The following is a 288,358-nucleotide window of genomic DNA, read 5'->3' on the forward strand; positions in this document are numbered from 1 at the left end:
CCCTGACAGCTCCTCCTGCCACAGATGCTGATGGAGGGAGAAGCCACTGGCTCTGGACCCCAGCGGCAAGCACGAGGTTTTATCTCCTAGGCACATCCTGCTCTCCAGAGGAAACCAATTTAATTTCACTGGTTTAAATGACTGCAAAAATAGCAATTATTTGATGCTATTAATCAAGTTATACTAACTGGGCTGCAAATGGCTCCTATCACAAGACCTGCTGTAATGACAGTTTCCAATAAAAAGGATCTCCCTGACAGGGAGATCTGCCTGTGTGGGATCCATATCTGCTCAACACCTGCAGAGATTGGCAAAAACTTGGTTGGTAGCTGGCTGTGGGTGAGGTTTATTACACCAGTTATTTGAGCCCACTGCTAAGGTAATGTCTTGTTGCAGCAGCACAACCTTCTAGGGCTAATCCAAAGATAAAGCCTGGAAAAGAGCAGTTATAGATGTTTCAGAAAGGCCTTGCAGTATTTCTTTACATACCATTTGTAAAAGAGAACATCACAACTCTACAGAAAGAGCAGAATCTCCATACTCCAGTACGTACGATGCACTCGCCTTCCCTCCCCTTCTCCCCAACGCAATTAAACAGCACAAATTAAAAGCACTGTAAGTATTGGAAAGAACTGGGGAAATGCCATGCTTCATTCTATCCCTATTGCAGCCCTTTCTTTAATACTCAAGGAGGAGCCAGGGCTGTAAGCACAGCCTGTTTGCCAAACCCGAGCTGGCCTGTATGTGCTCATCTCTTGCCACAGCTGTAGAGCCCACATCCAGAGCCAAAATTACACAGTCCTGGAACAGAGCGGTGCAGCCACCTACTTTTCAAGGCCACAATGTAATTTTCTTTTTTAAATTTGGCTAAGATTACTCTTCCAAGTAAGTATTTTTAGACATATAAGAAGTCACATTTCTAGATACAGAAGCCAGGTCCCTCTTCCTAATTTGAAAGCAAAATTTTTGTAAATTTTTAGGTTTGTCTGGCAACATTACTGTGGAACCAGCTCCTGGTGGAAACATGATAAAGACAGAGCTCAGAGGTACAAGACTGGTGGGAAACAAAGTTACCTATGCAGCAGATAATTGCTAAAATAAAATAAAAGAAAATAAAAGCCATTATTAAAAAGATTTCACAGGAATTTTTTCTACTACCTATTGACTATGTGCATGGAAAAAAATTTGTTTTGCTTTGTTTTGTTTTCTTTTTATTTTAGTGAGATTCCAATGTCATCTCTTAGCAGAAGGCTTTTTAGGCACCTCCACCAATTACAGTATTAGGATTTCAGCAAATAGTGTTACATGCCCTAGGGCAACCCAAAGGCAGTAGGGATGGTGATGATGATTAACCTACCGATGAGACTGGCTTTTGGAAAACAAACAAACAAAAACCAGCCCAGATATTATGGCCACTAATACCCACAAAACTTTCCATGACAGCAAAGCAGTTTGGACCTGTGCCCTGCCTCTCACTATTGTCCCTTCCCTATTCACTGCTGTGGTAGTTTGAAATAGCTTGGGTTTTGGTGAGGATGGTTCTTTTCCTTGCACAGGTTTCTTTTCCTTGCTACCTGTGTCACATACTTGTGCCTTGAATAAGTACAACTAGCAAGGAAAAGGAACCTGTGCTCTTAACCTGTTAATGCTACCACCATCCTTATCTGAGAGTCATCTAAACATGCTGTGTCCTGTCTCTTCCCTCACCTCTCCCATATCCTCCAGAGATGTGCAGCTGCTTCTTGTTTCTGTCTCTCCTGCCGGGTGCATGAGCAAGCCATATGCAGGAGAAACAGAGTCTGAGGATCCTGCATTTGAGGGTCTGAGGAGGATGGATAGTCCCATCTTCGCCAGAACCCCTCTGCTCTGCCATCATTGCAGTGTGCTGAATTCTCCCAGGACAGTTCCTGATGCACAAAGGAATACGTGTACATGAAAAGCAGGATGTGGAGAGACATTCAGCCCACAGCTTCTCTCTTCCTTCCCAAATTTCTTCTTATTTTATAAAGATTTAGCAGTGCGCTGAGTCTTATTAATGTCACAAAGAGTCCAACGTTAATGCTTTATACTGATATTATCTAAAGAGTCAAATTTCTCCCTTTTAAAGCTTTTTAAAATTACTTCCTTTTAAAATTTTTATTTCTGTTCTTCTTTTCTCTTTTGCTTTTTTTTTTTCCAAAAATGGCTACACACTATGAATCAATGTATCCTGAAGGGCAATTGCTTAAACTACAGTTCTTCAGGAAGGTCTCTAAGAGCACAGAGGAGCATTGGCTGCCCAACAGTGCAATCCTGCTGGGGAAGGCACAGGTGCCACAATTGAGCAGAGTGCAGAGAATATCACAATTGATCTCTAGAAAGCTGGATTGGCAAGGAAAGTTTGAAGACAAAGGGCATAAGCCAAAAGTGTGACCATGATAACTGTCCAAATACCATCCCTCCTACTGCAAAGAACAAAGAGGGTATCCCTGTGGACAGAAGAAATAACAGTTCAACATGCAGGAAGGAATGGTCAGGTAAGACAGTAAAAAAATCCAGTAACTCTTTCAAGGTGAAGGTGATGATATTCTTCAGAGCTGTTTGGAAGGGCTGTGGAATGATGGAGGTCTTCTAGAAAAACCTGCTTTGTATTACCCAATTTTGGTTTTAGAGCAGGGAACTAGAGTAGATAAATGTGATTTCTATCTTATCACCCTGCCTAGCAGTCTTAAAGTGTAACCTTCATGTGGTCTGACTGCATCGCCTTTGCAGTGGAATGCAGAAAGCTGCGTTGGTCTTGTTTATCTGTAGCAGAAAGCCAAATTTTAAATGAAACAGTATGCATAGTTATACTGATATTTTATATTGGCAATAAAATGCTTTGGCTGAGAGAAAAATATTGTATTTCACACCAGAGTCTGTCCCAGGAAAGCATAGATTGGATCAGCTTAGCTCTTTAGTTTGGCTAGGGAAAATTATTTCATTTCAGTTGCATGTCTTCTCCATCTGACAGATCTATCAAAATACTGGATTTACCAGTTCAAGTTTCCAGCCCCTGTAGGTTCAGTTTCAAATGGAAAAGTGTGGCTGGCATGCTGAACTCTGCTACTAGGAAAAAAATATTCTCAAAGCCTGCCAGCTATTTTAAAGGTCATTACATGACAGAAGCACATCCATGACAGGCTCATGTTCATGCAAACTGTGCTGAACTGGGTTGTAATCCATACATGAGACCAGCTACTTCATTTTAAGATTTTCAGAGCAAGCACTTGCAATACTGCAGTGGTTACTAAAGTTAAACTGGTTAAAAGGTAAGTTAGGACAATTCCTACGTTAGCCTCAAAGGGGTGAAGGTACAGCAAAGACAGCATTGCTGGTTTGAGATGATTTTCCTTGCTAGTGACAGAAGCAGTTCATGGGATACAGCCTGGCTTAGGTGTTACTGCTCCCAGGGCTTGCAATTCTTTTGCAGTTCTGTTTCGCTAAAATATGCAGTTGAATGGAATGTAGATGATTTGCCCATTTCTCAGTACACACTCCTCATCTAAAGAGACATGGAGGTTGTTAGTGATAGGTTTGCAAATTCTTGGGGGTATTTCTAAAAGCTGTTAAAAGCACAAACCACCGAGATCCAGCCTTTAACATCTGTTTGGGGGAAAAAAAAAGAAGCTGTCTGAAAAATCCACAATCCAGGCTAAATGACATAGTAGGATTAGAGTCAATCTTGATGATCAGTCATGGACCCAAATGTCTAAAGAAAGACAATATTTTAACAGATACATAAGCCACTTTATTACAATAAATAATTTCCAGGATTCTAAAATCGCAGAGAAATCAATCCTAGATACAAAACACTGTATTTTGGGTGGACAGAACACTGTAACCCTCCTAAAAATTACATTTTTTCTTCACTGAATGTATATGTGCAAGACATATCTATCAAGACCTAATATTGCATCTTAGTAATCATCAAGAATGCAATCTGTCAGGCTATGTTTTAAAACCTCCAGAAAACAACTCTCCACTTAGGAACCACAAGGTGCACTTTTTTTGAGATAACTGAAAATACTGGAGAAACCAGGTAGGCTTAAGTAGACATGGACACAAGCATTACCTGTTCTCCAGCAGCATGGTTAAAGAGCTGCTCATGAGAAATAGGTTTTCTTGGTATGTCAGACTAAAGAGTGTGCAGAGCATTAGAGAATTATACACACACACATGTTAATTTTACAATTGCTACTTGCAATACTAAAAAATAGCTGAGCATTTAAATAGAAAAATCTCTTTACTGTCACTATGCAATCTTTTTATGTTATACTGAAAAAAACCCAGTATTTTTTGTATGGTCTCTGTTAATTGATGGGAATCAACTCTCTTGTCTGTACAAGGATTATGGTAACAAGGTGTTTTCATCTGCATATTTTGGATTTTAAAATATAAAGTTAAAAAGAGAAAAAAATCCAAATAAGTAGCCTCATTTAATTTCGCATAAGTTTAGGAAGATGCTTACAAACTGTCCATGCACAAGCCCAGATGCACTGCTGGGTGATGTGTATACAACTTGAATTGAGGGAACTTTTATGTCAATTCAAAGTTAGGCCCAGTGTGTTGAATTCTGCCTTGCCTCTCTCCCTGTCTGGGCCTCGATCATGCCTTAGAGAGTAAAACTTTTCAGCCATCCTACAGGAATCACAGGCAGTCAAATGTTTTGAGAGAGAAGCACATTTCCAGTACAATTTGCCTTGGAGCCAGAGGTTCTTTAGGCAAATTCTACACACTCACATCTTGAAGAAAATGAAAAGAGGCAAGCAGCTGGATTTCTATCAAGACCACTTCAGAAATGAGAGTGACGGGAAAGTAATTCAGGCGCAACGTTGCAAACTTTCACAAAGAGAACTGCAATACTTGGGACCCAGGCAGCAAGGAAAAGCCATCAGCTACCTGCAATCTTAAATGTATTTAACTATCTATATTTATGTGTACATTTAAATAAATATTTATATATTTATGTATTTAAATATAGATATATTTATAAATATTTTATATTAAAAATCAGGACAGCTCATGTCCCACAAAACACAGAGCTGGGAAAGCTCTGGTGTGTCTGCTCACCCCTGAGCAGCACGGATGATAGACAGGTGTGTCATGATGGGATGGAGGTGAGCTGGGAAAGGGGGATTTCAATACGCTGCTGGAAACCTCTCTTTTCAAGCACAAAGGGTTGCTCTATCTCCCAAAGGTATGTCCACAGAAACAGATCCTAAACCAAAATCTCAAAGTGGCTGTGAACTTTTGTGCGAAGGCAGTTTCAAAGATGCTCTATTACCTAAGCCAGAATTTGTAAAGTAAGACAATCTTAGTTATGCAGTATGCTGGTCTTAGTGTTACTTTTTGCTCCCCGCCTCTTTCTTCCTTTGTTAAAATTTCGTTTTTCCATGTTTCAAAAGAGAACTAATCTATTTTCTATCTTGATGTTTTTCAAAACAAATTCAATCCTGCTGTTTTAGTTGGCTGGAGAAAGTGTGGGATTACTACACAAAGGAAAAATCACTAAAAACACTCTTGACTGATCAACTCAGACTGACAGGGTGTAATTACAGACATATCGCAGACACATAAGGCATAATCTTAAAATTAACTTCAGAATTTAACTTGTCCCATGCTTGCATCTCAGTAGCATTTTAAAAAAATCCCTTTTATTTATATGCTGACACACTCAGAGTATGAAAGGTGTCTTTTAAAGCTTGGTGTCTGCTTGCAGCTGTAAATTGTCCTTGTACACAAAATCTTTTTGCTGACATTTAATACTGCAGGTCTGCAGCAGCTTACAAGGCTGAGGGCACAGAGCTGCCCCCTCCCTGGGGTCACTGTACCCATAATGTTCCAGTGCCCACCCCCTTCCTTAATTACAGACAGCCTGCAGCCCCAAGAGCAAGAACACACCATTTATCCCCCACACCCTTCCCTAGTGCATCCATCTTCTCCTTCCCCTCCTTAATGCAATACTATCCCCTCTCCCACAGCCTCTTTCCAAACTTGGAAAGGCAAAAGTACAGGAAAGAGCTATGGAAAGGTGATGTTCTTGGGATCCCACCAGTCCCTGCACTTTCCCAGAAAACAACTAATCTTTCTCCAGCTACCAGTTTAACTCTGAAAGATTGGCTCAGATTGTGCAGGATGTGCCTTCATTGGTGCACTTAGTGGTATGAAATCTCTGCTTCCAACAGAATGGGATAGTGCTCTGACAGGACCTGCAGAACCTCTTAAAATGATGGCTACTTTAGAATTTTAGGATATTGAGGTAAATGGAGAAATCTTTTCCATCATAATAAACTATATTTTGAAAATATGGCTCAAACTTGGCCATGTTCCAACATGAGCATTTTAACGCAGGTGCTTTACAGTGCTGTGCAGAGTGGGCATTTGACCAACCCTTCCACAGGTTTTGCAATACCATCAGAGAACAGGTTTGCTCTCTTTAGTCCTCCTGCAGGGGATGGCACACCCAGACACACATTTCATTACTTGTTTCAGTTTCTGTTTCTGGTCTACTGCCTTTGTTAACTCCCAAAGGCTACTATTCTTACACCTTTAATTGCATGCAGAGATGTCATGGGCAATGAAGCAAGCATCAGAATTCTGCTGCCCATATCACTTGCAGAGTTTAATTAAGGGAAAGGAAAGAGGTGGTGAAGCTTTAGGAGCCAAGATCCGGAGCAGAAAAAATAGCAGTGCTGTCTGCTTTAAAGTATGTATAGCCTCTCTCCTTCTGTAGTCCCATCTCTGAAATTCTTATTTCAACCCCTCATTACCACTCAGTGTCTGCCACTTCCCACACTGCTCGCAGCACTAGCAGTATATAACACATGGAAAAAAGATTTTCTATTTTAATAAAATTTCTGATATATTTCAGGTCCTGGAAGGTCTGAATCACTAACTCAGTGTATTATCTTTATGTCACTGCCACTACTCCTACCAAGTTTCACTTGGCTTTTCTAGGCATTAAGAATTATTGGGATGTTTTTCCTTCCCCATGCAGAGTAAGTTATCTGAGCATGCAGCTCTTATTCTGGCATGAGAGATGGGGAAGGAGGGGCAGGAGCAAATGTTTGTCACAAACACAAAACAATGTCAGCTGTGGCCACCAGACATTTCATGAACTAGATGCTGTCTGCTCACAAAAAGCAAATCAGAAGGAAATCTTCCTTTCTTTCCCTCTCTTTTGCCCCCACCCCAGAAAAGCTTTTGCTCTTGACTTTCCTGCTTGTTTTTAGGGCAAGTCGCTAGCCTTTGCAGCTGCCTTACTAAATCTTAAGAATGGAAGTTCAGGTAGCAGCCTGACTGTGCAGCCAGCCTGAAAGGCTAAGGTGATCCCCAGGATCTTAGAAGAAAACTTAGAACTTTAGTTCTCACCATCCAAGCTTTCATCTGTGGAAACACCAGCATCAATCCAGAAGCCATCAACTCAAGCTACACTACATTTACAGCTAAAATTTTCAAATAAAGCCAATTAAAATGAATGAACAAATGAACAAAGAAATGGAATAGGAGGAAATGTTAACTCCAAACATTCAAAAAATAAAAAGAGTCCATTCTACAAAATGAGTTGGATTTTTTCCAAACCTCTGCAGTAGGCTGAATTCAGGTTCTCCAGGTGTTTGCCACTCCTTAAGGCACTCACAGCTTAAGGGGGAGCTACAAAAGCCTCATGCAGCCAGAGGTGCCAGCTTTTAAAGAAGTCAGCACACAGGTCAGCAAGAACTTGGATAAGGGACGTATCAGCTGTCTGAAATCTGTCCTCCCCTCATGAAAAATGCAGGGGAAGGAGATAGTTTCTACTTTCTGCAGATGGGAGCACTCCTTTCCACCCACTTTTCCCTACAGCTTGTATTGAAAAGTGGTTAGTCATAGCAGGACACAGGCACGTTCGTGCCTGGATGCTGAAACTCAGATGATAACAAGAACATGTTCTTGTCTACAGGCCAGGAGACAACCATGTGGTTCCCTTGCAAGCCAGATTTTATAATTCCTTTGTGCTAGGGAGAGCAAGTAATTTGTTTAGCCCGAGTCAGCATTCCAGGATATACACTGGTTTTACTTCCCACAGTGAACAAACTTCTGGATGCTTTTCCCCTAAGCTTCCTTTTTGTCCAGGCTTCTATTTGCTCAGAGGATAAGAAATCACACACACACAGCTGCTGGCCATGACATCTACAGAAAACTAACCAAAATCAGGACCAAGGGCTGTGGACATGGATGAAGGTAGTGCAGAAAGTCAATTACCCTGTAGCAGGGGCATGTACCTGGCAAGGAGAAAACCCTCACTCTGAGGTCTGGCCCCTTGAAACATGTGACATTACAAACATTCATTTGCAATTCAGTTAGCTCATCAGCTCAATTTGAGTAAAACACTAATGAACTGGTCTAAATCTATTTACTTGTTTGGTTATGATTCTCCTCTGAAAATGCTGTCCTCACTTTGAGAAGACATGCACAACACAGTGGTAAGAAGTCAAGCATTCCCTGCATTTGGCAAAACACAGCACACAGGCAGGATGGGAAAAACCATGGTGAGCCTTTCTGGGGGTGCAGTTACTGACCTTGTCCAGGTCTTCATGCTCAAGTAGTGAGGAAAGATGGCAATTTTCTGAGCTCTACCTATTTCTAATCCAGAAAATTAGGATGCAACTGAAAGCTCATCATAACGCTGAGATCGAAAATTAATGCCCCCTTTATCCCACCCTGGGGCATTGTGAATGCTGCAGTGCCAGGTGGTGGCACTGTGACACGAGGGTTCTGGGGTCCCCCAAGTGCAGACCTGCCCCCCACCCACCCTTCCAAGGAAGGCCTTTATGGTCCTGGTGCAGTCCCTGTGCCCAGGAAGCTCAGGGGGATGTTCCTACCCGTGGTTGCCATGCACTGGGCACAGCTGAAAACAGCTGGGAATGGTAGCGAGCTGAAATTACTGATAGGGTTATTCAGATACATAAAAGAAACTACAAAAAAATCCTCTAGCACACACTTGGTAATTAATTGGTTGCAAAATTGGTGCAATGAGTGCAGAAAGCTGGCAATGTGGCACTTAGGGACATGGATGGGCGGTGGAGGTGGCAGTGTTAGGTTAACAGTTGGACTCTGTGATCATAGATGTCTTTTCCAATCTAAATGATTCTATGATTCTATAAAAATCATTCCCATGTGCAGCAGACTCATCAATCAGTGTCAGGACCTAAACACGTTTCCCCTCTCAAAGTATATTATTGTGCTCAACATCTTTATGAGTATGAAACTGGCAACAAGATATTTACTTTGATCAAGGTGTTTATTGCATCTCAGAGGGCACACATGCACTGGGGGTTTTTTTTTTTGTTGTTTTTTGGGGTTTTTTTTTGTTTGTTTGGGATTTTTTTAAACTGAAATACAAAGAAAAGCCATTTTGAAATTAACTTTTTATAGAACTTTCCCATTACAGTGTATGTTATCCCCACAGCAAATTCAGATACAACCACTTTTAATGGTACCATACATTGATTAAATAGTTCATTTGAAAGACTTTAGGTGAATATCTTTCCAATCCAATATGCTTTTACAGAGAACTGCCAAGCCACTTGTAACACTGATCAACAGTGACCTCATTGAAGAGTCAAGATCTTACACCAAGCCATCAGCAGAAACAGTATGAAAACAAATAAAAATTAAAGAAACACAGTATGTACAGTGAGGGGCATGGATCTCCGGATCAGAATTAAATCTAATCACCAATAGTACAAAAGCTACTCACAGCGCATTCGGGGCAATGAGAAAACACTATCCTAAGGCATACACAGGTAAGCACTAAATTAAGAGATGTACAGAAGAACTGAACAGAGATGAATAACATCACTTGTAATGTTTTGACTACAGATATACCAAAAGTGCTCTCATATTTGAAATCCCTTACTGCCAGCACAACTATGGTTGTTTTTTCCCAACTGCATGGAGAGAAACTGACCCTTTACTTATTTTCAGTTCGTTTAGTAAGAACTGATAAATATGCCAATTATAAATGCAAACCTTAAACAACTAAAATAGATTTAAAAATAAAAACAGCAATAAATATGGTATTCTTTTAGATATGATTTTTCATTCTTGGTAAATCATTGAAAAAGTATTTGTTATGGAAGTTTTCCTTTACATTATTTTAAATTATTTTAACATATACAGTGCCACAAAAATAAAACATTTTTTTCACGACAATTGAGATTCCTGTGACTGGAAAAAAAAAAGAGTATCCTGCACAATTTTGTAAGTACTTTCTTTACTGTTTGTTATTATCATACTATGTTTTGTAACAGATAAAGGAGAAACTGAGTCCTAGGGAAGCTTTGGGTGTCCTCAAAAAGTTATATACATTGAAACCTTCAAAAACCACAGACATTGCTCCAAATGGCTCACCAAACAACAGCTGCATAATCTGCCCCTGTGGGATAGGTTCAGAAAAGCACTAGAAGGCATCAGAAACATACATCCATTGTTTAAATTGTAAAACACAAATAACCCAAGTACACAAATTTCGAGAGAGTAGGGATAACAGCTAAGGTAGTACACATTCCTAATGTTCACTTTCACAGCTGTGCTACACGTTTCAGGAGGAAGAGAAAGTCTGAGTAAGCACTGGGTTTGGTACTGGTGGCTCACTGAGAAACTCTGAGCATCCATTTGTAGTCTCCAAACTCACGTTTTTAGCATCCAGTCAGAAAAAACGCAGCTGTGAATATAGAAAAGTATTAGATGAAAACTGATATAATGAGTTAGTAAAGCATGTTGTACAAAGAGCATGAAATCTGCTCATCTCTTCACACCTCAAAGGATTTACCATCAGATTCTAGTGAAGTATCAGTCTTCCCAGAGCCAGTTATGAATCTTTCTATTATAAATACAAGTTGAAAGCAGTGAGTCCCAGCAGTGGTGTATCTCCACTCCTGGCTGTCTCTGCCAAGTGCCAGGTACACCTCTCTGGGGCTGGAATTTGGAGAAGGGTGAAGTAGGACTGGGAGATGCCTGCTAAGAGCAACCTGAATCACTGCTGCCAGCTCCAGTGCAGAGTGAGCTCAGAACAAATTTTAGAATTAAGCTCTAGGAAGGAAGAAAAGTGACTCATGAAGAAGGCTTTAAAGTTATGTAATGATTGTCCTCTCCTCACCTTATTCTAGACACATTATTCTAGTCTTAATTATAAAATGCATACCTTATTTCTGCATTATTATTTTTTAATTGGCTTAAGTGTTTAATTCAATTTTATATTCCTACTTGGCCCTCCAGAACCATCAGAATTATGTTTTGACCTTTATTCCCTTCCATTATGCAGTACTGTTTTTTTCTTCTCCTCCATTTTTCTTTGCATTTACTCCTCTGTTCTTCCCCATTGTTGCTCTACACAGCACTGCTCAGAACCTCATGGCCTTAGCATTCAGAAAAACAGTGCCTTGAAAAATTGTATGGCAGGGTAGAACATTAGCTGGCAGTAGTAAAGAGCTGCAAACAACTTTCCCTTGATGACAAGAATATATGAGTTTTTCCCCTTTTGACACCTTCGTACCAATGATACCAAATCTGTTTCAATACCCACAAGACTGGAACAAGCCTCTTCGGCACCATTTCCCCTCACCCCAGAATCTGTACTCTGCTATCATTCTATGTGTTCCAGTAATATCTTCAAGAAAATACCCAAACATGAATGCTTGGACTGAATGGAAACAAGGAAAAAATGGAAGTTATGCATTGAAGATTGAAGATACTTTTTTTTTTTTTTTTGGCCAAAAGCAGCTGTCAGAAAAAGTTATCTTTGAGTCAAGATTTCAGGCTAAAGTTAAGAGTGTGGACAGAGAATTTGGTTTTGGTTACAGTGCATGTTTCTAGCTCTGCAGCTGCGATTTTATCTGTCATATTCAACCTAAACAACATCTGTGTGCCAGACATGTACCACAGTGTGACATGCTCAAGCAGGCAGCCACAGAATACCTTATCTTTTACAAGAAATCCTTGATGTTAAGATCCGCTAATGGGTCCTTTGTTGGAGGTTTCTTGGGGCTCTGAGTAGCAGGAGTTGGGCTTGGAGAAAGCTGACAGACGCCAGCCAGGAAGGCAGGAAAAAAACAAAGCAGACAAGAATACACAAGCATTAGATAGACACAGGCAGTTCTCACACAAGCACATTGCAAGCATAAAAAGTTCTAATTTGTCTGCAAGTCCAGCCGTTTTGCTCAAGCATTGTTTGGATTCCATTCTTACTACAGGGTTAACAGTGCTTGGCAGGGACACTGCAGATCTTAATTAGCATAGCTTGAGATCGCTCTCTCCCTCTAAAACTGAATGGTGTTAGAATCTTCAACCCAGACAAGACAGACAATTGTTAGATATTAAAAACCAAGGTTCAGAGCAAGCACAGTGCATCCTGCAGGGTACGACTGAAAATTCCCATTTACTGGCAGTTAAGTACAAATTATTTGACATTGGTAATGTAAATAAGAGTCCAAAACAACTGTAAATATGACTAGATCATACTATGTTCCTCCTTTGATAGGTATAAAATCATAATTCCATAGAAAACATCAGTTTTGAAGTTCCATGCAAAACTTCTGTGGTCAAATGATTCTCCCACTCTGTCATTACTCCTCCCCATTCCTACCTCAGCTCAGGGCACAAGAGGTATTTTATATGTAGCCCTAGTACCTTGATGACCACTCTTTCAGAAAAAAAATTCCGTGTCCCATCATAATATTCCTGGTAAGTGCAGAGATAGTTTAAAATAGGAGGAAAAGCAAGACGAAGTATATTCTTACTTAGAGCAGTTTCAAGTCCTTTCTATTTTTACACAGAAAATCTTGACAAGCTTCATTGGGGATGTAGTTCCCTACATAAAAAGTGTGGTTTGCTATATGTTGATTACGTAGTATTTAACAAACAAGGGTAGCCTGGTTTCCAGGGTTACCAGTGAGATTTTACAGCTGCAGCATCAACTTCCATCTCCCTCCTTACTTGAAAGGCAAGATGGACTCACAAAAAGAAAAATACTACAGCTAAATAATTTCCTGCATCTCCTCTGGAAAGCCTTTTTCTTTCTAGTGTTATTACAAATCAAACTCTATTTGAAGTAATAGCCTGGGACAGGTGTTACAGCTTATGCTGCACCACCTGCTGAGTGTAGCTATAGTAAATTTTGGTAGGCTGTGAACAGAATAGCGGTGCCTGAGAGTTCCACTTGGAGCTTTATTCAAGTATCCTCCAAAACCAGATCTTGGATGTAGTTAGCTGTAGGAGACTTTTCAAACCTGTTCCATTGGACTCATACAAGGCAACTTAAAAAAATATCCAGCTGGTTCATGTGATTTGCTGCAAGGCAGGCAGCTGATCCTTGACGACATCTCATTTACAGGCCCAGAGATGGAGTTGAGCTGAGCTAATGCACACACACAAGCTACTTTCTAGAGACATGGAGAGCAATTAAACATTTGTGTAGCAGTAACACTCACCTGTACACCAGGGCCAGCGGCGGCTCCAAACGGGGGCCTCATCATCGGCTGCCCATACATCACCGGCTGCTGGGGCATCATGGGCACCCCTGCACCTGCTGGGGGCTGCAAACCAACACTGAGTCAGCAGGGTCTGGCTGAGGGAAGGAGAGCACTGTAGCAAAAGAAACTCACCATCCCAAATGCTGCTCCTGGCTGTGGGACAGGTGGAGTACCTCCTGCTGCAGGAACAGCACTTGCTGGAGGCACAGCTCCCGCCTAAAAAAAAAAAAAAAAACAAAAAAAAAAGGCAAGAAAAAGCAAAAGTCTAACAGCAACCATCTGGAAACCACACAGAGTCTCTGCATTCTCAAAGCTGTTCTGGAAAGTAAGACTGTTATGCAGCACATATGTAGCCTCAAAACCACAATGCTTCAAAGAATGAGAGAGCTGAATGGGTCTTTATGCTCAGCTTTTCTTCATAAGAAAGCAATGGTGACAGACTTCATTCTCTTCATGAAGAGTGTCCATTTACTGACTCCAACTCAAAATAGGCCCAAGAAAACACACAGTTTCCTTCTCCTTCTACACAGTGTGAGAAAGCATCCCAATTTCATAACAGCTAACACACTATGGCACTTATTGTAGCACTGCATTTTAGTAAAAGCTTAAAGAAGATTGTAAAGCTAAAGGAAATAGCTGCTATAATTAGTTTACAGTGAAGAAAAAATAATTATGCACCAAGATTCATTGACGTTAAAGGATGAGTTCACACACTTAAACCACAATCAGAACCATTACATACTTTACTAAGAGCAGTTTAGTTTATCTTGCTATGATTTTCATTCATATGCTTGATTTGTTGTGATTTTCATTCAAATAATAAAAGCCAAAAAAAGGTTATTTTCCACTACAATTCAGACAGAGAGAACTGTTAGTTCAGTACACTGACTGGCTATACAGCACAAGAGCACCTTTAAAAAGGCCATCCCAACTCACTTATCTAGCACAGCCTACACATTATCCCTTTTGGCTCCCTTCTGTGTAACTTCCCATGAAGTGTCTCCTCATAGCCTTGAAGGCATCTAAACCTTTCCTTTTCACATATATATATATATACAATCCAAATTATTAACAACTTTGAAGAGAGGCGGAAAGTATTCAAGGAAGGGATGTAAAAATGGCAGTAGGATTTCATTACTGCTCTTGTATGGTCTAAGCATACTGGCACAATTTCTCAAGCTGTTACATGAACTGTATGTCGTGCCTGTGCCTCCACATCCTTACCAGTAACATCCTACAACACTTGGAGAGCAGCTAGCACACTTACAGTTCAAAGGAGAACTGTTTCTCTGGAGATATGCTGGAACTGTACAGTCCACTTCTGTGAATGCTGCATTTTAGTGCCCTTGGTTGATCCTTGCTTCCAGACTAAAACACGTCAGTTTCTTAAGAAGCTGGAGACAAGTCAAGATGACCTGTCCCAGGTTCATTTATCCAAACCACTACATTTTCTGGCTAGGAATTTATAAACTCTATTCCAGTCTGAAAGTTTCCTGGGGAGCATTTCAGTTAAGAACTGTACTGTGCTAGCAGAGTCTCCAAACTAAAACCAAGATCTGGACACTCAGGTATGTAAAGCAAGAAGCTAAACCACACAGGTTAATGACATCAGATGCAGTGATCTGACTGCTTTTACAGGAACACATTGTAGCTCAATATCCAGTCAGGCAGATGCCAAGAAAATGTCCATACAAACTGAATCTGCTCTTGCCTCTAAGAACAAGGTCACTCAAGGGAATGGGGTTTGATGTAATTCTGCTGATTTTAATCCTGGAATTAAAGGGAAGGGAAGGAAGGGAAGAAGTGACCAAAACTTAAGTGGTTCAAAAGTGACATGAATAAAAGCTTCATTTTTTCATTCATATTTATTTTGCCAGCAGGCCTGGGTTTCTTTGGTTTCAAAAAGTACCTAAGTGCATGATTTTGAAGAAATATATATAAAACATATGTTCCATGAAATCCTATCAAAACTACCCAGCTTCCCAGAAAGACCAGTTACTTATCAGATGGTAAAATCACTACAAGATCAGACTGATGCTGCAGAAGCTCAAAATTTCAGGCAGTACAAGTCACCAGGTAGTTCACATCCAAGTAAAGCAGTAAAGAGATAATTTTCAAGCTTACAGCACAGAAATGATTAATCACTACTGCCATATTCAACCCACTGGCTGAGAATTGCCTGTTGGATAGACAGTCCAAGAGGAGCCATGTTAGAAGCGTCTAGCTTGTTTTAAAGCCAGCAGTAGTAACTGTAGTGCAGGTGAGGTGCTGTTAGTATCTTCATGTTTAGTAAGTTCAGTAAAAGGTCAAGAAAAATTTCACTTACACTGTACAGTATTGCCCAGCCTTTCTATTAAGAAAAAAAGTTGACGTTACAACTAACACATTAAATGAAGTACAGAGAATTCTTGTGTCTTCCAGAATGTTATGGAACATGCTCAGAGTCATGTTAGCACCTGACTGTGGCAGCAAGGAGCTGAACTGGTCATAGTTCCCCTTCAGAGTTCTTACTTTCCTTTGCCAACCCAACCTCATCCAAATGGAGGCTGTTTTAAGCCTGGTGTGACATTTGATAAGATGAGGTATTACTCCCCTTCAGAATACTTTTGTATCTCACTCATGATCAAGTTGCTCTTGTTCCAGGTTTAGATTTTTATCTCAATTCGACCCTCTTCTCTCAAAATTAGTGCCTCCTGATACTTTTTACAGGGTAATCTTACCTTTTCCAACTACTTTACCCTGCTAAATAAGCTACCCACTCCTGATCTAACATCAGGTACTTGATCAGTATGAATACTGTGTAGTCTTTTGATCTACTTCATCCACTAAAACTTGAGGAAAATCTATATATTTTCTCTCCTTATAGTACATCAGCTTTGGATCAATAGTATTTTATTTTGGGCACTTGACCTGGGCCTGATCCTGGCCAGATCTTGGAAATGCCCACAGGTAGAGCAATACCTTGATACATACTCTAGTGTATTTTTCATTTGCTACTCAATGGTTTATTTAGCTGTAAATCTCTTAAAAAACGTGACTTGAAATACTCATATAATTTACACAGAAGCAATCTCTTTAGCCTCAGTAGAGTGGAACAGTCCCTACAAGTATGCTTGCACAGTCTCATCAAATATTGGAAGTCTAACGCCAGTGCTATCTATGGATTAAGCACCTACCAAAGGACCACCTGGGACACCACCAGTTGACCATGTTGCAGGTGCTACTTTTGGCTGCCAGTTTGCTCCTCCTGTTAACTTTCTCTCTCCAGCATTCCACTGAAGGTCTCCCCTAACAGAGAGGAGAGAGGCAGGCTATTATTTGCATACTTCCACAGTGAAAATGAAAACCAGTTACAGCATACATTAGCATTAGACATGCAGCTACATTAGCTTATGGTGTATGCAGTTATTAACAGAAAGATATACTTTTAGTGACACTCAGTTTCAAGGGTTGTTAGCAGTAGACACCAGAACACTCTAAACTGAAGTCAGTTACATGGTTATGGCCTTCGTGGTGAGAATTAAAGAGAAGTTTTACTTAGTATTGACTGAAGGTAACATATCACATATACCCTTGCAAAGAAGGAAGAGGGACTGCTACTGCCTATTCTACTGGGGCCAGGCAGGATAGCTGCCTGCTAGATGTCTTTGAAAGGCCATTTCAGTGCTGGAAGTCTTGCTCAGACAGCTGAAGAAGGAAAGTATTCAGTTCTGCAAAAAGTTGATAGATACAAGAGAAACAAATCATTCGTAGAATAAAAGGACTGTTCAAAAAACCAGGTTTTTTTAAGGCTGCTCTACCCAGAATAAAATACACCATTAGAACAAAGTAGGTCGAAGGAAGATACATTTTGAGGCGAAACCTCATGAGGTGTTTGTACATATCCTTCCTATCATCTCCACAGAGGCACAAAACATTTTGAAGTCTTGCATACACAGAGGAAGACTCAGGGCACAAGCAAGAAGTTAGATTAGGAAGATAAAAAAATAAACGTAATGTAAGTATTTTTGCAAAAAGAAGCTTATTGCTGCATGAATGAACCTCTTTTCTATTTTGGAAGTATTTCAATGCCTACACAATAAGTACATCCAGCATCTGTAAAAATGTAACAAAACTATTACATATTAGCATAGATTACTGAGGGGAGCTATACAAATGTATATTATCTGGATTATCTGTTCATTATAAACTGCTTGGAAATCAGCTATCCAACATGAAGACAGTAATTTACAGGAAAAAATATTTCTATCACTCAGATTAAAGACAGTAATTTTATGAGTTATATCAGGAACATTGAACCTTAATTATTCAGTGAACCTGTACAGAACAGAATACTTCAGAATTTTTCTGGATAGGGAGGTCAGGGCATATAAGCAATTAATTGTTACTTAATAAACACTGAAATAGATGTAGTGCTCTACAGCAGAGTAGAAAACTTCCTTTTATCTTTAAGCCAAGTTGAACTTACTTTTTAGAAGTAGTACCAGAAATTCCAAGATCTGAAAATTGTAAAAAAAAAAAAAAGGAAATAAAAAAGGAACCACACGTTTAGAAAATTGAAGCATGTCAAAGCAACAGGTTACATTTCATCGCATCAGGATTTCATTGCATCAGGGCCTATCAAGAGCAAAAACGTTTTGGCTGTCTTCATTTAGACAGCATCAGAGGACTGGCCACATCTACCTATTCTTAAGGACAAACATCTCAGAAACCCTGCAGATGTCTTGCACTTGAGAAAGTAATTTTTGCTTCAAAAGCAAATCAAAGTAACTATATGTAGGCCCACAAAATGCTAAGCTATTTAAGAGCACCCAACTATTTACCATGAATGGCAACACTAGTTTCTGTTCCTCATTACACATACGGAAATAAAAAGGTGTATTCTACATACACATAAATGTGGACATTGCCTATAACAGTTTTGCACTGTTTTATCTGCTCTGTCATACATGGAAACTCCAGATAGTGTCTTTAATTACCCTTTGGAAGAAGTCTTAAGTTAAATTTTAAAGAGTACTCGTCTCACAGGATCATTATAAGTCCTATAATTCATAAATTGCTGTTTGATTTTTCCCTCCGAACTTGGATATAGCAGATGACTTGCAGAAGACATTTCAAGGGATTAAGAGTCTTGTTGACTTCTAAGCACAGTATTTTCCCCCACATCTAACAGCCATGTCTGCATTATAAGATCAGCTACATCTTTGTTGCGGTGTGTTTACATATACTAAGGGAGTATTCATTTTATACAACTTCAGCAGGATTACACCTTAGCCTAGGTGGGCTTCTGTTAGGTTTTTTGGAGGGGTTCCAGCTACTGATCTCTAATTACAAAGGCTCTTTTTCCTACTACAGGAAAGTACATATTTAAGTTTATAATTTTAAGAACATGTTTGGTAAGTTCTCTGCCCCTGAAAGAAGGCCTGCTCTTGAGTGCACTCATCATCCCACTGCTACTCCTTCTCTCATAAAACATGAAGGCAGCTCTTTGTGTCCACCAGCTTTGCTGCTTAAACTGCCATCAGACACTTTGGACAATTTTCACCTTTCCACCTATTACAGAGGGGCACATCCATTAAGAGTCTGATGTGCCTCTGAAATGTAGCTGGGATGATCAGACATTACAAATCACACCTACCAAACAAATGCCATTATTTGACTCAGATCCTGGGCTCCAAGAAAACAAACCCAGACTAAGTGAATCAGCTATCTGAACCAAGCCTTATTCCTGCTGATAGCTTCCCCAGTTTCCATAGCAGAACAGGAGGACACTGAAGCAAGCTAAAATAGATAGGTATTTGCTCCATGGAAAACCAACATGCATGCCACACCACTTAAAACTAAAATTTGTCACTTACTGCCTACTAAGTTTGCAAGAGATGAATCAAGATCACTTCCAAGGCCTTTGCTCGCTGCTGCAGCAGGGACTGTTGCTGTGGCTGTAGGTGCTACAGGTTGACCAGAAGGAACCATAGTTGGCATGAGAAGATCACCTAAACCATCAAACACTGGAAGTGAAAGGAAAGTGAGTTAGAACAGCAGCTGTGACCAAAAATGCACTGCCTGCTACTCTGCTGTTGCTCAACGATTACAGCACAGACAACCACACCACAAGTCTTACCGAAACACCATTTGACATTAAAAGTAATGCCAACAAGGGCATGCATGTCATTTTACTAGACACTGAATGTACAGTAATCCTCAAAAAACTATATCAATGAAAACTAATATGAGAAGACATGCCTAAAAGGGATTTAATTGGAGCATTGAATCTACATAGATACACCACCACTTCCACATGACACTATTTTTCTTACAACCATCCTTACAGAGATGTCAGATACACACACATTTTTCAGGAGATATTCATTTAAAGGTTTTAAAAATGAACATCTTGCTGCAAACACCAGTCAGAATTACTGTGGCAAAGGCAGTTTTATACCTTGACATCTCACAGCAACAGGATTGGCAGTCTCAAGATGTTATTATTCACTTGCAAGCAGCAGGGAATCAGGAAAACCTACTAACATCTTATGAGATCAGAAGGAACCAGAACCATCCACACAGACAGTGCTATTCTCCTTAGTCCAGTCATCTAACACAGAAGTTCATTTTTTAGATCCCTTGAAGTTAAACTGCTTGGTACATCTCATGTCTGAGTTCTATCTTCTGATCTGTATTTGAGGTACATGCTAATGTTAAGTCAACAGGGAGGGGTAGCATGTGCACTGGCAAGCAACCAAATAACCAAGCAGCAGTACTATTTCCATCTTTTTTTCTTGTACGGTTGTAGAACTCACCAATTTTAAGTTTGTAGCAAGGACCCAGCATGAAAAATATAGAATGGAAGAGATGCAAACAAAATGATAGCAATGATAAAAGTTTAAGCTTATAGTCAGGCAAAGAACTCTAGGGCAGTTTCTGTTGTGTGTACCCTCGGGTGCCATGCAGGCTCCAGAGCACCATCAGAAGCAGTGGCAACATGACTTGCCTGTATACTTGATTTACAGAGTAGAGTTTTCCTAGTTTGTGTAATTCCTGACTCATGCTATCAAGCACATGCAAGGATGATGTATACACTAGTTTGTTTTTTACTGACATGGTAGAATAAAAAATGGGTAGAGAGAGCTCTTGGGCACACACCGGCCTTATCACCACCCTGCGGTTCTTCCAGTAAGAAAGAAAAAGGAGGTCACTGATACTGCTTGTACTCAGAGCCTAAATATGGTGTCATTAACTTATCTAGCACACAAAACATATTAGAAAAGTCACAGGAAGAAACCCTGTAGCTCACCTGATGAATCAAATGAACTGCCAGTTGTTGGAGCTGTTGTCCCAAAAGCGGCATCAAAGTTAGGCTGTAGTAATCCAGTTTGAGCTGGAGTGACTGGGGATGGTGATGGAGAGGGAGCAATAAAGGAGCCTCCAAAGCCTTTAAAAAACACATAGGAGAGGTGAGGACATTAGAGTCAGCCTTGTTAGACTGTGTTTACCAAAACCTCATTCTATAGAGGGCGGAATGATAAAGACAATTCTTACTAGACCATGTTAAAATAAAGAACATTTCAGCAGCCTGTGTGAGCTTCCCTATGTTTATTAGGCTTCAGTATAATGGAACCAAGAGGCCCTCATAACCCACATCCTAGCCCACAGCAAGTCTCATGCTCACAGTAGCTAACCCTGAATATGGAAAAACGTACTGGCATCAGAGATCTGCCCTCTTCTCTCCACAGTCTGTTCCTGACATGAGTTTGTCATGGAATAATGTAGGTTGGAAGGGATCTCTGGAGGTCAGCCAGCCACACATTGTGTTTAAAGTCAGTCTAATCAAATCAAGTTGCCCAGATATTTGCCTTAGCACCTCCAAGAGGAGTTCTTACTGGCTCTCTGGGTGGCCTGTTGTCATATCAGACCATTACAGTATTTAATGAGTTTCCCCCACACATTTCCATTTTTTACTATCTTTGTGCACATCCAAGAAGAATTCCCTCTGCATACTCCTGTGAGTTTAGACATCTATAAGCATCTTTGGCCTTCTCAAGGCAGAATGAGCTCAGTTCAGCCTCTCTGCATTTCTCATATGCACAAGTCACCATCTCTGTGGCTCTCTGCTGAACTCACTCTGGTATGCTCCACATCAAGAGATTCTCTAATACATTCCAGACTACCCATGCCCAGCTGCATTCCCTATCTCCCTTCCAGCACATACTATGGTGCTTCCAGTTGCCCTAGTGCCAAAGCTTGTGATAGTGATGCTTTCTCCTGTTGCCTACAAGAGGCTTCCTCTACTTGCCTCTTCCTGAGGAGGTGGTCTGCAGCAGATACCTGCTAAAACACTAGATCATCACCTGCCCACTTGCCCAAGGCAAAGCTCTGTGCATTAAACTATCTGCACAAAAGTACTAATCTCCACAGGAGCAGACCAGAAGCAGGTTGAATAGATCCAGGGATGACAAAGTCAGTTCACTGCAGCAATTCCTAAAGCACAGGAGCCATCTAAAGAGCCTTTCCACTTCCTGGGGGAGAACAAGGAGCCTGGCAGAAAGGTATGAGCCAATATCCATTAATAAAATTCTGTTTAGAGTTCTGTAAGCTTTTGCAAAGCCCCATAAAGTGTCTGTTTTTCCAGCTACAGAAGAGAGGACTCCCCAGCTTCTGGTGAAGATTTGTGTGATCACTGCTTTTAATCTGATGGCTTTTCGACTTGCGCAATTTAAGAGGAATACCAGGCACAGAAGCCATAAAAATTCTTTAAAGAACCAAGTTCCTAGGTGTCTAGTGATTGCACAAGACCCCTGGAAAGCCTGCAGAAACAGCAGGAACTGAGTTAGATGTGTTGTCTGGACACCCCCAACTTCCTGATTTTGAGGTTGCTTTTACACAGTCAAGTAAGATTTCATATAAGAACATGTTATTTGTATACATAGTGGGGCATACAAGCACACAGTTTAATTGGATAGAAAGATCTAGAAGGGAAAATAGCTAGACTGTTTTATTTATCAGCATAGTTCTGATTTTGTCTGCTGAAAGGCTTAGAGTAGGAAAACATTTCTTCCAAATTTCCTAAGCAAGCCAAGAAGGGGCAGGAACATATTTGACAGCAGAACACATAAGACAATTATGAATAGTAAGCATACTCATAACGTTATGCATATAAACACTTAGTACAACCAAACACTCATAAACCATGAAGGACAAGCCTTCAGCCGTGATATGAACTCCAGACACTCTTAAATTTAAAACTGGATTACACTGCAGGCTATACATCTGCCATTATATAGAGTGAACAAATTCTTAGCAATATGCTGCAATGTTTATAGACTCCCTCTGTCTGCCAAAAAAATCAAATCTACTTGGAGCCCTTTGGAATTTATATTCGAAAGATAAATAAAATAATTTTTTTAAAATCATCTATTCATCCCAACTGCTTCAGATCTGCTTGAGTATTTAGACTTAGAACATCCCTTTTATAATTTTGGTTTTGATTTAATGCAACTCATCAGATTCAGAGTGCAGATTGCTGAAGTTTAAAGCCATCTGGAGCACAATTCCTACTTGCACTTAAGCTTAGTTACAGATAACGACATAAAATATTTTGTACTGTAATGTTTGCATAAGCAGAATTAGCTTCTGTCCAACAACCTCGTTGCACCCAGTCTCTTGATAGCACATTTAACTGCATAATACAAACATGTTCCAGAATCTATTAGTTAAAACTTGATTTATGGCCCTAAGCCATCTATAAACTAATACAAAGACCTATTGAAGCAATATGAAAAAAAAGTAGTCTTCCACCTTAAAATCTGAAGCAGTCTGTCCTAAAGCTTTAGCATGTATTGACACATTATGTACCAATTTAAGAATTTGGCTTGCAGATTGAGAATGGATGTATGCCTTATTATTATCTAGACAACTTCTTTCCTGTGGCCCAACTAGACAATGTCTACACTTTGAGAAGGTACTTGAAAATGCAGTCATAACCTACCGACCAGTTCTACCAATTGTGGTGGTTTTGGCTGGGGTAGCATTAATTTAAATCATGACAAGAATTCCCCTTTCAGAAACATGGGAGAATTTAAGACAAGTCTTCTACAAACCAGAAGTGCATGTGTTGGGATTTTGCTCTCTACAAACTTCAAACTGGGATGGGGATGAGTCACAGCTGTTCAACTCAGCCACTACAACACATGGTATAGCATGAATTTTGGAGAGTAGTACACAAAGAATTAAGCTGAAGCTGCATACCTGCCGGGTGCAGACTAAAATAATACAGTTATCCAACCTTTGATATAGGGTGTGACAGTGATGAGAGACCTCATCTCACCCAATATAAAGAGAGAGTCTCTATCACTTCTCTGTCCTTGTGCACAGAAAACCGTGCTCTCATCATCCCACTCTCCTTGGCTAAATGCAAGACTGCTACCAAGTCAGTCATTCAAGCTACTAACATTTAGGTGTTCAACCCAATTAAAGAAACCAAATTGAACGAACTCAAAGTTTAATTAGCAGTAAGGAACAAGAAGCATTGACTGAAATATTGCTTAACTTTAGTACTGCCACAGACAGCCTAAGAAACTTTATGGAGACACTCATACTCAGTGAACGGTACAGAAAAATAAGGCTGTGTGGGAGGTAGGGAAACAAAGAGCTTGGAAAGAAGATAATCTAGGAAGTTAGCTTGTACTTCAGTATATTGCCTCCATTATAAGTCACTATAGTTTTAATTGAAACATCTAAAGTACTAAGAAATATTGTGAATAAGTATTTTATTTCACTATCTACACCCAAAGAACATAAAAAATTTCAAACACCATTTCTTAGTATTGCTCTAAAGTAACAAGTTTTTAGAAGTTCTTTATTACCAGCAAGTAGGTCTGCAGAAGCTGAGGAACTAGAAGCAGCCTGGGTAGTGGGCTGGGGTTCAGAAGCACTACTTCCAAAAGCATCTAAAGGGAATTCCAGAAAGCATCAAGAAAAAGTGAGGCATTCAATATTAAATACATCAATTCTTCACTTATCAAAAGGTGACAAAAGAATAGCCACTTCATACATCGGAAGAAGAAAATGTAACTGCTTGGCCATCCTTATTGCAAAGCAGTACCATGGATGCAAAGTTCAGGTGGAAAAAAGGATGTACAACAAACCAGTACTTGAAAGAAATCTCTTTTTATTAGGACCTCTTCTCAGATACAAATCACAGCATTCAAGACAACAGGGCTTTGGCGATGAATGCATTGGCTGAAAGTTTGGAGTAATTCCAGCCAGAAGGCAGTAGCTCACATGAAATCTTTTTCAAGGCATATCTTACTAATGCTTCAAATTCACTGCTTCTAAGCACCACTTCTGTTCTTCAACATGGCTAGAGTTGGTTGTGTCCATCCTAATTTCCACCTTGTCAAATCATGTGATTCAGATATACCCAGTTTGAGACAAGTCACCCTCAATACTTCAGCTGCTTTGAGAAACGGAACTGAGAGGAAACAGCATGACCATGGAGATTAGCAAAGAAGAAAAAGGACAGAGCAGAATTTCACTGGACGCCTGAGGAAGAGCCACACATGCACTGACTGGGGACAGAATGTCAAGTGTCACGACAATAGAACGACCACACAGCTTATTTGCAGTTCGCTATGGCGCAAGTTTAAGAACCAAAGGTGCCAGACTCAGGCCACACAGAAAAGTTGAGAAGGGGAAACCCGCAGCTTTAGCAAAGCAAAGGTAATTGAAATGAAGTGATTCAACTCTGAAGTGGTGAGGAAACAAAAATACCCACCACCAAATAGGTCAATCACACCTGAAGAATCCACCTTTGCTGGAGAGGCAGCGGGTAGAGGAGAGGGGGCTGCAAATGCATCCACTGCAGTAAGCATAGGATAAATAATATTTAGTATCAGCAAGGCAACAGTGATAGCTAAATATTTCAAAGCCACATGGGCTCCAACAGTTAGTACCAGAGGTTTGGTAAATTCAGGTAATAGTCTCCGGAACTGCAAACAGAAATTGTTACATTTCTCACACAGCAACTGAAAACCACAGTACTTTAAAGAAAACATTGCTTATTAAGCATTTTCTTATGCTTAGAGGAGGAACTGCTCTCTCAACAACTACATCACTTACTTACTGAACTTGTGTCAGCCACTTCATGATTTGCATCTTCAGCAAGTACACATCTTGTGACCAAAGAAGCAAACCCAAAACTTAATATTTCAGTTTAAAGATGTAAATTGGCAGGAAGTTGATTTTTTTTAATTTTTTTTTTTTTTTTACTTTTGGAATAAAAAATTCAAACCCAAGAAATCTGTGGAAAGTCCTGTGAAAACAAGCACTCACCAGATAAAAGATCACCAGTGAGAGAACTCTCAGGCACAGGAGAAGCTCCAGGTTGTGGAGATGAAAATGTATCTTCCAGAAATGAAAAAAAGAACAAAAAGTAAGTATCACTCAAATCAGTTTACACCATTGCACGGCCTCAAAGCAGCAGAGTATGGGAAGAATTCTCTCTTTACCTGTACCAAAGAGATCTATGCTAGGAGTAGCATCAGGTTTAGGTGCTGCAGGTGCATCAGGAGCAGACTCAAATAAATCTAAGGCCAAGAACACAACAAATCTTTAACTCATTTTTGAAAGGCAGGACTGAAAACAGAAGTTTCCAATTTTGCACATCATATTTGAAATTAACAGGCTCTCTGGTTTGAAAGCCTAGCACACAACACGCATGCAACAACGAATTGTTCATTTGGTACTCCTGACAGATCAATCCACCAGAATCAAAGAGTTAAAAACAAAATTACCACCAAATATATCTAGAGCAGGAGGAGCGGAGGTGGTGGCGGTAGCAGAAGTGGTGGCAGTAGTGGTGGTAGTGGCAGTAGCTGTAGTAGCAGTAGCAGCAGCAGCAACAGCAGCAGCTGGAGAAGGAGTTGTTGCAGGAACTGGAGTGGCTGCACTAGTTGTAGGGGTAACTACAGGAACAGCAGTCTCTGTTGGCTTCATAGCAAAGAGGTCCAGCTCAGGAGCAGCCTCTGCACTACCTTCGGATGGGGCAAAGGGGTCTTGTAAAAAGGAGAGGGGAAATATATGTGTATGGATACTTAGGATCAGTGAGGGAGGAAGTCAAGAACAAAGCAACTGTAGGCAATGCACATACTGCAAATACACGCACGCACACAGAGGAGGTCTCTCTACCATCTAGCTTACTTATGCAGACATATTACTTAACTTTTTCTACAATAAAGACTGTCTAAAAGGCTGAGCAGTCTAGTTACTAGAGGGGAGAACTTTCAAAAGTTCTTTGTCAAGGCCAAAAAACCAAATATGACAAAGGACTATCCAGGCTACTGCTTACAACTCAGCACTGACAGAACTGTTCATTAGCACTGCCAAATAAATACGAAGTCACTGGGACTCGGAAACAAGCAGTTTTGTTAAGCATGCTCTTCAGTCTAAAGTTTATTTTTACCAATTTCAAACAGTATAAAATTTTCAAAAAACACACTGCCATGTAGTTTAAACAAAAAACAAAAAAAACCAAAAAAAAAAAAAAAAACAGCAAAACAAGACACTATCTAATGACATAAAACCCACCATTTCCTGAACATGCATCAAGAGCTGCTGCTACAGGGGTTGGGGTAGCTGGTGCTGCTGCCCCTTCAGCTGCTGCAGGGGCTTCCCCAGGAGAAGCTGCAAAGGCATCTTGGGTGCAGTTTAAGAACAGAAATTAAAAAAACAAAAAGGAATAAAGAGAAGAAAAATATAGTAAAAGAACCAAGTTAAATTGCATAGGTAGATCCCCTTATACAACATGAATGTAATTACTCCAAAAGCAAGACGCAGCGCAAAACGCTTTGTCTCTCCCCCAACCCCACACAAGCAGGTTCTAGACGGGGTTTGCAGATGAAGCTCCTTGCGTTGCCCACAATAAGCACAGTGAGTGTAAAAGAAGGCATTATTCTCATTGTATAAGGGTTCAGAGCAGCATGCTCATGTACTACCCAAAATTAACTAATTAACAAAATTTACTTAAGAGCAGATATTAACAACTTGCTTGCTCAAAGCCTGTATTACATGTGATTAATCTGCAACTGTGAGTTTACTTGCGTAGTGCTTTGCACTGTTATGAATAACAATCCAATTACTCTGGTAGATATTTGCATCTACCATTTCTAGTCTTTGAGCCAAGTCAGTCATGCAACATCTGAAAAACTGAACTTACTTGTTTCTTAAGAGTATTCCAACTGAATCTTTCTGAAGCCATAGCGTGATGCATAGGTCATATTTACTCAGCTTGCTTCAAACAGATCAAGATTGTTCATCTTAACTAATGGCTGGTCAGCCATAACCTGTCTGTCCTTTTAGGATCACTTCTAGGCCAACCAGCCGAGTAAGAGAAAGCAATTAGTTTGGGGTTTTGGAATGACTTGCTCATTAGGTTTTTTAAATTTTTGTTTGTTTGTTTGCTGCTTGATCTTTGTCTGTTTTTTTCTTTTTGTTTGCCAGTTCCTAAGTGCCATGCTTAAATTTCAAGCTATGAACAGCATTATATCTAGGCTTAAATCAGCATTTGTGCTCTTAATTCTATGAAGTAGTCCTAATGGACAGTGCCATTTGGACTGCCCTCATAGGCAAGCATTTTCTCCACAAAAAAAGACTGCACAATAAGGATTAAATACTTCAAGATGCTTGTAAAGGACATTTTTCTACTGCTATAAAAATTAGCAAGTTAAAAAAATCTTTTGGGGAATACTGCAATTGCACTGTCAAATTAGCACAGGGAAAAGCTTAACATGCTTTAACTTGAATGTCAATTTTAAAATGAAAACAACCATTTTAAAAACAAATTCGTGCCAGGTAATCTAAAAAGCTCAAAAAAACATGCATCGAAACTTCAACAGAAGAGCGGAAAGCCCACTAGTCTTGTACAATAGAATTAAAATGAGTTAGTAGCAAAAAAGGCCTGCTAATAAGCCATTTCAAATATAATTCTATTTCTCAAGTAACATGGTTGTTCAACAACAAAACTGGATGGCAGTTGTCCAAGTAAAAATATCAGAATGAGTCAAACATCCCAGTGCTGTATGTGTACCAGACACTGGCATGCACTGTGTGGAAAGAATTCAGCACAGAACTCAACTGAAGGGTTTTGCATCATTCTGCTTGAGAAGATGGTTTGTGTAACTTCATGTGTGTTCACTTTTGCACTACAGGGCCAGCTTTCAGATGCAGGGGTACCCTGGACTCTTTCAAAAAAACATATTTGTGCCCACACAAGCTTGTAGGCCAACAGCACAGACATTGGTCAACCCTATTAATAATTATTAATAATTATTTCCCAGAATGAAAGGATAGACTCTGGATAACATTTAAGGCAGAAATTCAGAATGTATAGAGCTAGTCACTAGTTCTATGTTGGGATCACTTCAGCTTCAGAGTGATACCTATTCCTGTCCAGATTTAGGCTACTGAAGTTCCATGTAACAGTCACAGATATTAAGGTGGGCACAAGTTCCTCCCAGCCCACAGATGCAAGGAAACAGTTTGGCACCAGCTTTATTTCTTTATTTTTTACTGACAATTCTGAGTAAGGTTCTTGCCAAGCACTGTAATTTTTTTTAGCATCAGACTTGGGTTAAATGGCAGGTGGGATAAACACCTATGTTCATACTGGAATCTAAATGAAACATGTCATAGTAAAAACTCTGAATATTAGTTACTCTGATTAGTTCAAGAAACCTATATGAACATAGAGACACATCAATCTGAACAGGTGACCCTGCAACTCACAGCTTAAATCATGGGCTTGCCACTGGGTTTTTTTTAAGTTAATGCTTATTAAGTTCTTTTCAAAAGGCTCTGCTGCTCCTGCACAAGTGCCTGCTAAAATCTAGCATAACATGCAAAAATGGATTAATTACATCTGCATATTTAATTATTAATAAAAAGGACAGTTTATTTACTTTTTTCTTCCTCCATATTGGTGTAGTAATACTAAATTTGCACATTCAGCAGTGTAAGAGATTTTCTCCCTTTAATACAGTTACTGTATTCTTTTTATTTTTGCATCTCCTGTCTAAAAAATGAATTTAGCTTTTGACTTCTAGAATCAAGTAACATATGGTCCTCACTTGATTTTCCTGACATCCTGAAAACTTAACAAGATGTTGCTGAAACCTTTGCAAGCTCACACTGCATGGAACATCTACCAGGAGTGACAGGTATGTATTATGCACTGCATTACACTTGAATTCATAAATATAGTTCTTACTGAAATAACGTGCAAACAAGAGGCTTTCAAATTTGTTAAACACTGAAGTAGTGCTTCAATAGATCTTGTCTGCAGCAAAATAAGTGTTCCTGCAGAGTGATCTCTTACCTCATAAATTCAGGCTTTATTTGATGCCATGGCATCAATATATGGCAAGTTTACTCACACAAATGATACAGCTGACTTAGAATCATTAATGTATTATGAAACATGTGAAACAATCCTGTGGAAGTCACAAATGGAGGAAAAATTCTAGAACTGAAGTGTACACAAGAAACTGTTTTGAGAGTTTTTCCCTCTTCAGTCACCCTTCATTACTTTTTTGACATAGAACACCTGACCTGAGTTATAAATAAATATTTCATTATGCTCAGAGCTAGGAAATAATAATAATAATTATGCAAAGTGTTTGTTTTTTGTTTGGTATTTATTAACTAAGTGCTAGCTTGGTATACCAGCATGTACCAGCATAAGGCACATTCATTAGCCCTTAACTGCCAAAAGTCTTTACCACTTTGCCTTTTAGTTTCTTTACAGGAAGACCACAGTTCTGCCTACTTACAATTCAAGTCACCTTAATGCCTAATAACTGATATTCGCACAGTGTCTGCCCTGACTTTTTACTTGCACTGATTACAGAGTAATCCCACAACATATGTGCACAATGCAAGTGCACAGTGCACATGTCCAAAAATACCGTGCCCAAATTCTATTACTGAGTGGCATATCAAGGTATTTTGCCTTTCTTCTACCTTTGCATTTCTCTTTCACAGGAATGATTCCAGCTGCACTCTGAAAATAGCTTCCTCTTGTTTATCTTTAAAACACGATTAGGAGTTCCTCAAGTTGGCCCAGGTCACTGAAAGTTTGCCTCTTAATCAGATGGAGTTCTTTAAAAAAAGCTATGCTGGATCAATCCTGCATGTCTCATCTGCTTCCCAATACCATATTAGCAATGAACACATAATGCAGAGCTTATCTCTCAAAGACAAAGCCCAGTCCTAGGCAGCATGCAGACTCCTATCAGCTGAAGCATCAGCCATACAGTGCAGTCAACAGTTATTCCAAAGCCTCTTCTACTGCTTCTTCCTTCAGCTTGGCTACTTTTTCCCTGCAGCTTTCAGCTTCTATGTCTACACAGACACTCCTTGAAGACTCTTTACATTCTTTCTCCTAAGATCACTGCTCCTGTACCTACGCCTGACCACAAGAAATCATGTGAAGCAACAAAGCCCTGGCAAGCTGCAAGAAGTTAAGGTGGCCTTGAAGACTCTATCTCCAATAGACCTCAAAGGTGAAATACCCTACTCAATAGGATTAAGTATAAGCATGTATAGCATCACAAACACTAGAGACTAGCAGTGTCTGCCCAAAAATGACCTCTTCTAGCACTGGACACAGTCTTAAGGTAACAAGAAATGTTAGCATGTGATGCTAGAATATACTTACACCATAGCCTTCAGGAAAAAAAGAAAAAAAAAAAAAAAGAAAAAAAAAAAAACCTCAAACCATGAGCTTAGAGATGGAAGTCCAATACAGACTCAGATCTTAAAAGGGTCTGTCCACTGGGTGTCTTGAAGGCACTGCAGAAGTATCTTTACTGCTGAGTGTGTTTGGAGATTTTTCTTATTGAGAACTAGAGGTTTTCTGCTATCACAAATAATAGAACTGTGCTTCATTCTGAAGCGTTCCAGGAAGAAAAAATCAGTATGCATCTAATATATAATCTGCTGGAGATTTATTGCATTCGAGTGACAAAATAGATTCTCTTTAAAGGAAGAGATCAAGTCACAGAAGTCCACATACCGCAAAAGTGAAATTCTTTCCACACTGAAGGGTGAAGCTCCACTTCTTAACATATGTCACTAAGTTATCTAATGATCACCTAAATCTCTAGAAACTAAACACATCCTAATCTCTGCCTGACAAGCCTGGAAACAGGCACATGATTTGGCAGTAGCTGTTTTTCCAGGCACAGAGTAGTGGAAAAGTAGGAAAAAACAATTGCATCTTGTTGCTGCAGTACTGGAAGGATAAGCACAGGTAGTTGTTTTTCTAATCCTGCTTCAAGTTTACAGTGATTTCTATCAGTTTAACTATTCTTTCATTTTTTCAAAAAGTCATATACCTATTACTAAATTAATTAATTACTAAATTACCAAGTTAATAAATGAATAATGCAATTTGAAGGTGTTGTATCCAAGACTGGCTCGACCTCAGTGCTTACATACCGTAAGTTTCACACTCAATGCATCTGCAGGGTTATTAATGAGCACAGGCCCTGGCTTCTGCAACAGGCAGATAGCAACCAACATCAGACTCGCTCTCGCTCCTAGTGGCATCCAGAACCTTGCCCATGACAATTTTGAAGATGCTTCTCAACTGGCTGATCTTGTGACATCTGGACTATTACCAATCTTTGTAAAAGGAGGGGTAAGCAGCAAGTAGCAGCAGCATTCCTTTCTTACAGCTTTCCAGCACTTTACAGGATCATATTTTGGGTTTGTCTGTTGAAGCCAGTCCTAAAAAAACCTTCTAACCGGGAACTTTCAGTCTTAAGGAAACACCTTTGTAGTCAAACTGCTTATGTATGAGACTTCTCTGGCACTCCTGTCAGTAGAAGTGATAGATAAACAGACCTCACAGAGAAGATACTGGAATTCAGTCTTGATAGCAAATAAGTTATTATTTATTCCTGACATCCCCTGTCATGCTGGAAGTATGCATGAGAGAAGAGAAGACTAGAAAAACACAGTGGCCAGGTGATCTTACACATAGATTGTAAATGAGAAGGTTTCTCCATTACTTAGCTGGTATATTGTTCAAAAAAATGTACTTTCTGGCATGCTGTTGGGAAGCCTCCTGCTTCACAGGAGTACCAAGAAAACTGACAACATACAGCGGGAAATGTATTCTTACTCAAGTGGATAGCAGATAACATGAGAAACTGAATGAGCACGACTAAACTCTAAGAATATTTTTCCTTTTCTTCCTTTACATATTATTGTTTGCATAGTTGGCATTTAGTCCAAGTTCATCACCCTTTCAATTTACTGTAAATACTTGTGAAATAAAACCCAGATTCAAGATTGCTGAAATACAGTAATTTCAGCTGGCTCCATATTCTATTTGCAGGAAATACCCAAAAGAAACACAACACAGCACAAGTGTGACACGTAACAAAGGGGAGGACGCTGCCACATCCATCCTCTTCAACTACAAAAGCACAGCTGCTTTTCTCAGAAATTGTAGTAGAGGGCATAGTTTTTGAATAATGTGGAAACAATTCCTGCTTACGCCCATGTGCACCTGAGAATTACTGTTCTTAGCTGTTCAATCATAAGGGTATTCAGTCTTAAGGTTTACATACATCTTTAAGTTTTCCATATATTTTTCCATATATATGCAGCTGGTGAAACTAGAGGCCTTATTAGACAGCTGAGCTCAGTATTGCTTCGACTGCATCACGAACTGGTGTAGAGCACTACAGCAACCAAACTAACCTCCAAAGAGATCTACTTCAGCAGTGGCAGCAGGGACAGTGGTAGCTGTAGTGGCAGCAGCCGTAGTAGTTGTAGTATCAGTAGCTGGAGCAGTAGCTGCAGTAGGCTCTGGGGCAAATGGATCTGAAATCTGTGGCTCAGAGGTAACACCGGAAAGTGCAGCCAGATTATCTATAGGCAACCATGTAATGAAGATCAAACAGGAAAGGTAAGAGGAAAGGCAAAGACCACAATCGCTCAGCTCCAGAAAGCTGGAGCTTTTAGTGAGGAGTCTTAACATATAGAGGTCTTAGGAATCAAAAATACTACTCACCCTCTCCCAAGAGGTCTAGTGATTGTCCATTAAAATGACAGCAGAATAAAAAAAACAGAGTAATTAGTAGAACTGACAGACTGAAGATGTTCATTAGCCAAATGTTCATTCTAAATCACATGCCTAGGTTATGTCTACAAACATAATTTCTACACTTGCTTTTCTAACATTCAGAAAGTTATTCAGAAATGACAAAGCTCATTCTGTTTAATAACTCTTCAAAGCAGAACCAGTACATCCCTAGAACCCTTCACAGTACAGGCACTAAAAGCAAGGGTACTTTAGCAGTGAGCAGCTTGCAAATAGTGTTGTTACTTCAGGGTATGAAACATGGCATCCCTAGTCCCCAGATACATTCTGAGAGACAAACAGGTGGTGGTTCTTGGACTTGGGACAACTGTCAAGTGCAAAATAAATAAATAAATCAATAGAGCAGCTCCTCTTCAAAAGCCTTTTCTGCATTTATGATAGAGCAAACATGCTTTGCAGGAACAACTAACTCTGTTAACACTTGCGACTAGAAGTATGAATGTTGACAGCATAAGCATTAGCAGACTGGCTCTGCTCCAAGTTTGGCTCCTTAGTCAACTGTTTCTGAAAGCCAATGAAGCATCTTTAATGACAGACTTTCCTACAAATTGATGTCCTCTAAGATCAGTCAGATTGAGCTCAAACACAGAGTTATGTTTTGCCTGCATAAAAATCAACTACAAGATATAAAAATATGTAAAAACTAATGAGTTGGTCCTATTAAATTTTTATTCTGTAGTTAGGATAGTCTGAGCTCAGCAGCTCCCTATTTAGTAACCAGTGTCTCAGTGCTGCTCCTAGATTCTTTTTACCCATAACAGGATCATGGGTTCATTTCATTTCATTTCATTTCATTCATCCACACTGAACAGCAAGCAGAGTCCTGATGGTCTCCTGTGGGTCAGCATTCAGAAGCAAAATTATTTGAGCAGGCGCAGAATGCCTTCACAAATTTGTCTTTATTTTACAACACTTGTAAAAAAGGCAGCAAAAACCTACATTTAGGTTGTTCACAATTTTCATAATTGATTCCTTAAGCAAGCTCTACTTGAGACTGATGGCACAAGCTGAACTAAGCCAAAATACCATTCTGAAAGAACAGAACAGTTCATTAAAAATGCAGCACTCTGGTATATCCCATTACTGCACACCAGGTGAATATCTCACAGCTAGACTTGAAATAAACAACTGTTGGCAAACTTTTTAGTTCTATTAGCTTAGTCTTCAATGCCTTTTTGTTATTATGTTATAGAACTCAATGCAGTGAAATTACAATTATCCAGCACAACAATCTACGCTTAGTCTTAATATGGGAATGATTTAAAACAGTGGTTTTTTGTACAGTAATATTAAAGTAACAATACTGTTAGCAAATCCATATTCTAAGGCACACTGTAAGGTAGTTCAGAGCAGAAATTCAAGTCAGTTTGCTTCTATATCCAAGAGTAAAACCTCACAAAGATCCAGACTTTGACCTACTGAATGTTTTGTAATACTATAGTCTACTCTACCTGCTAAATGGCTGTCTATTCTCCTTGCAGTATGCTGCAAGGCACCATATTATCCTATCTTGATGGTTTTCTGATACCACAGAAGTGTATATTTTCATAAGTTAGAGTTCATTTGGTAGATGACATATTGTGTATTCAGAAATACAGTAGGTATACAACAAAACACACAGTGTACTGTACATAACCCCAAATATAATCCAAATATACTGAATATACAGCATATGCCAAAATACATAGAATCTACACTGACAGCGAGACTGAGAAAAGCAGGACTGTTTATTGTTGATGTGTATGGATGCTGCAACATGAAGTATTTGATATTCACATTTTCCTGGCTATTCTGAACCACAGCATTTCTTCCAGCTGCCTCCCTCTAGTACTACTTTCTCATGAGTTCCCACATTAACTTGCTGTAGCCCAGAAGAATAAGCAGCTCAAGTAGCAGGGAGGCATGGCTACACAGCCTCCCAAAAGTCCTGGTTGGAATGAAGGTCATTTTGTCCACCTATCTGCTCAGAACAACAGTGCTCCCAACACCAGATCAGGTCAGTCATGGCTCAGACTAGTCAGGTCTTGAAAAATCCCCAGGAATGGAGAGTTCACTAGCTCACATCAGGGATCTGCCTCAGCTCTGCCCTACCCTCCAGGTGAAATTTTTTTATTCTGCCAGAGAGTTCAAACAAAACAAAACAAAACAAAACAAAACAAAAAATCCCAACAAACCCAAAGCAAAACAAAAAACAGCAATAACAAAAAGCAAGATTCCAGTGCAGTGTCAGGTCATCATACCTGGACTGCTGCCAGCAGTAAAGCAGACAAAGCTGAAGCTTACTAAGTTACCAAAATGCTATTCTGAAAGATAAGACTGAAGTATACTTAATTAGGGTAGTAACAACTCTGGCCATAGGAAAATAATTAGCTGTCCTTTTCTGTCCTGGAGTAAGACTAAGGGCATTACTAGTCAATTTTAAAGTTTTTAGTAATTCAGAAGAATAAAAACACCTAAGTTCCAAACTATGTGTGTTTTGTCCAAAAACAAAAACAAACAAACAAAAAAAACCCACCAACAAAAACAAATTAGCTTTTACTTTCTATGCAAATCAATACTTTACAATATTACTGAATATTACTGGCTATTTATTTGTATTTCTATTATTGCAGGAATGAGCAACTGTTTAAAAAAGTTAGCTCTTTCATGCTCTTTCAAACATCTCAAAGCTTGTATTTCAGTGCTTGGCAATGACAAAGTAAGACAAATAGGACACAGTCAAAATACTGCAGAATAATTAGTCCCAGGCATCCTAGAATAGATGACTCTCTGGTCTTGCTGTCTGGGTAAGATTATCTTTCTGTTAATAAAATTGACATTTGCAGGGACAAAAAAAAAATTAATTCAACAGATTAAACTGGAATATGCAATACAGTGTCTACATGACAGCTCTAGCTATCCTCTCTTAATGAAGTGGCTGAAGTACAATGTCATCTTTAATGAACTACAACTAAGAACAGAAATAGGGACTGCAGAAGCCACCAGTAGCCAGTATGAGCACTAATAGCAGAGTCAGCATGACTCAGTGTTGCATTCCTGCTGGGAGCAGGCTGATGAGTTTATTAAGCTGCCACACAGGATCCCTTAAGATTACACCACAATCGGTTTACAACTGTATAAATTAAATCACATTTACTGGCCTAATTCCTTGTTTTAACAGAACAAGAGTGAGCACTGCCTATATTTACTGCGGTCCTCCATCTCACCAGCTGCTATTGCTGCCTGGAACAACAGGGTCAGACTTCAGAGAGCTGGTTAGTTATTCATTTTTGAAAGCAGTTAGCCCTCTACTTCTATTTCTATATTGATATTCTAAACACACACAGAAGACACTTTATTAAAATATGTTAAGGCTTGTCAGAGGTAATCACACTTGCAACAGAACTAAGTTGCCACCATTTGCTTTACATGCATTTTTGTTTTAAAAGCTATTTTTGTTTCTCCTCCTATTGATCTGTGGGCTTTGCTCCATGAACAGAAGAGCTGGTTTCTGCCCCCACCTTGCCAATAAACACACAAGCGGTTCTGGTTCTTCTGAACTGCCTACCCCACCTGCTCACCTTCATCCATCCCCTTCCTGCTCACTTTTAGTCACATAATCCTGGCTCCCTCAGCTTTGCAGTCAGGCCCTTATAAGCAGCTTATACTATTATGCATATCCCTAGAAAGAAGAAGCAGCCTTGTGCTGCAGAGGGATGCCTGACTGTCAGGTCAGCAGAAGCCTGGGAGTGAGTTGGGAACATCTTGTGCTAGCAGAGAAAGAGGCTGATTTCAGTTCAGGCAGGCAAGAAGATGGAGACTGCAAGAAGGGATGCTGACAGTGAGGTTTCTCTACCTCCCCATGAAGTGCCTCCAGCAGCAGCAGCAGCAGCAGCGCCCGCAGGAGCAGGTGCTGGAGCTGCCTGCCCAGTACCAGCAAAATCTGGCTGAAGATCCAAAAGATCACTGGATGGCTTGGAAGAGCTGCCAAGAAAAGGAAGAGAGACATTAAATATTGGAGGAATTTGTCCATTTCAATATATTTTTTTTTAAACGTCATGACTGGATTAAGGAATCAACCTTAGTTTGGATGACATAGAGACTTTTTTTTCAGGCTTTAGGATTAGAGCGGTGGCACCTCTAGTAAGCACCCAAGAATATGCTATAACCCAGGATGGGAACCTTAACTTACTTCCAGTTCCTGATAATTGCATTACAACAGATCTATGAAACTTAAAATTCTTTTTAAAAACCCCAAATAAGCAAAAAAAAAAAAAAAAAAAAAAAAACCAAAACCAAAAAAACCCCCCAAAAAAACCCCTAACCCAACTAAGCAAACCAAAAGAAACCCACCACAACACCCAAAACAGAAAATGAAAAATTCCAGGTGGTGCCTGAAAACAGAGAAAATAACTGTTGCGACTGAAACCAGCACCATTCTACTTCCATATTTCATCATGCCATGTCAGAAAGCAAGAACCCTCCATTTCCAGGCAATGAACTGGCTTTAAGTAGAAGAGAACTGGCAGAATTTCTATGGTTTAAACCAGTCAGTTATTTACTTAGGAGACCAGATCTTGTTCATCTAGAGCAAACAAATGACTGTAGTACCTACATCAAGCTCAGTAACATAAATACACTTTTTAACTTACCTGACTGGAGCAGCTGTAGATGAAGTTGCAAAAAGATCAACTGGAGGAGATGTATCAATAGTTTTTGCTGGAGTAGAACTAGGAGATGTGACAGTTGTGGCTGGAGAAGACTGGAGAAACATTTTAAATATACATTCAATATACCAGCATTTCTGCCCAACCAGCTCATGCACAGATACACATGCTTTAAGAACCCAATTTTGACATAATGTCCTTTTATTGTGAGCTGTTTTCTCCTCTGAAATAATTTAAGGAAGACTGGACTAAGTTTTCAGATGACTTCAAAGAAGGAAAAAAGTTTCTACAAGGTTTATTCTAAAGGAGTTGTTTCTATAACTGTCAGACTCTTCATTTTGTCTATGGAATGAAATAGTTGTTTGTCCACAACAACACCTCAGTACACTAACCACAGAAATAGTGAGAGAAGAGAAATGGTTAGAAACTAGTTAAAGGTGTGTTTGTAAACCTTCAGAAGAGAGTGGAAAGAGCCATCAACAGCACTCAGGGTTAAGTCCTTGGGAAGATACAAAAGACAGCTCATCCTATGACTTTGCTTCATTAGCTGCTCCAATTCTGGATAAAGATACTTCAAGTATGGCAAGGACAGACACCCAGGAGAGTATATTGCAACTCCTCTGTGAACTTGAAGACTCAAGTTACCTTGTAGAGTGTCAATTTAATTCTAAAAGATACTGTAAGCTTTGGCATAGCATCTCACATGCTAGAGATCCTTTACCTAACAACTGAAAACAAGTCCTAATTTTAGTACTGTTTGCCATTCTGACCACTTCCAAGAAGGAAAAAGAATGGCAAATTTGAAGATATTTTCTCCTGAGTTCCACTGCCATCCCATTATCATAACTCTAGCAGATGGGTGTAAGCTTTCTGGACTCTCCTCAACGCTTTAGTAAGGTTTGAGACTACAATGGTCCCAATCCCTCATGTGCACCAAGGAAGATGTGGTTAAAGCTGTAAGAACACTTTCTGAGCCATCATGTAGCTCTTACCAACTGCTCTCATATTAAACAGCAGAGCTGTGGGGGTTAAATTTTGTTGGTTTTGTTTGGTTTTGTTGTGATTTTTTTAGTAAAGGGCTTTTCAGGAAGAAATTTAAGAGCTTTCTCTAGAATCAAGCATTGAACTCCCTGCATTAGATTCAGAAGACTTTATTGAGTTTTTCCTCTACAACACTCATTATGAGACACAGCTATGGCACCTGGCAATGCTCCAGGGATACCAGGAGCTACTATTACTAACACCATAAAGCTCATTAGTTTATCTGACACTCAAACCAAGGCATTTTCACTGGCAACTCATGCTTTAAATTAAGGTCAGCAGTCTCACTAATGAAGGTCATTTCTGAAACTAGACATATTGAATGAAAGTTTTCTTCCTTTCTTTCTGGCTTTTCACATGAACATGGTTTTAAAAGAGTCAAAACTTCCTCCTAAAAAGCTGCAGAGGGAGTGAAGGGGTTGAAGGATTTGGAGGAGAAATACCCTGGAGCAAGTTTCTTGGTGACATGAGAATTAAGGTGAAGTCAAAAAAAAAAAAAAAAAAAAAAAAAAAAAAAAAAGAAGTTGAGATAAAAAGATAAAAATATGTGCATCTTTTATGCTTTCACAAGGAGCAATCATCACATCCAGGTGAAGTTCCCTTAGCATCCTGACTGGCACAAGACTGCAGCCCTTCAGAACGGTGACATGATCTTATGGGGCCACTATTTATAAAGCCATTAAAAGATCAAATTTTGTCAATTAGGTGGCAAAGTCTAAAAAGTAGATTAAGAGATAGAAATTTAACTCCTTACAATGTTCTAAACCGTATCACCTGAACAAGAATTATCTAGTACAGCAACTGGCAGTATTTACCTTGCTCAGAGGAGAAGGAGCCCCAGATCTAGAAAAAAAAGGGGGGTTTCAGATAAGTAAAGCTTTGAAACTATGTTTCTGGTCATCAAAACTCCCACAAAAGGACCAAAACCTAAACATGAAAGCTTTCTGAAGATCTCTTCAAATACATGCCCTCTACATTTCTCAAACTTCCATGTGCCACTTTAGACAAGGAATGCAAATTTTACTTCAAATCTTAAATAAATCTGTCATGCTAACTGGCATCACAGGATTATTCTGCCTTTTCAATAAGCTCTACTAAATGGAGAAAATGCAGAGATGCATGCAAATATCTCACTTTGGGGCCTACAGGACCCAGCAGGAAAGAGTTACTGGGGCAAGATGTCACCATATTAGAAAACCATGCAACAGCAGCAGAACACCACCAATACTGAAGCAGTTATCTAACATAAGTCTTCTGAGGATGTGTCAGCAAATTTTCAAAGTCTACTTTCTTTTAAACAAAGTCAGTATTACTTGAAAATAACTACATTTAAAAGCATGAAAACAGTGAGTTGGAAAGTTCAAGCTGAAAGTTCTCCCACATGCACAAAAATCGCACTAACAGTAACTGACAGAGCCTTAATCATAACTTAAAATGCACGTCAGTGCATTTGTTTGCTTTTCTTATGAGGTATGAAAATACTGCTACATATTTTTAGAACTGCTTTGATCTAAGAGATGAAAGGAGGAGTTGAAGATAAAGCTGCATAAGTATTGAACTAGCATCCATCCCATAAGTGACTTGAATTGGGTAAATCCTATGAGCTGTAGAACAGATTAGAAGAATTACAGATCTAATCACAGAAATGACAAAAAAATAACTTAATTACTATATATAAAAGCAAATAGTTTAGCTTAACTGAAAGAAAATATCTAAGTGTTCAAAAAAATATCTAAATGTTCAAGAAAATCTTTTAAAAATACATAAAATCATGCCTGCAAGTAAGTGATGTGTAAAGGTATGTACTTACCCTTCACTAAATTGCAAGGATAGCAACAGTAAAAGAGAAAACAGAGGTTTAGCTTAATCCTTCCTAGACTTAGCCATGGCAAGTATCTAGTATGAAGATGCAAAACCATTAGAAAAGAAATAGATTTTGATGATAAAAGTCTTAGCAGCAAGCAAACCCCCAGCTCCTTCTAGTTTTCCTCAAGAAATTTTAGTTCATTTTGGAAAGCGTCTAGTCATTCTGTGTTTCCCCCACCACCATTAATTAAAGAAAAGGTTGCCACTAAGATGACTTTGTAAAGGAAAGGAAAAGCCTTGTCTTATTTTCTAGCTAAGTGACAAAAGGAGGTTGGGGGAGGCAAACCTAAACATCACCTAATCTCACACTGTCTCTATTATGCCTAGATACATGGTACAACATAGACACCTACTTGTTGCCAGGTTTTTTTCCTTCCAGTGAGTTTAGATGTTGCTCAAGGGTCTCCATGAGACTGCTGGGAGCCTTGAAAGTGAAGACAAAGATACACACCTCAATGTATTGCAGCGATCTAACCACAATTTGAAGTCCAGCACCAACTTCCCTGAAGTCCACGATGTGCATGTTCATGCAGTTACTTTATTTACATCAGTGTGGAAACAGTGGATTTCCATGCTAGAAGTATTCAGGCAAAGCCAGTTTTTAAAAATACATTACTGCATCCAAATTTGCAGAGAGAAAATGTTTCCCTCCACTACGCAGCACCTGAAGCCTAAATCCAGGATGTGCTGCTCATCATGCTTTAAATCAGTGTTAAACATTGACAACAGCACAGGCATCCACAGGGTTGATTTTAAGATTCAAGGGTTCAAGGTCACACTCTCAGTTTTGCTTGTAGTCAGATCCCTTAACACCTCTTTCATGACCAGAGGGTTAGGAAGCATTTACAGCCTAAATAAAATAAAGTCCTTTCCAATGCCCCTAGAAGGAGCTACCTTTGGTTCAAGACTCCCAACATCACAAAACCTTATAGCTGTTCTCAAAATGGTATCCTGGCAGAGGTTACTGTGCAGCTAGCTTGAAGTGCAGAAATATTTCTATTTTAGACATCTATAAAAGACTAGTCTTTTTCAGGCATCCTTGATCTTAGGTTTTATTTTAAGTAACCTTTTTGTGGTCAGCAGCCAATACCCACAGGCACTTGCTGTTACAATGGCAGATAGAAAAAGTAGTTTTAAATGCACACTGGGCTTAGCTATTCCAGTATAAAAATAGAGTCTGGATAAGTAGACTCCTAGACCAACAAGCAGGGAAGAAATCCTTGAGAGACACAGTAGCATATAGTAATTTTATCAGGGTTAAAAGTTCATCAGTCTCTAAACAGGGAATTAATTCTCTTTACCAGTCTCTTTCAGATCAACCACAATTCCTGACAGCAATACCTCTGACGTTTTTCATAAATAACATCTTTAATTTCAGGGCAGTCATAATTATCAAACAAGTCAGTTTGTGATGCTTGGAAACAGCCAATCCTCTGCTCCTATACTGAAAAACCAGCCACCTGGCTGAATCAGATATTTCAAGATGCATAGCACCTGTGAGTACCAATTCATAGCTGTGTACTTGCAGTGCCTGTATATTGATTTCATCATTAAACCAACTAACTTAATGCATCCAGAAATTTAAAATGCTCAAAATAATCTTAAAAGACAGATTGAGTTTAAATATGTCCTACATATATAAGCAATGAAGAGATGTCTTGACCTTGCTGCTTTTACAGGCATATTTATTAACTTTCAATTCATTTGGGCATAATAAGAATTGGTTAAACACAAGTGACCTAGCTATAAGAATTCTCCAGTAGGAAGCAAAAGAAGAAAGGTAAAACAAACTAAAAAAAACAGAGAGATTCAGACTTTTACGTATTCAAAAAGATTATATTGTAAGATACACATTGTGAGACTTCAATACGTAAGTAAAAACTATGTTTAAAAACAAAAAAGATTTTGAAAAAAGATTGCATGATTTACTGTTACCAGTTACCTCTAGACATTTTAGATAGCTTTCCAATATATTAGTCAAAGGTTTCTTAAAAACCAACAAGGTAATATAAAACTTATCTATCAAGCAGAACTCAGAGAAGAAGCTCCAGAAAATTTCTAAACAGATGCAACAATTTGGAAAGGAAATACTATCTGGTACCCAATTTGCAACACTGAACATTGCTTAATTTCTTCTAGATACTGCTTTAACATCAGATAATCTATCGGTCAGCATCATGCTGGAACCTTAGATGTGGGTTGCCCAACAGCTACTAGGGGCAAAACTGTCATACTTTAGGAAATGCTAGTAAATAAAAATGAGCCAAGATTTTTAGCTACTAAGATGCCTTCTCAGCCTCCAAAATTTTGCAGCCAAACTATAAAGTACAAAGATGACAACTATCAGCTTGAATTACACTATTGGGACCACTTGTCTAGCTTTACAGAGTATGTACACATGGAATGTCAACACAACAAACCTCTTGCACAATACTACCACTGTTGCCATGGCTTGCTATAGGAATTTAGGGGTACCATTGATACTACATAGAATTGTAGTATTGGTAGCTGAAATTCCATTTGATTATTCACCTTTTATTTATTTCTCTCTGAAATACACTGTTGAGGTCTTACACGTAGGCTATACAGCATGTCTCAGGCTAATCTTAGCAAGTGAGTCCCAAGCAGCCTTTGGGAGAATACAGCTGTGAGGGACTACCTGAGCAGAGACTGAAGTGATCAGGAAGTTGGATGAGATTGTCATTTTAGACCCCCTTCTATCCAAAAGAACTGTTCTTTTTTAAAGTACTGGCTCATGGGGTGGAAGGTAGCTGTAACTAAGGTGCTGCTGAGTAAGCGCAGCACTGACTGATGATGCAAAACAGGCTGGTGCAACACAAGCAGAAGCAGATAGAAGTGCCACGGAAAAAATAAAGTATATTTCATTAACTGGGTTCCAGGTGATTTCTCCTGGTTTAAAGACTTAGTTCATCACTGACTGCACTTTGTTAAAAAAGAGCCCCTGAGGTACAGAGTTAGGAGAAAATACTGGGTCAGCTATTTCAAGTGTAGGTCTGATATTGCACATGCTTCTTTTGGCTGCTGAAAGAGTGGCCAGACTTTTTAGCCCCATTGTATCTGAAATCCACAAAGATTAATAATCTCCACCTTCTCGTGATGTCTCACTTTCAGAATTTTTAAGTGGCATTTCACTGAGACAGACGCTATTCTAATGTTGATTTAAACCAGGCCTTCAAGAGGCTATCACAAACTGCATGAACAAAAACTATGTGAACAGTTGGGGTTTGCAGCTGCTAAGTAGTTTGGGTTGCTCTTCTGTTCCAATTTTACTGGCATCAAAACTGCCACAGGTGAACTCTTCAGCATGGATCTCTTCCTCTTCACATTAAACACAAAGGTGGGCACCCAGGCCAATTTGCAAGTGACACTTAAAATGGGCCAGCAGCTACAGCATGTTAGGTGGTATGACTTTACCAACATTTGCATTTCTGATGTGCTTTCCTAATTGCAGAACTTTTATTTATTACATAAATGCAAAAAGACTACAAGAGAAGCTTACCTGTGTAAGATCAGGGATATCACCTTTGTCAATTCCAACTTGCTGTGGAGATAAAAGAGTAAAGGTAAAATCTAAGTGCATTATTCCACTGCAGCAGGCATTAATTTTGAGTAGACCTGCTCTTCAAGCTATAATGCACCCTGTCTTTAGAAAAATACCACAAAGTTAGAAGGATCATGTCCATCTTTCCAGTAGCTACCTTCAACAACCTGCAGCAGGTTCTCCCCCCTCCCCCCCAAATTAAATATCCATTTAAAATCAAAGGATAAGAAAATGGAGCTTGATTTCACACATACGGACCTCATACTCTACACTGAAATACACTGGTCATATACTCTTGTGTCAGAGGACAGCAAATTAAGGTCTAAGTCTGCAATCTTCTATTAATAGCCCTGTTGCTTCACACTGTGGTTCTTCAGAGTGACTGCTAGTTCAGCTTTTGCAGAAAAATAGCAAACTCCACTGCACCCTGTAATCCTGAAGTAGAGTCACTATAACCCCTGTCCAAAAAGCTGACCTGTGTCTCTACAGTACTTTACTCCCTCAAGTTCAATATTCATATCTGACATTACAAGCCATTAAGGAGTCTATCAGGTCTCTCCATAGATAAGTGAATTAGCAAAGAAACAAACTTTTTATGCAGCTCATTACTACTGTCCATTATAATGAAGCATGAAACATGGAAAATGTGCACCCTGTGCCAAAGAGCCAACTACCACAAATGAGAATCCAGCAAAGGAGTTAATTAACCATGTAATATTCCTATTATCCACATAAGAGGATGATAACAAGGAGCAAAACCGGGGAAATCTCACATTACAGTTAACTTAATGCTGGCTGCAAAGACTAAAAAAAAACAGACTTAAAAAATCTGCATGCTTCTATTCCCAATTGCTGTATCTTCCTCTAATGCTGAGCCCTGCCGTAGAAGCATGCCCTTACCACAGCATTTCTCAAAAATATTGGAACGTTTCAAGTTATGTCATCTGTTAATTTAACCAGGAAAGTTGAGTTTGGCTGCACCATAGAGACATGTGGAAGTCCTAAGCAGGCGTAACTACAAGACCTGAAGAAGCAGATCCAAGATCCAGATCCACTTGGATGGATCCAATGTATCCAAGATCCGTTGAGACAGATGCTTAACAAGTGCAATTAATATTTTACATTGGTGCTAAACAAACAAAACCAAAAAAAATAATCACAAAATACTTAAGTGCTGGCATCCAGAAGACCGAAAGCCACTTACCTCTGCAACTTTAAGAAACTCTGATACTCTGGTCATTCGAGTTAGAAATCGTTTGTAGATTTCAAGAGCATCTTTACATTGTCCCTTTTTCATTTCAAAAAATTTCTCTAAAGAAATAATGTGGTAAATTTCAGTTAAGATGTCTTACATTAGGTCTTATATCAGCAAGTCTTGTTTTCACACAAATCACGTGTCAAGAATATGAAACTACATTAACATTTACTACTCGGACATTAATCTAGTGGCATCTCTTGCCTAGTATAGCTTGGAAGTTGGACTTGCTGAGCTGTTGAAGAATTACATAGACCATAAAATTGAACCTCAGCTAGCCACAGCATTGCATGTGATGTCAACCACTTTTTTAAAGACTGAAAAGTAAGCAGGTGAAGTAGCTACCCAACTTAAAGTTCAAAATAATTAAGGATACCTGAACACATACTAATATATGTCTTCTCCAAACTGTCTTCACTCCAAAGAACTGTATTTTTTTCACTTAAGTAGTCTCCAAAGTCCATTTATATCCATTATTAAACACAGCTGCCACATATTTCAACCCAAACGTACACTTTAAGTAGCAGTAGGCAGTGAAATTACAACCGAATTTTTATGCCTAACCCATTGTGTCATGCTGGTGATCACACCAGGCTGCCTGAGCTTCAGAACATGCTCACAGCCTCCTTTACACTTTGTGGGCTAATGGTAGGTAGGGTTGTGGAGGGGATCCAGTTTTGGCAGTCATGCTTTCAGGCAGATCAGGGATGTCATTCAGGAGTGTATTAGTTCATACAAGGCTATCACAAAACATTATCACTCTCTACAACTACCTGAAGGGAGCTTACAGCCAGCTGAGGGTTGATCTCTTCTCCCAGGCATCCAGCAAGAAGACACAGTCATAAGCTGTGCCAGGAAGGCTTAGGTTGGACATTAGGAGGAATTTCTTCACACAAGGGTGATGACACATAGGAATGGGCTGCCCAGGGAGGTGGTGGAATCACCATCCCTGGAGGTGTTTAAGGAGAAACTGGATGTGGCACTCAGTGCCATGGTCTGTGTGATAACGTGGTGTACAGCCACAGGCTGGACTCACCAATCTCAGAGGTCTTTTCAAATCTAATTGATTCTGTGATATATAACAGAAGAATGTGGGCATCTTAAAAATGCAAAAGCTTCTAACTTTGCAGGACATATTACTCATACTCACACAGCACTGTGCATTTCTTTAAGCACAGAGATGGTCACTGTCTTTAAAGTATCTATCTACACACTTTTAAGGACACGTGATGATCCAGCCTCAGATAAACACTAATGTAAGAGGGTACAGCTTAAATTTTTTTCTCATTTCAGACTAGAAGAGTCAAGAAAAATGTAGCTTTAATGAAAGTTAAATAAAAAAATCTGAAGCAGATCTGAAACTGATTCTTCACTCATGTATGGTATGTGAAATAAAAGCCAGGTTACTTACCTAGTAAGTTAATAACCCCATCATTGTAGCAAGCAAAAAGTTTGATGAGATCTTTAAACAGAAGCATGAATGCAGCATTTATGACACCATTTGTCAGTTCATTTGGATGAACCTACAAATAAAATATCAGTTATTTACAAAACAAGTGTCAAATGCAATCAAACATTTTGGCTTACACCTGGTATTTGGTGTTGCTATAGACAGAATTGAGCACTGAAGTTTTCATGCTAAGACACTGAACAAAAGTTCTGGTTCGCAGATCAAGGATTGTTTTCTCCACCACTCCAAAACAATCCACTATAGTGGGGGAGTATCCACTTCAACAGTAAACATCTTTGCCTTGTCTCCTTCACTTATCATGAAGAAGATGAAGTCAGAGATGCTGTTTACAGTTTTAATGAAATGGACAAAAGATGTCAGATTACAGCAGAGTTCAACAAAAACTTAATAATCTATGAGATAATGTATTTGGACTAATGATGTCAAGATCCTTTCTCACATTAACTTGGGAAGAAAATATGTGGTTATTTATTAAAAGGTCTTTCTTAAAAATATCGCCTCTTTTATCACAATTCCTATGCCATTTAAGGAATGGAAAGCACAATGAGACATGTACTTCAAAGCCTTTCCTCTGAGAGCTGTAGTGGGCTCTGCCTTCTTCCTCAAAGTGTATCTTGCTGCCCACCAAAAACAGAACAAATTCCTTCAAAAACCTCTTTGAAATGTTACATTGTGACTTCTACAATAACTGATTCCTGTTTTCATCCTTAGGTCAGATAAACAATCCCACCAGCATTCATAACATGATAAATATGTTGTACACACTTATTTCTAAGAACAATCTAGATTAAACATTAGCCAATTTAGTTCACAGCTGAAAACCAGATGACAATTCTGAGGAAGCCAAACAATATACATGTGGTATTTTAATGGGGTTTTTCCTCCCCCCCAAAAGAAGTTGGTTGCCAAGAGACAAAAAATAGTTTTCAGTCTCCTTGCTTTGCCCATTTCTTCCCCCTCACTGATGCAGAAAATAACACTCCAAGTTCTCTCTCTACAAAACCGAAAGTGCAATCTTTACTTTTCATGTATATGGGCAAGGGCCATCCTTGGTCACGATACATCAGTGGGACACTGAAAAGAGGATTTTTTGGCCCTCACTAAGGAATGATGAGTAAAGCATTACCTACAAGGTGAAAGGTGTTCATTATAATGCATCATTTATAAGTCACTGCCCAGTGTTAATAGTGTGTTAGCTTCAATACATACATCAAATTCAAGTAGTGCATCAATTTGTTCCTGTAATATTGGCATACTCTTCAACAGCTTTTCAGGAGCCATTGTTCTCATTACACCTTCAGCTCTGCAAGAGGGAATACAGATTAGAAGCCATGCTATTTCCTCTCTCCCTTCTCCCAAACTGATCTGTTGTCTAAAATTTTTGCTTGAAGCACCTATAACTCATTTCAAACCATTTCAAAACCACAGTCTGATTCTCCTGCTTTTCATGTCATCGTGAGAGCTGGTAAGAAAAATCCTTTATCCAGCCACCCTTCCTGACAGCAAATGAGGAAAGGTTTTGTGTTAGAGTGATGAATGCAAGAAATTGATCTCATTATGGAAAGATGACACTGGGAGCTTAAATGACTAACTAGAAATACTGCCACAGAAGTACTTAGAGAACTGATATACTTTGTTCACAAAGTTTGTTATGAATAACTAATGACAGCTCATTGCTGACATATCCATGGATGTGTAGCATTCCTTAAGTATCATCCATAGTCTTATAGTAGTCATCAAGCATGGTCATTTTTATCTCTGATTATGACAAACTTGCACAACCATCATTATGTATCGTCCTGTTCTGGCTGCAGACAGGAAATGCATACCACTATTCTTATTTATTTTATGCTATATTCTGAGGCAGCACCTTGTCCTGAGAACCAGAAATAACAGGCATAGAAAGCCTTTCCAGGAATTTAGAGCAAGGCAGGACCAGTAGGATCCCCAGCAGCCCAAACTTAACTTTATTTAACATCAAGTGCTCAAGAGTGAACTTGTATGGTCGCCACTAAGGGAATGGCTTCCAGCTACACAGCAAAACTGCCATGGTAAACTCTAGATTTCTTGGCTGTTTGAGAAGAAGGAGAGAACAGCCTGGTAGTGATGCCTGCATTAACAGGTCAGAACACACCAGAACTGTCAGAAGGATCTTGTATGCAATTCATTATTAGCAGGAGCATCTTTAGTATGCACCCCATCAAGCTGCATCTTCAGTGGGTTTTAAGCCACTTGCTGTGTCAACTGTGCTTCAAGAGAGTATCTAGTGCCCTTAAAGTCCCAGTTAGAGGAGTCAGAGACCAGAAAAATGTCCTCGTAAATACCAACACACTACTCTGTGCTGGGTCAACTTTTTTTTTAACACAGTTCTTGTGGGAAATAAAGCCAGCAGTTTACAACCTTATTCTGTTCAGTTTATAACTGTTTGCTCTGTTGCCTGCTAAGAACTTCAGGCATTCACTTCAGGCTTTGTTTGCAATCAGCCATCTTTCTTAGGGGAAGTGTCTGGAGAATAATGAAACATCCTAAACATAGTTTCAGAGTGTTTCCTTCTCCAAATCCTAAGCAGAGTCTCATGCAGCAAAGTTTAATTAGGGTAAGATTTAAACCTAGCACTAAAAGCTCCCAGTTTCACAAGGCACCTTACTTTGGTCTTCAATATTTGTCTTACTATCCAGTAAGTAGAGTCTTTCCTCTCCTCTTTGGGCAATTTTTAACCAATTACAAGTACTTTAAAAATCAGGTTTTTCATTGCAGCTACACAAAGCATGTAACAAAGTTACTGATAAACTACAGTATTTGTGTCTAATGCCACAAATAAGAATTTCACGGGTCAGACAACCTTATTAATTTACATATCTAAACTTTGCTTACCCTTTCTTCACTCTTGCAAAGTCAAATGCCATTTGTCTGTAGGAAAATGCTTTTTCATTCAAGTATCTACTATAACGCCTTATAAAGGTGGACATGTCATAACCTGCAAAAAACAGTTTCACATTTTGCATTTAATTTTCAGATGTTCTTTAGTAAACAGTAACACATAGGCATCAGACCCCAAGATTATGTGATTTCTAATACACTGTGCAATTTCCCATACAGAACAGGCATCTCAAGATATCTTCCAGCTTCTGAAGAAAAATCAGTAGTGGTACATCAAAACAATTTACCGGTGCTCTCTGTTTCCAAGAGATTCATACAATGCACCAGTGGCATGGTTCCAGGGGAAACCTGCTAGAGGCCTCACATAGTTATGGGGTAATATTACTTGGTGGCCAAAAAGTTACCCCTCATTTAACAGGGGAAAATACTAATTTAACAAAAAGTTTTTACTGAATTGGTACATGATTTCCAGGACATAGTTCAAGTTTGACTTAAACACTCTTGATGTTTCATATATGTTAGCCACTCTGACCTCCAAAATTCCCCTGACTTGGTTTACCAGAACAAAGAAATCATGATGACATCCACAGAGATTACTGCCTTCCTTGAACTGTTCCACCAGAAATACTCAAGGCACATTTAATACTGTACAAGACGCCTCAAACTTCAGTGACTTTCAAGACTATGACACCTGAGCAGTTAGCATTACAGTCTATCCTCTAAAGTTTCTTCCTCTAAGCCACAGAAATGTGTGCAGAAGGCAACTCATCCTCCTCTTCAATTCAGGTCCCTTTTTTCTACCTTTCTAAAAATCCACCCCCCTCAATTTAGTAATTGACTGTATTTTCCCTTAATATCTCTCATCCTAAAGTATTCCTGCCAACTCAAGCACAACACTACCAAACCTGATGCTTCATTATCTATGATACACTGTGCATTATCTATGAAATTACAATCTAAGTTTAAAAAAAGTAGTGAAGAAAAATGCATGAATTTAACAGAATTAACACATTCTTAGTATTTGTTTAGCTTTGCTCCTTCTGTTACCACATCTAAAAGATGCTAAAGTTTTTTGGTGTCACACATCTACAACAAGACATGAAATAATGTGGCATTGCTTTGAATTTGCCCATTATTGTAGCAAGTCTCTAGTCTGCATACAATTTACAAATTCTCTGTGACAACGGAAGAATTATATTTTATATTTTCCCTCTTTTCTGGTAGAGCTATCATGAAAAAAGCTTTTCCTCCATTAATTGAGGGCATAGGAAAATTCTCTAATAATTCCACAGGGAAAAGCAGAAATGCAGGCTTTGTAAGATTCAGAGGAAAAAATTCTTTAATTTCTGCCTAGACTTTCTAAATTCGTTACTCAAATCAAATCAAAACCAACCAGTTCTTTTGGTGCCAACAGACCTACCATTAAGAAATTATAGATAATGCCTAAAAAGCACAGTGTCCCCAAGCAACCAAATTACTATTTAAGACTGAGTAAAACCCAAAAAAACAAATGGAAAGTTATCCATTTCAACTTTTAACATCCATAAGAGTTAAGGAGATAGCTGACCCAGCCCAGATTTCAACCAGCACTTAAAGGATTTGTACAGTTTCACCTTTTGAGTAAAAATATTGCAGGAAATAAGAAATATTGTTCTGACGTTGTTCAGCAGTTCATTTGTGCTCCTGTATTTATTAAGTACTTATAAAAAGGTTTCAGTAGTGCATTTTTATCTTATTTATATCTTATGAATTAAGGAACAAATTAACAATAGTATCTTATTTAAAATCTTGTTAAGATTATATACATAAATTGGCTTACCATGAGATCCACTTTTGTCCAGAAAATTGCTGAGATTGAACAATGTGTTTCTAGATGCCAGGTACTGAATAAATCTCTGCAACACAAAGTAATTTTTGTTATCACAAACTGTATCTGAAGGCTTTGTACCGTTTAGCAGAGATTACTTTCAGCATACAACATGAAACCACTGATTTTTGTCTTAGCCTGCAATACCTTCCCCAAAACATTTTGTGCATTCAGATTAACTACTTTTAGTCAGAATCCACAGTAAGTATTCTATGGTATATATATAAAAAAAGATTATGTGCAAAACACAAAATATATTGCAAAAGGAGCCAAAAAAAAAAAGTTTCATTTGAGGGATTTGAGGGAGGCACATATCCAGGCTAGTCCCAGGCTTCTCAATCCAGCAGCCCTCAGTTTCAGCCAAGCTGAGGGCCTGTTTTAATAACAAGCAAAGCGCCTCATCAAATACAGGGACTAACAGCCTGAAACAGTTAGAGAAATCAGATGAGAGCATTGACCGAAACGTGGAATGGAAAAAGAGGAGTAAGAATTTACACTGTGAGAAGTTCATTGCATGAAAACACTTTATATACAGCCAGGGAGGAATTGTTTCACAGTCATACTGAAGTTCTTTAAATGTGCTGTCTCTTTTGAAGCAGACACACCTGTCTATACAGGTCAATAAAAAGCAAGGATAAGGATAACTTGATCTAAAAGGCTAGCAAGCTAAATTTACAGCTCTAGGAAGATTTTAACACCCATGCAGAGAAGGCAACTATTTGGATGGCAGTATACATGTGCTAGAACACCAACTTTGACCTCAGTCAAAAAATCCCAGGTAGTATTTAATCCTGTGTAGCTGTTTTCAGATTCAGTGCATAAATTGTCAGCATCCTGGCACAGGCTGCATTTTGGTCTTATGTTACAGTTTTGTAAATAGAGAGACAGAAAAACAGTCGAACTCTGTTGTTAACAGTTAGTTTTCTGTTCATCAAGAATCATTCTTGACCTTTGTTCTCAGGTCCAATCTGGTTGAGACAAGATGCCTCTGCACAACTAACACTTTTGGCTTGGAGAGTGTTCAGTACCAACGCAGCCTTGAGAGAGCTGTTCACACTTACCTCATTGCCATGGACCATTAGATGATGTGTGGTGACTAAGGCTTTGAATACGACCACCCAGCTACTATTTGTTGCTCGCTCAAAAAGCGTATCAGCCATCTGAGGGATATTCACGTTTGTTTCATTAGTTGCTTGGATCAAGTCTGTAGGAGAGACAAAAGGAAGGTGTTAGGTTCTACAAGTATGATAAAAAGTTTGCAGCATGGACAAGTTCTCAGACCACCAGGCTGCTGGCCATGGTTGTGAGAAACAAGAAGTTCAGTGCTTACATTCTACATTTAAAAAAAATAGAAACAAAAACAGCAACAAAAAACCCAAACAGAAATTATATTAGTACATGCTGACAGCAACAGTGGTCTAACTCTGTCATCCAACAACAGTTTTCCAACAATTCTGTCCTGAGCTATGACCAAACATTTCTCCATCTTTATCCCAGTTGAAGTTAGAATGCACAACATCACATGACTTTACTGCTTGCAGGTTTTTAAGTTAATTGTCTCAGTTCATTACTTCTGGATTAGAGGTACTAATTCTGAATTCTTCAATTACAGGTAACATGTCAAGCACACTGAACCCAGTCACATCAGCAAAAAGAGGCATCACCAGAAACAGATACTCTGTCATTCCAGAGATTGGTTTAATCAGCAAGCTCCAGCACACCTCCTAGAGCTTCAACAGACCCAGAAAGCAAAGAGTGCATTCAGGCATGCATTAAGACTTCTTCAACAGTGAGAAAGAACACAAGGAATGACATTACTTTATACTGAAACAACTGCACCTTACATAGAAGTTAGACTGTCTCAGGGAAAAATGATAACATACAGCTTGGTGTTCTGTACATTAAGAATATGTAAACTTGAACAGAAGAGTGCAGGAAAATAAGGTAAGCAGTTAAATCACAAACAGTGGGGCAGCAAGCTTTCCACTATCCTCTATATCCCACAGCATCTGTGATTTACTACAACTCCTGTTATCTACTGACTCCAGTTTGGCAGCCAGCAATTACCTTCTACAAGCTATCACCTATTTTTGAGACACAGCTGGAAACTGCATACTGCAACTGCATGCCCAAAACCTCTGTGATGCCAGACATAGCCCTAGCAAGACTCAAGATGACTTCATGCAACATGAAGAGCACAAAACACAGATTTCATTGTAAGGCTGAAGCTTAAAATTTGAAGACTTAAGCAGAAAAAAATTATAAGTTTAACTACTAGACTAAGCATTATCTGAAATTAAAATACTCATCTTTTATTTTCCCTCAGAGGAATAATTGTTAATGATTTCTTCCCCACCTCCAGACTAGAAATTTTCCTCCAACTGTTCCAGTACTTCAGTGATGACAGATATTCTACCTCAAAGGCAGACAGGATATTTTGTGACTGATCCTTGCACACTTATGAGTCTATGTGAGTCTACAGGAGTTCAATTCACAGTAGGATCACCACTTTACTTCCTTTGCCTCCCCTACATAATCCCAAGTAATGGAGAGTATTAATGTTGCTAAGAGTGGAAAGTCCAGGCTCACAATTTAACTACTGATTCTGCCTCTGCAGAACAGGAAAAGTCCAGAGGACAAATCTGTTTAAATAGATCAATGAGTCACATCAGCGACTGAGACTCACCTGCTGTGTACAGAAACCTAAACTGCTGTTACCAGAAGATTCAAATTTTCAGGTTTTGGTTGGTTGGTTGGTTGGTGTATTTTTTAAATTCCTGGCACATAATCTTTACGGGTTCTTTACATTCTATTACAAAGATTTTGTTTATTTAAGATCCAAGAGATCCCTAGCTCAGAGTCACAAGCTTGGGTAAACCATAGTGCTTGCTTGCATAAACCATAGTGCTTGCTTGCATACGAAATTGTCTATTGTATGGGCATAAAAGCTGCAAGTTGTCCTCAGTTTCAGGCCAGGGGAATGATTTTCTGGGATGATACAGAAGACAAAAATGATGTGATCTGTTTGCCAAGTTTGAATGAAAATGTTTTTGTCATAGCATTTTGTTGTCTGGGTTATAGAAGTTGGGTTTGAAGTTTTTTGCAGAATACCCTCTGAAATTTGTTTACTTCTATAACCTCAGTAATACTACCCTTGAAGGAGGCAGTTATGCAGACAAAGTATTATAATAGCAAAGCCATGCTATTGAATGACAGCAGCTCAAGATCACAGAGCTCCAAGAATTCTCCTTGATCTTGTGGTATAAACAGGCCAATGATCTTTTATTCTGTACTGCTGATTAATACATTACAGAAGACAGTGGTTTGTAAAAGCCTAGAAGCAAGTCACAAGTGGCTTACTCACTCTTTACCCCACTCTGAGATTTTACTGCAGGTAACAGCATTTGTCTTATTCATATAAGGAAATGCATCAAATTTGTCAGCTTTCAGTCTTGGGCTTCAGTATATAGATTTCTGTGAAAGAGCGACGCTATAAATTGTGATTTCCATCGGTGCACTTTAGATAATGAAACCCCAGAGGAGTCCATCCACAGAAATGCTGGCAATGGAGACAACAAGGCACTGCTATATGATGCCACAGCACTGCTTCTGCAACCACTCAGTCATTTCTGCCTCCTCTCCAAACTGCTGGAGGGTACAGCATCTCAGTCTGCAGCTCTGAATGTTTTAGGACATGAGTAATTATAGTGTGCAAAATAGAGAGGCATGATTAAAATTAAGTCTACTACTTTCAGTGCACAGAAAAGAATTAAACCATGCATGAAGATGTCTCTTGTCATCTGAGGCCAGAAAAAGGAGATTGGGGGTGGGGGATTAATTCTTGCAGAGCTGTTTCCTATTTAGTCACACCACAAAGATAAGGTATTCAAATTTCCTGGGTTTCTTTTCCCAGTATCACAGAGTCTCAGCTTAACCAGTAACCATCAGCATCTGGAATGAAGCACCAGCACAGCTAACTTTACAAAACTCAGCAGCAGAGTTTGCTGGCTAAGCTAAATTTTAAAATAAGAGCTGGAAAATTAATTTTACTTTAATGTGGTAAGGAAGAACAGATACAAGGAAAAAGAAATCATATGCAGGAAAAAAATCTAGAAACTACATTTTCAAAATATACAGATTCAGACATTTGCTGGGTGGACAAGAGACAGTAAAGCTCAGTCTTTCAAGGAAGCCACAGATATATTTGCTAATACAAAATAGGTAATATTAAGGAGTAACAGATGAAGAACAACACAACAGGAACCATATGAAGCAATCTTGCAAAGTTGATGCCTCTTGGGGCACACGCAGGTAGGGGCAAACAAGGATTAAAGGTACCTTCCTGAAGAAGTTTCTGCTACTGCAGGCATCCAGTACACTGACAGCTAATCCCCAAACCCAGACATTGAGCTCAAATACAAGTTACAAGCACAGTCAGAAATCTGAATCATACTGCAATAGCAGCAAATGCTTCTACCACAAATTTCACAGAAGGTAAGTAATTGGAGAATTTAGACCTATATAGGCTTTATTTGAATCAATTTGTTTACTGTGGGACTAAATCACAATATGTCGTTTCTCCTACTTCCTCTCTTCACATTTTCATAGTTGCTCCAATTAAAGATACTTTTAAAAATTATAATTTTACTTCAATATACTTTTTCTAGTTAAGCTTTGAGATGGAAAATCAATGCAATAGAAGAAATAAATGGTTATCAATTATCTGACACTGTAACTTAAATCTAAACAGTCTTTAATCTAAACAGCCCTAAATCTAAAGCAGACTTTAAACTCTTGGACAGGCCAATTTTTTCACCCAGACTTAAGACAATTACAATTTAATCATACTCTAGGTTTACTTCTCTTCTGTAATTAACACCTCCATTAACAAAAAGACAAACCTGTCAAATAGAGGAAGAATGGTGGAGGGTTCACTGAGGCAGACTGAAGTAATTTTAGAGACCTTGGCTCTTCTTCATGATATTTTGAAGAGCCCACTAAAGGATGGGACTAGCTTTAGTGTTTGTTAAGCTCATAAGGTAAAAAAAGCGAACAGTAAGAACTTTTCAAAGGTTTCAGAATTTCAGACTCTTTCCATCTCATTAAAAACGACTTCCTAGTTCTTTTTTTTTCTTAATGAACAGATGAGAGAGATTATACAATACTCTGAAGAAACTCTTAGTCCTTTAACTTTCCAGACAGTATTCTGGATCTGGGCTGGGTTTTTCTCCTGTTTTGTTTTGGCCCTCCTGTCCCATCCCCTCCCCCCTAAATCCTCTAATAAGCAGACCTGGGATTTCCCAGTTCATGATTAATTATTCACAATTTACATTGCAGTATGCACAGAAACAGCAGCAGAGCACAAGACCTCTCTGTTCAGAGAAATATCAGTGCCAACTTAAGAGCAGCTGTCATTCCAGACTGAATTAACACACAAGCTGCCTCAGCATCTGAGCTGTGTCATACATTCAGTTCCTAAACTTTGCCAAATCTCTCCAGCAGTAACCCCCTTACAGACCTTCCTCACTACTACTCAAATGTTACAATAGTCTTCAGGAGGTTTTTTTCCCTCACCTAAAAGTATTTAAATAATGCCTTGAACCTATTGAAAAGGAAATGCAGGATTGTTCCAAATCCAAGCGAGTCAATAACAGAAAGAAGCAGCTCAGAGTAAGAGTTTACAAGCCTCAACTAAGAAAGTTAAGTAGGCAAGTAAGAGTACGGTCCCTCCCCTGCAAGACAGAACTGTATTAGGAAGCTACTGGAGCACTGTGCTCACCAGTGCAAGAGCTGAACTTCCCCGTCTACAGAAACCTGACCACAAAGCAGTATCGGAAAGCAGAACAAAGTTACCAGTTTCTGCTTCTACAACAATTGCTCAGAAGATCATCAGCTAATTTGAATGCTGTTGGCTTTGACTGTCAGGCAATTACATGGAAAAGAGTTTGGAATTAGTTTCTGAGCTTATTTTCACTTCCAGCTTGCCCTGTCTACACGAATGCACATCTTGATCTGGCTTGTAACAATGACCCCAACAGCAATGCATACCATCTCCTCCTTCCTCCCCAAAAGTCTGCCTCAAGGGTTGCTGTATCTCACCTTGATGACAGCAAGCCTACATTTTATCAAAGTCCAGCATCTTTCAGATATTTCCTTGCAACTTCCGTGCCTATGCCAAATCAACAAACCTAAACACAACCTTCCACTCCGCATGTGCTCTCCAGGTATTTTACACTCCCAGTAATGCAGCTGTAGCTCTTGGGGGTGCTACCTCCTCTCTCCAGCCTTACTTCCTATACCTCCTCCTTCCAAAATAAATCCCAGACTCTTGTGGGGACAAACACTTGCTGCAGATCCTGAAGTTTGAGAGGTCACGACAATCTGTCTTTGAACCACATAACAGCACCTCACATCAAGACAAGCTTTTATATACAATTTCTTCCTCTCTGCCTACTCACAGGCATATTGTGAGTATGTAAAGTACTAAGTGTTTTGCAGTGTTCTGTTTTGTATCATGAAGGGTCTGCAGAGAGATAGGGTAAATGACTGAGTACTAGCAAATTTCTCTTGAAGTATCCTCCAATTTCTCAACCTGAAATTTTAATTAGCCTTAGAATCATCATATTATGTCACTACTCCTTTTTAAATACGACAGTGCACCACCTCCTATATTATCAAATACCTCTTTTGAAACAAAGTGAAAAATCTACTGCCTATACACACTGCTGGATTTTATTCTGACATACTTCCATATGGTTTGCACCCCTCCTTAACCAACATATCAAGGCAAGATATTTGGCTTTAAGTCATCTACAAAAATCACCCTTGCTCCTTAGCAGGGTTACATCAGTTATGCTGCACTTAATTATTTATATGTATGGCTTTTCCTCCTGAGAGGTTCAGGTTCAGCTCTCTTGGAAACAAGAAATAAAAGCCAACCATCAGATGGTTTTCTACTGGATCTAAAAGGGTGCAACTACAGCAGCTGTCTCTCTAAGTAGTAATAATGGGGGGAACGTGTGATTACACTATGTTAAAAAAAATTGATCTTGCTTTAAGCAATTCCTTCAAGTTTCACAAACTATGAATATTTTTTACATAAAAGTTCCCAGAACTTAGAGTGCTTAGCACTGCCTCTGTGCACTGGGCAGAACAGTGTGCACTACCTTTAATGTTTACATTGGAATTCTCTCAAGGAGAGTAATAGAACTGACATACAGGCCAGCTGCAGAAGCTCAGACTCTTGTGAGGACAAATACTTAGAACACAACGCCAACAAAAAGGACAAGTACTTCAACACAAAGAAGTGTTAAGGAGCACTCATTGAGGTTTTAATTATAGTCTTTAAGACTGCAAATTAATTAGTGATTAATATATGTTATAGATATTAATATATTTGTTAATATAAAATATATATTTGTTTTATGAACAAAGTCTGAGACCTTGCTGACACCTGTGATGAAACCAGTCAGAAGAAGAAAAGTTTCATTTTTAGTCTGGAATTACATACCTGGAACACCAGAAGATAGGCTACACAAAATATCTAGTACAAACATACTATGGAAAGCACCTTTTCAGCCTCACACATATGAAGCCAGAACATCAAACAAAGGGGGAAAGGCCTCATGGTCCAAGAATTCTGCCTGCTTTCTTCCCCACTACAGCTACCACAGCTTTTTAAAGCATCTTCACTATAGGAAAAGCATTAATTATCTAGAGTGGAATATTCTCCCTGTCCAAAGTCATAAGAAGCTCAGTCTTGAACCTCATTTGTACAGAATTCACTCACTTTGAATATCAAAGAATCTGTCTCAGATAATAATACAAATTCAGCAAAGTAGAGGAAAGATGAGAAATTACAGCTTTAATGATCTTTTCCTCTCACCCACAGAACTCACTTCCAACCCTCTTTCCACACAAATCCTGCTCCACAACTAGCTCAACAGAAACATGCATTTTTCTGCTCAAATACAAGAATTAAGCATTTCTGCTTAAGTTGATATGAAACACCAAGTAATTCTGGAGCTAAATGTGCCACTTCTCTCTTTTATTGATTTGCTGGAAGTAAGAGCTGAGTCACAAATCATTACTGCAGCGCCTTTTTTGCAAAGTTCTTAATAGTTTAAGATATGAAAAAATCCATTTGCATTTGGTGGGCACCAACCAATGGTTATAAGATTAAATTATAACAGCAGTTGCCTTGAAGAAATGCTATTTCCCATCCTATTGTAATATGGCTTCTTAAATGCCAAACTCTAGGGGAAGAAGAGATATGGAAAAAACCCTGCTAACATTATAAATAGGTTTTGACCAATAACTTTGCATGAAAAGGAACTTTTATCTGCATGGCAAATCTCAGACCTCATTCTACAAGACATTTCCTTCAGCACTTCCAACCTGGAAGCCTTAACCAAAATACACATTAATTTAGAGACAAAACTGGAACCACCAGCCAATCTTCTGTCGAGCCTACAATGCATTTATTCCATTTCCTCTAAGGGAATTGTTCTCTCCATCCATGCAAGCATTAAAGTAACAGTTCTCTTGCATCTTGGCTCTTGCTGCAAACAACAAAGCAATTTTAAAGGCATTATAGAATTGCAAGATTATTGCTTAGAAGGATAACAGTCAATAAAATCTATTTAAATTACTATTGTCAATTGCCTATTGACATTAGGCACATTCACAGCCTGATACCAGGATTCCAGCCGTGGCCTGTGATTATCCTTTCAATGAAAGTGACCAACCCCTAACATTACCTGTTGGTTGTATGAATTCATAACTCTTATCACTTGGGAGCTCACTGGAATATCAGTAACAGGATCAAATGCAGCTTTTAGGCAGAGAGTACAGCTACGCTAGAAACACAAGGATTTCACATTTGCCACAATAGCACTGGGCCATTTACTGTAATCTCTGCACTACAGCAATTTCTAATCCTTATCAGCCTTTACATGCTGGGCTGGTCTTACACTCCAAACACATGTGGCAGAAAGTGGTAATCAGCTGAGGCATGGTACCTGAGCTCTTTCAGTTGCCATGCTGTAGTCTGAGAAGAATTCTATCCCCAAATTATCTCCTTTCCTCAGAAAATCATCTGGTTTTAATAAACTATCAGTACACTATCAACTCTGCCCAGAACAGCAATTTGTAGTCCACTAAAAAGCTGAACAAGACTAAAAATATATTGCAAGAAGCCTGATGTTCCAGCTCCAATACTTAGCTGTTACATTTTGGGAATACATTAATAAAACAAAAAAAAATGAGTGGGGATGAGACAACGTGCAAACAACTTCAGTGACATGGTAATTAGCTACAGCCTTTGTGCTGGAAAGAGATCAGTTGACTAGGCAGCCTCAGAAGCTGACACATCTGATTCAATATCCAGCCCATAGTCCATGCTTTCACTACTCCCTCAGCAAGATTATTCTGAGTCCAGTTTTTTCATCAGTATAATAATGACACAACCCAAAATTTTTACCTAGAAATGAAATGCCCTCAACCATGCAGGCAGCCCTGTTGAAAACACGAACATAGTTGCAGGAAAAAGAAACCAAGTGTAATGCAAAGCTCTGCACAAGTCAGTGCCAACAGTATGACCTCCTGGAAGCACTCTGAAGCAGCTCCAACCAAGCAGCAAGTACTTTGTAACATGGTTGCTACAATTTCAATCCATTACCTTGTATCTATGTACCTACCATAATGCAGAAGAGTTCATAAAACCAAGTGGCTGCCTTGTAGGTGAATGCTGTGCCTTAAAACAGTCTTTTTAACAGTCTTTTTAACTTTAAATATATTATATCATTCACAGTTAGACACAGCTTTACCCTCTCCTTGCTAAGAAAAACAAACAAAAAAAAACCAAAAAAAAACCAAGGTAAAATATGAAATTGTACAATTCCTTTATGTCCATTCCCTTTTACTATATCAGTTAAACAATAATCTTTTAATTCTGCCACACAGGTGAGTTTAAATCTCATAAATCTTGAAAACATTGAAGTCTATTTCTAAGACTTGACTCTTCAACATGAGCTGGTAGCCTTTCACATACTGCAGATTTCTTGATGTTGCAAAAAACCCCAAAATGTTAAATTCAATGGAACATCCACCTGAGAGATAGAAGATGCAATAAGAACTACTAATATTAAAAAAACCCTGACAGTACTAATTTGCTATCAACAGTTTAAAGTCACCAATGCCTCTGGATGATGCATTTGCCACTGGCAGTAGAAGTCTTCTATTAAGCTACTGATGAGCGAGGAACTTGGAATCCATCACACAGCCTCACATCCAGGCAGCAAAGCTTAGTGCAGAGTCAGATGTCTAGACTGGAACACCCAGAAGTGTCAATTTAACTCTTAAGCATGATATGGAGCATGATATTTGGAAGGTAGTTTCTCATAACACTGTCTAAGCAATTTCCAGCTTTCTGCTGAACAAGAAGCAGCTCTTAAAACTCACCTGTTACAAACATAGCAAACCTTGCCTGTTAACACTCTTGCCATTCACCACCAACAAAGGCATCTGAAGCTTAAATCAACTTCTCAAAACCAGAAAAACTCTAATGTAGAGTCTTTCATAGTCATTTTATAGAATAAAAGATCAGATCACAAAGTTGCAGGTAAGGTTCACATATGAAAATACCATTGTTTCACTTGCCAGCAACAAAACATCACTCCTAATAAAATGTACATGTTTTCAAAACACTGACACACTAAATATGGTGAGTTGCTTCTGGCTTGCTGTCCCTCAGCAGAATGTACATTCTCCTAAAAATACATTTAGATGAAGCTATAAAACTTAGACTGGGAGCTACAAACACAATAAACATACTCTGGATTCCAGAGCCATGCAACAGGATCCAAACCCAAGTCTTCATTTGAAAAGGTTGGATTTGAAAACTCCAGGGCTACTAAAGGACTGATACAATGATAAGTTAAAGTTTTTATTTATATTCGACCTTTATATATATAATGAGAAACAGCAGCCTTCAGAGGGAGGAAACAGGCCAGCTGGTTTGCTCCTTTCATACGAGCCCTTACACTCCCTGAAGCAAGAAGTGAAAGGAAGAGTCCTGTGAAAAGCAGTCTGAACTCCCACTGAAGTGCATCTAGGTCAGCTCTTCAATTCTGTTAAAGACGTGCCCCTCCCAGCCCCGTCCTGCACTGTGGCAGGATCACCCATCACCACCCTACTCTGAGGACCTTCCCCTACACTTGTAAACTTGCATACATTTAAACAATGTGGGCGACAAATCAGCATGTTTTATTCATGCTTCAAGCAGTCGTGTCTTTCTCTCACTTCTGTGGAGGCCCATTTTAGAACATTCTGTAAAGTATCAGAGTGATTTAAGATATATAACAAAACTATGCCAGAGGCACCAGGAGCCTGCCAGGCTCTGCAGGCTAACCCCTGACCATCTGCTATGGAAGCACCCGCTGCCATCATGTCACCTGCTCTCGTGCAAAGCCAAAAGTCACTTTGAAGCGATGCACTGTACTGTCAGCAATCAAGCCACAGCCTTCTACCACGTCTTAGGACAGAAAAGTTTAAGATACTTTCTTGAAAAGACATGTCTTTTGGTCCTTTAAGTGCATGGTAGAACAATCTTAGCTGAAATGGACACCAAACTCTCCAATCTACCTTTATCAGTGTTTTGCATCTCAGCCATAGCCTAGTCTCCTAAACACTTAAAAACAATGAGCAAAGAATGCTGTTTTAGTTTTTATTCCTTCTTTGAGTCAGTACAGCAATCTTGTCAAAGCATATGGCTCAACTGTTTCGTCAGAACTCTGCGACCCAATTGCAACACAGGAGTTCCTGCCTCCTATTGGCGTTTTACCTGTGGTAATTTCGCACATTGGCCTACGACCAAAAGGAGTTGATTGCCACAAGTCAGACCCAAGCTGCAGACACGTCCTGTCAGCAACCCGCAGTTCTCAGTACATGTGAGAGGCAGGGTTTAGTGGTCTTCAAGCATGATCATGTCTATCTACTCACAAAACCATCATAACACATTTGAGTTTTATCAATAGCTAGAAAAAAGCAGACTCTAGGACAGGCAACTGGCTGACATGCTGCCTCTGCTCAAATGGCCAGAGTAAAAATTACATAAAGACACAACATTAGCATAACATCAGGGCCTTTTAGCATCCAATCCCTGTCATTAAACTAAGTCAAGATACAGATATAATCTACAACAAAGCATGAGATCACATTATCCCGGGCAGAAAAGAGAAACAGAAAGGTATTTAAACTTGGCTGGTCCAGAAGTCAGCGGTAATATTGTGCACTGTCATTTCCCGTGCCTACAACTAAGCCTTGATGCCTAGTGAATGCCCCATTTGCCAGAAAATACTATTCTAGTACTCCACCTACATTCATTTCAAGGCTGATGTCCAACATCACTTGTGATGCTAGTGCAGATGGATAGTATACTATATTCCCTCTCTTAGTGAATTACAGCTCTCAACTGCTTTAGTAAATGTGTTTCACAACCTAAAGAGAAGACTTTATGAGCACAAGCAAAACATGTTTTGTATTGATTTTGAGTATTTTGAGCCAGCTCTGAAGTAAACATGATCAAAACAGCAAGATTAAAAGCATTAAAAACTGTTTTAAGGGTCCAGCATATGGTTTGCAATTTTCCAGAAAAAGCAGACCTTACCATACTCTGCAAAGTGACAAGCTAGCCTCTGCCAAGTATTCCAATTGCCTTCCAGCAATTGCCAACATCTGTTTTATTCAACTTAATTTAAGTCACCACCTCTCATCCAAGCAAAATTTTGGACAGAAGGAAAACCAAGCAGCTGTGCTGAATCTGATGGGGCAGGATACTCTAATATCAGTTCACCAGTGAGGCTTCACACTGCAATCTTGCTGATACTGCTGACTCAGAGGAACAGAAGTACTGCTGCAAAGCCTGCGCTACAGATCACTGCCTGCAAGGCTACCGGGCAGACTTCTTCTATCTTCTCATTTAGTCTGAGTTCAGGGTTCAGTCTTGTGCCAGGTGACCCATCCTTTTCTTTATATCTCCTGCAATGAGATCCAGACCCAGATTTCCTGGCTTGCTTTACTCCTTGCTTTTTTGTTTTCATGGTACTTGAAACCCCTCTCTCCAAACCAGCCAGAACACTATTCCTAATCTGCATGTCATGTGTTGAAGCCTGGAGACGCAATGTTTATCACTCATTGGTGAGGCTCCTGTATTTACCCAAGGCACACAACAGAACTTGTGCTTTTTCACCCTTACCAGCATCCCGATCTGTGCTCCAAAAAGGAACAGGGCATGGTAACTTAAGGATACTGTTTGATACTGTTTAGACTCACCTTTAGGCTATGGTAAGGCTAAGATAAGGGATATAATGTCATCACTCCACTCCCAATTTTTCCCCATCCTCAGAAATACTGGTGCCAGCTCCTTCAGCAATACTGTATGTCCACAGCTGACTGAGGAAGGTCTATCCCTTTGTTTTCTTCAGTGGCAGGGAGTGAATTTGATGTACATGGCAAGGTTTTGGTAGCACTGGGAAATGCTGCAGCTGTGACTTTTGAGAACAGGGGTCTCTTCCAGAGGTTGAGAGAATATCTGCTCCAGCACCATGGAGTGCATCCTGTACCTCCTGCTCCACCTTTAACCTGGTGTTCTCTCTGCCGTTTCATTTTCCCACTTCTTCTGTCTGTCCAGTATTTTCTGCTTTTTCTTATGTTTGTTTGCCTTGAGGTGCCAGAAGCTTGGTGGATGAGCTCAGCTGTTTGTTGCAGCAGATCCACCATGGAGGTAGTTGTGTCTGGCACGGAGCATGTCCTGGTCTCTTCTCATGGAGGCCAGCCGTGCAGCCAACAACTTGTCATGGACACAGCATTGGGAGAAGATAATCAGTGCAGGAAGAGCAAAGTAGTCTCAAGAATCTTGAGCAGCAGTAGAAAAATGCTAAAAGCAGTGTGCCTCTACTATACTACCATTTCTTTAAAAGTGGGAGCTGCAAGAGCAGGAAATTCTCCTCTTTGGCTGCCAATTTCTCAGTCCAGCAAGAAGCAGAGAAAATGAGTAGCCTTCAAAATGCTTTATGCCCTTCAAAGTTATGCTGTCATCTACTTTTAAGCACGTCAGAGGATCCTTCACATGGCAGAGACACAGAAGCATGGACTGACCACACCTACAGAGCACTTTCTTGGAGACTTCACAGAATTCCCCACTAGTGTGACAGGCCCATGTAAAGCATGCACAGAAGATAAAGGGTTTAAGAGTGAGGCTGGGAAATCAGACGTAGATGAAATCAAAACACAGAAAATCAACCAAAACTGCAGATTTTTGTTGTCATTTTGAAGATGTTCAGTTGCTGCCAAGATCTAAGGGAGCAACATTATGAGACTATTATGAAACATACTCAACTACTAAATAGGAGTGATTAAAACTGTTCTCTGGTCACTGCCATCCTGACAATCTCATAAAAAGCTACTCCATTATCAAGGGCTACAATGGAAGTCAGTACAACAGAAAGACCTGACCTGTCCCAGAATTTATCATCCATGACCTTGACAAAGCATGTGTAACAGAAGGATCTTATTTACTCTTGAAAAAGACTAAGAATACCTGCTCTCAGAACTAGTCAATCTTTATCAAGTTACAGTGCTTACATGAAAAAAAAGTTCAATATTACAGTGCCTATTAATTTTCCTGTTCCCTCATCTTCCCTCTTCCTTTCCTTAGGCATTGCACCATAAGACAACTTACACACAGAACAGCTGAAATGCAGAGGATCAAGTGATCCTGCCCATATTTCAACATTTGGATCTTAACATGAATTCAAACTTCTACTCTGATTCAAACATATTTTGACGAATTGACCAAGTCTTGGCTTGATTAGAAGGGCAGCCTTCTCTTGGTATGACACATACCTTAAGAACAGTATGGGGCTGGGGGGGAATTGAAAGTTAATGCCACTTAAATGCTCAAGAACAACTAATCTGAAAAGCATTTTTATTACCTCCCCTTACCCACGACAGACATTTATTTCTACTCCTATTCAAAGATCTGCATGCCTACAAACTTTTGGGAAAGGACATGTTAGAAGCCCACAGAAACAGCAATTCAACACAAAAACTGATGATGAGTCCTTACACAAAAGAAATGTGCTAATCTAATAAAGAATTAAAGAAAACAAGTGCTTGCTTGGACATTTGTCTTTTCAGGTGTGAGAGCAATTCATTGGGGTGACAGAGGAGCTTACACTATAAAATCCACACCAGCTATGACAACAAAAACTGAGACACAGTATTCCAGCTGATCTTTAGCAGTAACTTTTAAACAAAGTCAGTTCTCTGACTCACAGAAACTGTGACAAATTACTGCAATACAAGATATGGTGAAACATAAAAGCAGTTTCATTAGTAAAGTGTGAAGGATTAAGCCCACTGTGTACCGGGACTCTGTTCTTGGCAATTTTCTTGAAGATACACCCACAGCTGTAGAGACCAGTGCCACCTGGACTGCAGAGCAATGCAGTACATCTACACTACTCCCACTAGGAGAGGGCCACAAGTGCCAACAGTCTTGGAACACTCCCCAAATCACTTCAACAGCAAACAACTTCTGAAATATACACATCCTAGTTAACCTTGCCCTTTAACCCACTGAGTTAACAGACACTGAAGTCTAGGGACTCAAGGTAGTCCACTGACCCCCAACTTTTCCCAAAAATCAGAGACGGACATATTCCCCAGGAGTAAGACAGAGGTTTCTAAGACTAACCTGTGGGACCCAGCAACATCATCTTTACTGAGCCTAGGCAAAAAAGTTTAACACATTGCTTTTGGTCAACAGACACTTCTATTTCAACACTAAAGACCAAAGTGATTCAAGTTTGTTAGGTCAACACCAGATACTGCAGAAGAAAGGTAGAAGACAGCAAGAAAGAAGTGTCTGTACAAGCAAAATACTGACACCAGCCCTGCAGTTCAGTTACCACCATGAATTAAACTATAAAATTCTTTTCAGAGTCTCTGCTTGCCAGGTCCATGCAAATATACAAAATTAGACTTGGGATGAAAATAAGTTACAGCAGATATACATGTCATCTCCACAGCAACAGAAAATCAAATCCTGATATTCCTCTGCTTTGTTTTGACTTTTCACAAGTATCTCCCAGCTCTTGATCAGACTTCAGAGAAGGTCCTCTACCTTATGAAAATTATTTTGAAGAAGTAAGGAGACACATGTGGTCTTTTCAGAATACACACTGAAGAACTTCCTCCTGCTGCAAAGAAATTCAGTCAGCAAAATAAGTCAAGGAAAATCCCAGTCATTTCTATCATTTTCACAAACAGGAACTTGTTACAACCACCTGCAGATGCAACAACCTCACTAGTTTCCAATTCACTTCCCTAAATGAAAGCTTGAAGGTCTGTTTCTGAGTGAGATCCTATAAAGAGCTGAGTTGAGATCTGCCTACTTTTCCCTCATCTATCATGTGTTTTCATATTTGAAAGTCGTGTTATTTCCCTTCTCCAAAAGCATCTACCTGTTGATACCATCAGAGTCATTCCCTTTTGAGCCTGGAAGCAGCTTTTTACTTGGCCCACACAATTAAACCCACAGTGAAGCCTTAACACATCTTTCAGAAAACAATTCTAAGAATCAAACTCCTATGCTGTGCACAAGTATTGCCTTCCCACTTGAATTATCAGCTTATGTATCCTATATGTAGCCCATATGCCTCATTCACCCACTGCAATGGCCCTTCCCACTGCATCAAAATAAAGTTGCTAACTCCCCACTTCTTCACAGGAATAATAATTTAGCTAACAAACATTGGTTAGCCGAGGGGTAGGAATCCATATAATTGTGGAGATTTTTAGACAGCTCCTGGATGACAACAGTTTTGTAAGTCGAAAATGGTCAGAGCTCAACTGTCCCAAACCATCAGAGCATCCCAGATTTACATTCCTTTTCCCACCACAGGGATTGAGAAGTTCATTTAATGCCATCTGGTACTACTTCCAGCAGTTGTTGAAAATTCACTAGTAGGAGATCTGGAGTTCAAGAAACTGGTAAATCATGTTAACAAGCATAAGATGGTAACTGAATGATACTTTAGTACTCCTTCACATGACCAGCCTGTCCATCATTGAGAATCCATGCCAATAGACAGCAGCATCTCTATTACAGTCTGGATTTGAAAGCTATAGCAAGTATAGAAAACCACACAAAAGTAAACACTTAGCAGCTCACCTTTTCTACACTGAAGATATTAATTCTGTTTTTTTCTTCCTTACTTTTACACCACCTTTTACCTTGTCACCTATGATCTCCCTATAACCCTCTGGAATTATTATCTTCTACAGAAAGCATATGAGAACAGGCATCATTTTATCCTATCCTTACAGGACTACTTAACGCATGTTAAATAGCTGATCTCTCAATTTAATTTACAAAGCCCAGTTGCTAAGTAGGGCAGTAGAAGAGAGGTTGTGTGACTTGACACCTGGCCACTAAGACACTAAATAAAATTATGGAGTTCCCTAAGGACACAGAACCCCAACGTCAATACCAGAATTACAGCTCTTCATAAGGCATCGCTCCAACCATCACTCTCTGGAGCCTGAACTTTTAGTCACGTAAATCCTTCATACCTATGGCACTGGAAAGTTCTACCTTTCATTCTTCACATCTTCAAATGCTACTTATCCAGCTTGAAATGCACCCAGCCAATGAAACTCTGAACTGCTATTTACAGCTTGTAAAATAGGAAAAAAAAAAAAAAAAAAAAAAACCAAAAAAAGCAGGCATATATCTTCCCAGGAAATTATAATTTCTTTTCCTCTTTTATGTGTGACATGCAGGCAGGTAAGAAATTCTGTAGAATTCTACTGGCTTCTGTCTCCATAACACCCACTTTCTTGAATAGTACTATCAGCACCAATATCCAAATACAAATCCTTTACAGTCCTTACTATAACACTGGTAGATTACTTCTACCTCACTTTAATCCTGCCTATTCCAGACAGTACTTTTATTTATATATGTATATACACACAGAAACACAGAGACACATAGACACAGAATGCTTTCAAATACATGAGCTATGCTTTTTTAAAGCTAAGACTTCTAGTAACAGATATGGTCTGTATAGGACAATCCAGACACAGCCTAAAAAGTGTTTAAAAAGATTAAAAAGTGTTGATGGCTACCAAACAACAAGATAGAAGAGACATCAATAACCAAAATTATTTTTTAAATATACAAGAAAACATGACAGAATACATGATATCAAGACCAATTATCTACTTAAATAACAGTTTAGACTCCAGTGAGTCTTCAATCAATGCTGCTTACATCAGCATTTCTTGGACACATATGCAAGAGCATCTAGATATACTGAAAGACCAGCCTACTGTTTGTCACTTGGAGTGTAAGCTACAAAGTCATTAGAAGTGAAATCTGGAATTATTTTCCAGAAGTAATGCTACCTCCTTTTAGCAAATACTGTATCATCAGAACTGTACTTACAAACACCTGCACCCGCATTACTTAGTAATGGCCAGCAGCCAAGAGACTGCTTGGTATAAAACCTGCTGATCTTTACTTGAATGTACTTCTTACCATGTCCAAAAAAACCATGGGAAACCCACTTAGTTTTAGATATTAACACCTGCTGTTGATCTGCCAAGTTCAATGCTGGACAGAGATACTACTGGTAAACAAGGCCAATTAACATCACACGACCAAATTCTTTCACTGTTCTACTACTTGGTGTCTCCAGGCAGGGGCTGACAGTTGAAATGAAATCATCAGGATGAAACATGACTAGTTCATTGTTTTCCAATAAATGTTTTGCCTCAACCTTGTTTCATGCCTTAACTAGCTAATGTCAGTCCAGGATACATCTAAAATCTGAGATAAAGCCAACAGCCATCTTCAATAAAAGATGGACACAAACTACTGGACAGCTCACAAAGTTGCTGTCCGATATTTGGGACCTCAGCAACAGCCCATAAACTCTCCAAAGGTTGTCCCAGTCTACAGCACGGCGTTATCCCAGTGCCTTGCCATGTAAGCACGCCATCATCCAAACCTCTTCAGAAGTGGAGATGCAGTACTGTGGAGATGGCCCCACTCATGCTGGTGCTTGGCCAACTCTGGGAAGATCATTTGTGTATATCTCATCCTAGCTTAATCCTGACCAATGTAGGCAGTGATAAGCTTGTGTCCATTTTGCCCTGTGCCCCTTCTTCCCAAGCCCCTGCTCCCTAAGGCGCTCTTTCCACTGTCTTCCTGGATAAAAGGCAAGAGGTCATGAGGGAAAAAATGGCCGAAAGAGCAGTATTACGCAATAAGAGAAGAAATGCAATAATAACTCATCATCTCCAGGAGATTTCCCATCACCCTCATGCTTTGCAAGCTGGATTAGAGCAAGTGTGACAGCCAGCCGGCTCAAAGGCCCACTAAAGTGCCCTGCGGGCAGGTTCCTCAGCCCCGGGCCTTCGCTGGGGAAACAAAAAGGGATGCTCACAGTCCAGGTGCTTTTTCTTGGGCCCCATCACTTCATGCGTGGTGGCTTTGCAGACGGCTCTGGCTACGGCCGATCCCGTAACGCTGTACTGAGCAGCTGCGATGCGATCTGTCAGCGTCTGACCCGACATCTTCGAACGGCGTGCGGGCTGCTGCCTGCTCTGCAGGGGCGAAAGACACGGGAGGGGAGGGCGAGATGCCGGGTCTGTGGCCGGGGGGAGGCACGGCAGGGACGCGCACAGGCAGGGGCGCACGCACACGGGCACCGACACGGCCCCGCCACACGCACAATGGTCCCTCGGGCAGCCCGGCCCCTCCCGAGGCGCAGCCCCCCCGCCCCGTTGTGTAAGCCTCTGCCTCGCTAGAAGCCGCCCGGGGCAGGAAGAAGGGTATTTTAGGCGTTGCGAGGAACAGATGAAGGGGAAATAATGACGGCAGCTGAAGGAGGCTGCACACAAATACGGTGCGAGCCCGCGGGATGGGGGGGGGGGGAAGGCAGCCCTCCCGCACCTGCCTTGGCAGCGCCCGCCCCGCCAGCCGACCCGCGGAGGAGCCTCCGCCGCGCCCCGGCCCCGCTGCAGCGCCCGCGCCGCCGCCTCCCCGGTGGGAGATTATGGCACCGTTGCGCCATGTTCTGCCCTCCCGGTGCCTCCCCCACCGCCACCCCCGGCCCCGATAGGGACCCCCCCGCGCCGGGAAGCGGGGCGCCGCTGGATGCGGCGGCGGCGCCCAGCGCCATGCAGCATCCCGGCGCGGGGGGACAGCGGGATGGACCGAGCGCCAGCGGCCGACCTGTCAGCGCGTCCTTCCCTCCCGTCCTCCTGCCGCCGCTCCGGGGAGGGCACTGCCGGCCCCCGCCGCGACCGCTGCCCGGCCCGGCCCGCTGGCGAGGCGCCCCGCGGCGCAGCAGCCCCCCCCGTCCCTCCGGCCCCGGTAGCCCCGCCAGGTGCCGGGCGGGCTGCCCCCTCCCGCCGCCGCCGCCGGGGATGCGCTGGGCGTCCACGCCCGGGAGCCGACGCTGCTATTTCCAGCCGGCGGCTTAATCCTCCCGCAGCCTAATCCCCGCGCTACTGCCGCAGCAGCGCCGCCCCCTACCCCGGTGCAGAGGGCGGGACGGAGCGGAGCCGAGCGGCGCTGCCGCTGCCGCCGCAGATCGGTGGCCCGGCGCAGTCAGGTGACCCCGTTCCCCCACCCGCATCCCGCTTCCCGGAGGTGGCGGCGGGCACGGCCGGAGCTGCTCCCACGCGGGGGCTGTCCCGGTGGGGATCCGCGACTCGGGGGAGCCGAAGGCACTGATGCTTCCCCGGTCTGCATCATGGTCCTGTCGTGAACGCTTAAAACAGTGCCTTGAGGGATCCCAAAACCGCACATAGACTAGATTTCTCCAGAATGTTGTTATGATGTTATTGTTATCAAAAACATCTGAAATATGTCCCCAGAAGGGTTTTCTCTCTGTTATCTAAGGTACCCTACGGGTCTTGGTTACAACCCAACCACACTCGGGAGGATCTATTGCTACAATTTTATTGTGTAATTGAAGCCTACCGGAGTGATCCGTGGAGTATTGGGAAATGTGGCGTACATACATTACCATAAATTGGCTGAACTTAGTTTTGGAGTAAAGTGATTTAAGTGGGTGGGGTCTAAACGAAATGGCACTGGCAGCAATTACTTCGAGCTGCTGGTAGAACAAATTTCAGAAGACGATGTCAGCGCATGTTATTAATTAGCTGGAGAAAACACTATGTACAGTTAGTATTGAAGAGTTGTGCACACCAAGTGATAACTGGGTTGTGCTGCATACAAAGACATATGGCACCATTTCCATTTGTTATAGCAGGAGCAGAACACTGACAAGGGATTGTGGTCTGTGACAGTATGAAACAGCAGATTCTTTACTACTTCATTCTTTTTTTTTTTTTTTTTTTTTTTTTTAACCCAATAACACAGACGTTTTAAAATCCTAGGTAGCGTGAAAGCTTGAGAATGCTGTTAAAATAATGCTCAAAAGTTCAAAGTAGCTTTTCTGTGGGAAATCTCTTCCAAAACAGCTGTAAAATGGTGCCTTGGACCACTGAAAACAGGTGTTCAGATTTGCACATTTTTTATATTGGTTAAATCTTCTTCTTTTTTGCAGAGCAGATAGAGATATTTGGATTTCAAGATTCAAAGGTTTTCTTAAATACAGTGTTTGACTATGGAGAGGAATTCAATTAAAAAAAAAAAAAAGATGTAAAGTGTATACCACTGTTAGCAATCAGCATTAGGAATCTGCAAAATTCAAATATTTCCATAAGAGAGACTCTCATATTCCAGTAGTGAGAATGTGTCCGTGCTTCTCAGTTCTGTTCCATATTGAGTAGCAAATAAATAAACCATGGAGTTGCACAGGAAGATAATACTGTGCTCTTTAGCATTACTGTAGTCCACCACTGTTCAAGTATGGACAAATTTTAGTAATATTTAGAAATTGTTTCTGTTACCACAGAAATGCTAACTTCAATGACTAGGAATTTGTCATTAATGACATGATTTATGGCAGCTAAAAGCACGTCTTAGCAGAGGCACACAAACAATTTTTCCTCTCTACTTCACAATAAGTTATTGGGGTCATACTCCCAATTGATTTCAGAGGAAAGAAACAGTTGGGATCTAATGATACTTCGTGTTCCATTACTGGTGTTAAGAGTGACTCTGAACTTTTCTTGGTAATACTGACAGGAGTTTAGAACGGCTTGACTTTAAAAGAGAAACTTCCTTTTAAACAGGTATATTACAGAAGAAAAACACAAATTGTTTTGGAATTAGATGACTCCACACAGCAGCAATTTAGAATGGTTTTATTTTCTGCAAGCAGGATAGTTTTCAACCCTATGCTAGCCTAAGTATTTAATTAGTGATGTAACTTTTATTAACATCTAGGTACATCTTCAGTGTGAAGGTCTGGATACTTTCTGAACTAGTCCGTGTTGTTATCAAGTTACTGTCACTGAGATTCTTATCTGTGTCACCAAAAATTGTGTTTGTTAATACTCAACTAATTTTATATCTTCATATTGTCAAAATATTGAAGCAAAAGATAAGTCAGATAATCTGTACTATTGCCTTAAATTTATGCAGTTTCTTAATGAAAACCTAAGATGCTTTAAGAAGGTAAGACAAGAAGACATTAGTAGTCTTTAAATTCAGAGTGAAGGGATGTGATCTACTGAAGCTGTATTGCTTTTGGATTTAAAACCAAACACCACTCCCCCAAAAATCACCCAACCTCACAAAACAGGAGTTTGTGTTTGTACTGAAAGCCACACAGGAAATATGAACCATCTTGAATAAGGATATACCACGGAGAGAGCTGCCCAGGACTAAATAGGTGGGGAGTTGGGGTTGCCATTTCACAGGGTAATTTTAGATGAAGTCCCAAGAAGTTGCCTGGTGTGCTGGCTCTGTGAAACCTAGGTTCACAACTTGACTGGTGGAGGTCTAGACGAGGGCCATATAAGCAGCTAGAAAGAGTTCTTGCTGTTAAAAATAACACAGAATCAGTGATGTCTTTCTTGACTCTTTGTAACTGTGCTTTCAACTTAATAATGAAAGCCTTAAAGAAGAGGAGATATATTAATAGCCATTAACTGAATAGCCATTTTGAAGCAGAAAGATAATTCTTAACTGAACTTGAAGTGAGAAAAATAGAGTTGGTCTGTATTAACCTCACATTCAAGCACATGTGGAGGGAAGGAGGCATGTGTAAGGGCTGATTCATCACATCTCACACCTGAATTCTGCCCCAGAGGTGACCATCTCTTGGGTGATGTAAGGCATGTAGACTCTATTTTCGTGCACTAAAGTGCACTGAAAATTTGGGAGTTTCTCACCATAATTCTGGGGTTTTGTCCATTTTTCCTCCCAGTTTCTCCTGTCAAGTCTTCCAGTTCTTCAGCCAGCTTCAATGCCCTTTCCTCCTGTCTTCACAGGCCAGGCAGAGACTTAGACCCCAGCCTGTCTGTGCCTGAGCCTGCATCAAGCCCAGTGCTGTTGTTCTGCTTCTCCCTCTTACTCTTAGGGCCAGTGGTACAAACAGAGCTCCTGGAAAGACTGGTTGTAACCATAGTGATAGCAGCAGTCCTGAACAGATCTGTTTAGCTCTGGGGAGGGGGGAAAAAAAGACTTTTCAAAGGAGAAGCATCCTCCTGACTTAGTATCAGGTTGATGGAGCCAGGTAGTTTGCACTGGGCTTTCTCTACAATTCAACAGAAGTTGCAAAACAACAGTAGGCACTCAAGTCATGCAATACTCATGAGTTTCTGGGCTTCTGCTGTCAAATATAACCTCATTGCTTGGTCTTTTGTAGGTTCTGTCCACAATTGTTTGTTCAGCCTCTCACCATTCTTAATGGCATTTGTTTCAGTAGTTCCTTTGGTTGCTATAAGTTGATATAAAGCAGCAATGAGAAATTAAAGCAGTTTGTCAATTTTCCAGTCAGAATGATGGTCTGAGAAGGATGTAGCCCGAATGTGTTTGTACACCCCAGGGAGGAGATTCATCTCATTTTGGAGAACTACTTGAGCTACTGAATCTAAGAGAACAGCCATGCACAGTGGTAAGGCAACAGGCTTGGTGGCATGAGTATATACTCTACATCCCATAGGAAATGCCTTTTTTGTGTTTTTGAAGAACTTTGAAAATGAAAAAGTTAATTTAGATAAGAGAGAGAATTAATAGAAGAGAAAAGTTACACAAAGCATAGCTAATGAGCTCTTTTACTGCTCGTTAAGCCATGCCAGAGTGAGGTCATGTTCTGCAGAATATGGCGTGTCTACATATTACAGAGTTGATGGTTACAGAAAGATGGTAATTGGCATGTTCTGTACAGATGATAAAGGTGTGTTCCTTCCCCTTACCCAGCATGCTGGTTCCCCCAAGGATCACCTTAAAATCAGTATTATCTTAGACACCTCTGTTGACTGATGCATTAATGGACTCCATCACCCACATCACAAGGTTAGCTTTTGCAGCTGGAGTAGTTTTTTGGGTTATGCCTGGCAATAACACCGAGGTTAATAGACCAGAAAGGGGACAGATGGACATACGTATCAGAAATGGAGCAAAAGTCATTGTGAAAGTGTGTAATTGTGAAAGTCAGTACCTGTGAAATTCCTCACTATTTAGTATTGATTTTGGCCACTAATTTTTTAATCCTGATAGAACTTCCAATGCAAAAGTCTGGAGGTATGAAGTGTGTTGCACTTCTACAAAACAGATTCAGACTAGGCTTAAATTTGTCTCTTTTTTTTAGTTTTTTTTTTAACCTTTTCTTTTACATAGAGCACTAAAAGTCTGCTTACCAAAAGCTACCTAACTTCCTGCTTCTATAGGTAATATGTATTCTAATATAGTCAATGTGGAAATAGCAGCTTTCTTTTGATATTAGACAGAAGGGAGAATTAGTATAAGAAAGTTGCAAGTCAGCTTCAATACAAACGTTTGGTGTTCCATTGAAGCTGTCGATATTGGAAATGGCAACATTTATAAAAAAAAATTAGATAAGGTTATACTGAGCTTCACAGACATCATAAAACAGATTTGCAGGAGTATAGATAAACGGATAGTTGAGTACTAACTGACGTTTAAAATTCATTACTCATTGACTAATTGACAGTCATGTCTTTGATACAAAGTAACTCCCAACTGCATCATTTCCTCCAAGAGGGCAGGATGCTGCCTGAAATAAAATTCAAATTTCATGTACCACAGAAATTTTGATTTATGGAAAGACAATAGGCTTTTAAGCGACCTTGGCTTTGTGGACATTCAATTTTCCTTTTCAAGAAAAATCAACTTTTTTGGTAAAGATGTATTATTTTGGTATTCTTATTTTGGTATTCATTATTTTGGTGTTCATTATTTTGGTATTCATCCATGGCAGCATTTTGCTGTAAATTGTGAATTGTTGTATTAATAATAGTAATAATTGTACACTTGTAACAATTGTATTTTAATACAATAGTGGCTGTATCCTGGCTATGATCCTCATGTATAGAACCAGGGATGCTTCACTGACTTCTGTCTGCTCTGCCAGTGGAAGCATTAATTGCTGTATTTTACATTGAGCACAACTGGTACAAACTAGGCCTGAGAAGCAGCTAGCAATGAAGGGAGAAAGCCTCTCTAGATTCTTAAAAAAAAACAAAAAACAAAAAAATTAAAGAGAAGGGAATTCCATTTCTTTGCTCTGCTAAATCAGTAAAGGCTGCCATCCTGAAGCCTAAGCCTGGTCTCTCACCTGCTTCTCTGGCTCTTGGCAAATCCCCAATTTCTGCAAAAGCAGGGCTGCTTTTAAACAGTAACTGCTAACATGCTGAATACTCCTTTGCAAATAATGTGCATTTAGAGCATTTTTTAAATTTTACATGTTGTCCAGTATCTGCAGGAGCTGCTGCACAAAGAGTGGTAGGCAAAAGCTATTAAGGTAGTGGGCCTTCAGCCAGGTCCAGGAAGGTTGACCCACCTTCTCTTTAAGAGCTCTGCCAGGTGATGTGAACTGTTTTCTTGAGCTTTTTGACATCCTACAAGCAGGTATTAACCACAGAACAACTTGATGTTTCTTAGAATGAAGCTGACCTACAAGAAGGAGGCTGTGGGTATTCAATAACAGTTTTCCTGATAGTCCATGGAAGTGTGGTACCATCCGAACTTCAGGACTGAGCTTTCAAGCACGTACTGCCTGCCTTGTCTGCTGCTGCTCTAGGCTCTGAAATTCTCAGCTGTATAGTCAAGTGACAGTCAAAGTCTTCTAGGAAATTTCTGAAGTTGTAATTTCAGTGACAGATTTGTTCAGCAGAAGTTCAATAGATGCCAGATATATGTCAAATAGGAGTACAACTTTCAACCCTGAGGATAAAATAAATTTTAAGCAAAAAAATATAAGAATGTATTTAATATGGGAGATTATGAATCGTAATACCTTATGACCAAATATGACCTCTGCTCACTTGAAAAAAAAGCTGATTTATGCAATTAGATATATGAACGTATGCTAAGATTTACATATGCAAATATGTATATCATAATAATGTTTCTAGCAATACTTAATTCCTAATCTTTTAATAATTTTGGTGTTTTCAGTGCACATCATAATTTTGCTAAGGGTTGTGAGCCTAAAACTCAGTCTGCTGATGTAAGATCAAATTCTTCAGCTATTATGCTTTTGAAGTGGTAGTGTGACTGGTACAGCTTAGTGAGTTCTCACTTCCTACTCTTCCAGGCTTGTAGTTGCTCTTTAACTGAATCTGTACACCCACAGGAGGACATTTTTGATTGTACTGGCCTCCAGTGGCAACCTAAGAACCATTTTGGTTATGAGATGTAGTCAATCAACTCTTTTACGCCTTCTTCCTGATTTTATGACTCTCACATTTAATTGGTCTTGCTTGCACAATACTGACTGTGTCACAACCATGTAAAAGACTAAGCCCTTCTGATTTTGGATTGCTTGACAAACTAGGATCATTAACAATGCTTTAATGCAGTCAAGTACATTAAAGCATTGTAATATATATCTAGAAGCAAATTCTATAAGATTACTTGCTGGAAAGCTTTTACTCTGAAAAAGGATTAGGGGTCATTGCAGGCAAACAACATATTTGAGCTTTCAGTGTGATGCTATGTGGAAAGACCTTGTCAGGCTTAAGACTTTGTAATCAGATACTCCCAACAGGATTGGGTGTCATTTCCATTCTATATATGAATAGAATGACATTGGCACTACAAGGCTGCTTAAATTCCTATTTTCATGTCCTCTTTATGGAATTTTGAGAAAATGCATTAGAGTTTTAGAAGGCTCTTTCTGTCCTTCTTATAGAGATATCCATGCATACCCGCATGATAGATGTATACCATGACTGTAGGCTGCTTTCCCTAAAGGGAAATTCTTCTTCTCTGAATTGGCTAAATTTTTTGACAAAATGGAAGCAAAAGAGGACAAATAATCCTTGTCAGGATCACCTGTAAGAGGTGCTTTATTTTTGACCTTCTTTTTCTGCCCAGATGTAGATGTTGCTACTAGTCCTGTGAAGAGAGAGATTCATTCTTTTGCACAGAGTGGTTGGTCAAACTAGACCCAGGCCAAAAGATTTTCCACTGGCTCTCACAGGGTCGGGACTGTACTCAGGGTTTTTGCAATTTCCAAACTGTAATGAACCGTGTTAAATGTTAAATTGCCCTGCCCATTCTTTAGCTCACTGTGCATTCTGATCATGACCACCTAATTGGAAAAAACGTATTCCAGCATAGGAAGAAAATTGGCCACTCCTATGTCTGCACACACCCCATGCAAGTAAGTATTTGGCATAGGTTATACCAGTACGACCCTGATGCTTATAGCTGCTCTTCCTTCAGGACTTGTATCTGGAGCACATAATAAGACCCTTCTTTCTTGCCCAAGGGGTATTCCTCATTTCTTTCCATGTGTTTTCTTGTTGTGAGATGATTTTCTAGTTTCATCAAAACCGCTTATACTTGAAGAGAGATCCAGAAAAGCGGTCCTCAACTTCTTGAAAATTTGGGCTATAAAGAAACAGCGTCATAGATGAGGAGATGAGCTCATTTTATTCTTAAGACCATGATAGGAATGTTTCTTCACACGCCATACAGTGAGGTTATCACAAGAAAGCCTAATTTCTATAGGAGGTGCAGCACCTGACCTTAGTGAACTAAATTACTACTTAAAGAATATGCATCAAAGTTGATTTCTTCTTGAGTTTAGTGTAATTGGGTAAACACATTGTGGGAAAATACTAATTACCATGAGAAGTGCTTAAGCATCATCCTTAACAAAGCCAAACTGCGTTTATCCTGCTGCTGTAGAATACTCATTGTAGGAGGAAAACAAATTACCTGTTAATTGCTTTGAGTACAGAAAAAGGGACAAATATTTCCTGATGCCACATTTAGTTAATCCTGTGTGAAGAATAAGCGCAACATTATTGATATTTTTCAATCTTTATTTAGCCATTTAATGAGACAGTTTTCTAGAAGCAGAGTGCCAGCACTCTCCTTGAAAGTGATGGTACTCTGAGTATCTTGCAGCTCTAGAAAGTGTTGTTTTTTTAAGATCCAAAGATTGACAGGAACAAGTTATTGACCCTACCTTAGATTAGAAATTACATGTGTGAGAGCTAATACTGTGCTAAATTTGGGGTGACTTAGAGGACTCAAGGCTATTATTAGGAAAATGCAATGCTCTTTTAGCATGCACACTTGTATATGTAGCCTGCATGGTTTGATCAAGAAACGCTGCTTCCAGTGTACAGAATGCTGAAAATGATCTCCAGGAAGTGTGATAAAGGAAGTGATAATCTAGTACTCTCAGAGTGGAGCCACATAAAAGGAACAATAGCAGAGCTTGCAAGAGCAGGAAGTTAAAGATAGCTACAAATTTTTATGCTTGAAAGAGAGGAACAGCCTCTAGAAGCAAACATAGATTGAGATCAATATGTAGACAGACATTGCCTAATGGATCATGTCTACTGGGCTCCTTATTTATATCCCTGTGTATACAATCAAGTGCCTATCTGGAAATTTCAGTCTAAAATAATAACTGATCCACATCTAGCAGGAGCCTCATTTCTACATGTTGTTAATAGAAAAATTATAGCTGTTACTGAATAATATTCACTGTTGACACTTTTCCTTCACAGTGTAATTTGCTTTAGCCTTCATTTCTTTGGTCTCTTGAATTCAAAGAGCTCCAAGTACTTCACAAATGCTAATTTAACCTCCCAGCTTCTCTGTATGGAACATAAGTATTATTACCCCCAGGGACTGCTTCTCTTTGTGTCAAGGAAGGGCTCACCACATTGCTGGTGTTGCTAGAGACCTTCCATAATAAGCTGTTTGCAGCATAGGAGACCTAAGAAGCAGCACCAGTAAAAGACTATCTTTGTTCAACAGGAAACAATTCTGATAATAAATATCCAGGCACTAAGTCTAAAAATGGTCAGGAAAACGCAGCTGAATGAAAAAATTTTTAAAAATATGCAGCAAGGGTGGCATATAGAAAATACGCATATTGTGTTATGCTCCGTTTATATTTTGGTGTACAAACAGCATTGATAAGCACAGGGATAAACATGCATGTGGCTTTCAGGTGTAAATTAAAGTCAGTAAGTCTTACTGTTGTACTTAGCAACTGAGAGTATGATAGTTCATCCTTTTGCATCTTTTTTTTTTGTTTTTGCATTTACAGTGTCAGACTTGGCAGATCAGGGCAGAACACTCAGTATTTGTGGGTGTTTCATCTTGATGAGTTTGAGTGGGACTACTGTAGAGGGAGGCTAGCTCACTGAATAGTGCTGTCATATTTACATGTCTTTTCAAATAAATGATCATATGCATTTATGTCCCTTTAGTAAGTATTTGTAGAATTAACAGATTTTTCTCGATAACATGAACACATTGCTTTTTACTCTACACAGAATTTCACCTGGATTATAAAGCTATTTGATAACTACTCGTGAAAAAACAGAATGTGCATACCTTTCATTTAGACCAGTAAGGTGTACATTTTATGTAGAATAATAGTAGAGTCATCATTAAGTAAATTACTTTCTCACTAGGGGTGAATTTGTCTTTTTGTCTCAAGACTGACACTGGAGAGTTCAGCAAATCCATTATGAAGGTTTAATATCCAGAATGCTTGATAGCCATGCTAATTACCAATATTGACTTTGGAATAGATGTAATGAAGTGGAATAACTCATTTACATTGCATCTTGTCTACATTATTATTAATTTAAACCATCCATTTTTGAAGATTGAAGGTAGTTTTTGAGGATCTGGATTGGCAAACAAATAACTGAGCAGAATAATTGAGCTGCCAACGCAACAGTAATGGGGATGCTACATCCCTTCATCATGGCTTTTCTAACCTGTATCAGCCAGAGAGAATCTTAATGGTCACTGCAATGCATCCAATAGACCCAGCTCAGCTGTAGTGTTGAAGTTAGGCCTAAATTATGTGGTGAGCATTTATTTGAAATGCTAGAGCAGTTTGTAGAGTTAATTCAAACTTTAGAGATCACCTTGGTGTTTAGACAGTTTGGATGATACAAGGCAATGCAGTAATCTCTCTGCATGCTCTGATTTTTAGTGTGTTGGTTCTTCACTGCACTCAGAAATCCTTGAATGTTATTGAACTGCCTCAAAAAAATCTGAAGGGAAAAAAAAAGAGTGCATTGTGCTAGCAATGCCAGATTCTTCTGTATATCACTACTCACAAGCTGGGAAAAACAAAATCAGAACTCTTTAAACTTTCTTTTCCATTGTGTAGTATCAGAAAAGGATAATAAGGTAACACCTTTTTGCTCAAATAAATCAGATACAGGCAGCCTTGCCCATGCATCCCTCACACACTTATATTCTCTGCACTAGTTACCTTGGAGGGTTAATATCTGATTGTATTATTTTACAAATCAACCATGTTCTGGTCCACTATTCATGTTGAAAGTTTTCATATAGATGCTTTATGAGAGCATAAAATATAAGAGTATATAAAAATACAGCCTAAATTGTTAACTTTTGACAGATTTTCCTTATATGTTTGATGCAGGTGTAGAAGAAGAACCTGGATCTTACAGGCTTCACTACAGTAAGACCTTGTACAAAGGCTCTGTAAGAATGATGGGATTCTTCTGAGACAGAGTAGGATTAAAAAAAGCAGAAATTTCCAGGAAAATCAAGCATAAGTGCAGGAATCCAAATAAACCAGATACAGGAATTTTGGCAGCAGGGAGGGTTATTACCATTTTGTCATTTGCATTGCTTAGGAGTTTATGGAAATTTTCAGAAATATCTCCCTTCACAGGTCTGGAAGTCAGGTTTAATTATAACCTTTGCTGTCAATCCTGACACGTAAAGCTGTAAACAAATAAGAATTCCCTCTGAAAATCACCGAGCCATCTTGGACTTTGCACTGGATTTGCTCATTCTAAGCAGTTGGATGAGTGGATTCTTCATGATCTCTCAGCACTGTGAGTCTGTAAAGTTGCTTCTGGCTCACGTCCAATTCAAGGCAACAATAAATTGTTTTAGTCTTTTACAGGAAAATTGTATGACCAACATATCTGTTCAAGTGCATATGCATCTTCAGATTGTGGCTTGTTTAGGTTTTTAAGCAATGATAATTAAACTTTTTTTCTCCATGTAACATACATAGCAAATAAAGGATAATATTTCTGAGTGGATTTAGATGTATTTCAGTTTGGGTCATTATATTTCTGTTTTCCCAAAAGGACAAGACTAAAATACCATAAGATTTGTAGCAAAGATGAAATAGGATTTTCTTAAAACAATAACAAAAACTGCAGTCAACCTGCTTCAAGCACCCACTTAAAACAATAATGAAAACTGCAGTGAATCTGCTTTAAGCACCCACTCAAGGAACAAGTGAAAAACCAGTCACTTAACATTTGATGATCTAAAAATGGTGTGTTGACATATACTCAGCTTGAAATCAGTTGAAGATGCTTTGGGGGTAGTATTTTAAGAGGAGGTTTCCTATATAGATAATACTGTGATGCTTTTTACAGTACCTAACACGTAAGTATTGTCGTGAAATAGTAAAAAAGTGACATTTTCCTAGAAAAATAATCACTGTGAAAATAAAAAGGTAAAAAAATGTTCCACTGCAACTGGTGAAACACCAGATCATTGCAGAAGCATTAATCTCCAGTTCTTACTCAGAAGGGTGAAATTCTTGTCTTTGGCTGTATTTCCTGTATTCTATATCTTCTTCAAAGCTACACGTGGTTTTAGCTCTCATTTACACACTGGTCACTGTTATGACAGAGTACATTGTACTAGCAATGCCAAAAGTGTGAAGAGATGGAGATTTACCTCTAGGAATGCGATTCATTTGTTGAAAATTGGACACTGAGCTAAGCTATTTATCTGCTTTCCAGCCAAGAAGTAGCAATTCTGAACTACACTCCATCTTACCATAATATAGATGTCTTCATAAAGATCAGATGAATCCTGCAGGTATTTCTCCCTTGACAATAAAGGAAATACAGGTAATGAGTTCACAAACAAATATCCATGGTGTGGGCACCTAAAATGACCTAAGATGAATGTTAGTCCTAGTCTCACCAGTTTCATTTAAATTCTGTGGCCTTTACTTCCCCATTAAAACTGTTGTTTTCCCTGAATGAATCCTGCAAAGCAGAGACCATGTGATAGGACACTTGAAAAGTGTTAGCTCTGCAAAACACGTAACATATAGGAATTTGTACAGTGTGTTTGTATAGTGTTTTTCTATCCATCTATCAGGGATTTCAAGAGTGTCGGTAATTCCTTATAGCTGAAAGTGTCAAAGTCTTCTCAAGTGCAGGGTGAGCACCTGATCTTCAGCAATAATAAAGGCTCTGGGCTGTATCATAGGTCAAAATATCTGAGACCTGCTAAGCTGCTGAAAATACTTCAGAACATCCTCCTTTGTAACCCTCTTTGATGAGGAAAAAAAGGTTTTAGAAGGGTGAATTTAGAGCTCTCCACAAATCCTTTAGTAAATAGCTTTAATATTCTTCCTTGAAACTGAGTGGGAGAGGTGGGGAAAGACAAGGGAAAGGAAATTCCTTCTATTTTGCAGGCACAGATGGAGAAGGAACAGGACATCTGTACCTCCAGCGGGTTGCAGTAGTAGCTGCTTCCATGGAAGAGACCATCAGGAGGGTTTCTGGCCTACTTGTGCCATGTGCTTTTATCTCATTACTTATATGACCCAGTAATATTAGAACAGAGAAGGTTATGATGTGCTGTCTGCATACCTGCTTCAGAGACTTCCCACTCACACAGCTCCGCGTCACACAGGAAATGCCTCCCCTGTAAGTACAACTCTCTAGGATGGGTAGAAGAGATTTACCTTAATATCACCATCCCATTCCCTCAGCAAGTAGACTTTAACATGAGAGGTTTTGCTAGAAATACATCACTAAGATCTTCATCCAACGTAAATCAGGGCTGTTTTACCTCAGAAGATGAAACTGTCTGCAAAATTTAGGGAAGATGCTCTGTACTGTTGTACCCAGTTTGGTGACACTTAGACCCAGTGGCAGCTCTGTCCCTGTCGGCTGGCAAGGCTGGCAGAAGAGACACAGTGAGAGACTGTGTGTGTGCATCTGCATCAATGTGCAGACAAGCACATGTAACGTCATGGAAATTTTAGAGGTCATGATTGCACAAACCATGAAGGCACCACAGAACCTGGGAAGTATATGAACACACTGGGGGCTCACACGGTAGCGCCCAGTGCTTTTTCTTAGCTTAGATGAATGGGAACAAAAATCTTCCCTTGATGTAAAATAGAATTCATTTTATTATATGTAGGCACCAGGGAAGTAACTGGTAGGAAAGATGCAGGTCATTGTTTGCAACTACTGACAAGTCCCTCCTTGTGGAACGTGAGCACTGACTATAGGGCTAAAAAGGTAATAAGCTATTCTTTGATGTGAAAAAAAAAATTAGAATTTGAATCTAAGAGATCATCCTGAATATGTTTAGATTTCCCATCCCCAGTTTTTGAACTTGTCTAGAAGTGCCAGACATAGGTCATCACAACATAGATTGTTCCAACCCTCTCGCAGTCAAGAGCCAATACAAAATCCTTCAGAACTGAAAACGATTGTCATTTCTTTTAATGTTTCTATCTATGGTTCAGTACCTTCTGTGGCTTCAAGATGTATTTGATTGGTGGAAAATTACTTATATTTCTTGCATTTAGTTTTTTAATTGAAGAAAACATCATGTTTTCACAGTTTTCATAAATTTTAATAAGTATTCTTACTTCTGATTTTTTTTTTTTTTTAGTTCTAACCATTGACTAATAAGGTACATATTTCAGTCTATGTTTCTATAATAAAACTAACTGGTATTTGCTCACTGGCTAGCCAACATTCTTGCCACAGATTTTGAAGCCACAACTACACATAATACTAATTCTACTATCAAAACTAATTATGGAACAATTCACCACTCTAAACCTTTAATTCAGTCCCATCTGTGCACAAATGGGAGAGGGTACTATTTTTTCCCTTTTTTTTTAAATTAAAAATCTGTAAGGCCAAGGAACACAGTTAAATATGGCATTGATTTTATGTTCTTGCTCTCTTGCTCACTTGGGATGGCAGTGCTCAGAGCATGCCAGGCAATACTTGTTTGACATGATTCACATGTTGCTGTTTTTTTCTGTAAAATCCAACTCATTCTGTCATTGGTAGGACTAAATATAAAAAAATAAAAATCAGTGCAGTAGTTAAGGGTATAATATATTTAAAGAGTTTTAAAATAAGCTATAATTTAATTCAGCAATCTAACAATCAGTAAAGGCTAAGTCTTATTTTCCTACTTATGTGAGTTGCTACATTGCAATGAGATTAGTCACCTAGCATAAGTAGGAGTTGGTTCTGTAATAAATCTGCAAACACACACAAAAAAAAAGAGTTAATCCTGAAATACCATTTTTAGCTTGCTCTCATTGTGTCTCTTTAATATTGTAGAGGTCTCCTAGTAGTGACAGTTTTAACCTTGGCTCTCCTGCTTTTTGAGAGATGAAGCCAGCCCTTCATCTGAATGATTTTTTCATAGTTTAATATCCTCATCCGTTTAACTTGAAAGCTAGGCTGAAAAATGAGTAATAAATTTGATGAAAGCTGGTTAAAGAAAACATTTCATTGAATCTGGATTGCTCCCAGCCATCTTAATTGAACAAAGGGAAATTTTCCAAGTACACCTTCTATATTGGCTGACTGCCTGAGAAGTTCTCTGAAGCTAGAAGAAAGTCCTTCCTCTCCAAATTAAAACATATATTGTAAAAAAAATCCCAAACTATTAAAATCTGGGGTATGAAGTTACACCAGAAGTAATATAAGCCAGATTCTTTCATTACAAGCTGGCACTAGAATTAAGCTGTCTGGTTTGGTGCTGGAACAGATAACAGAGTTCTGGTTTTTAAGATTGTGTAATTTTGCATATTGATAAAAAACCTGATTTATAAAAGATATTTGGATAGGTGTAAACTCTTAAAAGTACCAGCACTATTCCCTAGCAATGTTGAAGTTGATCTGCAAGGTCTGACTCCAAACTGAAACTGGGGCTGCCAATACCTCAAAGCAGTTAAAGAAAGACAGCTGGTGGCATCAGAAGAATCAACTGGAGCTGGGGTTATTTGAAGATTAACCCAAAATGCAGTGTTTCCTGAAGGCACATCATCCCTTTGATATATTACTCTATGGTCTGTTGTGGCCAGAGGTCTGCACAGCCTGATTTTCCAGCAGCAGTTGGAGAGCAGTGCAATAGTTAAGTTGATGACTGTCAGTGAAAAAAGTTCCAGCCTTGTTATACTGGGGCTTTCTGACGGTGGGATGCGGTTTTTTCAAGGGCTTTCTGACAGTGGGATGGGGTTTTTTAAGCTGCCAAGGAATTCCCTCTGGTGGTGGGAAGGGACTCTAGGAGAGGCAAAGTCAGGCTGGTGGTGGCAAAGCCTTACAAGGGTTTTTCCAGGGGTGGAGGAACAGCAGCACGGGGTTGTGAGCAGTTGGCAGCATCCCTCCACCATGATCACTTTGAAATACAACATCCATGCATCATTTTGCAAAAATCCCTTTTAAATTAGCAGGTTCTGGTTTTGCCTGCTATGGCACTCCCAGGATGGGGTCTACCAACCCCCGTGTTGATGGGATGTCCAGGACCTTACACCTTGCTCTGTAATGCAGTGTTACAAGGCAGTGCATGTCGTGTCTAACAACAGCCTGTGCTCCCACCATGAGACCAAAGGCTTTTTCCACATGGAAAGTGTACTGGCTTCTCAGGAGAAGCAGGAACATGTGATTTTCATAGTAAATAAGTCTGAGCAGAGAAAGGCAGCAAAAATATACATATTTAAAATGAAGGGGAGTTATTGGTTATTAGCTGTACGTGGTATTTCTGTCTGCTCACAACAGCAATCTGCCTTGTCTTCTCTAGACATAATTCCCTGTACTTGTCACATAAATTGCAAGTTCATGGAAGCTGCAATTTACCATTGGGTGTATGGCAATCACAGCCAAATTATACTGAAAAATTAGTATACATAGAATTTAGTTTGCAGAGGCATGTAATAAAAGAATGTTTTTAAAGAGCTAATCAGGCTCTGAAAAGTTAGGGAGTGCTAAATTTCAAAGAGCAACTGGAATTCAGCTCAATTTTTGGTACTATCATACCGAATGGCACAGTCACACCCGTTTCCCACACTGCTCCTGCCTTGTTTGTCTGAAGTATGGACAGACCTCACTGAGGGACAAAAAATCAAATATTCCACTTTCAGTAAGCTCAAGCATTACTTACACATTTTTTAACACAATTATTCAAATCCTCTATTGAATTATTAATCTCCTCATGAGATTTACTGTGATGGTATTTTTGCAATGTTATCACTGTTTACCAACATTATTTAATGTATTCTTACAGCTCTGCTTTGAGGTTACTCTTCCCATAATTTTATGTCCAAGGACCTGAGACAGAAAGACCTGAAGAACAGATGTGAAACCCAGAATTGTCAAGTATTATCTAAATTTGAGAATATCCAATTTTAGAAACTCAGAGCCTGATTTTTTTTAATCTGTTCAAGTTGCAGCTAGCAATTTTAAGTGCAGCTGTGAATGTTGAGCCTTTTTCTAATTTAGACCCAGATGTCTCCAACTGGGCCACAAGAAAATGAAAAATGACAGAGGCAGGGATAGCATCAATCTCTCCAGGGCAGCATTCAATTGCCTGCAGTCCCCTGGCTCATTTTCTGCACATTTTATAACTTCTGGATCTCGTGAAGCAGAAGTCACGCTGACAACAATGAGACCCTGAAACCCTCTTTAATTATTTGATTGCAGATAATTTTTTTCCAGCTTATTCAGTGCAGAGAAAGAATGATCTCCAGAAAAACACTGTAATGCAAACAGAGCAGGTTGCACATGCATTTCCCAACTATTAAGAGCCTCACATTTCAAACTCTGCCTTCACTAGTACATCAATGGGAATATTTTCATCAAACTGTTGAAATAATTTCTTAATAAAAGGACCTTTTCTAATTTTTTTTTCTTATCACTGCTCTGTTCTGGAGAGAAATGGTCGTGTGGTGAAAGCTTAAGGCAAGAAATTAGGAAATTTATTTCCAGAATAAGTTTTGCCATAAACTTTCTTAGTGACCTTGGGCAGTCTTTATCCTTGCTGTCATTCCCTTTCATCATCTTGAGGCTTGGACTAGCACAAGGGCTGCTTCAGGGTAGTTTTGTGGTGCTTGACTAATTATTCTTGGTAGAGGGTCAGATTCTTAGATACTATGAAAGTGTGAATATTGTGCAACAGCATGTTGTAACATAAGTGTCAAACAAAGTGTTGTTATTAAATACTAATAATAGCATCATTGTATTAAGATATAAGCCCTTAAAATTTTTTGTACAAGATAGATGTATTAATATCACTATTTTGCCTTGGCTTGAGCATGATGAAGGGTCTGAAGGCCCTGATGGCAAATATAAAATGTGCAGCATCACTGCCTGGCTTCAGAGCTGCGCTACACAGAAAAACAAGTAAATACATACTGTAGGACATACTGGGCTGTCCTACTTATTGATCTGAACTACTTGCTTACCTACCAAATATATTTATATACTTGGTAGGTAACCAAATATATTACCTACCAAATATTGTACCTACCCATCAAATATATTTTGATATAGTCTGAAGCAATCTTAAACAAGGAACAAAAGTACTCAAGCTTGAGAACAGAGTACTCAAGCTGTGTCTTTATGGCCATGTGTTTGGGACAAGAAGACAAGCAGCTCTCCAGGACAACCCAGCACCACACAGTATGTTCTTGAATGGGGTTGCAAGCAGCAGAAGTGTGGGAAGATAATGCTGTAGGTGGAGCTGGTGAGATAGATATTGAAATACCACGGAGTTCTTTGATCATTTTAGATCATAGGGGAGAATGAAGGCAAAAAGCACAGAAACCAATTTTCTGTCATAGGGTCAGAAACCACAGCTGTTAATTTGGGTAGATGTTAGAATTTTAGAAAGAGATTAAATTCCTCTAAATTGGTATCTTTCTGGAGAAAATATGATAGGTGGGATAAGTCTCTTCAATTTGAGAAAGAAAGCTATAAAAAAGTCAGTGCCTGGAATTTTAAACTGGGTAAGCTTAATAGGATAAAATTCCGAGGGTTTTTAGTGGGCTGGTAACTAATCATGGGAATATGTCCCCACCAAGGATAGTGGTGGATTTTCTGTCCTTTAGGAGTCACAGCTTTGATGCCATCTGGAGAATAGGCAGTAGTCCAAGACAAAAACATCAATATCAGTGCTACACCGGACAATCTAATGATCCCTTTTGGCCTGACACTTAAGGAACTGAAGTTCACAGGAGTTCTGCCACTGACTTGAACGAAGGCAGGATTTCATCTTCTGTTCCCAAGGCTTTAATAATAGAAAAGGTATTAATTACCTCCCCTCAAATGAAAGGAGTCAGGGTGATGTGCAGTACCATGAAGAAAATCTGCCAACAGAAGCAGCAATGGTGCAAATTGAAACCAACTCTCTTTTTTTTTTTTTTTTTTAAGTGAGTAATTTCTGCATTTCAGCTGCATAGTCTCTTGAAGCACATCTGTGTGGTCAGTTCTAATTATAGAACTCTTCTGGGACATAACCCTGCGTACAGCGGGAACCAGAGCTGCATTGGCAACTGTGAAAAGCAGCAGATGAGATGGGGAGATCCCAGTGATCCAGATTTTGCAAAAATAATGGATGCAATTTTGGTAATTGAAGATGAGGGAGGTTGTCAAAGATGGGTCAAATTGAAGGTCAGCTACATTCTCAGTGAAGAGAAGCAGGATTAACAGCAATGGATAATTCTGGACTCTGGAGATGACTGCATCTCTGTCAAAGAGCCAAGAGAAAAGATAAATTCTTCTGCTTCAGTGGGGTTGACTATTGCTTCAACTTCAGAAACTGGCTTATTTGTACAGCTGCATTTAGGTACCTTGCCAGAAGTGAGGCTGCTGGCTATGTACTAGTTTCTGTTAATAAGACACATTCTAATGTTGCAAATCTTCACATTTTCTATTTCTTTCTGTCTCTGTTGAGGGGGTTGGGGTGATGCACCACAGCAGCAGCATACTCTGCTCCTTAATGGCTGATGAGTAATTTACCTTCTTCCTTGGAAAGAAGAGCTAGAAAACTTTCTATAATAAAAAAAATATGTCTGGTCTAAAAAATATATATTAAAGGTCAAACACAGGAAATACTCTGATGGTACTGAAGATACTGATGATACTGAAATACTCTGATGATACTGAACTTTTGATTTTCCTGTTTTCATTTAGATTTGCTTTTTGAGGCACTGGTTAATGAAATGCAAGAGGTCCCTCTAAGGTATGAACAGAATCCAGTGAAGCACAGATGTATATCCAGAGTGCACACCTACAGACAAAACCACAAACATGTAATTGATCAAAATGTCTGTGAAGTATCCTCTAAAAGGATTTCAACATCAACTATTTTTGATAGTGAGTATATACAGTGAAGCCATCAGCACAGTCAAAGAATAATGGTTAATCCTATGCTTTAGATCTTTGAAAATTGAGAGAAAAGCATGAATAAATGGGCTCCAATTTATCAACTTTGCCTGGTGTGTGCCTTTCTCAGAAAACCCTGAAATTCCAAACTGAGTTTGTAACAACCTCATTCTGGAACAAAGATTATGTGACTGCTCCACTGAATCAGTGCTTCACTGAATCAGTGATTCACTATCACATTTCATTTGCATGAAGTTGGACTGTTTTTTCATGATGGTTAGAACTAGGACATACAAATTTTGCCTTGCTCTTTTCTGACATGACCTATGATCTAAAGAATTCACATAGCCTCAGTGCTTCTTGATCTCCTTATCCAAAAATACCATGCCAGTTAAGCCATACCAAGAATCACTTCAATGGAAATATTTGTATTTTTAAAGTTCCTTGCACCTTTCTGTTCCCTCATCTGTTTTTTTTCCTTTCTCTCAGGTGGTAGGAGAGTGACAGCATGTCAGAGCTGGTCCAGCTGTACTTCTGCCTCTGGGCTAAATTGGAAAATAAGAAGATAATTGAGTAAAAGTCTTCTTAAGAAATGTCTGTGATTACTAGATTATTAGGGGATAGTTTTACCGTCATTGACCAAATTCAGACATGACAGCATCATATTCAATCCTATTTTCTGTACTTTTGATATTACAAAAACCGTCAAAGTCTTTATAGGTGCTGCTGAAATGTTAAATCTATTCACCATGAGAAGAAAAAGTCCCAGTACTACAATGCTTTTTTCATTTGACAGCTTAATCACATTAAACTTTCTCTTTTTGTGTCCCTGCACCCACTTTTGTTATATTCACAGCTGACTTTTATTTCTCTTTAATATTCTATATATTTTGCTTATATGGTGTGTTGTGGATACAAATCCCTTTTCTTTTATTTTTCTTTCTTTTGTTTTTATTCCTACTCCCCAGCTACATGTATTGCTTTCTATTACACATATATCTCTTTCACAGTTTAGGCAACTGGCATTGTTTCATTGCATTTCGTTCCTTCTGATCCTGGAATTTTTGGAAGCCATACTTTTTGCTAAGTATCATTACTTTCTAAAATCCAGAAAAGTAATTTAGGGCTTATTTGCAAAGCAAATGTCACAAATAGTGAAGTGCTTTCGAATTCTGAACCTTGAAGACCCTGGCTAGTAATATTCTGGCTCATGTGCAATCTAAAGCGGTGTTCCTATCAATGTGACACAGCTGATCCTACTCAAAACACAGGACTGCATCTTCCATGCCCCTTCTCTGGTTCACACACAATATATGCAGATGTACAGCACCTTCACTTGAGTATTACATCAGAAACCTCACTGATGTTGCCAGGAGATGTGCTGCATGTGTAAACATCAGATGACTGAAACTATAGATTCAGATCTGTAGACAATTTTTGAATAATTAGGCCATTTAAATAACCAGTTAAAATATCCTTCTTTTAAATTCAGTAGCAGTTCCCACAAACTAAACTGACTAACCATCACTGCAGCCATTAGTCATATCAGTAGCAATTATTGGTGCAATATTATGAGTAACTGGAGGAAATTCTGAAATCTGTTTAGTGCAGACTGCAATAGCTGTTTGTGGTTGCTCAGAGAAGATGTCAGTGCAGCCAGTGGGGTCCAGCTCCAGACACCACACCTGAAGTCAAGCACTTACTTTTGCCCAGACACAGGCATCTAGAGCCTTTTGAACATCCCTTGGGCATCCTACTGGGCCCTCATCTCCTGATGCAGAAGAATTTGGGTCTCCTGCAGGTCTTGCTGTCACATGTGGAAGCTCTGTGTGGATGAGAGAGATGCACAGGGGCATCTTGAATAGCACAAGCTGCCGGTTTGTGGGTGCTGCATCCCACTCCTGCCCTGTCTCAGTGGCTGTGGGAGTTCGGACAATTGTCTCACATGTACACTTTGATACGCAGACATCTATCTCTAGGTGTTTGCCTCCTTCCCTGTATGCCATTGAGGGAGAGAGAGTCATTCCAAGAGGTTGTTTAGACATACCTAGGCTGGTCCTAGCTATGACATGCTCTATAGAGCACATTTCTCTACAGATACTTTAGGAGGTCTCACAGTTGTCCACAAATTCAGAGTCAGACCCTAGGACTAAACCAAGAGGGAGAAGAGAGAAGATGCAGACCTCTGCCTTGGGATGGGCAAGCTCTGCAGGCAGTGTTGGGTTTGTGCACATGCCCTTGCCAGCACCTGCCCTTGCCAGGAGCTGCTGCTGGGGCAGGAGTCGGTAAGGAGCAGTGCTTGCCAAGAGATGAATACACAGCCACACTGCAGCACAGCTGGGGATGGGCTTGTCTAGATGTGGTTTCTACATCTGAGAGCTGTCTTTGCAAAGCCATGGGCATGGCCAGACAGCATTCCTAAATCTAAATTCCTAAATCCTAAATTCCAGATCTCTGGCTGTGGCACTGAAGGCTGGCTGTCCCTGAGGATGCATGGGAAGAAAAAGGGGATGACACAGCAACTGACATCTATAAGGAATGCATAATTTGTGTCAGAAAACAAATGCTGTGTCTTCTCTTGCACTGTGCTTCCTTTTTTCAGTAAAGAAGAACCTAACTTCCTAACTTCCTATCAAGTTTCCTAACTCCATACCCCAAATTAATATTCTGTGCTTTGTATACAAAGGCCAATCTGAAAAGTATTTAGCCTTTCCAGAATGTACTAGCAGCCTTTAGGAGCTCACATGTAGCATCAAACAGCTGGCAGATAAGTGACACATTAATACCCATGGACAGATATAAAGGTGCATTGTATATCAGTGTCATTGCTGATCTCATTAAACTCATCGATATGCATGCTTGCCTTCCTAAAATGATCGTGGGGTGTGGGAGCCGGTCTCTAGCCATAGATGGCACCAAACAACCACGAGCGAAGCAATTCCTTCTTACAGACGGAGCAGCCGGCTGAGGCTGCAGCCGGGACAGCCCCAGCCAACAGACTGCCTGCCATGAGGTGCCAGGAATGTCACAACTTCTTCCAAGACACGATTCTGTATATCATCCCAAATAAAATAACCGTTCTGAGTGTCACAATTATTTTTATCTATTTAATTCTCCTCCCTACCCTCGGGTTATTTCTTTTTAAATACAGCAGCATATAGAAAATCCTACTACAGTCACAAATAAACAATACTGACACTTTGAAAAAGTGTGGAAAAGGACCAGTGTTACCTTGACGATCTAGCAGTCTGAATAGGTTTTTTCATAGGGTTGTATGCCGTGAAACCTATTTTTTTATATTTTCATGCAATTTGGTAAAGTAATCCTATTAATAAAACAATGAAGCCGTGATTTAAAACCTAATTACTGGTTTTTATTCCAACAATAGTTACTTGGATATAGGTGTTACCTGTGTTTCTCCTGTGCCTCTCTGAAACTTAGAGAGTTTTTAGTTTCCAGCCATGTAAGCCACAGGCTTAGGAGGAAGATATTTGCCCTTCTAGCCTTCTCTTCCGTACCCTGAAGATAGGCCCAGAGGTTTTCCCTCCTTGTCTCCCAACAAAATATCCATCTGCCATTGGGGCTAGAGCATCACGGACTGGGCAAAGGGCTTATAAAGACATCACCTCGATGAGGCCATCTGGAGGGCAGGAGTCAGGTAAGGTCAGGGGAGGGATGAGTAAGGAATAAACAGGAAAGGGAAGAAGTGAGACCATGGGATCTCTAAAGAAGAGGTGATGGGGTTGAACAGTGCTGCAGGTAGCTTGGGCCAGACTCTCTTGACTAGCTTTGGAGGCTTCTGTCATTGCCTGCTGCAGGCATACCAGGGAGACCAGAAAAAAAATATTTTGGATAACACATGAGGTCAAAGCCTTTTTCAACTCACTTTATGCTATTATCTGTTGTCTGGAGTCTTGCCATTAGGGTCATCAGTCTCCTGCAGCTCACTAGCCTGATGGTCCCCTGACCTGCTGGCGTCTCACGGCTCTGTGCATCTTGGAGCCCACCCATTCCCCAAACCTGGCCACTCAATGGATCCCAGCACTGATCCTCCATCATTTCTCAGAATTCACTCCCTAATCATTTGCTTGCCTTCAAGCACAGCGTGCCATTATTCTCCATCCCTTCTCCTTCCCTCTGTTATGGCCACTCCCCTCACAGTGCCTTCTTTGCACATTTGAGCTAACAGCTTTTTCCATTTGGAAGGATTATTACAAATATTGCAGTGGTGGAGTCAGGCTTCTCTCCTCTTTGAAACAGGTAATTTATTTTGAAATTAGAAAAGTTAGGTGAAAATTAAACAACAACAATCTGATGAACAGGCAAAACTGCGTATTCATTTGCAATACTTGTCCAGAGATGGGCAATTTGTACCAAAGCAGAGCAACTATATTTTGGTCCAGCTTTACTACTCTCTTTGCAAACTTAATTGCACACATTGAGTGAAGTTTTGTGTATCTTTAGGTAAGAATGGAGGCTAGAAAGACTGCATATTGCTAGGTCTGAATGTCTGCTTTTATAATCCTCAGATCAGATGCACAGTTTTACATTTGGGAAGATGCCTTTCCTTTCATTACACATCCATTTCATTTTAGTCAATTAATACTGCCTGATACTGAATGATTGCTACTGGGACTAAAAAGGGGAAAGTACTACATGAATATGGAAAAAGGATAAGCAAATTTATTTTGCAATCACAAATTTGGATTTTAAGACTTTGTTCAGGTATGTCATTAAAGAATAGATAATAAGTTCCAGAGATCAGGGGGTTTGTGTGTATTCTGCAGAACACTTTAGCTATGGAATCAATTATAGTAGTATTTTGAGTCTTGCCTTGGTAAAGGTGGAACACAAAGTGCAGAAGTAGAATATTAAAAAGGTTCCATTGGCTTAGCCCAAAAATTTTATATTAACAGTGACTCCCTCTGAATTAAGACAATGTTTTCAGCTTCAGTTTAGAATTTATTTTCTGTAAATTACTTCAAAGAAATGAAGTCCTAGTCAGAGTACCAGATAAATTCACCTTCAGATCCCAGGACACCTAGCATCAGACTGCTGTCTTTTAGATAGGCTGATTACCTGCTTTCCAAAACCTAGGAGCCGGTTTTGCATGACCTCAGGCAGTAAAACCATCTCCACATGCACAGGCAGGTAGAATGTTCCCAATGTCCTCAACATGCCTGAGCTCATAGAAGATGAAAAGATTCACCTGTCAGGCCCCAGAGGTATTTGGAGCATGAACTGATGGTGGCATGGAGGGTGTTATTTTTTTCCTGACCCTGAAGCCTTGAAGCATGAGATTTGATTATAATCATTGTCCCATTGCAGAGCTGTAGAGAATTTATGAGTATCAAGAGCATGGCAGAAAGTTTCCTTTTCTCTGTGGAAGACCACCGGTGAGTATATGGGGTGACCCTCAGATTTCAAGTGCACACGCACAGACACACACAGCTCTCCCTACCACACCCACAGGCACAGAGGGCAGCTAAGTCACCTGAAAGCATGTAAGCAGCATGTCTTTCTCTCCTGGGTGAAGCATTCAGGCATTCACTCCTCTCTCTGTTCAGCTAAGCTCAGAGGGAAATTCCTGAACCACAATTTGCTTCTGTTTCCAAGAGTGGAACCACTGTGGCTTCTCCATATGAGTCACGGTTTTCCAATCACCTCCTACCCTTCTTTTGTGAAAGGGTTTTCCTAATCTCTGGATAACTTGTGCATCTCTTCTCAAGGCCGGTGCAGTGTGGGCCACTCTCCCAGCTGGGCTGGGTGGGGGACAGGTTTGCCCCCTCACTTGCAGGCCACCTTCATCCTGACATGACCTCCCCTTCCTTACAGCACCACGATTTCTCTTTCTTATTTTCCCATTTCTTCTCCTTAGAGCTGCCAATTTCCAACATATTCTCTTACACTGAAAATGTGTAGAAATATCCTTTTCCCCCAAAAACTAGATCTTTCTTTTATAGATGTTAGAGCAAACCCTTCTGCATCGGCACTGTGTATGCAGCAGATCCAGAGTGCTAAGTAACTGATTGCTGGTACACATTACCAATGCAATCTTCTGAGATCCAAAATCTTGCCAGCAAAGGCTTTGTGACTCATCCTGTGAGCCATCAACATAAATGCTGAATAGCCTCGGACCAGAAACTGAGTATTGGAAGACCTATCAAAACCCGCCCAATTCATTGGAGATCTCCATTCTCATCTACCTTGGGACCTGTCTGTAAATTTCTGGATTTACCACTTGCCTTCTTTCACCAGATAAAAGCTTTTAGATCTAAACATATAAATAAATAATATAAATTAAATATGTTAATATATATTAGATACATATCAATATACTAAAAATATATATATAAATACTTTGCCAAAACCCAAGCAGATGATATTGACAAATTGTCACTATTGTCCAAACTGTAGTTAAGTCAAAGACAGTGAAATTTTATTTAAGAAGATCAATCTGCCATGAAACCATGACATTGATTACCTGCATTTTTCATAGAATCATACAATTATTGAGATTGGAAGACACTTTCAAGATCATCCAGTCCAACTGTTCACCCAGCAATGCCAATGTAAACCCTAAACCACTAAATCACATCACCCAGCAGATGCAGACACATCTTGAACACATTTTTAGCTTCACCTCTTTGCTGCTACATCCTTATAAAAACCATTCCATTGTTTTGCCTATCAGGTTTTATATATTTTTCCATCTTTTTAATGTTGCAAATAAATATAATGAAATAGTTCAATACATTGAAATATTAGTGCTAGCAATGAAAACATCTCTTCATTTATTTCCTTTAAAATCTTAGGTGTGACATTTCTAGGATGGCATATTTGAAAGGGTGTAAATTTGATAGGCACTGCTTTGAATTTTCCCATGTTAATTTTATAAAAATGAAAAAGAAAACTTCTGTGCCAGATGAAAAAGTATTGCTGTGCTTTATTTTTTTCTTTTTGCCTACACAGTCTGAGTAGAGAATTGGTCCTTTTATACCACTAAAGTATGCAGAGGAAATCTGAGTTTCATGTGAGAGCTTCACCCAGAGGCTTTTAGGAAGCAGGTTTGGAGACCCTCCCTGTCACTGTGGTGGCAAGTGCTTGAGGCTGCCCATTCCTCGGTGCCTGCCGCACTCACCAGTGTCCAGAGCACACCCCTGGCTATTTCATCTTCAGCCTCCTCTTGAGAAGCCAACACAAACTGAATACATTTCAGCTACATGGTTGGCAGGTTTTGTGTTTGCATCCTGGTCGCATGTGGTTCAATAGATGATTTTTCTATACATTTAGAGCTGCAAAGAAAGCAACATTTCTAGGTTTAGTACTTTAATCACTGTTTAATGACGCACTGTGCTTTTACTGCTCCCTTGCTCTACAGTTTTCTTCCCCAGCACTTATTTCTGATCTTCAGGGTGTATTTAAGCACCACAAAATTTAGCAGACTGCAAAGCACTTACTGTGTATCTTGGCACTAATTGCATTACCAGTCCTGTTTTTCTCTCCACAGTTATTACTTATGATACTTTTATGAGGCCTTCCCCCAGATACCTTAATTGATATCGATGTTATTGATGACAGTGGTTTGAGAACTCTCGCCTCTGTTGCTGTAGGGCATTTTGCTCTCAGATTGCACCAAATACTAGTTACCTTTTTTACTGTATATTTAAACCATATAAATGTTAGTGGATTATTCAAATAACTTTTCCTTCACTGTGGAAATAGGCTTCCTACAGCTAGTTTGAACTCATCACTCAAGGGAAGTTTGAGGAGATATCACAGAATGGCCACAGTAGTCCTGGGAATGCGACTGTTGGGGAGGTTCAGGATCATTCTGTGCACTCCAGCATTTACCACAGGAGCTAAACCCACTTTTGGTTGTTTCTTGTCATATTGCACAATGAAAATCAGCAGGCTTGTTCCTCTGAACTATCATAACCAATGAAAAATCACAACAAAAGCTTGCTGCTTCATGGAATCACATAACAGTTTGTGTTGGAAGGGACTTTTAAGGGCAGTCTAGTCCAACACCCCCCTTCAATGAGCAGGAAAAATTTCAACTAGATCGGGTTTCTAAGAATCCAGTCCAACTCAACCTTGTAGGTTTCCAGGGATGGAGTATCCACAACTCTCCAGGTAACCTGTTCCAGAAGTTTGAGAAAGCCTCCCTAAACCTGATTAACAAAATTCATGGCATGATATAAAAGTTCCCAGAAGTGCTTTGGTTTTGTTCTAACCTAAGCACCAGCTGCTTCAACTGAAGTATTAAAATAAATCCTAGAGGCTTTCTACAGTCAGTTGGTTTTGTAAAACTTCTGATGCTTTACCAATATTGTCCATAAGAGCTATTCATGTTGAAAAATTCATCTCCAGCTAAGTCCAGATATGCTTAAATATTGCATTATATTATTTTGGACTTTAGTTGATTGACAATATCTTTCTAAGATAACAGAGCTTTGGAGGCATTTGTGTGTGAGCTTAACTCATTCTTACTATGTTAGAACTTCTGTGTATAATCTCTTACTGCTGTTAATTGACACAATCAATTCTCAGGGAATTTACACAATACTAAGTGGAAAAACTAATATAAACTAAAATGTGTCCCCAGTACAGATGAGAAATGCTAAAATATATTGATTAAATGCTGGCATGTGTGAGCCAAGCACGTGAATCAGGTGAAGAACAACATAAGTGTAAACTTGTAATCAAAGGTGAATTCTTCTTCCTAAAGGAACCAAGCCAGCCCTTCAAGAAACTGCAAAACCTGAGAAGTCTCCCCAACACTGGAGCCATGCATGAGTTGAGAGCAGTTACTGATCCTCCATGAAAGACCATGACTTGGGAATTACTCCTCAGTGGCAGTTGAGGAATTATTCTGAATTAATGATTTGGTTTTAGTAAGTTTAAAAAAAGGTGTTCACTTCTAACATACCTAAGCTAGTTGAGCAGGAAAATAGAGTAAACATTAAAGTACAGGACATGCTCAAATGAAACATTATCACTAAAAAGCTTTATAAATCAAGGGCCCGGTGTAAATAAGTCTGCAGTAGAACAAGCTGAATGGGCATTTCTGAGACATTCTGTATGGCTGAGAAGGTAAAAATATGGTTCCTGATTTGTGCCACTACAGAACTTCAGCCTCAGTTTTTGTTGCCTTAAGTGCTCCAATATCCCTGTGAGTACTGGAATCCACTGAAGTTAACTAGAGGAGATTGATAAAGGAGATTTAATTACAGGTCTAAGACTTCTATTTTTTTACTTCTATCTTAGATTCAGTTACTAAGTTTCCATTTTTCAGATTTCTTATTTCTGCTTATTGATGTTATAAAAAAATATTAAAATGTAAAAAGAAATTATAAATATGTAACACATATAGTTGTATTTGCACAGCCTGCAAACCACAACTCTGATTCTTTAGTGATTGTAACAAATGTAAAATAAAAAAACTTTAGGATAAAATGCCAGTCAGGTATGCCTCAAACTGAAATTCTCAAGACTTTATTTTTTGGCTCTTAAAAGTAGCTGGAATAAAACGGGATCTTTGTTTCTTAAGACTTTGTTTCCTTCCACTATTTCTTTCCTATCCTAAGCCACAGATTGTAATCCTATTGTCACCGCAGTCTGTCGTGGGAATATGATATGATGCTGTTCTCACTGCTGGCAAAATGTGTTTTGACTCAGAAACACAGGGAACCACATTGTATAATCTCTTTCCTCAGTTTATATGACATAGAGTCAAGTCAGCCCTAAAGTATCAAATGGGTAATGAGTAAAATGTTGAGATAAGGAAAAGAATTAGAAAGCAGAATGTTCTGTGTATGTGAAAAATAATCTCAAATTAATTTTTTCAAGAGTGTCAGTACCTCTTACTTACTGGGAACTAGTTTGTGCACCAGGCTCAATGTGTTCAAATGTCTTACATAGGTCTCCTCAGGCTTGAGACACAAGGCCAGATATTATGAACAAAAATTTCATCCCAGACTCTATACTTTCTGCATAAAACTGTGCAAACTGTCTTGCAGAAGCACATGATGTGCAGTGGCACGATGACCCACTCAGAAGGGCACCAGCACTGCTCAGCATAGCATGGTTCATGGCAATGCAAAGGCATGTTCTGGAAAATGAATGAATCCTCAGGGCCAGACTTATTTGTCATTTGTGGAATGGACCAGTCATTTGTTCTCCTGCTAGGGTGTCACTCCAGGTTTTGTATTATTTCATCACAAAGAAGTTGTGTCCTCTTTCAATCCCAGCTGCTGTTTTCCTCCACTTCCCTCTTGTTAAATCAATACTAGCACAGGAAGTGAAATTTGACTCATGAATGTTCACATCTAATCTTAATCTCTTAAAATTGGAGAAGAAGAAAAAAACATCAATAACTGTATAGATTTTCTTTATTAGACACAAGGATCTTTATCAGAAAAGAAAGGTTATATGAGAAACAACACATAGGATATCGGATGCACCGCAAAGATCTGCAGATTTCCCACTCAGCTTTTTGTGCACCCGGAACAAGGAATGTACTTAGAATCTATTTTTATTTTTCATTATAGAAATGTGAAGCCTAAGAAGAATGTTACACAAAATCTCCATTGGTTAGGACAGAACATAAAGATCATCCTCTAAAGAACTGCTCATCTTGAATCTTCTCTGTAAGTTCTGGCCAACAGGAAGATAAGAAGTCTCTAAACTCACAAGTAATCATAGCTGCAAACTCTGTATTTTGCTTGCCTCATTTTGTGAACTGAGTTGATTGAAGGTACAACAAGATCTGCTCAGAGGATTGTAAAGGTTATCAAAATACTCTCCCAAGGTTTACAGCAAGGAAGGAAAGTAATCGAAGATTTCATACTACCAGCACAGCTAATGAGGGAAGAGGTGCAGACAGCACACATTCAGCTTCTTTTCTCTGCTGATCTCTGAAGAAAAGGCAGGTCATTCTCATCCTGATGAAATGCCAACAGGTGGAGGAAAAATTGAAACTCCAGGAAGAAACAAGGCATTGTTGGAAATAGATCTGCACAAGGAAGTCTTGAAAGCAAAGGAAAAATGGACATATATATTTGAGTTACAAAGTACGTTTTAACTACCTAATCTGTGAATGAGGATCTTGAGAACAGTGTGACTTTCCTACTGCCAGGATAACCCTATCCCACCAGCACGGCCTGGTGCTTCTTGATAGATTGTTTTCTGGGGAAGTTGAAAACCTGAGCTTTAGTCCTTTCAGCCTGAGATAACAGTCAAACAGATATATCCAAGTGCAACACACAGCTGAGACCTCCCACATGTTTATAAGGATCAATGATCTCTTTTCAACTGATAACTATGGCAGATAAAATGGACATATCCCAGAGCAGACCACAGTCCACCCTGCCTTGTCCCTGAATTTAGCACTCCAAAGGCAGTGGCTTGTTTGTCTGCTCAGTTCAAAATACACAACTCTGTGAATATGAATAGGAAGTTCCTGTGCACATTACGTCTAGAGAATTTCTAATTGTAATATAATTCTGAGTTTCAGGAAGGCTGGTCAGATGTGAAAATGTAAAGGGAACTGATCCTGATGATAACGATAAGGACAAAGGGGTGTTTGGTGTTTAGCTCATGCTCTCTTAGAGCACGGCCTGATAATAAAAGAGAACAAAAGAAATGTGATGAATGAGAGTGGGGCTCCTAAGAGGAAACAAAACACAGTTGAAAACAAAGATAGTGAAAAAATAGGCATCCTTTAAACCAGTTGGTGCTTTCCTGCAGAACCTAAAAGACACAAAATTCACAAAGGCCAAAAAGGCTGATTGCTAAACATGTATGTGTTTGTAAACAAGCTGTAGTTTGGAGTCAGGAAGAGTCAGGGCTGGATGATGTGCTGACTGAAAGAAACATTAGTTTGGTCAATTGAGCCTTCAGTGCTCTTAAAACTTCAAAGACTTATCTAAATAATATAACTATACTGTATTTCAAATGAAAAATAACCTTGGACACAAGCGTTTTCATGTTTTCAGATTTTGCAAAATAAAATTTGGCACTTGGTAGTAGAACACAAAATGGCAAGCATAAAAACTCAGCAAGTGAATCTGCATTTTTTGGCATCAGTTTAGATGAAATAGAGAGAATAAAGAGTATCGAGGCAAATAACCAGGTCAAGGCCTGATGTCTTCCAGTGCAAACAAATGCAGATGCTTTGATTTCCTTTTACAGAAATACTGACAATATAGAAACCCCTTCAGCTTTTTTGCCTCCATTGTAATCAAAGACATAAGAAACAACAACAAAAATCACGTTATCATATGTGCACTGCTGAGTTTAAATGTGGATTAATTCAAAAGCAAAAATGTCTTCATTTCTGATGCATCACTGGGCCAGTGTGCAATGCAGTCATCCCCACAGTGCTCCAAAGATGCCTGGCCTAAAATCCCTCGGGAAGAACCTCAGACACCCCAGCAGGCCCCCTGGACCTCAGCTGTGCTGCCACTGGTCAGGAAACACTTTACCATGTTGTAGCTCCCAAATACTCTTCTCGAGGATGAGTTCATGGCTGTGATGCTTTTCCTCTCTGAGTACAGCCTGAGCAGAGCCATTCTTCCCCAAGAGACCCAGGAGCTCCAAACATGTGAGATCATGGGGCACTTCCACAAGTGTGAGGATGGATAACTCCTGTACACTTCCTCTGCACCCCCACCTCAAACACCAGTCAGCAGATAAAAGAACAACACAAATGAGGGGAATTCTGGAGAGTGGAGGGTTACACAGCCCCTCAGATGGAGAGGAAGGTCTGCTGGGGCAGATGGAGCAAGTGGCTGGTCTGGCACAGAGATGCAGTCAATGCTCATGTGCCATTGTTGGCCCCTGTTGACCAATATACAACCTCACATATAACCATGAACATCTGAATATATGTGCCTTTTACTTCTCTGTGTAAGATATAGATTGGGCTGATGCACACTTGGACAAAAGTAACTTTAGCCCCTCCAGGTTGTGGTGGTGGAGCTGTGAAAATCTGACAATCTGACCTTCTTCTTGCAGTGGGGAGTAACTGCAGATATAATTCTAGTAACTTGAGGGATTTTTTTTTTTTTTTTTTAATCTATGGGAGGACTACCTAGAATCTTCCACTCCCGATCCCAAAGAAATAGTTTCACTTATTGACACAAAAGATTCTGCTCATAAGATACAGAATAACAGAGTCAAGTTAACTTCCTAAGTGAGAAGTGGCATCAACACATGCTTGAAAACATTTCAGGACCATTTGTAGAAATAGCTGTAGCTGTGTTGTTTGCATTAGCACTCTAAACTATTCCCAAGCTGAGACCAGATCTTTGTGTTCGCTCAGGCATAAGGGGAAGTGTTAATGTTTACTGAGACAGAATGCTGTTGCTTAAGGAGCTTAATTAAATTTATCGTTCTTGGCCCATAGTGTCTCACACACTGAGCATCAGAGAAAGGCAGATAAGGACAACCCCATTTTCTGTGTTTTTCAAGTAACTATGGAAGCAGTGGAATCAGTCTGAAAATGATCCTATTCTATTAACAGTTTTTCTTACCAAATCCTCATTGTGAAAGAAGAATGTGGAAGTGGAAATAACCAAATTGTGCATTGAAAGAGATGTATTTCATTGAGTTAAAGATACTTATCTTCATTAAAATAACCTGACAGAGAGCTGCTATGCTTCATTCAGCTAGAAAGACTTGGTATTCATGTTTCTTTTTCATTTACAAATGAGAACCCCTGGGATATGATAACTTAGCTGGAGCTGTTAATCTTTAAATTCTTATTTGGAATCCAGCCTAGTTTGCAATAAGCAAAAGTTATTATCTGATGGATAGAAGTGGGGAAAAGAATATCTTAGGGTTTTTTCTTGCATTTTTAAAATTACTTTGGTTAGAATGTGAGAACAGCAACCTGCAGATAGGCAGGGCACTGGTCCAGCTCAGTCTCTGGCACTGGATGCTGAGAAGGATGCCTTATCTCTGTCTGGTAGTTTTTTAAACTTCTCAATGCTTTTGGTCTCTGTGACACCCTCTAGCAATGAGTTTGTAATTTTAATCACAGGTCATATGAAAAAGCATCTTCTGATAATTTTAAGCCTGTGATGCCCGACAGCTATGTAAAAATAGCTATTTACAATCTATATCATTAATGATTTACAGATATCCAATAAAATTATTTTAGCCGCCTTTTTTTTTCTATGCTGAAAAGTAACATAAGAGAAAATAGTCCTAATATTTCCTCCCTTGCCTAGGTGGTGTTCTTATTCTCTGATCCTAATTGCTGCCTATCTGTACCTTTTTTTAGTTATACTGTATCAGTGGAGCCAAAGTCCATGCAGTACTCAAGATAGAGTTTCACCAGTGGCTCAAAGTGTGGTATAATCATGATTTCTGTTTCATTTTTATACCTGCACTTAATGAGCTTTGATAAACAATGTTTAGTTCATTGGTGAAGAGTGACTTCAACCTTTACAAGTCATGTTTACTCCCTCACATATATAGATATATAAATTCACCTTTAATTTATTTTTTATGACTCTTGTCATTTATTTTTGACTAATTTCACCATTTGTGAGAAGCTCCCTTCTTGAACTTGGGATGTTGGTGCATTTTCCATTTTTTGCAGAGATACTGTATTTGAATAGCTTAGACTGCTACAGAGCTAATCTTCCATAGTCATATGTAGAAATACTTCCTTTAAACTGCTCAGGATTAAATCTAGAATGGCTTTTCTTCTTGTGGATCACCTGATTAGTTGGGCCAAGAGCTGGTACTATCTCATCTGGTTGTCTCTGAACAGTAGCGTGCTTTATATCCTTAATCCCCCTGCAGACAACTGCAGTCCCCCCTTGCACCTATCTGACCCTTGCAGCCTTTAAGCTGAGGGTGCTTTGCAACTGTTGTCACTCTCTGTATGAGTCACCAGAAGCACAACCTCGATCATCAGGTGGATTTATGATGCTGAACTTTACCCACTGAACAGGTAAATATTTTGTCAGAATTTGCCAGGCAGACTCCCATGCTTGTCATCAACAGAGAGGGACAGGCATGCACAGAGTGTCGCTGGTTCTCTCAGCTTTGGGACGGGGGGGCTGTCCTCTAGATTGTCCAGGCTGATTTCTCAATATTTAAACAAAATAATTATTCTGTTTCTGAAGAAAAATCAGATAATTATAACTGGTTTTTAACTATTGTTCCTTCCTGGATAGGAAACTCTAACTCAAACTGATTTTACAGCACATGATCTTTCTGTTAGCAATGTGAAGCTGAGCTTTCTTTTAACAAACACTACTTCTCCTCTAATGGTGTAGTCTTCTCTGTTATTCAGATGTATTTGAACTCCACTGTAGTACAGTAGAACACTGATTATTTTCTGTCAGATTCTTACTACTATAGACTTTTGAAATTAAATATTCCTGTTTGCTAACCTCCATCCCAGCAGTCACACAGAGCACTTTCATGTGGAGTACTGATCTAATCCCCGTTTACATGTCTGACATCTTTTGAATGTTTGCACCAATCTTTGTTGTCTGCTGTTTGGATTTTGTCATCTTCTCTCAGGCATGCAGAGTGTTTTCAGATTTGCCCTTTCAATAATGAGTCACTCCAACTGGTGTGCTCTCCTGCATCTGTCACCTTGTAATCAATCCTCCATTTTAAAGCACTTCTACATTCTCTTTCTTTCTTTTAATCCTGAATGCTAGCAGAACCTTTCCCTTCTACACTGAAAGCTGGGGTTTTCACACATTTTGCATTTGCCTCTATTATATTTATTGCAGTGATAGTTTATGGAAATAAAGACTCTTAAACACAATACTTGAGATGTTCAGGGAATAAATCTTAAATGATAAATATGAATCTGTGTAATGTCCTCATGGGACACTCAATCATAGCAGCCCAGTTCAATAAGAGAGCAGAGAGACGTGGTGCGGTGGTCGATCTTGCTGACAGACTTCCTTGGTACACATCAGTTTGGTTAAAAGGAACAGCAAATACAGTTTGCGCATAATTTATCAAAAATGGAGATCTGTGTTTTTAAATAAGCAAACAAAATTCAAGTATTTCTCCACCTGCACACAGTTATACAACAGAAATAAAGAAACAGACACATTTGCACACACAGAGATGAAACTTTTGAAGTAAATCATTTATTAAAAGTTATATCCCTGGCTCAGGTGCTCACTGAGGTGTGCTATTCAGCTGAGCTAATTTCTTTTGTCCGCCTTGGAATGCCATTACCCCAACTGTCACCATGGTTTGCATGTTCAGCACAGAGGAAGACACAAAAACTGTGTCTTCCTCCTCCAGGGAGTGCTCCCAGAAAGCTTTCCAGCCTTGAGCTCCATTACAGATTTGTCCTGCTACTTGGCCAGTAGGGAATCCCATGTCCATGTAAAGCCCATGGAAATAACACAGCCTTGTGCTGCACATGCTCCTTCTCTACAGTCAGCCTTGCATGCATACTTAAAGGGTGTGCTTGCCGGGCTGGCTGAAGATGATGCCATTCATAAATCCAAGCTTTTGCAGAATATTCACCTTGCTTCCTCTCATTCCACTATACCAAGGGCACCTTGAATACAAGGGAGGATTAAGCTTGGTCAAGCCAGTACTTTCAGGGGCATCCCACCCCTGACATCCCCCCTTAAACACCCTTATTCCCCTAAAAATGGACTTCTCCAGAAAATTAAAGATATTTGTATTTATGACTAAGAGCAAGAAACTGAAAACTCCATGTGGAACTTCCTATGTGTGTTGTGCATGCATAAACCCTTGGGTATTTTACACAGAAATGTTGATTATAATTATAGTACTAGAACATTTCTATCTGCCAAAGCATCTGCCTCGCAGCACCTGCTCTCCTACCATGGAAAGAGAGCAATGAGAGAGAACAGAAGCTGCATCAGGAAAGGGAAGAAAAATACTAACCTCTTTAGAAAAGCACCATCAGTTTTTATTCAAGTAAATTTTTTTCTTGGCTTCAGTGTGGGGAAAAAACAAGATCTTCCACTCTTTCCCTGCTCATGATATAAGCAAATTCGTGAAGGCATCTCAGCTCTACAGTTCTTTGAAGAATTGAAATGAAAGGATGGATCCTCAGAAGCTGGTATTTTGTCTTTGTCTGATTGAACAGTAGCAGGTCTTGCAGTGTCAAGACAGGTTTTCTTTCCCTCCCTCTGAATGTTATGTGTTTATTGGCACTGTGACATCGCCTGAGAATTCATACAGCTCTCTTGCAGGTCCAAGTAAAGTTGCTGCAGGTTTCAGAGGCAGCCAGGGCAGGATTTAAAATTTCCTTTTGAGGCATTTCCTTTTGAGGCCATTAAATCCCTTCTAGCTTTCCAGTGTGCTGCTAATCAACATAAGGATTTTCCTGATAAAAGCAGAATGTGCACCTGGAAATGAAGCCTTCAGATATTCTGCAGTTAATACTGCAGAATAACTGGGTTTCATATATAATGAAAATTATACATTAATATACATACTAATATACGTTCAAATGCAAAAAAAACCCCAAAACTTTCTCTCAACAGGGTGCTTAAGAATGCTTATGCATAAAAGATGCTTTAACAGAGTATTCAGTTAATATTTTTAAAAATTATACCTATCACTCCATATTTATGTCATCTTAATCCTTTCTATGTAAATAAATAAATTAATAAACCCACAATTAAATATACATGTTTCAATGTATTTAAAGTATTTATTTTAGACAGAAGGGTACTTGATGGGCATGTGAAACCATATTTTATTATGGAGTATTTGCCAACAATATAAGAGATCTCTTGCAGTGCTGAGAGAATGAATACCCAAGGAAATAATTTCCAGGATTAGCTCTGTATTTCAGGTGGAAAATGTTTTTAAAAATTTTTGTGCTTTAAATTTCCTCCAACAGCAGCACCATTTAAAAAAATACATGTTTTTCAACATTTTTATTTAAGAGGATACATCTGACAATGTTTAGATTTCCTATTATTCAGTTTCCAACTGGGTCATATATATTCAGGTGAAAGTTAATTTAATATGTACTTCATACATACGTAAAAATTCCATATATATTTCATGACATATATATATATATATAAAATATAAGTAACCTTGAATAGTAAGAATATATTCTCCTATATAATGCATATTTTATATACAATAATTTTTTACAGTATAAATATAGCTAAAGATAAATACAAATTCTGTAAAGGTGAAAAAAGAGAAACAACAAGAATTTACAATGTATGCTTTAGCCAAAAAGTATTTCAGTAACAACAACAAAAGAATTATATGACATGAACTGTTATTTTGAAGAAAGAACCAGTTTAGGAAGACGGGAGGTAAATGTAATGGAAAAATGTCAGACTCTTTTTTTATACTCTTGCTGCAGTACTGCCTGGAGGCCAGAGAGATACTTGGCTGACTAACAAAATGCTAATTATCCAGAGACTTCTGTTTCACAGAGTAAAACCACATCAGTAACTTGGAAAGTGGGATCTGTGGAATTCTTAAAGCACACGAATGAAAAAATGCCAGGAGAAAATTTAAAATATGAGACAATAAAAAATTTTAACAATGTGATAACACACTTACATGTTATTCTGTATTTCATATTGTGAATACTAGGATGTGCAGGAATGCAACGTCTCATAATGAGACTGTGGCTGTAGCTCAAACAGGAAAGAAATCAACAAAAATGTGAGCAGAGGAAGGTGATTAAAATACTGAGTGTACAGCTTTAAAAACAGTGTGATAGTATTCTTCAAGGTCTTCAAAAATGACAAATGTATGACAATCAGAGAAAACCTGCTTTGAAACTTTTACCTGCATGTGATACCTGTATCTGAGTATCTACATTCATGTCAAAACCAGACATTGTATCCCGTAGTTTTCTGCTTGATATGAAGTATATTGAATATTTTGATAAATTTGGTAGTGAATAATATCTTGAACATTATGTTTGGGCATATAAAGGCATGCATGAAGGTTTTTGAGGGAAATTAAAAAGGAGAGGATCTTAGGCAAAATTCCCAGCTGGAATACACCACAGACACATCTTACACTCACAGACAATCGTATGTCAAAACAACATTATAAAGGTTGTGAGAGTGAGCATCAGAAAGTTAGAAAAATGCCAGAATTATGGCTGTCTACACAATTTAAAGTCAGCTTGCATGTGTATATGCATTATGGCAGTCAATGGCACCACCACCTCCTGTTTTTCACAAGTCCCTTCCCTCTCTCAGTGCTCAGAATAGGTGATGAGAAGATACTGATTGGCTTTTCAGCAAATAATTTCTTCTCTGCTCAGCCTGCAACTCTGATGGCTTGCTTTCTTAGCAAAAACAAGACAAGATTTCAAAATGCTGCTCTGATGGCCAGGGGAATTGGACCTAGATGATATTTAAGGTCCCTTCCATTCCAAACCATTCTGTGATATTAAGATTCTGCCAGTAACCCTGGTGGCTGCAGGAATTAAACAGACTCCACAGAGCCTTTAGGGACTACTGCTGCCATTTTATACCAAATGGCTAAAAAGGCTCTTTAAACCTGTCTGGCCAGTTTGAGATACTGAGGACTTCATTTTTCCATGGACTTGAATTATACCGCATTTAAGGCATGATTCTCATTGATTTCAAATGCAGTCCTGAGCCTCAGATCCATAGTGTTCAAGCTATTTAGGACACAAAAATGCAAGAGGGAATTTGCACTTGCAAACCCTGGGAGGGATGGACTTAAACACTTCTACAAATCCTACTGCAGTCTCTCAAATCGGACAAACAAATACAGAAACATATATTTTGGATTAATATTGCCTAGCTTGAGACATCTAAAAGCTATTGTCAGGCTAAACTAGGCATTTCTAAGTTAAACTGGTCATCTTTCAGTGACAGTAGAGACACAGATTGTGCCAGAGAGCTTGTCATCTTGCCTGCCCTGTGCATTTTTGACATTTTAGGACATTTTTAGAAGACATCCTCTTCTTCTAGGACACAATCAGTTGTCTGAAGGTTTCTATCGAACAGCGACCTGAATTCATCATGTTAGATTTAGACTAATAGCTATTAAACACTTATATGTGATGAGTTAAAAGTCACATGTGAAGCTCACAGAATTTTTGTTTAAGTTTCTGGGGTTTGGGTGACTGACTGCAGCATTAAAATTGTTCCACTTTACAGTCTAGAGGTGAATTGTTATGATATACAAATACAAATGGAAAAACCAGGAGGGAAAAAATCATCAGGTCATGCAATTATAGGACCTAGATAGAAAAATTCAGGCCTATGATGCAGGATTTTGTTCTTAGAGCTAAAAGAGTAACTCTTAGTGGTACTAACTTGAAGCCTCTCTAGAAGGTGATGGAAACTTTGCAGCAGGTTTCTCAGGCTTTGCTGGAATAGGGTCTCCTGAGGTCCACACAGTCTTTGGAAAGATATACTGGGGCAACAAGTCCTACACCTATTTTATTCTCAACTCAATTCCCCTCTCCCTTCTCCTCAATGTACTAATATTTTAGTCATGTAGCTTCCCAATTTTGGCTTTTCATCTTACTTCTTATTAACCAGTCCCAGGTTCTAGCTTTCAGACCTCTCTTTAGATCAAGTCTGGGAACAAGACATCCAGGCTCAATGTCCTTCACTAAGAAGTACCTGTCTCATGTCTTTTGATTATTTTCCCAGTATTTCCCCATTTGTAAGCACTTGGAAGTCTTCCTGTCCTCAGTCCTTCACCTCAATCTCCTTACCCTGTTCTGACATTACCAAGTTATTCTTTTCCAGTCCAAATTGTCCTCCCCATGCTAAATGTCTTGTTTTGCCAGCTCCTGTTCTAGTCAACCTTGCTTTGCTTCTGCAACCTTGCTCTTTGGTGACTGTCCTGCCTCTTCTCTCTCCCTGTTCTCTGCTGCCTATTTGGGACTTGGATCCAGTCTCCTTGCTCAAATATTGTCTGTTCTTCCCACATCCTCAAGCTGCCCTTCCCCATATCTACTGAAGCCTACTCCTCTCCAAAAAAGGCACCAGAACTTTTTCATATTGCAAGATTATCTCCCAATCCCCAGAAGTGTTCAAGGCCAGGTTGGATGGGGCCCTGAGCAACCTCATCTAATGAGTGACATTGCTGCCCCTGGCAGGGGGGCTGGAACTAAGTGATATTTAAGGTCACTTTAAACCCAAAACATTCTATGAGTCTTGAAAATGGCTCAGTGATTTGAGCTGTCTTATTTTGATTGCAGTTTCCTCCCTCCCACATTCCCATCCCCACCTCCCCCCACAACTAATTCCTCTACCACAGGAAAATTTAGCCCAAATAAAATTTGGAAAATTATAAGCAATAGAAATTGTGATTTTAAGGGTACTGACAAGCAGCCTGAAAAACAAGTGATATCAGTTTTTACCTTTGGTACCTTTGGCATTTATCTGCATCTTCATTAATAACAGACAGGCTAGCAGCCTATCCCTTGTGTTCAGTGCTACCACTAAGGATCCCTGGGATGTGAGCATGCTCAAAGAAGTGCTGAAATTCTGACACGATGGAATTGGCAGCCTCATAACATCAGTGACAAGAAGCCAGCGAGGAACTGCAGGCTTAGAGGGTCTCTGTCAGCACCTATTGCAGGCACCTGTGTAAGAGCTCTGACATCCCTGCAGTCCAGCATGAGATACCGAGTGTACGCCTCCGGCTGGCACTGCTTATCTTTAGGACTCACATCGCCTTTCTCAGGTGTTTGTTTCTCAGAGGTACAGCTCTGTTTCTTGCAATTCATTCCCTCCTGACAGATGTTAAATGCTCTATTATATACATCACGCTGCATTACATACATCATGCTTAGTGGCATGCATCTTTACAGAGAGTTGATATTGTGTTGATAGCTTGGAGAGACAAGGGAAATTGAAAAACAACCACTCCACCTCCCTCGCTATCTTTATAGCCAGGAAAGCAATATATCTGGAGAAACAGTTAATTGAATGGAACACTGTGAGAGAGGAGATGACATTGCTAGGGACTGTATTACCAGAGGGGTCAGATTAGGACATTCCAATGATTATCTTAATTTCTTCATCTCTTCTGTCAATAGTTGTTGACTTCATTTCATTTGGCGGCCTCTCACTTATTTCTAGATGCAAGAGGGCAAATCCTGCCAGTGCCACACTGCAGCACTATGTGGTCCAACTGCAGCAAACACTGTGACATTATGCTGCATTATGCTGAGCCAGCCAGACACTTCTGCTGAGTCCTGGCATCAATGATGTATCAGTGTTTCACTGACTCCTATTCTATTAAAAGAGGTTAACAAGATTGGTGTTCAGCACTGATGTCTCTGTTTCTTATCTGCATGGAATTTAAAGTGCCCATAACTCAATAGCAAGTGATATTCCTATTTTTTTAAAAGATCCCTGTAACTGGTGGCTGATTCCATTACACATTCTCAGTCCCTTAATGTGCTGCTTTCCCATGTGGATACATTATCCTTTACCATTTGCCAGCCTGGGCCTGGGAGCGGAGTGCAGAGGGGGAGGGAAACGAGGAAGCCCAAGCTGCTGTGTGCAGTCACACTTTGCCACATGGACGCGGGGGGCTCTCATGTAGCTACGCGTGTGCCACGAACACAACACATTGCTCATCCCCCAGCAGATTCCAACCATTGCCCCACCACAAAGTTTGTAACAGCACCAGTTCTGAGGTAAACCTAAGGAAGTTGGAGGGTTTCAGTCTCATTGACAGAATGAAACATGGAGCCGCACCCCTTCAAGTGAGGCCATTCACTCCTGAATTACCAGGAGCTGGTTCCCAATAGCAAAAAGAGGGCGAAAAGATATCCTTTCTTGGAATTGCATCCCTCCTTTTCACAAAGTTTTCTTTCCAGTGTTTCAGTTAAATAGAGGAAGGGGAAGAATAATTTTCTCCATAAAATGAAAGAACAATGTTTAATACTACTGCAGCCTAGTCAAAATCCAGTGAAATGAGAAGTGGGATGGATATGTCCATGAAAGAGGATTCCATCTTCAGACCTCCAACATACACCTCTGTAGGAATCACCTGGCACTTTGGTTTAAGTGGAATTACTCTGTTTGATTATATACTGCATTTTTGTATATAAATAGGATGGAAAAAAATGCACACCAGCAATAGGACAAGCACCACCATTATTAGCCAAGCAATCATTTTATAGCCAGTCGTAACACTGGTAATGTGAATAGACTAGTCTGCTGACTTAGTTCTGGTCCTTTTTTTTAATTAATAAAAAAAGTTAATTTGTATTTATTTTATTTCTTGGAATGTAGTTCAGATCTCATATTATTTACTGGCAAAAATAAATAATTTTGTGGAAATGCTGAATGAAATCCACTTTCAGGTACATTAGGTCTATTGAAAATATTGTATAAATCCAAATAATGGTAAAGATAAAGGCTGGTAAACACATCTGTGGTGGTCTTTTTTCTTTGCAAATTTATATTTATTTTCAAACTATAGCAGAAAGAATGCCCTTTGTGTCATATCACAATTAAAAAATGCTTAAGGCCTCATAAGACACCTTCGCAAAGTTTTCAGTAAATTGTTATTGCACACAGATGAACATCTATCAAAGTTGTTCACAAATGTCCTGTGCAAACTTTGCTTTTAGTGGGGAAAAAAAAAGATCCATTTAAGAGCTAACAGACCAAACATGTAAATAAATGACATATGCATGTACAGTCAATAACTATATGCAAATATCAGGCATACACCTAATTTCAAAACCTGGTACTAAAGTGCTGCGAAAAGTGGAAGCTTTAAGATGAAGCTCGGCTATAAAATAATCAAGATCAAATTTTGTCTGTTAATCAGTTTTCTCAGTTCAGTCTTAGTAAGCAGAAGAACAGTTCCACATATTTCACCTTGCTTTTGCCACTAAAACGAATTCCTGACAAGATCAAGCCAATTCTCCCCCTATATCAACTCATGCATTAATTTTCATGCAATGTTCCTGCTTTATTAATAAGTGAGAGGTATCTCTGCCTTGAGGGAGGTGAATATGAAGCCAGCTGACTGTCCTCTGTCCAGATATTCCCATGTCCCAGTGTGATTAGCACTGTCTTGTCAAATTTAGCTCTAGGCCATTTGTGAACACCTTCTTTGTTTATAGTATCACACTGAAATCTGCACAGATCTCTGTGTGCTTTTCTGTGTATCCTATTAACACTGCACTACATTTCAAGATGTCACACTGCAGAAAGCCACAAAAGCATTTTTAATCAATTTAAACCAAATTTTTAAAAATTACTTTCATTCTGGAAAACTACTTGGTATAATTCTGAAAAGAAAAAAATCAGGGTTTTGTTCCACTGCTGTAAAATCAGAGTACAGGAATCACCATACAAGAATTTTTTTTACTGCATTTGAAATTCTTCAATTGCAATTTTGTACAAAAATCCCTATAAAAAATCAACCCATGGCTAAGCAGGATTGAACCCTGCAAATGACTGGCTATGATCTGCTTGGAAAGTGGTGTAAGAATCTATGACCTTGAGAGAAATTTTTAAAAATCCCAGGCATTTTTATTATTGCACAAGAGTAAATAAAACCATAAACCACAATTTTTCAGTTTTCATTCCAGTATAATAAAGCACAGTGTATTAGATCCTGATTCCCAGCCTGCCTTTCCTAGATGCAGTCTAGTTATATATGTACAACCAAGAAAAACCTTCAACTCAGGACTTGTACTTTTTTTTAAAAGGTAGAAATACAAAAAAACAGGAACTAAGGCACAGAATGAGGAATGTTGCTTTAGTTAGATGAGTCAAGATTGCATGAGGGAACTGCCTCTATTGGACTTCATGTTGAATTCAGAGCTATGTATTCCACTACTGTATTAAAAGAACCAGTATCAAGTGTATTCCATCACTCCCATTAGACCAACTGTCTGTTCAGCAGTGGTATGTAGCTCCTACCTGAAGAGATTTTAACATGATGAAACCAATGCACTGTTAATACACAGTGCACAAATTGCAGTAGAGACAAACATGACAAAGCATCTTCTATCCCTGATTTACCAGTTTCCAGCTTGTATTTCAAGGGAAGATAGCAAAATGTTAAGGGTTTTTATTGTTTGGGATTTTTTTTATGATGCCAATGATAACATTATTATTGCAACGACAGACTTCTGTATTTCTCTTGACAAACAGGACCGCATTACTGAACTATAAAGCCAAGAAGACTCATACAGTGTGAAAATATGCAGGGGAACAACAGCTGTTAGTCATTATTTTCTCCTTATCCTTTCAACACCTCTCTTTCAATTTGCTCTGTAATGGGTAAATCACACTTTCTCCCTAGGACATTTTCTCATTTCAGGCAGGTACTAAATCTAATCCTGAGACAATTAAGAGTCATTGGTCAAAGACACCCCATCTTTTGTTGCTTTCACTGTAGACATTAAAACTAATTTTTATGCTTTACCAAACAGATAAAGCTGATGTTGTGTTCTCCTAGCCCTTTGTCACTACTGATGTGATGATGTTCTGCTTTGAACCTTGCCTCTTTTTTCCCCTTATATAGCCTGTGTTAAACTTCTCAAAAAAAATGTGAAATATAAAAAAATTTTTGCTTTCACTTCATTTAGGCCAAAGACGAATCTACCATCAGATAGCTTTTAAATATTTCTTTTATGCTTTACCTCACCTGACAAGCTTCACAGTAACTATTTAGAAAAAGAGGAAAAGAAGAAACAGTTTTGCTTTTGATCACATTCGGTTTATTGCACAAGTTACTATACTTTGCTCTATTCTCTATTTCTTAGCTGTGAGATGAATATGCATTGTAGTTTGAGCCTTTTGTTCACTGATTTTAATTAATCTCATTCTAGGCCACAGTGAAAATGAGGCAGGGAAAACCACAAAGAGCTACAAACATCACATCCTACTAAACTTTTCACTGGAAAATACATTTTTCTTTATTAACTCTTAAAGTCATAACTACCAATTTTTCCAAATGGCCAAATAGCACAAATCTCCAAAATGACAGAGTATGTCCACTGGTAAAGTTGGAATGTATCACAGCACACACAAGCTTGAATGTGTGCACTCTTCCAACTATTTCTTGTTCAATGTAAGTGGTTGTTTTCCTTCAGAAAGGCAAGTCAGTCTGCATCTGGTTTTGACTTTAGGATGTGAAAGGTTAACCTGATTACATTTCCCACACAGCTTCTAATACGCAATATTTTTTACAACTGGTACTATTTAGTGAAATGGATTGTGCTGAAGATGATGTGGAGAAGGCACAAATCTGTAGCTACTCTTTTTAGAGTAGCAGTTACTTGCAGCTACTCCCCTTATGCCTCAGACAAATTCAAGAAGGCAAAATATTATTCCAAACAGTGCCTCACTAACGTGGGTCTCTAACGGGACAATAAATTACCTGGGGTTTAAGCCCTCCTTCAGCATCTAGGGCAGCTCCATCTCACCAACCCTCCTAGTCATTAAGGCTGATATTATTACTGTTTACCAGCTCTTGTGTAACTTGCTTCTGCCCCTCTCACATGCATCACTGATTACAACCGCAGAAAGAAAAGGGGAAACAAGAAAAATACATAAAAATATAAACAAAAGTGAACTCCCTTGCTACCGGGAAACATGGAAACGACACGAACTCCATGTAAAACCTTGCACATATAGTGACAGCATCCAGTGCTGGCAGCAGAATGAAGTATTGGGACCACAAGAAAAAACAATTAAGGCAGGCATGTTTCCTCGGTAAAAATACCCTATTAAATAAAGGGGGGTGTGTGTGCGTGTGCGTATATATAGATATAAATATATAAAGAGAACCACCACCGTTGCCTGAGGAGGAACACGTCAGGGAGCGCACTGGGGCTGACGCATTATTGAGTACGGGCCCCTCCAAAGAGTGTCACGTTCTCCGCCACCCCGGGATGGGGTCCCTTTGTCCGTGTCTGCTCCCGCGGGCAGCTGCCATCGGCGGCCGGGTCGCGCTGCCCACACGCCGTGACTCGACGCTCCGGCTCATAAACAAACACGGCTGGAACAACAAAAGGCCGCGGTCGCGGCGGCCGGACCCCGCCGCCGGGGCGCAGAGCGGCCGGGCACATCCCCGGTGCCGCCGCCGCCCCCCGCTCCGTTCCCACAGGGCTGTCCCCGCCCGCCCCCCGGCAGCTGCCATGTGTCTGCTCGAGTGCGATTAACACCGACTCGCCAAATCGCCCCCACGCCCGCTTCCCCTCCCCGGGCCATTTGGGGCATGCACGCGCCCGCGCCCCGTGTTTACACGGCGGCGCCTTCGCGCGGAGCCTCTGTGGATGGCGCTGGCAGATGAGCCGGGGGAGGTGGGGGCTCCGCGCCGCACAGCGCCCGCCGCCGGCTATAAAAGCCTCCGGGCCCGCGGGCGGCAGCGATAAGCGAGCGGCCGCGGACCGGCGGAGGATGGAGGGCGGCTGCCCCCGCCCGCTCTCGGCGGCGCTGCCCCTGCAGGGCTACTCGCCCCTCTCCTCCTCCCGGTGCGGGGGGCGGCCCGGTCCTGCGCTGACGGCCCTGCCCTCGTCCCGCAGTCCTGCGCCCTTCTGGAGACCGTGGGTGCCCGCGCCGGGTGAGGCGGCCCGGCGGAGCGGCCCCTGCCCCGCAGCGGTGAGTGGGGAGCGGCGTGGCGGAGCGTCTGCCGCCGGCATCCCGGCGGGCGGGGATGCTCGGGGAGGGCCCGGTGCCGTGCCGGCGGGCTGACCTCTGCTCTCTCCTCCGCAGCCTCACAGCCCCGGCGAGCTGGCGGAAGCCTCCCGAAAGCTGGCGCAGTACACGCACCCTGTCAGGTTAGTGGCAGTCCCCGGCCGCCGCCGGTTCCCGCGGGGGACCTCGGCGCACCAGGGGCCCGTGGTGCTGCGAGGCCAGGAGTGGGTCCCTCGTTCGCCAGTGTAGTGTCTTAGCACTAGCTCTCCCGCCCCTTTTGTTTCCACCTATATATTTATGTAGATATTAAAGTCCCTTGGGAATGAATTGGGCGTCTATGTGCTTTTTAAATGACAGATCCTTGGGCAAATGATTGCCTGGACTCTTGTATTTACCGTATTTGAGTTCTTGAGGTGCCTCTGTGGTTGTGAGACTTAAGACCTATTACACAGTTACGTGGGTAGTTTTTGGTGGTGGTGGTGTTGGCTGAAGCACCTTGTTACTCTTTCATGTGCCCAGGATTAAAAAAGGCACGGGGGTGTATTTCCTAGGCTGTGTTGCTGTGCAAACATCCAGCGCCCTCCCACAGCAAAGAAGCAGGTGGAGGCGTGGGAGAGAGTGGCAGGAAGAGAAGGTATGCACTGGCTAAGCCACCGCTGCCGAGGCACATATTTATGTAACTGCTGCTTTAATGATAAAGGCAATGATAGTATTGCCTAGTATCTGCACTGTCAGTTCTGAAAAGGAAATAAAGAAAATAACAGCAGTTGAATCTGTAGAAGAGTCTGTATTCAGAAATGCTCCTAGGTGTTGCAAGATGCTTAAAATAATTGCACAGGTAGTTTTTCCAGACAAGATGCAGCTTTCTTTCAAATCTAGCCTCTCATCCTTCAAATAGTGATGTACTAACTAAGCAACTGTACAGGCAGACTTCACTGTGACTGCTCCAATGCTTAGGTTTGAGTGAGTGTTGTTGCAGGGATTATTGGGAATGGAGACCTGTTACAAATCCAATGTCAGTGGCTTTGTGCTGCCAAGGAAGCAGTGTTCTGTTCAACAGTAGCCTAAAAAGTATTTCTTGTAATTGCTAGAAAGCAGCCTAGTTCTGTTTCTTACTGCATTTCTATTTTAAGCAATCTGTAGTCAGCAATTCATTATGTTGTAGCGTGCTAGTCTCTTGGCTCTTGGGACTTCCATGGTCTATTTCTTCTAGCCATTACCAAACTGTAAGCAAAAGAGGATGGTAGTTGAAAAGGAACAGGAACTTGGAGTATATTAATTGCAATATATTATCATTAGCTGATAGCCCATGCTAACTGTGATCTTATCAGCATATTTTGTTAATTTCTGGATATAACACAGACTGCTTTAAAATCTACATCCATGGGACATCTTTCTTTTGGGGTCTGTTGATTGTTTTTGAAAAGACAGATGAAATACCAAGGTCTGATCACTCCTAGGCCTTTATCATTCCTTTGATTTTACAATGGTATAAAACAAGTATCAACAACTACCTAGGCTGGGGACCTTTAGAAAGAAAACTACTAATTTGATTCAAATGTATTTTTGATCCTGTTTGATGCCTATTACATTCCTTAGGAATACTGCCCCAGTAGGGGCAGGACTACTTGGATCAGATCCCAGGTAGTAGTGTGTGTTAACGAGGTACTGGAGTGGGAAGTTTCAGATGCAGTGTCTTGGGCTTTCGTAGTTTTGCTGCAAAACTAGCACTCTAAATTGTCTTTATCTCTTCAGATGAAAATAAGAATCCAGAAAAATTTTTTTCTTAATTGAATGTAGAAAGCAACTTCACAACTGAGCATGTAAGGAAAAGCTCTGTTGGATGCTTGTTTTAATAGAATTTCACTTTGGTTTTTTGCATGTTGCTCCATGTAAAATACGTAATAACAATAAGCAAATCTATTGTATACTTGTTTCAGACTATTTTGGCCCAAATCAAGGTGCTATGATTACTTGTATCAGGAAGCTGAAGCACTTCTGAAAAACTTCCCAGTTCAGGCTACAATTTCCTTTTATGAAGACTCGGATAGTGAAGATGATGAAGATCAACTGGAACAAGATTCAAGAACAGAATCAGGTTGCTGACTGCAGGGAAGACTAATGCTACTTCTAAGACTTAATTTAAACTTAATATAAATATATATTATAGTATTTTTAAAGATAATTTATTTCTATGTAAGTTATTCTTAATAAAACTGAGATGTCTTGTAATTTTATCCTTTTTCCTTTGTTCTGTTCCTGTCCTGCTTTAAGTGGGGAAGGTATTGATTAGTATTTTTATATCTGAGGTCCTATAGTTTGTAGATGATAAGTAGAACACCAATTTTTGAAGCAGAGAACAGATGCCTGACTTTGAAGGGCTCTGTGGTTATGTGACTTTGTCCGAGACTGAGGACACAAGGAAAGCTTATCATCGTGATTTAGCAGGCTCCGTATGGAAGTGTATCAAGGAATCATTGGATTAAGTATTCCAATTGGGTTGTGCCTGCTGTTACAACAGAGTTTCAAACGTGGAGAAGAGAAACAATATAGCTGTTTTTGAAACGGAGAAAAGAGTCCAAATTCTAATCTAGTTCTTGTTGTGTAGAAGAGTTTGCCTTACATCACCAGTGTTCTCATGTGCTGTGCACTTACACATAAAAGTGATCGTTTCATACTGCATTTGTTTGTAAAGTGGACATCAAGAAACGAGAAAAAGGTCTGAGTTGTTATATCTGGAACAAAGTTGGGTACCGATCATTGTGAAGGCCAAAGGCCCTAAAAGAACAACAAAACAAATCCGAAACTTTAAACTACAGGCCAGCGCCTCTGTCAGGTAGCGCCTGTGTACCTATCTGGACTCGCCCTTGCCTTGTGGGTGCTGCTGCAGGCCGCGTTGGCTCAGTGTGCCGGCACCAGCCAAGGACTGCTTGCCCCATCCCCTCCCAGGGGCTTTGCTGCAGGATCGAAGCGAGCCCTCACCCAGAGCCTTCTCACACTTCACCTTCCGAGCGTGGGGTGCACCAGCCGTGTCCGCCGCAGCCTCCCAGCCTCAGCACCTGGCGCTGGGACACCTGGACGGAAAACCAATCCTACTGCAGGGGCAAGCAAATCCCCTCACGCCAGGGGGAGACGAGGCAGCGGGCGGGGTACGCGCTGCTCCCTGCCCACAGATACGTCCGATCCCGGGCTGTCTGCCCGCGCCGCCGCCGAACCCAAGCCGCTGGCCCTGCTCCCGGCCGGGCCGCGGCCCCGCCCGCCGCGGCGGAGCCTGCGCGCTGTGCCCCAGCGCTCCGCCCGCCGGGGCCCGGCTGCGGCCTGGCCCGGCACGATGCTGAACGTGACGCCGTCAGCTTTCCCCGCGCCCGGCTCCCAGCAGCGAGCGGCAGCGGGTGCCCGCAGCAAGGTACGGGCGGCTCTGCCGCTGTTGGTCGCTTGCGGGGAGGTGAAGTGCGCCCGCGTTTTTCGCGCTGCGCCGGCCGCGGCTGCCTGGCCTGGCCCGGCCCGGCCCGGCCCCTCCCGGCCGAGCTGCGGTGGTTCCCGGTCGGTTCCCGGCTGCAGCTGGGGCAGGGCTGCCGCCGGCCGCTCCCCTCCAGCGGCCGCCGCGGGGCCGCGGCAGGGTCTGCAGCGAGGGGCCGGCTCGGCTGCGCCGCTGGAAAGCACTCGGTACTTCTCGTTTGAGAGGGCGGCGGTGATAACGCTTCCCGCACTTCCTGCCCCGGCTGTTCCTCCTGTGCAGAGATGGAGGCTCTCACCTTGGAATTACTGCGTGCAGCCTATGCTTTGTGTGTTGGATCTTCATCTCTGGAGGGGTTTTGAAAACACTTGTTGTCTAGAGGCCTTTCTTGGAAAGCAGACTTGGACTAAAGTAGCATTAAGAAATGTTAGTTTATGTATGCTTTAGGTTTTTTGCTTCTGTTTCTCCTGTGGTTTTGTAAGACCGCAGCTCTTTAACCCTGTTTCCTGTTGTTAAAGCTTGGATGAAAAGAGTTCCCAAACTTTGGCCTTATTTGTTTACTATTTCTTTAAGTGCTTTGGAAATACTCAGAAAATAAAGGTTCTCCAGCATGGTGTGCTTTCTGCAAGGAATTGCAAACGTGTTGTTGTAAAATGTGATTCACTGGGTTGGTATTTTTTAGAAACAGACATTCAGTGGGTCTCCATTACTCACTAGGTGGTGTTGAAAAGGAAGGTGTTAGATACTCTGAAGATCTTGTTCTGCCTTTTGGGACAGGCAGGCCATGGCAATAAGTCTCTGGAAAGCTACTAGAGTTTTGTCCTGGCTTTCTCTGGGTGAGGCTTCCAGTTGCTCTAGGGCTTGTGAAAAGTCTTAGTGTATATTGTGACGGCAAAACTTGTCTTACCTGACCATGATTTTTAAATTTCCTTTCTTTATTGCTCATAGTTTTCCAGACCATATCTCAAATGATTTGCCACCACAGGCAGAGTTGGTATATTGTTAGCTTTGGGAAGAATCATCTGAATGCTTGTTGGTGTTCAGTCATTTCTGTGTTGCTACCCAGAACACTCCCTTAAGCCCCCTTTCTACTCACTAGGACTCCCAAATATCAGTAAATAATATGAGTTGGGTTATTTCTCTTTTGTTTTTGTCTGAGCCTTCCTATGGAGCTTAGAAAAGTGTATTCTTAGAATGGCTTTTTCTTCCTTTAGGGCTTGAAGTTGTTTGTATATTTGTTATTTTTCAGGTACCTTTAAAACCAGGAAGGAGTCTTATGGATTGGATTCGGCTAACTAAAAGTGGGAAGGACTTGACTGGTTTGAAAGGGAGGCTGACTGAAGTTACTGAAGATGAGCTCTCTAAGCACAACAAAAAGGAGGATTGCTGGATATGTATAAGAGGTTGGTGATGTTTCTTCTGCGTTTTTTACCTGGCTTTTTTCTGTACTTAAGAAGCAACAAAACTCAAAAAACAAAAACAAAAGCCACACTCCAAGAGAAACTATGTACCTCCTGTGTTTAGGCCAGGTGTAATCTTGACATACTTTGGCATAACTTCAAGTAAGAGATTTTGTGTTACAAAGATTTTCTTTGCTTTCAAGCCTTTCAAAGTAAATCTTCCAAATGGGCATATTTTATACTTATTTTATAGCTGCCTATGAAAATAATAAACCACAAGATTTTAGGTAATATATCAAATCAAAAGTAAGACTTAGCAAGAAAATAGGGCTTTGAAAATGTTGACATGTACACTTATCAGTCTTGGACAGTTTATTATTTTGAGCAGTTTACTATTTTTAATGATTGCTTTAGAGCATCCAGAGACATATAATTATTAAAAATACCACTTAAACCTGGAGAATGGTCTTTAGGAAATAATTGTGAAAGCACACATACTATTTCATAAAACTTAGTAACGCAAATGACAGTTGACACATGGAGCAATAGCTGTGGCTAGAAGAGTATTTTCAGAGTTGAAAATGAAGTTCCTAATTGTCCTACAGAAAGGAGTAAAACATTTGCTCTGCAGTTTAATCATTTCGAGACTAAAATACGCGACTATCACTGTAAATTTGTTAGGAGTTATCACCAATTTCTGTGAAGATAGAACCACTCATACTACAGAAATGTCATTAGCTTCTCTGATCTTCTTAATCTGTTAGTGATAACATTGATCTGGTAAGGAACAGCACTGATATTTAATAAAATGTCATGTCTGAACTTCAGCAAAAGAAAGTTAAGAATTTTTGTGTGAGGGTGATTGTATTGTTGTTGGGTGTTAAAGGGGATGAGAGTGAAAGTAAAGATAAAATGTTATTCAGTACTGGCCTTTGAGCAAAATAATAGGATTGTTAATTCCCTGTGCTGCAGTTGCATGTGCTACTAAAACTATAGTGGGAGCAGAGCTAAAGAAAGCTTGTTTGCTATGTTCACCTGTTCGTTTTTCACTCTGAAAAAGGAACATCTACTGCAGACAGAATTACTGCCTAAAATGCTTATGTTTTCTTTTTAATCTCATCTTACCTATACTGTATCTCTGAGGCTGGTTTTTACAAAAACTCCATCAAGTTGCCTCTATATCTTTCCTTAATTTTTTTTAGGTCTGCCTTTTCTAGGTTCTCAGATGACTAGTGAAAAAAATCATCATAACCGAAAATCACAGTAGCCCTCATATGTGGACAAGTAGTAAAAGAATATAATTATGGAAAAGCTAAATGATGTCTCTGCATTGGTAGTTAGACTGTATCTCTAAAAGAAAGAGCAGAAACTCATGAGAGCAATGTGAAGTAAAAGAACAGGAACTAACTTAGTTCAAAACCCCAGTGTGATTAAAGCAAGCTGTCATATAGGGCACAAATTTGTACATTAAGGGGGGCTCAGGAGAATTAAAAAATGCATGAAGGTTGTATAAATTATATTTCTTTTGCTCCAGCAAGTTTGATGGTAAATTTGAGTAATATTCAGGAGGCCATGGCTACCCAGAATCTTGTAATTTATTGTGTGCAGTAATCACTGCTGCACACAAGATGGCACAGTGAATACAGCCATCAGAAGAGCAGGTCAGTAAAGTGTGCAAAGATCCTTCCTTTGTTATTGACTGGGTCTTTGTTGTTCACTGGAATGGTTGTTCTTGCCAGCTAGGATTGCTCCAAGTATGTCTGCCCCAGGCTCAGTGCTGAATGCCTTTCTCTCCTTCTGAAGTAATTAATGTACACTTCCTAATGTCTTCAAAGCTTTTTCTGCAAGCGCTCGCGCAGTTCTGTTTTTGGTAGCTTCCTGTTTTGATAATGTTAAATATCTTCAAATATTCAGGCCAGTAGGGATGCAATTATCATGTTAACAGCAATATGTCTGTTAAATCAGTTAGTTAAATTAGTAGTTAAATCAGTTTATAGCTGTATTCTTCAGGCTCCAATAACCCAGTTGCCTAGGAACAATAATTAGCCTTCATAATTTCAGACCTGTGAAGAAACGTAATTTTATGTCGCTGGAAGTCCTGCGTTCTGAGCCCTTTTACTGGGACAGATACAACCACAGTCGTAAGCATTCAATGAGCACAATTTGTGTTAAGTTTCTTATATTGCTGAATCTGAACAGTGGAAGTTTTGTTGCTGATAGTGACAGTATTTCCTTGTGTGAGACAGTTCATTCCTGTAGGCATTTCATTCCATGATGGTGATGGGTAGTACTGAAACAAGTATGGCAACACTTCAGGGATAACTTAATTGGAAGGGAAACTGAAAACTATTTTGTGCACTGGCTGGTTCAATTTTGTCTCTTTTTAAATGTGCCTGTGGTACTTTTACCCTCTAGCTAGGATACATCATATTCAATTTCTAGGTTGAAGTCTTAACCCAAGGCAAGTAGTGTGGCATTGTAGGATTGGCATCTCCATGTAATAAGATACCTCTTGTGCTCTATACAATTGTGTCACTTATGTTTCTGTTTTTGTGAAGTCATACTGCCTGTTCCAATTATGCCTACTGTTTGCTATTGCACTCTTCAATTTGTGCTAACCTTTCCATTATTTTTGGAGACAGGACTGGTTGTAGAAACGCTGCTCATATGCTTTTCTGTTTTCTTCAGGATTTGTATATAATGTCACGCCATACATGGAATACCATCCAGGTGGTGAGGATGAACTAATGAAAGCAGCAGGAGCTGATGGTACAGATCTCTTTGATCAGGTGAGAACAACTGGCAGCAAATGACACTTGCTCACCATACTTGAAAAATACATGTTTTGTGGTTATTTTTAGGGCAATTCAGTGGAAATGGTGATTTGAACTTTTTCAGTCCTAAGGACAGGTAGCAGGTCACTGCTCAGAATGATACTTACATGTGCTGGAAGAGACATGTAGTTTAAACTTCGTAGCAATAGACAATAATGAAAATGTCACTTTATGTTGTTAGAATTATACTTCAATTAGGTTTCACTTTTTTAGCAGAAAGAGCAGTAAAGCTAGCAAGAATTTGAGATACCACCTTAATGAATTGCAGCAATGACTACTGTTGTTGGAGAGACCTAGTTTTCTAAGAGCTTTCACTTTTGGAAAAAAGCTTGTAGAATTCTTTGTCTATTTACTTGGCAGCTGCATTATCAGAAAAAGTGCTGGAGCTTCTGTTAACTTTAACTGGTGAACAACTCACAAGATGACAGTTGGTCTCTTATTTGTTTACTATTTATTTAAATGCTTTGAAAATACTCAGAAAATGAAAGTTCTGCAGCATGGGTGTGCTTTCTGCAAGGAATCACACACTTGGTGTTGTAAAATATGATTCATTGAGTTGGTATTTTTTAGAAACAGACATTCTGTGGGTCTCCATTACTCACTAGGTTTATCTGGGAAAATGGGAAAGAGCAGAAAAGAAATCTCTGTTTCTGAAAGGAAATATGTCATGCGTTAGAGTATGTTATGCCTTCATTTGCAAAAGGTTTTTAATGTTTAAATAAAGATGGATATTCTAGCTTTGTTGAGTTTATCCTTGGTTAATGCTTTCACAAATGAAGTGTTGGTTTTGGGCATAATTCTTTGATTTCAAGAAATCTGTAGTATCGAATATCCAGTATCAAGGTGGAGCTTGGAATTATGTTGCTGGGTCATTATATGATGTCCTAGAAAACAGAAGTCTTGACATCAGGAGTATTTAGGGAAGCCCCTGCAGTTAAGTTCAGATATATGCTTGCAACTTGTTAATTTTTTGTCATGGGACTGGAAGCAGGTTTAGATCCTGAAAATATGCTTTTCACTTTCTTTTGTTTCTGGCTTACGACTTTTATGTTGCTGGAGATGTTTGTTTTCCCCTCTGCTTTATCATTCTGTGTCTGTCAGTGGTTTTTTTTTTAAGAGCTTGGTAGATTTCTAGTGTTCTCCAAATTTCTGGAAAAATTAACTGTCATTCATAATCCTTCATTTCTTTCTGTTACCTGTATAGGAGGAAACTGCAACGTGTTGATGGGATTCTTTATCTCATCTCTTTAGCTAGTCCAGTTGAAAGTTTTTATTTTTAAATCTAGATACCATTCAAATTTGTCATGCAACACTTTGTCTCCTTTTCTCTTCTTGTGATGTTATCCTGGATGCCCTATCAGAATTCGCTTTTCTGCCATCCATTACTTCTACAAGTTCTCCAGTTCTGGTCTGTAAAGCTACTGCTTTTTCTTCACTTTATTTTACTTTCTTAAATAGGGAATTTCCAAATGAAATGATTCAGTGATAGTAAGACAGAAGCAAACAGAAATACACCAGCTTGGTAGGAGGTGTTTGTTTGTCTTAACTATTATTCTTTATGTTTGTTTCCTTAATCCCTTTTCCCTTTACTTGCTAAACAAGACTAATAAATGTTGTGGTAATGGCAAGGTTTTTGTTGTGTTAGTTGTTCTAACACATGCATTATAAAAATGCTGTTCTGAAATATATTCTGTAGCTCAAGGTTATGATGTTCAGACATTGCAAAGCATAAATGAGTAAATTAAACTATTCTTCCTTTTTTCATAATCCTAGTGTTTCACCTAATGCCATGATACCTGTAATAGAAGTAAAAATAAGTACTGACTATTGTAATAGTGACTTCTAATGTGTTTAAAAATAATCTGCTAAATGAATTATATTAGTCAATGTACAAAAATGAACTTTTCTATTTCAGTGCATAGAACAACATAGTAAAAATTCCAAATTTTATGACAAAATACTTTGTTAATGTAGGTTCATCGTTGGGTCAATTACGAATCAATGCTGAAGGAATGTCTTGTTGGGAGAATGGCTGTCAAGCCTGTTGCTGCTCCAAAAGGTGAGTTATTTTAAGAATGAAATATTGTCGGTTATACTTTATTCTAAAATTATCTGGAAATTATGAGAAATCCTAAATCACCTCATACTTATGAGGAGAATCTCTATTCTTGTGTAGAGTTGAAGGCTTTTGCATATATTAATTTATTTACACCAGATACCTGAAGATGAAATTATTGTATACTTGAAGACTTTTAGTAATGTGCTGCTATGTTTCTTCTTTCGTTTTTAGTCATTAGAAAACAGCTGTGCATGTGTATTATATGTCTGTGTATATAGAAAAGACCTTTTATTGTCGTGCCATCTCTCTTTTTTCTTCTGATCCCAGAAGGCAAACTGTCAGGCAGGTGTCATATTGAAATAAAAGTCAGTATTTTCAGCCTAGCTGATTTCAGCACCTTACATACATTTGGCAAGTTGCATATGTATTGAGTTATTTGAATACACTTCATGGGCAGTTATTCTTTTCAGAACACTTTATTGGGTCCTTTAGTTTGAATTTACCTTGAGAAAAATTTTCTGATAAAATGGACTCCTCTGAGTCAGGAGAGCAAGAAGTGCAGTATAGTCTTAGAATGCAGGTGATGGTTTCCAGAAACTTCAGTCTTCAGTCTGTTTTTCAGTTTGTAGGCCACAGCCAAAATATCCTATACCTGGGAAGTAGACAATGTTATTCAGTATTGACCTTAGCAAAACTGCAGTGAAGACATGAAAGGAGTAACGATTGCAACTATTTTTCTCCAATTCTGTATACTTGAGTTCACAATTTCAGCTGTCTTGTAACTCTTCAGCTTCTGAAGAAATGCACTGCCTGCTTGCTTAATGCTTAGATAACACCATCTTAACAGTTAGGTTGAGTTTGGGCTTTGTGTGAAGTGGAATAGTATTTTACATCTCCATGATGCAAGGTAGCTAATTCCAGTGTGGAACTTTTAAGGTAAGTGCTGCAAAGTATGGAGAAACAGCATAACTGCTTCACTGAGTTGAGGCATTACAGAGACATTACTACTACTTTGTCAACTGAGTTAGAAATTTAAAAGTAAACATGCATTTTTTGATTTTATTAATCTAACTTTTCTGCAACTGGAAGGAATTTTTGTCACAGCCAGTCAGTAAAACGTAAAAACATCTTCACCCCTGCTGGCTCTGGCAGTCCATTTTCTGCTGTTTCCTTTTCCTGCTTTTTTGTTAATAGGACTATCCATTTTCCTGTAGTAAAATTTGCAGGATAAAGATTCTCAACTATATAAAACCAGTTCTGTTGCCTGTGTTGCTTTTAGCCATTTCAGACTTGAAAAAACTTAATTTTGTTAATAAAGAATCAAACTGATAAAAGAACTGCACAGTATTTAGGTAGGAGAAGACCTCCAAGACTGAGTCCATTTTTTGAACAGCCACCATCTTGTCAACTAGACCATGGCTAAGAGCCATGTTCTGTTGTTTCTTGAACACTTCCAGGGATGGTGACTCCACCACCTCCCTGGGCAGCCTGATAAAATACTTGACAGTCCTTTCAGGGAAGTTCTTCCTGATCTCCAACCAGAACCTCCCCATGTGCAGCCAGGAGGTCGACTCGCACCTGGCTGCACCCTCCTTTCAGGGAGTTGTAGAGATCAGTAAGGTGCTCCCTCAGCTTCCTCTTCTCCAGGCTAAACAACCCCAGCTCCCTCAGCCACTCCTTATAGGGTTTACCCTCTAGACTGTTCACCAGCTTTCTGGCCCTTCTGTGGAACACTCCAGTACTGGACTTGCTGAAATCCTTCACTGTAAGGTTCTCAAGGATTACTTTGATTCCTGGCAGGTTATAGATCCTCCTCCTTTGAATTATCAAAAAGTGATTGACTTACTTCACTATTAGCCAGCAATAATTCTAGTCTTTTACCTTTCGAGATGACCATATTCTGCAAAGTTTGCATTTCAGAATAGAAGAATAAATTACTAAGTTGAGGTGCATGTTTTTTAATAGAGGATTAAATGGGCCCCATTATTAAAGGGAAGACAAGACTTCAAATTATGGATTACATTGCTTTCTTTTTGTGACAGAGAGTGAATGTTCAGCAGTAGGACAGACATTGGTATTTGTGCAATCTCAGTACAGAGCACAAAAGGCCGATGTAGGTTTGTTGGGGCATTGCTGGAAGATTTGTGGTTTTGTAGGTTAGGGGTTTTTTCCTGTTTTCTGGTGGTTTCTTGGGAGATGGTACAGTTGTTTGCTTACTGAACTGCTTAAGGAAGCTGAAGTTTGTCCTTGCACACTCTAGGTTGGGTTTTTTTTTTGAGGAAGAAGAGTCTTTTGAAAATGCTGGTAATAGTTAATGTTTTGTCAACTTGTATTTTGAGAATGCTGCTTATGCTTTGGTAGTGACTAATAGGAAATTCTGAAATGTCCCTTGTGTAGTGTTACAGTGGATCTTCGCATTGAAACATGTAGTGTTTGTACTTGCTGAGAAGGCCAGTGCAATACCCAGGTATGTAAGAGATGATTTCAGAATCTCCCTCAGCTTGCTGTTCCTTCAGAGTGCTCAGCTGTAAACATTAGCACAGTCTGAAATGTTTTTAATACTGCTGATGTTTCCAGAGACACTTGTTAGTGTGTAGTAGCATAATCCCTATGTTACTTTAGTGGTTACTTGGGAGTCAGAATGCATGTTGTGTTATTGTTAATTCAACAAGATTCGACTGAGAGCTGTGCTGTCATCCAAGGAAGAGAGGTAGGGCCCTGCCTTTGATGTATCTCATGTCATCCTTAAAATTGCAGTGCTGATTTCTGTGCAGTGTGTTAAAGTATAGTGAAATGAGAATAGGCTTCTAAATACAAAAAAATTACCTTTCATTAGAAAGAAGTTTTGGGGAACAACTTGCCCATCCTGGCAAAGCCGTAAAGAGGTGTATAGCAGAATATGCAGACAAATATTGCCTCAACCAAAAATTTATGGAGTATTTTCTTTTTACCTCAGCTAAAAATGTGTGGAGTATTTTCTTTTTTACGTTAAAATGGCACAACACGAAAGCCTCTGATGAAGGTTGTTCTTGAAGAGCTCTCAAGTAATTTTGGAATACCATATGGTTGGTGCTTTGTTCTAGGTGCCTCTCTTAACTTTTCTCTAGCATTTTTTCTCTAATACTTTATGTTGTGATGCAGAGCACTGGGAAGGATATGGAAGAACAGGGAAGAAACACTCCTGTTTTAGTTTTCATAAAAAAGAGCAGGAGGAACAGATTGTTTTTCCTACTTCCCAAACTTGGCTCCCATAAGAGAGAATATAAATTGGACCTTCCATATTAGGACATTCTGAAATGTGCAATGTAGAGGAGGGCAGAAAGGGGCCCAGGTATATCCAGAGGTCTAGTTTCCCCACAGATTTCTTGTGAACAGAAGGACATGTGGTTGAGAGGTGCAGTGCTTTTCCCATCAAGTTGAGCACCTTATAAATGAATTGGTGCTGTGTAATTCACCTGCTTGATCTTACTTTTTTAAAATTTTCTGCTGTAGTTGTTTGGTTTGGAATACTTGTAGCATACTGTAGAATAAATGAAAAACTCAGATAATAACTTGAAAATAAAATCATTCGGCAGAGGAAGCTTACAGAAAAATTTCCTTTTTCCTATGCTCCTGCCAAGGATTGGGTTCACATTTCTAAGGATTTGGTTGGTCAGATTTGCAGTCTATGTGGTGTTGTGAGACAGGTGTTGTTGGAATTCTTAACAGATTCAGTGAGCTTCTTACCTATGAAGTCTATAATTGCACAAGATAATCTGTGATGGTTTTTTGACGTGTCAGAGTTCCTGCATTTCCTGTCCTTTAGAGCTGTGCAACTTTTGGTGCTTGTACTGTACCAATTTTTTAAATTAGACATAATCTTTTGGAATGGTAATCATTGCTGCATTTATTTGTTGCTTCTTGATGTCTGAAGCATCCTGGTTGTTCCATTAAGCCTTTTTGAAGGTTTATTTGGAGATCCTCACTTTGGCTACTTTAGCATGATGGGGCAAGTACTGTAACTTCTTAACTGTTGTACTTGTTTTTTTATTAATGTTTGCAGAGATTTCTTCTGCTGTGTCTGAAGACAAGAAACAGCTTAATGGTAAGTTCTCACCTGGAGTGAAGTTGGGAGTGAATCTCAAACTTATGTGAATATCATTGAGTGAGCAGTATTTATCCACACTTCTCTTTCTTTGTATTTGAATCCAGTAGTCAAGCTGTAGTGATCTGTGGAAATTTCAGAAGGCAAAATCCTAACCAAGTATTGTGAATTCTGTGTTTGAAAGTACTATAAGACTGCAGTAGAGTAGTGTAGATTAGGGAGGTATGAGATGGACAAGCAAGGTCAGCTTGTCTGTGAAATGCCAGGAAGATTTTCTGCCCAAGTCTTTTCTATCCAATCAGGTCTTCCACTTGTTTTGCTGGATTTTTTTTTCTTTCAAAGTGCAAAATTTTAAATTTCCTTCTGAGCTTCGTGAAGTTTTTGTCAGCCCATTTCTCCAGACTCTCTGCATCCCTTAATAACCTTAACCTTTCATTTTTTGCCTGATTGCATGATTTGTTATTGCTCTGACTGGGAGAGTGGGTTGCTAGTGACTGTGTGAAACAGTATCAGTATTCCCTGTTCCTTGGGGAGTGCTAACAGTAACTAGCCTCCAGCTGGATTTGGTATGCTGATCACACCTTTTGTGACTGGCAGTTCTGCTAATTTTCTGTCTGTGATGCAATCCACCAGCCAAACCCAGGTCTTTCCAATGTGGCCATGAAGATGGTGTGAGAACCTTTCTCACTAGCCTTGCTGTCCCATGGGATGGTGCAGAGCACTGCCATGATGTGCAGGGTTGTAATTCTGCAGTTCATCTGGTCAAATTAAACTGTTTCATGCCTGCCATCAGCCTTTGGCTTCACCCACAGCTTTTCTTTATTTGTGATCACCATGACTAATAGAGCACTTTTCTTAATTGGTTCACAGATCACCTGAATCATTGTCTTTTTATTGCAGCATGAATCGCTCTTTTCATGTAGGATCTTGCAGTATTTAAAAATAATTCATAAATAACTTGGTTTGCCAGAATGTTGTTTTATTGTGGCTGTTCATATATTTCTCTGGACCTGCAAAAGCAAATAAGAGTATGTATGACCATGGATTCCTGTTATCCCTAGAGAGGAAGCAATTAATATGTGTGTCCTCAAGAAAAGCTTATTTATTGAGAAGGCTTTTATCATTAGGTGATTGGTTTTCTTTTGCAGTCATCTGACTGCTCTGACATTTAGCTTCCTTGGCAGCTGCAGCTGTTGTGTACTTAGGAGTAATTAAGGATCAAAGAATAAGTAATTCGACTCAGTTTTAATTGCTTTGGGTTAATTCTGGATGATCAAATAGTTGTGACAGATTGGGTTAGACCAGAGTGGCTCTTTTTGTTTTTATCTACTTCCCATGTGGTGGAGCCACTAAATTACATGTTTAAGCTTGTAGTCATACTAGAAAACTTACTGGCATTTAGAAGATAATAATCTGGGTAACTGAGAATTCATGTGCTAAATATTTTATGCATAGCCATTTCAGGTTTGCAAGGTTTGCCTTTGAATAGGCTTGAAACCAGCGCTTACCAGCTGTTCATTGTGCAGCTTCCTCCATCATCATTCTATTTAGCTTCTTTGTGTTAAAACTGATGTAGGATTGCAGTTGCTTTTATCTATCTCTGCTCAAGTTTTTGCCAAATATGTTCAATTTCTATTATGCCAGAGATTAATACAACTGGCATTTTGAAAGACTGGCCAACTGTTGTTTCTCAGCAAAGGCTGTTTCAGATTGTTCCATGTAGTTAAATAGTTAAAGTGAGTGTCTGAATTCTGTGAAAATTCCTAGCAAAGTGCTGTGTAGAAAGATTTGGGTTGCTGTCTTTGCTTAATTGACTAACATGGAATTTTACTTGTGAATTAGGTTAGATCAGACATCTCAAATGGAATGTTCATCTGAATTGTTAAACAAATAGTTCTGTTAAAAGAAAGTAATTCAGATAACCTTTTTGTCTTTTTGTGCTTCACTATCACAAAGTCTAAAAGCACAAGATAATAACAGATGAAACCAAGTACAACACAGATACTGTGGTGTGTGGAACTCTTAAGTTCTGAAGTAGACCTCCGTGTTCTACAAACTTGCTCTCCAAGAGAAAGTACTGAATAAAAACTAAATACTAAATGTATATACTCTGGCTACCTGTGGAAATAACGCCACCAAATATTGTTCAAAACCACTTAGAACATTCAATTAAAAAAATCAAAACCACAAACCCCAAACATACCTGAGTATGATTTATATTAAGCAAGCATCCCAGCAAATACTTTAATGACTCTGCTCTTTGCAGGTGTGCTTCCTGAGAAGAAAGTACTGGCTTCTTCTGCTAAAGATTTAAGTCCGAGGTAAGCCTTTGTCTGTCATTGTCTGTTGAACATTCTATTTAAGAATTCTGTGTAATTCTTAGTAAATTCTTAGTAAAGGGTAGCTCTTGAAATTTCGGTTAAGTGAGTATACATCATTACCATCGTTGTATAAGTAGGGAAGTTGAACTTCAGGTTTAAAACAACTTGCCAGAGGTCATGTGGGCAGATGATGGTTCTTTGCTTGTTCTATTGATTCCTAAATTTTATGCTGCCTTGAATGTATACAAATGTATGGCTTATATTTGCAGGCTCCTCATCTTTGTTTCTTGGGAAAATTCATGGAAAGTGATTCCAATTAGACTGATTACTTTCTTGACTTTAACTAATTTGTCCATAAACAATTGCCATGCCTTGAAAAAGGGCATTATTTCAAGCTGGAATATATTGAGATGTGATGGCTGCATTCAAGTTTCTACAGTATGTAAAGCAAAGGAGGCCCTGAAAGCTCATTGTGATAAATGCCTGCTGTTGTCACTGAGGCATCATTTTACTCCATGATACCTTTGGTCCTCAAGGTCCATCTTCTCACTTGGCATCAAAATCCCCTGGGAATGTGTGTTCTCTGGGCTAGTTACATGCAGTCATAAAATACTGTGGCTTGTAAACAATTGGAATGAGGTTTATTTTCTGAAGTGCTCTCCAAACCTTGCTGCCCTTCTTGCCATGTGTGTCTGGCATATTCTGGCATGTGACTGGAAGGTGTGCAGCCTAAAATGTGTTTGCTGTCAGGAGTGTTTTCTCCTTCCTTTGTTCCTGTTTTTCTGGTCCAGGAATAGATGGAAGTTCCTGGAAAGTGTAAGGCCATGCAAATAATTAGCATTTGAAGGCTTTGGGGTTTTTTTTTTTTTTTTTTTTTTTTTACTTTACCCTGGATTTATTACAAGGTTTGGACTTGGGTACATAGGAATGAATGCAAAAACTTGATTTGTGGAGGTGAAGGGAACTGTGGTTTTGTGGTTTGTGCATCAAATCTTTAACTCTTGGAAGCCACCCTGCCTATTTAATGCTTTGGTCTGGACTCAAGATTTTAGTCATCCATAAGCAAGGTTCATATACAACAAAGAGAATACATGTGCTTTTTAAGTAAAACTAATGCCATAGAATTTTTACTACAGTGTACTGACTATCAGAATACATAATTATATAGTTATTTTAGTCGTTTTGTCAAAATTACTGACTTTGAACTTAGTCTTCAGAAGTAGCAAGTAATATGTTTGGCTTGTGAATTTGTTAAACAAGCTCTGTTTGAAGGCTTGGGGTTAAATATGATTTGATGTGCTCAAAGAAAGTGAGCATATATTTTTTTCGTTGTTGTATTTTTTGTTTTACAGTTATGACTGGTTCCAAACAGATAGTTTGATCACAATTGTCATATATACTAAGCAGAAGGTAAGCATATTTTATGAAGGAAGAATTACAAGATCCAGTTGTGATCTAGCTTGAATTCTGGGAGAACTTTATAAAAATTGTTGGGTTTTTTTTTTTTCCCTTGGCACTGAAAGGACATGAATGCAGACTTGGTGATAGTTGACTGTCAAGACAAACAATTAAGGGGAGAAATCATCATGGATGACCACTCATATCTTGTAGAAGTTGGTAGGTACTGTAATTTTGCAGTTGAAAGTATTGAATTTTCATTCTACTGTATTAAAACCTGCTCATCACACCATTAGCATTTTACATGTACTAATTACTATTTTATTCCTCTTTCATTAGAGATGGTTAAAGTGCCTTGATGTAAAGGAATTACATTGTTTATCAACTCACATCTTCATGTTTTTAGTATGTACTAAATTTCTTACATATGTACTAAAATGCAATAAGAAATAGAGTTTGAAGTTGTGTAATTTTTTTCTCATATGTGTTTTTTATGATAATTAAAAAGCGCCATTCATAAGGGCAAGTGCAATAATTGCAGATTGGTAGCTTTACATGAGCCATTGGTAAGAGTAATGGGAAAAAATAATACCTTCATGCATGAGGCTTGTGGAAGTCATGAGTCAAATTTCAAGGCCAAATAAACATGCCTAACTTTTTAGTATTATTAGTTCACTCAGGCTTCCTAGACTTACTTATACTTTCTGTGTATATGATGGCTGGAATAGAATTTTATTAATGCTTAACACAGAGTGTTTGTGTTTATTTCAGACTTGGATCACGCAGTTTCAGAAGATGTGGCTGGTAATTTCTGTCTCTTGCAGCACTTTTGTATCTCTTCTAGGATAGTCCAGTCAGGAGCTGAACTTCCATGATCCTTGTGGGTCCCTTCCAACTCAGGATATTCTATGATTCTGATATCAGAATGTGGAATTTCAGTTTAATTTTCTGACTCATCAGATACTTCACAATTTTACTTACCACCAGGTCCTGACAGAGTCAATCAAGCCAAGCCATAACATTAAATATTTTTTCTTAATTGTGGCATTGGGCCTGTGAAAGTAATAAGTTGATAGTGCTCTGATCCCTCTGAGTATGACTAAATGCTAAAAGAGCTAGAAGTTAGTTCTGTTTTGTATTTGTAAACTATTCTTTGCTTAGACTGAGACTTTCTTGGATTTAATTGTTAATTCAAATGGCCTTGGAAAGAAAGTAGTAAGTAGTGGTAACTAACAATTTCCAGTACATGAGGACTCTGGGTTCACGAGCATTTTTCTTGAACAGATGGTCTGTGAAGCTGTTCTGATTCCATGATCTATTAAGCAAATAATGTGTATTAATTATGCATATCCAGTTAGTGCTTGTTTTAACTGCACTCTAAAACATTTTAGAGAGATAGCTGGAAGTACCTTTAATTTGATATTCTAATTTAAAAAATTAATTACATGTGTCTTGAGAAATCAGTAATTGTTCTGGATTTCATTATAGTTTATGTGTGAAATATTTTTTTGTGCAAAGTGTAACTAAAAGTAACAATATGAAATCTTTTCTCTTTTAGTAAATATTGCTGAAAAAGTAGGGAAAGTAGAAATTATCTTAAATAAAAAGGATAACATCCATTGGAAAATGCTGGGACAGCCCTGTGAAGGTCATAATACTTTTATCAAACGCACAGACAGAGGTAAGCAATTTTATGGCCAGCTACCAGCTGTTTTAAGACTTCTTGGATCTTGTTAGTTATATTTGTTTTTTCCCAGGATTTTCTTTTTGTCTTGTTGTACCTTCATTTCTTTCGCAATTGTTGTCTGATCTTGAAAGCTATTCAGGAATTCTTCTAGAAAGAGTTTGACTTGGAGGAGGGTTTTTTGTTTTGCTTTAGTTTCTTGGTTTGTTTTGTCCTACAGTGGAGTTGAAGGTGAACCTAATATTGGAAGGGGAGCACTTCCTGAGTGTTGTTCCATCTCAGGGTTACCTGTGTGCTTAATGACCTCTCTGTCCATATGAAAACGTCAGTAGACCCTGAGGAGAGCGTGTATGGACATGTGTCAATCATTATGAGAGTAACTGCAGTAAAGTATCAAAAACCATCACTTCCAATTGTTACTGTAAATACAGTAACATCTCTCAGTGCTGTAAGGTGGTTCCAGTACACTGCATCTTTGTAACTTGAGCTCAGATTAAATAAGGGACTTCAAGTCATGTGTAGGTACTGAATAAGCTGTGTGTACAAGAAGCAGTAAATATTATATATGGATTCATTTTGTGGTAATAGAATAATATGAACTTGTTGCAGTACCAAAGTGTATTACAGTGATCAAGTGTGGGTTTCGGTTTTTGTCAGCTAAATTATAAATTTCTGCACAATTATATTGTGTAATATAACCACACTCCTGATGTTATTGTGGTCACCTAGTTTCTCAGAAGCCCTCTTGGTCTTCTATCTAATAATTCTCAGAAACTGACTGTTGGATTACAGTCTGCATTATTATGTGTGAAAGCAAAGTTGTGCATTTTTAAGAGCTAATGAAATGTTGCTCACCATTTTGTACGCCTCTTACTGGCCCTCAGTTATGCTTCGTGGGCCTTTAAAGTTGAGAGATTACTGTGGTACAAAAAGGAAGACTGCATAAAAGCACATCTCTCTAGCTACCTTTAGGTTATGTGTAATGTAATTTTCCTTTTGAGAGTTTCAGATATTGTTGAGTCATCCACTTTAAAATTAGATTTTTCGATATAATCCTCTGTATCTAAGGGGTTACAGCCTGATCTAACGTGTTGTCCACTGTCTGTTGCTCATTTTCTCTCTCCTTACCACTTTTTGTGATTATAGAAAACAGAAAGATAATCTGAAAGAACAAGAGATACAGCATCTTAGTGGCTTTATAGATCCTTTGCAAATGAGGAAGGTTAGATGCAACTGACAAAATACATATTGAGCATTAGTAACCAATGCTTTCTAGATAATGTTATCTTGTTACCCTTTTTTTTTGTGGTTTATTTTATTCAATTTTTGTGTATTACTAGTTATTTTGGTAACTTATTCTTTCTAATATAAGTAATCACTACCTGAAATGATTCCAGTTTGGTGGCAAGGCTGTGAATAGTGAGTGCTTATGGGAGCAATGGTGTTTAATTAATTAGGTTTTCCTTGTCTTTGAGTTTTTTAGTGTTTCTGTGTGTATTGACCAGTATTCAGAGCACAGGAAGAAAGGCTGAAAACCAGCCATGATTGACACTTGAAAAGTTTACTTGACTTTATGTCTTTATTACTTTATGTCTTTATTACTTGTTGATATGACAGCATTCATAAATGAGTTTGTAAAGGACGGGTGTGTGACCACCACATGTGCAGAAGCATCTATACTTTATGAAGTTATTTCATATTTATTTTTGAAGCAGACATGTCTAAATTCTACAAAAAAGGGATAAAGGTCTTCTTCAGGAAAAACAGCATAATGCAAAGATGGTACTGGAAGCCTATGATAACTTTATTATATGAAGAAACAATTAACATTAGCCCCTACATTTTTCTCCATAGGTTGGAAAAGTAATACTCCCAATAAATTACCTAAGTACTCTCAAATTCCTGTTGAGTTTATAGTAACATTTTGGCTAGTGTATTTTAGTTAATTGGAAGGAATGAACAGAATTGTTGGATTTCCTCAAAGTTGTAGGGGATTTTTTTTTCCAAAATTACTTTCAGTTAATTGCACTGTGTCTTAGGATGGTAAGGAGATTCAGAAGAATATTCAATACTGCTTCTACTCTTTAAGAAGGATTAAGTGCTTAGTTTTCTGGAGAAAAAATTATTTATAACCTACAGTATTGCATGGAAAACACAATTCAGTATAATTAGATTGTCAGTGTAGGGGAGTTGGCGACATTGCTTTTAGATAGCTATTGTGAAACTGGTCATTAAAAGTGTAAACAAAAGCTTATGGTCATAGGGCTGGCATCCTGTGAAATTTAAATGCAGTATAAAAAGTAAGATAGAACTTTCTCATTAAAACAAACAAACAAAAAAAACAAACCCCTAAAACTTGACCCCTTCCAACCTACCAAAATACTATACAGCACAGTGATAGAGTGCAGGTTTTCATGTAGTTATTAAGATGTGATTTTCTTGTAGGTGCTTTTTCTGGGAAATAAGGTGTGGAAGCCCATTTAGGAGGGGGCATGCACATAAATGCAGTAGCCATATGCAATTAAAAAATTACATGGTAGTAGGGATGACTTGGGGGTGTGTGTGTGTGTGTGTATTTTTTCCCATGGAGAATAAACGGCTTCTTCCTTCTGAAAATGATTCTGAACTTTTACTCAGATTCCTCTTTTGGAAAGTTACCTAAGTTCTGCTGTTTTAAAAAGTGTGCAACTATTGGCAGATGTTTAGAGTGTTCAGTAAAGAAACAAGGTGCTGTTGCCTCTGAGGGCTGAAATGTGATGCAATTTCATTGTTTTGTGCAGTGGTTTTTGTACAGATCGAGTGGAAGATCATAGAGTTTTTTTGTTGGAAGTACCAGAAGGGAGCAGAGTGCTGCTGCAGCACTTACTGTGTATTAGCAAGACTGACACTGTAACCAGGTGCTGAGTAACCAGGGAATGTTTAGAAGATGTTGATTCAGTGGGAACTTTTTTTTGGGAGGGGAACAGTGTGGGTTCGTGGTTGTCTTAACTCCTAAGACTGGGCAGCTGCTGGAAGTGGTAGGAAGCCACCTTCCTTTAGCTGTGTGGTCTAATCCCAATTATGTTGGTAGTAGTTGGTAGTGGTACTTGATGCTCCATAACCAAGTAACCTGAAAAAAATAAGGTTGATGTTTGGGTAGTAAATGCTTGCTGGGAATGGGGTGGAATTCTTCTACCTGAGATGGAAGGGTAGTGAAGCTATTCATCTTTTTCCCAAGTCAACAGGCTAATGTTGCCACTGCAGCATCACTAGGATTATGACTAAGTAGTATGACTATAATTAAGAAATAAAATTTGTCACTGAAGTTCTGTCATTGAAGAAGAGAAAAAAATGTCATTAAAGAAACTCAGTTTAATGACAAGGAAGAACATGGCTGATTCTCTCCAAAAGCTATCGTTACCTGTACAGCAGGTTTGTTCCTAAAACTGAATTTGTATGCCTATAAATCAAGGTGCTGTAGTTTTTGATTCCAGTAAAGGTGGAAGTTGAGTTTAGAGAGTGATGTCTCCAAACTATGATTGCATTGTTTTTTTGTGGAAACCCTTTGGTAGTGAGGGGCTGCAGGGCTAGTTCTCCTAGATCAGGAGCTGCAGTACTGACACTTGATGTCTCCAAAAATGTTTAATCAAACCTAACCTCCTCACTACCTACTTTGGTCACTTTGAAAAATTGGGATTTGCTGCTGGACACTGATAACATGATCCAAAATTGAGAGAGCAGTACCTTTTGCTCTTGTATAGTAGCAAATCATATGTCTCTGGCATCTGAGAGTAATGTGGCTTCGTAGATTGACAAAACTAATTGTTTGGCTTCAGCTAGCTCCTTTTGTTGAAAGGCTTTTCTGCTTTGTCAGTTATTTTTGCTTGTGGCCTCATATTTTATAGGAATGACTGATAAGGAACTAATTTTAGTTAATATAGTAAAGACTACAGTCTAAACTAGAAGTTCTCTTAGAAAGTTTTCAAAGATATATTGAATGAATCAGGAAGAAAGTTCTGTGTGGCAATTAAAAAGAGGGAGATAAAGGTTATTTATGAGGAAAAGGCTGGAATTAGTCAGGTTGGAAAGGTGAAAAAGTTGTCAGGGAACAGTGAATCAGTTGATGAATCAGTTTTTCAACTTTTTTCTCCATGCCCAAATATGTGTAAGAGCATTAGCTGATGAGTGTTAAGGGTTACATTACCAACCTCACACATCCTTTAAAGCAGTTCTTAACTCTGCAGAATGGACGGCAATCTTAGCATATTTATTTGGCTACTTTGGCAATCTTGGCATATTTATTTGGCTACTGTACTTTGCAATCTTATTGTGTATTGTTTTTCATTACACAATCTTATTGTGTATTGTACTTTGGCAATCTTGGCATATTTATTTGGCTACTGTACTTTGCAATCTTATTGTGTCTTGTTTTTCAAAAGAAGGATAGAAAACAAATTTCCACAAACTTTTCATAATATTTATATAGCTTGAGAGATGGTGATATTTTGTTTTACTTCAAGATTGGTATAAAATGGGATTACTGACTTCCACTTTTTCAGGGCTTTAGGCATTCTTTTGATTCATCTGAAATGCTTGTTCATTCAAAATAAGGGATTTGTAGGACGTTAGATGAAGATGTGAGAAAATCTTAATAAAGAAATATTTTTTCCATGTCAGAAGCTTTATGCCATGTTTCTGCAGGCATTTGTAGTGGATAACTCACTAGTAGCTATTTGAATAATTTAAGAAAACTATGTATGGCATTCTTATACATGAACCTGCCAAATTTTGTGAGGCTTTACATAAAAATATCCATTGAGACTAGTCACAAATTCTACATTGAAAATGGCAAATGACACGGTGGAATTATTGTAGGAAAGTGGCTTCTTCTCTCTGCCTTTATTTTTGTTGTTATTTGGCTTGTTTTGGATGTATGAAGTTTAGATAATGCTGCTCATGGGATTTTGTTGCTAGTTAGCTCTCTTTGTTTCTTTCTCTTTTTTTTTTTTTTTTTTTTTTTAATTCTTTGCAGAGCTTCCTAATAGAATACGTAATAGCCCATGGAAGTTCCCTTGAGTTACAAACCTGTTTAGGTAATGTGGTGCTCTGATCACACTGATATTCCAGGTTGGAGCTAAAATAGTGCAGTGCTGAAACAGAGGCCTGGCTGAAAAATGCTCTCCTAAAGGTAGAGGAGGAAAAATTACTCATTATTATCTTCTTTACTGAAGGTTCCTATAAGCTCCCTGTAGCTTTCTCTTCTCCAGGTTGAACAATCCCAACTCTCTCAGTATACCTTCATAGGAGAGGTGCTCCAGCCCTCTGTTCATCATCATGGCCCTTTTCTGGACTTGCTCCAGCAGGTTCACATCCTTCTTATGTTGGGCACCCCAGAGCTGAGCATAGTACCCCAGGTGAGGTCTCACAAGAACAGAACAGAGGTGCAGAATCACCTCCCTCAGCCTGCTGGGTGGCTGTGGGCAGTCTGTTGCTGAGGAGTGTGGTGCTGTGCTGGCTTCTGTTTCATTTGCATCCCACCAGCTGGTTTTGGTCTGATTACATGTACCCATGCTGTACTTGTATGGGGAGCTCAGTGCAGGTGCAATGTAGTACAAATGGTTCTGATAGTTTTGGGTGCTTTTCTACTTGTTCCCAGTCAATAATTCAGAGGCTCTTAGAGTAACATTATAAATGAGTCCTTAGTCCAAAATTATAAAAATTGTTATAAATAATATACAAGAAGCATCTCTTTATTGTCTTTTTAGAAGTATATAGGGAAATACACACGTTTGTCTCTCTTACTGAAAGATATATAATAACAGAATGACAGATTGAGACTTAACTAACAAGTAAAATGTTTTTAGGACTGTTCTACAGAAAATGCAAGTTGATTTCTAAGACAGAAGTTACCCATGACACCAAACTCTTCTGCCTAATGTTGCCTAGGGGAACACATCTCCGTATTCCCACTGGACAGCATGTTTACCTCAAACACATTATTGCAGGTAAGAAAAATTAAGACTGTAGTAATGGATATAGTTACATAAATCCTTTTCATAGTTTTGGGAAAATGCCAAGTCCATGGCCACTAACTACCTGATGGTTGTTAGCAAGTTTCTGCTTCCAGGATCACAATCAGTACTTAATAATGAACTGACTGGATCCATATTAATGGAAAACTAATGACTGAGATGTCTGGCATTTACTGGTGACCTTATTGTCTCTACTGACAAAAAAAAAAAAGCACCAAAGCAGTGCTATTCATCTTTGAAGTGTGGGAAGCTCATTGTATATGTCTTACGAATCATTAGTCAGTTCCTTTTAGTTTGCAGCTTTTTGAAATGAGGAGGGTACTGTTGCAATTTTTTGGGGTTTTTTTCTTTTTCTGAGGGATTTATAGCAGTCATGGTAACACTGCTTTACACTCCAGTTGTGCAATATTAACGATAATGTGAGGTTATGAGAGGAATATGTCTTGAAAAGCATGTGGTTTTCTTCAGTGTGGTATTATTCAAAATTTTGTACAAGCTTAGAAAACGGAAGGTCAAAGAAATAGCCAATTTACTGTTTTAAAGGGTACTTCTTAAAATTTGCATATTAATAGTTATATTGGTCACTGCACTTGGATTGCAGTATACATGGTAGAGACTTCTCAGAAGAATTTTTAAGCATCCATTAATTGAGAACTGTTACGACCTCCTCCCCCTCCCTTCCTAGTTCTTTAGTAGTGTCCAGCTCTTGAGCTATTACTGTCATTATACAATAGCTTTTTGAAATGACACTGCAAGAAAATACACTTGTGCAGTATTAAGAATCTGCTGTTTAAATTTAAAATAAATCAAGCTGTGGTACTTGAAAATTAATGAAAATGTTTAGATTTTCATGTTCTTTGGGGATGACTCAAGACCTTTTCATTCTGTGTCCTGAATTGCTAAGTAGCATGGAAATAACATACTCAAGTTTTTAATTGGAAGTAGAAGGCTTCCAATTCTGTAATAAAAACTGGTGCAGTGGAAAGTAATAACTTGCGTAAAAGCATGGGATGGTTTTATTTTTATGGTATGTATATACAGGTCCTTTATTTACTCTTCACTTATTTTGGTACTTGTTTATAGTATCTGGATGTAGAGTACTTTTCATATTATTTGAGCTGTATTTCTGTCTGCTCTCTAGGGACAGAGGTAGTAAAACCATACACACCTGTGTTGCCTTTTTTGCCACTGGATTTCCAAGAACCACCTTGCCATGATGGTGTGCATATATATTTAATGATTAAAATTTATTCCCATGGACTGTTCACACAGGCACTTGACCACCTACAAATTGGTAAATATATGTGGGGAGGTTGTGTTTGGTTCTGCAACAATTGCATTATTTTTAAGATTCACTGTAATAATACTCATATTGTGACATTCTCATTGTTTACCTGCTTAATCAGGACTTACTTAAAACTTCTTTTAAACCTTATTCTCCATTCCCTGAGTGTAAAGGCTTATTCTCACTGTAACTAGGAGTTGTCCATTGCAGAAAGCTCTCTCCTGTATGTGAACTGTATCACACATCATAGTTGATGGCTTTGATGTCATATGCTCTGAGAACAACTTCTTGTACTTTTGCATAAAGAAAGGAGGTCTGTTTTATGGCACTTAGGATGCACTTCCTTTTCCATTTGATATATGGAGGTAGATTTTTAACACTGACTTTGCAAATGTTTGTGTTCTCATTGTGTAAAATCCATCAAGACATAACATTATATTTGTACATCTCTTCTTTTAACAAGAATGATCCATATGTGAAGTATATAGTACCTTTCTGAAAGAAATCCTAGTATTACAAAGATGAAGGCAATATGAAATGGCCTCTAAAAATCAGAATGCTAATTAGCTTGTTTTCATCAAATTAATGTTTACTTTTTAATTTTTTTAAATAAAGGAGACTATATTTCTGTCAGCAATCCTGAAGGCAATTTCAAGAAGTCACAAGTTCAAACTTCAGAAGATCTCCTTTTATTGGCAGGAGGCACAGGTTTCACACCAATGGTTAAGCTGCTGAATTTTGCTCTGACTGAAGTTAGCTGTCTCAGGTATGTGAACGTATTGGCTTCAGTGTTAATAAAACAAATAACAAAATAAAATGGTATGAAAGCATTTTTCTTCAACTTACACCAAAAACTGGCTTGCTTTAGGAAAGAGTCTATCAGAGGCTGAGGCAACTTCCATTTATTTGCTTATGGGCTACCATCAACATAATAGACTGATTTGCATTTTGAATTTTAGGTGTGGTACAAATGAGCTCACTGAGTAGAAACTTTAAGGAGGATTTTTTTATTACATTCACATTTGATTGTCTTTTTTTAGTATAGAAATATTACAATGTACTGGGGAGTACCAGTAAGGGTGTCTCAAAACATCATTCTCCAAATAACCATTTTCTACTTCTGTGCCCATGAACAAAATGCATGGCTTTCCTATGCACTTTTTATTGACTGTCCCCTCAACTGAGATACACTCGATGCTGTGGTGCACCGTGCCACCATTTAGAGTGCTACTTTAGTGTAGTGGGCTTTATTTTCCATGTTTTCAGAGAAGTGGGCCCTGGGAAGCATGTAAAGGTTCTGGCACATTCTAGTTTCTGAATAAGACGATTTTAGTATTTAAAGATGGAGCATAGCTGATCTGGGGCTGTTTTGTCTATACAAGGCAAGTTTTTCTAAGCTTGTTCAGTGTGCCTCATTTTGACTTACAATGCCTCTGAAGAAAACAATATAAGTAAAAGGTTTCTATATGATGCATTAAGTTCTGATTCTTTAACAGAAACAATCTGCAACTAATTTTAACTTTTGTTTTGTTTTTTTAAGGACAGTGAAACTGATCTTCTTCAACAAAACTGAGGATGACATACTCTGGAAAAACCGACTTGAGCAATTAGCTCTTAAAGATGAAAGGTAATTAAAAGTCTTGTGGAGAACAACTTGTAACATCTCTGTGTACAGAACAAGTCTTGGGCTCAGACTAACTGTACAGCTTTGGGACAAGGACAGATTCTGATTCTGTAAGCTCTTAGCTAAGAATATGATGAGACCTAGGGAGTGGAAGGAGATCCATTGCTCACAGATGCATAGCAGAGGCTATGTTATGTTCTGTAGGTCCCATGGGAAGCCAGGGATTTGATTTACAGTGTTTAATAGATGGTTATTGGAGATGATATATTAGATGAGATGGTTTTTAAAATTGAGAAGCTTTTTGATGCAGAAGAAAATTTGCCTTAGCCTTAACTATAGAGAAAACACAGTTACGCAAAAAGGAGCACAGAAGAGAGAAGGAGAATGTACCCCATAAGAAACATTCTGAATTTAGAGAAGTCTTGTAAAAATCTTTTTGGTGTCACTGGTTATGAAAATGTTTATGTAGAAATTCAAAATTTAAATAGGCTCATTACTTTAATTTTTTTCTTAATAATTGTTGCATTTTGCCCTCAGTTACTATGTAATTGCAGATTAAAATGCGAGTAGTGCACATGTAATGTTAAATTAATTCAGCAGGCCATAGTTCTGTCAGGAGACACAGGATTATCAGGTTACCCTTTAATTTCAATTCTCTTGCTGTTATCACAAGATAAATTGTCACTGCTTAGATTTTATGTGATAAAATATGTTTTTTTAATTGTTAATTCATAGTTGAATTCTTCCTCAGTAGAAGCCACTTGTTCCTTCACAACATTGAAGAGAAAAATCAATACTATTTTATACCCTAGTGATGTCTGACACATTCAAAGCTTTGTAGTCTAGACATTGTGCAAATTTACAGTAAAAGCCTGTTCTCCCTTTCCATACAAGCCTCAGATACAGAAGGGCTTGTTTTTTACTCAGTTACTATTCTGTTAGTGAGTTTTTGAAACCAACATTCAGTAATGAGTATTTTCTCATTACTGAAATTGTACTGACATTTTCACGAGTTTGGCCAAGCATTCTTATCTCACTGCTTGTGTATTGAGCTACACCAATGTTTGTGTACAGCTGCTAATGGAGCAGTAAAATCTGTGCTTAAGTATCTTAATTGGTGCCCAGCTTAATAGCTAGGGTATTTTGTAAGGTGAAATAGAAAGCTGAAATTTTTAACATTGAAAGATTGGGTTAAATAAATATGCAATATTGGAGGTGATTTGACTGACTTGATCCCTTGGAATGACTAAATATCTGTGAGATCTGATACTACAGTGGGGAGCTGAGCAGAACAGGAAGATAATAGGAAACATCAGTGTCTTGGTCACTAGCATTTTGTGTAGCAGATCTCTAATCAGAAGTAAGATTTATGAAATATTCTTCTCCTTACCAGGTTTGAGGTTCAATTCATTCTTTCACAACCATCAAAAGACTGGGTAGGTAAACAGGGGAAGATTTCTTCATCTCTTCTGTCTGAGTTTGTGAAAAGAAGCAGAAGAGACTCCAAAGTGCTTATCTGCATCTGTGGTCCAGCACCTTTTACAGAACAAGGAGTACAGTGAGTATTTTAAATAATGAACTGGAAAGTGAGAAGTTTTTTAAAATTTGATCACCTAATCACCAGTAGTGTTTCTGATTTGGTAGTCTTTAAAAAATGACCTTATGTTGTCTGCTTTGTAAGAAAATTTTCAAAATTAGGGCAAACAAAAAAAGGAATTAAAGAAAAAAACCACCTTGCACCATACTTGAGGAGTATATTTTTATTTATGTGTAGCTAAGTATCAGCAATATATAAGTTTAATGAGTTTACTTAGTATATTGTCCAGAACTTTCTAAAAGGAACTCTTTAACAATTGCTTTAACTCTGAAACTCTTTAGCTCTTGCTCTTTAACTCTTTTTTTCCCAAGGTTTTAAATGCTGCTTTTAACCTGACGTTCATAGAAAAGTTGTAATAATAGGAAATAAGCTTTCTTTGTTGGTGTTAGCTTGATAAATTAAGTTATAGAGGTTCAAAGCAGTGGATCAGAAGCATTTTTCTCAATTATTTTTAAATTAATGCATTTATTTGTGTCTGTACCTAGTATTTTCTTATTTTTATGCATCTTTTAAGATGAAAGGTCCTCTAAATTTCTCTTGAAATTTACTGAAGCCCAGCTTCAAAATACTGAACCAATATAATGTCATTTGCATTTCTGCAGTCCTACTGAAGTCAACATGTATTGGCCAATAATTATGCTGCCTCTTGAGAAATCTGAGATAATTCAAAATATATCTGTATTTATTTTTAGACATCGTTTTCATTACCCAAAAAGTTTATGTAATATATCTGAGCTCCTGGGCATTGATTGTTTTCTAAATGTATTTGCAGGGGTAAAGTTGAATATGCATGTCTGAATAAAAACAAGGAAGTGGTGCTGAAGTTGTGCTTCATGTGTGTCTGTGGTGGGTTTTGAGTTCCAATTATTAATATTGCCAACTTGATTTCTGACTTTCAGATATCTGAAGGACCTTGGATACTCCCAAGAAGAGATACATGCTTTTACTGCATAAACCCATAGGAGGATATCAATGCTTGTTTGTATAATTCAGTGTTATTTATTTACCTTCATGAATTCAAAGAAGTGAGAAACAATTTTGTAAGACTTGAAATTTCACTCTTGGTACCAAACTGTTTCTTGGAAGAAGCATATCTTGGAAAAGAAGTTTTATACTGTGTTTTATCTTCTTTTTGTAAATATTTTTGCTAATATTTAAGTCATCCAGGGTATTAATTTATTGTAGAGGCAAGCAAAAAAAGTGTTGTATACATTATGTCAGGTGTTTCATGTTGTTGGTTCATGAGAATTCTGAAATTTGCAACAAGCTCTGATTAAGGTTTTGACTTGATAAAGCTTATTATTTCTTACTGTAAAAAGTCCAAAGAGCAATACTGTCTGAAATTAAATATTGCACTGTAACTCAGGTAATCGGTCATTGAAAAATTTTCCTTTTCATCTGATGTCTGTATTTGACTTGCAAGTGATCCAGATACATTTCTGGCTTTGTAAACAAAGAAGAAAAGTACCTTTGGTAAAATATAAAATTTACATCAAATAATAAAAAAATAATAATTTTACATTACTTCATGTATTTCTGCAAAATTTTTTGTATTTTTTACTTAAGTGCTATAAAGAAAGGTTTCCACAGGTTTAGTACTCCAGCTGAGAAGTCAAAACAGAGCCATGGAGTCTTGGTCTCCCACAGAACTTCCCATGTGACCATTTGACTGATGTCAGGCATCCTTTGTTGTGACACAATCTGAAGATAAAAACGTGACAGATACCAGGGTCAGGACAGAAATATCTAAAAATATTTGACAGGTTGCACTAGTATTAAGTGAGGTTATTTCCATCAGTGTGGTTTTTTACACTCCATTATTAAAAATGTGTTATCATGAGGCAGTAATCTGCAGCCTAATAGTATTTTGGAGAAAAAAGCAGTAAAGAGCAGCTACTCTCCTTCTAGATGTTGACATTAGTATATGTAGGTGTTGTTTTGTGTGACATCTAGTACTGTTTATGTCTTCCTGTTGTGTTGAATGGATATTTCTTCCTCCCAAGAAGCAAGACTTGTAGTTGTGGCATTAATACATTCAAGAAAAATATCTTAATGATACCCTTTAAAAAAGCAAAAATTGTTATCTCGTAGTGACTGGCTATGCTTAACTGAACTATCATCTCTTCAGCGCCCCTCCTCAGTTTATTGGACTTGAAGTTAGAAAAGGATCTGGTTGTCAGTTGTTGCCCATAGGTCACTAGTTATTTCAGAAGACTGTAGTTGAGAGCAGTCATAATTTGGTATCTATAGTGCAGTTAAGTGACACTTTTCAAAGTTCCAAATTGAACTTTCTGCTGAGATAAACAGAGTTGTGTGTTTTCCCCAGGACTGGCTCTCAAAACCTTAGGCACTTTGAGGATTTTTCAGATGTAATTTAGGATTAATTGTCATGTTTCTAAAATCCTCAGATATTCTTTGGAGTTTTGAATAGATCTGTTATTACTGATAACAGATCTTTGTGTGAGTAGCTCAGCAACAAATGGTCATTTGACATTAGTTCAACTTGCTAATCTAGATATGATACAATTTGTTTAAAATGCCTGAAGTGAATCTTTTGAGTTTTACTTATATTGTTCTAATACTTGAAAGACTTATTGCAGGTCATAAATTTTATAATACATTCCTAAAGTGATGGCCACCAGGCTGAGCATCTAAAATAAAGTGGAAATGTTTTTTGAAGACAGCAATGCTCGTGGTCTGGCTGCTTGTATTAGGAATCATCCCAGCCTTAATGCAGATGTTAAAATGGATCCGCTGGCATTCGGGTTCTCTTATTGTAATTAGCCTTTTTGGCTGGTGATGTGATCAAACAGGCACAAAATGTATTGACTGGAAAGTAGCCCAGTGCAAAAGGATTGTGGGGGTGCTGGTTGACAATGGCTGAACATGAGCAATGTGTGCCCAGGTGGCCAAGAAGGCCAATGGCATCCTGGCCTGTATCAGCAGTAGCGTGGCCAGCAGGACCAGGGCAGTGATTGTTGCCCCGTACTCAGCAATGGTGAGGCGGCATGTTGAGTTCTGTCCCCAGTTCTGGGCCCTTTACTACAAGGATGACATTGAGGTGCTGGAGCAAGTCTAAAAGAGGTTAACAAGGTTGGTGAAGGGTCGAGCGTGCCTCACCCATATGAAGAACAGCTGAGGAGGGAGCTGGGGTTGTTTGCCTGGGGAGGAGGCTCAGACATTCTCACTCTACAACTTCCTGAAAGGAGGCTGCAGCCAAATGGGGGTTGGCCTCTTCTCCCAGGCAACCAGTGACAGAACAAGAGGGCATAATCTCAAGCTGCAGCAGAGAAGGTTCTGGTTGGACATGGGGAAGAATTTCTTCAGGGGCTGTCAGGCATTGGAATGGACTGCCCAGGGAAGTGGTGGAGTCACCATGCAATAGAATGTTCAGGAAACAATTGGACATGGCACTTATTGCCATGGTCTAATTGACAAGGTGATGATTGTTCAAGGGTTGGACTTGATGCTCTTAGAGGTCTCTTCCAACCTAAATGATATTGTGATTGCTGAAAGTTTTTTTCTGTTTGTGTGTGAGCTGGTGTTGATAAGGTATATCACACAGCAAATTGTGTGACTTAAAAAACAAGCAAGAGAAACGAAGTATTTAAAATATTCAATCGAGTGCTTCCAGTACTCAATACAGTGTTCTGTGGTTAGGTGAATATCAAAATGTTTTACACACAAAATAGTTATCTCTGCTCATATAAGCACTACCTTACAGCTTTTTTTGTAATTCCTTAATAGGATGATATTGAAAGTACCATGACTGCTTTTGTCAAGTTGAGATACTTTCCCATTCTTTCGTTCTTTGCATTATTATGTGTTTAAAAGGGGAAAGGGGTGAAGTGACAGGAAAAAAAATCATAAAGTTTTAAACACTTTACAATTCAGTGCTTTTTTTCTATTTGATCTCCCCAGAGCAGGATTTAAGTTGAAAACAAGTTGTCCAAAATGAGCTGCCTGCGGCAGAGCTACATTTCCAAGCTCTCTTTGTAATCACTAGAATTCAAATCAGCACAGCCTGTGCAGGTCTAGAGAGTTGGTTCAGCTGTGCTGGATATGGGATTAAGGGTGCCCAGGGCCATTTGAAATGTTCAGTGACAAGCCAGACATATCTTTTTTTGGTTTTTGTTTGTCTGTTTGTTTTTCCTTTCATTTATGCCTGTCAGACAATGTTTTCTATATATCTGAAGCCCAGTTTGTTGCTAAATCTGTCTCAATATCTATATCTTTGATCGCTAGTAGTGTAAAGAAATAGTATTGTGAAAGTAGGTTTTTGGTGGTTTTGTTTTTTAATTGCCTTCAAGTTTTTCCTGTATATGTTTATTTAAATAATATATCTGCACTCCTAAAGACTTAACAGTTTTATCCTTTTCCTGATCTTACTTTAAAAGGTCCTATTAAAATAGCTGTTTTCACACAAACAGCAGCAAGAATAAGCTTACTTCATTTTGTATTCTACAGATATTTAAATCTACTTGGAGAAGGGGTTATGTAATTTTCCTAGGCAAGTCTGGAGAAATTTGGATTGACAAAATCCCAAACTCTCTGTACCACAGCCCTGTCAGCTTCTTGAGCACATATTATAAATATTCAAGCTGCCAATCACTGAGGGAAAAAAAAAAAATCATATTTTTGTGGAGCTCTCCTAGAGTGTGTGATCAGTGACTTAACACTCTAGTCAGAGTCAAAATTTACATAGTTCATGGCCAGTGTAAATATTCTGTGGTTCTTTCTCAATATAGTCCTATGAGTATGCAGTACAGATTCTCTTAGTTAACTACCTGCCCTTCGTTCTTTGATTTGTCTGTTGTTGGATAAATTTCATGTTTTCCCAGCTGAAATTTTAGGGCAAGCCTGCGTGCTTAGTTCCCATGGAAACATGTTACTGTCTTCATGCAAACTGGACATGCTGAGTTGCTGTGGCAACACAGGTAAAAAATTCTAGTAGGTGTAGAAAATTGTCAAGTCTATGCTGGCTGCCAAGCCTGAGCATCTGGCATTTGCCAGGAGCTGCTGCTGGGTGCCCCAGAAGGGAGTGAGGAGCTCCCTAGGATGCAGATGATGGTGTTAAACTTTTAAAATGGCAGAATGTTCTTCCCAACTTGCATATCTTTCTGCATTTAACCATGAGAAATGCACTTGACTTATGTGTTTTGTAACTTTTCAAGAGATTTATTGATTCTGTTATTGATGATTGGGCATGTGGAGGTCAAAGAGGAATGTCTGGATTTTGTCACCAACTTGCAAAGGTTTCTAACTGAAATGTACCTGCTGGCAATCCTGATTGTATTTGCATCTTCACATGGAGAATATGATCCTGTTGAAATATTTTCTCCTACTTGAATTAAGGAATCAGTTTAAAATGCAGTGAGATTAGGTAAAGAAGATCCACTTATTGTGGATTTAAAAGTAAGTAAAGCAAGAAGTTTGAATCAACTTGCTAAAGATACAAAGATATTTACCTGGCAGAAAATTGAGGGGTGGGAAAGCACTTGAGATTATGTGATAGAGGAATAAGTGAATTCATGCTAGTGAAATTGTAGTCATACAAGAGCAGCTTTTGCCAAAGTCTGTGAAGACAGGTATGTTAGTTAAAGCACAGTATGGTATCACCTTTCTGCTCACTAAGTCCGGAGTGGTGCCTGGCTCATTCCCAGTAAAGTAGAAGGAAGTTACTTAACCAATTGACCAGTTCAGGATGGGGAGAAGGGGCTCATCTTATTTCCCTTTTGGACTTGTTGACCTCTGCTGTGAACTGTATCCCTCTTGATCAAATGAAGGTCAGTGTAAGTAAATTTTGAGCATCAGCTCCATAAAAGATGAAGAGGAGACAAACCATTTTAGGGAAGAGTTATCTGCTTCAGTTAAAGTAAGGCCTTATCATGTATTTCATTCATATTAAAATCAATCAATCAATAAATCAGTTGTTTTAAATGGGAACCTATAACGCTTTGGCTACCTTTTGAACTCATCTCCTAGACTCTTTATTTATATTTGAGACATAACCTCTCAAAAACTCCACTCAGGAGACCTTTGATCAGGCCTTTGCAATGGTGTTCTGCAGAACTGCAGATGGTCAGTGAACAAGGGCAAGGAAGAGAATTCTGTATTGATAATATACTGGATGTTTGGTGTATTATTTTTCAGACTTGTTTATACATCATTTTGTCCAGTGACACTAATCTCTAGCTTAGCTTGCCTTGCTGTTGTCTCAAAATGTCTCTCTACTCCCTCCAATCTAAGGTCTCAAACCACCTCATATACATGGGCCTATATTCCTTCTATACTCCACAGCACTCATGACTGGTGTGTGTGTGTCTCTGTCCCCTGTGCCTTACACTGTGCTCACCATTCTCCTCAGGAGCACTCTGCTCCATGCTGCTCTCTTTCCTTTCCCGTTATGCTGAGTTACTGAGGAAGAGAGTCAAGTTAAATTCAGATCAACCATCTCAAATTTCAGCTGGAATTCTCTTTCTGTTTCAGAAACAAAAGTGGTGTGCTCTCCCTTTTTTTTTTCTATATCTAAGACAAGAAATAGCATCTACCAGCAAAACACATCTTGTTAAGATTAAAAAACCTCAATGCAGTCCTTTAGCATATGTTGAGGATATATGAACATGGTGTCTTGCATATGTAAGGGAGACATTTGCCAATCTCTCTTGATAAGGCCTTGAGCTAAGGTATAACTTACCTTGGTTAGCATTTAACTCTGTAGCACTCCCTGACATACTCTTAGAAAAATAAGAATAATTTAGTAATAAAATATGTCAGTGTATCTATAGCTACAGAAAGAGCTTCTCCCAGCCCAGCACATAATTGCCTTGAAAAAGAGTTTCTAAAACATTAATAGCAAATACAGATCTGGCAATAAAACTTGCAAGTAATGGCCAAACTTGTATGTAGTCTCTTTCTGATTATTAGTATGACTACTTCAAAATGACCACAAATAAAAATTGAGTGCAGCTGCTTTCCTTTTTCATCCTTTGCCAGAAGTCAAGAAAATGCATGAATCCTGTGCATAACTGCTTACTTTTTTCAACTAGGAATTATAATGTTGTATATTCTTCAAGGTAGCAGAAAAAAAAATTAAATTTCTATACTGCAAGCTAAGGATGATTAAAAAGAACTGCTTGAAATACGTTTTCATCAATTATTAACCTTTTATTGACTACTACTAGTAAAGACACTGGTTTCAGCTCCCTCAGCCCATCAGTTGCCATTGAGAGAACTTGCAGTGAACTCTCCTTTGATATCCCAATATGTCCTCCAGCAAAATTGTGCACCTGATTTAATGGTCCTAGTTTTGTCTGTGCTGCATCATAGAGGTTGGTTTTGTGGTACCTTTAAACCATAGTTGTTTTACCAGAAGCCATAAGCTGAGATGAATGAACACCTTAGACTGTGCTGGAACAGCTATTAAAAAGCCAAACAATGTCTTAGAGCAAGGCACTGAGATGTCCTGATCTGACACACAAGCTGAAAGCACCAGAACTTTTTTTCTTTCAGGCATCTGGCTTTGATTCTCTGTATTAGTTTCTCTAGTCCAACTCTTAAAACTATCCTCTGCCATGAACGTGGAAAATGCACGTAGCCTTACCTCTCTGCATGTGGCTGAGATCCCTTTGACAGTGTGAAGTGTGGGCTTCCTGACAGTGGCAGGCATGGTTTTTTCCATTTGCAGATGTGGCTGTAAAGAGGTTCAGTCATCAGTGAATATCTGTGCTCCCCAAAACATATGTGGATATAGCAGAATAAGCAGGAGTTCCCGTGGATCTGAGGAACTGAGAAGTAATTACCTAATTTCCTACCACATTCCTGTAACAGCTGTATAGTTACCATAGCAATGAAAATGTTGCTCAGCATAAGAGAGAAAGTAGCTGGACTGATGGACCATGCCAGGGGTGGTTTGGAACAACAGTTAGATTCCATTCACTGGGAGTAAATCCAACAGAACAATGTCACATTTACTAAAACAGGAAAATAACAAGACCACAGTATGTCTCAGGTGAATAAATTCTACAGAAAAAGACACAGGATACAATTTTTGTTTGTATTCCATGCACAGTTGTATTTATAATGGCATGCAGCAGTTTTGGCAGTCCAGACAGCTTCCTAAGTGAAAGTGTGTTTGCTTTTATTTCCCCTTTCAAATAGACTGGTATCATAGCACTGTTTGCAAATAACTTTTATGTCCTCAAGGGACAATGAGTGTGAAGCAAATTCAGAATTTGTATCTTGTTAGGCTGTGTATAGTGAGACCCAAAGACAGTGGAATTTTACTCAGTAAAAAATATATAATTTTTTTAAATTAATGAGTATTATATACATTTTCTAATGCAGTGGAATCTCCTCTTGGTAAAGCTCTTAATCAAATTATAACCATGGCAACAATGCTTGTGAATTGTGTATTGGGATGCTCACACAACCTGAACACTTGGAAAAGGACCTGAACAGATCAAGACCCCAAGAAGCGGGGTTGTCTGGAAGTGTCTCTTAATGTGTGCTTGACAGGAGAGCAGGATAAATCCATCACTCAGGTACAGGGGTTGCTTCTTTACTGTTAGACATTGGAGGTAACCCTTTCTGCAACTGCAGAAAGACTCCTTGTGTAGATTGGTGCTCTGAACATTCAGCTCAATGCATGCTGGGTCTAGGAAGCAGGGTCACTGTCAATCTGATGGGGTTTTCTGATCTGCTGGTCTTCTGTGAAAGCACAGCATCAGCAGGACGTTCCTCTTTCATCCTCTGTCCTAACCTTCTGATCTCATCTCAGATTTAAATCTAGGTTGAAAATTTGGTATAGTGAAGATGCTTCAGTCTTGTCATATTTCTCTCATCAAACTGGCTACTTGTTCCCACTAAATGGAAAACTGCTGGCCATCCCTTGCCCAGCAATGGCTGGGGAGCTTTGCCAGGATGCCAAGAATGTAAAAGCATGCACGGAACCACTGGTTTAGCCTACTTTTGTGTCCCCTAGTCATGCAGGGTGGGACTTGCATCCTGCCAGTGAAGTGGCACAAACACCTTGGGAACCAAGTGCAAGTCAAAGGTTGCAGTAGAAAGAGGATGGGTGGTCTCTTGGGCAGAGCATCCTCAAAGGCAGGCCAGTTGTAGAGAAGGTCTTTCTCTGGGACTTGTAAAAGAGTGCTCCCATTAGCCCAAAGGTGATAGGTAATGCTCAGCAAACCTGCCTGTCCTGTTTCTGCTGGAAACAAGCGTTTCTCAATACTTTTGCGGAGCAGCTGCTCCTGTACTCGTTGCTCTGTATGGTGGAAGGTAGGTCCGGCCCACACTTCTTTGGCGCTGTTTTCAGCAAGGGATGGGTCTGGCCAAACATGGCTGCAATCTACGTGTCATGTGCCTCAGCAGATGCTTTGGCATCACACCCTTGGAAAAGCAAATTGAGGTACAACTGGCTTAGCCTACTTCTATGTCCACTACTCATCCGTCCCTTTGGAACTTAAAGATGCTCTTGATCATAAGGTTTAGTGAGTGAGCTCTTCTTTCCAGCCTAGGTTTGCATGTTCTAAAGTGCTGAAAATAGTTTTAGCAGTAGTTTTGTCACCAGCAACTAGAGTGTGAACTCCTAGGCACTGAAAAAAACCCACTTCTGGCTGATCCTGTGAGAGTGTCTATTTTAGTACACAATTGACTGTATAGATGTCTGTGCTGGGACTGAATGTACTGCCTAGCCTGGGTGCTTGTTAAAACTGGAATGAAACAATGAGAACTGCATTTCTTTATCTGAAGTTGACTTGGGCTCTTCAGTATCTGTCACTTACAAAAATGTTGACTTGAAAATAGTGCCTGCTGTCTTTTTACTAACTTGGGATGATTTCATGTGTTGGTGGAAGTGAAGGGCAGCAAACACTTTATTCCTTCTTTCTTCCTCACCTCAGCCTTTACTGAAGAAATGGCAGCATAATAGAGAAGCACAGGTTTTGAGGAGAACATGAACTTGACACAACCAGCAATTTCAGAATGCTTCAGAGCATTCCTTGAAAAAATGCCAAGATAAAGAACCAGGGAAAACAGATGAGTTAAATGTAAATGTTTTGACCAGTGAGTGTTATTCTACTGGCATGTTCACAAGAGTGAACTTGTCATTAGAATACCTGACACGTTTAGAGACGGGAGTGTGATGGCTAAAGAAGTGTTTGAAAAAGAAAATGAAACCAGCATGAAATTCTGTTATGTGCCTGCAGAAATCCAGGGGTGATGCCAAGGTGCAAAGTGTTACCTTTTTTTTCCTTTGGTTTCAGCAAGCCCAAGGTCAGGCCCTGAATGTACATTCTCCTGCTGTCATCTGGGCTTGCAGGGGATGAACATAAGAAGTAAATGTCTCCTCCTTCCTCCCTTCATATTGGGGAAAAAATGTTTGGTACAGACAGAATTTAATCAAAGTGCTAATTTGTTTCAGGTCTCCTCTGCTTCTTCTGTAAACATAGTAGTTTTTTCAAGTCCACATTGCTGTTGAAAACAAATCCTGAAACTGTTTTTTAATAAAATCTACATAATCTGTGAAAATAATCTGTTCTGCATTGCAGAGGTATAATTACCACAGTCACTGTCAGAATTGCATAATTTAAATCCTTTATCCCTTTCTTCTGTGGAAGAAAAGGAACTGTTTATTGGAGGGATTCCCATTATTTAGGAAGAGCAAGATTCTAAAAAGAAATTAATTTCTTTGGTGACAAGTGACTTGTCTCATCGCAAGGAGTGCTGCAAGGCTTGTCTGTGGGAACCCCAGGGAGATGTGGGTGTGAGGCCTTTATTTCAGCTTTTGTGTTAGCTATGTGCAGGCATCTGAATGTATACACTTAATTTGCAGGAAAAAAATCTCTGTGCACAACATCTTCTAAAGCTAAGTACTCTGAGATGAGACTAAACCATGTCCTAGATCATTGGCAGCCAGTGCTGCTGGTGATGCATGTTTAGGCTGACAGATGGAAGATTTATTTACAAAATATGTCCCATCTTTCCTTCAGACATATTCATGGATATATTATTTTATTGCCATTGCCAAGAAACTCTGATCTGTTTTAAGGACCTGTAAGTCTGTGGTGAGCATCTTGTGTGTCCTGCCTGCCTTATCATTGGCCTCTTTGTCTCTACAAGGATCCAAACCATCTTTATTTTGCCTAACTACTAAATTTCCTGGCAAGCTGTCTTATATTTATTCCAATTACTGTCTGTCTTTTATGCTTATCACTCTTGGTAAGGTACTTTACATAACAGAGCAAATGTGTCAAGGCTTGTTTACACTGTCCTTTGCTTCTACAGACTACCATCAAATAATTGTCCTGGTACTATGGACCTATCCTGTCTGTGCAAGTCACTTTCTGAAATATCTGGTAAAACAAATTACTTGGCTGCTTTTGCCATTAGTTCTGTTATTTTATCTGCTATGCAGCATGATGCTCTTTTAAACCATACTCTGTAAGGCTGGCACTGAAGAATGGCATTGTCAAGAAGTTACCTTTTAGCTATCTTTTTGTCCTCTTTAGACATGAGATACTTTTTCCAAAGTGATCATTGTCCTGTAGTGTGGAATAGTTGAAGTGTCTTTATTGAGTCTTGCTGAGCTGGAGTTTGCTGTTCTATCAGTCTGGTCCTCAGCAAGCCTTCAGTGACAAGGTGAACCTTTGCTTGGGGTAGATCCTCAGCAGTCGTGGTTTTCCCAGAACTTACTGCTAATTTACTTAAGTTTTCCCAGAACTTACTGCATCTGATTTCCATGTTCCCTTCCCAGCTGACATCTTAACAATCTTCTCCAGAGTGAAAAAGAGTAAGTACAAAACAGACCAGTCTGGACAGGAGGTGAGATGTGTGCAAGAAAAGGCTGAAGAATTGAAAACGTGCCAAGACACAGCTTTTTATCAGTTGGTTTTAATAGAATCATAGAATGGTTTGCATTGGAAGGAGCCTTAAAGATCATCTAGTTCCACACCCCTGTCAAGGCTTTTCTTTTTTGTTGTGGGTTGTATCCTGTAGTTATTTCTGACACTTAAATCTGACATTCCTTATAGGTTAGGCAATACCCAAACACTGTCCATTGCGTTGGTTGATAAATAATCAAATTCAGCAAGCAGATGTGCACAAGTGCTGTTTGCTGTTAAAGCGGATAGAAAATCTTTGTGTATTGTTCTAATAACTGAAAAACCCGAGCTTGGAATGGGAAGATTGTAAGCTGTACAACCTACCCTATTCCTTTTTAAGTCATCCATAGGAGCAGGGCTCATCTAGAAGTAAACCTAGTATTACTCTCTGGTTTGGGGAGGGTAAGATTGAACTTAAACACTTCTTCAGGAGTTGCACAGCAATGTAATTTGCTTGCTATCACATGGTGTATGAGCCTAAATTTTTCCTTCAGCTTCTGATTATGAGTGTCTCAAAACTGGGACAATCCTTGTCAAACCTGCTGTAGGAAATGCAATTTCTTGCACTCTAGGTGTTAGTTTTTTGCAGTAACTGCCATTGTTGATCTGCCTTCAAACAAAAGCATCAGTGAACAGGAAAGTGTTCTACCTTTATATGTAGTGGGGGTGACAGAAAAGTGAGATCCATGATTCGCTTTCCTTGACTCCCCAGAAATCAAGAGTAGGATGTTCAGCTCACTCCTGCTTATAGTCAGGGGGAGAAGGACAGGAAAGGGCTCCTACAGTGGATGTGTCAATTGCAGAGAGAGATGTTTCCACTAGGCAATGATTCCCATCTTTCCCTCCACTTTCCCTGATCCTGGCTGGAATGCTCTTTGTTGTCTTCATAGCAGCTCATATGGTGCTTTGCTTGGGTTTGTGAGTGGTAATAACAGAGTGATGTTTTAGCTATAGATGAACAGTGTGTGCACAGCATCAAGGCCTTGGTTTCTCACTCTTCATGTCCACTCCCATCAGGGAATAGATTGAGGGTGAGGAGGGCACAACCAGGCAGATGTCCCAAACTAAGCAAAAGGATATCCCATGCCATATAATATCATGCTCAGCAACAAAATGGACAGAAGGGTATTTAAGGAGATGAGCCATCTTTTTTTTTGCTCATGGCTGGCATCAGTCCACTCATGGGAGGTGGTAAGTGATTGTTTTCATTTGATTTGGTTCAGTTTATTTTCTTTCTTCTTTCACTTCTCCTTTGCTTATTAAACAATTTTTATCATGCTTTTGCTCTTCCTTTCCTCTTCCCCTGCTTCACTGTGGGTTGGAGGGGGATGCAAGTGAGCAGTTGTGCAGTGCTCAGTTGCCTGCCAGGTTAATCCACAACACAACATGTCTGCATTGAGAAGACAGCTCCACTTCCAGTCAAGCTGTGTGAGTTTCTGAAGCCTTGGTTGGAATAGTAATTGTTAGCACGTTTATATATAGCAGGTCTCTGAAGCCACTAAAGCAAAGCAGCTCTTATATGATAGATCTTAACAGTGAATGCAGTAATCAGCTCTCTTTGGTGAAAGTCAGAGAGCTTCTGAAGATACACAGGCAGGAGCATCTGGAAACATATGCAGGAGTTTGGGTCTTCTCCACAGCTGTAAACAACAACTTGCAAAGCCCTGGTTGTCTTCTAGTGCTGCTGGGGGATGACCAGTCTAGCCATGCCAATATGTAGGCCAGACCCATGCATCAGCAAGAAATAATGGTCTCAAGTACCAGCAGCATTTGGCTCATGTTTTTTCAAGTGCCATATGGCTTTGGTTCCTGGCTTAGCCATGGACTGCTTGGGTAAGACCTTTCAAATTTCTGCCATGGCTCCACATGATCTCCTTCAGTACTGTGGCAGTGGGAGGGTGTTACAGAAAAGCTTATTACCAGGCTCAAATAACGATACACACAAGTAGCTTTCTCCCATGTTTTGAGGCTGACTTGCCCAGACTGAAGTATGATAGAGAATGAAGGATGAAAAATGAAGGATAATAGAGAGCTCTTTGTCTCTTTTCCCCTGTACAATGATAAGTGTTACTCCTATGGTTTCATTTTTAAATTAAAACAATTTAAATCCATTGTGGTTTCTCTGCACCTTTACTTAATTTTTAGCCTCTTGGAATTTTCCTTTCACTCTTCTTCAAAATTTGTTATGATTTTTCCTATCTGATTAAATTAACTTAGGGCTCTACTTGTCACTTGTTTATTGTCTGACTCCCTAGCTCCCTTCACTCTCCCACTGTTTAATACTTAGTAGACATTGTATTTCTCAGTTTTAGCAGTCTTTATTCCATCTTCCTTGGCTGTTGTCCAGTATTTGGCTTGTAAGTAGTTTTCGTGACATAAATTCTTCCCATGGTTATCCATCAACATTGGAAAGCTTCGAGTCAACTTCTCAGCAAGTAAGCTGATTGTGCCAGCAGTCCTGCAATTTTCAGTACTAGCTAGTAGCACTGCGAGTAGTTCAGCCACCACATTTGTTTCTTTTCTGATACCAATTGTAAGTTTTTGATAATCTGAGAGAGGTGTTTTTAGCCATGAGGTTGTGCTGGTATCTCCAGCCTTATGTTCTCCTGACATACCTTGCTTTGTGCCCTTGTTGCTTCTGTGAAGATGGTAAGAAAATTGAGTTAAATTGTATTTTATTCCTGTAAGTGACTTGTTGGTTATTTTTTTTCCCTCCTGGTGAGTCATAGAAATATTTGAAACCAAACAATATAGCATAGTGGCAGGATACTCCATCAACAATTTACCAGAATATACTATCTCTCTGCTCATGATGGAGGATTTAATCATAGTGACAAAGGTTGGGAACAAGCTTTTTAGTGCATTTTTATATTTCCCCCTCGGGACTGATAGCTGGGGTGTTTTCCCTGGACACAAAGTGTGAGTATATTTTTATGCTTTGTGTTTCTCAAGTCTCCTCTTGGGCATCTTGCTATAACATCCCTCCCTCCCATTTAACCTCTATCTGCTTCAGGACAGGGCTGCCCCATTATGTGGAATCGTTGTCTGCTTCCTACTACAAAACGTCAAGATCTGAAACTACTGCCAAGGACTGTGTTAAAGAAAAAAAAAAAAAAGAAAGAAAATGAAGAACTGAAGTTCTTCAACTTCATTTGGAATTCCTTAGCTCCCTTGTATGTCAAGGTTTTTTTCCTGGATGTTATAGAAATATAGAACAGTTAGGGTTGGAAATGACCTTTAAATGCTATCTAGTCCAACTCCTCTGCAGTGAGCAGGGACATCTTCAAGTTACTCAGACCCCATCCAATCTGGCCTTGAAATTTTCCAGGGTTTTACCACCCTCATTATAAAAAACTTCTAAATTAGATATAAGGACTGTTGTATCCTACAACCTCAGAGGACCTCTGTCACTTTTCATAATCATAATGGACTTATCAAATATATACAAGAACTTCATTACTAGGAACTTAAAGTTACAAGAAAGCTGTATGGATATTATAAGTTTAATTTTCATTCTCTCCCATGTAATCCAAAAATTGTTCTTGAAGACACAGAAAAGCAGCAAGAAGTTAATAATCAGCTCTTGCTGGAGAGAAGCACTGCAGCATTAATTGTGTCTCTCATGAAGAGGCTTCAGGCAAATCACTTCCACTCACACTGATCATAAAATCAGCACTGTGAATCGTTTCACATTTATATCCATATCAAGCTGATGCCAACTTATGACTGTTATATTCTTTACAAATACTAAAATCTTATTTTGTTTTGACCTGTACAAAAAAGCCTATTAGTGTCATTATGGGGTGTATAGTATGATTCCAAAAAGCTGCCTATTATTTATATTACTGAGCTGTTAGAACCTCACTCCATTCTCAAATACCACCCTAGCAAGAGGACTAGCATATCAGACCTATTGTCACTGAAGGGCTTTATCATATTTGACAGTTTAAACATACCTGCTGTTCTAATTTTAGCTTAACTTTCTAAACCATTTGCTTGACTGCAGCATGTTCCTGTAGCAGCTTTGTTTTGCTTTTCTGGGAATACTTGTGCCATGTGTTTGCCCAGACTACACAGAGGGCTGAATGCTGCTTGAAGCTGGTGGCACTCACCTCTGCCCTTTTTTCTGTCCCACTCAGTTTCATTTGAGAACAAGTTGTCAATGGGGATTTCAGGAACAGTGCGGACTTCGAAACACAGTGTGGCTTGAATTAGGCCTGGCAGAGTCATTAGACTGTTTTTGACCTAAGGGAGCTGAAGAGAGTTGGTTTTTCTCTGACTAAGAAAGATTTTGGATGGATACCAAAAACTTTTACTGAGTACAAACTTATAAATTCCATACTCACACAGCCTCTGACACAAGACTCTCACTGAAGCAAGGCTGCATGCTATCTGTCAATGCTGTAGAGAAAAACTTTTCCATACTATAAAATAATCTTTGAACTGTTGGAAGCTACAACTACCAGACCCTCAGGGAAGGAAGGCCTGCAGGTTAGCAAGTTCAGCCTTTCCAATTTACTAGCAAGCCCGTTCTGATGGGGGCAGCCTCATTTAAAGGTGAAGGAATGAATATAGCTCACCTAGTTGCTGGTGAAAAGTTCTGACCTACTGTCCTTGTGCTGGCCAGAAGGATTTCTGTATCGATCATCCTTGCTCTCCATGCTCTCCAGCCACAGAGATTATTTGGCCTCTGGAGCACTTTAAGTCTGATCGTGCAGAAGATAAAAGAGCCTGTGACCTTTTCTCTGACACAGGAGGCAGCTAAACAACCCTGTTGAACTCAAGAGTTGGATTTGAAGCTGACCTAAAGTCTAGAGACCTCTGGATGAAAGGTATTTTGCTGTACAAATAGCATGTAATTAAATATTAATAGCTATTTCCAGGCTCTATCCTAGTCCAAGCAGAAAGATTATTTATTTGAAGAAATATGACTTACAAAAATTAGATGCTAAAAAGACTGATTGTAGTACAAGAATACCTTGCTTTATCAAGGAAAACTTTTCAAAGTTGAAGATGGCTAAAAGCCAGTTACATGCAGACTTCAGGGAGCTATGGTTTTATACAAACTGTGGGTGCAAAATGAATTTTTTAAAACAGCAAGCCCTTTGAAGAGGTACATTTTCCTCTAGGTTAAGTGAGAGATGTTTTGAAGTGATGTTTAGTATTTAAAGTGCCTAACAGAAATGGAAACCGTTAAATTTTTAGGAGTCTCTGCTGACCACCTTGAAGAAAAGAGGCAATTTCTTCCCACCAAAAATCTTTTCTTTGTTTGTAGATGGTTGGTCACTCTAGACTGTGTATTTCTTTCATACACTCACCAGTGCTGGTGCTATGCGACAAATATATAACCAGGGGTTGTTCATATAACATAATAAGGTCTAGTTAAGGGGATCCCCAAACCCACAGTGTTTTAAGAAGGAGCATCCTTCTTAAATGAATGTTGTCATTACAATGACTGTTCAGTATCTGAGCTTGTTATGTTGGACTGTAGCTGTATTTGTAGAAGAGGGTATATTGCTCTATGAATTTTGAAGAAACCAAACTGCTGCCAAGGGAAACTGGTTTTGAAGAAACCAAACCGCTGCTGTGCCATAGCACAGAGCAAGCACCTCCTTGCAGTCATATTGTCAGTGTTTTCAGAGAAGTGCTCCTTTCACCTCTCTCATGGCCCTCAAAGTGTTTACCTTAACCAGAACAGTCTGGCAAGCATAGTTCATAACTGTGCTACATACTGAAAACCACAGACTGAAGAAGAATGTTGGCTTCTGCCTTCTTCCCATCCTTGATTTATCCTTTACAGATCTATTCTGTAAGAAGTAAACTACTTTCTCCTTTTTTGGAGCTACCAACCTTAGAGCTCTATCTCTCTGTAACATCAACCTCTGCTTTACAGCTTGCAATCACATATTCTTTCAAACCATTTACAGATTAACATAGATCAAGTTGAAACCTCATTCAAATTGCACTTGGCTTTGAGGATGTAGCTTCTCCTAAAGACCAGAAGAAGGACTGTGTGCATGTTAGCCTGCCTGTCTGATTATATTAATTTCTCCTGGTTTATCTAATAAAAGAAATTGGCTCCTAGCAAACAATGCCTCACAGAAGGCAATGTAATATTTTTTTATGGTATGGTTTTTATGGAGTTGCCTGGTAGTTCAATTACATGATTTCTCAAGAGGTGCAGACCAGGTTGATCAAGATCCTCTCTACAGCAGCGAACACATGACTGTAAATCTTCTGTGAGCAAGCACACTTCTGGCAGAAGGCGATCCCCACTGTCAGCATCCTTCACTACTATGGAGGAGGCAGCAGGAAGGAAAATATTAAAAATTCTAGGCTAGATTGGAGCTTCACAACCTGCCCTAAGGGTTCAGCATAAGATGACAACCTTTGTAAAGGGCCAGAGAACAAATATCTGAATGTCCACTCTCTCATATCTAAGGGAATGTGGAATTGTATTCATGTTCTGCCTTTGCAGTCTCCAGCTGTCTGATCACATCCCATTTTTCCCTGCAGGGGAGAATGCCCCACTCACAGTCCCATCTGAGCTATGACTTGAGCTACAAGAAGGAGAACATGGACTGAGCAGGGCAGTATGTGCACTAAAGCCTATCACAACCTAGACATGTGAGTCAATACCTGCAAGGCACACCAATATTAATATGCTTGGCAGGTCCTCCCGCCTAGAGAAGGACATGAATCTGTGAAACAGAACAGATGAGCTGCAAAGAGAGCTGCCCTTTCTAGGAAGCCTGGAGATACTTGCAGTGAAATGCTTCTTTTCCTCCAGTCTCAGATCAGCCAGTTCCTTACAGACAACTTCAGGACAACTGAATTTCAGTGCAAGGGTCTGTGAGGACTCGTGGTCCTGATGTCTGAAGGCAGAATGGAACTTAGGCTTGCTCCTTCCCTTCCAATAGTCTATGGAAAGACACAACTGCCTTGGCTTTCACTGCAGAAGTGCTCTTCTACACAGCACATCAAAATCTGGGCAGTAAAAGGAAATTAGGTTTACCTGTTTCTCAGACTCCAAAATAAAGCAAACATAACCTGGAGGAGCTTCGGCAGGAAGGCACACTCGTGATTTCCAGCAGTTGACATGGCTTACCAGTTTCAGTGGGTGAACATGGCTTTCTGGTAAGGCTTTGTGTGATGTAGCTTCTCAAATCTCAGTGACATGGAGCACATTTCTGTTTTATTACTCACTAATGCTGGGCTTGGCAGGCACTGCAGGTTATTTTGCTAAATTATGACAGAACTGTCATCTGCAGAATAAACTAGGATATAATGCCTGTGACTTATGAGTAGTTTTGTTGGAATAAAGCTGCTTCATATGCAACACAATATTTAGAAAACAATACCTGGAATTTATCAGAATGAAGTCTGCCTGTCCCTCTTCCCTTGCATGGCTTACAAGATTGAACCAGAAACCTTTGAGTGTTTTTTTGCTCTCTACTCCTCACAGAAATAGGAGCTGTTCCAGAAACAAGACTCTTCATGAAATAGGGTGTAATATGACATCTCAAAATAATTTATTCTGTGATCAAAACACCAAGGAAAAAGAATGCTGTGCTAAGGCATTACCACAAGGACCAAATGAGAGGATCTGTACAGAACAACCTAGATAGGTTGTCACAGGTGGACAAAAGAGCACGAAGTTTGGCACAGAACGAATCAAATAAATTAAACCGGAGACTGCAAGCGCTGTGGGTGACTTATTCTTTCTTTTCACAGCTTAAATTTTCTAGGAGGTAACTGCAAGTGTTGGGGAAGTTGGGACAAGTATCCAAGAATCTGATTACTGATATTTGCTGGCTGTCAGAGAAACTGTTTGTTTTAAGCCTTGAGAATAGAGAGGTGAGCTTATTCAAAGCCTATCACCTAGTACTTTTAAGAGAACTAGGGTATATCTAACAAGTATAAATCAGTTTGCAAATTAGATTACAACTTTGGCTCATAAAAAGAATTGCAAGTTACATGTAATATCTGTGCCATGTTTGGAGAACACAATTAATTGCCTTAAAATGCAAGTAAGAACATATCAGATGTGGTGCTGATTCAGATTTTAAACAGCTATCAGTGGAAAGGTGGCATAGTCATGAACTGACCTGGCTTTTTTTTTATTATATTGTTAAAAGGCATTTTGGAACATGGAGTCTGGAGAGAGAGGAACATAGACTGCAGGTCACACACAAAGAAAAAAGGAGCATATGCTAGAAATTTATGATTCTGGAGATGTTTCTAAGGACAAAACTAGCAGTTAAGGATTTAACTGCTGTTATGAAGTGGTTATGTTGGCTTTACATCCTACTGAAAAGAGGAATATGCAGGATCATTAGAGAGTTGATGTTCACCTTCTGTGATGTTCACCTTTGTGTCCACCATTTGTGTGGCTGGTGCTGGAATAATGTCCAAGTTCTGATCTATCTTAATTGAAAAATGAAAATGGATTACTAAAAGGAAAAAAGGGATGCAGTGTTCAAGGCTATGAACCTTATTCAAAGGATGCTAATTATAGTTACCCAGTCACCATTAGAATATACCAAGAAACAACTCACAGAAACGATGCTAAGAGCTTTAAAGTCTCACAGGAAAGGAGAAAACATTTTCAGTAGTTGAGCATAAGAGCAGTGGAAGATGCTTCGATGGAGGAAGGTGGATTCTCTATGGCTACTATGGGCAAAGAGGGTGCCTCAGAAGCTATTCCGCTGGCACAACATGCCATTTCCCCATAGTTTTTCTGCAGCCTCCACTTAATATTAATTCCACCTTAAAATTATCCTTTGTGAAAGTGATATCACTACAAGATATGATCACAATGTGTGAGTAATCCACTTTTTATTAATTATTTTTATCTGTAGATTTGCATCTAAGCTGAAGGGGTGGCTTTTGTTAAAACTTCACTCTGCCTTCATAAATGTTTTAGTCTTAGCTTCTAATTTAGTTTCATCTTGAAAGCTGTATAAAATATGCTTTCCATTAAAATATTATTTCTTTTAAAACATGATAAACAGAGGAATTCAAGAGAGTTTGAAGAAAAATCAGAATCAATTTCTGACAACTTTGAACCCTGAATTTGTAAGTACAATTGTCTATCAACAATACCATTGAAAGTCAGCTTGGGCAGCTGGTTTGTAGATCTGCAACCTTGAAAAGTTTTTTTGAGAGTGTAGTACAGAAAAATGACAAAAATTCAGAAGTTTGTTTCTTTATATCATTTTTTAACATGTAAATGCAACCATACAGCTTTATTCTTATAACATAGTCATAATTGTTGTAAGTTGTGCAGGAAAGCTCCTCTCTTTCTTTCTGTTTAAACCACTACAGATCTGGAAGGAATTCAAAGCTTTTAACTCTGTAGTAATGTTCCTTTCAAGACTGTTTTTCCGTTGTTGTTTTGTTTTTTCTTTCTTTGTTGTCAGTTCTAAATCAGCTGCAGTGAGAAGTGTTGTTTACTTTCCTTTGCTTTCTAGGTGTCTGCTAAACCCCAGGCAGCTGCTAACTACACACAAATCTAAAGAACTGGGAAAAGAGAAGGACTAATAGAATAAATTTCTGCATAATTTGTGCTCTAACTGTAAATGCAGTTTCTGACCGTGTGTCACTAAACCCGGGGCTGATGCCGCAGCTGCTGAGCTATAAGAGGGCAGCTGCTGCAGGTGAAGCTCCAGCCACAATATGAATTCCTGTGCTACCTCTCCTCTTCCCTCAGCTGAATTCCTTTGCATTTTAAAAATTCCCACTGCTGTCCCTATTAAGAGGAAGAGAAAGTAATGATGAGCATAAAGATTCAGAAAACTAAATCACAGGAGGAATGGAAAAAACATTTTGCTGCACCCTTATCTACACTTGCAGTTGAGCACCTGCAGTTCCATATCTCATCAGGCATGAATACTGTGTTTCTTCTGCTGCCATCTCAGCTGCATTGCTATTACTGAACAGTCGTTAATTCTGCATTTTCACTAATAAGAACTGTTAGAAACAAAACTTAGAATCTTTAGAAAAATGCTACAATTCTGGTTCATTAGTCTGTGGTTTCTTTTTGGTTTCTTTGCATTTGGTATAAAAGCACTAAAATATTTTCTTACAGGACATAGCAGAGGTGTTGGAAGTGGAGAATTGGCTACATGAGGCTTCTTCTTTTTAGAGATAATTTGAATACTAATTATTTTTTAAGACTCAGAAAAATGAGCAAAAGCCTGAGTCATTCTGCCTTTTCAACAGCAGTGCAAATAGCAGGATATGGGAAGTTCCTGACTTGCCATTGTGCTTATTCACATTTCTGATTACAATTATGAGCATGCATAAGCATCAGTTCTGTGTTTTTGAGATGAAGGCGGCAGTATTGGTAGCTTTTATGATCATTGCTGGAGAGGGACAGTACTGTCCAAGACCCAGGTCCTGCCTATAAAGGATCATATGAAGACAGGGTTAACAAGTGTCAGAGCATTGGCAAAGGTTCATTCTAACACTAGAGGGTGGGTATTGCAGGGGGCTGGCTCCCTTGTTGGATTGGTGATGTCTCAGACTTGTTTCCTAGCACTGGATTGAAAAATGAAGCCATGTCATTCCTTACAACACCTGGTTGCCATGAAGATGATTAAAAGCCATGATGATGATGAAGAGCCTGGGTGTGTGAGCACTGACTAGGGGATCTGTGATCCCTTAGCTTAGAGAAGGCTCAGGGCACTCATACTGATGTGGATGAAGACCTGTGGTGGGAGTAAAGCAGATGGAGTGGGATTGTTCTCAGTATCCAGTGACAGGATAAGAAAAAATGGACATGAATTGGAATAACAGACACTTCTATTAAACATGAGATTTTTTTTTTTTCCAGTGAGGGTGATCAGGGTTTCCCAGACAGATTGTGGAGTCTTCATGTTTGGAGCCACTGAAGACCCAACTCATGTCCTAAGCAAAACACCCTAGATGACTTAGCAGGCCTAGATGATCTCCAGATGTCCTACCAACCCCAAGTGAGTCTGTCAGAGCAAGCTATAGATATCATATTCCAAAAGGTCTCTATGTTTTAAGAAGCAACAATTCATAGGTTTGCAAATTCAGATGATTGGTTTACCTCATCAGCGTATATAAGAATTTAAAGGGGGATGTCAAGAGGATGGAACCAGGCTCTTCAACAGGTAGAAACTGATGCACAGCAAGTTCCACTTGAACATGAGGAAGAACTTCTTTATTGTGCTGGTGACCACACACTGGAACAGAATGCCTAGAGTTTCCCTCTGGGAAATATTCAGGAACTATCTGGATGAAATCCTGTGCAATGTGCTCTGGGATGACCCAGCTTTAACAGAGAGACTGGACCACATGATTCACTGTGGTCCCTTCCAACCTGATCCATCCTGTGGTATGGTTCGAGAGACCCGAACCAAATCCCTGAGGATTTAGGGCACTGCCCTCCACCTCCTGGCGGCTGAGACAGCGTCTCTAACAACCTTCACTGCCCCCCACGAGGTCCCACTCACAAATACTCCCCGTGTGCAAGACTCCCCTGGCCCCTCAGCCCCCAGGTGGAGACGGGCCATCCCTGTTCCTCCAAAATCGATGTTTGCCCTCGGGATGTGTGAGCTCCGGCCCGTCAACACGCAGGTGTTGCTCCCAGCTGATGCTCCGCCTGGAGCTCGCCGCTCCCGCCCCTCGACGGCCGCGGCCGCACCGGCTCCGCCGCCGGCCCCGCGCCCTGCCCGCACCTGCGGCCACCCGGGGCCGCTGCCTCCCGCCCGCGCTGCCCATTGGAGCGGGAGCGTCACGCGGCCGCTCCATGGCTCCGTGCCGCCCGCGCGGGCCAGGGCAGCGCGCCCGCTGCTGATTCATTGGCACTGCCGGGGAGCGAGCCCGCGGCATCCCGCCCGCTCCGTCCCGCCCGCAGCGCTGGCTCGGCTCGGCTCGGCTCGCCGGGGCCAGGGCGTTCCGGGAGGGGTGCGCCTTTCGGCCGGGACGAAGCGGCGCTTCGGGATCTGGCCGGGCGGACGCGCCCGGCGCGGTAAGCGCGGTGAGGGGCCGGAGCTGCGGGGCGGAGGGTGAGCGAGCGGATGAGAGAAAGGGACGGCCGTGCCCTGCCCCACCCCGCCGTGTCCCTGCCCCACCCCGCCGTGTCCCTGCCAGCCCCTTCCCGGGGTGGGTGCTCCTGGCTGGGTGGCGCGGGGAGCGCCTGGAGTTCAGCCTGCGGTTAACAGGTGGCCCCAGGCGGCTCCCGCAAGCCTCAAGGTCTGAAGCGCTCTGCCAATTTTTCCTTAATTTTAAATAATAAGAAAATGCAGGAGGTGGCATTGTTCATTTGGGTGATGTGGAGAACGTCAGCTGTAGAAAAGCTTGTGTCTCCTTTCTGAATTTGTAACGGAGTGATTGCTTCTGTACTCAAAAGCAGAACAGCTGAAAAGCACACTGACTGTTGAGCATTTGAATGAATTTAACAACTGAACCAAAAACGTTTGAAAAAAAAATGGGAAAAAAAAAAAAAAAACAAGATAAGTTTGTTGTGTGTTTGTTGTGGTTTTTTTTCCTTTCCTTTCTTTCCCCCTCCAGGTAACATCTCTCTTCCTTTGTGCTTTCAGACTGAAGGGATGAGCATCTCTACTCCATATAGCCTTAAATTACTTCTCCTGCTCTGTCTTGCCTTCTTCCCTTTCTCCGTGTGCTCTTCCCTAGTCTGTTGATTCTCATACTTTTCCCCTGCCCCCTCCTTCCCTTCCTTTTCCTTTAACAGTCTCTGTTTTTAACAGTTGTCATCTCAGTGGTTTCTTCCTCTGGCCTCAGCCTCTGTTGACAGTGACTGGTGTGTCAGTTCAGGGCTCTCTCCTGACCTGTCTGCCATTCTTTATTTGCTGGAAACAATCACCTCAGTGACAAGCTCGCAAAACTTTTCTCTCAACAGTCCCCATTCCCTGACATTTGCCTTTTCATGCTGTCATACAGCCTTGTTTGGCACTTAAAGCTGGACAGTGACTGGAAGGGTAGACACACCACAAGTCTGGCACTTCCGTGGCAGGCGTAGCTCATAGAGAGATGGGACAGCAGTAGCAATGCTGCCTCAAACTGCCTCAGCAGGGCTGGTTGGACTTTGTTGGAGGGAGCACCGGGGCACTTCTATTTCCAGGTGTGTTTCCCAGTCCACTGCTCTGTCTTGGAGTGTCTCCCTGTTTTGGTCTGTTCCCCTCATTTGAACTTCTCAGAGGCTGTGCACACAGGGGTGCAGATTTACGTAACTGCTGTGGAAGCAAACAGATGTTTTGGTTTCTACTTAGAGATAACCAGGTAATAGTCCCCAGTTCTGGTTGTTTTTCTTGTCCATTTGTGGCTTTCTATTCAGGTTCTTAATCAGAGAGTCAAGATAATTTTGACCACAGGAGTAAATGCCTTGAAAAATGCCAGGGAAATGGCAGGTCTCCATTGACTGAGGACAGCCTGGCTCCATTCTTGTCAAAAATAATGAGACATTCTGGGTATATCAGTCACAACCAAATATATATAAAATAAATCAAGCTATTGCAAGAATTTTTTAAAGGAAAAAAAAAACCCAGAATATTAATAGCTGGATAAAGTAATTTACAGCCTACTCTTTCCCTGGTCTCCCATGTACATTTCATCATGGAAAAGGTTTTGAATGAAGCACAGATGATACCCTTGCAGCTTGTTCGAGAATTTAAATGAAATTTACAGCCTTTGTACCTATAATAGCAGCTCTTACTGGCAAAATTATACACCAAATCTTTATTACAAAAAAATGAAGGCTTTATTCTGTGTACTCACTGCAGTGGGCTGTGGTTGTATTGGTTCAGTGATGTTTTCTTGGCATCTAGTTACTTATTTATAACACAGAGACACGGCAGGGATAAGAATGGGAAAATTCAGACGTGTGCTTGTGAGTTGTGTACTGCTGTCCGATTTACCTGATGAGAAATTTGTATTTGAGGCACTACAATAAATTGCTTGCTTCTTCAGCAGTGCTGGAGGGAAGACATAGATTTGAAGCCAGGGGAAAAAAATCCCCCAGTTCTTGCTTGAAACAATCCCAGACCAGTTTGGCTTTGGATGAACAGCTCCATTTCAGTGAGTGCTTAAAATTGTCACTGAACCAATTAAAGCAATATTTCTGCATTATGTTGTAGGATAACTACAAAAGTTAAGAAAATAATTGTCATATAGGTGTGGAAGTTTTAAAGAAAATCTCTATAATTTTGTTGTATTACTTCTTGAGGAAATGTAATATGTGATTCAAATTAAAAAGCTTATGTGTTATTTTGCATCCGAGAGATTATGGTTTCCAGACCCTGTGTGGATTGAAAGCACAAGCTGAAGATTTTTCCACCACAGCAGTAAAACCCCAGCTGTGACATACCCAAGTGTGGGAGTAGTTCTGATAATGGTCTACCATACCTGTTTTGTTTGGTTTTTTTCATCCCTGCCAGCTGGTTTATCTTACTCTGGCTTCAGCAGAGGCTGGGAACAGAACTATTTCTGTAGGGAGAACATTGAGAAGTGAAGAGGTGCTAAGGAAGCGTGCTGTGACCTGTGCTTCAGACCAGATGAACGATGTGTGAAGATTGGAGAATTATTTTGTAATGAGAGAGAGGAAATTGTCATTGGCTTCCACTCTGCTTGTCAGCCTCAGCTCTGTGGTGACCTTTTCACTGATGCAAAGCTAAAACAGCTATGAAATGAGCTATGAAATGAGTCCTGATCACCCTCATCCATTGTCTGGGCTGTGCAACCCTACAAGCAGCTGCATTAAACCCGGAGCCTGGCACACTGCAGGTTGGTAGGGCTGCCTGTGCAGCAGCAGCAGCGCCCCTGGGGGGCACGGGGCATCTCCAGGCATCCCTGGGTCTCTGACATGAAGGGAGCCCAGGTAGGTTTAGCTGTTAATCAGTGCTGAGTTTCCCAGGAACAATCACACAAGGGTAGTTCCTTCCTTCAGCCTTGCCTCTGTTACAAATGGTTGGTTTATGTGGGGTTATTTGAAACACACCTGGGTGCATCTGTTGTTTGGCTCCTTTGGTTTCTTGGCTACACAGAACACTGTGCTTCCAGTGTTTCTTCATGACTTGCAGAATAGGCAATTTGAGTCAATCTAGTTTGGTAACCCTCTGCATTGAAATAATTTCTCAGTGTGTGTTTTTTTTCTTTTTTCCCTTTCAAATTGAATACCATCTTTTAGTTACAAAAAAAAAATGGCAGTGTTTGTTCTGTCCCTTCTGTAGAGACTTTTTTTTTTTTTTTAATTCTTACATGGTACCAGAAATAGGAGGTATTTTAAAAGCAACTCTTACAGGTAGGTCATATTCTGATGGAGCCATTCCAATTTACCTGCAATGTGCTGATCAGTAAGAGCAGATGGAGGGAGCTTTCCTTTCTCTCTGCTCAGAATAAGGCATCAGATTGACAGACGTCAGGGCTAGAAAGGAATTCAGAACATCTCCATCTCAGCACTGAGCTTTCTGTGAGCATAAAGCTAATAAAAAGAAACATGTAATAAAACTTGCTTTACTATTTAAACTTACCTCATTAATAGATATGCCAGGGCTCTTTCACTTCAGGGTTTTCTACAGGTCAGCCTGAGAGGTTAAAAAATTGTTGTGAGAAATGATTAAATAGGCAATATTATAAATAGCTAAGGCAAAGGCAGCCTTTCTTTTGGGAAGTGTTGAATATATGTACCTATACCATTGATGTCAGCATTTATAACATTATATTACAGGACTGAACAAGTGTCTGTACTTTAGTGCTTACTGATAGGGCTTCTTCTAGTCTGGTTGTCTTGAGAGAACTTAGATTTGCAGCTGCCATACCTGCACATCTAAGAGGAGATTGGCTTTTAGTGGGGAGAGGAAAATAGGCTCAGTACTGATTGTGTAATCCTGCCCTAGAAGCAGGAAATAAATGGAATTGTGGCTAATCTTTATTACTTTTAGAAAATGCTGCCTCTTAAGACTGTATGTTCTGGCTCCAATATCTAAAGCTTTTGGTACTGGAATTCAGCTAAGCCTCAGTGTGTTTTAAGAACAAGTCCCAGCAGTTCCCTACTAACAGTTCCATGTCCCTTTACTGTCAGTGCAGACCTGAAACTTTTTAAGAGAAAGAGGAATACAAGTGTTCTGTGATACCATGTTAGATATAATTCATCTGCCTTCTCAGACAATGCTAAAGAGTGGGCTTGTGTAGTATTTGCTTTTTTCATTTTCAGAACCATACAGTTGTCAGTGAAACTCATAGCATGGTATGATTTCATATTAGTTTCTGCCTTAAGTTCCAGGTGGCATCTACTGAGTTGGACTGCTAAGTGGGCATTATTATTTGTTTATATTGTTATTGTCTATAGGAAAATAGTTGGCAAATCTCTTTAGCCTTTATTCAATTTCACTTTAAAGTCATAATGTCATCACTTTTTAACTAGGTACAAACAGCAGCTATGTGGTTAGCATGCAAATTGTATATAATGGTGTGGAGTTTGTGTGGGATGCATAAGAAATTTGCTGTTGGAGTTTACAATGCACAGTTACAAGGATAATAAAATGCATGTTGTATGAGGCATGTGGTAGGAGGCAAAGATGTATGTAAATGTAACCTCTTATCCTTAGTTCACAGTTTAAGCAGTAACTAAACCAGCTTTTTTCCTTTCTGTTGTTGTAAACTCCTTTTGTGATGAATCCAACATTATTCTTGTTACTTTAGTGCAACAGCTCAGACATTGCTGTTTGTGAACATCAGTAACAAACACAACCCCGGTTAACACTGTATGTTCTTTTTTCTCCAAGAAAAGACCCAGGTATCAGAGTTGGCATTCATGATTGATTTTTAATTCTAAAGTCAGTTTTCAGATATCTTTCTTTTTCTTTTTCCCCCCCTAAATTTAACTCATTTTTATTGCCTGTTTTCCCCTCTTTTATTGCAGATGGGATTGGATATTCCCCTGAAAAGACCACAAATTTGAACTCAAACCCTGCCCACCTAGGGTATTGAGAATTAGCAAGAAACAAGGACCCTTAGGTGAAGTATTTCCTGCAGACATTCCTCTCTGTGCTTGGGAGTGGCACAGCTTGTTCAAAGCCACGTGGTAGAGTTGTAGAAAAATGGGGTCTATTTTGCTTTTCAGCCGATGCAGTGCAGCAGTGTAAATAAGTTTGTGGCTGTTTTTTTAATTTGTTTTTTTTTTTTTTCTGACTTCACCTCCTGGTCTTTGGGATGGAGTAAAAAGGAATGTGGGGTGGCTGACTCCCTTTTCCCTCATGCACAATAGTGGTGCTGGTATGAGAACATGGAAGATATGGGAACAGTCTGAGTTGTTAACTTCTCATAGCAAACAACTTCTGGGTTAACTGTACTGCCTAGTTGATGGAGCTGATGCACCAGGGTGTAGTGCTAAGCCCTCTCAGCCTGGGACTTCCCAGAGTTTGAAATGTTCCTTCTTTTTTCCCCTGTCTGGGTCTTGGGATCTTCAGAGTTTGCAAGAGAACAATGGTTTGTTCCTTTGTTCTTTTGAAACCATTGAGTGCTTAGATTCTGTAGCACTAGACAGAATTGAAGTATGTAGAAGATAGATGTAGTTTGTGCCTGAAAATTCACCAAGCTCCTTGTGTCTACCATACTAGTAGTTTCTCTTGCTCCAAAAGCAAACAGTACATGAACAATCCACGTGATTTTCTTTTTGTGCATGCAGGTCAGCTTTGGTGGGAGTTGCTGCTGGTTACAAGGACAGTTCCAGACATACACAAAACCAGATATGCCTTTGTCGTCTCAGTGGTGTTGTAAGCCATGAAGTCATGTTGCAGATGTGGCATGAGTTCAGTTTTGCTTTCATTTTGAAAGGTAAGTGGCTGAGTCTCGTGCAATGTGTCAGTGATGCCCAGATTGGAAAAAATAGTCCAGCTGCACAGTGTTTGATATCCTGCTGCTGCTGTTCAAGGGCATGGGTTTTATGCAAACACAGACAGCCCGACTAGCTTGCCCAGGTGCCACTGGCAGCTGTCAGACCAGCTGAGACCTTACAAACTTTGACACAAGTTACAAACAAGTTCTCATGAAGGCATAATTCAACTCCAAGAGTTGCAGTTGGGTCTCCATGGGGAATATCTGGTTACATTTTTCTGCAGAGATAAATGCTCCAGAAGAAAGCCCTGAGCATTTGCCCTTTTTAGTTTCCAGGACACCGACCTGCCTAAATTTCTGGTTGGCAGCACTGAACACAGTACTGCTTTGGGGTTTCTTGAATAATCAAAGTGAAGCTTTTTGTTCCTGACTTGCTCTTGAAAGAGGAGAGCCGGAGTGAGGAAAGCCTGTCTGCATCCATACACATCAAAATCAATAGAGGGGCTTTCATGTTTGCCTCAAAAGACTCCTGTACCTTCCAGAAAAACCCTCAGCCAAGTCAATTAGAGGAGGCCCCTGTGAAGCTCCAGAGCTGTGGGATGAATCATGGCTCTCTGTGTCTGACAGAAAGAGTGTTTGAGAGCATCTCCTGGAGGAGTTCCTTCTCAGAAGTGCTTACCTCTTACCTGAATCCCTGCATGACCTGCTGCAGCCAGGCAGATGCACCTGACAGGCTGCTACTGTGCCAGCTCAGCCTGCCTTGCTCTTCCCCAGGAGATGCAAGGTCTAAATAGTCAGCTCTTTCACTGTGCTTGTCATTTTACCACCATGGTAGACTGGCTTCTGAGGCTGAGTTTTTGGAGGTATTCAGACAGCCAAAACTTCAAAGTGAGCTGAAAGTTGGTTTGGATCAGTGCTTATGCTTAGCTCTACTGGTTGATTTAGAAGCATATTTATATGTCCTTCAAAGCACAGATTAGCCAGAGAGCTGGTGACTCAGCTTTTTGTTAGCACCTCTCCCTCTGATAGTGGCTTATCTACAGTGAAAGCAAGTCTCCATGTGCATGCAGTCAGTGGTGAAAGGCTGGAGCTTCTAATCCTAACCTAATGCTATACTGGGACAGATTCTTTGTGTCCTGGAAGTGGGTATCCTCACCATAAATCATAAATGGGCACTAGTGATGAGAGTGGGAGAGAGCTCTGCATGTGGCCCAATGAATCCCATCTGCTTTGAGGTGGGAAGAAACAACATTTTTCAGATTGTTCCTATACTCTATTCTGAAGTTTTCTGCAAGTGGATTTCAGCTCTTTTTGCAGTACTAAAAGGAGGGAGGTGACAATGGCCATAAGTGATGCCATGTGAGGAATATTTAAATGAAAGGCTCCTCTGGAAAGCTATAAAAAAGAAAAACTGCCTTTAAACAGCACTAATCATTGTTGTCAAGAGACGCATCATCAACAAAATGTTGAGAAGAAGAGGGGATAAAAGATGGTGGGAATCCTGTGTGGCTCCATGTTTCATCACAAAACAAAAACACAGAATCTTGTAATAAACAACTGACAGAGCTCCCTAGTTGGGAGCAAACTAGGACAGGGATCCTAGGGTTTTCTCTGTGCCACTTCCTTCTCCCAGAGGCAGCAGTTGCTTTAGCTGATGAAAATAAGAAAGCTTCTGTCTAAAGCTTAATCAGACATTCTGTCTTTAATTTGAGGAAATGGAAAAGCCAAGGAGGAACTTTACTGCCAACACAGGCACTTTTAGTTAGACTTGCCTCATTCTCTCTGTCCATTCTGAAAGGGTTGGAAGTACAAGATGGGAAACATCCTCAGCCTTGAACTGCATTGTCCACAATATCCATGTTTTTTTTCCTTCTCCTCTATGCTTCATGCTAATTTCTGAATGGCTAAGGGGAGGGTGAGGGTAATGTGGTGAAGCTTCTTATCCTGATCCAAGAATGGGGCTGGTCACTTCCCTCCCCAGCCCCACCCCTTCACCTTTCCTGCTATCAGTTTGCACATTCTGAAAACTGAATTGGTTTTGGTTGAAAAATAGATCCATTTACTGTTTTAAAAGATTTATAACTTGCCAGTCAATTTTTTTGGTATATGTTTAAAGCTCTGAACATTGTATTTAAGTGTGAAGTTTACTTTTTCAGGCATACTACTTATTTAAAATTGCTTTGAGGCATTACTGCCAGCATTTGGTCATGGTAAAATAGCTGCAGAAAGAACTGTTTTACAAATTTGAAATGCTGTTCATATTACCTGAGTGAAAATGTTTCTTATTTTGTGCCCGATTTTTTGTTCTTTATGCTGGCTCTCCTAGCATTTGAAGCGTTAGTCAGTCCTGCTGGGTTTTAATTGAATCCAGAATTACCCAAAGCTCAGCTTGCTTTCACAAAAAGTATTTTGTAATATGTTTCAATTTGGATTTCCTGACTCTAGCTACTGCAGCACATGTTTTGTGCAGAGATACACTTTCTTTTGGTGTGCATAAAACTGTCTCATATTCTGAAAAAAATTACTCTGCAAAATGCAAGGCTCTAGTACAGAATGGTGGTAATGACAGAGATATCTATCAAGATAATTTCATGATGCTCAGTGTTGCTTTGCAGTTTTTGTTAATCTGTGAGGGAAATCACTCCTGTTTTATTTTCCTTTTGTAGTGGCATATTGAGCCCGTTTATCAGCACAGAGAAATTTAGGTTGGAAGGGACCCCTGGTGGTCATCTGGTCCAATCTTCTACTCAAGTCATGTTTGACTAGATCAGGTAAACTTTTCCTTTTATCTAATATGAATTTCCTGTTGCCCAATTTTTGTCCATTCCTTTTTGTCCTTACTTTGCACCTCTGAGAAGAGCCTGGCAGCAGCATCTCTGCACCCTCCAAGTGTAGACAGCACTGAGGTCTCCCTGCAGCTGTCTCTTCTCCAGGGTGAACAAACCCTTAGGCTCTCGTGCCTCCTGTGCTTCAGCTCCCTAAACATCTTGGTTGCCTTTCACTGAGCCCCACAGTCTGTCTATAATTAGGGGAAGGAATGGGAGGGCATGGGATAGCCTTGTCTGATGAGGCAGCGGTCCAATAGATGAGAAAGAACAAAATCCCAAAAGCTGTGCTAGGTCTAGTCTCCATTAACACATTTCATATCCACAGGTCTGTATTTGCTGAGGTGCAAGATGTGTGCCATGAGGCTGATCTCCAACAGAACCTCCCAGCAGGCCTTGTCTAACTCTGATTACACCTGGGACTATGAGTACTATGAGTATGGACCAGTGTCATTTGAAGGCCTGAAGGCCCATAAGTGTAAGTTCAGTAGAGAAACACTTCATGCAGCTTGGCTTCTTCTATGTGTTCCTGTTCTTTACTTGGGACTGAATATTGCACAAAAACATTTTTCTCCTATTACGTAGGATTCTCTACAATTAGCAGTATCCCTCTATTTATTAAACAATCATTATTATTTATTATTCTGTATCCTTTTGTTGACTTGTGCATGAGAGAACCGTGGATTTATTGGCCATGGTAGAAATTTGTCGATACTGGGGAATATCTGACTGTTGGGAAAAGTTAACAACAACAAATACAGATACACTGCTGCTTCTGGTGGCTACTTGTTAAGATCAGTGTTGCTTTGTTTTGGTTCTATTTGTTTGTATTTGTTTCTATTAATGGCAAAAAGGCAGTGGTGGGAAGCCTTACCTGCATTACCCGTGTTTGTTTTTCCTGATAGAAAATAAATTTTCGGTTTTTAAAAGGTTAAAAATAAGAGAAGGATTTTCTCCTTATGAACAAACTTGCCATTGGTACTTTTTTCATAGGAGGAGTGTGCTAAATTCACTTTTCTGTTAATACTGGAGTTGTTTTATAGTAGAAGCAAAAAATGGAGGATAGATACCAGAAGGATGAAAAACGTGGATTGGAACTTGGAGAAAGTGTAACTAGGACAAGCTAGTACAGCTGGACCAACATTTTTCTAAAAACAATACAATGGATTTGATGATCTTTTCTTTTAGAGGAGATTGTGAGGGACAAACAATAAAAGAGAGGGAAAAAAGCAATAGAAACCAACTCAATTACTTGATGGGTCTTGCAAGCCGAAGAGAAAAAAAACATCCTGTTCCTTTGTTTCTGAGGTAGATACACCATGAAAAGGTTTGATCCCCAGACTTTAAAGTTTTGGGGAAGCGTCCCTATCCAGTGCTGGAGCACTGGTCCAGGATGGATTATGTACTTTGTCTTGTTTGTCCCCATGAGCGTTCAGATTGGGAAAAAGTAGTGCCTGCACTGGCAAACAAAGGCTGATCTCCCTTGCCTCTACACAGTCAGAAGGTTTTGGGGAGGCTCTGAAAGAGACAGAAGAAACTCGTTGAAATTACTAACACTTCTGAAAAAAAAATAGACTAGAATTTACTTTTTACTTTTTCCCCCCAAAAAAGTCTGCTGATCACTGTATTTTTCCAAGTGATAGGTAATTGAAAAATGTGGGCTAGCTTTCATCATGTTTTTAATTTGTCTTCCATTCTTCCACTTAATCAGAGGTTAAACCTGATTGCAAAAATTACTGGTTGCAAAGATCAGCTGAAATGTTATGTACACATCTTCTTTTCAGCTTGGTGTCTCAAACAGCAAGATGGGACAAAAAGGTATAGATTACATCTGCCTCTGGATTGCAGAAAGCACAGCTGCAAATCAGGTCTTGGATTGCCATCAAAGTGATTGCCATGCTGAGCATGGCAGCTGAGCTTCCCCGTCTGCTGTTCATAGAGCAGAAGGTCCTGGTCAGCTCTTAGAGAACAGGACAGAAGTAACAACTGTTTTTCAGGTGGAGCTTGATGAAAGATGTCATTAGTAGTACTTGAATCAGTGATCTAGGAAGTCCCTTCTAGTTATGGTGGATTTTCTTTAATTTTTGTTTGCTTCTTTGTTTGTTTTAACTGATAGATTGGAGTTGGCTCTGTTTCCTTCACTGTTATTGCATGCATTCCCCAGAGGGCAGGGTTTAATCTACTAAAGGAATAGTCTGTGCTGTGTATGGGATGATACTTCTTGACATGGTGTGTTCTTGTTCCAGCTGTTGCCAGCTGAGCTGAGATTGCTGTGAAATGTGGAGGCAATGTGACCAGACATGAACTTCTCTGAAATCCTAAACTGTGGAGAAGGAGAGGAGATTAAACAAGGGCTGTATGAGAAGGGAGACCTTGAATACTTAAAAAGAAAAGCATTTATCTGTCAATAATTGCACAAACATTTCTCTGTCAATAAATGCTTGTAACTTATGTTGGAGAGCTCCACAGAGAATGGACTCTAGTTTAGGTGATTTGATTTAAATATAAAGGAATTCAGAAGCCTGTTTCTTGAGAGCAGATAAAAATTTATTCAAAGTCACCTGTGAGGAAAATGATTGAAAAAATAATCTACTACAAAAAAAAAAAAAAAAAAAAAGCCACAGTGATGTTTCAAATATATGACTGCAAAAGAAGAATAAAAAAGGGAAAAGTATGTTCTGCTGGAAAAGAAGTGAAGGCAGGAACTAGAAATAAAAAAATCTGGAAAAGTAGGGACCAGATATCTTGTACATTAAAGCTTTAGAAAATAAGCAGACAAAGATAGCCAGGAGATACTTGTGACTGGCAGAGATAAGAACAAAATCAATTTTGTGCCTTTGAAAATGAGGAAGCCTCAGTAACGTTAGTGAGAGCCAAAATAGGTAGCAATGATCAGAGGACTTGGAACTGCAGCCAGGATGAGTCTGTATTATGAAGAAAAGGGAGGCCAAAACTGCAACTTCAAACTGTAAAAGTATCCTATGAATATCTATTTGTTACTTTGGGCAGCAGCAATGTCCTTCATACCATATTTTTTGAACAGAATTTGGATTATGTACTGTTAATTTTGAATAAGTGTTTAGAATTTAGTAGGTTTGAATAATTTCCACTGGTGTGAGTGAGACCTAAATGAAATATTGAAGAGAACTCAGGATACCTGCTTGAAAGATGTAGCATTAGGCTCAGTCAACTTAAGAACTGTGCTGGGAGCAGGGACACCACCAAACCAACCACAAAACAGGCTTGTTATTCAGCACACAATAGCAGGTGTGATTTTTGTGGGGAGCAGTAGTTTATTGGAGCCTTGATTTTCTTTTTTCCTTTTATTAAAGTTTTCAGCTTGATTGATATAATCTGTGTGCATGTTTTTTAGTCATCTTGATTGCATTTTACATTCTGGTTGTTAATGGATACCATCCAAGCATGTCTGACTAACTGGAAGGTACTAGTAGCTATAAATGTTTAGGTGGTAAATTTTTTAAAGGGAGTATTTATTTTTGGATGAAATCTTCAGGTATTACAAAGTCCATCAGGATGAGCTATTTTGTATTAGGAAGGTCAACCATAAGGTATATCTTTAACCGGTGAATACAGGCTGTGCTTACAGAAGGATTCTGAAAGTAATTCAGTGCACATAATATATGGAATTACAGAAACAAACTCATGGCAGAATGCTTTAAGCTGAAAGGGGTGTTAAAATCTCCTCCCCCTCCATCAGAGACACCTATACTCAAACCACATTCCAGTTATTTTACACAAGGTATTGAGAGGGGAACATATGGCATGTGAGAGATGGAATAAATATTGCAGTGGGAGACCTGAAACTTAACCTCCTTAGCTTACCTAAGAAAGGGATTAAGGAGGGACTTCATTGTGATAAAGTATTTTCCCAGGGAGAAAATCTCAAGTTGCAGTACGCATTTTGACTTTGCAGGAAAAGAGAATGGTTTGAGTTGATTTCCAGTTTCCACATCTGCCTTTTAGCGTGGAAGATATTTCACAGTGGGAGCATGATTAACAGCTGGGGCCAAGCACCAGGCAGGGTAGCTGATTCCTTGTTTTTACAGTGTCTTTAGTTAGTCCTGCAGGAAATTCAACAGTTCTGTGCTGTGTCTGCTGCATTGGGTCAAACGTTACAGCCAGCAAGGATCTCTGAGGCTTGGTAGTGGCTGTGTAATGAGAGGTAAGGGTAGAAAGGATTCCTGTTCTGACCAAGCCTTCCCTCTCGAATGTTTTTATGTTAATGTTTTTGAACTTCTACAGTGGAAGTTTTGAATACTTGCATAAGCAAAGAATAACTATCTGAAATGACAAGTGAAAAAAACCTGGGTGCTGATGGGTCCTGTGCCAGGTAATACTGAGTGTTGGTGCCCTGTAACTTTGGTCCACGCTAATCAGTTGATTGTGTCTGGAAATATCTTTGAACCCACTTGAAACTCTCTAAATCAAGTTCCTGGAAACTCTGAACAGCTTTGAGCAACTGTGGATCCACCTTGACGTTGTAAGTGGACATAAATTTGTTTTTAGTAGTATTGGCAAATTGCCTATGGTCCATTTGCTATAAATGAGAAGAGTAGGTACAGTTTAAGCACACAGACAAAAGGACATGCTCTTCCCGATGGCTGCTATATTTGGCTATTGCACTGATGTTTTCTTATTGATTAACTGCTGGTTTGACTTTTTTGTCTAAATCTGTTGCGCTCTTCTGACATTGTGTTGCAGTTTTTTGTACTTAAGTTGGAAACTCAACTGAAAATGATTAAAAAACATCTGGTATCTGTTGGTTATTAATATTTATTGAAGTAGCAAATAGTTTTATCTCTGCTTCTGTTTCTTGCAGAACCCACTGTCTTGTCACTAAAAGGTCTTCCTAAACAAATTTTGTCAAAGAAATCAATTTAAATCCAGATACTTGATAGTCTGGGGCAGAAATAACTTAAAATAGCAGGAGTTCAATTCTACAGACACAGAGGATTTTGAGGAAAATCAAATAATCCTCCCTTCCTAGTTCTAGCACTGAAGTTCCAAAGCAATGCTTGGAAATGGGCCTGGCATCACACAGGGAGTTCCTCTTATTTTACTTACCAAAAGAATTATCTTCCCTCTGTTATCTACTGTCTGGTTTGTCTAGATATCAGTAAAATTTGGTCTCAGAATAAGATTTTCAATAGCAGCTTTCTGTTTAAAAATAGATAAAGATAAATTTGATTATCCATTCTCTTTGTCACCCAGAAATAAGCTGCAAATTGTTTTGGGTTTGCGCTCATGCTGCCTGTAAAAGGCAACTTTTTGCAAGTGCAAGTAAAATACTGATGATATTGTTTCCTTTTTTTTTTTTCTTTCACCAGATTCCATTGTGATTGGATTTTGGGTTGGTCTTGCAGTTTTTGTCATCTTCATGTTTTTTGTTCTGACTCTGCTGACGAAGACAGGAGCACCACATCAAGAGTGAGTCTGAAAACAAGAATAACAAATCCAGCCTGCTAAGTGGCACACCTGGGCTCTTGCAGCCCCCAAACAAGCAGAGACAGTGCTGACATTGTACCATCTTGTTATAGTCTGTTCTTATGAAGCAGTGCAACCTGTCTTTATTTCAAGAAATTTTAGCATTTTCATTCTAAAAGGATGCTTTGAGTAGGCTGTCAAACAGATGCCTTTAGATTACTGTTTCGTAAACAGGTAGGATGGTTCTAAGTAGGCTCAGCTTTTCATGGAGTGATACTGTGAATATCAACAGAGTAGATACAAATAAAATGCAGTGCAGATGTTGAATTAAGGAAGCTGTAGCTTGGCTGGTCTCCAAATGTTTGTGTGTTCAAGTCTAAAGACAGATTTGGGTAGTGTTTGCAAAATCTTCCCTTAACCCCTGAGACCTGAGTGTCTCAGTTTCTGCTGAGAAATTGCAATAGATGCTGAAGTAGAGACCAGCTCAACATTTCTTTAAAGCCAGGGTCCCTTGAAAGTCCTCTATTTTTTATTCTTTCTGGCTGATAAGTATGTGCAGACCATGCCTTGCCTCAGTGGTTTATCTGCATTTGCACAGGATGCAGGCTGTCAATGTCCCTTCCTCCGAGAAAGTTTGAACCCACATTTTTTCTCAGGCTTGTGTGCCGTGAAGTGGAAATAAAAAGCCTCTCTGGAGCCTGAGATTGCTTGCAGGCCGGTAGCAATGATGAGAAGCTGATTGTAAAAGGCAATTGCTGCTGCTTATCATTTCCTAAAGCAGTCTATCTCTGCCTCCTGGAGCCCCTTTGCTATTTAGTCACATGTAAACTGGCTCTGGAACTCCATGTAATAGCACCTCTGGAGAGACAGGGCCACATTAGAGATGGCTGATGTACATCCTGAGCCTCTTCTGTGCTCCTAAAATTTTGCTCCTGTGAGAAGAAAACAGAGTCAGAAGAATCCAGATTACCAGAACTGATGTGCTGGTATTTTTGCTTCCCCTACAGACTGTTATGAAGTAGCCAGACATTGCTTCCAAATCGATTTAAAGTCCCTGTAATTGCTGGTGTGCTGTTTTATATTATCTCCCCTTGCTTCCTATAGAAATAACACTATTTACTTCAGTGCTACTATTTGACACGCCATTTCCTTTTCACGAAGATGCTGTTTCCTTTTCACAAAGATCTTACTTATTAGATAAACATGAGTCTGGATCCCATGTGGACAATGAGAGAATTTAATATGGATATTTGTCAAAAATTTTTTCACTTGTAAAAAATTACTTTAAGGTAGCAGAGGTCTGCTTGATATCTCCCACTTTTTTCTGGTTTTTTCATCAATTTTCTCGGAACAGTGTCCTAAAGAGTTTGTGAAATGTCCACCTTTGGTCATCTTCTACATCCAGATAATGTAGTCAGAATTCAGACTTGCCTTTCTTGAGACATCCAGAAGTCCCTTCTGTTCTACACCTTATTATATTTTTTCTTCAGTTGCTGGAGCGAGACCAATTATTCCTTTCTGTATTTGATACAGATCTCTTGGCAGCTTTGGAAGCTGTGTGCCTGAGAGTTTGCCCACTTGCTATGTATGCTGAGCTGCCACCTTTAACAAATTTGAGCAGGTTTTTTGATATTTGGTAATGAAATGTTCATGGTACTGAACATGGATCCTCCAGGAGTGTGCTAAGGGCAGTGAATACAGTTGAGTTCTCTGATTTTTGATACATGTATATAAAAACTGGAGAACAGCTACCTGTAAAACCACTTGTTTTAGTTTGCCTGTATTTTCTATTTCCATGCCTGACTGGATTCTTCATGGTTTGGCGTTTCATTAGTGGGCTGCCTTGAGCCCTCCTTTAGAAATAGATGTTAATGGGATTCCTAGGTCCTGGGAGAAAGCCGGCTTGATTGATGGATGAATTCTCTGAAGTCTCTGACTTCAGTAAGGCTATTTGGCTGTTCTTTAAAGTACCATTAATGTGAGAGATTAAGTGTATCTGGGCTCAGGTGGATGGATCCAAAGTAGAATACTCTGCTATTTTTTTTCCTAGTAGTATGTTTTTCTTGGCTCAATACAAAGGAGCATGATAGGATGTACTTTTCAAAATTACACAAGATGTTCAGAATTAGGTACATTCTCAGACCTGAATGGACAGGGCACGGACGGGGACTGGCAGAAATTTAATGAGTTATGGAAATGGTCTGTTACATTTCTCTTTTGTTCACTTGCATATATAAGTATGTGTAGAACATTAGCTTGTGCAACTAAAAAAAAAAAAAAAATTGGCGATGTCTGAATTTCCAAAAAATGCTCTCATTCATCACTCAGGAGAGGAAAGCATGCCAAATTTGTTTCTGCATTTGAAAACGTCCTTAAGAGCACATTCATGCAACAAATGCAAGAGATCATGCAACCTATTTGTACAAAATATTGGCTAGTGTAATCTTAAAGCAGTAAATGTTAGATAACTGTTTTTGGGTTTTTTTAAGAAATCAGTTGATCTTGGTTAAGTAAACCTGGGATTTTTGAGGCTGCTTTTCTTGAATGCTCTGAAAACATACCTGCTGAGGAATTCTTGCAGATTGTAATGAGCAAGACTATGTAAGTTTCTAGTCTAGTTTAAAAAAAATGTAATAAAATTCTGCTCTGAAATTTGAAGATGGTGTTTGTGAATTTCAAAATCCAAAAATATCACTGTGTACTAGATCACGTGTTCCCTGCTCAGGAACACAGGTTTATGGTTCATAATATATCGTCAATATTCTGGGTCATTGTAAAATTTATTTGCATCTTCCATTAAGATTAGTATGCCATTGCCAGTCTTGTGTGCCCCTCTGCATGGTCAGTCTTCGGTCCTTTGTAGTTCACTGGATTATGAAGCACATTCCACACCTGTGAAGTAATTCTGCTCCTGTAGTGGATGCATTTTAAACTTTCTTCTGCAGTCACTTCTTCCTGGGCTTCCAGTGCTTGTTCTTTCTGTGCTTATTTGCCACCTCTACTGCCTGTGCTGCAACACTACCTAGAAACTCTTGGGACAGATTTGCCAAATTTTATGTGAAACTTAAGAGTGGTGCTTTTTAGTGCATTATAAATACATAAATGTCAGTTGTCAGTTCAGAATTATTCCAGGCTGTTTGCCCCCTGCTGTGTATACCACAGATTATTTATTTGGTTACTGGTCAGTCTTACATCAATTTAATGTTATTTTTCTACCTGGTTCACTTTGAAATGCAGAGTGAGCCAATACAGTTTCGACAAACTAGAGAACTGCTTTGGTTTCTAGGCTAGTGGAAGCGGTTTTGTGAGGACAGAATTCCCTCATCATGTAAGGGAAGTAAATTAGCTTTTGAGAAGCAGGCATCTTTAACTGTGCCTGAAAGACTAATGGTAGGTATCCTGTGAAAATTTTAGTGGGTAGATTTCTGAAGGTGTCATCTTGAGGCACTTATCTCCTACTGCAGGCTTGAGGAAATGAAATTACACTCAAAAACTCTTCAGTGCTTTGTGCACCTTTAGGTGTCCAATTATCTGATTCTAGCATCATTTGCTACATATCCAGATGTAAACAGTATGATTTATTAGTTCTTAACAAAATTCATATTCTGAGAACATGTTTCATTGCTCATTCTCTGAATACCTCCACTGCCTTCCAAAGGCAAATAAATTGCATTTTGTGATGACAGCATATAAACTCAGCCTGACAAAGAATGAATCTGTAGGACTGCTATCTACCTTGAGCTCTTCTCACCCCCAGCTGCAAATGGCTTCCACACGAGTCCATGCAGATTGGTGCTGGTTTGAGATAAGATTTATAAAGAAAACTGCCAAAAAACATGTTAAAATATCCTTCCTGGGCTGCCTGGATTGTTAAAACTGCCAGTGTTTAAAGCAGTCTTTAGTTCCAACTCCCCTAACTTGGAAATCTGAATGTCATTGATTGAAGTCAGCGGAAAAGATGGTTTTGATGTTTGGACAAACAAGCACTCAATGCCCTTAGTGAGAGCAGAGCTGCCTGTGCCTCTAGAAACATTTTATCTATCAAGGACTTTTCTAAAACTGTTCTTATGAGCCATTTAAAACAAATGTTACTACTTGAAATCAAAAGTGTTTATAAACTCATTCAGTGAGGTGATTATTACAGTATATTGATTACTAGAAGTGCCATTTAACAGTGCTGGTATTAACTTACTCCCATGGAAAATTGCTATGACAATTGAAGACTTAAAATTGCTTCAGCAGAAAATAATATAGTGCTGGCTTTAAAAGTCTGTGGTAGATAAACTGTAGGGTTTCCTTTTCTCCTGATCATAATGGTTGCTGAAACCAGACTTGTTGATAAGAACTCAAATAGTTCTGCTTTTGTGTTTACTGTATTTTTCTTTTTCCTCTATAGCAATGCAGAAATTTCTGAAAAAAGATTTCACATGAACAGCTTTGTGGCAGATTTTGGAAAACCTCTGGAGTCCGAGAGGGTCTTTTCTCACCAAATGGCTGAAGAATCCCAGTCACTTTTTCATTTCTGCATTAACGAAGTGGACCATATTAACAAAGAAAAAGAGAGTCAGAAAGGTCCAAGTCTGGAGAGTAATACCCATTTCCAGGAGGTTCCCAAGAGCAGTGGAATGTTTGAGGAAGACTTACATTGTCTTACAAAATTTAACATTCCTAACTTTGTGAACACTGAGCAGAACTCTTCATTAGGTGAGGATGATCTCCTTATCTCAGAACCACCAATCATTTTATAAAGCAAACTGGTTATGCAATCTTAACATTAGATCCTTGATTGAAAAATGCTTTAAGGAAAACATCCTTGTTATTGTCCAGTTTAAAGCCTTTCTTGGCCTCCTGCTCTTTTGACAGAAGGTATTTCAGACCTGTGCTTTTTATTATACGTAAGACTGGCTGTACTGATAGAACTCAGTTTAGACAAGAAGTAAGACACTGAATGCTTTATTCTGATGCCTTCTGTGGTCTAAAATTTCTGCCCAGTATTATTTTTGCTTTTTTTTTTTTTTTCTTGTATTATTCTTAATTTTTAAATGACTACTTATGACCAGCTTCTGAAGGATAATAATTTACAAGGATTGTGAAGGCTGGAGCCTGGCATTGGGAGGTCTCTGAAAATTCATTGGCCAAGAAATGTGTAAATGTCAAAGAAGACTGAAGAAAGGAATAAACAGCCCCTGGGGATGTTCTGTAGTTTATGCTGCTCCCAATAAGGATGCCTGAAGCTGAGCACCACAATAAATACCTGCTTGGGACTAACTTCAATTTCTGATCCCTAACTGCTTTTTTGTGCAGGTTAAACCCAATTTACAAAGCTTCCAGAGGGAATACCTTGCAAATTAAATTGTGTGGTTACACTGTTTACAAAATGCTATCACCACCTGCTGCTGAGTAAAAGCAAATGGATGCCCGTAATTATACTTCAGAACGACACCTCAGCAGCTGCCCGTGATGACATGGAATTAGTATTCTACACACAAACACAAACTGTGACTTGACTTTCTATTTTTTTTTCTGCTAATTGCTGGTGTGAACTTCCAGTTCAGTAATTACAGGACTAAGTAGCTAAATCACAGGAAATAAGAAAAAAACTATTTTTCTTCTGCCAATAAAGTTGCTACATGCAAAAGTTGGTGGTATGTTAAGCTGGTGTCATGTGGTGCTAATAGGCTGAATCTTCCTATGCTTTTTGCCTTTATAAAAGGTCATTTCTTTACTCATGGGCCAGTGAAGTGCTAGCAGGCTTTGGGCTGAGAGGACCAACTCCAAAAGTATAGGTAAGCTGTGCTTGCTCCATCTTCTTTTTGTCCTCAGTTGGGATAGTGTTGCAACCCCAGCTGTTCTCCCAGTGAAAGATTTGGTAAGGATTTGAATAGGTATAGTTTCAATCTTTATTTTTTAGAGATGGAATTAAGTTCTGAACCTTTGAGAGTACTTAAAATTGTATTTCAGCTATCTTCAAAAGATGGTAACTAACGGTTGAATGGTTTTAGAGCAAGCATATAAGATGCAGAGGTACCATGTTCAAACCCTTTGCTGGATTTCAAATATGGTCTAATATGGTCCAGTAAGTTCTTAATTGAGATGAAAAGAATGGATTCCAGACATGCCTAACTGGATTTTCTTGAAATTAACATGCCCTGTATCCAACACACCTGCGTTCCAGGTTAGAGACCTGCTGATACAGTCTTCAGCCACTAAAATGCTGATTAATTCACCCCTTCTTCACCTTACAAATAGGAAAAAGAGTGAATGGGTTGAGCATTTAAAGAATATAAATTGTGTAGGAAGAGTGCAAGGAAACATCTTTTGGTTTTATGTCCTGTGCCCTTATTACACACCACTTACAACTCAATTTCCTGTTTTCAAATATGATTTTTGCAGGACTTGCTAATGTTTAAAGCAACAGGATTACACTTAAAATAAAGCAGAGACTCTTTAAAACTATCAGGTTACTGCTGAAAATAGTTCCCAGAGAAGACTGAAATGAACCCCGTTCTGAATGAGCACAGCTCCAGTAAAATGTTTCCAGTGCAGAAAAGGCCTTGTTTCACAAGAAGTAGAGAACTACATCTATGAAGGCTGTAGGTGTGGACTTTCCTTTTCCGAAATTTGGGAAATCTGCCTCTGAATATGGCATCTACTTCCTGCTGAGGCACCTCAGTAACTACCAGCTGATGGTTAAACTTTGAAGCTCAGTATTGTTCTTGCTAACACACTGTGGGACTTGTACTAAATGGGGCTTTTATAGCCAATTTCTGGATGAGTGATTTGCCTTCAGGAATGGTTGAGCTATTATTTTTATTTTTTCCTTTGCCATGCCTAAAAACAGCAATGCTGCTTGAAGGAAGGAATCTATGTGGAATTAATTTCCTTTGCAACTGAGAAATGAAGGGTATTTTTAAGCCATTTAAAACTACATTTCATAGATCATTTAGGTTGGAAAAAGACCTTTAAGATCAAAAAGTCCAACCGTTAACTCAGCACCGCCAAGTCCCAGTCTAAATCATCTCACCCTGTGCCATAAGGCTTTTCAAAACCTCTAGGGATGGTAACTCCACTGCTTCCCTGGGCAGTCTGTCCCACTGCTCCACAACCCCTTAGGGGGAAAAATTCTCAAAAGTTTCAGAAGTTTCAAAATAATGCAGATGGGGTTTTAGATAAAGAAGATACTGCTACTCTCTGTAGGCTAGCCTATGCTTTTCTTCTCCTACCTTAAATCTCAGTGGCTTTTCTTTGGGTACATAACTACTACTTTGGGGAGAAAAAGGAAGCATTTTGTGTATGGATATTGGCAATAATGCCTAGATGAATGGTACTTAATAAAATGACCCAGAGATGATGCCAACTTAACTTACAACACATTTGAATTGCATAATTAAAATCCTTCTGCAGCATGTATTAATCCTGTAAAGCTATTTAAGTGTTTGATTCCTGCTTCTATTCTTTCCTGATGACAGATCTACTTTTTTCATCTTATCTCCCTTCTATATTTAAAGTCCTTCATGCTGCTTTTCTCAGAAAAATAACCTGTCAGTCCCCGCTATGGAGCTCCCACACCACTTCAGAGACACTGTGGCAGCAATAGTCTGATTCAGATTTTTGCTCTGCCTCAAAGCAGAGCCAAAGGCAAACGCAAAAACGTTCCGCAGTCTTCAAAAGCAGCAGTTTTAAGGCCATCCTTCCTTTTTTTCCCCCTTTTCAATAATAACATTAATAATATTTTGCCTCAGGGGAAAGGGCAATATATAACCTGTTAAAAAAATTCATATTTTCTCAGAAAATCAACTCATTGATGCACTAGAAACTAGAATAGAAAGTGTTCTAATCGGAGCAATCTTCAAAAGGAGTACTTGGAATTTAATGGTGTTTGAAAATTGAATTTTTTGAGTTTTCTTAGAGCTTGGCCTCAAGCCTCTACTCAAAATGCAATATAAATGCATCACCTGCAGCAGATTTAACTTTAGAGAGACACAGCTATATATGTTTGTTTGCCTAAACATGTCTTGTATTCTGGAAGAACTTACTAGGTCAAGTTATTTATCCCAGTTTTCAAAGGTGAATACTTGCAAAATGCTCTTCTATATAAACAAGTTTTAGTTGTGTATCTTAAAAAAAAAAAAAAAGTAAAACCCCACAACCTATAATGTAAAATCAGTAAATGCCTGCTCATAGAGAAGAGAAAGAGAATGGTAAAACTGTGATCCTCTCTATGAGAATCCAGAGCCATAGAGTCTCTGAGACTGCAAGGTGAAGTAAATAGGGTATATTTGTCATGAAATTAAGTATTTATGCACCTGAGCCCTCGACCTTGAATTCTCTAACACTGACATTTTTTGCCACTTATTAGCCTTGGATATTGACAGGTAGCAAGGACAGCAGAGAAGAACCTTCTACCACACGTTCTCCAATGAGAGCAAGAGAGGCCTGTGCTTTCTTATTTTTGGATCAGAGTTATGTAGTTAGCTATTTGAAAGGCTACTTTCAATTCAGAGATATCACTGGATTTCTGTTCAAGAGCCAGGGCAGCACTTGATACATAACCCCCTCATTCCCTGCAGAAGTGAACTGGCATAGCTAGTACTGGTATATTTGGCCTTTTTCCTTGTACTTTCCAGAATATGTTAAATATGGGATCGAGGGGAAGACTTCAAAATGTATTATGTGCTATCAAATAAAGTCTTCATTCACAATAACCTATTTAATTTGTTACATGAACAATTTTGACATGTATTTCATAGAACTTGAAATGGAACACACTGCTGCTGTCTCTGCCCCAAGTGCCATGATGAAATCTGATCCTTTTCTGCACATCATGTTTTCCTCTCTTGAAGCAATCTAGGTCACTGAGTCATCTAGCCAGCTGTACACATGATTTCTTAAAAGCTTCAAACATGACAATTCTAATTATTATACTCTAGCTGCTTTGCTGTAAACAGATGAAGTCCAGCTAAACATTAGGCAATGACTGAAAGATACTACGTTTAATTCTTTTAATCCATCCATTATGCTTCCTGGAAATGCATGATGAAACAGGATGGCACAAGAAGAGGAGTATATAGTTATATAACTCCTTGAAAGATCACACTGAAATCCTCAGAGAGTCAGGAACAACTTTACAAGAAAACTTCAAACTTGGGTCTTAGTTCTCTAAAAGGACACGCTCACTCCAGCCACTGAAACCCAGAGAGAGTCTGTTACTGTGCAGAAGGACCACTTCATGGTAAATGCCTCAAAACTGAAGACCACGCTTCAGTGAGTGTACAACTGCATAAATACTTGTAAGAAAATGGTATAAATCATCTGATAGCTTACAGTAATGGTAAATAACACTGTCCCTGCTCAGTAAAATGGACTCACAGAGAGAATTTAATTCCAACTATGTGAAATACCAGCATTTGCTGAGAACTGACTGTAAGAATTGTAAAAAATGTCTGAATGAACTGCATGAACATTAGGGCAACCCTCTGTTGCTGACTTAAGCATCATACATGTGAGAGAGTTTCCAGCAACTAGAAATGCTTCCCCTAGGATTCCTGTCCTAGGAACCTTCATCCAGGACCTGGCCTCTCTGGGAACACAAGGCTTGCAATAGTTGAAAAAACATCTCTCACTTCAGGTCACACACTTCAATAAGGTATTACACATATAGCAAATTATACAGGAAATAAATTTGTTGAAATGATTCAATTTTTATCCTTTTCATTTGCAAAACAGACCCAAATCAAGAAAATGCATTATATTTACACATAGCTGATATTTTATATACAAAGCATTTTTATATTTACACATTTTATGAATATAGATGTTTGTTAGATGGTGACCAAATAAAAATACTGAAAATATCTGAACATGAAACAGTCAAGATTACCATATTAATTAGCAACCAACCAAGCTTTTAAAATATCTATATATATGTGTATACAGGTTCATTTTATGTTTGTGTATGTGCCAAAAAGCAAAAACCTTGCACTATAGTATAATTTGTTACACAGTTAAGTTTTTTATGCATGCTATGCCACATGCTTGTGTGAGAGAAAATGCACGTTTACTGCTGGTCCCTGAAGAGCACAATACATAAACACACAAGCACAGACCTGAACTATTTCACATCTGACTTAAATGCTATGTTCAACCAATACTGCAGGTCCTCAGGGACCTAAGGAATACATTCTAGCTTTCATCTTCTCTTTGCCCTAAATAAGTAGAGATTATTGAGATACAACCTCAATATATGTGCTTTGGAATTCTTAAGGACTTGCAGCCACTGAAGCTTCAAACTAATAATGTACTGATTTATTGGGAAAGCATGCCTTCCAACCACCAAATAGCTATCATCATCTATTTTGAATTTCCTTTATTTTTGATTGCTGCTTCTTGCTTTTAGCAGCAGGTTTTTCATACATGTTAAGTGTAATAGCCATGCTCATCATCCCCCTCAGGCTCCTCTCTGGAGCAGTGCAGTTCCTATGGCTTCAGAGGTTCCTAGGGCTACATTTCCTGGAGTGATGATGCTTCTTTCCTTCCACTGGGTCTATCTCTTTCTTGAAAGAAGACAAAAGTGTAGCATCCTAAGGTACACATTTGTGCTGCAGCAGGAATTACTCCTATGTACCAGCTCTACAGCACAGGTGTGTAACTGGCAGGGCCTAAGGAGAGGGAGAAAGCAACAGCCTCCAACATTCAGGGTGTTACCTGCCATGATGCCTGTCAGTTCAGCGGAAAGTTACCTCCACGTTTGGTATTTTGCTCTGGTTTTCGGTTGGGTGGCTTTTTTGTTTTCTTTTCTGATTTTTTTTCTTTTTCCCCCCCCCGGCCCCTTTCCTAGCTTGCTTAATATTTTAACTGAATTTCCCCACCTACACACCCCTGAAGTCTGAGCTTTAGCACACTGTCTTCACATCTGACTGGTCTCTTAGCCTGTCAAGATCACCTACAGAGGTACTTACTACATCAGGTCCTGAACAGCCCATTGTAAAAACGTACCAATACAGCCTTCCCTTTTAAAAGGGACACCAATAACTACACTTACACTGCATTTTATAGGGTTTTTTCTGTATCTGCCCTGTAAGAATTTAGCCAGACCCACCCTGCCATCAGTCTTGCCAACACAGCTGGAATAATCTGAAAAGGAAACAAAGAACAGCTTGAATGTGAGGACCACCAGGAATGCCTGCTCTGTTCCAGCCCTCCAATCATTCACTAAAGTGCAAAGTGGTCTTAAGGGAAGGAATATTATATGAATTGGAGGGAGAGAAGCAAATGTTGGAAAAAGATGCTTTTCCTGCCCTATAGAATGAAATATATCAATGCTATACACTAAACATACAAACCAAACAGCTTACTACTCAAATTTTTTCACAAAGGAATTACTATAAGACACATAAGAAATCAAACTTTAAAATATTCAGGCATGTTCTGCAGTCTGTGAAAAAGGAAGTTTTTCATTGGTAGTTGAATTTATGGAATAATCTCAGTACTCCTATTATTAAAAATATGTAAATTTATTACTAATAAAATAGAAGACGTACTGTATGACTAGAGTATTGCTCAATGCAAATCTGCCTCTGGACATGAGAGATTCCAGAGAAGATCAGAATGCAATGCAATTAATACATGTTACAATCATGATTTTCAGTAACATTTCTATACATAACTTTGAATATTAAAATTCTGCTGCTCTGTTTGACTACCCAATCGTGTCTTCTAACAGCTGTCTGTCACTCTGAATCCACTGGAATCAGGTGCAGGAATAACAACGCCTTGTTTCTGCAGTTCACGTAAAACATCTAGTATTGAATCCAACTCCATTCGAAATTTCTCCAGCTCCTGATTCTTCTGCTGTGCCAGCCTTCGCCACTTCTCAGCCTCCTGGGTTTGCCTTACTGTAGAAATGTCTTGTCTTAGTTGGGTTGCCTGCAAATTAGAAGAGAGTCAGCACTGTGACTTCCTATGCCAATACCCAGGCAGTGCTGCCACTTTGCAAAAATCTGCCACATCATTTTATCTGATGCTCAGTCTCAAAGCTGAATACTCACATTTAGTGGAAGCAATTTGTTCTGAATATTATAAAAATCATTCTGATTGCAATGAATTCCTATAAATATGTGCACTAACAACAGAAGGGTAGAATTGATTATTGACTAATTGATTAATGAGCCCCAGAAGAATTTAATTTATCCCCTCCGAAGCAGCAATTACATTTGAATATTTAAGGCAAAGCTGAGCCTATAACATAAAACCCTCTATAAATAAAAATTAACTTTTTTAATTTCCACTTAAATGTGGTAAATAAAATAATGCTCTGCTAAACAAACTAAATCTGAATGACATGTTGTAGCCTACTGCTCTACTTTTAAAAACCACAAGTTCTATGAATTATCAGAAAATGTCCTGTAGTCACAAAGATCTGATGCTGCTGCAGATAAAGGTCTGAATAACTTTAGGACAAATCCCTGACATAATCTTATTAAGTTACACAACATAAGAAGTGTCATAAGATATCAAAAGCTCCACACCACAATTAATTGTAATAGATCCTTTAAAGAGAGCCTATCACTTAAAGGCCATAATTATCACATTTGCAGTTTGATACTAAGGATAACCTGTTAACTTCAAGCTCAGTAATTTCCTTTTCAGCACTATACATTTTGATATAATTCATCTGGGCAACTGTACAATGCCCCAGTGCTGATGGTTAAAGGAGAAAAACTAGGACAAAACAAAACCCAAAGCTTAATATATAACAAGGGCAGGAGCACCACAAAAAGATGAAATTATTTAGTACTAATTATGTATACTATTATTTCTTAAAAAAATGGCCAAAACATTACAAAACATCTTAGTATATACTATTGGTATTCAGTGGAGCTAGATCACAGAGTAGGCAGCAGCAAACACTTCTCAGAAATGGTAGACATCCTCACATGATAATAAAGCAAATTAATAACAAAAAATGAACTGTATTATAGTCACCTTTAGCAGGACAGAATGTGAACAAAAATAACAAAAACAAGGGCAACAGGATTTATTTTTAATCCAATGACTTGTTTTATGCACAAGTCTTTTTTGAAAGGAAATAAGTATCTGATATAGAAATGTACAAGAAGAAATCCTTCCACAACAAAAAAATCTGTATGTTAAAAGCATATTCCTTGACATCTGGTTTTAAAATTTAAAATAAAACAAGATATTATTATACTTTTAATGTAGCCTCTCTGAATAGGGCTGCAAGGGCTAGATAACTACAGTTCAATTGAGGAATATATCATACATTAGACTCTGCACTCCAAACTCTTGTCAGTTTTCAGTGGCTCACTTTCATTGTGAAACTCAAGTATGAAATGATATTGACTCCAAGGGTTTGTCTGGAGTCCAACCCTCTGGAACACCAAGACCTTCTTAGACCAGGCTGCAAGGAAATTACACAAGTAATCTTAATTAGCACAGCAGGGTCGAGCTGACCAGGCCTGCAGCTACACTCACTTGCATTAGCGGGCAAAGACAAAACCATAGCTGCATAAAAACTACTTTCCTCCTGCAGTGTGAGCTAAATAAGCCTGAATAAATACCATAAAATTACAGTTAAAGCAATAAATTGCTCTTGAGAAGTAAATGCAGCTATGCATTGGTGTACCTTTCGAATTTCATGCTCTCTTTCTGCATGTCTGCTCTCTATATGCTGGATTTTCTTTTCCAGGCACAAGAAATGTTTCATTTCAGGACTCTGGCTCTCCCTAGCCTCTCTCAGTTCTTCCAACAATTTCGCCACCTACAGTCAAAGAGAATTGATGAAAATTGTTATCATTGTGTTAGGCAGTGTACAAATCAGATTCCTTTAAAAATGTATTTGCATTGTTTAATCATTACATTCAAAAGCTGTAGAAAGGAAGACATAAAAGAAACCTCCTTTGTTCAAAAGCTTTAACAGGGACTCAGGGACTTATACCAGGATTTTTCATTTTGAAGAAATAGCTTGAGGACATGAAAGTCTAGTCCTCTTTGATAAATCCAGTCCTGTTAATAATGTTATGAAGAGATTTTGTTCTGTCACATTTTATACTTCATACAACAAAAGTTAACAGAGAATATTACGACTAGATGTGCTTACACTTTCCCTTCTCACACCCAAGATAAAGACCAAATACAAAAGATACCAGTGTATTTCTAAGAACTAAATTAATTAAAGACATGCTGCTAAGAGACATGATTAGAAGCCTGCACGTAAGTTTAATAATTACCAGGGAAAATAACTTGACAATGACTTAAAACCGATTTCCTAATCCTCCAGAAATTCAGGGAAGGTTTCTTATAAAGCCCTACTGGTTTATTCTCATTCTTTGCCTACTTTAAAGGACTTGATATTCCTTCATTTAACATCAAAAGTATCTTTTGGTCACTCATAATGTGTGGAAGTAAATTAAAGCGAAAACTTTGACATCTTCATCCTTTATGATAAAGCTTCCCTTAGCCAATATATTTGAGAGCTGCTACCCCTCTTCAAGCACTCAGTCATCCTTGCCTCTCTGCTGTGAATTCAGGTAGTTGGAAGCTTTGTGTCTTCATATGATGTTATAAATCTGAGAAGTGACCCTGAGGCAGCTTACTATTATTTACACATTTCAAGGTGGCTTTCTAAAATGACAAGGCCTATGTCAGTGTATTTTTGCCTGTCCATTACTCCAGCAGTTTTGAACCTGTTCAGCCAAGTTTGTCAGAGGAGCAGAAGTCTTAGTTCCAAAAGGTCTGTGCAACTGAGTGTCTGCTGTTTGGCTGCTAAGTTGCCCTACTGAAGGGAAGGGCTTATGTGTGGTCTCAAGTATATAGTTAAATACAATTTAAAAATCATAGTGAAAAGATCTCACGAGGAAAAAAAGCACAAGGAGAAAATAGGCTCTGTGTATTTTGCCAGTGACAGAACCACATCAAATACAATGCAGTGCTATGTGCAAGCTGTTAAGGAAAGGAAGCACTCAGTTAATGGAAAACATCCATGAACAGCATTTCTGAGATTAGTATTCAAATAACAATCTTCCAAGAAGCCTCAGGAAAAGCTTTGCCTTTTTGGATGTACCACCATTTTAGACAGAGGACTCAATCCTATTACCAGTGAGGTGCTTTCTCCTATCACTACTATTTCCATTGGCAGGTCTGGTTGTCTTCTTTTCTCAGCAAAACTTATTTAACCATTTAATGCTCAAGATGTATTGTAAAAGCAGCACAGAAGTTGTGCTAGAGGGCAAAAGCAAGGCTTTACATAGATATTTCCCTCTGTACAGTCTTGCAATGATTTCTGTAACAAAGACACTCCTTTACATTTTCTTAAATACCAGCACCTTAAAGTTGGCCTCTACCACGTGAGTCAGGTTGGATGATCACTCTCTTAAACCATCACTGTCAATAATCTGTAAAGCAGTCATAGAGGAAGCAATAACATTTGTCTCATTGCACTCTTGCCCTGTTTTTCCTGGAAGAAGTATTACATATACTGACACCACTGGAATGAAACAAGCTTTGTAAGGAAAGCCAACATCTATATGAACCCAAAGTCTCAGCCTCTATTCTGCAAACACAGAACTTGTTTAATAGGACTTTTTTTTTCTCCCCATAAAAACCCACCGTTTTATACAAATACATCACAACAGAGGTGGAATTTTGCTTGTGTCAGATAAATACCCAGATAAATCTGAATATAGTAAGATTAAGATTAATCACTTATAATAACCCTTGCAAGTTAGAGTAAATCAAAATTAAGTTAAAATTAGTGATCTTCATGCATCAAGGAGATGGTGAATGAAGCATAGGCACAATGCTGAGACAGTCTACATCCTCCTCCTGAACAATGGCAGCAAAGGAAATGGCAGCAAAGACTGGCACTACTTCAAGAACGACAAATGCATAGCCATTCCATGCATTTACATAGCCAATGTTTCTAAAAGCTTGAGCTAAAATTTGATCAAACATTAACCCAAATGCAAAGATAAGAACAAATGTAAATTTTAGATTATTTGCTATTGATAGAAGCAGAAGATTAGAAAAAAAAAACCCTATCTACTTCTCTCAAAACCCATTGAATTTCGTAACTTTTATAGCTAACTCTCCCTTCTTAAGATAGCAGAGGAGAAAGCCAGGAATATAACTGCCTAAGTCAGTTTTATGGCACTGAAGGATGAAAAAAGAAAAGCTTTTGAAAACAGTAATCAAACATCCTCTTAATTAAGATGAATAAAGAAAAAGTCCTGTGGTCTATTTACTACTACCCACCATAACTCTCAGAGGATATGAAAACCTGGATTAACCTGCTGATCAAACTTCATACAGATGTCAGACATTTAAAACAAAATAATGATGAAAATATTAACAACAAAAAAGGTCAAAATTTTGCATTCTGTTCTGTGTTCTCCTGGTCACATTACAAAAATTTTGCATTCTCAGGGATAATTGGTGTAGAAGCAACTGACAAAGATTTTGTTTCTAAGACTTATTTTACTATGTATTATTTCAGGCTTGACATGAATTAGGATGAAAACTCTTGTTAGACTAAGGTACACCCATTGAAATGTAAATGTACCTCTTTTTGTAGGAGCTGCTCTCTTATCTGTGAAACTAAAAGAGCTTCTTGATGTCTCTCTCGTTCACCAAGTTGTTCTTGAAGATGTTTTATTATTATCTAAAAAAGGTTTAAAAATATTTTATCATTAGCATACACACCCATGACAACATGTGAAAACCAATGCAGGAGAAGCACAGAAAAAAAATAAGCAGCACTGAGAAAGTTGGGGCTATTCAGCCTGGAGAAGAGAAGGTTGTGTGGAAACCTCATAGCAACCTTCCAGTATCTGAAGGGGCCTACAGGGAATCCAGAGAGACTCGTCATCAGGAACTGTAGTGACAGCACAAGGAGTAACGGGTACAAATTGAAATCAGGGAAGGTTAGGTTAAATATTAGGGAGAAATTCTTTACTCTGAGGGTAATCAGACACTGGAACAGGCTGCCCAGGAAGGCTGTGGATGCCACAAACCTGGCACTGTTCAAAGCCAGGTTGAATAAGGCCTTGAGCAACCTGGTCTAGCAGGAGATGTCCCTGTCCATGGCAAGGGGGCTTGTGAGTAGATGATCTGAGGTCCATTCCAACCCCTTAACATTCTGTGATTCTGTGATTGTAATGTAAGTGCAGGTGTGAGTGCTGTGTGCATTAACTGCCTCCAACATGTGTGTGTGCATGGGCTGTTAAATAGCACACAGGTACATATGTACTATATGAAAAAAAGCCTCAGTCTTCAAGTTACTTTCCTTATTTTGAAATGTTCTTAAATAATCTGAATGAAACAGCTCTTTCTATCCTTTAAACCATGTGTAAAATAGCCCAGAGAAGTGGTGGAATCACCCTCCTCAGAGATACTCAAAAGCCACCTGGACATGGTCCTGGATGACCTTCGTGAGCAGTTGGACAAGATGACCTTCAGAGGTCCCTTCCAACCTCAGCCATTCTGGGATTTTATGAATACTGTGGCACTGGATGATTTTTAAAACTATAGGTCCTACTTCAAAGAAAGTAAGTTTATAGTAAAACAGAAAGAAATAACTTTAAGATATATCTATATGTAAGTAATGTATCTACTGTATCTTACCTCCTGTGTTGAAACTCTGTTCTTTAGCTCAGCTACTTTAGAAGTAGAATGCTCCTTTGCATGCTGGCAAAGAAGCTTCTCGACTTCCCTCTGGTGGGAAGCTTTCAGAGATGCAATGTATTCTGCTGTGTCTTCCTGCATCCTGATCAGAGCAAGAGAAAAGTGAGATGCAGTAAAGCAGCTACAGACAGTTCTTCAAAAATGCAGCAGCTTCTCACTTGAACACACAAAGTAACAAAAATGTTAAAGGCGGCATATCTTGGATATTTCATCACAAAACCTTGCAAGACAGGATCACCATTACTTCTACTGCTCTGAAGGGAGAGAAGGGTGGGAAACTTACAATGGTGGATATGTGTATCATCTAACTAGAGGCAGTTAGGATACAAAAAATTCAGCCAATCATCTTTGCTGGTTCCTCTTATTAAAACAGTGGCAAGAAAATACATGCTTTTTGATCATAATGCAGCTATCTTCTTTTAGGTATCTATTTTAGAAAAGAATGTTTTGCAATATAAATTGCTTGTCGATTTCTTCTGCTTTGATTGTGAAGGGATGTAAGGGAGACTATGTGAAGTATAAGGTTCCTACAGCTGGCCAAGTAAATTCCACTGGAAGCACACTCCAGGTTTGAAGGAAAGAACATGGACCAAGTATTAATGATACATACAACACAAAGCATCTAAGATATGATGATTTACACTGAGATATTTTACTTAAAAGCGTAAGAATTTGTAGTATTAATAAAAGTGTTAACACAGATTTGCCTGTGATAGTGCACTGCTTAAAAAAACCCCAAAGTAACAAAAAAAAAACCAACCAACCAACCAACCAAAACAACCACCAAAGCCAGAAACAGTACAAATGAAGGTATAAGCAACCTTCGGGCATGGCTGACATGTTAATGTGCTACTTCAATCCTATGTTTGCCAATGCTTTAAGGTTTTTAAAGGAATATGTCGAGCATTTACCTTCGTATGTTACTTTCAGAATAAGCCAGTGCTGCTTGAGACTGCACCCGCTGCTGGCTCATTTCCAGGGACAATTTCTCCAGCTCCGCTCTCAGATGTGCATTTTCTTGCAGAACTTCCGAGAGATGAGACTCAGAAAAGGTATGTGGTTGGTGTTTTTTGTCATCATTGAAAATGCTTAGATGGGGTTCAGTGTTGTTGGAATTCCTTCTATCTGTTGCTGAGGTATTCTTTTTCAAGACCTCTGTAGAGTTCCCAACAGTGTTTGTTTTATTTCTCAAATTATCATCAGACAACATCACCATCCTTTCTTTTTGAAGTTTCTCTACAGTTTTTGTGAGGTCTTGTATTTCTCTATTTTTGGTGACCAGTTCTTCATTTAGTTTTAACAACCTGTCTTTTGTACTACCTTGTTTCATCTTGGAGTCCATGGACTCTAAGTCTTTATTATCATTTTTACTTCTGAGTTTTAATTGGGAATTTTGACTTTTAAGATTTTCAATTTCTGTTTGGAGGTTTCCAACAGTGATCTGATGGGTCTTCTTTAGATTCTGAAGCTCCTGTTCAAGTTCCGCAGAAGTGGCTTTATCACTATTCAGTTTTGGTGTTTCATTCATAAATTCATTGGCAAGTAGTTGCTCAAGCTCTGAAAGTCTTTGTTCATACTGTATCTAGGAGGGGAGTAGAAAGTAGTGACAAAAAAAGCAGTTTCATAAGTGTACTGTTATTATTAGCTCTTCTTATTATTCTTTAAATTCTGTCTGCTGAAATCTTTCTTCTGAAGAAAGATTTCAGACACAGTACAAATCAGGATTACAAACAAACTACTCAATCAGTTCAGAAATTAGTGAAATTATTAAGTCTGCTGTAAAACAGAATTACTCAAAATTTTACAACAAAATAATCTAATCACAATGGATGCAGTAACTATGGGATAGACAATTATATTGACAAGAACATATTTCATTTTTATGTAACTGAATTCTCTTCAGATGCTACTAATGTTAATTTTGTCATTATGTAGTTGTTATATGTCAGCTGGCAAACATTCATGTCACATGTTCAAAGTTGTACTTCACTTTTTTCAAAACATCCTAATTTTTAACAGATCTTTCTTTTGATGCATTTATAACTATGAAGACAGAAGTATGAATTCAGAAAGACACAGAATCTTTCCTCCTAATGAGCTGAGGAAAACCTAACCTTCTTAATAGCTTGGCCTTTGAGGAAAGTATCATGAGTGGCTCATGGAGAAAAGGTGGAACAGCTGGCCAATGCTTTCCTGTCTTGCTCATTAAGCACTTGTGCAGTTCACCTTTTCCTTGAAGTAAATTGCCAGACTTCCATGCTTCCTTACCTGAGTCTTTAGGCTCATTGTCATGTAGTTTTTGGACAGTATGTTTAGTAGTTCCCAATGTTCCCTGCAGAAATGCTGTCAGCAGACCTTTGAGATAAGAGCCTTTGGTACAACAAGGAATTAGAGAAGCAGCTGCTCTGACCCAAAGGGTGAAAACCACTTACCTTAATTGTAAGAATTAAATTATTATGCCTTGAGAACATGTCCTCTTCGTTTCAGTACTACCCCAGCAATTTCAATGCTATTTTTATCTTAGATGCTGAAGGTACTGAAATTCCAGTTCTGAATTCTTTGAGTAATTTTCTTCCTTTGAATGTGGTCTTAGCCTTCAGTTTTAACCACTACCCTGTGTTAGACTTAGTTGCCTTGTGACTATTACTTGCAAAGTAGACCACTCAACTTTTACCTTTATTTTTTGAAACTGTTGTTCCATGGCACGAAGGCTTTTCTTAGCTTCATCATCTTTACCTTCAAGTTCTGTTTCTAATTTCTTTATTCTTCTCTCCAAAAATTCAACTGTGTTTGTTTTAGCTGAAAGATCATTTGTTTTCTCAGCAGCAGCAGCAGCAAAAATCAAAGCAGGCAAAGAATTTGGATACCTTCTTTTTAGAATTCCTTCCATTTCTCTGATCTATTCATAAGAAAATTAAGTCAAAGGTCAAAAAAAAAAGTTCTAATGAAAAGGGAATAGAAATAAGTGATAGAATGTTAACAAATTTCATTCCCTTAAGATGGAAGAATGAAAACTATAGATGCATATATTGAGAATTATTTTATATTTCTCCCATTTATGGTTTTTTTTTTACAGAAAAGACTCGTCATCTCTTACTGACTAACTTACACATGATCTTAAACAAAATATTGCTCTGGTTCAGATTAACTTATGTAAACAGACTAAAGAAAGACAAAAAAAGGGATTTGACTATGGCTCTTAATGCTGTGAATATGCTTTTTTTTTGGATTTGCATTCACATTCTACTTTTCCAAATGTTAAAGATATTTAATAGATATTTAATTTCATATTTCATATAACAGATTATATGCCTCTTATTTTGTAATCTGCAATGATGTAAAACTAACACTTTGCACCCAACATTAATAAGAAGTCCCTCTCTTATCTATGGATAAGATATTCATATCAGAATTCTACAAAGGTTCTTGGCACATCCGTAACTAATGCAACTGCCACCTCCTAAAATTCAGGAAGGCCCACTTCCACTTGATGTTTCTTTAGTAGAAACATGGATTTTAAGGTCTCCATTCCCCCAGTTTTCATGAATCTTGTAGGAATACAATAGAATTTAAACCCCTACTCTTGAATCAACTTGGCTGAAATTCGTCATACGGTTAAGGAATCACTGAACATGGACAGGAGTGTTAGAAGATAAACAGCAAGCTTTGGCTTTTGCCCTCTTGCCCCTTTTAAAGAAACTCTAAGCAGTTATTTTAAAAGATTTTAAAAGGGATATCAGCGTGTTAGAATATAGTAGCAAGAAGAGCTCTTCAAAGAAAATAATTGCAGCTTTTTATGTTTATGAGTGTCCAATAACACAAGCTACTTTATCACAGAACTTCATGTTATACTTTATCCTTATGAAAGCACTGTGGTTTTAAGAGATCTTATCTGAAACAAAGGTTAAATGAAAGACAGTTATTTTATTGCATACTTGTCGCTCAAGATCCTGAATTCTTTTAGCATCTGCTGCTCTGTCTCGCAAACGTTTCTTCTGTTGCACACACTGACCTCCTGCTTCAGCTCTGAGCTTCTCAACCTGTCCAATTTATGAGAAAACAAATTGAAATATGTATTGGGAGCCATTGTCCTGTAGTACAAAAGCATTTCAAACACACACAATATAATGGAAGTATGCTGCCACTTAAAAACATGTAATGGTAATATCTGCACTAAATGATTCTTCAGACTGTAAACCCACATGACAGCTTCCTTCTCCAAAGCAACTGAAATTAGATATGGAAACCAAAAAGAGAATTTCAGCTCTGGGACACTCTTGTCTTTATACCAGTAATACTGTTTCTTTCATACTGCCAGTATGTAGGCTTGATTAGTAAGGTAAAAGTCATAAAGTGCTACAGTGCATTTCATGATTTCAGGATAAGTTTAGGAAACGGTTTGTGATTTGCAATGCTACACTATGTGATGAGATATAGAAACAGCCAAAAGGCAATGTTATGTTGTGCCTAAATAAAAGCTGAGTACCAGAATCAGGGGAAGGAGCTGGATAACTCATGTTCCTGCACTCCTGTGATGCCTGGTCATAAGGACTCAAAGCTATAATCTAAAATTGAATTTCCTACCTTTATTAGCCTGTACAGGGATATTATATCCTGGATATTTAAAAATATTCCTATCTTGAATTCTCTCCCAGATTACTAATATAACCAAGTCATGCTAAGTTATGCTTTTATGCCAGCATTTTATAGTTTGACTAATTTGATTATTTCTATGAAGTCACAGCTCTAGGCACCAGAATTTTTAGACACCAGTCCAGCCCAGAAAAAATGTCAATAAAAATATTTTCTTTCACAGGGATGACATCTTGATCAAAGTTTGATATGGTGGTACCTGTCCCTGGCTGCTCCTTCAGAAGCACCTCCTTCCATCTGCGATCTCTCTAATAAAAGATTCCAAGATCAGTTACATTTTAGCACTGGTAAAATGTTTGGTTTTTGTGAATCCTATGTCCAACGTACTGACAAGCAGACAATGCAAATCTCACCAGTATTCAAGATTCATGTATTAGTTTTGTTTTAGATTTCAAGTGTTTTGGGTTTTTCCTCCCTACTACAGTAACCGGGGAGTTTTTCCTAAGAAAGAATTTAGAACTGGTACTTAAGAGAAAAGAAAAAAAAGTGTTGCCTAAGTTACTATGGAGAAAAAGGAGAAAAAGAGAATGAGAAGAAGGGTGTTCCTAGTTTTTAACATAATAATATACTTCTTTCCTTTAGGTCAAGAAATGTTAAGGTTTTAGGGAAGCATGTTACTTCTGTTTCCGAAGCATGGGCAAGATGTCTAATAGAACCAATCTGATATACCAAAAAAAAAGGGATTATTATGAAGGAAATAATTACATTACACTCATCACTGGAAAAAAAAAACAACAATTTTCAGTTCCAACTTCTTAGATAAAGCTAGATATTATCACCTCTAGTCTTAGTTTCTCAATTTCTTCTCTTGCATCTTTAAGACGGGCTGCATCTTTATCCAGAAGATCTTGATTTTCTGCATACCACTGAAGTCTTTTTTTTAAATGAGTAATTTCCTGTTTGTACGATTCTTCAATAACTTTAAATTCATAAGACTTCTCACCTACAAGAATAAAACATTCTTAGAATTGTTTTATTAGCAATTATGTATTGAAGGAGTAATTAGTCAACACTGTCTTCCTCAGCATATTTCATGTATTTACCATTTTGACAACACTGTTGCTGAAGTAGTTTTAAAACCAGATCCTAATTAGGATTTTAAAAGCAACAGTATTTGTAAAAACCCCTTTGTTTTTCTCATACATAGCAGTACTCAATGGCTTACAGTTCACCATAGAAAGTACTCAAAAGAGAATCTCAGGGAGATCTATTCTTGATCATGCTCTAGTAAACAAACCATCTAAGCATCAAGATGAATGACAACATAGAATATATGCTTTGATGTTTATTGATCATAATCCTCCCATTTAGGGATCAAGCATTTTCAGAAGAGACATGGAGGTAAATATTTCTGCTCTTAGCATTTGTGATGCCTGACACTGCAAATGAGAGCCAATTTTGAGCCCTCTCTCATTAATTGAAACTGGAAAAAGCTCTGATAAGAATGCTGAAAAAAGTCCCAAGGTGTAAGTTATAGGTAAAAAATGGGCAAGAACTAAATAGGAGACTAAGATGTAACATAGTAAATGTTTTCTTATGAAGAGAGTTGTCACATAATTGAAATAATATTTTTTCCATGTCCAGTGAAAGATTGGCAAGAAATCAAAGGTAACAGGTCACAACAAAAAGTTTGGTTGGATACAGGAAGATACTTTCTAACAGAGTACTGCAGCATGTCCTTCACTGTATGCTTTTGTTAGAAGTTCAGACAATATTTGTAAATGGTCTAGATCGATTTCGCTAAGTAGTACTTTAATAAGAAACAAGTTTTTGTTACATATTTATTTTCTGAAATGCAAAGTAAGCAAAATTATTCAACAAAATGAAGGTGCTTTACTTGATGCAGATGCAATCTGGACTTTGGCTAAATCTCTCTCTTTCCTGGCTTGTACCAAGTCTACCTCAAGAGCTTGCTTATCTTGTTTTAGACGTCTTATCTCTTCTTGTAATTTAGCTTCTTCTTTCTGGGTTTTAGAGAAAACAGTAAAACATGAATAACTAAACACAAAATATCACACAAAACCCCTCAGCATGCCTTTTCATCATACAAAGATTAAATCACAATAGTTACACCTGAGCACAGCAACAATAAGGTATTTTAATTTTGGTATTATTGTCAGGCCCTGCAATAGCAGAGCATGGGAAAACATAAGCTAAACATTTTAAAAAACCCTAAACCCCAGATTTTTTAAGCCTTAATTAACTGTTAAAGAAGTAGAAAACCTCTGTCTTTTGAGAGGGTCAGTAAAGAAAATGGCTTGACTTACTTCTGAGACTGAAGACTGTAGGTTAAATGGACAGATGTATTGTCAAACAGTTCATCCTACTACATTCTACTCCTTGCCATTTTCTGCAGGCAGTCTCTCCTTTTGCTGCACATGTACACTAGCAAACTTCAAGACCAAGTAGGACAAAAGGTCTTGGTGCCAGAGCCACCTCTAGAGATGGAGTCCCTTGGTCCTAGGTATGCACAGGTACAGCAAAAATCAACTAGGGGGCTGAGACTTTGGGAGCAGCCAGTAAACAGGCCGAGTGCATGGTGCATGTAGGTATGTTACTGCTAGTGAGCTCCTATCCTCATCTGCTGAGCAGGACACGTCAGGCCTGTGTGCGTCGGGCCATGTGTGCTCCTCCTGTTTCCAATGGTATTATTTGTATTTGTGTGCTACATGCAAAGGCACTACTCTGTTCTCTTAAGGCTTGGTATATACCTACCTGTGCTGCTCGAAGCTCTGAAATCAATTCTGTGAAACTCTGATTTCTGGCTGGTTCAGAATCCTGCATGACTCGTGACTGGTTGTTAATCTTCTCTATCTTTTCTCTAAACAGCAAAAGCAAAAGCAGTTATGCAATGTGGTGACTCAGCATACTATCAGTGGCTACTGAAAAACAAACACAACCCCCTGCCCCCCAAATTGTACCACAAAGTCAATCCGTGCAGGTTCAAAACAAAAAGAGAAGCAAATATGCACAACATTTATACACAAACAAAATTCACTGTAAGGTGAAGTCTTCTCACCTCGCACAAACTAGTTTATTTGGACTACACAAGGGAAGGAAATAAAAATCTACCCTGCAACAGTGGAACTCATTTACAGGCCTCTCCAAAGCAAAGATCTGTAGATTAGGAGTACACACAATTGCTAGGTTGTTTTTCCTCATTACTAGCACAGGATGCAAATCTCACAGGACCTACAATGCAGTGAATAGAATTGTTTCTCCACTAGCAGAACCTATTGTGCCCCCTGATCTACTGTGTATTTTACAACAGCATCAAAACATCTTGACAACATCAGCAGAGCCATAATATCACAACAAGTGTAGCATAATGTATTATGCATTCTGATATGAATAAGAAAATTGAAGTATTTCCCAAGTGGAAGTCTCTAGTCTTCCCATGGGTTTGCAACACCATCAAGAAAACAAAGAATTAAGTGCCCATAATCAACACAAATCAATTCTCAAAAGAAGAAACAAGACCACAAACCTTAGAAAGACTAGAAAACATGCACCTGATAGACTTCATAATGGTTCTTCATTAAAAAAACCCAAGAAACAACAGAAAGTTCTGGAGATTTTAGGTCAGATATGTAAATGAACCTACCTTAACTGTATTAATTCAGACTTTAAGCACTGATTCTCCTTAAACATTCGTTCCTCGTTTTTTTTGTTTTGGATTTGTAGCTCTTTCATTTGTTTGTATAGCCTCTCATTTTCCTAAATCGAGACAGACAAAGTTAAAGAATGTTCACAGATTACTGTTTTCTTCAGTTATAAAACAATTTTCTATGAATCACAGTTTCCCTGTTGAAACAGTGGAAGAAAACATATTTAATTTAATAATTTAATAGTTTAATAATTTAATAAAATATTTAATTACTGAGCTTCTAAAATGGATATCTACTTTCATTATCTACAATCTCATCCAAGTGTCTGTTCACTCTGCAGGAAGGATCTAAGACAGATCCTCTACAAACTATCCCAACTATATTCTAAAAACATGTTCAGGGGTGAGTGCTGATACATCAGAGCTCAGCCTGCCCAAGCTCCAGTCCTGGGGACACTAATCATTGTTTGGGATACTCACAAACATATTGGAAAGGCATTGTGTTTATATCAAGGTATTATGCTGAGCATCAGCTGGAAGCTGGTTGGGCTAGCTACTGGATCTTGCTGCTGCAAGTATTCAAAAGGATTATTAAGCTTGATTTATCTATTTCTCCACATGACTAAGTAATATAAATCAGGCACGCTAATAAGGTTACCTTGAAATCTGCTGCTCAGATCTTGAGAAAAACATTTTAAAACCCAAAATTTTTCAGATTTCAAATGCTACTTAAACGTACTAATTTTCAGCAACATTTGGGCAAAGAGTTTGTGATTCTTCATTGACCAAAAAGTATTTTCCCAGTTCTCAATTGAAAAGTTACCGATTTTTACAATTTAGAACATTTACATGGAACTGTGGAAAAACTAGTCCAAACTAGACATGTGAAAGACTTTTTAAACCTGCAATATGTTTGCCCTTCACATCCAAATTCCATCCACTTTTATAGAAAACAAGATACTGGTTTTCAACAGAAAAGTAGTAATCATTGAACTATTTTGTTTCTGAAACTGGACAGAACACAGCTGAACATGACATGTGGTGTTACCTGTTGATAACCTTGAATAATGACCTCTTGATCTTTTATCTCTTTTTGTATTTGGGCCAGTTTTTCCTCAGTTATAGGAATTGTTGCTGCATGGGTCCACCTCTTTTCTTGGGTAATCTCTTCCATACTTCTTAGCTTAGAAAAAACCACATGAACAGTAAGAAAGTTTTGTTAGCAACTTGGAATTTTCTGCATGACTACAAAAATAGGTCCAATCTCTTCATTACGGTATGAGAGCAGACTAATGAGTGACTCTTACTGGAGTTTTACAGAAGCATTATGAAACAGAGAAAAGGTATAAAATGTTCGGGAAAAGCTAGAAGTTTTGTTCTTATGTGTCTAGACAGGAGGGCATGTTATGATGCAGGGAGTTATCTGCAACAAGGGTATAGTGGAACAACTCTGGGAATATATCATACAGACAAAACACAACATTGAAAAATGCATCAAGAACTATAAACAATATCTCAGCATATAGTACTTATCTATAACAAGTGGTATCTGTGAGAGTAAATTAAATCTTTGCATAAACTTGCTGCAGGACTCTCAAAACAGCAAAGTAAGGGAACTCAAGATAACATGGTTTATCTCCAGGAAAAAAGAAATCATGTCTTACAGGCAATAAATGTAACAGCAGCTATGCATTTATAAAGTTGCAGTGTCTGTGTAAATTTGGATTTTCTGCTCATCAACACCTCATCTAAAGTGTTGATTGATTCAATTTTCAGAAGCAATGTTTCTTTTCTATTGGCCCAGAATACTAGATGATAAAGTACCTTACTCTGAAGAACATAGTTTTCCTGACCCAGACAGGAAAGCTCCTTTTCGTGTTGTGTTTTCAGTTCTGCTACCTTGGCCTCCATCTCCTTCTCTTTTTGTGAAAGCTTGCTGGCCAGCTGCTGAATCAAATCCCGAGCTCTGTTCAGGTCCTCCTCTGCTGCTTGTACTCGTTTTAACAAATACAGCTCCCTATCACAGCTTTTGAAAGGGGAAGATGATAAGTCCTAGGGTAGAAAATTCAGGGAAACATTAGACTGAGCTGATTGTTTACCAGAACTCTGCTCATCAGTTTTATTTAACTGGTTTGTCTGGCTCTCAGCAACAACACAAGACACTTAAAAAAACAACCCAAAATAAAACCCTCCCAACACTTTAATAGCAAAACATCCTGTATTCATTTTAACGAGTGACCTTCTAATTTGCAAAATATATATGAGGAAAACAAGACAAAAAATCCCAAAAAAACCAAATACATCTCATATGACAGCCACTTCTTTGCTACCAGAATTATTATATTATGCATCTTACTTTTAGAAAAACAGCAATGCTTTAGGTATTTAATGAATAGCTTTTTTATGCAGTTGATAAGGGAGAAGGAAAAACCATTATGGTACTGTAAAATCAGTCCTCTTGAAGAAGTCAGAAGATACTATTAAATATTTAATGCAATGCAAATAGGAAAGATCCCTGAACAGTAGTACTGTTAAAACATTCATAGCAGAATATTTTAAGTAGAAGTTCTATTTAAGCTTCTTTTACAATGAAACAGTAATTTTTAGACTTTAATAAGTGACTTTAATTATACAGAACCACCAAAGCAACAGCACTATCGAAGCAGCTGAAAAGCAGTATAATTATATTTGCATATTTTAAAAGCAAAAAGTAGTATTTGACCAAAGGGAAGTCTTCATTCACTATTTCAGTATTTGCCAACCTTGTGATAATTGTTAAAAGCCTTCAAAAAATAGGCTTGCAAACCAAGTTGTACATGCTATAATTAGGAGCATCACTGGTTATTACTCACATGATGATATTGCCTGTTATAATCCACAGCCTGGTGTCCAAGATTACTAACAACTGATTGCCCAGACAAAACTCTGTTAATACTTCCCTCCAAAGTTGGTTCATTTGCTGCAGATCTTATTATCCTAGTAGCAAATAAGGCTTCTTCATTTCGGCAGAAAGTAAAATAAAACAAATTAAATTCAGAATTTTATGTCCTTTAAGAAAAATATGTAAGAAAAATATGTATACATGTGATCCAACCTTTATATACCTGTAGGTATATAAAGTATCCTACAACCTGAATTTTGAATCAAATATAGAAACTTGAGAACAATGATATACTATAGAAAAACTGGAAGGGTTTGATTTTTTTTCAGTAAGGAACTGATGACAAGATAAAACAAAACCCAAGAGAACAACTGAAACAAGCAGCTGGATAATAAATCCTTCACGAAACAAGGTTAACCTCACTCCTCCACTTCAGAAGTGGCCAGTTATCTAAGTACACATAAACACAAAATATTTCAAGCTATGGGGAAGCTAAGACATACCAATTTTCAAAACAGACTTTGGAATGCAGACAGTACAGAAAGAAATGCAACATTTATTTGTTGCATCAAATAACAACTTGACTGGAGTAAGAAATTCAGAAAGATCCCTCTAGAGTTACTAACATACATGGAACTGCTCACATCTCAGTCTTCCCATAGGAACTACAACTGCCATTCCAACTGCTCCTGCTTAGGAATGTTACACCTGAAAAAGACCTTCACCAGACAATGATTCTTTTCCAACTTTCATGCCTTTTTAGTGTCACACACCCCTCAGAAAGTGCTCCCTTAGCACTGATGACTTGGCAATTGTTTGATTCAATGCTATTCTCCTCCTAGCTATAGAAGAGGCCCCTGCAGAATGTGGCCAGGTGAGATTAATTTCTGAAATCACATAAAATTGCTGTTGTGAATGGTTATAACTGGAGAGGGAAGAGCAAGTTTGAATGAAGCCTGTGGTCTTATTTTCTCAGTACTTGTCATTCACTTTACCACGTTCACCAGGCTGTAAAACCTCTTCCTCAGGGACAGATACATTAATATACTGAGGAACTGAGGTCCTTCAGTTCAACAGCTGCCACTGAAGCACCTCCCTAAGATAGGTAACATAATCCTAAACTGCTTTTCCTGACACTACCTGCAGGGTTTTTAAAAGCACTGCACGCTAGAAGTGCACTAGAGCCCAGGTACCTGTAGAGTTACTTGCTCATGCCTCAGGGATAGCAAACACTGTCTGCAAAGACACTAAGCTGAATTATCTCGTGAAACTTTTCAGGCTTCACCCCAAAATAAAAAGGTTCAGTCCTTTACTTGCAACCCAGCTTTCACAGGATTATATTGGTATTCTCCTTTCCATAGTGTTTCCAAGAGACATGAACAGAAAATAGGACTTCCTTTTTAGTACTTTTGTACTCTAGGAAAGCAAAGATCAAAAGAAGAAGCTGAGAACAGGAATTCAGCTTCAAACATACAAATAAGTGAGTCAGCAAATCTTTGTATTTACTGTAATGAAAAATGTCAACTTGTAGATATTAATTTTTGAACACCAGCATTTTTTACTCTTTCAGTCCTACTGGTGAACAATAGATAAGTCTCATAGTGGTGGTAAATGTGAGTGGAAATGAAGCAAGACTAAAAAGATTCATCTCAAAGACTTTCTTGGAGCCATTTCATGCTAATACAGGAAAAAATCAGCGCTTAACTGTATTTGAGTTTAGATTTCTCTACAACATTTGGGGTTTTTTTAATGTGAAGCATAAAAAGCAAACCTCTCTGGCTCTTAAACTCAGAATTAAAACTCTCAAAACTTAGAATTACCTTTAGATTTTGCTCTATCTGCAGGACTTTTGGCTTTCATACAGGTCTTTTTGAAAGTTTCTTTTGGTATTTTCTTTTCATTGACTGGAAAAGACTGCTTTGAAAGTAAACTGGGTTTCCCATAGCCAGAACTTCTAACCAGTCCATGAGGACCATGTGAAGGTTTCTTTTTATGTACAGGTGCTGGACTTCTAATATTCTTATGTAACATTGGTTTGGTTGACATTGATTCTGATCTTTCATTCTTCAAGGAACAAGACCGAAGAGCCTGTGACAGAACACATGGGTTTAAAACAAGTTTTAGGCTCTGCTGTAAACTGAGGGTAGCATTCACCAGTGAAGAACGCAGAGCCAGTTACCAAAATTACACGACTCTAAGACTCAGGATGATGGCAAGCATTGTTTTTAAACAAATTAGTAGTAAGCAATGTTACAGAACTGTTCTACTTCAGAACTATACAGGGCAAGTATTTTGTACTGGCTCTATTTAATTGATCTGGGAAAATGTATTTTTATTTTAATTGTACTGTACATTACAGGGTCTTTTGCTTACCAAATAAGGTAGGTCATGACTAAAGGCTAATAAAACACAGTGAATACAGAAAACCAGCCATGAATAAAGTAACAGTGGCAGGCAGAGGAACTCTGCTAAACTTTATCATCAAAAACAAAGCACACAACTCCCAAGACCAACAAATGAAAACATTTAGCCTGTTTGCCCTGATGGGCAATCCACCAGATAAATCAGCCAAACCCATGTCCCTACAATGCCTTGCACACACAAATGATGATTGCCTAGAGGAATGTGAAGCTAATTTAGGGAATGCAAGGAGAAAATAATTTGGGGATGCAAGGAGAAGATTTGGGATTACATAAATCTTGTTCTGGGATGTCTGAGATGATTGTAAGAATGTGCAAAATTTACAGGATCTCTAGGGAAAGAACAAAATATAGGTAAAGAAACAAGTCTGGGAAATAGAGGAAAAAAAAACAGATTAAAAAAGCTGGTGACATGACCAGGTTGCTGGTCAGCATTGTCTGACTCAGCTGGACATTGACCAATGTAGTCCCTCCTATATTCTTACTGAACTGCATTTCTAACTGTTCTCTCTGTATAAATGTTCCCTGTTCTGAGCCTGTTGTCCATTTACATGTATCCCTGCAATGATCACGTGCTCAGAGACATCACTATCTTGAGCTGGAGACATGGCATTGCAGCAGCCTTCCACATGTTGGGCTGGGACAAGAAGAATCCCACTGGTCCCAATGTACACTGGATTTGGTGATCTCTAACAGTAGCAATGGCAACATGAGAATTTCAAGAAAAAGAACAACAGTCTCTCAGTTTCTTAACATCAGAGCACAATCAAGTGACAGGCAGTCTAAAAATACATACCTTTAAAAATTACTTCCATATAACAAAAATCTGGTTGGTAATACTTACTTTTTTAGTTTTGCTTCCTTGTGAAAACAGAGAGTCTTGTCCTATTTTTTCTCTTAGTCTATCAGGCTGTACTTCACCGGTCTGAATTTCTTTCTCAGTCATCCTCTGAAAGTTACCATCATTCACGCTTGTCTGTGGAAAGATGCTTTCTTCTCTGTTCAACCTTTCAACTAAGTTTTTCTCCCAAGATGTATTACTCTGTGGGTCTTCAAAAGGTGAGTGGCTAATGAGGTCATTTTCTGTGCTGCCTACCAGTTTCACAGGACTACAAGAAAAAAGAAGTCATATATAAGACTTTTGCCCTTTGCTTTTCTATCACTCTGGAAAACGTGGGGCATTTTTTCCTTAGGTATCAACTGTAAAAACTACCTGAATTTCAAAGAGCTGCTAAGCCTCTTTTAAGACCCATCTTGCAGATTCAGTCATACAGATTCACTCCCACACTGTGTAAAAAGAGCCGCTTCCCAGCAGCAACTGTTTTGTGAAGGTAGCAAAAATGGCTACAAGATAAACACCTGCAAGCCTGCAATTAACACTAATTAAAAAAATGAGCAGTATTTCTGCTGAGTGCAGCTACATGATAAGCTCCCCGAACTCATCTGCTAAGCATAAGCTGCGTTTCTGACAGTTGCAAGGCCTGTGCTGTCTGCTCTTGAGAGAAGAGTTGCAGCAAATAAGGGGGAGGTATGGAGCACAGGTTAGTAAGAATCACAACAGGGGTTTGATCTTAAGAGGACTTGAATTTAAGATTATGGAGTTTGGAGTGCTAGGATAGGATGTGGGCTGAAATCCTTGTATGGGGAAGGGGAAAGAGCAGAGCACTGGGAAGGCAGAGATCCTAGCTGTGAGAGTGATGAACATTCCTTCAAATGATTTGACAAACATTGCTGCTTATTACCCGAAGTAAGTATGGGAATCCCTGGTCTAAACCTATTAACACTGTATAATTCATTTTACAGTTCACTGCAAATGCCATAATGTCAGTGCAGGGTGTAACAAAATTTCAGTATTTAATTAGAGAAAGAGACAGATAAGTTATTTAGTAAGCTATTTTTGACAAATTGTTAGCATCTTTAAGTTACTACAGTTCTTAAAATGCATCTTGAAATAAATACCGTTCAGGGTCCACATCAAAATTTCTGGTATTACACATATGTCCTTTAATTGTTTTCATCAATTCTTCCACAGTAGGTAAATCTAAATAATGAGAAATAAATATAAAATAAATTAAAAAACAACCCAGAAAAAATATTTGTTACAAGGACATTTAAAAATGTTTCATAAATGGAATATTATAGATATTACTTGTTCACTCATTTTACAAGCTTGTACAATACATGCCTTCCTTTGAGCTACTTACATGAATCAACAGTTGACATGTTCTTTGCATAGATGTCATTACTTTTTGAAATGCTTTGCCCTAAGCTTTCTGAAGCTGGCACTGCAGAATTGTGCAGCTTCTGCTCGTCAGTGTCCCCCAAAGATTGATCAATGTGATGATATGCCTGGGATAGCGCTTCCACGTCATTGGTGGTTTGTCCATAGGAAGTACCTGAGAAAAAAAGCAGTCTTTTAAGAGACACTACTGGATTTTCTGTCTGGGGAAACATCCCACTGGAGTCTGTGTTTCAGTTACTAGCTTGGTCTATTATGTGGTGAAAATAGTGATATCACTTACATGAAAAAAAAAATTAAAATCTTGTTCTTCCTATAAAAACAAACAGTTGCCAAGTTAATTAGTGCTTACCACACCCAATAATGTCTCATCTACAGTTTGGATTCCTCTCCCCTATTCTCCCCTACTTCCATATTTTAACAGTACTAAAATGAACAGCTTATGTTACATGACTATTTTAACAGGTGTCATCACACCAATAATCTGGATATAAGTGGCCTGTACTGTTGTGTGAAGCTTGATAAAATAATGTATTTAATAATTCAGTTCAATGCTGTGAAAGAAGAATTTTAGATATAAGAAATAACCAGAGGTGATAGTATTTAAATATGAAATTGCAGCATCAACAGCTACTTTTCAATAACCAAGTGTTTAGTATAAACATCACTATTCCTGAAATATTTCCTTCCGCTTCCAAGATTTGTTGGCAAAAGCCAAGGGCTTTATGTTGCCCAATAATCTAAGAACAAGTGAAGACACTGGAATCACCTATTTTAATAAAGGAAGATTTTAGGTTTTGAGTTCTGTTGTGTGGTGGGGTTTTTTTTATTTTCCTCTTTTTTTAAAGCACCCCTTACCTGCTTCATTCATTTCAACTGCACTGACTTCTTCAGGCTGATCATGTTTGCCTGGAGATACATCTGATATTTCAATAGCCTTCTGAAACTCTACAGTAGAATCTTGTGAATCAAGCAATACAACTAAGAAGATAAATGTTAAAGAAAACACAAATCCTCTTATTTATACTTCATCACACTGGAATTAGAAGTATACCAGAGATTGATGTCTTAAGCATACAAAAAATACTATATAGATTATTTTATTGCCATTAGTGGAAAACCAACGAACTCTAATACCAATGAACTCTGATTACAAATCTGAGTTCTGAGTAGGTGTAATAAATATAAAAATACATTGACGATCACATTGCAGTGTTAATATGTAGCTTATTTTTAACTATTTCAATTCAACATATTTTCAGTAGAACACAATAAAATAAGGTGAAAAATATCAAAATAGTAAAAATCAAGTATGCAAGTTTCAAAAGTTACATTTATTCTTCTTCCACTGATCAAAGTTAATATTTTACCTTTAGCCAGCATGCCAGTGTTTGCTTCTTCCTAACAAAAAAAAAAACCAAAAAACCTAACAATTACTTTTTGAATATTAGGGAAAAAAATTGGACAAACTTTAGAAGTTGGTCCAATACCTAAAAACAGTTTTTAGAACTTAGAACTAAGCAGTTATTCATTCTCCAGGAATATGCACTTCTCTAAAACACTCCTTAGAATGCCATAAAGTTCTCAACATCATGTACTCTATAAACCTTTTCACAAGTGACTAGAAATTAAATGCTCCTCTGCATAGAGCAGCATTTTTGAACGCTCCTGGTTTTCTTTTATTGCAATTCGAGAAACAAAAGTTAAGTAGCATAAGCACATTATGTACAGCTCCATTCTAACTTTTTAAACATTTATTAGAAATACCACTCCAAGAAATTTATTTAAAAAGAATGAAAAGCCAAATAAGTTTACCTAGTGAAAACGAATACATGATGCTCTATAGACTTCTTTTAAAAAACCCCAAATCTTAGTGTGTGCTTCAGGGATGCACCCATGTGCTCCAACCAAGTGCTACACATCAAAAGACCTGACCAAGCCAGGGGACAGCAGTGCCCTCACAGCTCATACAGTGAAGATTTTTGGGTCCTCTGTCCAAAGGGCTTCTCTGTACAGAATTACTTCCAGTAGTCTGTGTCACTTGCACCTCAAAAGCTCTGAGAGATTAACCACTACCCATTCTGAGGCTGTTTCCACCTGAACTCATCATTTGTGCACTTCCATCCTTGTTTCTTAACTCAAAGGAGGAGTAAGCAGAAAACCCCGTGAAGAACTTAACCCCTTCTATGATTTACCACAGGAAAGTGCATATCCTTAATAGAAAGATATAGTCTGAGAGCCACTATACTCTTTCAGACAGTATGTATCACATAAAGGTTTACTATATTTAGTTACATATTGCAGAGCTTTTAAAATTCCTGCAAGTAATAGAAACATTTAGCAAGCTATACCTGTTCTTGAGGACTTAAATCAACTTCTGACACGATGTTTTGATTCACCTGATCTCCCTCACTTTTAAGGGCAGGATTAGTATCTGTTTCTTCTTCAAAATCTTCACTGTAGCTACCTAAAAAGTAAAAATAAACATCAAATAGAATGAATACTCAAGGAAAATAAAGCAGTAAGAGACAGCTATTTCCTTTTCCCCAGTGCCTCATCTAAGAACAGTTACTGCTAATGATACTCCTTTTACAAAGGCAACAGAAAGTTTCCAAAACTGAGTGTCGTACTAAAACTACAGTGAAAGTCACACATAATATCTCTAAATTCAAAGGAAGCTTGCCTTGTGATCAGATAGATATGCTTTGTCTCCTCAAGGTGTACTTGAACTGACCCCTTTTATTCAATTTCTCTCTCACTTAGGGGTGAAATGATGCAATTCCAACCCTGTAGATAAAGTACTCTGCACATTCACTATGACAACTCCAGCACTTTTGAGGCTCAGAATATGTAATTTGGCTTCTTATGACCTGCTTTGGTGGGCCAAAAGCCACTCTCAGGAGTAAGCACTATTTAAACCCAAGTGTATCAGAGAATGAACTTTACAACTTTACAAGCCAAAGGCTTTTCCTTCAGTTACCTAGATCCTTTCACAAATTTCAGTTCTCTTTTGCTGTATCTCTCTCACTCAGCTCCTGTGGTTACAGGCTCCAGTGTCTGCATTCTCTATAGCACTTAAACCTAGAACCCTTGCAAAACACTGGATCATAATGTGTTGTTTATGTGTTTATGGTTTACAAATACATCCTCTTTATGCCTGGGAAATTCAATCCTGACAACAGGACCCCTCAAAAGTTCAGCTGAATATATAAATTTGAAAATATAATCCATTAATTTACATGAATACACACGATGTTCATATGACAGCAATGAAGCATAAAACAAAGAGACATGACAAGTGAAAGACAAATAAGCAAGACATGTAGCATGGAAATTTTGTGGGGAAATCAGATTAAGAGTAATACTTCATATTACAGAGATTAAACTTGGGTATGAGAAGATGGCACAAAAATACAGATGACATTTAAGACACTGGAATAAATCAAATTTAAACATCATCAGAGGGTTTTTTTTCATTTATGAATTATGCAGGATTTTTACTACTTTTTTCCCTTTTTTTATCTTTTGATTTACAATAGATTAAAAATCCAGTTAAGAAAAGAAAAAGCACAGAAGCAAAAATAAACCCCTTAACCCCTCTGTATGAATAACAGCTGCACAGTCATCATGCAACAACAGCCTAAAAGGCTGATGTAAGAACTACAGGTAAAATAAAAGATTGTATTACCAGATTTCTCTTCATGTGCAGGTTCTTCTTCTTCTTTTTCAGCATTTTCATTTTTTCTGAGAAATAAAATGAAAATTCTACTCTCTTTTTGGATAGCAAATAAGTATACTTTTTTTCTTGGAACTCTACACTCTGATACTTCTTACAATTAGTAATAAAAGAAAAAATTTTAATTTGTCCAACAAATCAAATCAAAGGTAAGAAAAGTTGTAAAAGTGTCAGCAATTATTAAAATAAAGTATTTCCCAGCTAAAATTCTCAATCTAACTCTTAAAACCTCTCCCTTTCTGCATTCTCTTCAACATCTACATTAACTCCTCAAAAAATATTTTTATCATCAAAGTTTGTCTCCTGTTCTGACCCTGTCATTCTGGATTAACAAAATAAATTAAAAAACCACCCACCTCTCCTTTCTTTCCCCTTTTCCCATAAAATAGAAGTTTTGTCCTTATCTGAAGCTCTCCAAAATTCTGCCTCTCCAACTGTTTTCACATCAGAAGTTGCCTCTGAAATCAGCATTTTCAGCAACAGTTGTCTGAACTTCCTTCATCCATTTCTCACACAGATGGTTTGAACTTATTTTCACATAACTGATTATAAATAGGGTTGCCCTAGTCTATGAAGATTAAGTATGTTTCCTCTAGATTCATTTGTAATATCATGTCTAAAGTGACACAGAATCTTTCCTGATCTATTTCCTTGTTATTATCAGTTGTTACCTCTTCATTTATTTACTCCTTACAATTATGAATGTTGAGTTGTTACTACTGAGTTATGCACAAGACTGTGGAGATACATCCACTCATCATTAAGGCACGTGCTCATTTTTATTTATTAAGCTCTTTTCTGTCCTTGTCTTGAAGCAAAGCCTAACCAAAATAAACAAACAAAAAACTGATTGAAATTATATACAGAATATCATCCAACAAAATCTCAGTGGCCATACCAAATCCACATGTGCCCACTAATACAGTCCACAACTCCTCTTCCCTCTAAATTACCGTACAAATGGTTCTAGTATGACAGAATCATTGGAATCCAGCTCTTTATTTAATCTTGAATAATCAATAGTAGAGGAAGCTTCTCGTTCAAGCTTGGCAAAGAAGATCTCTTTTTCTTCTTGCTCTTCCAAGGTATCCAATCCAACTCCTACAATACTTTGATTAGGCCCAGAAGCTAAAACTGAATCTAAATTTCAAAAAAGAGAATAAACTGTGTCTGTGCTGTATGTCCACATAGAACAGGCAAAATAGTTAACAACAACCACAGACAGACTCATAAAGTATTAATGGTATCAAATCATCACAAACTAGTACTAGGAGTTTTTAGTTCACGACACAGCTGACAGTGAATAATCTCATCTTGAACTGAATTAAGGTAAACTGCTTTTAATAGTAACTTATTTAGATCTAGTAAATTTGATGAAATGGTTGGGATCTCAGTTCTCACCATTTGTTTCCAGACTGTCTCTACTCAGAGAGACAGCATCTCCACTACTTTTCTGAAGCTGCATCTTTTCCACATCCATATTTTCATGACTTTCTCCCACAGACTGTGAAGTGTTCTGCATCTTGACAAAGTTCCCATTGGCTTCAAGCATTCCTAGGAAAAAAGTTGCAATATTCTTGACTACCATCTAAAAGCTACTTGTATGACACATCAGTCTTCTAGTCTCCTTCCAGAACTACCAGTTTTAATCTTGCATTGCAATTGCAAAGATATGCAGACTCACGAGTCACATTCACCTAATTTCCACTGATTCTGTATGTAAATCTTGTTTAATTAATTAAGCTATTATAAACATTATCTTCCTATCCTTCGTATTTGCACACATACCTAAAGTTCAGCACGAGTCAAATGCAAAAACTGAGTTACCATCACATTACTCAGGAAAGACAATCTCACATACAGACCCGATATGGAAATTGACATTTCTTTCTTAAAACCCAGTTCATTTTATTTGATTTACTACCTCAGATCACCACAGATTTTTTTAAATGTGCTAAGCCATTGGTTTAGCAGCTACATTTAATTTGTTGTTTAAAGGCTATAAGGAAAAAATAGTAAACAGTCTCTAAAGTCACTGATGAACACCCAATTCTGCCATTGTATAAATTTATTTAACTACAACTTGTAGTTGCTCTCTCCTAATTGCAATTTCACTGTTGTGAGGGTTCAACATCACCTTAAGTTTTTGCTGGCTCTCGGGCAGAACACTGCCATATCTACTTCCTTATGGAAGACTAAAAGCCAGATATTGCAGGACATTGCTAGCTCAAAAACTCCCTTCTGCCTGCCTGCAAAGCACACACATTTATACTTAGATTCTGAGTAAGTTCTCATTGGAGAAAGGATAGGAGAAAAGCTGCTTATGCATTTTAGCCAATGACACATGAAATTATTTAACAGTTCTCATAGAAGGGAACAGAAACTGAGTCTGTTTATTCCAACATGAATCGTCAGTTGGTAACACTCAGAATTTTTCGTCCTGCCTGTCCACAAGATGTTGAGATGTAGCTGTGTCCTTGTACTGAACACACCAGAAGGGGTGAAGACACTGACTGTTGTAGATGTTGGTGAACCTAATGGGAAGAATGATGATGTTTGACTTATTTCAGAAGGCTGAATGATTTATTTATTATAATTATGCTATGATATATTAATATACTATATAAAAGAGGATAGTAAAAACTACATGCTACTCTCTCTAACTATTATATCTGACTCTTTTACAACTTGTGACCTCGTTTTCTAGAGTCTAGACACAGGTGGATCTGACTGGCTATTAGGCTCAAACAATCCACCGTGTTTTAACTAGGCATTCGTTCTAGGTAAACAATTCTCCAAACACATTCCACAAGAGAAAAACAAGGAGCAGAAATAGAAACTGTTTTCTCTTTTACTTCTCTCTGTACACCTTTATAAAAATCTTAAGAGAGAGAAAAACGTACTTACTACAACTGACAACAGCTCATCTCCTGCTACAGGAGACTGGAGGAGATCCATCCATCAATAACACCAAATCAATCTTCCATGTGCTGACCAAGTGCTTCAGCTCTGGGATCTTCCTCTGTTCTCTACATAGGCCCATACAAGTCCCATTTAAAAATGACATAGCTGCCTATATCATGACAATGGAGAATCCTTTCCCTTTGGTACTGAAAATGTACTTAGTGTGAGGGAAGGTGGGAAAGTAGGAGGCTCAACACCTTTTCCCTCCCTACTGGGCAGCCCTCAGCATGTTCATTCTGATTGTAAGAGCTTTTTTTAAAAAAGTTTTATTTTGTTGATTTTAATGATAAAGTCCCCTTGGATGTCTTATTGGGAGGCTAGGTGCATAAGATTCCACATCTGGGAAATCCACATTCCTGTATCTAACCTCAGCTCTGTCCTCAATATAGAGCTCTGACTGACTTGCCTTGCATGTAACAAATAAATGTCAGAGACATTGTCTAAAGGTCAAGCTCCATATGTATAAAAAGCTAATGCCTAAATAAATGCATAATGCTACATTGAAAAGTAGAAAATGGAAAGCTCAAAGTGCTGAACAGATTTAAAAAAAAAACTACAAATAGCCCATTTCTCAAGTAGCCAAAAGCAGTAATTTAAAGTACTTTACTCAGATGGCATTCTATTCTAGTTATCAAGACAGCAAATAGGAGTCTGTTTTCAGCTGGGTCACAAGTTTTTTGCAGAGCTTTAGATTAGCCATAATCTCACCAGACCTCCAACACCCTATTTTTTGAATGAGAATACATAAGCAGAATCAAATGCTAACTGCAACTGACCTCCTATGTAGAGATTTGAAAGAAAGGCAAAGGGAATATAAACCAGTAAAAAGACCAATTAGAATGTTTAATGGAACAAAAGTTTAGAGGAAAACATTTTCCTGTGTTTTTTTAATTTAAATTATCTCATATCCAGTGAAATTTCTCAGCAGATGTACATTGATCTTGAAGGTTTCATGGGGTTTATGTAAGCTATCTAGTAATTTTTAAATATTTTGCTAGTCAAGGTTTGAGTCAAATCAGAGGTTTTTTAAAAAGCACCTTCCTTAATAATCTGAAAATCAAATACTGTTTCTGCAGCCATTAAACTTTGCAACTTAGCCACTCTCAACACCCACACCCCCTCCTCACTGCTAGTGAAGGGAACAATACTTGTTTTCTCTCACCCTACACAATCTGAACTCTGAGAAACCTATCAAACCTGGAGAAAATATCAACTCACATGGATTTAACAGTCTCTTCATTGTGTTTTTGGCTGTTTCAACAGTCCCACGGATTTCAGTGAGGCCAGCAAGGGCCATTTGCTTTTGTGGAGTGGTTATTTGTTACTTCTCAGGTAGTTATCTTGAATGCCAAAGATTGTGATATCTGTATGTTTCTAAGCAACATTTTGTAAGGCTAATGATATATGACATTCTTTTTTAAAGTACGGCCACTTGAAATTAATTAAAATAAGCACCTGAGTTTCACTATAACTACCATACTTGCAAAGAAACATTTAAAAACATAAATACAAAGGACTCAAACTGATAATGACAAACATCTATTTCTAAAAGTAACTTCTTTTTTTTCTTAGCTGACCAAGACCGTCAGAATTGAGTCATTTTACTTTTTTAATACCATATAAAATACAGTAAATTTGTTACCCTCAGAATTGTCTGGACTGTCAGAAGTGAGGGCTCCTTCTTCTTTGTTTAAGTATGAATCTTTCTTGTCCTTTTGAAATTTTTCCAACATTTTGGATTTAGACAAAGCCTTGCTGTGAGATGCACTGGAAGATTTAGAGGGAACTACTTCTAAATGTACATAAACATAAATTTTAATGCATAGTGGACAGGGAATAAAGAGAAGAACAAGATGTGAGACTTCAAAGTGACACTTCTGAAAAAGTAATGCAGTTCAGTTTCTTGTACACTGAATTACCTCTAATTTTCTATCTGTGAGTAAAAACTAAAGTTAATACTTATAACTTCTGGAAATAGAACTATTCTTCTCCATCCTTATTTTTAAAAAGATTCTTGATCCATGTATACTTTGTATTCAATTACATTGTTCTAGGAGCTCAATAAATGACCTGAAAACAAAGAAAACTAGTAAAACTACTGCAACAGTAAAAGGTTTTTACTACGAGGTTTGAAAGAAAGCATGTAGACTGGTTCAAAGAAAAGTGGGGAAACATAGGTACATAAGTATAAATTCCTACTGTCTTTATCACTGTCAGATATAAGAACTGCATTTGTTTGCTCAAACCCTTGTGGGGACTTGCTCAGCAGCAAATACAACTGATGTCTTCCATTCACGTTAGCAGAATTAAGTTTTTGATAACAGCACCTGTGCTGAAAACTTCTCTTGATCAAGGAATCATAGAATGGTTTGGGTTGGAAAGGACCTTAAAGATCATCCAGTTCCAATGCCCCTGCCATGGGTAGGGATACCTTTCACTAGACCAGATTGCTCAGAGACCCATCCAATCTGGCCTCAAACACTTCCAGGGATGGGACATCCACAGCTTCTCTGAGCAACCCATTCAGTGCCTCATCACCCTCACAGCAAAGAACTTCCTCCTAATACCTAATTTAAAGCTACTCTCCTTTAGTGTGATACAACCCACCATGTCCTGTCACTACATGCTCTTGTCAATAGTCTCTTCTCCATCTTTCTTGCAGGTTCCCTTCATGTACTGCAAGGGCACAGTTAGGTCACCCTCAAGTCTTCTCTTTCCTGGGCTTAACAAACCCAATTCTCTCAGCCTTTCCTCATATAAGAGGTCCTCCACCCCTCTAACCATCTTAGTGGCCTCCTCCGGACTCTTACATGACAGCTACACTAGAGCCTTCATATATCTTAGGCTAGCCAGATGGTCTGTGTTAGATTTTGCCATCTCAAAATTGTCACAGTGGAAGAGACTTCAAAATTGAGTAATTCTGATAAAACTCTTAATTATCGGTCTTTTGAGTTCACCTTGACACAAGAGAGAGTAGTCCAGGACACCAAGCCAAATACTTCTGCTATTTAGAACAGGAGTATAGGGATATGTGACCAGAACTTAACACAGCTCAAACATCCAAGATAACTAAAGGAAGCTGGTACAGCAAGGAGAGAAATGGCATTAAATCCATTCTGATACAATGCATAGGTCCTTTATTCCCTCAACTGATGTGTAAGTTCACAAGCAAGGCTCTGCTTCTCTAGATATATATTCTCCCACACTTACTGGGAAACTAGAAGTGTTTTCAGCATACCATCTACTGTAAATACTGAAAACACCTCATAACTTTTAAAACCGTAATTTGAAATAACTACAGAGGTCCTCCTATTGCTCACATTTCAAACATTAATCCTAATCTGAGAAATAAATTACTTTTTAGTATTTATCTCCCAGACTGAGATGCATTACAGCTATTCTATGCCAATGAGGCTTATGAAAACATATACATACATTTTCTAGACTGCACATAGAATCTAGAAAACTAACACAGGAGATATTCTGTAGTCTACAAACTACATCACCAACGTGATCCAAAGACCAAGTGCCAAATATTTCATTGTCATGGCTCTCTAGAACACTACTATCTGCTTGAGTTTAACACCAATGCCATGCTTTAATCAGGAAAATTTAATTGCTATTGTCTTTTATACAGAAGTATTTAATGGATCAATGCCTATAATTCCTACTTATTTGCTGGAGTTTCTTTTCAGATAACAAAATGACCCACATAAAATGCTGAATCTAAAGTTACACTGACTGAAATAATCTTGCAGATTAAACAATTAAAGTTTTTAATTTATACCAATTGCTGTTTCCATTCCAGGGCAGCATGCACAAAGCAGCACAGTCATCAGCAAAGGGAAAAGAACCACATCAACAGAAAATAAGTAAACTGCTTATCTGACTGCTATCTTTGAAATTAAACAAGTAGAACAATGAATATTAATATTTCTTGTGTATGAAATCCAGGAAGTGTAACAAACTTTCAGTTTACTAAAGACATGCTTAGTACAGGTAAGAGCTTTTTGTTCAGATTTTTGAAGTTATTTCCTCCTTTCCCCAGGCTGACATTAAGTACTGTCTGTCCTACTACATCACTACATGTAGTGATATATGATGCTAACTGAGCAAAAATTCACCCAATTATTAATGTCTTCTGAAAATGATAAAAGAAGTATGTGGCAGCTTGGTCAAATGGACAGTTTGCTAAGGATTTTCTACAGGAAACATACTAGTAATATAAGACGGATACTGAATAATATATCAAAACATATTTAATCAAATACCAGACTGGGAATCTGAAGGGGGACTCTTTTGTTCAGTATTTTCCACTACTTCAGCACAGCTTTCTGTCAGTTTCTTCTCTTTTCTCACTTTAACAAATTTTATTTTAAAATCTTGAAAAGACAAACAGCAGGAACAGACATGCAAGTAAGACAGGACAGGAATTCTTAGTATCCAATTTCTTTTTATCATTTAACTGACAAAAGCAAGTAGAAAGGACATCACCTAGGTCTCCAACCAGTTCAATATGGAAGACAGTGTCTTGAATCATAATTTGCACATTTCAGTTTAAAGCTGAAGAACAAACAGTTTAAACATGCCTAGAATAACTCATGGAGTTATTTAAAAATGTACTTTTTACTTCTCAGTGAAACAGTCTATTAGTTTAACTCTCTACTTATTTCCTGGCACTTCTGTAACAAGATGCCTTGGGGAAAAAAAAAAAGAACAGACAAGTGTAAAAAAAGCACAAGTAAGTGTAAAGCACATATTTAATCTTCTTTTTGTCTTTCAAGAAAGCATGATATAGATAAAGAAGTAACTCAAAATCAAAACCTCAAACTGCAAGCAATATATCAGCTTGGTGTATTACACAAGCTAATTATCCAGGCTTCCTTCAGATAACATTATCTCTAAACAGTCATACCCAAAGACATCAACTTATACATATGGAGCACGCATTTGTAATGAATGCAGTGCCACACTGTGGGTGAAGGTAAGATTTCAGCATCTATATAAGTTTGATTCATGATGATAAAACAACTTAAAAAATACTAATTCTATTAGCTAACAGTCTACTGACTATGACCTATCTGCAACCAACATGAAGGTTCAAGCCTAGTAGGACACACAAGGGTCTCCAAAAAATTTTGAAGCATGCTGACTTTACACTTTCCAGAAATTAAATTCATCTTTTCATGCCTGTTAGCATCACAGCAGTGTTATTATTTTCTCCCATAAGAAATTATTTTGCTATTTAGGAGATGTTTACATATAACCTTACAAAGAACTACAAGTCTAAATCATCATCTTTTCAGTCATCCAGTGCAGTAACTTACATCTTACAACTTACAACTTACAAAATTGCTGTGCCATCATCCACTTTTAAAAAGTCAGAGCAACACACCACACAACATACACCCTGAGAATATCAGACATGGCAAAATGGTATTTGACAAAGTACTTGGAAGCATACAAGGCAAACAGAGGAAAACATGAGCAGTTCTGGAAGATTATCCACACTGAATTCCTTACAGCCACCCAACCTGTCATTTTAAAACACTACAAATACATCTACATGAAGTAAAATTATAGCCACATAAAACTGCAGAGGAAAACTCAATTTATCCCTAAGGTGGCCAAGGTGGTTTCTGCAAATGGCTCTCTTTTGACTCTAGGTTAATTGCCCTACAACTAGACCCTACCTTGCAGAAAGGCATACATCATAGCACACATTTTGTAACCGCTACCACTTGCAAGTGTCCAGTGTGACAAATATATCCCTTTCCTCATGGGATGCCACAACCAGAAGATCCACTTCATGCCATGGAGTTATCACCTTCTTGCCAAGACAGCAAGAGGAAAGCCCTCTAGCAGGAATTAAAGGCCCCTCTGCTCGGCAATACTAAAGTAGTAGGTGGGATATGGCTTACTGCATATGCTCCATGAGCGTGGTATTCTACACAGAGTGGTGACAGAGCAGTAAATGAAATAAAAGTAATAATCTGCCTGGCAAAAACGGTGCTCAGGGAAGAATGCCATGCACGGATCTGGCACATTTGGCATTCACTCCTATAGTCTCAGCTTTGTTTAGTCCAACTGCGAAGATGCTGGATCTTGGAGCTGAAATGCATTACACACAGATTACTTTCAACTCCCTCCAAAAAAACCCCAAAAACCAGCCCCTCATCAACAGTATGAATATGAACAGGCTAGCTTCTTTTGCATGTAAATTGATTCCATACTGGCAAAACTGCATAGGCTCACCTTCTCAATGTTTTTCTGTTAAATGAGAAGCTTTTCTGAAGGAAGACCTTGAAAAGTTTACCAGATATTTCACACATCAGTAAACTGTAGATCAAGTTTGTTCCAGTTCTAATAGCTTTACCTCTAGTTAACCTGGACAACTGATACGATATTCTTTATTTTAAAAATTACAGTGGTGAAAATGGCTTGGATGGAACATCTTGATATAATCTCATTGTTTCTTGTGACTCTGTTTTGAATTTTACTTAGTCCACACAAGCTCTGTTCTCTAAAACTTGTAATCACCCTTCCCTTTAGGAACCTATTCCAGTGTGTTTTCTACCATAAGAAGTATCAAAGTTGGGTTGCCTCAAGCATCTCAGAAAAACCATGGAAACATGCTGAGCTTCTGAAGTCATCAGAATTTTCTTTGATAGTATGTAGAAAAATGAGGTCATGGTAACCTCTTTATTCTCACATTGCCCAGCAAGAACAATTCATCCTTAGATTATTTGACAAGCTGTAAGGAAATCATATCTCATAACCATCTGATAAGAACTTTCTCAAATCCATCTGAGTTTTTCAACAACATCTTAAAAGGCCAAGACCAAGAAGTGGTGGTACCAATAGGTGGTACCAAGAAGTCCAGGTAGCACCTATTAGGATTAAGCCTAAATGGCACAACTGCTGACTGGGATTTGGCTCCTCACTAAGACAACACTGACAGCTAGTCTTAAAATCTGAGACTACCAGCAGTACTTTAACTGTGACAGATGAAAAAACTGATTTTTGTAAGTTTCTGTTAAGGTCCACTTGCAATTAATACGAATAATGAAAATTAAGAAACCGACAATTACTACAAGAAGAAGAGGCAAATATCCAGTGGAAACTCACTACTACAGGTTTTACTACCCAACAAGAACACAATGTAGAAATTAAAAAAAATAGAGGTGGAAAGCTTGCAAACAATTATATATTTTCTTCCAGAGCTATGTGACCGTGTCAATACTGAACCAGCAATCATGTCATCACAGCCCATTTTGCCTTGAGCCACAGTTCTTGGCAAGGGAAATGCTGAGAATACTGAAGACATACATCTTGGAGTCAGCTGGTGTTGAAAAGGTTTTCTTTCTTTGTGCTTTTCCAACCTACTACAAATGTTGAAGTAAGCATATGTTTATACAAACTGGTCTTTTTCCACTACAGTTTTGAAAACAGAAAGCTATAAAAAGTCAGTATAAAGAACAGGTTGGATACAAAACACATATACCAATATTTCTGTGTGTTTGTCAGTTACATTTTCTAACTATTTTACTATTTATAATGTGCTTATTTTTTACAAGTTTTATTAATTCAACAGCTACAGAAAAAAAACCCAGCAGATAGCTTGCTCGAATATGAACCATTAAAAAATACAATTCTATTTGACTTTTATGCTTTACAAACTTGCACTGTAACATTCTAAAACACGTGAGTGGCATCAGCTTAATCTCAAACCAGGCCTAACATGCAGTATGAGAAAGAACTAGCCTGACCCCCTGTGGCCAAAACATTGCAAAACTTTAAATTTACCACCACCATCCGAGTCTTCCTCAGATAACCACCAGGGCACTGAATCCTTTTTCTTTTCTTTTTTCCTGGGCTGTCCCAATTTCTCAAGAATGCTGGACTTTTTCTTTGAATTTCCAAGTGAATCATCTGAAAGAGACTGAATCAATTGCATACAAGATTAAAGAGAACTTTTACATTTTCACATTGTTTCAGCCACTCAATTCTGGACTTCTGAGTCCAGATGCCTCTCATTACTCCCCACTGTTTGCTTTTTTTGTATATACATGACAAAACTGATTAAGAAACAATAACTATATTCATATGGCATAATACAGTATATTTTAATAATCCCACTGCCAGAATTTGGATATGTTAAAAGTTGACTGCTTCAGAGAATGTATGTTCAAATGAACAGCATAATCAGCTCTTTTTCAACTGGTTAAGACATATAAGAACCAAAACTCTGACTATATTCTTGATGATAATGAAGTACAGCAGAAACAATTTTATCTTGTCCTTGCTTTGTATGTGAACATTATTACTAATATTCTAAAAATAAATGTGCACTAGCAACATTCTAGTTACCAGCAAATCAGATTTCAGAAATTAATTTTATACTTTGTATTCATGGAATATAATAGAACTTGACAGAACCATTCCTACCCAACTGTGTATTACACTTTCATATGTGTTAGTCATCCATGCTGATTTTGACTGATGGCTTAAATCAATGGAAAAAATATCTGAGTATGGACACCATATGAATTTAAGTCACTGATAAGTAACAGGAAGGAAAAGACAACTAACCTCTGCTCTTTTCCTTTAATAAAGTTCTTTGTGGCCTACAGCAGGCTTAGAGCCACAATTATCTATCCACACACTGACCAAGGAAATATTCATTAAACTACTGCACTGCAGCCTTACATTCTACATATTCTATGTGCAGCAAACTGGGGTTAAGGGGAATCGAATACTTTTTATCTAAATTTTTAGCTACAACTGTTAAAACCAATAGTCCTAAAGTGTCTTAGAGAATGTGGTGCACATATTTTTCTTACCATAAATGGTAAGAAACAAAGAATTCACATATGAAATGCATCACATGGGAAAATTTCAAAAGCTTCACTTTTGTAATAGTCACAAATAAGAAAATCTGATAGTATAAACCCGAGGCAACAGGATTATGGATATTTAAATGTAAAACACAAGGGTATGTTTTATTAAAACAAGCCTCTGCAATCCACTGCCTCCTATTACATTAAAAACACTGCCATAAAAGCCTACTTTTACTATATGACTAAAACTTCAACTTCTCTGGGCTTAACAAGAACATTCAAAAATCAAATGACAATTACATAAAACTATAAATTAAGAAAAAATAATTGTAATTAAATATTATTAGTATCTCTGATCAAGAACATCTTCAGAGCTTTCTGTTTTACTAGAGAAAACTAAATGCTTGTCATACATCTCAGAAAGAAAGAAGTGCTCTTGAGTCTTGCACTTTAAAACACCACAATTTTAATAAATTATGAAACTGCTAGACAACAGCATATATTCCAATTTCTCTAAGTTGGCTCGGTGACATAGAACAAAACAGCTTCAGATTTCTAATAAATATCCCATTAGTAACAATTTCCTGACACTAGTCACAACACAAGTACTAATGCCATTGTCCCCAAAGTTCAGACTGCCTCCTGCTAGTTGGAAGCACTGACAGGTGCTTGATGCAAGCAAGATCTGCTATCACTTGGTGTTTCTTTTGCAACCAACAGTATCTTCTGCTCTGCAAGCAGAACTTCAATGAATGCTCATGCTCCTTAGTGGATTGTAACTAAAGAACCTGCAACTCCCACAGGCTGTGCTCAAATTCTGGAATCTTTCCATGTCCAGCCGTCTTGTCAACTGCAGACAGTAAAACTGCAGCAGCTGGGAGAGAAATGCTGACACAAAAATACTGGTGCATTTTCCCAACATGTCAGTTTCTCAACAGCAAAACCTCCAGATTTTTTTTTCCTTCCATTGAAAAAAGGTAAATCAATCAACTTTTTGGACTCGCAATGACTTCTCAGCACCACTAAGTGGCACCAGTTTCTTCCTTCCTCTCCTCCCCAAGACAGCCTCTCTGCCTTCCAGGAATACAGACACACAAAAAGTGTCAGTTGTTTAATCTCAAGATAAATAAAAGCCTAAAGAGGCTAGGTTAAGAACCAGAACAACTACATGGCACATCATCAGCTTACCATCTCCTTTGCATGTGAAAGAACTTAAACTTGATCTAAACCACTCAGACTTTCATGACCAGTTGTCCTAATTAATTCATGAAACCAGCATTTTTCAATTAAATAAGTCTACTCCAAAATATGCTTTTATTACGCAATAATATTTTAATCTATTTGATCTTTTAATAAAAACCTAAAATGTTTCTCTAACATGGCTTAATGTGTGGTGTTTCTCTTCCAGATACTATTCTACAGATATTCTAATAAGGATGGTATAGCCTTTCCTTTTGAAATTCTTCCTTCTCAAGTGTTCATGAATATCAAGTAGAACAAAGGTCCACTTAAAATACTAGAAGCAGACAACAGCTTTTTCACAATATTGCTTTGAGTCATCAAAAAAGGGCAATTAATTCAATTAACTGAAGCACTGTGCATTAGAAAGACTTCCTCACATTTTATGTCCCAAGAGAATGGCACAGAAAACACGGAAAACCTGGAGCTAAACCAGTATGACAGATGATGCATAATGGAAATCCAATTGACAATAGGAGGGAGCACACCAAAATAAGATACTAATGGTGAGGAGTGGATGGACCATAGGAACACATCAGTGCAGGCGGAAGGATTATGGGAAGAATTACGGGTGACAACAGGCTGTCTTGACAAGGGGTTGGGAATAAGCATAACTAGGCAGAGGAAATCATTAAAGGATTTATCCTACACGCAGTCATTGTTACTACACATTTGTGTTTCCTTCTGTATAATGATAATAGTCTACAAAATCCACTGATAACTTTTAAAGTTCAGTGTATATGCCAAAAGATTTAATTTAATCCTCATATTAGACCTGCATCATCCAGCTGTATATACAGTCTTTTAACTTCATATGTTTTTATCACAAACACACATACACAGCCTCATCCCAAACACAGATTCATTAAGAGTTATTCAAAATGGAAAAATCCTGCTCCATTTCCTTTGAAAGATTTGCTTAAATAACATTAAGTCTTCCCCAAACTACTGAGAAACAGATTTTACTAATCCCCACCCACTGTGACACTCTCAACACAAACATCACCTACAGAGAGATTTCAAGAAATGGAGCACATCAGTTTCTCATCTTTCTAATATTAAAAGGCCAAACATTTTTAAAAAAAACAAGAGCAAAGAGAAGGACATAGCAGAAGATGCCTGTGTAAAAATAACAGCGTAGATAACGTCATTGTCATTTGGGTCTGTATCTAGCTGGCAAAAAGCACAATGCATATTTTACTAACTAGATTAGCAATTTGGAAACAGTTTGGGATTGAAATTATTAAAAAAAATTAAGACATGAATTGTTAAAGTTACATTCTCTGGGACATTCCAAATGCCACTTAGAATAATTCAATAATTATTTGGATTTTTTTTTAACGAGCATTCTCAATGTGAGCAATAGCTGAGGAAGAAGAGCATGTCAAATGAGGAATAAAATACTAGAAGCAATCACATGCAGAGTTTTGACAGATGTGTATAACAAATAAAAGAATAAAACTCCTTTCTCTTCCCCAGAGCAACTCTCTTTGTAACTACAGTAAGTAAAGAACTTTGAAGGAAATGCAAAGACTAGTTTTATAATTTTACTAACATTAATAATTCCAATGAGTTCAAGAGTGCTAACTTAGTTACATCATTAAATTATTTTTCACAAGTCATTAAATTGTAACAAAGCCTCTACTTTAAAAAAAATTCAAGCATACATTATATATAACAGAGACTCCAGAAATATTCTCTGCCATCATTAGTTAAAACTTATATACAGAATTAAAATCTAAGTAAAGGCCTTACGTAGCAGTATTTATGTTTTAGGGTTACCACACTGTGTTCTTCCAGGCCAGAGGGCAAGTCCTGAAATTACAGGTCTATTTGCATTGAAAAAAATACATCTAGTCAGGACATTTAGATCATGTCTGATTATTCTTAGCTTAAGTCACAACCCACAGACTTGCATGATTTCACTAGTACTCAAAACCATGAAGCACCATGAGGAATTAAAGGAATCTAATACAAATTTTCTAATCATTACAACATGCTTCATTTTATACAAGAATTTTTAAATATAATTCAGTGAGAGTAAGCACTGCACAGAAAAATACAGACATTTTTATAACGTAGCTTGTGTTTATATACGGGCAGATTTTTTTACCTCATTTTCAATTATACATCAATTTGAAGCTTCTGGTACTAAGTAGCACCAACAATAAAACTGAAACAAAAATCAAGAACCAAGGGCTCTTTCTGAAGATACAACCAGGCAATGACAAAATATTTATTTAATTACAAAACTCTTCTCTTGATTTCAATACAGCAAAATAGCATGAATTTAGCTTAGCAATTAAGACCTTGCACAGACCAATAGATAAGACAGCTATGTTAATTACGTGATAAAAGCACAGCTGAATCTTACATTTCATATTCTTCCATACTCAATTTTCCCCATTTTTTAATAGAGAATAGGGATGTGACCTTGTTCTCAAACCTACCTCTTGCAGAAACTCTTCAAACTGCTCATCTAATTCTTCCTTTGAAAATCGATGAGCCATAATTTGCAGCTGGATTTTACCTTCCAAACAACTGAGTCTAAAAACTAAAATTTAAATTGAAGTTAATTAAATGCATTCTGAAATTGATGTAACCTAATGATTTGCTTGAATAGAGCTATAAGCAAAAAAACCTCAATCCAAAACTTGAGATGACAAGCACCATTCTCCCATCCCTTAGTAAACTATTCACTGAGACAATCAGTGCAAATGTACCTATATCACCCAAATTCCTTACAAGCAAAATACTAATTTCCAAAACACCAGCTTCAGCATTTAAACTTCGAGGGATAAATAAAATATTATTCACTTCAGCATCTTCACATTTTTCTTCAAAAACCAGCTCTCTTAGCAACACAATTAAACATTCTGTTAATAATCAAATGAGAATCTACTGCAGTAATATTTTCATTTGAAGGGTTTTTAATTCCTTTCTATGTTTCTTTTCCAACACTGGGGACATCTGGCATTCTTAGCTTTGTTTCATCATCTCTGGTGTGCTTTGGATTTAGTAAACAATAAACAAATACATGTAAAGCTTTTTAAGGTTAGGGAATGGCATTTGGATTGAACCGCCCTGATGCTGAAAGCCAAGGACACTTGCCCCGCTCTCCTTCCCCTAAGTCTGCATCAACTCCTCAGGTATAAAATATGCCCAACAACCAAAAGGCTGCAAAGGTTTTGTGTATCACACTGCTCAACACATATGGCTGCCTTCAAAACTGCATATGTACGGCAGCATTAAACTGCACTAGCATCCTCCAGCCTGAGAAGTGTGATGTAAACATAAAAGGGCTAAACATTTGCAAAAGTGCTTTTACCATTAAATAAAACTTCTCCCAGCATGGAGCCCACTCAGTACACAGGACTGTTACCTACCTAGTAAATTGATTTTGACAGGTGAGTTGTGACAACTGTTTCCTGCTTTCACTCCTTATCCATCCACAGACCACCCGACACTTTGGCTTTGGCAGTTAAAAAGAAGAAGTTATATAGCAGACTGCCCAGGCGTTGGATCCAGCACGGTGTCCTTATGTAAGCATTTGGACAATATCTCTGAAAACATGGTAAGGAGATCAAGAACGTTACCTCGCAGGGCACACATAATCCAGCACCATTTTATACTTTCACATCAAAGCACGTTGTTGATGTTAAATGCAGGATGCTTTAGCAATTTACTAACGGTGCCAGCTACTTCAGCAAGTGGGGAATATTTAATTCTAGCTTTGCCAGAAAAACAAAGTGATTCTCCTGACATTATCTTTACTTCCTCCTACCTTAGAATGACGGCTTTCTTCTGCCTACCCTATAATTGCACCTTTTATAAAAACTAACAATATGCAACCTAGAGGACAACAAACACGTTTACAGTTTCGGTAACAGAAGATCATAGGCAAACATTAACCTTAGCAAATATCCTTTTCAGCCGTATCTTCAGACCGGGCGGCTCACAAATGACTTCGCGCACAAAACAAAGGCGGCACTTGCTGGGATATATACTACAACACAGCGCAAGAAGCGGAAGTTTTGAGGAGGTATGGCTAAACCACGGGGATGGAGAAAAGCTTAAACAGCCTAACACATTTCACGTAACCTTTTAATCATCCCAGCCGTGACCTGATCCTCTTCCTCCTCCTCCGGCTTTCCCTGGAGCACACGCGCGGCTGGCGCACGGCAGCGCGGGGCCCGGGGACGGGCGGGCAGGGCTCGGCTCCAAGGCCCGACGGGCGCCCGGGGAGCAGCGGGAGAGGGAAGAGGCCGCGGCTCGGAGCCGAGCGCCGCCCGGGCGCCGGGCGCGTACCTGCACCGCGCCGGGCCCCGCTCCGCCACGGCCGCCCCGCTCACCGGCGGCGCGGTTGCCCGGGAAACCTTCCCGGCCACCGTCCCGCCCGCCAGCGGGGACCGCGCCACGTGATTCCGCCAAATCCAGCAGCTTCCCTCTGCTCCGCCCGCCCCGCCGCGGGACACACGGCACGGGGGGCGGCCACGGGGGATGGGAGGGGACGGGCCGGGGTGCCACGCTCGCCGCGGGACACGCGAGGGGACGGGGACGAGGACGAGGACCGGGACGAGCCCGGGCGCCATTGACGGGCGGCAGCGGCGGAAGGGGGCGGCGTGCGGAGCGGCGCCCCCTGGCGGGTGGGGGTGGTGGGGGTCCCTGGGCGGTGAGGGCGGACCGGGCTGGGGGAGTTTCGATGGCCGGGCGCGCTGGAGCCGGCTGGCTCACGCTCGCACCAGCCGAGCGGGCACCCAAGGCCCTTAGCAGCCGCAGCACCCCGCAGTCACACGGTCGGAGCAGGTTTCCTTCCGCCTCGACCCCAAGCACTTCTCCAGAAGTTGTACAACTGATCTTCAGGAAAAGCAGCTAGGAAAGGGTTAAAAGTGTGTTTAATTCCCCAATGCAAGGGTCAAACTCAAAGCTTCCCTTCTCGCTTTTTCACAGAAATCCCTTTCTAAAGTTTTCCTAATGTCCCAGCCTTAGATGTCGGCCGTTGTGCTTTTAATACATTTTAGCACATCTCTGGAAATGTTTAAAACACGCAGGGAAATTAATGACCCCTGTTTCCCTGACCACTGCCTCTCAAATAACCACAGAACAATTGCAGTCTGTGCTTGCATGTGCTCTCCAGCGAGGGTCTGTCAGTTGTGTTTGTTGTGAGAGTCACGTTGCTTCAGGAATTTTTACGCCAGCATTTAGTAAATGGCAAAATAAAACAAGTTCACTTAAGAATACAAATGGACATTGTTCACACACACACACACACACACACACACTCACACACGTTTTGATTCTCTGTTCAGCAGACTTGGAACGAAAAGATTTTGAAAGGAAGTTTTCTTCAACGAGTGTTTGGATATTCATTGCAAGTGAGAAACCAGTTAAAGTCCTATTACTGCCTCTCATTTCCTGTTAGCTTGAGAGATAAAGACAGCGCTTCCAATATGGCCTTTATGTTTCCCAGATTTTTTAATGCTAGTATAAATTATAGTTTAAATTCAAAGACGCAAAGAAATATGGGCTCTGTATTTTCCACACAAGTCTATAAGAATTACTTTGCTAAAGGTGTTGCAGCACTTCTTTCAATTTATTGTCTGCAGATGGAGTATTATGTTTCCATTTGCAAAGTATTTTTTTCATCTTTATGTGCAACTTCTGCTGCTGTCTGTGGGAAATGTGGGAGCTGATCAAGGACAGAGTGCCCACATAAACTAATATACTAGAACAATTTGTTACACGCGACAGCCCACTGATGGTGAAAGCATCAATTTCCAGCATTTACTCTTCTCTTGTTGCATGAAAAAGCATGGAGTGAGGCATGAGAATTTAAAAAGAAATATGGAAATTAATTAAAAGAATGTCAGTCATGCTTCATGCCTTGATCCTGCTCAGATTTAAGCCAATGCAAATTTTACTATTAACTTCAAAGTGATAGCTGTGACATCATTCATTGATCATGAGAGTTACTTCATTTTTGATCAAATAATCACATCAAGGGCTCAGTCCTTCAAGCTGCTAAAAACTGTTGCACATTGAAGCTTTTCTGTTTGCCGAAATATGTTCAAAGAGCCTTGTACAAAGTATAGAAAAATGTGCAGAAGGATCAATGCTGTTGGAAACCTCAGTGCCCATATGGGAAAGAAAAAAACCTAAACCACTCTTGATGACTGCGGTGGAGAGGAGGCATTGCCTGGTGTTGAAATGTCATCCAGTGCATTCAAATAGTATGCACAATAGCCACTTAAAAGATTTTCATTTCCTTCTAATGCCAACCAGTTGGAACAATTTTCTCAAGAGCTCTTAACAGCAGATCTTAAAAAATGGGAGAGCGGGGCTAGTCATGAATTTCAGCCAGGAACATTTGGGCAATTTGGGCAGCAGTGCTAATAAAGCAGAATGATGGATGCAAATGCTAAAATAGATCCTGCTGGACAGAGCCCCAGATTATAAGGTAAATTTCAGGCTCTGCTGACATGGGTGGGAAGCCTTTGTTGGCTTCTATGAAACCAGATTTTCCTGCTGTAGTCATTGGCGTCTCATTTAAATATGTGACATGTGCACACATAGTGCCTATGTTTTTCTTGCTAAACAGTAAAAATATGAGGCTTCATGGATTATAGTAATTTCCAAAGATTAATGGCAAAATTAAAAGGTATAAAATATGCACACTTTTATTCTATTGTCTAATTTCAGATTTGTATCATCTATAAAAGTCAGTGGGGAAAAAGATATCAAATAAAAACCAAAGCCTCTGCCACATTCACTTTGGCTGAAGCATTGCATCAGATAGTATTTCAGTTCTGAGCCTGCAAATATGTGAAATACAAGATTATGATAATAAATATTTCACCATATTTTTGGTTATGTTTTTTTAAGGGTTAACATTTCCTACTGAATCAAAAGGAAACAGTGGTGGACTACGAAGTTAAAATTGCATTCTCTATGTATGCTCACTATGAAAAGACTTCCTTAAGCGAGGTTGAAATAGAAGCCCTTTCCAGTATGCACATCAGAAAAAAAGAAAAACCTTCCATAACTAGAAATTGCACAGAAAACAAACAAAAAGTGTGTAACTCTATTCCATATGAGAGAAAATAGTAGTCAAATTATGATTAGTTATAAAATTGTTAACATAACTATAATTGTAGTTTAAAAGAGCATTTTTAATGCTTTCACTTTTGGTTCGTGCAGGTCTCATTTTGTTCTGTCACTGATAACAAGTTCTCAGATCCCAAGGGTTGGGATTATGGTTGATTCAGTTACAGTAGCCCAAACTCAGCGTCTCACGGTATGGGGTTTTTTTCCATCGTGAATTTTCTCCACGGGCTGAGAACTAAATTCTATGTCATGTTTCAAATTATTCCAGAGACTCACACTGGTCACGAATCTTATTTCTTCTTGCATCCTTTGAAGGGAGACGCAAAGTTTGGAGTTTGGAAGCTGGGCTGTTGCTGGCCGTTTCCCGTTTTCTGGAAGTTAGCAGACATGCACTGTTTCTCATGTTTTTTGAAAATGGATCCTCCCTCTGGCTTATTTGTGTAAATGTTTAATTGCCTTAATGTTGTGCCCTGTACGGCCAAGTTTTAAGTTTCTGTGGAAGAGTGCAAAGGTGCTGTAATTACTGGCTGCAGGAATAAATCCTTCACCATCATAGAGGAAACTCCTCTCGCCAGCAACTGTAAGCAATTAAAAATTCTTTCAAGAGGGTGATTGCAGTCAATAATTAAAGGTGCTTAACACTCTCTCAGATTAAAGTGCATTTGCCAACATTTAACACTGCTTTTTCTTTTATTTCCTGATTATCTAAACTTGTTGTAAAACGTTGCTCCACTGTGTAAGCCAGCTAGTGGAGCAAGATCCCTTCTGTTGCTTTTGAGAAATCCTGGGAAAATTATTATGCAAAGGTAGATACAAACATGACTGGTTTGACTAACTAGTACTTTTGATTTACTCTAATGATGCTGCTTTGTGCCAATCTAGGACCTTCTTTGCCAGTGAAAATTCTCTGCTCTTGGCATCAGGCAACATGCCTACAATTCCTACTCTGTGGGACTGGAGAAACAACTTGGGTCACTTCCACCTGAGATCATTTGAACTGTAAACCCTCATCTGCCTTGAATATTCCCCTTTGCATTATCTTATCCCCTTATCTTTCTATTTGCATATAGAAAGTTTTGTAGAAAGTTTTTGTGTGAAAACATTCTGCATGTGTTCTGTTCAGAAAAAGTTAAGGTAAATATTTTTATAAAAATTTCTTGGTGGCTTAGGAAAGATCAAACTCAGAAAATTCTGCAGAGAAAAATTAAGCATTCTGACTTATTAAAATTTTTCAGATCTGTAACATCTTTCGTTGATCCTGACAACATATCTGCTTAGCACTGGCAGGAATGTTAGCTTTGCATTTCAGATTTTCACTTGGTTATTTTTAGTTCTTCTGAAGCCTGGGAAATAAGAAATATAACCGCTTTGAACAGTCTGAAAGAGCCAACTCTAGCAGGGCCTCTGAATCTGATTAGATAAAACAACAAAGAGGTTCTGTTAGGGCAGAGGCAGGAAGAACTAAGGTGGGTGGCAATATCTGTCATAACTCAGGGGAAATGTAGCCTCAAAGCACTCAAAAGTGGGTGAAAAGAATAACATAAGCAATAGACAACTTTCCCACATCTTAGGTCACTCTCCAAATGCAGTTTGAAGAACTTTCTCTGTGCTCCATTTTTTTTTTTTTTGTATTTTTAAAGTACAATAAACAGAACATGCATGTGTGTTTATATCAAAAAGCTGATTTAGGGGAACATCGCTTCTCTTCAGATAAGTATCTGAAAAAGTACAGTGTGGCAAGTGCAATTAGATTTGTTGTACAGCAGTGGTATAAGATCTTAAGGGACAAATTTGCAACTTTCAGTGTATTCCTCAGAAAGTTAGGTAGCTTAGGGATGGACGCAGGAGATTTTTCCCCTAAAATACAGCTAGTCGTAATACCACATTCTATCCTACTGTGCAGCAAAAGAATCAAACTGATGTGTTTAGTGCAAATTGGAGGTGTTCAGTTTTTTGGGGGGCTTGATTTAAAAATTATTGGAGGGGTGGAAACCTGAAACACCCACTCAGACAAGGATTGTGCTTCCCTTCATTCAGTGCAGGATGCTTATTTTGGGTTGGAAGAGATCAAAAGAGAGATTTGTACTTTTCCTCAGGAAAATCAGTTAAAATGTTTTTGAAGTTGCTGTGCATCCACGATGTTGAGCTTTGTCTGTGTCAAAGGCTGGGATTGTTACCTGTTTGAAGCCCACTGCTAAGTGTGCCCCAAACTAGTCCTGCAACTGAGGAATGTTGTGCTTGCTCCTCATATTGGAGGCATATGAGAAAAGTCCCTCCAAACTGCTCTTTCCCCATGTAACTGTGGCATTCCTCTGGTAACTCTAGGACTGTCTCCCATGACAGACATGGTGTGGAACAGGAGATGCATACAGGTGTGATAACCAATGTTAATCCAACACCAATTTGCACTGTTCCAGAGGTTTAGCCCCCCCCATGCCAGACTGAGGTTGTTCATGTGTGAACTAAGGGGCTTGTAAGTGGTATTTTTCATCAGGCTAAAGGTTGTTACAGTGTACATTTGGGCAGGAGAGCTGGAGTGTGAAATTTATCCCTGTTACCTTTCTCCTCAATTTTTTTCTCATTGTAATTTCATCAGAAAATAATCTGCTCCACAGTTTTTAATTTTCCTTGACATTTCTCTGTGAGGTTCCTTCTTACATTCCTGCACAGGGAATTGTGCATCAGATCTTAAAAGCTTGAGGGGGAAAAATCAGATTCTTGCCAGGAGTTGTTGCCTATACAAATTATGCTCCACCAGCTGATCTGTGGACTGTCCAGGTGAATGTATAGGAAGACTTTTTCCCATGATGAACGGAAAAAAGATAAGTGGACATGGATACCCCTTTTTGTCTTTGGCCAGTGAAGGACAAACCTCTTCAAAACCGGCTTCGCATATAATAACAAAAACCATGGGATGTGTTAACCAGTACTGAAAGGGGGGACAGGGTGACTATTACAAGTTTGTTCTCTGTAAGAAGCAAGTTTACATGTTTTGTCAATTTAACGTAGCTGTCTCACTCGTCATCTTCTCACTCGTGGAGACAGAGGGCTCAGTCCCATGCTGTTTGTACAGATGCTGTTGGTACAGATGGGAGAGGAGGAAGTCAGGGAAATGTGAGGTCTCCTTCTCTGCGGCCACATCCCCAGCTCTGCTCGGGAACATTTCAGGTATGTGCAGGTCCCTCACCTTGAGCACATTTCTAGCCCAAAATCTTTGTTGCCTTGTGCTGGTATAAGGAGGTTTCATTCTGCACCAGGTGAAGCAACCTTTCTGGAGTCAGCAAGTGACTCCTGCTTTTTGTTTTAATTTTTCCTTACCTGGAAAAAAAGATAATCTGAACTGATATTCTGTGTACGTGAAACGAGAGCCAGCCAGATAGGGACTATGGAATAGAAAACCTCACTACTCTGGAATTCAAATCTGGACAGACAGATTTATTTATTTCTTTTTTTCTCTATAAACAGTGCTTTAGGGATATGACCTGGCATTACTTAGAGATTTCCAGCAGTGGAACCTTTGGTGTCTGTCTACCACCCACCTAGTACCAAAAATGCCAAGAGATCGGCTTGTCACAGGACTAAAATAATCCTTAACACTTAGCCTCAAAGGACTATGACACCTGTTCTCCTGTATCTTCTCTTTCTCTCCATACCTACCTTACTAATCACCTATTAGCTCCTAAGTACCAGAAATAAACACCAGCAGTCCCAAGGTTCAGTGTATATTAAGACCTGTGTATGTTAAGACAGTGTATATTAAGAACTGTGAAAACAGCCTTTTGCAAGCATTTGTCTGGAAAATAATACCTAGCTTAAGGATTTAAAACCTACGGAGCTTTCTTTGTTATTTCAGGCTTCTGGGAATGGTCATTTTATTAATGTGATAAGAAACTGGGAAATGTTTTCAAAGAAAAGACACTTAGATGTGTGGCCTGCCTGGATTAGTAAGGCTGGAAGCTGCTGTTCCACAAATCCTTTAATTATGACAAACCTTCCCTGGCAAGCTACTATATATATTTAATTGAATATTAGGCTATGATTTTTACATGTATACTAAAGGTATTTAGGTGTCACAATTGTCTCTCAGTGTAATAATATTTGAAATGATTTAATTTAAAGTTGGATTAGCTTGGACTTTTTGTTAATTTCCTCCACTCTGAGGGATAAAATAGCATGGTGTGAAAGCCTTTTAAGATTCAACAATATTGTTCAAGCATAGCATCTGCAACTAATAACTGTGTAACTTTGAATAAAAAAAAGGTCTAATTATCATGGAAAAGAGAAGATGGTTGACTCATCTTCTGCAGTTTGGATTACATGTGTGGGTTTGTGTTTTGGATGGAGCACTCCAGAATAGCAACACTCCATCAAAAACACAGTCATGCACCTGTAATCCAAATGGCTGAATAAGGCAAAACACATGTCATCTGAACACTGTGAATCAAATTAAAAAAAAAAAAAAGAAAAAAGAAAAGAAAAGGAAAAGAAAGGAAAGCTGGAAGAGAAATAAAGACAAGTACCATAACATTGGTGTGTCTGAAGAGTTGTTTCTTTAAAGCTCCCTGAGTGATTTATTTATCACTAAACCTCTGTTCGCAAGCCATGTTTGATTTTGCTCGATGCTGATATAGACACTGAAAGTGGATATTATAGAAAGGGCTGCCAGCAACTGTTTGATCCTGATAAATTACAATAACAGGCACAATTTACAATGAGAAGCTATTGCTGCTTCTGGCTCTAATGTGTGATGAGGTTTAAAACATGGTGGGCCAAAATTCCCTTACCTGGTGGCCCCCTCAGACCATTTACAGAAGAGCGTTTAAGAGAGCCACTGAACAGAAGAAAATTACATTCACAGCAAGGCCCAGGCCCAATTTTATATCAAAGGTGAGCATGTGTGTGTATGTGTATTCGCCTGCATTTGGAGTGAAAGATGTGGGGAAAAGAAGTAGAAGAAGCGTGTATAATCCACATGTTTGGAAACTTGTGTGTTAACTGAGCAGCTCGTTCCCTGGATCCTTCTACATGTGCGCATACCCTCCAACACCCCCCACACCACCACCCCTCACCACCCCCCTTTATGCCTGCAATGCATATGTGTTGTGAATATTGAAGTATATGCTCTGGAAAGTTAATTGATGACTGGCTGCTTATTTGATCTTCACAGTGTCAAGTTCAAAATGTAATGAACGATAAACCCACCCAACAGCTGGGCTTGGAAAGAGGTGCAAATTCAGAAAAGTGATATGAATTAGAATCCCCTGCATATTTTCTTTGCAGTAGCATTTCCAGACACCTGCCCCTCATTTCAGAAACTTATACAAGCCACAATCCACACCCAGGAGAGTAAAGAAAGATTTCTTGATATATTTCATTGCCTAGAAACTTTTGATAATCTCATCATGTGCTGTTTTTCCTCTTTAGGGGACTTTGAGTCTAATCAGATTAACATACACGTTCTTACTGATGTGCCAAAAGTTAATTGTCATGGGGGCTAATGAAGAATGGCGTGAAAGGGATGCTGCAGGAAAAAGAGGAACAAGAAAAAGATATCGAGTACACGTACATTAAACTATTCATCCTCTGATCAGCTCACATTGCTGGTGCCTCCTGTGAGGCAAGTGCAAGAAGAGACAATTTCTTACACGCTCGTTAGTGAAATGTAGAACGAGGCTTCAGAAAATCTCTAGGAGCAGTGGTGATGTTCAGTGTCTCTGACAGATTGTTTACTCAACTTCTGAAGGACTGTAAAGCACCTCACCTAACACTGGATTCCTGTCTCTGGGAAGTGTTCACCTAACCAAGACTGTATCATATCTCTTGCCTGACCTCATCTTCTGTTAAGTTGCCTCATCCAGCTGCTGTAAGTTTCTCATGGGATGTGTCCAGAAATGATCGGGAGAGGTTTTTCTTTATTTGCAGCATGCTTCTTCTTTACTCCAGCATATATAAACACTTGCACATGAACAGCAGAAGCTGTCCCCAGTTCCATATTCATAAACCTACTTTGTCTGTGTCCTCTGCCTTTGACAAGTAAACTTTTTCATTGCTTTATTTTCCCCCTCCTTTTCAATTTAAAAACCCTATAAATATTCCACTAACCATTCCTCTTTTCCTTTGAAGAAGTGTAAGTATTACACATGCCTACCACCCCTTGTCCCTGCCACTGCTTCCCCAGTCTTTATATAGGATCAATATTTCCAGTGTCATCTGCTGGAAAGTCAGGCAGAGTTGCTGCATGTCTTTAAAGAGTGAGTGTGTGTCCATGAACATACACCTGTGCACACACATTCTCTCATGTATAGGGGCACCCCTGTCTTGAGGAGTGAGGGGTTCCCTCGATCACAGAGAATGAAGAAGAGGTGAACATGGGCTTGTGTCTCTATAATGTGAACAGTTTAGCAAAGGCATAATATGAAATATAGATCTGGAATGCAAAGGGGACAGGCATTGAGGACAAAAGGCACACACGTTCCCCTGATTCTAAATATAGACAAATGTTTAATGTTAGTATCTATGGACTCCCTGTGAAGGTGCAAACTACCTAAGAAAAGAAGCTAAGAATAATTTCTAAAGAGGTCCCCATTTCCATGCTGCTGGAAATTTTCTGCCAAGAGTTAGGTTGGATAATTCCAGGTCAGGTTCCAAGATTACATGCCTACCAGGAGCACATACATTAGAAATTGAAATTTGTTTTAACAAGCTGATCACAGGAGAAAAAAATGTTTAGGTCAAAATATTTTGGAAAAGAGATCAGCCTGAAATTAGATTAATGGTTGCAAAAAGAGGCCTGAATATTCAAAATGAGGGCAGTCTATGGGAAATGCCTTAAATGAGTATTTTCTTTTCTGAGCAGGCTGTTCAAATTGCTGAAAATGAGCAGAATTTAAGGGATTGGTTTTCTCCGCTGATCCCATAGTGAAAGAAGAAGCATGACTGTCATTTCTCTACACTTTTGGGCAGTGTGAGATATGTATCTACAGCTTGATGTGTTCCCAGAATAAATAGGTCTGACCTTATGTCCATTGGAAGTACTGTGATACTGGGACAGGTAACTTATGTGACCATGACTTGCCCCCTAGGAAGGCAGCCATAGAGATGTTGCTTTCCCTAGTAACTGGTTCTGGTCAGTAATAATGATTACTTCTTTTGATAAAAACCCATCTAATTCAGCACTGAAGTGTGTTTGACTTGAGCCTTCCAACTTGTGAGAGCCCTAGCCTTCTGTTAGATTAAAGAGCTCGGAAGCGCAGTCTATTTCTTTTCTGTGGCAGTACTAATATGTTGAAGCCAAACCACTTCTTCTTGACCAGCTGCGAGTTAAAGTCAGCAGACTTGCTGTGGGGAGCTTCTGCTTTCATTTTAAACCAGCTTATATGATAATAGAGCAGCAGGATATGCGAGTCACTGGAGTCTACCTCTCCACCTGCTTGTGCGGGCTCCGAGCAGCAAATGCAAGCGATGAGAAAGTTAACGACCAGCGACAACGGAACCGGCCACCCGCAGTCCCCGCGTCTGCCAGCTCTGCCTCAGCCGAGCCGCTGTTGCCGCAGGGGCTTTCATAGGTTTCAAAAGAGAGATTTCCACGTGTCCCTCCTGCCTTCTGTGGGCAGCAAACTACCTTGCATAGTTCAGATTTCATCATGAGCCATGTTTACTGAGTTGTCAGAGATAAGCCTGTCTCTAGAGGCAAACGTTAGGACTGGGAACAGAAATGCCAGCAGTAAGCACATATGGCAATGTTTATACTCTTAAGTTTGAAAGAACTGGACAAGTTAACAAATACAGATGTTTAAAATCAGTAAGAGTGTTTAATGAAAACAAACAAAATACTGTAGTCTATAAAGCTAAACCTGTTTTTCTTTGGCTCCTTTTGACAAGCTGAGATTAGTGTTTTTCTGAACCTATACCCTCCTTGACATATGGGACGCTTTTGAGGGACATCAGTCCCAGCAAAGTGCTGGGTGGCACTTGGGTGGATGCCTCTGATTTTTAGTTAGTTAATAAATCAGCTTTTACAACCATGTGTATCCTATGATTTAACACATGCGTAACAATAATACCGGATTAGGAAGAACAAACAGTTTCTGCAAAGGATATTTTATTTCTTAGTAATATTGCATACAATAAGAGCTTTTCTGTAACATAAACAAAGGATTCATGCTATTTTTTCATTTAGCCAGTGCCCTTCATCCCCATGGGTCAAATTGTGCTCGGAATTGCATTAGTACAAATGCAGAGTACCTCCACTGAGCTCAGTAAAACTCTTTCCATTCACTTCAAGGGATGCTGCGTCAAACCTCATGCAGCCTGCTTTCCACAGGCATCAGCAGCCGCTTCCTGCCTAGTAAACTGCTTAAGTGGTGTTCCCTCAATTAAAACACTTGTGTAATGTTTTACATAATCAGAAGGTTAAATAGTGTCATGTTGCTTTCCTACAAAAATCTTTTTCCTGCTCTTGTTTTTGGAAGGAAAAATTTCTTTTTAATCTTTAAGCTCCCATTGCAGATATGTCCTAAGCTACTAGCACACATGACATCATCCTTGGCTTCGGCCTTTGCAAGTGAAATAGTATTTAAAAATATGAAATTCTGGTAGCAATGTCAGACCCAGAGTTGAAGTTTAAAACAAAACTGACAACAAAATCAACTGCCAGGAAACAGACTATTTTTTAAATTAGACATCTATCATGTCAACTTTGAGTTAATCTCTGGAGCCAGCTCAAGAATGGATGAGGTAATATTTGCACATGTTGTGGATAAGATAGAATGAAAATGGATTTTCTCTCTTTTTTTTTTTTTTTTTTTTGGCTAATGTGCTACAAAGGTTATGAAGCCTGATGGTTGGAATCACGAGCTGTGATTGAGGGGTTATGTGTGAAGCAGCAGATTAGAATGGCTTTAATATGTTACATGATGATCTCTGAAAGATCCCAGGCCGTATACAAAGTGTGGTGAATAGGGGCACTTGCAGGAGGTAGGAGATAGGCGATAATTGGAGGGTTGACATAATTCTGGAGAAAGCTCTCAAAGCCAACACATTTAGTGGATAAGTTTAAGGACTTGGTCTCACTGCTTTAGTTCTGAGTGCCAGGGGTTGAGGCTTAAAAGGGAGTCAGGACTTGCTGACAGGGACAGCTAAAAGATGGCTGGATGTAAGTCATAGTGCATGAAAGAAAATGAAACATTCAGTCATAACCTGTACCTCTTTTGCTATTACAGAAACTATCTGAAAATTTGTTTTTGTCTGTGTTAATAGTGCTTAAAACACATGCGAATTACAGCTGGGAAAGGAATTTCACTAATTCCTGTTTTCTGTGCTGTTTGTGAAAGTTTTTCTTAGCCCTTGTCCATGCTGTTCTCTAAAGCATATTCCTGGCAAAGGCCTACATTCCTTGCTCAGCATTTGTACCCAACTGCCTGTGAAAGGTTGACACGTGCAGAAACTCTGAGAGGCCTGGCTTAGGAAGTGTGGGGGCTCAGGTGGCTTGCTCAATCTTTTTCAGTGGTCTCAGTGGTCTTTTCTATAATCTTGGCAGTTCTGGAGACCAGTTAAGTTAAATCAGTTCTTTCCAAGACCCTGCCCAGAGGTCCATGCTGCAGCCTTGTCCATAATAAACAGGTATAAATTGCTGGTCCTTTGATCTGTTTTTCCACACCACTGGAGTAGCTTTGCAGCTCCTAGAACTCTTCAGAGGCAGAGGCAGGAGAGTTCTACAGAGTAGAACCCCACCCTCCACAGGCAGACATACGAGGTTTTTTGGACCTTTTGTCCCCAAGGGATGTCAATGGAAGAGGATTGAAAGCCATACAATGAGCAGAAAGAAAAAGATGTGTTCCTATGGGAATGGGAGGGCCAGGAAAATAATTGAGATGTTGGTCTTTGAACCAGAGCAGGAAAGGCCTATCCCACGGCCATTTCCATCCCCTTTGAGAGATATGCAGACAAGAGATTGATTTCAGTCACTAATGTCAGGTTTACAAGTGTAAGAGCTGAATTTTCTCTCAGGCATTTTTGCTGTGGGCCACTGTGAGTTTGTTACCATCTTCTGGAAACCCCACAGTCAGGGGTGCTGCAGTCTTTATTCACAAGTGACCATTACATAATCAACTCCATTCATAGCTGCTCTCCAGCTGAACAATAGGTCTGAAAACTGATTAGCTGTGTTTAGGGCAAGGACACTGTACTGCCTAAAAATGCAAGGGGATGTTCAGGTGAGAACCAGCAAAATGTGAAAGAACGTAGACAAGTTCTCAACCAAGGAGCTCAGCTTCCTCCAAAAAAGAGCATGCTGTAACTTCTTGTAGGACCAAACAGAGCAGGACACAACACAGAGTATTTTCACAGCCAGCTGCTATTCTGCAAATGGATAAAGAAGTAAAATCACTAATTTAAAAAAAGTTTTTTGAAAGCTTGTGGTTTTTCAATAGAATACAAAATGAGTGCACAATATTCACTACTTTCAAAGAAAGTCAGTGGAGAAAATCTGAAGTAACCATGACTAGGATTGGGAAGAAATAGAAGTGAAAATGCTGAAAAACTTGCCGTTCTGTGGTTTTTATTTCCCTAAGAGTCTTGGGCTTTTTTTCGCGTTCATTTTGATTTGTGGAAAGCTGTTTACATGACATTTATGCTGTATACGTCTCTGTGAAGAAAGTTATACAACATATGTGTTAGTCTATGCAGGTGTTTATAACTGTAAATGTTACTTTTGTAGTTTGCCAAATGGAAAATGCACCCAACGGCATCCTCTTGAACCTGTAAATAAACTGTTTTCCAGAGCAGCCATCAAGCACATCATGAAAGGAAATGGCAGGGCAATTCCACTGACAATAGCATGAGAATTATTATGAACCAGATGTGAAACAATACAAATATTAGTGAAAAGAATAGTTTCTGTCTACCCAAGCATGACAAAGCTTCAGGAAACACAGGGATACGGATTGGATGTGCAGTGAAAATAAGTGTGTGATTCTCTGACTGGAACTGCAGGCTGAAATTCTGGACAAGCTCATGAATGATGTGTTGTTGGTATGAACACTAACCAAAAGCCACTCATCCCTTTGACTGGGGCCAAACTTTTCTTGCTCTCCGTGGGTGAGGAGCCGTGGCATTCCACCTGGGCATCAAACCCACAACTCCTTTCTGCCCTGCAGCCACAATTCTGTTGTGGGTCCCTGTAATGCCTGATTCCAAAGGGACTTAGCAGGTTTACATCACAGATGTAGAGGATTTGATTCAGTGCTTCAGCCTTTGGTGCCTGGCTCTGCTTGTGATGCTCCTCTGTGATGCTCCCTGAGGCGCCGCTCTGGAAGAGGAGGCAGGGACATGAAGAACAGTGGGTTGTGCACCCTGTCTGTCAACCCTCTGGGGATGTCTCAGACACAGAAGGGCATTTGAAGGGCAATGAAACCTATTTTTGGGCAGCTGAATCATGCCCTAGGTGTTTCACTCAGGAGTAAACTCCAGCAACCTTGGATGTGGATATGAATAGCAATGCTGCACTAAGGGCTGTGGCTGAAGGTTGAATATACAGCAACACTGGCATTTCAGAAACAGAAGATAAGGTTTCACTCTGGAATTTACCAGGGTACCGGTGCTAACATGTAAATTAGGTGGAATAATCACATTTTGTCTTTTTAACTAAGGTTAGAGCTCTTCCTTATCAGCAAATGAAGTGTTTACCAACTGACCGGGTTTCTGTTGAGACTGGGCAAGGGTAAACTGATGTGATTAAAATCTCACACTTTTTTTTTTCTCCACCAATGTTTCATGTGAAAACTTCAGCGGCCCATCTGGCCTCAGTTGGTGGTTTTCTAAGTTGCCAGCTTTATTTCAGCATATTGTGATAATATTATTTCAAAATAGCCACATCATCAAGTATCTTTCAAGATGTGAAATATTTACAAAAATATATATTCCTGTTTCAGTTGATACAATCCCTGCCATCCTTTACCTACCAAACTTGTGTCATGTGAGCTTTTATTCCATTATTAAAAGGGAGATGTGAAGTCATGTGGCCATCCTATCACAAGCTTTTGCCGGCTGTAAACCTCATCACAGATCCTGTAAAGTACATTTCCACAGATCAAGTTACTGCCAGGGAAGACTTTAACAATCTTCTACCCTACTTTCAGCCCTCAACAATTAGTATTAGCAAATGGTCCAGGCCACTGCCTGAATCACATATGATTTCTATTCAAGAAAGACAAACTTTTATTCAAACCAGACCCATAAGCTAAACACATAAGTTTGCCTGCTTAAAATAATGAATCTGAAGTAGTTTCTATCATTCATTTTAAAAATCACTCTCACATTTGAAATCAAGTTGGCTGTTTTCCCTTGTCTGTATGAGCCATCTGGTAAGGGTGACTTTTCTAACACTGGTGTCTAGAGCTAGGATTCCTTCTTTAAAAAAAAAAACAAAACCAAAAAACCAACCATCTTCCCCTTCCCACTTTAGTTTTTTTCATTTTTTGGAGCTTGTCCTCGTAATATGGACAAAACTCATGCTATCTGTGAAAAGAGAAAAAAAAACCCTCCACACATGGCATAACTTCCTCTATAAGATTCTTAATACATTTTACAGTCAAAATGTAGTTTTGTATGTGATGATTTAAGAAGGCACACACATGCTTTCAGGTCATTAAAGTGCATTGTAAAAATAATAGAGACACAAAGGGCTTATTCTCAAGAAACGATGCACACCCTCTTCTCCATGGAATATTGAAGATCTGTTTCATTTTTCAATATAAGGCAAGTTCAAGATACTATTTCCTTACCACATACCTCAGTGGTGCATGACCCCTGAAATAAAAAAAGTGAGGGGATTTATATGCAAAAAGAAAATCTTGGCACTTCTTAACATTTTGCTGCTCTTCCTAAATAAAAGACCTTCAGAACAAATCCTCTTACTGCTGTTGCAAGGGGATTGTTCTGTCAGAGAGCCTCATTTTCTGTGGCTGCTCCCTGAGTGAGTCAGGGAGTTTTTTAGATGCTGCTTTGTAACAAGCTCTAGTGAGACAATGTGTATTTAAAACTGCTCTTTGTCCCTACCTGATGATTGGCTGTTCACAATAGATATGGATGAGAAATGGTGTGTGTTCTTTTGATGCACTGACTAACAGAATTGTAATTAAAATCTGAAAGCCAGACCAACCAGAATATTTTTCCAATTAAGTATACCTCAAGGTCTCTTAACAGGTACTTTTTGGCAGAAGTAAGCTGTCTGTATGCTTTCCACCTCCTTTAAAAATATAAAATATCTTGATACACTGAAGCAGGGATCAATAAATTGCCTCTCCATGCAGTGCAACGTGCACAGTATATCTTATAGTGGTTGGTCTTGGCTTACTGGCTGTCCTTGCAGTGGTTCAAGTCTCTCCTCTGTGAAGGTATTGGCTCTCCCTGGATGAGTGAGTGGGAAAGAATTCAGCATTTGCCACATATCTTCCTGTATCCCTGCCCTGTTAACAACAGACCGCCTGGACAAATTTTACAATACAATCATAGAATGTTTGGGATTGGAAGAGACCCTAAGGTTTGTCTAGTTCCACCCCACCCACTATGGGCAGGGACACCTTCCACTGGATCAGGTTACTCAAAGCTCCTCTGAGTGTGGCCTCTAACACTTAGAGGGTTGGGACATCCACAGCTTCTCCAGGCAACCTGTCCCAGTGGCTCAGTGTAAAGAATTTCCTCCTAACACCTAATCTAAACCTACTCCCTTTAATTTTGAAGCCGTTCCTCCGTCGTATGATAATCTGAGAAAGCCAAGTGTAATGAACTTTGGTAACAGCAGTCCCTGCAGGTATTCCTGGTTGTGCAGCAGCCCTTAGCTCAGGTGCTGTGCATGTGAAGGAGTCTGTGACAGTGTCACAGCATCAGCACAGCAGCTTTCATGTGTCACACCACTTGTTGAGGCTGCCCAGTGACACCTCCCACTCTGCATCACCCAGCTGCATCCCCAGCCTAAGGACAGCAGGAAAGGGCAATCTGGGGCTCACAAGCAGCAGTGTGGAGGGAGGGACAGCCTAGCCAGGGTCCTGAAGCCTTGGCCTCCATCCTACTGTGAAGGGTGTCCAGTGACTGTTCGTAGTTTCTGCTGGGGCAAAAAGGGGCTCCTGTACCTCAGCCTGGAGATAAGCAGCCTAAGGTTTCAGGCAGGAGAAGGTCAGTTTGGTATCTAACTAAATGAGGATATGCCTCTCCCCTTCTAATCTGAATACTAAAGGACTGCTGGTAATAATACTTTCAACGTTTTGATCAAGGTTTGTAAATATCTTTTATTACACTAGTCTGAAAAAGCAGGCAAAATTTCAACAGACAAGCTCTTCCTCAGATCAGTAAGAGTATGCCTAGAGAGCCATTAATGTTTTGTGTTTGTAATCACTTTTGTGGTAAAAATGTCCTAGATGTAGGCAAAATTGAAAGAAAACTGAAATTGCACAGTACCTGAGAAAGCTTTTCTGTCATATTTGTACCACTTAAATGCATTTTGGGAATCTGAAATTAATCATCAGTGTAAAATCTCATAAGGATTCCTGGTGAGGTATATTGCCATTAGCTCACCAACTAGCAAGGACTCAGGAAGTGTTTAGAATATTTAAAAATATTTTTAAAAGTGAAATAGTAAATAGACTTACTGTTCATAGAGAGAGATGTGGCAAGAGCAGGAAGGACAAGCACTTGCCACCAAGTCTCTAGAGCTACACAATGGTTCTTTATTGAGCAGCCATTGCTACACCACATTGTTTATTTAGGAGGACCTAGTCCACACATCCCTACAGGAAGATGCTGTTTGACTGTTCTCACCATTATTGATGCCATTTACAGCTCCAGAGCTGTCACAGTCATGAAGGATGTTGAAGATTCACCCAGTGCACACTCCTAGGGAGACTCTTCTCAGTCTGTGACTGCTGGCCCAGAGCATCAGTCCCACCTACAGAGAGTTATCTGACATGGCCCACATCGTCTCCTGTGCTCCCCTCACACCTGGGCTGAACTGGGAGTACAGTATCGCACACAACGGCCTATTTAAGTTGTGTCTGTCTAGACCATTTCCTTGTGCCTTTGGCTCAAAGGGAGCCTTTGCAGTGTGATTGCTGGAGTGTGCACACAGAAAATGTGCTGGGCTGTCTGCAGGTGATGCTCACGAGTTGGAGCTGCATTTCATGGCGTTTCTGTGGGTACCACGTCGGTGCGTTCCCACTTGAGTCCTTTTCATTTGATCTTTGCTGGGACATTAAGCTTTGCTATTTGCTGCAAGGGTTTTAACAGTCTCTGTGACCCTGGAGAAGCTGAGATGCAGTGTCCCTGCAGCCGGGCGCTGTTCCCCAGCAGGTGCCCAAGGTGGCCACCACTCGCCTCAGGGCTGCGGCCCCTCGTGGGAGTCAGCAGAGGGTGCTCCTGCAGCAAGGTAGTGCTGCCATGCAGCCCTGCGTTAAACAACGTGCCCGATAGGAAGCATTGGTTTCTAAGTTATTAACCACAGCCCTCTGACACACTAGCAGACTCACATCTGTGGACATTTTATATAAAAGACAAGTAATGGGAGAAGGTGAGATCTTCAAAGTGTCTTGTAACCTAAGAAGGTCTGTACTGTATAAGCACAGGAGGCAGCAAGAGATTACAAAAAGTTGTGTTTGGGCTACAGGGAGAGCCCCTGCTCTTTGGCCACTGTTTGATTCCTGGGGCCAGCACGGAGCCTTTGTCAGCAGCAAGTTTAATGATGGCGATGCTGAAGGGAAACCCTGGAGGGGATATTTCAGCTGCTCCCTTTTGGGTAGGCAGGCCATGGCCAGCTGCTGAGTATTTGCTGGCTGCCAGAGGATGTGTGGGAACTACGAGGATGTGCAGGGATGTTTGGGGAGTGGGAGGAGAGGTAGCATAGCTAAGGGTCAAGAGCAAGAAAGGGCTGCTGCCAGGAAGAGGATAAAAGTAGAGGGGAAAAAGCAAAAAAAATAAAGGGAAGAAATACTCCAGTGGCCCCAAATACCTATGGACTTTGTTGTATTTTTTGTTTCACACTGTGACTACTTTTCTGGGCCTCTTAAAAATGACGTGTGTTCCTTGTGTGTATGTGAAAAGAGGAGGTTGTAGGCATGCTTTAAAATGGGTTTCTCAGGGCATGCTGTATGGACACTCAGTCAGTTTTATAACTTGGAGGTACTCTCAGCTTGATGTTCTGGAAGATTTGCTGTAGACAGCTGGATTCTGGGTACTTTGTCATCTCATTAAAGCCAGTTAGTACACTGTTGAGGTCACAAATGGTCTTCTTTCTGGCTGATGTTTTTCTACTCAGTTATTTGCTGGTGTCCAAGAAGTTGGGAGTTGGGGAAAACAAGATTTTTTTATTTCTTAAATAATTTTTGCCATTAAAATTCTCACTCAGCATGTTCCTCTTGTCATGTTGAAAAAACCTAGTACAATTAGCAAGCATTTGGGTGTAGGCAATAATACAAAATAAATAAAAGCATTTTTGTGCTATCTCACACTGTTAGCTCCTGAGGGAAACTCTCATAACAATGAGAATGGAAACAGACATAAATTAGGTTGTAACTACAGCTGACTAAATAATAGTCACAGTTTTTTGTCAAGTAAGTTGTTCAATTAATATTATTGTGGTCTTCAGTGGGGAGAAATTACTTGACCAATATTGCATTGTTTTTTTCTGCAAATAAAGCAACATTGATAAATATGTGCTCTTTTGCCTGGAGTCACTGTCTGGCTTTGCCTTTATATTCTTTTCTTTTAATCACTTCCTTAAAATGGACTTTTCCTAAATGGCTTATATGTGTTCTTTTTGAATAGGCATTTTTAAACCAGAGGAAAAAAATCACCCAAACTGGCTTCCAGACCCATGGCTTCTCCCAATCCATTTTTATTTCCCCTTCTTGTCACCCATCTCTTCTATCTATAGCGGTGTATCCACACTTTTTTTTCTGTTTCTACGTATGGGTAGACCCAGCTGCTCTTCTTGGAGCCCCCTGATCACAGAGGGATGCAGCGTGTGTGTGAGAAGATGCATCTGCCCCTGCAGACAGGGCCTGTAGTTGGAAAGCTATTTCAGTAATGACCTTTTCTTTTACTCCACAGTATAGGCACCGGCCGGCTCTCAGTGCTCACGGAACAGCAGCTGCCACATGCACTGAAATTGAGGTAGGTCAGCACTCGGGTGTAGCAGCAAACATTGAAAAGTAGCTGCAAGCCAAGGAATATGTGATAGCTGGGATGGTGGATATGAGGAAGCTCAAGTCTGCTGTATCCATTGCTGTTGACAGCAAGTGCAGACTATTAGAAAGAAAACCAAGGTGTAATATCAGCTATCCATTAAACCAGAGATATTTCACCTCCTGTTTATCTCAAATTCCTTGGTTTATCTTCACCAGTGGCACTATTAACTTGCCCTGCCTTCAAACAACTCCAAATCAAAGCATTTGTCCAAACTAATTCCTCTGAATATTTTGTTGTACAGTTGAAACAGACTGTCTGAAGTGGCTTTTTATTTCCTGGATTCACAGGATTAGTCAGGAGGATGTATCCTGTGAGGAGTTAGGTGAAAAATGCATTTTAAACCAATGTAAACATGGAACACCTTTAATTCAACTAGTTTTAGTTTTACCCCACTTCCACAGCAGATTCAAGCAGACACTTGCAAAGATTGTAACTGCAACATTATAAAGTGAAAATGCAGATTTTGCATGCAGAAAGCTTTTCTGCAGCAGAATATCAGTGCTGGGTTAAACCATGGATTATGTGGTTAAAAGCATGTTTTCCTTCATGTTGTTAAAGAATTGACCTGACCCTGGAGTATACTCCCACACCAGTGGAATTCAATGGCAAAATTCACACCTACTGGGAATGGGCCAGTACTGGGAAGGATGGGATCCTTGAAATGAAAATCTCTCAATCACTGCAGGATTCCTATTGAATTTGAGGACTTCACATACATCAAGGTTTATTTAATGGACTGCTATATGTGCTCAACAAATTGTAGGATCGACCTGCCTGCCAAATGAGTAATGTAGAGTTGCAGCTGCTTGACTTGGCCAGATTCAGAGCAAGGTTGGTATGAAGTGGCAATTCTGCCCCAGGGAGTCTTCAGGCTCAGAGTCACCTGTCGCAACAGAATAGTACTGAGTGGCTGAAGGGGATCCTGCCCCGAGCCATGTACAGAGGGAGCTGCATTCTAATGGGAAGATGCCACCACCATCCAATGGACATCACCTACCCTGCTAGTGGCATTGAGATGGGCTGAAATTCCAGCTAATTTCAGACTGAAGATTGTAACTATCTTTGTCTTTCAGTTGAGCTCCTCCAGAACAGATAATTTGTTTGGACTTCAGTGGCAGGGATGGAGAGACAGGGTGGGGATGAAATTACATTCAGATGGTTTTGGTGGATAGCACAGTTAAAATCCGAAAACTTTAGAAATGCCTATTGATCTATGGACTTCTTAACCTTTTTTTATAAAAAACAAATGGAAGGATATTTTGAAATGGAACATTCGATTTTAATTAGGAAACATAGAAATATTTTATACAATATCACTGTGAATAATTGGCATTTTAAAAAGATTTCCTAATATATATGATTTGTTTAAAGCAAAATGTGTTCATAAACTGTGTGTTCATAAACCTGATGTGTTTATAAACCTTATACTGTCAAATCTGAATTTATTGAAAAATTCAACAGCACAAATTAATGTGATAAAAACTTATTTTATTTGTTATTCTAAAGTAAAAACAATGCCAAAGAACATTTTGATGTTCTTCATGTGACAAATTCCTTGATCCAACTGAAAGCTTAACTACTTACCTTCTAGCATTGGGTACATCTGTAAACATAATGATATCATATAGTTAAAGTTAATGGAAAAACAGTTAGGTCTTCGTCTACTGCTTTGTAGACCTGAAATCTTAGCTCAAATCTTAGATGGATTTTGCTTGACACTTGCAGTGAATATTCTGTGTCTAGTCTGCAACCTGAAAATGATATTACTTTACATAAAAGAAATAAGCAATCAAATTCAGCTTGCTCACAGGATACTTATAAATAGAAAAAAAACCAGCCAAAACCTAAAAAATCTGTAACTATCCTGTTAGCTATGGTTATACCAAGGGCTTTTCATTTGCCTGTTTCTCTGCAGGATTGGGAGAGTCAGGAAAGCCTGGAAAGCATAGAAGACTCCATCAGAGTTTCATGAAAAATACCTTGAGTTTTAAGGATTTGGGGTTGAATTAGTTTCTGTGGATCAATGAAAAAATATTATTTTGGTGTCATAACGATTTTTTTTTCTGTAAAATTTTGTTTTGTGCTCACTTAATGTAAAAGAGAGTGACTGAACTGTTTTTGAATTTAATTCCATTTGGTTGTTGGCAAACTGTGTCTTCTGACAGTTGCAATTCTGAATGTTTGCATGCTCTGCATGAAATTGGCCATTTTACAAAAGAATTATACAAATCCTAGAATCTTTGGCTTGCAAATGGGCTGGAATGAATTATGACCTAGTTGTCATGTATAAAATTAACTAAAACCCAGAGTAAAGCAAAAGGCCTTCAGCAAGCGCTTTTCTGCTACTAGACTTTTTCTAAGAGATCATGTTGAATTAACTGTTTCTTGAACTTCCAAGAAATGTAGTGACTGGATAATTACAAAAGTCTTGGCTCTATGAAACTGGGATCTTTTTGTTTTAGGAAAACAATAGGAAGGTTTTTTTGGGTTTTTTGTTTTTTTTTTTTGTTTTTTTGTTTTTTTTTTTTTATATTTTATATGGACAGATTCTCCTGGGCTAAGCAGTGTGATGCCTGTGCAGTTACATCATGGTCAGCAAAGCCTAACAAAGTGAAATTAATTGATTCTATTCCAAGTGTATTTATTCCTGGGTGCTTATGCAGAGTCACCATTCATAGGAAAACTGAGGGGTCAGCATGGAGCCTATGTGACACAAATGAAAATTTGAATTCTTGAGTCAAATCACAGAAAAAAAATTCCTGTATTTGGGAACAGATAAGAACCTAACAGGATGTTTAATAACTGGAGCAACATTAGATGCACTGTATAGATGAAATCTGTATTCTGGGGACTAGTTCTTATCACAACAAGAGATTATGTCTTTATCCCTTAGAGACCAAGGGAAAGAACTGGGGATTATGTATCAGTTAAATGTGCCACACACATTGTCTCTGAACACTCTGGTAAAGAGAAAAGGCCATGGCTTCCTTGCTTAGTTGGATAGCTTTCAAGGAAAAAGAAAAAAAAAGAATGAAAAATTAATAAAGGAGGGAACTTTTTACATGTTTCGCATTACCTTTGTTTGTTAAGCTGGAGTATGATGTGTGGAAAAATTTTAAATCTTTAAGGCATCTTTTAATATTTTAGTTACCTGAAATATTAACTGATTTATTAGGTTCTATGATATTGGATCCAGGTCAGTACAGGAAATACTCAGCTGCAGTGAGTCTCTACAAAAAAATAGGTCAGACTATCCATATATCTTCTTATATTATTGGGAAATTCCTTCCCAGATAGCACTGTAAGTAGAAATGTGTTTTTTTGCATTTCACCATATCCCCAGTGGTTCCACTGTGACTTCCTGCACATGCTGTTCTAATGCCCCTCTGTCCTAGTCCATAAAAGAGCTCACTTCGTATTCCCCAGAATATCATGAAATATGGAGACAGTGATATTTTCCATTTTAGGAGAAGGGCATGTTGTGACATTCTAGGAAAAAAACCTCTTGGTTACACATTTATGGAGCCTTAGCATCTCGAGGCAAAACAGCTTCTAAAGGTAGGGATAGATGGTATAATATTTTTATGGAAAATAAAAAATTTTTGAAAACACTGTGTATTTATTTTACTAACAGAATGCAAACAAATTCTACTATAACTTCACAGATCTGTGTGAATTATTGTACAAAACCAAACTATACTATTTGTTCCAGAACCTTCTTCCATTTCATATTGCATATACACACACAAAAAATCAAGAGAATGAGTGAAAAACCTGAAATATCATAGATAAAAATCTGCAAAGTTCTAGTCAAGAGTTGTTATTTCAGGTACTGAGTTTTGGGTTTCTTATTTATCTTAGCCCTTCTCATGGCATCTGACAAAAATATCCCCAGATGCTTCTATTGTTGCACCCAGTGGAGGCTGCACCTTTCTGCTGCTGTGTTGCAGCCAAAATGAAAGAGCAACAGTTGGATCCAGAGTGCTGGATCTGAAAAATCCCACTGAAAGTCAAGTCCATTTAGCTCAAGCTAGTTGCAGCAGGTTGTTCTGTAATTTGCTGTTATCCAGGACACTTCCTGCCAATCTTGGTCATGCTGTAGAATAAAGCATCGTAAAGACCCCCTCACCTTTAGGAGTGGAAACGTACAGGCCTAGGGTCAGTAAGACCCATTTGCCTCCAAAACCAATTTTTAAGTGTTTTTGTATTGCCTTGGATGCCCAAAGGCCTACAGCTCACGACAGGAAACCCTTAGCATAGGGATTTATGTGAAATTAGGCTGCCCAAAACGTGGTCCAAAGAGCTGTAGGGAGCTCTTCCATCTTAAGGATGTGCAGGAAAACAGTTTTTCCCCCTGAATTATGAATCAGGTTCAAGGTGCTGATTCTTGCCTTCAAAAAGCAGGCAGGATCTGAGCTCAGGTTTTCCAGAGGACTTGCCAAAAGGTTGGGGAGGAAAGATCATGGATGGCTGCTGGTCTTCACCTTGAAGACTTGCTGAGGCAGGGACCTTCCATGCCTGTGGAATTACCCATTACAAGAAGAGAGAATCTTCTGCACCTGACTGAAGATGAGGGTATGTGTCTTTCCAACGCATCCAAGCTCTCTGTTGTTGCATCCCAGGTTTGGGTTCACATTATGGGTTTTTTCTTTGTTAGTTTTCCAGTTCTCTGTACCCTCGTGCATCCCCCGAGTTTTTCCCTACTCCTGTGGTTTCCATGCCCGTCTCCCCATTCTCGCGGTCCCACTCACCCCAAAGTCTCGTGTCCGCCCCTGCCGTGTTCCCATTGGTCGCTGTAGTACACGTCATCACCGCGATGTCTGTACCCATTGGGCGGGAGGGCTCCCCGTCCGCCCTGTCCCTTCCCTATTTCATCCCACTCCTAGGCATGCTTGAGGCCATTTGTGTCTGTGCGAAGTTGGGATCGGCTGAAGCTTTTCCATCGCAGCTCTCGCAGCCAATAAAGCATCCAGCCGCCACGCGGACGGATTTGGACGAATTCCCTGCCTCTTTGTTTCTTCCCTCGCGCTGACGGCAAAGCGTGGCCAACAGCCCACCCCGGAGTGCGACAGCAAAAGCGCCCAGAAACTGCGGTGAGCCCCAGCCCCAACGAAAAGCTGAGACGCCCAAGCCGGGCATTCGGGAGCTGATCGGGGCAGACAAAAGTAAAGAGCAGCCGCGCTCTGTTGTACCCAAAAGCAAAGCAAAGGAAGGGCCCAACAACCAAATAAAGCACTGTCACATCCACAGCTCTCATCGAGACAATGGGCTGTATATGACAGACACTGTGCTAAGGAAATTGACTTCCATATTTGCATGCTCTTGTGATGACCAAAGTTATGTAGACTATAACAGGTAAAGTGATTTTTTCTGGCCTCCAAGTCCAGACCTTCTGCATATTTGAGGAGTTACTTTGCTTACATCCTCACTGTGGCCCAGGAAATATTGGGGTCCTTTTATATTTGCAGAGTGGGAGGACCTGATCTGTTGTTTACACGTTACTATCTGAAACATTGTTTATACAGTTTTAGTCACCATATCGCAGGAAGAGGATATAATTTGTCAATTTCTAAAAGCAGAACAGTAGGTCTTAAGAAGACCCGGTGATAAGGAAAAGTTAGAAGTTACGTAAGCTACGTTTTTTTTTTTTTACCTCAAAGGCAAAGAAAATCTTTGAAATGGCCTTGTCCATTAACTCAAAATGATTAAACAAAAATATATATCTAAACTGCTGATCAGGTCCCCTACATTAAGTCCAAGTGTAGTTCCTTAAAAGAATTTGGCATTGTAATGCCCAGAGTCTAGGAGTTTTCTATATAAAAATAGTAGGATTGGTACTTATGCAGTGTGATGCATGGGTCAAATGCCTACAAACCAAAATCACAAAATCCAATAGGCTGAGTTGGAGTCATATAAACTAAGAAATTAACTCTGGACTTGTTAAGACTTGTACCCTTGAATGTCCTTTTGGAGTTAGGTACTCTGTAACCCTTTTTATGCAACATCTCCAGTTTAGTTATGCAGAGCTTTGGGAAAGCATTTCTGTTTGTTTGCCTCATTGTGTTTAACGTCTTCTAGGTGAGAAGTGATTCTATCCTGCAGTAGATTGATGAGGTTTGGTGGATGTAGGGATGACTGCATCGGTAATGGGCTCTATTTATGCCATAATTTGCTGGATTAACTCAACATCTGAAACCACCTTGTAAACTATTCAGTTCTTTGTCTTTTCACCATTCCTATTTGAGGGTATGTTCTTTCAGTGGAAAAAGGCTTACCGTGTCCTTTATCTTGGTGATCTGTAAGATGTTTTTTTTTTTTTCTCTAAAAGTTCAGATGAGAGGGCATCAAAGGGCTTGCCTAGATCCTTTCAGATGAACTTTCATTATTATACCTTAACCAATAGAGTAGTGGTTACCTCATTCAGACAGCACACAGTGGTGCTGCCTTGTACTGTGGCTAAAGAAAAATGCAAGCAAAACGAGTTTACTCACTTCTATTTCAGGCCATGGAAAATTTGCCCATTTGGGAAATGCAGTTAGCCAGTGGATGAGTTGTCATTACTCGACAGTGCTCCATATGGAATGGCTGAAACCTCTCCAGCAGCAGGACAGATCTTCTGCACAGTGTCCAAGTCTCACACCTGCAATGCAACAGCAGCTTTGCTCACCTTTCGTCTGGTGGAGACCTCTATTCCAGGCTGGCTCCAAGCTGCTGAGTGAGCCTGCCAGAGGCCTCTGGGATGTGAAAGACTACCTCTCTGTCAATACTAGCACGGCTGTTTGCGACACATCCAAGCTAAGTGAGAATCCATGGTTGTTAGTAAGGAACCTATCCCTATGGATTAGTTCTCCAGCATGAGACAGCTTTCTTTTCCAACCCATATATCTCCTTTAGAAAAGTTGCTTCTGGATCAATCACTGAGAACATAAAAAGGTCATTTCTATCTATAAATGGACATGTAACAAATTCTTATAGAAGAAAAGTCTCTGTTTTCTCTCTTTCACATTGCCAGTCTTCCTGCTGTTTTAATCCTTGTGGAACAGAACAGCTGTCAGAATGTGCATGTGTTTCGCTGCAGTTGCATCCACAGTGACAACTAAAAATAATACAGGAGGGAGATAATTAACATATTGCTACTTTTCTCTTTGTACTGTGCTGCTTACACATGTATTTACTAACATGCTGCTCTATCATGGTTCCCATTAGTGTTGTAAAGTTTTCCTACATGTGGGCTTTAAGCTTTTCTAAGCACAAATTTGACTTTTATTAGAGAAACTTGATATAAGACAGTAATTTCAAAACTGACTTATTGCACACTTATTGGCTCAATTTGTGAAGTTTTATAAGATGCCATTATTTAATTCCCAGAGCATGCTTACAGCTGCTGCTGCTCTTCTTGGAACACCTTTTAGCTTTGGCAAAATTGCGTGCTGCAGCCCCCTCCAATTGGTAAACACACAAACAGATCATTGAGTGCTGAAACAAAGTATTCTGTATGCTTCTGTAAGTGATCCTAATGCCTGCCTGAAGGGTTGAGGCAATGCTTTGGAAAACCAGAGTTTTCTGTGCATGACCACAGGCAACGGGTTATCTCTGGAGCCAAGAGTGCCTGCGGTGTGTTTTGGGATGGTGAGTGCAGCTGGCAGCATGATGCAGTGCAGACATACTTAAGCCAGTTTTGAACAAGGTGGCTGAAGTATTGAGAGGAGGCCAGAGGCTGGGGCTGCAAAACCCAACTGAGAGGCTGGCTAAGCCCACGGGCAGGGACCCACCTTGCTCTCGGCACCGCCACAGCCACTTGTACACATCCAGTCACCTCCAAGCTTCTCAGCAGCACTGCTTGGTTTGGCTGCCGCACAGAGCACGGGGAGGAGGAACAGGGGGGTGCTGCAGAAAAGCTCAGCTCTGGCCAGCTGTCTCAGCAAGAGGCATTGCTGCACATGTGACCACCTCAGGGGCGGCAGCAGCTGAGCAGGCAGATGTCAGAGCAGTGGGTGTTTTCTGTCCCCCAAGAGGCTCCCTGCAGCCCTTACTCTGCCTGTGCTGGTCCACAGCCACAGGCTGGCAGGCTGAGATTAAAGGTAGTTCAAGGGTGTCCATGTTTCCACTGAGGCTCCCAGGCAGACAGAGGTGAGGAAATGATGATATTTAGTAAGCGTGGGGGGGGTGCAGTGTAGGTCATTGTGCTAAGGTGTAAATCAGGACTAAGCAGATCATCACTAGGTTTTCCACCCCACGTCCTAGTTTTCCCTTAGTGCAGAGTTTAAAATTTTGTCTGCTGATGTTTGTTCTGTGTACCATCTCTAAGGATGGACTCCTCATAAGAGGTCAGTTTAACCTCCCTAAGTGTTTGGTGAAGACACCCAAACTGAGCTGTGAAGAGCCTTAAATTTCTTTTAATTGCTATCATCTTGCAACTTTCACAACAGATTATATAGTTACAGACTGTCATCACAAGATTTCTTCTGGAATTGCTTCTTTTGAAGAACTGAGCAAGCATGGCACAGCATTACAGTGTTATGGGCTGTGGGAGCTGATAATGAAAGAAGAAACACTAGTCCTCAATAGAATTCTTCTGCCATTGATGTTGTCTTTAATCTTGTTCACCTATCTCTGTGGAATGTACAATGATGACTGGTAGTTCATTCTTACTGTAGCTGATTTTGTTTTTCATATGTCTAAACATTCCTACATCTGGTGCAAGAAACCATAATAGAGCAAGCAAAACAATTACATTGCAAAAACCAAATGTGAAATGTTCTCGTGTGCACTGTGTATGTGTGTATTTAAAAATGTGGCCTTTTAGAGAGGTGTAAGAAGGCAGAAACCAGTCAGATTAATTTCAGCAGATCTGTGGAACAGTGCCTTCATTGGGAGGCTGGTCCAAGGCATTCCCTTACTCTCTAACCATGGAGAGCTACAGAATTTTCCAGAGTGAGGTGGAGGGAAGGAGCCAAGTGCCTGAAGTCAGGAGCTCAGAATATAGCTACACCTTCTGGAGCACCTCTAGGACCATCCTCAGCACAGATTTTTTTTTTTTTTACTCAATAAAACTCTTGTCCAATATACACCTTTGAAACTGACCCGCTAAGATGCAATTTCAGAGCAGAGGTGCTGCTATAACTTTAATTATGTTTATATTAATGCTAGTGATTCAACTTTATTGAAACATTCAAACTTATTTCATTGAATATACCCATTTATAGAGTGCATGGTCAGGGTAACCTGAATCCGTTGCTGCCCTAAGGGAAGCATACCTTATTTTCTGAAGCTCAGAGTAATTTCCTCTATAGACTTGCCATCCTTCCACCAGCTAATAAGTAAAGTATGCTGGAGATTAAAAGAACTATTAAAGATATCAGGTGATAATTTGGCAATCCTGTGATAGGAACATACGTTTTCACTGCTTATTAATTTGTTTGCTTTGTACTGTTTCAGCCTATATCTTTAATGTTTGAATTCAATACCTGGCAAGATGTCCTAAGAGTTGTTAAATTCTCAGGAGAACATGAACATGGTCTTGGCACTGCAAAAAGCTGAAGATCACTCACACACAGTATCTTGTTTCTAACAGTGGTTGGCAGCAGGCATGAAGAGACAGAATACTAACTCAAGGCATGTAGAGCTTCACTCATCTTCCCTGCCTTTAGTTATCAGTGCCTATGTAGTGATACCCTACACTGTCATCCACCGTGATCAATAACCTAAGATAGACCTACTTCCCATGAATCTGTTTGTTTCTTTGTGGACTCTGTAGCTTAACCACATGCAGTGTTAAAAACTACTTCTCTACAGGCATTTTAACCATGTGAAAATTTCACAGGTTGCACAGGGCAAAGAGTAGGTTCAAAGACAGTGTAGCTACATTGAAGCAGTAAATAATAATTTCTTATTTCTCTTTACCATGCCACTTACAATGCTATCTATTGCTCTGTAATATAACTTTTCTGCTGTTGTTTTTTCCAAACTGAAGGCACACAACCTATGCATTCTCTTGAATGGCAGGTGGTGTGTCAGTGATGCAGCTAACATGCCTGAGGCATGGGATGCCATTCAGAGGGACCTGCACAAGCTTGAGAAGTGGGCTCATGTGAACCTCTTGAGGTTCACAAGGCCAAGCTCAAGGTGCTGCACCTATGTCAGAGCAAGTCCTGGTAACAACATGGGCTGGAGGATGAAGGCATTGAGACCAGCCCTGCCAAGAAGTACTTGGGGGTGCTAGTGGATGGAAAAAGAATGGACATAAACTAGTGCTTGCAGCCCAGAAAGCCAACTGTATCCTGGGCTGCATGAGAAGGAGAGAGGTCAGCAGCCCAAGGGAAGAGATTGTAGAGTGCTGCATCCAGCTCTGGGGTCCTCAACCCAGTAAAGTCATAGATCTGCTGGGGAAGGTCCAGAGGAGGGCCAGGACGTTGAACAGAGGGCCAGAGCACTCTTCAAATGAGGGAAGGCTAGGAGAGCTGGGGTTGTTTGACCTGGAGAAGAGAAGGTTTGGGGAGACATTATTGTGGCATTTCAATACTTAAAGACCACTTATAAAAGAGCTGTGAAAATAGAATTTTGGTAGTGTTTTTGTGATAGGACAAGAAGTAAGGTTTTAAACAAAAGGGGGTAGATTTAGACTATATATAAGGAAGAAATTTTTTACCATGAAGATGGTCAAACACTGGATGCCCTGTCCCTAGAAACATTCAAGATCAGATTGGACAGGGCTTCGATCAACATGGTCTAGTTGAAGATGTCCCTACTATTGCAGGGGCATTGTGCTAGTGCAGCCACGACCTCAAGCAGTCTTGCCACGACCTCAAGCAGTCGAGATGCACCGGCTAGCACTGCCCATGTGAGGCCGGGTGGCCGCCACGTGAGTGGGCACTCCAGGGGTTGGTGTCTGCCAACCTGGTAGTGCTGAGTGCTGAGGCATGGGTTACGCAGCTTTGGTAGCTCCACATGCTGAGAGGAGATGAAGAGACGACAGAAGGACACTTGTTTGCGAGCCCAAAGAGTTTTATTCCCTCATGCATGGTAGGAACAAAATGCTCTCAGGGAGGATGCAATAACAAAATGCTGGGGAACAAAGGCTGGCAGCAGATTAAATAGGGGGTGGGCGGACAGGGGTGTAAACCTGTCTCACCCAATGAGGACAAATGAAAGATAGGATTGATGACCCATGGGGAGTGAACAAACCTGACTGATTGGACCAAACAAGGAGGAAACAGGGAGAAGTGAGAAGATTGACAGTTAACTGTGGATCCGAGTGGTGGGAAATCTTGGGGTAAACAACTTGGAGCAAACCACTGTGAGGGGAACAGTGGGGGAGTACAAGGAGCAAACCTAACTAACATTAATAAAACTGACTAAACCAACCCAACCTACAACATGCTAGGTCACGTTTAAAGGTCTCTTACAATCGAAACTATTCTGATAATTCTATGTGATTGTCTGGGTTGTCTGTCTTGGCATTTTCTCTAATTTTAGTACATAGATTCCCAACATTTGAGGACTTGATCCAAAGATGTGTACTTACATATACACTTAAAATTAATATCCAGGAGCAATGCCTCAGATTTTTACTTGACTTTTTTCCATTGTTATATTTTCTTTAGGCCTACCCAATGGCTGACTTTAACACTCCAGGATATGTGCAAAGCAGATAATATGTGTACACTTAGGACTACAGGCAAAAAAATCCAAAGGTTCATTTAAGACAATGGAAACTAAAGTTCTCTGGTATCCCTTCAGCTTGCCTGATTACCCAATGCTTTGCCTGATTGCCTGATTTTTTTGGGGGCTAACCCAGTAGTTTCCGTGATATCTCTGAATTTCATCTGTTGCTCTCCAGGAGAGCTAATCCAAATGTGTAAATGTTTTCACAGAGTAGGACTTCATCTTCACATTATGTGCTCTGTTATGAATGCCAGTACTGTTTTCAAGGATAAGCATTGTGACTTTTCCAAACCTCTTTGCCCATGAGTGTCTTCTGGTTAAACACCAAGAGCTTCCCCTGTCCTTGCCTTCATTCTATTCCTACAGTCATGCTGTGAAGAGCAAGCATATTATGAAAAGGGCGCTCATTTCCCAAGCAAAATCAAACCCTCTCCAGGTCTTGTGCCGTGGTCCTCTCTGTACTTACCCTATTAGACCACTGTCAAGGGCTGTTCTTGTTTTTCCCTCCCAACGATGGTATATTTTGGCAGTCAAATGCCCGCAGTGCGAATCCGCCATTGTCAGGCCTACCTCCAACATGCCGGTCACACAGCGACTGTTTTCTGCAGCCATTGCGTTTCCGCTTCAAAGCTTTTGGAAAACTCAGGAAAGGATAAACCTGGTCTGCGGAGTGCATGGACCACAATTTTGCCTCGGAATGGCTGGTTGGCCCTGGAGCATTTTGGGACCTGCAACTACTGCCCTTCTATGTGCTTAATGAGGCCTGTGGGCATAGAGCTGATTTAGTGGAAACTAACAGTCAGAGTTTAAATATGCTCTGATGACAGCTGACTTTACTTGTTAGAGGTGTTGCACAAGGCTGTTGCTAATGATTAAAGCAGATGGACAGGAGGAAGAAAGCAGAAAGCTCGAATGTGTGAGAGGTGAAAGGGCAGGAGAATTAGCCCAGAGATTTCCTGAGGTCTGTGGGTGTTTTGTGTTAAGCGCTAAATCAAAGAATTGTTTTTAATGAATGAAAGTGCTATACTTCAGCGACTTAATTACAGCTAGGCTTCCTCTCCTGCCACAGTGGGAGTGGGTATTATTTTAGATAAACTCATGGTGGAGTATAAAATGGCCTTGCTTTACCTTTCTGCTGTTGTTCTGCAAACACTTAATTTGCGGGGACCTTGTGAAAGGCGAGGCTGTGGAGCATCGCTCCCCTGGGCATCAGGGGCAGGGCTGTGGAGCATCGCTGCCCTGGGCATCAGGGGCAGGGCTGTGGAGCATCGCTGCCCTGGGCAGCAGGGGCAGGGCTGTGGAGCATCGCTGCCCTGGGCAGCAGGGGCAGCGGCTGTGGAACATCGCTGTCCTGAGCTGCAGGGCCAGGGCTGTGGAGCATCGCTGCCCTGGGCAGCAGGGCCAGGGCTGTGGAGCATCGCTGCCCTGGGCAGCAGGGGCAGGGCTGTGGAGCATCGCTGTCCTGGGCAGCAGGACATCGCTCAGGGCACCGAGGCGGTGAGGGGAAGACCCTGGCAGGGCTGGTGCTGGCCAGCAGCTGCCCGCAGAGCACATGCAGTTGTTGCGTCTGTTGTACTGAAACCTTGCAGGGCTCCTCTTCACACTGGCCTTCACGTGGCCGTGCTGCTGTGCCGTGTCGTGGATTTGTTGGCACTGAGCAGCTGCTGTGGCCCCTGCCCCAGCAGTGTGCCTTGCCAGGGTCGCCTTCAGCCTCGCAGGAACGCAGGAAGGTTTGGGCAGCATGGCCAGCTCGTACACAAGCACCCGACTCCACCAAGGGCACGCTCTGAGAATGGGATTAGAGGGAGAAACAAGGCCAGGCTGAAGCTCTGAGGTACATTTTTCTCACCAACTCTTTCCTAAGCATAATGAATTGCATTTCTACATAGTCTTATTAGCTATATAAAAACCCTATTGATTTTAAACCCAAACATAATCACGGATCATGGATTTTTTTGAATGACACCCAAAAGGCCCTGAACTCATTACTACATCGTATTCTGCTTTACTTGGCCCTGGTGATATCAAAATATTCTTCTTATCCTCCAGTGATGAAAATATTAAATATATTTTAGTTTTCTCTTAAGACAAATTGAAGTACAACTATATTTACTCCAGCATCAACTGCATTATAAATTAAATTAAATTAAATTAAGTTAAATTAAATTAAATTAATTAAATGGAGTCTTCTGTCAAGGAAAACATCTGAAATTCACAGCAAAATTATATTTGTTTTGGAGAATTTTATGATTCAAACCTGAAAGGAAATTATTTTGTGCAAACATATGAGGAAAAAATGCAATGCTCCCTGCCCAAGTTCTTAATATTTTGCTGTTTCATGTCTGGTTTTGTGAGTAGTTGGCTATGTATTTGCATTAGCTTCAAGATATGAATATATTTAAATTTCAAACTACTTCTATTGCTAGGAGAAAATTAAGTCTATGCAAAAATATTAAAGAAATTAAAATAAAACTGCTTGCAACTTGCATTCTACAAAACCTCTGTCTGGAAAACAACATTCCACTTGATAATTACAAATAATAATGATGATGATGAAAAAAGGAAGTGCTATAAATTTTGCAATGCATGTGAATTCCAGAATGGCAGAATTAAACTCTTTTTTAAATCTTCCTGTTGCTATTTTATTGTTGCTTTCACGTGCCTATTCCCTGTAATTTAACATTTGGAATGGTAATTTGGTATAACCTCTTCAATAAAAGCATAAGAGTTTCCCTCTGTCTTTTTGGTTGAAAGACTGCATATTTTAGGCAAAAACACTTCTCCATTCTGGAAGAATCTGTTTGCTGTGAAGAAATCAACCTTGACAAAATTGTAGGATTTCTTACATGCTGGTGAAAATAGGTAAATAATGATCAGGGAAAACCTTGTATTCAAAATCAGCATGATTTTCCATTTTCATATGTGCAGGCAGACAAAAGGCACAGATAAAATATTTTATAGAGTTTGGCTCAAGATGAAAAAAGAACCAAACCAAAACAACTTTTGTTCCTATGAAGAAAACAAAAAATAACCAAAAAAAAAAAAAAAAAGAAAAAAGAAAAAGAAAAAGAAAAATCCAACAACTTTTGTTCCAGTAATGTCTCTCCAGCTTTGATTTAAGCTTTAGTTTCATTCAAATTAAACCACTAAACTTTGTCTGGTTTGAGAGTCATAATCATACAAAACAACAATATTTTGTCAAACACAATAAATCAGTCCAAGTTCAGTATAAATTTGTCTCACATTTTTCCAAATTCAATAAATATTTAGCAGGTTGGACCTTGGTTTGAGGTTTCTAATGGATTCCCTGACTACGTTTAGCCTCCTTTGATGGTTTGGTGCAGAAAAAAAACCACAGTTCAGTCGAAATCTAGAAGGAGCTGACCAGGAGAGGAAGATGGACATCTGCACAGACATGTTTGTCTAGTCCTCCAGAATTGTTTAACCATTAAAATGCCTGTCTAACGGAGCACTGTAGCAATAATTGGGCATGCACAAGATAGTAGGCATTGTAGATATTTCAATGGCTGCCAAAGTCCCCTGTCTGCGTGCTGAATGAACTACTCTTTTCCAAGTCATGCAAGTCCTTTGATTTCAGGCAGTATTTTTTTTTTGTCTGGTTTATGTTGGGTAAAATGATGAAAAAATAGTAGGATACTTTAAATTTCTATTTATGTTCAGGATCTTCTTGATATTACAGCATTTCTGTATCTGGATATATATTTACTGAGCTTGGATACAGTATTCCCTATCAATGGAAAGATTTGTTGTTTGATGGATATTCTTAATTTGTTGAGGAAGTAGGAACCATGGTGATCATGTGACTTAGAGATTGAGAAATCCTGATTTATAGCAGTGATGTGAAGTTTACAGCAGTGTCTTTCATGTTATAACTTTGTCATGCTATCCATTCAGAATTGTTTCATTTTAACTTCAAAATAGAAAAGTCTCTGGTGAAATAACATCAACTTCCCTTGAGTATAAGGTTTGTGAAAGTTTTCTCATGGCAATTTTGAGATTAGAAAGTGTTAGAATTAACAAAAATGTGGAAAAATAAAAGTAGTGTTGTCATTAAAGTGAGAAACAATCCAAGACAAATTATATTCCTAGCTTGAATTTTAATTTAGGAATTAAAAAATGAATTATTTTCTGTCCTGTTAAGGTAGTATTATTGCTGCATTTGAGGGAAAAAAATAAAGAAATGTTACTTTAAAATCTTTTATAATACTCTTTTGCTTTAACCAAACAACAGTTAAATGAAGAGACACAATTGCAGCAGGGAAAATACTACAGTTAATATATGTAGAAGTAGAGAGCTGATTTAAACTAGTTTCCTCACAAAACACACAACTGAAATAAAATTGCTCATGAAAATTAGTCCAAGCTACTGATTGTTCTTATTTTTGAACACTTTGGTTCCCACTTTTGTGCAGCTGTGAGGCACTTCTGCTGTATATACTGTGATGCAGCATAAGCAAATAGCAGAACGGATATAAAGCTATCTTTCAGTCACATTACACATAGAAACATATGATGGCAATTATGAAGGACAATGAGCTTGGACAAGGCAATATGAACAGGTACTTGAAATATCCAGGCTGGCTCCAACCCTCCTGGTTTTGTTTAAACCCATGCATTGCCTATGCTGGGGATGCCAGTGGGACCCCAAGATGGGGGAGAACTGATTGTTGGGCATAGTCTGATTTATGTTCAGACTCCACCTGTGTTCAGAGCTGTGCTTGTGTTACTGGTTTATCTCTGGAGATAACAGCAGGTGACAATGGAATGTATCTAGAGCCAAGATGAACTTTTTTCAGGTTGCTGTATAAATCTACAATTTGAGCCAGGGAAACAAACAAAAAAACCCACTGTCTTTGCAGCTGTCTTTGGAAGGAAGAGCTATGTGCAAAGCAAATAAACTTTTTTCCCTCAAATGCTCCTAAAAGTCTGTGGCATTATTTTCCTCAAATTATCAGTTTTCTCACTTGATCACAGTTGCCCAGCTCTTCATTCATCTCAGTTGTATCTTAAGTTGTAAGATAAATTGCACAGGCAAAAAGCAGAAAAAAACTTTTGAAGCCAAGAGGGGAACCAAGAAAAATTATATTCAGACATTAAGAGAGAGTCCTGGCAATTTAAATTCTGAGAGCAAGGAAGCTGTCAAAAGCAGGAAGCAAGGAAAAGGTGCATTTGAGCAATGTGGTCTAGTGGAAGGTGTCCCTGCCAATTACATGGTGGTTGGGGCAAGATGATTTTAAGGTCAACCATTCTGTGATTCTATGATTATACACTGCATATTTTGTTTGACTTCTGAAATGGCATATGGAGGAGGTATGGATAAGATTAGAGGAGATTGGAAGGTGCCAAGACCAAAGAGGGGAAAAAACCCCAAGTCAAGAATATGATTTGTAACTTTGTTTTTTATCCTTTGCTCTGGAAAGCAGGAGGGATCTCTGACAGTGAAAGAGCTGGTATGGAGGAACAGACACTAGTAGGATGTTACCTTTTGTGGCCCTGAACAGGCATAGTGAAGGAGAGAGATGCCCCCCAGACAAAGACAAGGGGTGGCAGAGCCTAACAAGGGCAGAAAGCCCAAGGTGGAAATGAAGGCTGAATGTCTGTTGAGACGTGTGTGTTCCATAGGGAAAAGTAAATTATGGAAGGGAGAAAGGAAGTGAACAAAAAAGGGAGTAAAACATGTTGAAGACTAGAATCTAATTTAGAAAAAAGGGCTCTTGCAGAAAGCATGCAGCATTTTCTACATGTAGCCTAAGAGAATTAAGTGTGGATGTGTGGGAGCCAGTCCAAGACTGTAAGTTAGAAAAGGGCAAGAAAACATAGCTGCAAGAGTGCTGAATTGAAATCAAGAGCAAACGTCCTTACAGGTCACTGGAAAATCAGTGTTGGCCAGTCATTACCTCATTGTAACCACTGCTATCTTCTACCCAAAGTGTAGAGAAAAAACATACAAATTTCAGATATCCTTGCGTGTGAATTCTAGATCTGTGATAAATGCTGATGATACCAAGTGGGGTCTTTAGGTCTGACTGGCTTCAGTAGAGAAATAAAGCTTTAGCCTCAATTCTGGCTAGCAACCATTTGCTCTGCTGTTTTATAGCACGGCTGTGGGCCTAGCTCCTAGTTGAAAACAACTCCGGACTTGTCTTACATAACTGAGGACAGGAGAACATCCTTAGGCCCACAGCAGAATGTCCTTAGGCCACAGCTGTCTGAGAAGTGACAGTTCACTCCAGTGTTTTTGTAGAGCATGCTAGAAGATGCTGGTTGTGGAACCAACTACCATTTTCTTTCATCTTGACAAATTTGCAAAAACATATCACAAGCTTGGGACAAAATGAAAATGAAGCAGAGGCCTGGACTGCAAATGTTCTTTGTTTCATGGCATGTAGTGAGAACAATGGTAGAAGCAATTGACAGGTCATTTTTAACAACTGAATTTTACCATTGTTTCACATTAATTTTCATAAATACTCAATAATGTGACACTCAGAGTTGACTTGTTTATCTGTTTGCCATATCTGAGGCTATTCTGTTATCCTGATCATTTTATCACTTGCACATCTGATAGAGACAAACTGGGCATGCTGAATGTGAATCTGCTTTGTTCCTCCAACTGTTTTAGTTACTCCTCTCTTTTAACTCATTTTATTAACCCTGCATTTCTTCCTTACTAGACTGCCAGGTAGAAGATTATCTGAAGGAAAATCACACTGCGCTCTGCCTTCTGCCCTTGTGATCATCATAAACTTCTCATGTGCAATGTCTCCTTTCCATGCTGTGCAAACTATACCTCATTCTCCAAGGAATCACAAAGTCTAATGCATGATACAACACTTTTGGAAGAAAATGTAGAGATCTTTCCTAAGCAAGTCACTTCTAGCTTCCTTTTCCCAATATTTCCTGTAAGCATGGAGCTCCCAATTCATGACTTGCTGAGATATAAAGCCTTAAGTGTTTATTATTCTTATCATCAACCCCTTCTTTTAATATTTAAAGAACAGTAGTGGTTCAGACCACTGTTTTCTCAGCCACAGCACAAATTATTGATATGTTGAAAGAAAATGCCTCTGTCATAGACAAATGAAAATCTTGGTAGATGAGATGGGGAAATGTTCTGATTAAATAAACAAGAAGGCAAGGAAAGTAGAAAAAAAACATACACTTTCTCTGAATTTTTGTGACAAAGCTCTGTTAGTAAGAAGAGAAGGCAGTATGGAAAGCTTTTGAGAGCTAAGGGTCAAGGCTGCAGAGATAGGGCCAGTTTCCCACCCCTGCTGGAGACAAGCCCTTGCACACCCAAGTCACTGTTAGCTAAGAGGGTAGCAGGGACTTCATTCCTCAGCATCCGTCTGTGTGCAAAGTTGAGGAAGCTGATTGCTATTGTGGACTGAAATATACAATGTATTAACATGAGCTCTTGCTTAGCTATTTTGTCAGCTCAAAAGCTCAAAAAACAAGAAGGCAAGTAGCTGTTTCTCACATATATGCATATGCTGCTTCAGGTTAGCTGAAAAGCTGTCCCACTGAGTCCTTATGGATTTGGGATCCTGTGGGTAGCTTACACCAGTCAACAACATCCACCCCAGAGCCAAGGTTGCCACCCAGCATGCTGTGGCTGACATACAGCAGGATTGGTGCAAGGTCTAAAGATGGGAACCACAGTATTGTGAAAGGGGTGTCTATGAGAGGCACCAGGTCCTGCACCCCGCCTTCATTAATATCAGCCCATGACAAGTCTGGAGACAGAGGCTGCTCAGTGGCCTCATGCTTCTCTAATGAGCAGCAGCTCATGTATTTCTATGTATTTCTAAACACACAATTTCCATGAAAGAAAAACCTCATCTCCTATAAAAATTTGCCTGCTGCAGGCCTAAGTGGTCTACATCAACTCTGTCAAGTCTTTCATTATATAGGCTTCATATTTTCTCTATAGGCTTCATATCAACCTCCTTGCTTATGAAATAAAGCAGTCAGGAAACTTGGATTGCAATTTCAGTGTACATGGCATGTCCATTTGAGGAGCAAGGAGTCTGCAGCTTAGGCTTTAAATCACATCCACAGAATAGGATCCTTCTGCCATCAGACCAACCCCAGCAAATGATCTTGGCTTGATTTCCAAAGTTGCTGAACATCTGTTGTTCTTGCTGATTTCAGCGCGCTGTGCAAAAGCTCAGCAAGAGCTCAACAAGTCTGAATGTCAGACTGGCTGCGTGACATCCTGAAGTCTCCTGTGGTACAAGGAGGTCCACAGTGGGTTTTATGCTGGCATAAGACCAGTTGTTTCATATGTGGGAAGAAAGAAGCCCTCATGCTCTGTGGCCAAACAGGCAATTGATGGAGGAAATGCAGCAGTGGCCCAAAAAAATGTGGTGCAAGCTGAGGCAATCATCACTCTAGCAAGCACAATGAACACCTTCTGGCTACATACATGGCTACATGTGTTATGCATTAGAGTTACACATGTTAACTATACCCATATATTTTTTCCTTCTGTAGAGATAGCCAAGCCCTGGTACTGAAGGCCAGTTGACTGACAGACATAACATGATCCAGTGATTCAAAAGTCTATGGACACAGGAGGCCCAAGATGGCTGCAGAGCTGCTGACCAGTAGATTGACCATGGGTGAGTTTCCTTCTCTGCTACTGCTGTTCTCTTCTCTGCTGGTCAGTCCCTTCCCTGCAGTTGTAAGCTCCTGTCAGGAAACACCAGAAGGAGCTGGGGGAATAGAGGTAGCTTTTTCCAATGAGTGCTACTGCCTGCTGACAATTAACTTCACCTTAGAAGGGTCAATGGGGTTGAGTGGGATGGCTTCGGAGGAGGAACAGGTGTTGATATGGAGTTAGCCAGGAAGAGAGAAAAGCCAAGCATAGACTTAGAGATAGCAAAGGTGTGAGAAGCTGTGGGAGGACATTATCCATCTTCTTGAGTCAAGGCAGGATCTTCTGTACTGAACCTGTATTTGCCAGATGCATTTCTTCTTACAAATGCTGTCAGTACTCGAAATTGCACAACCTCCTTCAGAAACACCTTCCAGTGTTTAAAGATCTTTATGGATTTTCCTAATGCCTCATTCTTCTCTGCCCCAATTTAACTATGTTACTGCTTGTCACATCTAAACAGAGGTGAAAAAAGCAAGAATAGGTTTTTCTCTTTTGGCAGCTGTCGTTCAAAGCCTATTACCATTTCTCATCTCAGTTTTCTTTTTTTTTTTTTTTTTTGGCTAAGCAGTATGAAATTTCTTCTCTCCCCTTGTTTTTCAATCTCAGCTTATTCTTATTGTCTTTCTCTGAGTCCCTCCCTTCACATAATTTTAAAGGGCTTCATCCAAGACCAGACTCAATACTTCAGCAGAAGTCCTCCAATCATGCCAAAGAGTGTCTCACAAATGTCACTCCTATTTATACCCCCAGCATTCCCATTTTCTGCAGTTCCCAGCACCAACAGCTCACATTTGATGTCTAAGCTATGGAATACATACCTTAGACCTCTTTCTGTGGGGCCTGCTGTGTAACAAGCTGTGCCTCCTGAGGAATTCAGGCTGCCAATTGCTGAGGAATAAAGCACTCAGAACAAACTAGAAAGCCAGGGCTTTGACAGATGATTCATTTTGAAATGGACCATTATTTACCGAGTAAGAACTGGGGAACTCAGCACAAATAAAACTGTTCTCCCAAGTCCATGGAGAGCTGCCTGGCCCCAAAACCAGTTTAATTTAACCTCTGCTAGCCAGGCTCTTGCAGCAAAGAAAGCTGGAACAATAGTAGCAGTCGCAGCAGCAAGGAAAACAGAAGCAGCGAGGTTTGTAGGATCTGGATGCTGGCCATACATCTGGGCAAGCCCACAGCACACAACCTGTGATGCAAGCCCTGCACGATGCAAACAGACATGTGCATTTAAGTCCAGCCTACATGCAAGCTTTTAGCAATAGGATCCCCTGGAGTGGCCCACTTCAGCATTAAGAAATTATTCATTTCCATGCTGGAACATGATGGGGAAGGGCACAGCAAGGGTATAAGGGGAGAGTCACAGGGTCTTCCCATCAGAAGAGAAAACTCTTTGGCCTTCTGGTAGAAACTGATGCTTTTTTCCTTCATGCTTTCTAGTCTCTTATTTGGGCATTAGATTCAAATTCTAAAATAAATCCATATAGTGAAAAACAAATATCCCTGAATAAATAGTTTGAAGGGATATTTTGCTTTCAAACAGAGTGCTATCAATAATCAAATTAATGGCAGCATTTCATTTGTTCTGTTTGGAAAAACAGTTTGCAGAAAGTACTGCATTGCTCTACATAAAGTTCACATAAGTTTAAGGCTTACTCTTTTCTTTAGATTTAGATAAGACACAATCTCTCGATATGACTTAAAGAATACTGTGGTTAAAGAATACTGTGTGTGTGTGTGTGTGTGAGAGAGAGAGAGAGAGAGAGAAAGAAGAACACAGTGGCTTTATTTTCTTACTTTTAATAGGGCTATTTTGTGAGGCTGAAAAAAAATTGTTAAACTTGCCTTAATTGATTGTTTAAAGTACCATGGTGGATTTGTCTTTTAAACATAGCCCGTGGTTAAAGTTCCCATTGCATTGTATTTGAAGTAGGTCCTTTGTGCTTTAAAATGAAAACTGTAAAACTTTTGGTGTTTAAGGCTTTCTGACTCCAAGTTAATTGTTTTCCTTTAATATGAGCAGAATTAAAGATATTAAAAATCGACTGCTGGAGCACATAATTGTGGCCTCCCATCTATTCTTCTTGTGGAAATGAAAGGAATATTGAAAGAGTTTCTATTTTACAATACCAGAGGTGGCCGTGCATTTACAACTCTATATATTCTTTTAGTTGAATTCTTCTAAACCTCACGCCTGGCTAGCAGTTTTCTCCCAGACGATTTTCATTTTCAAAACATTCACATCCAATAAACTACACGAAACATAGTGTGAGAGAAAAAAGGGGACAGGAAATGGCTCTGTTGCATGGTTATTACATCCTATTGCCTGTGGGTTGCTTTGTTATGAGTTTTAACTATGTAAATATGACGTATATGACATCAGAATTTAATCTAAAGCTACTAGGTGGGAGATAGAGTGTGACTTTATTGTTAAGGCTAAAATCAACTGGGTGTTGACAGGTCTCAAAAGTCACTGAGTATAAGCTTGAAAAGGAAAAGCTCAGACTGATAAGCTGTTCCTTGATTGACAACTTCAGGCTTGACTGCAAGTATTGAAAACAGTTGAGCAAATGGAGGGAAAAAAGTTTTATTTCATAAGAAACTACACTGGGAAATACAGGAGGATTTATAGGCTGACGTAGCACAAAAACCTAAGAAAAACAGGTGTGAGGTTTATAAAATCTGGAAACTGGGAAAACACATTGTCCATGAATGATTTCCCCATTATAGTTTAATTAACCTTGTAAAAGCCCCTATGCAAATATAATACCAGAATGGAGGGAAAAAATAAAACACTGGTGTCCACTAGCTTCGACTTTCAACAAATCATATGTCAACAGCTTATGGCAAGGAGGTGGGTTGAAAAAAATGAGAAGAAAATAGGAGAAAAGGATTTCAGTGGGAAATAAATTCACCGGGAAAACAACACACTGATTTTTCATCTTTCCAGTGAAGTCAGACCAATTTTTGGCACTGTAAAATCCATTATGGACACAATAAAATAAATACAGTTTAAAGTAGCAGTCATGGGTTGATTGAAATGTTATGATAGCTACACATACTATATCTTATCAAATATTATCCATGAGGAAGCATTCAATTCATTTTGTGCCAATTATCATACTCTGTGCATCATAAACTTTTATTGCTTGTTATGGAATGCCACTCAGCCAACTTTTTATGCATATATTGCATCATCAGATTCAGATGGAAAACATCTTTTAATGTGGCAAAGTGTTAAAGAAATCTAATATTCTGAGGCTGAATGAAAATGTTAAGGTTCATCTCCTGGATAAGAAAAACAATTTATGAATGCAATATTCATTTCCTGAGGTGGGCATAAGCAAAAACCTCACCTGAAACTTAAAACCAACATGTTTGACTTCACTAGTTTCCTTAGTTTAAGTCATTGATGTAATGTATTATGGTCCACTGCTAAGACCACATCTGGGAAGGACTCGCTTTTTTCAGTTCTCCAGATCACTTTTACAGGGAACTCCTTGTATAATTGCTTGTGCTGAGATTTGAACCTCAAGGGCCAGCAGATCAGATTTCACTTTTAATATATTACTGGAGAATATCAAAATAATCTACTTGTTTAATCTTGATCATGCCAGCCGATTAACACTTTGACACCCTGAATCACAGATGTTAAGTACTACAGGGTAAGGTTTCAGTGAAGCGTACACACTATAATGAGGCTTTGTGAAGTTACAGATCTGGGGTTAATGTATTTACTTAAGCATTTGCAGTACACAAAGCAGGGCTGTAGCTATCAAAAGATAAGTTGGACAACATTTGTAAAAAGCACCCATTGTACATGGGGGTAGGTGTCAAGATTGGCAGCAGCTTGCTGGATGGGATGGGAATATGCCTTCTGGAGAAGGTGACAAAGTGCTTCTAATTTCTCTTTTAGGGGCTTCATAAGTGAAGCAGGAAGGGCACAGTACTAACAATTAAAAGGACGCATGGATCAATGACTTGTAATGGAATCTCAGTTTCTGATGCACCTCCTATGTAGAAACACTGACAGTAGTAAGCAGCACGAGTCCCCAGACCTGCAGGGAACACTTAAGAAGCAGCTGAGACAGGGGACATCCCATAATGTCCTCAGTCATAGCTGGTACAACTGAGGACCAGACTGAATTGGGTTTTCTGGTGTATTGGGTCAGTTTGTACAACTTGTAGTGTTTGTCTCTTCATGCCATCAAAAACCCCATTGATATCAATGACAATTCACAAACATAACTTGACACAGCCCTAAAATAATACTTTTCTGAAGAAGATTTTGATTAGTTTCTTTCTAAATTCTCATGGTTTTCACTTCATAAGTTTATTGACACCAACTGCAAGGTTCAGTAAATCATCTGAGGTTCATTGTAGGTGTAAAACACACGACAATGGATCAAAGAAATGAGACAGTGGGCTTGATTCTGCAATCCATATTGATCCAAATACCTGTTCCAAATTTAATTTATCTGAATCATACTTGTTTAAGAAGAAAGCAGAATTGGCAGGCAGTATATAACGATCAGTTTATCTAATGTGTATGATGGAAAACGGAAAGACCTGTACTTGGCTTCTTCAAAGAACTTCCTCAGGATTCTCCATCTGTCCTGCAGCTGAAGATAAAGCTGAAGTATCCTACTGTAGGAGACTTCTCTCCAAAGACTGGACAATATGTACCTGCAGGGTTTAAGTCTGACAGCCTGTCTGCTAGCCTTCCCTCCCTGTGTGGAAATCCTGTATTGCCATATCCATTTTCCCCATTTTCAGACATCTGAATCAGAGGACAGTGAGTAGGGAAGGAGATATTGTCTTTCATACAGTGAGTAGGGGACCAGCTGGGTGTTACTGTGTTTGCTGCTCCACAGGGAGAGTGGACTTAGAACAAACAGAGGTCTCCAACCATCCCTGATGCCCCACTGAGTAGATAAAGCTCCTCACCTAGTTGAAAAGCCCAGTGTATATACCACTAAAAAGTCAAGGGGAGAAAAAACACTGAAAGAGGGCTGATTGTCTGCAGGTGTCCACTGTTCCACTGGGAAGGAAGTAACCAGGATCCTAGGAGACCTGGTGACTACCAGCTGCTGTAACCTCTGATAGGCCCCTTCTTCCTGTCCCTGGACATCCCACCAAAACACTGCTGCTGCCATTCATGAAGAGCATAATCAGCTGAGGAAAAAATTCAAGAGTCATAGAGTGGCCGCTTCTATTTCTTTTTCCACTGTTTTGTTTAGCTGCCTGCAGTAAAAAACCAGCAGCCTATTTCCAGAAGTGCATATTTCCATTCTGTGAAATATGAGCTGCTCCTGAGTCCTTGATCTCTCTTTCCCAACTAAGAATTCTTAGTTATTCCCAGTTTACCCTGAGAATGGGTTGGCATCTCTTATGAGTGCATGGTACCAGGTCCTGCTGCTGTAATGCCTCTGACTCACCACTGCATCCAAGGGCTTTCTAAGTAAAAAACTAGGACTCCAGATATCCTTCACTGAACTTCTGTACATGACCCACTGCTCTCCTGGGGCTGCATTTTCCCTTCTTGATGACAATTAAGAGTGAGGTTTGCAGAAGTCACCAGTGGATTATTTCTCTTCTTTTTGAAGTCAATGGTATCAGATTTAAGCCAATCTGA

At 39.3% G+C, this 288,358-nt stretch overlaps 5 protein-coding genes and 4 long non-coding RNA genes across 33 annotated transcripts; 6 read left to right on the plus strand and 3 right to left on the minus strand.

Annotated features, from left to right (window-relative positions):
* Positions 1–9,282: 9,282 nt before the first annotated feature.
* On the minus strand, positions 9,283–72,745 carry SNAP91 (synaptosome associated protein 91). Of its 17 annotated transcripts, none has more exons than XM_068183932.1 (30): positions 72,596–72,744; positions 71,805–71,964; positions 53,349–53,491; positions 52,240–52,315; positions 50,415–50,517; positions 48,750–48,843; positions 47,481–47,592; positions 46,019–46,125; positions 44,773–44,814; positions 41,606–41,676; positions 40,202–40,229; positions 38,331–38,440; positions 37,535–37,662; positions 33,610–33,624; positions 33,297–33,467; positions 27,117–27,224; positions 26,324–26,563; positions 26,039–26,116; positions 25,863–25,934; positions 25,306–25,389; positions 24,395–24,478; positions 20,827–20,964; positions 19,391–19,540; positions 18,001–18,031; positions 16,709–16,820; positions 15,859–15,882; positions 13,665–13,748; positions 13,491–13,595; positions 11,980–12,080; positions 9,283–10,726 (listed from the first exon to the last, which is right to left on the minus strand). In XM_068183932.1, exons 2-29 carry the CDS (start codon positions 71,932–71,934, stop codon positions 11,988–11,990), a joined length of 2,733 nt encoding a protein of 910 aa, XP_068040033.1. In that variant the 5' UTR covers positions 71,935–71,964; positions 72,596–72,744; the 3' UTR covers positions 9,283–10,726; positions 11,980–11,987. The 17 variants fall into 17 exon arrangements, with proteins under 17 accessions (XP_068040033.1, XP_068040030.1, XP_068040032.1 ...); XM_068183929.1 differs by having other exon boundaries at positions 26,324–26,584; XM_068183931.1 differs by having other exon boundaries at positions 19,391–19,525; positions 26,324–26,584; positions 72,596–72,743.
* A 170-nt stretch (positions 72,746–72,915) lies between these two features.
* LOC137470498 (uncharacterized) lies at positions 72,916–74,479 on the plus strand. The gene is made up of 2 exons (XR_010997097.1): positions 72,916–72,977; positions 73,771–74,479. It is a non-coding gene; the product is annotated as an uncharacterized lncRNA (long non-coding RNA).
* An 8,956-nt stretch (positions 74,480–83,435) lies between these two features.
* Positions 83,436–86,069, plus strand: LOC137469878 (uncharacterized). Of its 2 annotated transcripts, none has more exons than XR_010996742.1 (3): positions 83,436–83,829; positions 84,760–84,870; positions 85,446–86,069. It is a non-coding gene; the product is annotated as an uncharacterized lncRNA (long non-coding RNA). The 2 variants fall into 2 exon arrangements; XR_010996743.1 differs by having other exon boundaries at positions 83,642–83,829; positions 84,760–84,838.
* Positions 86,070–119,173: 33,104 nt separating this feature from the next.
* RIPPLY2 (ripply transcriptional repressor 2) lies at positions 119,174–122,258 on the plus strand. Its single transcript, XM_068183952.1, has 3 exons — positions 119,174–119,987; positions 120,102–120,166; positions 121,964–122,258. The coding sequence occupies exons 1-3, from the start codon at positions 119,676–119,678 to the stop codon at positions 122,127–122,129; spliced, it is 543 nt and encodes a 180-aa protein (XP_068040053.1). The 5' UTR covers positions 119,174–119,675; the 3' UTR covers positions 122,130–122,258.
* A 1,014-nt stretch (positions 122,259–123,272) lies between these two features.
* On the plus strand, positions 123,273–151,301 carry CYB5R4 (cytochrome b5 reductase 4). 4 transcript variants are annotated; one of them, XM_068183947.1, is made up of 16 exons: positions 123,273–123,429; positions 124,730–124,883; positions 127,569–127,669; positions 129,689–129,773; positions 133,816–133,857; positions 136,124–136,178; positions 137,531–137,588; positions 137,702–137,795; positions 138,348–138,380; positions 139,135–139,257; positions 145,104–145,244; positions 146,413–146,565; positions 147,172–147,322; positions 148,097–148,183; positions 149,574–149,738; positions 150,677–151,301. In XM_068183947.1, exons 1-16 carry the CDS (start codon positions 123,355–123,357, stop codon positions 150,729–150,731), a joined length of 1,572 nt encoding a protein of 523 aa, XP_068040048.1. In that variant the 5' UTR covers positions 123,273–123,354; the 3' UTR covers positions 150,732–151,301. The 4 variants fall into 4 exon arrangements, with proteins under 4 accessions (XP_068040048.1, XP_068040052.1, XP_068040049.1 ...); XM_068183951.1 differs by lacking the exon at positions 123,273–123,429 and adding an exon at positions 123,751–123,906; XM_068183948.1 differs by lacking the exons at positions 123,273–123,429; positions 133,816–133,857 and adding an exon at positions 123,751–123,906.
* Positions 151,302–161,984: 10,683 nt separating this feature from the next.
* Positions 161,985–163,774, plus strand: LOC137469879 (uncharacterized). 2 transcript variants are annotated; one of them, XR_010996744.1, is made up of 2 exons: positions 161,985–162,064; positions 162,157–163,774. It is a non-coding gene; the product is annotated as an uncharacterized lncRNA (long non-coding RNA). The 2 variants fall into 2 exon arrangements; XR_010996745.1 differs by having other exon boundaries at positions 161,998–162,064; positions 163,020–163,774.
* A 10,404-nt stretch (positions 163,775–174,178) lies between these two features.
* MRAP2 (melanocortin 2 receptor accessory protein 2) lies at positions 174,179–193,023 on the plus strand. The gene is made up of 7 exons (XM_068183973.1): positions 174,179–174,934; positions 175,622–175,729; positions 178,572–178,666; positions 179,337–179,485; positions 182,639–182,788; positions 187,659–187,758; positions 192,152–193,023. Exons 4-7 carry the CDS (start codon positions 179,440–179,442, stop codon positions 192,501–192,503), a joined length of 648 nt encoding a protein of 215 aa, XP_068040074.1. The 5' UTR covers positions 174,179–174,934; positions 175,622–175,729; positions 178,572–178,666; positions 179,337–179,439; the 3' UTR covers positions 192,504–193,023.
* A 4,355-nt stretch (positions 193,024–197,378) lies between these two features.
* On the minus strand, positions 197,379–242,341 carry CEP162 (centrosomal protein 162). 4 transcript variants are annotated; one of them, XM_068183974.1, is made up of 29 exons: positions 242,136–242,341; positions 241,421–241,597; positions 240,485–240,581; positions 235,762–235,897; positions 229,598–229,747; positions 226,393–226,545; positions 225,945–226,131; positions 224,944–224,996; positions 223,607–223,722; positions 222,626–222,656; positions 222,114–222,236; positions 221,221–221,412; positions 220,976–221,057; positions 219,861–220,125; positions 218,417–218,684; positions 216,568–216,710; positions 215,540–215,767; positions 214,764–214,898; positions 213,713–213,825; positions 212,824–212,929; positions 211,946–212,072; positions 210,888–211,051; positions 209,391–209,495; positions 208,130–208,354; positions 206,367–207,037; positions 205,396–205,537; positions 204,335–204,433; positions 201,401–201,535; positions 197,379–199,680 (listed from the first exon to the last, which is right to left on the minus strand). In XM_068183974.1, exons 3-29 carry the CDS (start codon positions 240,542–240,544, stop codon positions 199,471–199,473), a joined length of 4,419 nt encoding a protein of 1,472 aa, XP_068040075.1. In that variant the 5' UTR covers positions 240,545–240,581; positions 241,421–241,597; positions 242,136–242,341; the 3' UTR covers positions 197,379–199,470. The 4 variants fall into 4 exon arrangements, with proteins under 4 accessions (XP_068040075.1, XP_068040077.1, XP_068040076.1 ...); XM_068183976.1 differs by lacking the exon at positions 229,598–229,747 and having other exon boundaries at positions 235,765–235,897; positions 242,136–242,340; XM_068183975.1 differs by lacking the exon at positions 229,598–229,747 and having other exon boundaries at positions 242,136–242,340.
* A 10,881-nt stretch (positions 242,342–253,222) lies between these two features.
* LOC137470512 (uncharacterized) lies at positions 253,223–257,566 on the minus strand. The gene is made up of 2 exons (XR_010997102.1): positions 257,099–257,566; positions 253,223–255,497 (listed from the first exon to the last, which is right to left on the minus strand). It is a non-coding gene; the product is annotated as an uncharacterized lncRNA (long non-coding RNA).
* Positions 257,567–288,358: the final 30,792 nt, after the last annotated feature.

This window comes from Anomalospiza imberbis, chromosome 3, assembly GCF_031753505.1.
Source record: "Anomalospiza imberbis isolate Cuckoo-Finch-1a 21T00152 chromosome 3, ASM3175350v1, whole genome shotgun sequence".
NCBI classification, from domain to species: Eukaryota; Metazoa; Chordata; class Aves; order Passeriformes; family Viduidae; genus Anomalospiza; species Anomalospiza imberbis.

What these genes read in the sequence shown, in the direction of transcription:
- MRAP2 (XM_068183973.1), top strand. Translation starts at nt 179,440, where the DNA reads ATGTTGCAGATGTGGCATGAGTTCAGTTTTGCTTTCATTTTGAAAG. An exon ending in AGGCCTGAAGGCCCATAAGT is followed by an intron (nt 182,789 to 187,658) that starts GTAAGTTCAGTA and finishes TTCTTTCACCAG; the next exon opens with ATTCCATTGTGATTGGATTT. An exon ending in ACAGGAGCACCACATCAAGA is followed by an intron (nt 187,759 to 192,151) that starts GTGAGTCTGAAA and finishes TTTCCTCTATAG; the next exon opens with CAATGCAGAAATTTCTGAAA.
- CEP162 (XM_068183974.1), bottom strand. Translation starts at nt 240,544, where the DNA reads ATGGCTCATCGATTTTCAAAGGAAGAATTAGATGAGCAGTTTGAAGAG. An exon ending in TTGAAGAGTTTCTGCAAGAG is followed by an intron (nt 235,898 to 240,484) that starts GTAGGTTTGAGA and finishes CAATTGATTCAG; the next exon opens with TCTCTTTCAGATGATTCACT. An exon ending in CCAGATTGCATCTGCATCAA is followed by an intron (nt 211,052 to 211,945) that starts GTAAAGCACCTT and finishes TTATTCTTGTAG; the next exon opens with GTGAGAAGTCTTATGAATTT.
- RIPPLY2 (XM_068183952.1), top strand. Translation starts at nt 119,676, where the DNA reads ATGAGCCGGGGGAGGTGGGGGCTCCGCGCCGCACAGCGCCCGCCGCCG. An exon ending in GCGGCCCCTGCCCCGCAGCG is followed by an intron (nt 119,988 to 120,101) that starts GTGAGTGGGGAG and finishes TCTCCTCCGCAG; the next exon opens with CCTCACAGCCCCGGCGAGCT. An exon ending in CAGTACACGCACCCTGTCAG is followed by an intron (nt 120,167 to 121,963) that starts GTTAGTGGCAGT and finishes TACTTGTTTCAG; the next exon opens with ACTATTTTGGCCCAAATCAA.
- CYB5R4 (XM_068183951.1), top strand. Translation starts at nt 123,802, where the DNA reads ATGCTTTGTGTGTTGGATCTTCATCTCTGGAGGGGTTTTGAAAACACT. An exon ending in GTACAGATCTCTTTGATCAG is followed by an intron (nt 127,670 to 129,688) that starts GTGAGAACAACT and finishes TTGTTAATGTAG; the next exon opens with GTTCATCGTTGGGTCAATTA. An exon ending in ACTGAAGTTAGCTGTCTCAG is followed by an intron (nt 147,323 to 148,096) that starts GTATGTGAACGT and finishes TGTTTTTTTAAG; the next exon opens with GACAGTGAAACTGATCTTCT.
- SNAP91 (XM_068183929.1), bottom strand. Translation starts at nt 71,934, where the DNA reads ATGTCGGGTCAGACGCTGACAGATCGCATCGCAGCTGCTCAGTACAGC. An exon ending in ATATCCCTGATCTTACACAG is followed by an intron (nt 41,677 to 44,772) that starts GTAAGCTTCTCT and finishes TTCACTTTCAAG; the next exon opens with GCTCCCAGCAGTCTCATGGA. An exon ending in TGTGATTGACCTATTTGGTG is followed by an intron (nt 24,479 to 25,305) that starts GTGGGTATTTTT and finishes AATTCCCTTTAG; the next exon opens with ATGCTTTTGGAAGTAGTGCT.